Source organism: Bos indicus, chromosome 13, assembly GCF_029378745.1.
Source record: "Bos indicus isolate NIAB-ARS_2022 breed Sahiwal x Tharparkar chromosome 13, NIAB-ARS_B.indTharparkar_mat_pri_1.0, whole genome shotgun sequence".
In the NCBI taxonomy this organism is placed as follows: Eukaryota; Metazoa; Chordata; class Mammalia; order Artiodactyla; family Bovidae; genus Bos; species Bos indicus.
Window position 1 is genome coordinate 73,264,994 of NC_091772.1, and position 286,573 is coordinate 73,551,566.

The window sequence follows — 286,573 nt, forward strand, 5'->3', positions numbered from 1 at the left end:
CAAAGGCTGTATTTCATGTCATATGGAGTCACTGAAGTCTGTTCTTCAGCTCATGTTCAACTAGTACCCTGACAGAGATCTCTTTGAACATCAGGAACTAAACATAAAACAAACACAACAAAACACACCTCTCAGTCTTTGCAGCTGGGCTCTGCACCGTGGCACCCCGACTCTCAGCCAGGGTGTCTGCAACTCTGCCTTAGACCATACACCCCGCTTGCACTGAGCCATCTTTAAGTTGCCTTTTTTTTTCTTGATTCAGCATTCACTTGGTTGCTGTAAGCCCTGATGGTTTTCCAGAATTCTTACAAAGTTGTTTCTGACAGTTTCTGCTTGTTTTTTCAATGTTTCTATGGAGGAGCTTGGAGTGTCTTGTCTTAGCAGCCGTTGGGCTGCTAATAACAGAAATATTAATACTATAAATTGAGTGGCTTATAGACAACAGAAATGTACTCCTCACAGTTCTGGAGGCTAGAAGGCCAAGACCAGGGTGCCAGCATAATCAGGTTCTGGTGAAAGTCCTCTTCCAGGTTGCAGACTAGTTATTACTTCCTGATGTATTCTCTCATGGCAGAGAGCAGAAAGAGAAAGCAAGCTTTCTTGTGACTCCAAAGGGCACTAATCCCACTGATGAGGGCTCCACCCTCATGATCACATCTACTCCTAATTTCCTCCCAATGGCCCCACCTCCTAAGACCATCACATATTGGGGGAGGGAAGGTTTCAACAAGCGAACTGGGAAAAGACACAAACATTTAGTCCATAACACTTGCCGATATTTTGTTTCCCAAAGGCTTCCCTGGTGATTCTAATGTATGGCCAAGGTTGATGTCCACTTATCTGGATGCAAAACCTTGGCATCACTGCTTTCAACAAGCTCCTTAGGTGATTTTGATGTAGCTATTCTAAGCTTTGGGATCCCTCAGATTAACCCTGGCACCAAGTTCAGGAAGTCTACTTTCTCTCATCTTCCTCACGTTTTCCTGGGAGCCACACTGGATGAAGAGATCAATCTTTGTGGGCGTGGCTCTCCATCCACGGACTACGGCGCGCGCTGCCAGGGAGACACCTAGTGGTGAGTTACAGCACTGGATGGCGGGGGTAAGGAGACAACTGACTTCTTTCTCCCCTTTATTTCACAGAAGACCCTGAACCGAAATAAAGAAAGGAGCCCAGGATGCGCCAGATCCCTGTCTGCGCACTCTGACAGCAGAGTTGAAGTTCTTCAGCAACAGATCTCTGTCGGGATTCAGCATATGGGTCACCTGAACCTGAGCTAGCATCCTCGGAAGTCACTAAGATTTCCAGTAGCATAAGTTACAAGTTTTCAGGTAAATGCAGCTGAGAGGATGAAGTTTTCTCAGTTCAGCTGAACTACAGGGTTTACTCCCTCACAGACATGAGGTTCTTGAAGAGTAAATAGTTCCAGGACGACCAAGAGATTTCTTCCTCTCTCATCAGGAGTGACCATGGACAAGGCTTTGATTCATCCAAGTCTCAGTTTCCTTAGCTGTATGGTGAAAATAATTAACTTGCCTCAATTCTTATTATTGATATGGAAGATAAACAGAATGTATTGTTTATTAAAATAATAAAAATTAATAATAATAAATGTGTGGTTAGATGCCATTTTTGTTTAAAACTATGTATATATTTTTATATGCCAAAGAATGCTCAAACTACCGCACAATTGCACTCATCTCACACGCTAGTAAAGTAATGCTCAAAATTCTCCAAGCCAGGCTTCAGAAATATATGAACCGTGAACTTTCTGATGTTCAAGCTGGTTTTAGAAAAGGCAGAGGAACCAGAGATCAAATTGCCAACATCCGCTGGATCATGGAAAAAGCAAGAGAGTTCCAGAAAAGCATCTATTTCTGCTTTATTGACTATGCCAAAGCCTTTGACTGTGTGGATCACAAGAAACTGTGGAAAATTCTGAAAGAGATGGGAATACCAGACCACCTGATCTGCCTCTTGAGAAATCTGTATGCAGGTCAGAAAGCAACAGTTAGAACTGGACATGGAACAACAGACTGGTTCCAAATAGGAAAAGGAGTTCATCAAGGCTGTATATTGTCACCCTGTTTATTTAACTTATATGCAGAGTACATCATGAGAAACGCTGGACTGGAAGAAACACAAGCTGGAATCAAGATTGCTGGGAGAAATACCAATAACCTCAGATATGCAGATGACACCACCCTCATGGCAGAAAATGAAGAGAAACTAAAAAGCCTCTTGATGAAAGTGAAAGTGGAGAGTGAAAAAGTTGGCTTAAAGCTCAACATTCAGAAAACGAAGATCACGGCATCCGGTCCCATCACTTCATGGCAAATAGATGGGGAAACAGTGCAAACAGTATCAGACTTTATTTTGGGGGGCTCCAAAATCACTGCAGATGGTGAATGCAGCCATGAAATTAAAAGACGCTTACTCCTTGGAAGGAAAGTTATGACCAACCTAGATAGCATATTCAAAAGCAGAGACATTACTTTGCCAACAAAGGTCCGTCTAGTCAAGGCTATGGTTTTTCCTGTGGTCATGTATGGATGTGAGAGTTGGACTGTGAAGAAAGCTGAGCACTGAAGAATTGATGCTTTTGAACTGTGGTGTTGGAGAAGACTCTTGAGAGTCCCTTGGACTGCAAGGAGATCCAACCAGTCCATTCTGAAGGAGATCAGCCCTGGGATTTCTTTGGAAGGAATGATGCTAAAGCTGAAACTCCAGTACTTTGGCCACCTCATGTGAAGAGCTGACTCATTGGACAAGACTCTGATGCTGGGAGGGGTTGGGGGCAAGAGGAGAAGGGGACAACAGAGGATGAGATGGCTGGATGGCATCACTGACTCAATGGACCTGAGTCTGGGTGAACTCCAGGAGTTGGTGATGGACAGGCAGGCCTGGCGTGCTGCGATTCATGGGGTTGCAAAGAGTTGGACACGACTGAATGACTGATCTGATCTGATCTGATCTATCTTTATAAGACTTTCTAGCTGGTGCAGTAGTAAGAATCCACCTGCCAAAGCAGGAGACACACGAAATGGGAATTTGATCCCTGGGTCAGGAAGATCCCATGGAATAGGAAATGACAACCCACTCCAGTATTCTTGCCTGGGAAATCTCACGGACAGAGGAGACTGGTGGGCTACAGTCCATGGAGACATGACTGAGCATGCACTTATGCACACATATATCTTTATGCCTGTATTTATCTTTATGTAAGCTTGTGTGGGTGTGTGTGTGTATTCTCGTATATATGCACCCAGTGCTGTCTAGAACAATGTTCACCAAAAAGAGAGTGAGGTTGGAGGTGATTTTTGCTGTCTCCTCTCCTCTTCTCTAATTTGCCTATGTTGTGCATGTACTATTTATATAAAAGAAAACTAAAATTTGGGTCTTGAGGGCTGATTAAGCACATCTACTCATCTTTTCTCCCTCCAAACACCTGATTGAAATGACAAAGTGAGCATTTCCAAGTACTACTACTACTACTAATAACACCCACTCTTAGAGTGATGAGGATTCAAATCTGGCACATAGTACTTTATGGCTATTACCTCCATTCCCTGTCCACTTATAGCTCTAAAGAGAACACAAATACAGGGACTCTTAACCCCTCTTGTGCCATAGATCCCTTTGAAGTCTGAAGAAGCCCCTGGACCTCTTCTCAACACATTATTTTTTTAATTTTAATATTTATTTATTTGGCTGCTCCAGGTCTTAGTTGTAGCATGTAGGATATAGTTCCCTGACCAGGGATCGAACTAGACCCCCTTGCACTGGAAGCATGGAGTATTAGCCACTGAACCACCAGCAAAGTTCCCTCGATATAATATTTTTAAATGAATAAACTTCCATACATAAGATTACAGAGGAAATCTTTTATTTTGAAATACAGTTATCAAAATATTTTAAAAACAAATCTGTCATATAGTAACATATGTGCTTCTGTATTAGAAGATTTAGCCATGTGTCTAATAACTAAGATAATTGCAAAGTCGTGATGAGCAGAAATAATATTTTGAGGTACCTTCAGCAAGACCATTGTGATAGGAAAATATCCACTTTCCACTGAGGATGAAGTCACAGGAACTGTTAATATTACTCTGGTTTGTTGCTTATGTTCGTAAATGGAGGAAATGCTGAGTTTCAATTAAACTTAGTGAAAATAAAGACCATTTTTCTCACCCAACTTCATGGGCCTCCATCTTTCATAAATTATATTCTCCCTCAGGTCTTTGCTTAAGTCTGAATGTTTGATCTCTTTCACATTTGCATCTTTTCTTAAATGTGTGATGAGCTTTGGCTGTCTGCTCACATAGGACAGGACCTAGGCTGTATTGATTGGACACTGGATGCAGGTGAAGAGGTCTAATTATTAACCATGAGCTTTGATGTGACTGTCCTTTAGGAGGGCTTCTTTGATAGCTCAGTTGGTAAAGAATCCGCCTAAAATGCAGGAGACTCCAGTTCGATTCCTGGGTCGGGAAGATCTGCTGGAGAAGGGATAGGCTACCCTCTCCAGTATTATTGGGCTTCCCTTGTGGCTCAGGTAGTAAAGAATTTGCCTTTAATGTGGGAGGCCTGGGTTTGATCCCTGGGTTGGGAAGATCCCTTGGAAAAGGAAAGACTACCCATTCCTTAGGAAGCGTCTAATGTCCCATTATGTCTCTTTAGAGTTTTCCTCCTGATTTGATCAAATTCTCCAGAGAAGACTCTTACATCTTCTCTTTAGGAGAGTATTATCCTCCGAGTCCTTGGGTTTCCCTGGTGGCTCAGACGGTAAAGACTCTGCCCGCAATGCAGGAGACCTGGGTTTGATCCCTGGGTTGGGAAGATCCCCTGGAGGAGTGAATGGCAACCCACTCCAGTATTCTTGTCTGGAGAATCCCTGTGGACAGAGGACCTTGGTGGGCTACAGTCCGTGGGGTTGCAAAGAGTCAGACACAACTGAGCGACTAAGCTCATATCCTCCGTGTCAGTAAGCTGGAACCTGCACTGGGAAAGAAGCTGGAGGGAAGAAGGTTGGGCAGAACATCTTAGTCTTTCATATGTAAGCTTTCACTTCATCTCCCTGCTTTCAGGATGCCACCCCATCAACCACTGCACATGGTGTTTCCAATTCAGACCCCCTTCTGCTGCCCTCTACAGCTACACTATCCAACACAGAAGCCTCTGGTCTCCCACAACTATTTAAATTTGAATTGATGGGCTTTCCAGGTGGTGCTAGTGGTAAAAAAAACCTGCCTGCCAATGCAGGAGATGTAAGAAACACAGGTTCCATCCCTGGGTCAGGAAGATCCCCTGAAGAAGGAAATGGCAACCCACTCCAGTACTCTTGCCTGGAGAATCCCATGGACAGAGGAGCCTGGCAGACTATGCTCCATAGGACTGCAAAGAGTTGGACACGACTGAAGCAACTTAGTACTAGCACAAAATAAAATGAACTTTCAATTCCTTAATCACAATACTCACATTTCAAACACTCAGTAGCCACATGGAACTAGTGGCTGGTAACTGTATTAGACAGCACATGACATTTCTTGTCACTGCAGAAAGTTCTGTGGAATATAGCTACTGTAGAGCAAGGCTTAGGAAATCTTTTCTGTAAAGGGCCAGATAGTAAGTATTTTTGGCTTTGCACACCACGTGGTCACCTTTGCAAATACTCAACTATGTCAATGTAGCACAAGAGCAGCCATTAACAATACATGGAACATGCATTGGAACACACGGCTAAGTTGCAACAAAACTTTATTTTGGAACACTAAAATCCAAATTTCCTAACATTTTCATGTGTCATAAAATATTAATCTGCTTTTGATTTTTTTCCCCAACCATTTGAGACTATAAAACTAGTCTTCAATTACAAGCTGTACGTAGACAGGAAGCAGGCTAGATTTGGTCTGTGACCATAGCTTGCTGCCCTCTGTCTTAGGACATTGTAATTTTTTTAATTTTAATTAATTTTTATTGAAGTATAGTTGATTTACAATGTTGTGTCATTTTCTGCTGTACAGCATAGTGAATCAGTTATACACATACATATATGTACTCTTTTTCAGAGTCTATTCCCATGTAGGTCATTAAAGTATTGAGTAGGGTGCCCTGTGCTAGACAGTAAGTTCTTACTAGTTATCTGTTTTATATATAGCTGTGTGTATATGTCAGTCCCAGTCTCCCAATGTATCCATCCTCCCTTTCCAGGGCATTGTAAATTTTTTTTTTTTTTTTTTTTGATCCCTGTACTGCTATTTTGGTAGTTTCAGAGAGGAAGCAGAGGCTACGGTGTACGGTCTTTTTTTTTTTTTTTATCTAGAAGCCTTTCTATCTGCTCTGGGCCTGCCTTCTCTGTATAGCCTAGGAGCTGTGAACATAGAGTCCTATCTCTCTTACTGGCTGTTCTCCGCCTTGGATCCAGCACGATGCTTGACATGTAACAGGCTCTTAGTCAATAGAGCTGAGGGGCAGAATGCTTACCAAGCCATCTTCTTTCCTTTATTTTAGATAATTTTGCTTTTCACTTAAATCCATCTTCAAGAAAGACTGTACTGGTCAGACTGATGAGAAGTTTGCAGTCTGTTTAACAATTCTATTTCTTGTTATCGGTGAATACATTGACATTTCGATTTTCCACATCTGTCTCCTGAGCTTAGTAAATGTAATTCCCCCTCTGAGAGAAGACATCAGCTCCTAAGCCTGTGTAGAAGCAAATGAATCTTGGTTACCATAGTGTAAGTCTCAACTGGATCTGATAAGAAGACTTGTAAAGAGAGGGGAAGTAATCTGACGAACACAAGTACTTGGAGATTTTAAATGCTGGGCTGAAATTGCTTTCCTAGCAAGATAAGGGAGAGAGGGTTATAGAATGTTAACATTGCCATGACTGTCAGAAGACAATGAGCCAAGGGCATTGTTAGAAACCAGTTGGATGGGAGGCAACAACCACAGGTTAGATGAAAACCACACACTCACCAAACTTCTACAAGAGAACAGGAGAAAACCTTGAGTATGATAATAATTTTTTAGATATAACACCAAAGGCATGATCCATAAAAGAAAAAAGTTTGATAAACCGGACTTCATTAAAATTAAATTCTTCTACCCTGCCAAAGACAATGTGAGGATAATGAGAAGCTACAGACTGGGAGAAGATATTTGCAGATGACACATCTGATAAAGGACTTACCTGAAATACACAAAAACTCTTTAAAACCCCCAAAATAAGAAAACTACCTGATTAAAAATTGAGTCAAAGATCTAAACAGACACCTTACCAAAGAAGACAAATAGATGGCAAGCAAGCATAAGAAAATATGTTCCACATTACATGTCATCAGGGAAAAGCAAATTAAAACTATACACCAACAAATTAAAAAAAAGAAAACTATACACCCATTTGGAGAAGGCAATGGCACCCCACTCCAGTACTCTTGCCTGGAAAATCCCATGGATGGAGGAGCCTGGTAGGCTGCAGTCCATGGGGGTCGCTAAGAGTCGGACACGACTGAGTGACTTCACTTTCACTTTTCACTTTCATGCATTGGAAAAGGAAATGGCAACCCACTCCAATGTTCTTGCCTGGAGAATCCCAGGGACGGGGGAGCCTGGTGGGCTGCCGTCTATGGGGTTGCACAGAGTTGGACACAACTGAAGCGACTTAGCAGCAGCAGCAGCAGCAGCAGCAGCAGCATACACGCATTAGAGTGGCCAAACTCCAGAACATGAACCACACCCAGTGCTAGTGAGGATGTGAAGCAAGAGGAATTCTTGTTCATTGTCAACAGAAAATGCTGCTTTCCTACTCTGTGGCCTTTCATCTCCCAGTCTGCCCACACCAGATCCAAGGACTACAGTTTTTCTGGTTCACTGATTATATGATCTCTTTTTATTTTATTTTATTTTATTTTTTTAAGAAGGGCCGAGGGCCCTTTGAGCTAGCGAAGCGAAGGAAGGGCGCATAAACAGCGGGTTAAAGTGCTCCAATGACCTCTTTTTAATGACGTAAGTTCACCACTTGTGCAAGTGATTTAAGGTACAATGAACCACAGATTTTTTTTTTCTAATTTTATTTTATTTTTAAACTTTACATAATTGTATTAGTTTTGCCAAATATCAAAATGAATCCGCCACAGGTATACATGTGTTCCCCATCCCGAACCCTCCTCCCTCCTCCCTCCCCATACCATCCCTCTGGGCCGTCCCAGTGCACCAGCCCCAAGCATCCCGCATTGTGCATCGAACCTGGACTGGCAACTCGTTTCCTACATGATATTTTACATGTTTCATTGCCATTCTCCCAAATCTTCCCACCCTCTCCCTCTCCCACAGAGTCCATAAGACTGTTCTATACATCAGTGTCTCTTTTGCTGTCTCGTACACCGGGTTATTGTTACCATCTTTCTAAATTCCATATATATGCGTTAGTATACTGTATTTATGTTTTTCCTTCTGGCTTACTTCACTCTGTATAATAGGCTCCAGTTTCATCCACCTCATTAGAACTGATTCAAATGTATTCTGTTTAATGGCTGAGTAATACTCCATTGTGTATATGTACCACAGCTTTCTTATCCATTCATCTGCTGATGGACATCTAGGTTGCTTCCATGTCTTGGCTATTATAAACAGTGCTGCGATGAACATTGGGGTACACGTGTCTCTTTCCCTTCTGGTTTCCTCAGTGTGTATGCCCAGCAGTGGGGTTGCTGGATCATAAGGCAGTTCTATTTCCAGTTTTTTAAGGAATCTCCACACTGTTCTCCATAGTGGCTGTACTAGTTTGCATTCCCATCAACAGTGTAAGAGGGTTCCCTTTTCTCCACACCCTCTCCAGCATTTATTATTTGTAGACTTTTGGATCGCAGCCATTCTGACTGGTGTGAAATGGTACCTCATAGTGGTTTTGATTTGCATTTCTCTGATAATGAGTGATGTTGAGCATCTTTTCATGTGTTTGTTAGCCATCTGTATGTCTTCTTTGGAGAAATGTCTATTTAGTTCTTTGGCCCATTTTTTGATTGGGTCGTTTATTTTTCTGGAGTTGAGCTGTAGGAGTTGCTTGTATATTTTTGAGATTAGTTGTTTGTCGTGAACCACAGATTTTTAAAAATATTTATTTATTTGGCTGTACTGGGTCTTTTTTGCATCTTGCGGGATCTTTAATCTTTGTTGCAGGATGCAAGATCTTAAGTTGTGGCATCTAGCTCCCCAACCAGGAAATGAATCTCAGTCCCCTGCATTGGGAGCATGGAGTCTTAGCCACTGGACCGCCAGGGAAGTCCCTAGACTCTCAGATTTAACAAACATGTCCTAAGCACTATCATTAGCCGTATTCTTCTAGTTATATTTTTACTCCCAATTTACAGCTGAGGAACCTAAATCTTCAAGAGGATATATGATTTGTTGTTTGATTCCACTTAAGTTTCAAAAAGCAACGGGAACTCATTGACAGAGTTAGAACAGGAGAATGGGTGATCTTTGCGTAGAAGGGGTGGGTAGTGATTGGGGGTAGCACAAGAGGACTTTCTGGTAATAATCAATATCTTGACTTGAGTATCCTCATCTGAGTGTGTTCACTTTGTGATAATTCATCTATTTGTACACTATGATTCATAGGTTTTTCTGTTATACTGATATAAATACTGCCAAAATTTCTTAAATGTACATTATTGCTAAATGTAAACTTTAATAGATGGCTGAAATTTAAAGTTGAAGAAAGTTCCTCCAACATAGAACAAAGAAATAGAGATGGAAAAGACCAAGAGAGAGAACATGAGAAAAAGGTTAAAAGATTTTGGCAGATGCAATACATTTTAAAGATTCTCAGTTTCCCCTGGATTTTAAAAATATTCATTTATGAAGGGAAAATACTCAGCCCAGTATCAGATTTCCCACCAGAATTCAAAAGCCAGAGGCCAATACCCCAGTACGTTGAAAGTGCTGAAGAGATTTCTATTCCCAGGCAAACATAACCAAGTGTGAGGGCAAATAAAGACATTTTCACACGTGCCAGGATAGAAATAGCTTATGTTTATTGTAATCTATGGAGAAGGCAATGGCAACCCACTCCAGTACTCTTGCCTGGAAAATCCCATGGATGGAGGAGCCTGGTAGGCTGCAGTCCATGGGGGTTGCTAAGAGTCGGACACGACTGAGTGACTTCACTTTCACTTTTCACTTTCCTGCATTGGAGAAGGAAATGGCAACCCACTCCAGTGTTCTTGCCTGGAGAATCCCAGGGACGGGGGAGCCTGGTGGGCTGCCGTCTATGGGGTCGCACAGAGTTGGACACGACTGAAGCGACTTACCAGCAGCAGCAGCAGCAGCATTGTAATCTATTCATTTTAAAGTATGGACATTAACCAACAAAGTCTTGGTTGTAGTTGCAGGACAGAATATTAACTGGGTTAGTCAGAAGATGTTTGGTTATGCTGCAATAAAAAATAACCCCCAAATTCTCAAAGCCTTAGAATAACAAGACTTAGGTCTCCCTCATATTACATGTCGACTGAATATTGCAGGGGTGGGGGGTTGCTCTGCTCTCCTGGGGCCCAGGCTGACAGAGATTCTTCTATATGGAATGTTGCCAGGAGCGGCAGCAGGTGGGAGTGTATATGTGTCTGGCTGGTGAAGAGGAACTCGTGTGCCAAGTAGCTTTAGTCGTGTCCAACTCTTTGCAACCCTATGGACTGTAGCCCGCCAGGCTCCTCTGTCCATGGGATTCTCCAGGCAAGAAAAGTGGGTTGCCATGCCCTCCTCCAGGGGATCTTGCTGACCCAGGGGTGGAACTCCCATCTCTTATGTCTCTGGCATTGGCAGGCAGGTTCTTTACCACTAGCACCACCCAGCTCTGGAGATAGAGTGAATTCACCCTTCCTCCACACTTTTGTACTAATCAGGCTCTCAATGGATTAGAGGATGCCCACCCACACAGTGGACAACCATTTTTACTGTCTATTGCTTCAGATGTTAATTTCTTCCAGAGACACCTTACAGACACAGCCAGAAATCATGTTTTGCCAGCTATCTGGGCATCCCTTAGCTTAGTCAAGTTGACACATAGAACAAATCATCAGCACTTCCCTGGCAGTCCAGTGGTTAAGACTCCGTGCTTCCAAGGCAGGGGATGTGGGTTCAATTCCTGGTCAGGGAACTAAGATCCTATATGTTGCACTAAGAAAAAAAAAAACAAATCATCGAAATCAACTTCATTTCATTTCAAACAGCATAGCCTTTGAGATCAGATGCATAAGCTTCATCACACTGGGTAAGTTGTCATTATTAAGCTTCCCTGGACTTCAGCTTCCTTTTCTGTAATATGGGAGGAAACTTGTACGGGCTTATACAAGCTCATGTATGGTGAGAGTTTGGCACAGCTCCTGGCACATATTGGGCTTCCTTGATAGCTCAGCTTGTAAAGAATCCACCTGCAATGCAGGAGACCCCAGTTCGATTTCTGGGTTGGGAAGATCTGCTGGAGAAGAGATAGGCTACCCTCTCCAGTATTCTTGGGCTTTCCTTGTGGCTCAGCTGGTAAAGAATCCACCTGTAGTGCGGGAGAGTTGGGTTTGATCCCTGGGTTGGGAAGATCCCCTGGAAAAAGGAAAGGTGACCCACTCCAGTATTCTCGCCTAGAGAATTCTATGGACTGTAAAGTCCATAGGGTCGCAAAGAGTCAGACATGACTGAGCAACTCTCACTTTCTTTCACTTTCTGGCATGTATCATGTGCTGGCTAAATGGACTTTTCGCACCATCACTGACATCAGGTCCATGCCGGCTCTGTGTGCAAGAGATTTGGGCCCTGAGTCATGATGGAGCATGTTCAAGGAGACCATCTAACATACACGCTATACTCCAGTTGGGTATGTGTGGCCTGGTCTTATTGGAGGAGTCAGGCCATGTGACCAGTATGAGAACAGGCTTGGAACCTCCCTGTGGGCCACCCCTGTGGACTCAAAATCAAAACTGCATTTGGGGACTCCTCTGGTGGTCCATGGGGTCGCAAAGTGTCGGACACGACCCGAGCAACTGAACTGAACCGAACTGGTGGCCTGGTGGTTAAGAATCCACCTGCCAGTGCAGGGGATCGATCCCTGGCCCAGGAAGATTCCACATGCCTTGGGGCAACGAAACCCATGTGCCACAGTTACTGAAGCCCTTACGCCCTGGAGTCCATGCTCTGAAACAAGCAAAGCCACTGCTATGAGAAGCCCCCAGACTGCAAGGAGAGAGTAGTCCGCGCTTGCTGCAACTAGAGAAAGACCACGTGCAGCAACAAAGACCCAGCACAGCCATAAATAAATAAGTCAATTAAAAAAAACCGCATTTGGCTCTGGACATAAGAGGAAAGAGAGCCATTTGGGAGGAATTGAAACATTTCCTCCTGTGCAAATTTTGTTTCTTTTATGCTGGCAAGTCCAAGGTGTTCTGACAAAGGTCAAAAGTATTTATTTTCTTGGGTACTCCAGGGGTGAAAGTGAAATACACAGGAGATGTATATCTATGGCTGATTCATGTTGAGGTTTGACAGAAAACAACAAAATTCTGTAAAGCAATTATCCTTCAATTAAAAAATAAATTAATTAAAAAAAAGAAATACACATGAGGGTGAGCCCGAGAGCAGTTGGGTGTAGGGAGGAGAGAGAGGAGTTTTGCCAAGTTTGAGAGCTGAAAAGGACTGCTAATTATCACAGGAAATGGTTGCATGGCAGGGAATAGAAACAACCTCTGGTTTTCTATCAAAAAGAGCAGAATTACAATGTGGGAAAATTAAGAAATGGTTGAATATACACGTGATGTGGTCAAGGCCACCCTCCATAGGGTCCTGCCCATCTCTCCAGGCTCATCTCCCCTTGCTCCCCACCCGCATCTGAACTTGAGCTGCTCATCTACTAGATTCCTAAGCACGGCACTTCCCTGGACTGTTATCTCTGCCTAGACTGCTCCACCCCAGTTCTTGGCCTGCTGAGTTCTCCTCTAGAACACAGATTGTGTGCCATCTCCTCCTCAAAGACCAGCCTCTTCCCCGCCCCGGCTTCTCCTCTCTGCCCCCATGACATCATGTCTTTCCATCTTTCCAGTTATCAACCTGTGTCAAAACTGCCCAAATGCCCCGCCCATCTGTCTCTCTCATTGGGCCGATGATCACACACATGGACCCTCAGGTTCAGACAGAATCTCGCTTTATTTGGCCTCCACCATTTGGGCCTGCCTAGCATTTAAAAATTTCTTTGCACTCATTGCCAAAAATGAAATATCGAGAGATTTCACATAAAAATCCAGATTTCTGCTTCTCTTGACAATTTGGAAATCCAGCAACATGGGTGAACTTCTTCACCCTGTGACAAGGGTCCCTTCTGGATAGAACATGGTTTCTCCATTTCTCCACAGTCCCCACCGAGCCCTATTGTTTCAGCCCTGAAGCCTCATATCAGAACCATTTGTCATAAATCTTACAATATTGGTTTTTATCTTTTTTAAACAGTGGATTAAAGAAGAAAGTAAAATATTTCTTTTACCCATGTTGCTTCTTCACATCTGGCCCACTTCCCTCATTTACATGACCGGACTAGACCCTGTGGGTGCCTGGGCTCACCAGTTTTGCACAAATCAAACAAATTGTGGTGGGAGTTAGGTGGGATGATTGCCAAAGGGAGATCAAGGGGAAAGATGCTGGGCAGGCAAAAAGAAGAGCTATCTATTCAACCCCTGCTTTTAAAGAGGAAGAAACTGAGGCAGAGAGAGGTTAAGCAATTTGCTTTGAATTACACAGCTAGCAGATGGAGGAGCTGGAATTTGAATCCTATCTGACATTAAAGTCTCAGCTTTTGTCATTGCTTTTCCCATGTGGCTTGCAATAGTTTTCTTCATTTTGTTTTGTTTTTTAATCCACTTTCCTAATCAAATACTCTCTATAAAATTTTTTAAATATATAAAATTACAAGGAAGAATATAAAATCCCTTAAATTCTCATCATGGTGTATGGCTACTGTTAATATTTTAGTGGGTATCTTTCCTGCATGTCTTTACACTCATGAGCAACAGATGTAACCTTTTATAGGAATTGAAACAAATAATAAATATTCCTTATTTTTTCAAAGACAAAAATTGCACTGAATCTTTAGAATCATTTGGAAGGAACTGACCTCTTGGCAATATTGAGTCTTCTGACCCATGAACAAGTAATACCTGTTTATTTAGAACTTTCATTTCTCCTGGTGATGTTTTAAGCTTTTCAATGTACAGGTCTTGCACATATTTCTTTAGACTTACTCCTAGCTATCTGGGTTTTGTGATACCAAATAAATGGTATATTTTTTCTTTTTTAATGTTATTAAACAAACTTTTATATTTCATTTTTGTGATAAATAAAAATACAACTGACTTTGTATATGGTGATGTTGCTAAATTTACTTTTAATTCTATTAGCCTATTGGTAGATTTGGGATTTTTCCTTATATGTAACCATGTTTGTAACTCTCTTCCTTTCATATCTTTAATTTTTCCACTGGCTAGGATCTCAAATACAATGATAAATAGAAATGGACATACTAGGAATTTGTTTCTTTTTTTATCTCAGTGGAAATGCTCTCAATATCTTCCCATTAAATATGCCATGTGATCTTTGTAGAAAATCTTTATCACACTAAGGGAGTTCTCTTCTACTGCTAATTTCTGAAGGTCTTTTTTTTTTTTATCATAAACTTGTATTCTATATTATCGAATGCTTTCTTTGCATCTACTGAGATGGTTGGGCTTCCCTCGTAGCTCAGTTGGTAAAAGAATCTGCCTGCGATGCAGGAGACTTGGGTTTGATCCCTGGGTCAGGAAGATCCCCTGGAGAAGGAAATGGCTACCCACTCCACTATTCTTGCCTGGGGAATCCCATGGACAGAGGAGCCTGGCAGGGTACAGTTCGTGGGGTTGGCAAGAGTTGGATGCAACTTAGCAACTAAACCACCACCACCGCTGCTGAGGTGGTTGTATGACATTTCTCCTTATTCTATTAAAGTGGTAAATTATATGAGTTCATTTTCTAATGTCTGTTTTCTTTTTAATATTTATTTTTATTTATTTTACTTTTTTGGCTGCCCCGGATCTTACTTGCAGCACTCAGGACCTTTTGGTAGCAGCATGAGGGATCTAGTTCTCTGACCAGGGATCAAACCTGGGCCCCTTGCACTGGGAGTTTGGAGTCTTGGCCACTGGACCACCAAGGAAGTCCCTCATTTTCTGATGTTAAATCAACTTTATATTCCAAGAATAAAGTCATATTGGTTGTTACACAAAATAACAATTTTTTCAATCATGAAAGTGAAAGTGAAGTTGCTCAGTCATGTCTGACTCTTTGTGACCCCATGGACTGTAGCCTACCAGGCTCCTCCGTCCATGGAATCTTCCAGGCAGGAGTACTGGAGTGGGTGGCATTTCCTTCTCCAGGGGATCTTCCCGACCCAGGGATCGAACCCTGGTCTCCCACATTGCAGGCAGACGCTTTACAATCATGAACATCCTTTTTAATGTGATTTTTTTTTCTCACTTACTCCTTTCATCCTCTTTTCCTATCCTGCATTAATCTGTCTAACTTAGTCCACACCTTCGGGCTCAAGACAAGCCATGTTAATAGTTGATGTGCACATTTATAGACTTTTCTCCAAGTCAGTACAATCTCTTTCTCTCTCTCTCACACACACACACCCCCCTACCTATATAGAGGAGTTCTGTTCCTCTGTTCTTAACTCTCGCAATTTTCATTTTAAGGGACAATGAAACACTAATGGTGGCATTTGGGGCCCAGAGCCTGGTTGATGAGAGAGGGATTTCATCTGTGGAAGACGCCCTTCTTGGCACCCCTAAACTGCACTGCTGGGGTGGTCTTCCAGTGAGTTCATTCCCCCACAGCTCTGGAGTGGGTGAGAAAAGGCTGAGGGGGGACCCTCTCTCCCACCAGGACCTCAGCTGGCCTGGTCTCCTGGCTTCCATGGATGCTCACTGATCCCCAGCACAGCTGAAGGAACTGCTGCAAAGTTGCTTCTCCCAGGAGCTCCTACATTCAGGCCTGCTGACTCCTCTTCCCCGCAAGCCTTCAGCATTTTCTTCACAGATTTTTTTTTCTCTGACTGGGCCATCTTAACCAGCCCAAGAACCATGTGCTGTGCCCTTGGGAAGGACAGCAGAGGTCTCTGGGGAGCCACCTTAGCTGCCCCTGCAGAGGAGTCATCTTCCCGCCTCAGTTTCACTCAAAACAAGCTTCTTGGGCTTTAGTGCTTTACTGAAAGCAGCCTCCTTCAAGAACACGAGTTGGCAGCAAGTCAGGACCAGAACAAAATCATGGCTAAAACTTGTCTTTTTTATCTGTAAAAGTCCAGCTTGCCAGCAGGGTCTTGGAATTTTATTTATTTTCTTAAAAAAATTATTTATGTATTTATTTATGGCTGCGCTGGGTCTTAGTAGTCATGCACAGACTTCTCTCTAGCTGTGGCATGCAGATTCCAGGGAGCAAACCCATGTCCCCTGCATTGCAAAGTGGATTCTTAACCACTGGACCACCAGGGAAGTCCCTCTTTTGTTTCATTTCTTAATCAAATGCTTAAGAAGGGATGCTTTAGAAGGGATTTAAGTCTGCTCTTTGGCTGGAGTAAGGACTCAGTAAGCATCCGTTGAGAAAGAGATGAAAGAATGATGAAATAGTTAGCCCTTGAGAAATGGTTGATGACAGAGAATCAAACGAGATAATCCCAATGAAACTGATGTCAATCTGTGAGTAGTGAGAATTGTAACTGAGCTGGACAGGACTGCAGCCTTACCCACTGGCGTCATCTGCTGGAAAGAACTGAGCACAACAGACCCATTTCTGCCTTGGTGAAGTATGAGGACACTGGCTTTTGGAAGTCCCGGCAAAGATCTGAGTAAAAACGGAATACATTTCAGCACAATCTAACATGTGCCAGGTACCATGTGATTTACATGTATTATTTCTCTTCATCCTCACCGTAACTATAACAGGCATACAGCTATTATTATTTCACCTTCAGAGATTAAAAACTTGAGGCTAAGGTGGTTGTATTGTGTCTAAGGCCACATAGCTTGTGAATATTTGGGATAAAACTCAGAACCCAGTTCCATCTGACTTTCGAGCCTGTTGTGGGTTAGAGTCCCCAGAGGCCTCAGCTGATACAAAGGGGTAAGTATGGAGGCAGGATGGCATGGAGGCTTGCCTTTGGGACTCTTCATCCAGTCATTGGACATATAGAACTTGGACTAGGTAGCTTTCTTCAGCCAAGGGCAAATCCTCATGAAGGATTCAACTGAGAGCTGTCAGCAGCCTATGCTTCCAGCAGCTGGGGGAATATAAGTGTCTCAGTCCTGGAGTGAGGGCTCTGGGCAGCGTGTCACTGTATCCACTACAGAACCCACATATGCGTTCCATCTGCACTGCTGTTCCAAGAGGGGGAATGACTGGTAGGTAACCAATGTCAATCTCATGGGGAGGGGGAGGGGGGATTTAAAGAATGAAAATGGTTATGCTTGTCATCCACTCAGTGAACCTGTGACCCAGGCTTTGTCAATTGTAATAACTGATGTATTTTGACCAATTCATACAGAAATAATACATATATTATTTTACAGGTTTCATGCCATTAACAATGATGACTATTCCCAAGTGCTGACTAATTTCATCATTCATGTTACGTAATGTTCAACTAACTGGGCAAGCGGTTGGTGATGGATTCCTTGACCTCTTCAAATAAGCAATGGAAGAATCGAGGGCCACAACTTGACTAATGCATTTGAGTGATTTATTTAAAAATCAATTTTCTGGCAAATTTGAATTGTTTAAAAACATTTCACTCCCTCTCCCACACCACTTCCAGAGGAAGAGCAAAATTTTGATGTTGGGGATGTTGCCCTGGATCATGTTCCTGTATGCTTTCCACTTGCTCGCTGACCTTAGGCTTCGCTGCATGACTTGTTTTTCCCAATGGGATATTAGCAGTTATTGACTCAAGCAGAGGCTTAAAGTGTGCTTGCAGGGTTGGCCTTGCCCTCTATGCTTCTGCCATGCCAGAGAGTGCCTGCCTACTGGATCAGCCAGAGTGCAGCAGCATACATGAAAGTAAATCACTGTTGTTTTATATCACTGAGTTTTAAAGTGGCTTGGTAGGCAGTCCTGGCTAACTGATACACATTTACAAAGTCATGCAGGATAACAATATATCAATAATATTTTGACTGTGCATGATTTTTCTTTAAGAATTTTGACTGTGTATGATTTTTCTTTAAGAACTGTCTTTAGGGACTTCCCTGATGGTCCAATGGCTAAGATTCCACTCGCCCAGTGCAGGGGGCCTGGGTTTGGTCCCAGTCAGAGAACTAGATTCCATGTGTCACAACTCAAGCCCCGCATGCCACAACGAAGACCTGGTGCAGACAAATGAATAAATAATATTTTAAAAAGAAAGAAAAGAAAAGAGAACTGTCTTTAGAACTTAGCCTCCATATAGGATGTGACTCCTGTGCTAAAAACACAGAAAAAAATGGGCTGGGCATTATTCTGAGCATTTGAGGAAGAGAACACTAAATGTTCCCTAATAAACATCTCTACCTTTATTTCTTCCTCAAAGAAATGAGAAACTCTAGGGTCTCCAAACTATCAGGAAACAGGGGTTATAGTATCTGTGCAGTCCCCAAAAGGGTAACACTCGTATCTATTAAAATTTAGCCATAAGAATACTGAACAAGGAAGAGTGTCCCCAAGGAAGGAGCCAGGGGTTATGGAGGTCAGAGGACAGGTACACTCCTAGAAAGCAGGACCCACTCACCTTCCAAGAAGGATGTCTGTCCAATTCCTGGGCTTTTAAAAATAGTATTTACAGGTCATCTTCCTTGTGCCTAGGCACACAGTCTCCCAAATAAATGTTAATCTTCTCAACTTTCCTTATAGCTAAATATGGCCATGTAACTGAGTCCTGCCCAATAAGATATAAACCAGATAATCACATAGCAGATTCTAGAACCTTTAAGAGGCAGTGTGGTTGTACCCAATACCTCCACCTTTTCCCTCTGGCCTCTTCTGTTTTCCTTCTGGTTTGGATGTAGATGCAATAGCAGGAGTTGAAACAGACATTTTGTACCCATGAGGTGATCTTGGTCCAAATGAACAATTAATGTGAAATGAAGCAACAAGACTAACGTAGCCCAAGTCCCAGAAGACTTGGTGGTACAAAGCACCAAATCAACCCCATTGTTTCTACAAACAGTAACAACGAGGTCTCTTTGCTCCTAATTAAATGTAAACACTGTGAATTGTCAATAGTTGGATGCTGTATCATATGAGTCTGCAATCTTTTTGGCATCAGGGAAGATAATTTTTCCACAAGCTGTTGGGCGGGGGGGCCGGAGAGGAGGCGGCGGCGGTGGTGGTTTCAAGACAATTCAAACACATTACACTTATTGTGCACTTTATCTCTATTATTATTACATTAGCTCTACCTCAGATCATCAAGCGTTAGATCCTGGAGGTTGGCGACCCTTGCTGTAGCAGTTAGGCTTAGATTATTTAAACCTAGCTTATCTGGGTCTCTGTGTTATAAACAGAAGTCCTCACTAACAATTCTTGTTCAGTTGCTAAGTTGTGTCTGACTCTTTGCAACCCCATAGACTGCAACACACGAATAGTGTCCTTCACTGTCTTCTGGAGTTTGCTCAAATTCATGTCTGTTGAGTCAGTGATGCCATCCAACCATCTCATCCTCTGTTTCTCCATTCTTCTCCTGCCCTCAATCTTTAAAGCATCAGGGTCTTTTCCAATGAGTTGGCTCTTCACATCAGGTGGGCAAAGTATTGGAACTTCAGCTTCAGCATCAGTCCTTCCAATGAATATTCTGGGTCGATTTCCTTTTGGATTGACTGGTTTAATCTCCTTGCAGTCCAGGGACTCTCAAGAGTCTTCTCCAGTACCACATTTTGAACCGCAAGTTCAAAATGCACTTTTAAGTACTTTATTTTTTCTTATAATATTGGCAAGCAATTAGGTCATTTCTTGTTCCATGGATAAGAGAATGGATGAGTATCTTCTATTTGCTCCTTTAGATTGGCTTTCTATCCTTTCTACCTCTTCTATGGTCCAGAAGGCAGGTCAGGATGGGCTAGATAAACAGACTCCCTGGCTGTCTGTTATCTGGTTGAGGTCAATCCCATAGGGGACCAGAGGGAAAAGCGGGATTTGAGACGTTTGCTCCCTTTTCTCCTTCCCTGTGGGGCCATATGGGTCTGGTTTCACCCTTCCCTTTCCGCATGACTGCTCAGTGCTCTCTCCTTGTTCCTTCAGGTCTAGCCTCACCGTTATCAGTCCTGGGATACTATACTGTTCTTTGTAAGTAGTCTTTGTGTCAAAGTCTTTGAAATTCTCCTGATGAGTGTGCCATCCTAGGATACAGAGAGAGAATTGGCAGTTCCTTTGGAACTACTTGTGAGCTATTCACGAACAATTCCACTTCTCTGTACCCACCCCAGAGAAACTTGCCCATGTGTACAAGGGGCAAGTTTGAAGATATTTACAACACTTTGTTTGCAGTAATAACACATTAGAAACAACTTAAATGTCTTCAAATAAGGGAATAGCTAAACAATACTGCATCCCTATTATGGCACGTTAATACAACTGTTCAAAACAATTCCAAGGACAGAGAAGCCTGGTGTGCTGCAGTCCATGGGGCCGCAAAGAGTCGGACACGACTGAGCACCCATGCAGCAATAAAGAAAAAGTAAGCTTAGAAAATAAATGAAAAGGAAATGGATGTGCTATCCTGGTGACCCAATGGCTGACACTCTGTGCTTGCAACGCAGGGGGACCAGGTTTGATCCCTGGTCAGGGAACTAGATTCTACATGCTGCAACTAAGACATAGTGCAGCCAAGTAAATAAATATATATACATAGATATAGTTTAAGGTGAGAGACGGGTCTATTTTTATAACACGGAAAGACTTCTAAGACATTTTTGCATGAAAAAAGTAAAGTTAAATATTGTAATAAATTGTATTAAAATGACACCTGGACATTCCCTGGCAATCCAGTGGACAGGTCTATGAGCTTTCACTGCCAAGGAAATAAGATCTTGCAAGCTGTGGCCAAAAAAATTTTTTTAATAAAAATAGTTCAGTTCAGTTCAGTCACTCAGTCGTGTCTGACTCTTTGCGACCCCATGAATTGCAGCACGCCAGGCCTCCCTGTCCATCACCAACTCCCAGAGTTCACCCAGACTCACGTCCATCGAGTCGGTGATGCCATCCAGCCATCTCATCCTCTGTCGTCCCCTTCTCCTCCTAACCCCCAATCCCTCCCAGCATCAGAGTCTTTTCCAGTGAGTCAACTCTTCACACGAGGTGGCCAAAGTACTGGAGTTTCAGCTTTAGCATCATTCCTTCCAAAGAACACCCAGGACTGATCTCTGATGCCTATTTCTATAGTTTTATGTACGCTACAAAACTGCAGAAAAAATTTTACTGCCCTTCTCTATGGAAGATTATACATTCCTACTGAAGTCGACTTGGCTATATAATTTGCTTTGACCAAGGAAATGTGGGTGAAAATGACACGTGCCTTTCAAGCAGACGTTCCTCACTGTTTCTTTTCCCTCTGCTTTGAGACTACCATAACCTTCTTGCTTTCTCAATCTGTGTCCAGAGATATAGTTGAAGCCAACACATGACAAACATGTAAGGATCAAGAAATAGACCTTTGTTGTGGTAAGGCACTGAGATTTTGAGGATGTTTCTTATGGCAGCAAAACCTCACCTCCCTTGACAAATGCATGCTGCTATATAACTGATACTTGGTTACTTTCTGGGGCTTCCCTAGTGGGTCAGCCCATAAAGAATCTGCCTGCAATGCAGGAGAGGTAGGTTCAGTCCTTGGCTTGGGAAGACCCTCTGGAGAAGGAAGTGGCTACCCACTTGAGTATTCTTACTAGAGAATTCCATGGACAGAGGAGCCTGGTGGGCTACAGTCCATGGGGACGCAAAGAGTCAGACACAATTGAGCGATGAACACTTTGACTTTTCACTACTTCCTGGGGAAGAGAAATGGCATTGGGGGTGGGGATCACAGGAGACTTTAGGTTTTATCTTTAATATTTTAGCTTTCTTACAGTGAAAATATATTCATGCATAACCAGGTAATAAAAATACATGAGTTAAAATGAATACAGCAGGTGTTTGCTTACTTAAAATTAAACGCTACAAAATATCATTCTTAAAATACATAGACAAACACCCAAGAAATTAATGGTTCTTTTTGCTCAGCTGGCACTCTGAAGAAAGAGAATGGAGGCGGATAGTTCCATGAACTTTCCAAGGTTAGAGCAAGTACTGGAGTGCAATGATGCCTCACCACTTCCTCAGCAGGCACAAATTTGCAAAAGCTAGACACAAAATGAAATAAAATAAAAATACAGATTCATATTTGTTTCCATAATGATGCCTACCTTTCCAGTGACTTCATTTACTGGAATGAAGTAAATGAAGACCCAAAGTGATTATGTGACCAAAATTCAATTCAGTGAGTTTGGAGAACTCTGGTCTCCTTGACACAGCCTACTCTGGTCTGGCAAAGTTAGTGAAAGCTATCAGAGCTGTTTCTGATTACACCTTACAACTCTCTGAGTCAGGAGTTCAGCTTCTGTTCCATTAAAACAAAAGCCCAAAACTGGTTGGATGGACATCAAAGTCCTCATGCGAGTTGACATGTCAAAGACTACCCCACAATTTCAACTTCTTATTCAAGCCAAATAAAAACCCTCTTGTCTTTAAACTTTACTTTTGAACCAAATGTCAGTAATCAGACTCCCTGATCCAGTACCCAGTTCCCAGCCTCCTGGGGTCAGGAAGTTGCAATGGCAACAGCAGGAGTAGCAAAGGTAACCTCTCAGTCACAGTTATGGAGACTCTGAAACAAAAATCTCCCTGACTTCATCAACCTCACCCTATATTAAATTCCTTTCTGCTTAAAATACCTAGAGTGGTTTCTGTGGAGAAGGCAATGGCACCCCACTCCAGTACTCTTGCCTGGAAAATCCCATGGACGGAGGAGCCTGGTGGGCTGCAGTCCATGGGGTCGAGAAGAGTCGGACACGACTGAGTGACTTAGCAGCAGCAGAGCCACGGCCTCAGGTGCAGGAAGGACTTTTGAGCAGGCCCTTCTCAACCCCCGAGCCCCCACCACTAGCCACCTGGGGGCCGGCTTCCTCCTGCTCTAGGTCTTCGCCCCTCAGATACTGTTGACTCTTAATTCCAGGAGAAAAAAAAAATCCTGGGAAAAAAAATATATATACCTAGAGTGGTTTCTGATCCTGTGTCTTGCACAGAGCTCTGACTAAATACAGGTTGGAAGATACTATTCAGAAAAGCAGACCCAAACACAAAAAGGTAAAAAAATAAAATAAGAGAGGGAGAAAAAAAAAGGCAGTAAAATTAGGGACTTCCCTGGTGGTCCAGTGGCTAAGACTCTTTGCGCCCAATTCAGGGAGCCTGGGTTCAATCCCTGGTCAGGGAACTAGATCCCACATGCCACAGGTAAGATTTCACACGTTACAACTATGACCTGGCACAACCAAATAGATCAATAAAAACAAATATAAAAAAGTAAAATTAAAAAATCATTCCAGGACCGCAGATGCCAAATAATTGGAATGACGATGTAGAAAATATGGAGATGAATTGAAGGAAATCTTTGAAGAAATAATTTGCAAAAATACTTCAGAGCTGAAAGAAATGAGTTTTCAGATTGGAAGAGATCATTGAGGAACAATTAGACTTTACATGCCTCCTGATTTGATGAAATAAAAAATATACAGTCTCACCTATAAAACACTCTTGCCAAACTTACATCTAATCAAGCCACTAGATCTCAATATCTGTTTACAGGACATTCAAGGGATAGTGTCACATTTTTAAAACATTGCAAAGATTCAATCAGCCAAATTCAGACTGTTAGAAACTCTACAAGAGAATTTACCTAGTTTCTTCATCAAATCAATTGCATTTTTAAAAAGGAGGACTAGGAGTAACAGTTACAGATTAAAAGAGGCTTAAGAGATTTAGCAGCTAAATTCTTTGTGTAGACCTTGTTTGGATCCTGATCTAAATAAACCTGTGTGAAAAGTAATTCTTAAGACAATTAGGGAAAATTGGACCTGGACTCTCTTATAAGATAGTAAGGAGTTATTGTTAATTTCCTTCAGTGTGATCATGAATTATGGTTATGTAAGTTCTTACAGTTAGAGCTACTTTCTAAGATATTTACAAAAGCAATGATATAAAGTGATATGTCTGGGATTTGCTGTAAGATAGTGCTGCCAAAAACTGTGAGGGATAGTGGAATAGTAAAATAAAGCTGAGTTATGAGTTCATAGAGCTTACTGTACTATTTACTGTTGTATTTGTTTGAAAATTATCATAATAAACAGTGAAAGAAAGAGAAACAAAGACAGAAGAAGAAAGAAAAAGAAGGGAAGAGTCAGGAAGGGAGGGATGGAGGTAAGGAGGAAAAACGGAAGAAAGGATGGAAGGAAACCTACTGGGTGACTAAAGGGTATTAACTACAAAATTTCAGAGTAGTTAGGAACAAAAAGAAACTTTGGGGGAGACAAACCAGGATCTTACATCACACATATATGTTAAGAATGGATGAAATTAAAAGCAAACAAACAAAATAAAAACAAACTTGCTAATACCCAACGCTGGCATGAATATGGGTCATCACAGACTCTCTTTCATTGATGGTGGAAACGCAAAATGTTACAGCCACTTTGGAAGGCAGTTTGGCAATTTCTTCGTAGCCAAACAATCTTAACACATGATCTAGGATTCATGCCCCCAAGTGTTTATCCAAACAAGTTGAAACCTCATGTCCACCCAAAACCTGCACATGGTTGTGTAGCAGCTTTACTCATAATAGTCAAAAGCTGAATCAAGATGTCTCTTGAAAGGTGTATCATTTTTATAGGGCTACTGCAGCCAAGTACCACAAACCAAGGGCTTAACCAACCAAATTTATTCTCTCACAGTTCTGGAGGTGAGAAGCCCAAAACCAAGGTGTCAGCAGGGCCAAGTTCACTCTGGGACTCCAGGTGGAATCCTTTCCTGCCTCTTTCTAGCTTTTGGTGGTAGCTCTGAATCTTTAGCATGCCTTGCTTTGTAACTGTATCATTCCAATCCCTCACTCTGTCATCAAAAGGGATTACCCTCCCTCCTCCCCCACCACGTGTGTCTATTTGACCTTTTCCCTTTTTAAAACACATTAATCAATTAATTTGGCTGTACCAGGTCTTAGTTGCAGCATACAGGATCTTCGTTGTGGTATGTCAGATCTAGTTCCCAGACGAGAATTGAACCTGGGCCTCCTGCATTGGGAACAAGGAGTCTTAGTCACTGGACCCCCAGGGAAGTCCCTTCTTGCTCTTTTTATAAGGACATCAATTATACTGGATTAGGGCCCACTCTAATGATCTCATCATAACTTGATGACATCTGCAAAGGCTTTTTATATTTTTCCAAATAAGTTTACGTTCACAGGTAACAGAGATTAGGACTTCAGCATTATCTTTTTGGAGAACTTGAGTCAATCCATTATGACAGGTGAATGGACAAACTGGGCTACATTCATACAACAAAATATTATTCAGTCATAATAAACAAGCTATCAAGCCATAAAAAGACATAGAGGAATCTTTAAATCATAGTGCTTCATGAAAGAATCCAGTTAGTGAAGGCTACACACTGTTTGATTCTAACTGTATGACATCTGGAAACCGCAAAACTAAAAAGAGAAGCGCTGCCAAGAGTTGAGGTGAGGGGAGAAGGTGAGAGCTGAATAGGTGAAGAATAGGCCATTCTAAAAACAATATATTGAAACAACAGTGAAACTGTCCTGTATATGGTAATGGTAGATACCTGACATTATCCATTGGTCAAAATCTTTAGAACTGTACAGTAGAAGGAATGAATTCTAATCCAAACTATGGACTTTAGCTTAAAATGTATCAGTATTTGCTCATCAGTTGTAACTAGTGTACCACAGTGATGCAGGATGTTAATAACAGGAGAAACTGTGATCGGGAGATATTGGATATATGGGAACTCTCTGTACTATCTAGTTTATTGACTGTGTGGATCACAATAAACTGTGGAAAATTCTGAAAGAGATGGGAATACCAGACCACCTGATCTGCCTCTTGAGAAATCTGTATGCAAGTCAGGAAGCAACAGTTAGAACTGGACATGGAACAACAGACTGGTTCCAAATAGGAAAAGGAGTACGTCAAGGCTGTATATTGTCACCCTGCTTATTTAACTTATATGCAGAGTACATCATGAGAAACGCTGGACTGGAAGAAACACAAGCTGGAATCAAGATTGCCAGGAGAAATATCAATCACCTCAGATATGCAGATGACACCACCCTTATGGCAGAAAGTGAAGAGGAACTCAAAAGCCTCTTGATGAAAGTGAAAGTGGAGAGTGAAAAAGTTGGCTTAAAGCTCAACATTCAGAAAACGAAGATCATGGCATCCGGTCCCATCACTTCATGGCAAATAGATGGGGAAACAGTGGAAACAGTGTCAGACTTTATTTTTCTGGGCTCCAAAATCACTGCAGATGGTGACTGCAGCCATGAAATTAAAAGACGCTTACTCCTTGGAAGGAAAGTTATGACCAACCTAGATAGCATATTCAAAAGCAGAGACATTACTTTGCCAACAAAGGTCCATCTAGTCAAGGCTATGGTTTTCCAGCGGTTGTGTATGGACGTGAGAGCTGGACTGTGAAGAAGGCTGAGCGCAGAAGAATTGATGCTTTTGAACTGTGGTGTTGGAGAAGACTCTTGAGAGTCCCTTGGACTGCAAGGAGATCCAACCAGTCCATTCTAAAGGACATCAGCCCTGGGATTTCTTTGGAGGGAATGATGCTGAAGCTGAAACTCCAGTACTTTGGTCACCTCATGTGAAGAGCTGACTCATTGGACAAGACTCTGATGCTGGGAGGGATTGGGGGCAGGAGGAGAAGGGGACGACAGAGGATGAGATGGCTGGATGGCATCACTGACTCGATGGACGTGAGTTTGAGTGAACTCCGGGAGTCGGTGATGGACAGGGAGGCCTGGCGTGCTGCGATTCAGGGGGTCGCAAAGAGTCGGACACAACTGAGCGACTGAACTGAACTGAAACCTAAAACCATTCTAAAAAAATAAAGCCTATTAATTTTTAAAAATTCATTATGAAATTTAGGGCTCCAGTATCACCTTTTTGAGAAATTCTTTCCTGCTCTCTCACCATTCTCTCAAGATGGGTTAGGTGCCCTTCCCTTAGGCTCCCATAATGCCCTGGGCATATACACTTCCATGGCTGCATCTGCCACATTGTATTTTAATATATCCTTGCTTCTTTGTTAGTTAATAGCTGTGGTTTGCTGACCCCTGGCTGAGAATGTAGAGGTAATGAAAGTAATCCTGCAGCCCGTTAGTAGGCACCTAGGAATGCCTGGCAAAGGGCACTTCTATTCCCTCAAAGCACTGATGATGTCTTTTGTGGTGTAATTAACATGAGCCCTCCAACCCTCTAGGGTATTTACTGGATGGGGACCTAAAGTTATATCACAAGAAGGTTTATTTCAATCTGAGCAGTCTCTGGACTACAGATCTTTGGTTTGCCAAAGATGGGTTCCCATGGAGAAGTTTTTGCACTTGGGAAAATTTTCCAGGGTTCAATCCTGTGGTTTTGATGTCCAGTCCATACTGTGTATATTACACAACACTTTCAATCTTAAAACATCTATTTCTGCTTTATTGACTATGCCAAAGCCTTTGACTGTGTGGATCACAAGAAACTGTGGAAAATTCTGAAAGAGATGGGAATACCAGACCACTTGACCTGCCTCTTGAGAAATCTGTATGCAGGTCAGGAAGCAACAGTTAGAACTGGACATGGAACAACAGACTGGTTCCAAATAGGAAAAGGAGTTCGTCAAGGCTGTATATTGTCACCCTGCTTATTTAACTTATATGCAGAGTACATCATGAGAAACGCTGGACTGGAAGAAACACAAGCTGGAATCAAGATTGCCGGGAGAAATATCAATCACCTCAGATATGCACCCTTATGGCAGAAAGTGAAGAGGAACTCAAAAGCCTCTTGATGAAGGTGAAAGTCGAGAGTGAAAAAGTTGGCTTAAAGCTCAACATTCAGAAAACGAAGATCATGGCATCCCGTCTCATCACTTCATGGGAAATAGATGGGGAAACAGTGCAAACAGTGTCAGACTTTATTTTTCTGGGCTCCAAAATGACTGCAGATGGTGACTGCAGCCATGAAATTAAAAGACGCGTACTCCTTGGAAGGAAAGTTATGACCAACCTAGATAGTATATTGAAAAGCAGAGACATTACTTTGCCAACAAAGGTCCATCTAGTCAAGGCTATGGTTTTTCCTGTGGTCATGTGAGTTGGACTGTGAAGAAGGCTGAGCACCGAAGAATTGATGCTTTTGAACTGTGGTGTTGGAGAAGACTCTTGAGAGTCCCTTGGACTGCAAGGAAATCCAACCAGTCCATTCTAAAGGAGATCAGCCCTGGGATTTCTTTGGAAGGAATGATGGTAAAGCTGAAACTCCAGTACTTTGGCCACCTCATGTGAAGAGTTGACTCATTGGAAAAGACTCTGATGCTGGGAGGGATTAGGGGCAAGAGGAAAAGGGGACGCCAGAGGATGAGATGGCTGGATGGCATCACTGACTCGATGGACGTGAGTCTGAGTGAACTCTGGGAGTTGGTGATGGACAGGGAGGCCTGGCGTGCTGCGATTCATGGGGTTGCAAAGAATCGGACACGACTGAGCGGCTGATCTGATCTGATCTGATCTGATAGTAAGGAGGTGCTGGCACAGATGCCTGTAGGACAGACACTGTAAATGTTGAAGGCAGTCTCAGGTCAGGTGGGTACCTTGGCACTTTGGCAAGTCCATGCCTGATCTAAACCAAGGACAATTATTCCTTGGTTTCAGCCAATTGTTGCCACACAGAAATGTGGACACAGGGTTTCCAGACAAAGGCAGAGATGCAGATTTTCCCTCACACAGATATCTCTCAATCTTTAAAAAATGTTGGCAACTAACACCAATGGTTTAGAAAGACTGAAGCTAGCACATTGAGAGGATAAGGATCTGGGGATTTGGGATGGGGAAGAGACAGTAAGGAGAAGCTGAAAGATGAGGGCAGCTTCTGGAGAACCTCGACTGTCACATGCAAGGAGCTTATCGATTGTCTTCAAGGTCTGAGTGATCACCGAACACATTAAGAAAGAAGAGAAACCAATTGGAACGGGGTTTTTCAACAATCACTTTGGCAGTTGATGGGAGCAGGTCTGAGGGAAGGATGATGCATTAGAAGTTGATCATAACCTAAGTAAAGGTAAAGGAGAAATGACAAGGACTATTTACTTTGTTCTGTCTCCTACCAGCCTGTAAACTCCAAGACAGCAGGGCCCCTTCTGCCTTGTTCTTGCTTTGTTTCCAACATCAAACACAAAGCCTGCTTAATAAGTATTTGCTGAAAGAATGCATGACGGGGGAGTGGGGTGGGGGGAGTAGAGGTGAAGCATTTTGATGAACTGCCTTGGGAAGAGCTTAATGTTGATAAAGGGTGAGAGCAGTCATGGGGAGTAGGGGGCAGAGAAGGCCTGGCTCCTTTCGTTAAACTTCCTTTAAGGTCTTGAGTAGAAGGTATTCGGGAATCCCTGATAGCTCAGTTGGTAAAGAATCTGCCTGCAATACAGGAGGCCCTGGTTCAATTACTGGAGAAGGGAAAGGCTACCCACTCCAGTATTCTGGCCTGGAGAATTCCATGGGCTGTATAGCCTATGGGGTCGCAAAGAGTCGGACACCACTGAGCGACCATGGGCAGTCTGATTCCCGGTTTCCTCAGTCCACAAAATGACGCACCTTGAAGGACTGAAGGGAGGACTAAAGCAAAACTCTATGGATGAGCAATTGCAGTCCTTCCTTAAATCTAGTATTTCCAGAGCACGCAGCAATAGGGGGCTGACTTGCACCTCCGACCCCGTGACGACTCCTTTTGGGGAGGGGTGGGAACCAACGACCTCGGGCACTGGGCCTGGCCCCGGCGAGCTCCAAGCCTAAGCCTCAGGCCCGCCCAGCCCCAAGCCTCGCCCCTTCCCCCCAGTTTCCACACAGCCCCTTTCTAGAGCCCTCTCAGCCCCGCCTGCACTCCGCCCACCTCCTTCTTCCGCTCCCCGCCCCCATATCCGTCCCCCCCACGCCCGCCTCCTCTGCGCTCCAGGGTCAGACCCCCGCCCCTCCCCGGCCGCGGCACCCCTGCCCTCCGCTCTCCTCCCTCCTCCTTCGGGCGGCGCCCCTCTCGGGCGGCCGCGGCGACCCCGTGCCCCGCTCGCCCAATGAAGAGGCGGCGCAGGGGCGGGGCTCGAGCCGGAGCGGAAGTGGTGACCGGAGCGGAAGTGGAGCCGCCGCAGCCGCCGATTCCGGAGCCGGGGTAGCTGCCGCCGCCGCCGCCGCCTCTGCAGCCGCCGCCGTCGCCGGAGGAGTGGGATTGGGGAGGAAGCGGTCACTGCGCCCGGAGCTCCCCTCGCAAGGTTCTCTGCCCCCTGCAGTCCTCCCACGGTGAGTGCGGCGCGGGGTCCGCCCGAGGCCCCCAGGGGCCCGAGCCCACAGCTCCCCCATCACTGGCAGCGGTGGCGGCGGCGAGGGCGACCTCCCGGGTGGGCTCCGGGGGCGGCGGCGCGCGGCCTTCTCGGCCTCGCGAGGCCGCCCGCAGCGCGGGCTCGGCCTCACCGCGGCCCCTCCCTGTTTCCGGGGCCGGGCCCGTCGTTCTGGGAGAGGCCCGGGCCGCCCTCGCCGCCCGCGGCCCTGCCCGGCGGGCGGGGTGCGGCTCCCCATACCAGGCGGGAAGGGACGAGGAGCCGTGGACTCCCGACTCTTCCTCACGACCCATCTTCGATCCCCGCGCGACCTCTCCCTGCACCTTGAGCGGCCAGATCCTACCCTTTCAGCTCGGTCACCCTCGTTTCTCGCTTTCCGGTTTTCAAAAATGAAAATGTAACCAAATGCAGGCGAGCTCTCAGGCCCAATTCCTCTGTTCGTTACCCGCCCGGGATCGGTAACAGGTTTAACCTTGGGAGAGAGCAAAGGGAAAACCCCCCTCCCACTTTGCAGTAAAGCCATTTCATCATCGTTCGCTGGTTTGGGAGCCGAGATTCCCTAGGAGGCACAGGATTGAGATTTGTATCAAGAAAATGCATTTGTTGGAACTGGTTACTGAGTCAGGCCGGATCCCAGGAAAAAAATAAAATAATGTCTGAGGCTCAGAATCGGAATATTTTCCCAACGGCATTTACCGTCATTTAATGCCAGAGTCATTGTGTCCTCGCCCCAAATTCCCCATACTGTGTTAACACGGCTTTAGGGCTGAAATTTGCCTGGTGGTCTCCCTGGTGGTGGCGAAGGGGTGGGAGTGATTAAGACCCTTTTCTGCACAAAATGAGTGCATCTTTGTCTATTGCAAATGGAGAACTCTGTGTGTAATGGGGTTTTCAAAGGTGGCAGTATTGGTAAGACAGTTTGCCAATCTTTCTGTGAAAATTTTTGTCTCTTGTCCTTGCCATCACTGCTTTTCCCTTTAGTAAGGCTAGATCGCATCAGGTTCTGATTTTACTTGCCCTGTGTGGGAGACAGGATTTGGCAAGATGCTATTATGAACATAGAACATCAGGCGGCCACAGGAGCCAAAACAGAAAGATGAAGCACTTGAAAGAATATGAAAAATTGTCTGCATTTCTCACTCTATCTCAATTGTTCATATGAAACCACACACAGACACAGCTCACAGAACTAGACACATGGGTACTCTGCTTTTTGCTTTTTCGTGTTAGAAATTTATGTATTAATATGTATTCTTGATTCTTGGTCATTTCCTTCTTGACTGTTTCCAGGGCACTCCATTTCTTATTTAGGAATGTGTCAGTTGCCTGAGCCCTCATTTTTTTAGGATCTATGTCCTTAGCACACATGGTGAGCATGAAACCTGTCATTTGCTGGACCCAAGTTAGAATTTTACAGGTGATCTTCATGGTGGAAGGCTAATCCAGTAGCAACTGCTGAACTATTTCCCTATTACCTCCTTTCAGTGAGATAAGAAACCCTTCACCTGTCTTACAGATGAAATCCTTCAGAGAAAGGAGATGATTTGGCCTAGACCACACACCTGGTTTCCAAGTTGAATATCCTTATTCATCAGTAGCAAATATTTATGGCCTGTCGGTCCCAGGAGTATGGCTCCTACCCTATAATCTTCTGTACATTTCCCATCAGGCAGTGCTTGTGTTAGGTTGGAGCCATTTTAGAATCAGAACTCTATAGATCGGGGAGGCAGCCTCCAGAGAGCCAGGCTGAGCACATTCCCATAATGCTAGTTCTTGAGGCAAAGTCTCCAGAGATTTGGGCCACTGCAAAAAGTGTGTTTTACCTATTTGGCTGGGGGTGTGGAAGCAGAAAGAGCACTGGACTCAGAGTCAGATAAATTCGATTCCACCCTTCCTTGCAGCATTTTCTAGTTGTGTGATCTTCAGTGTTCTGCTTAATCTCTGCTTCCTGGTTTCTCCATCTCCAGGCTTGTCAAGAGACCTTTTTACAAACTGTAAACTGTTATATATAAGCTTTTGTGTTTTAATCACAGAGTTCACTGTTAAGGCTTTTCCCCCCTTGGTTGCATTCTGATGAGACCCAATGCTACTTTGTATACATGTTGCTTTCCAAAAAAAAAAAAATTGGTAAGGTATTATGGAACTGGATTTGTGGAGCATCTTTAGTCTTTCTGAGTCAATTTTCTCATTGGTCAGTGCAAATGGTAATAGTCTTTGATGTATTATTGTGACCAACTCAGTAATTAAAATAAGGGTGTGAAATATACCTGATGTTTAATAAATGTTATTTGACTATATTCGTGAGTATACATATATATAGATAAGACACATGCATATGTGCTATAGCGCATAGGCACATAGAGTCCATCCAATGTTTACTCATCAACTGATGAGGCAGTATCAAGCTGTAGTAATAATAATAGCTGTTATTTATATGTGCCAAGCTTTGTTCTGAGCACTCTACACATATTAACTAAGTCTTCATAACAATCTATGACAAGTAAGTACTGCTAGCCCCATTTTAGTTGAGGAAACTGAGGCACAGAGAAGTTAAATAATTTTCCTGGAGGCACACACACTCAGCACTGGGTAAGTGCCAGAGCCAGGAATCAAACCCAGACAGTCGGACTCTAATGATAGATTTTCATGTGAACACCATGTAGTAGTTCATTTTTCTTTACATGTATCTTATTCAAGTAAGTGTGTTTGGACAAGAATTTTAGCTACTTTTGGAAATATAGTTTATTGTAGGGGGGAGAGGGGGAGTATATTTATTGTGGAATGCAGGAAAGATACTGCTGGTGTGCTTTAGGAAGGAAGCTTCTGAAAAATCCAGTTTTTCTAGTATTTGCTTCATACTAGGGGAAAAATTTATCAATCGTTTTATGGCACACTGATTTATCCAATCCTAGGTGGTTCTAATAGAATTTGGTCAGGACCAAATATCTATTAATATATATCCATAAGTAGAGAAAGAATTCTAAATTAGAACATCGTTTTGTGCTGCCTGCTCCTTCAGTGGCATCAAACTAAGACGTTTTCCTTTAAATGAGGGTACCTTAGAGAATGAACTAAAATTTACTTGTAAAGGGAATTTAAGTTCCTAGGTTCCTGTGTTTTTCTAGGGAGAGGTGACAGTTCTCACTAGCTAGGAGGCAAGAAATTGGTTGTATAATAGCAAGTTTTAAGTTTTAGAACCATCTTGGTCTCCCCACGAATAGAATCTAGTCTTCTGTCTGTGTCATGATGGACAGACTGACAGAGCTAGATTCCGAGGGAATTTTCTAAAGAGTCTACTTAGGGGGGACAAATGGACAAAAGCACTTTTGTTTTGTCACGTGTATGTTAAAGTCAACCATTCTTCTGCTTCCTCTGCTAAAAGGTATTCTAACATAAGCATAATTATGTGTTGCTGTTACATCGAGATGAATTGATTGATGGCCTCAAGATGAAGGCATTTCTAGCAGACTGTGGGTTAGTAAGGTGACTTTTTTTATAATCTGGCCAGCCCTCTGTTATGTAAGTTTTTTCCTGTACTGGTTAGTTTATTTTATTGTTTTCCCTGAGAGACCTAACAATAAAAGTTATTTCTGAATGGCCTTGACCTGGGCAGAGATTGGAGGAGACAATAAAGTTGAAGTGAGTCCTTGCCATTTGTTAGTTTGCCCACAAACCTCACCTTAAAGCCTGATGAGCTTTTGGCATATGCTGTTTGAACTGCTAGTTTGATTTTGATTTTTAAAGCTACATGAATTAAGGCCAGTTCTCAAACCTCACTGCTAACTTTGTGTGATTCGTTGAAAAAGTGTTCTTTCTCTCTTTTTCCTTCAGTAATCATTCAGAATCATAATTGATCTTTAGGAGATGGTGCTACACAGAGGAAGGAGCATGTGCCAAGTACACCTGTGGGACCCTGGACAGGTTACTGGGACGGTGACGCCTACCCCTTAGGATACTTAAGATGAAAGGGGTGATACAACCCCCTGTTTTGCACATTGAGGCAGACCGTAGACGAGGGATATTTTGTTATTATTTACTAATCAGCTGCTGTGGCTTTTTGTATAGCTAATCATTTGGACTTCTGAAGAGAGGAGTCAAAGGGCTTTTGGAACTCAGTTTGAACCTATAAATAGAACAAGGGGTACCTGAGAAATGATTGGTCAGAAAGTGTACTGTGGTCTCCAGGTTGGAGCTGAGATGGCTCTTTTCAGAGAGCACTCTTAAGACAGCATATAAATGTACTCTGTGTTTTATAGGCCATATGTGGTCTGCTCACCTCTCTCCACATGGGAAATAGCAGCCTTGTTCACTTCTTTGAAAAACTGCATCAGTTGGTCAGATGGTTTCACATGCATCGTGCCAGGCATCATGCCACGTGTTGGGCGCCAAGATGGAAGTCTGGATTCCCATCTTACACTCACGGTCCAGTGTGGGAGCCAACAAAGACATTCTCTAGATTCTGATAAATGCGATCTTAGAAGTAGGCATGGGTAAGTTAACATGTACCTTCCTCTTAAAAGTCTTGAAGAAAGCCATATGGATTGAAAAGAAATGAGGTGTGGAAGTAAGTGTCCCTTCACTGGCTGACCATTTATTGACTTCTGTGTGGAATATACTGTTGCTGCCACTTTAGTGCTTACGGAGACTCTGCTAAACGTTTTGCATCGTGAACTAATTTACCCCTTACAAGAACCCTCTAAGGTAGATTTGCTTATTTTATGCATGAGAAAACAGACTTCACAGAGGTCAGGTAGCCTATGGAGTTGGAACTAGTAAATTGGACTGTGTTGTTCTATTGTGTTGGTGGACCCAGAGCTTTTGAACCCTATTCACATGGTTGACCAGTTGGTTATCTTTCTGAATCAGAATTAGCACATTAAAAAAATTTTATTTTATCTTATTGATCACTTCAAGCCAAGAGATCAGTTTATTGTCCTGTCTGCTATTGATTCACATTGTATGACCTTGGTATAACACCTTGATTGTTTTAAGTTTGATTCTGGCTAATTGGACATAATTAGCAGTGATATTCAACAACTGATATGAAAGAACAAATTTTGAAATAAAAGTGATATTTCTCTCCACAATTCAGTGTTGGCTGGATATCAGAGCTATTGCCTTTGTATTTTAGACATGCTGTGTTTAATTTTCTAACAAAGAGCCTGTAAGCGTGTGAATGGAATTAAATTTGTTACAGGACTCAGAATTTTGTGTGTAGAATGGCACACAGACCTGTTTTTAGAGTGGGTGTTTTTCAGTGAGTAGTTAAAATTCTTTAAGAGCCAGGAGTACTTCATTTTTTTCTGGGTAACACCCACCAAACACCTGGGCCCACTGGCGCTCTCAGTCCCTCCCACAGGCGCCTGGCATCTGTTTCTCCTTCAGCAGAGTGACTCCAGAACTGTGACTTTGACTTGATGGTGCTGTGGATGCTGTGTCTGGGATGGTACATCAGTGAATGCTATTCAGAATTCACTGTCAGTTCCTTACCCCATGGAACCTTCTAGCATAGATTTTTAGGGTGCTCCTGTCAGCTTCCTCTCCAAATTTCTTCTGTTGTTCATTTGCTAAGTCGGGTCCAACTCTTCATGACCGCATGGACTGCAGCACACACTCAGATTCGTGTCCTTTGGGTCAGTGATCTGGGATCTCCAGATTCTACTTTTTCTCATTTCCTCTCTGCTTTGGCCTGTGATTTCTTTTGCATCTAGAAACAAATGCATTTTATTCGTACATCTGTATTTCTTGTCTCTGCCTAGAACCCCCCTTTTCTCTCAGAACCCCTCCAACCCATAAAACCAGGAAGGACCCAGCCTCTTTAAAACTAAACTTCCTCCCTTTCTACCTGGTTGCTTCCTCAAGGAGATGCTTGTGTGCTCCCTTCTCATGTTCTACCCTGGGAGCTTCAGCTCTGAGGAGAGGACCATACTATACTGAACTCCAAAAAAGAGTTCTTGGAAATACTAGTAGTTCTTTCTTTTATTTGCAGTTATTGCAACACATACTAAATTATGTACATTATGTTTTTGTGAAGTAACTTCAGAATAAGAGTATAGGCCTATTTATGAGCCTTCACTTTGGCCAGCACTGTCTAGGCATTTTTATGTACGTAATCTTTTTTGATAGCTTTTAATGTTTCCTTTTAACATGTGAGGAAACTGAGATTCGGAGACATTAATTTTAAAATCACCTGATTTCTCTTTAGAAGCCCAGATGTGTTGTGTGTAGGGCTTTCCTAGAAATAGATCCCATTCACATGGGTTTCATGCTGGAACTTCGGTAATCCTGTGAAGTGAAAGTCGTTCAGTCACGTCCTACTCTCCAGGCCAGAATACTGGAGTGGATAGCCTTTCTCTTCTCCAGGGGATCTTTCCAACCCACGGATCGAACCCAGGTCTCCCACATTGCAGGTGGATTCTTTACCAGCTGAGCCATCAGGGAAGCCCTCGGTAAGCCTGACACCTGATAATGGAATCCTCATTTTAAATTTCTAGCAAATTGCTAAACTCAAAACCTCAGAATTTTAGAATTGGGCATTTTCTTTTCCTTGAAAACAAAACATAGCTGAAAGCTAATACTTCTAAAACCCACATTCCATAAGGTCCTTTGCAGTTTTTTTTTTTTTTTTTTTAATATTAGCAATGAATAGTCATTTTTATTTTTTTTCCTTTCTTATTCTTGGATGTCTCCTTCTGGCCACTGGAAAATGACTTCTCAGGATTCTGACCCAGGCTTTGTAAAAATAAAAAGGTCCCTTAGGCAAAGAATCCAGATAGAAGGGCTAGGTTGATTCATTTATACTTTTGTTTCAGCATTTACTGTCTATTTAGGTTTTCATTAGGGAAATCCTGTTGTTTCATGGGCACCTTTAGAATTATTCTTCATAATATTCTTTAGGGGACATTTTACAAAATGGAAGACTGTTGTAAACTCACCCCCCCCCCCCCATTATACCTCTTTAACAAATCTATGACATGAAATCCCTTCTTTTGATGGCCATGCGATCTTGCACCAACTGTGTCTTTTTAGCCATTCCCCTGTTGGCTACTTAAGACAGTTTCCCCTTCTTCACTAAGCAGTTGCTGGTTTAATCAGCCAGTGCTCCCCAGTCCTCTAAAGTGCAGCCTGCAGTGGCTGAGAAGAGATGGGGAAACCTATGCTTGAGACCTCTGCTCTGACATGTGTCAGCGGCTTCCTCTATCCACTCTGGTGTCTTGACTCTGCTTTAGTGCCAGGCAGGCCTGATGAGGAGACTGTGGTCTTTTAAGGCTTTTTAGGAGCAAATAAAGGCTCTCTTGCTAGTGTTTTCCTTGATGGGTCCTTGATTCAAAAGTCTCACCAGGGGAATGGTAGGTCCTGATATATAAACCATGACTACTGGCACCTGGGATTCCCTGGTGGCTCAGATGGTAAAGCATCTGCTTGCAATGCGGGAGACCCGGGTTTGATCCTTGGGTCGCGAAGATCCTCTGGAGAAAGAAATGGCAACCCACTCCAGTACTCCTGCCTGGAAAATTCCATGGATGGAGGAGCCTGGTGGGCTACAGTCCACGGGGTCGCAAAGAGTCAGACAGGACTGAGCAACTTCACTTCACTTTTGCTGGCACCTCCTAAGGAAATTAGAAACTAATGAATGAGAGTGTTACAGTTAACGAATGTGTCCCATTTTTCAGGACATTGAAGGGTGGAGTCTTATCTAGGAATGTGAACATTTTAACATACTCTTCCTGTACAAGATTAATCTAGACTTGTTTTTCCTTCTCATGGGTCCTTTATTTTTCTTTTTTTAATTCCAGGCTCACATTTGTGGGCCAACAGCGATGTATCGATACTATTAGAGGAATCACACTACTTCCAATTTGTTTTGCCCTGTGTACTTTTTTAAAAAAGATTTCCACATTTATTTAATTCCTCGTCTGTCTTTTTCACGGGCATAGCTATTCCGCACTGAGGAAGCTGCTGTTAGGGCAACAGTTCAGAAATTGGAAGACTGAGTTTGACTGAGCTGACAAGGCCGTGTACGTTTCATTGAAAGATGGGCATGAGAAGGGACAGAAATGATATGGACCTAACAGAAGCAGAAGATATTAAGGAGAGGTGGCAAGAATACACAGAAGAACTGTACAAAAAGATCTTAATGACCAAGATAACCACGATGGTGTGATCACTCACCTAGAGTCAGACATCCTGGAATGCAAAGTCAAATGCGCCTTAGGAAGCATCACCACGGACAAAGTTAGTGGAGGTGATGGAATTCTAGTTGAGCTGTTTCAAATCCTAAAAAATAATGCTGTGAAAAGTGCTGCACTCAATATGCCATCAAATTTGGAAAACTCAGCAGTGGTCACAGGACTGGAAAAGGTCAGTTTTCATTCCAGTCCCAAAGAAAGGCAATGCTAAAGAATGTTCAAGCTACCACACAGTTGCACTCACCTCACACGCCAGCAGAGTTTTGCTCAAATTTCTCCAAGCCAGGCTTCAACAGTACATGAACTGAGAACGTCCAGATATTCACGCTGGATTTAGAAAAGGCAGGGGAACCAGAGATCAAATTGCTGACATCCATTGGATCATAGAAAAAACAAGAGAGTTCCAGAAAAACATCTACTTCTGTTTTATTGACTATGCCAAAGCCTTTGACTGTGTGGATCATAGCAAACTGTAAAATTCTTCAAGAAATGGGAATACTAGACCACCTGACCTGTGTCCTGAGAAATCTGCATGCCGGTCAAGAAGCAACAGTTAGAACTGGACATGGGTCAATGGACTGGTTCCAAGTTGAGAAAGGAGTCCATCCAGGCTATATATTGTCACCCTGCTTATTTAACTTATTTGCAGAGTATATCATGTGAAATGCTGGGCTGGATGAAACACAAGCTGGAATCAAGATTGCTGGGAGAAATATCAGTAACCTCAGATATGTGGATGACACCACCCTTAAGGCAGAAAGCGAAGAGAAACTGAAGAGTCTCTTGATGAAAGTGAGAAAGGAGAGTGAAAAAGCTGGCTTAAAACTAAAATTCTAAGACCATGGCATCCAGTCCCATCACTTCATGGCAAATAGATGGGGAAACAATGGAAACAGTGTCAGACTTTATTGTTGGGGGCTCCAAAATCACTGCAGATGGTGACTGCAGCCGTGAAGTTAAAAGATGCTTGCTCCTTGGAAGAAAAGCCATGACCAACTTAGGTAGCATATTAAAAAGCAGACACATTACTTTGCCGACAAAGGTCCATCTAGGCAAAGTTATGTTTTTTCCAGTAGTCATGTATGGATGTGAGAATTGGACCATAAAGAAAGCTGAGCACTGAAGAATTGATGCTTTTGAACTTTGGTGTTGGAGAAGATTCTTGAGAGTCCCTTGGACGGCAAGGAGATCAAACCTAGTCGATCCTAAAGGAAATCAGTCCTGAATATTCATTGGAAAGACTAATGCTGAAGCTCCGGTAGTTTGGCCGCCTGATGTGAAGAACAAACTTACTGGAAAAGACGCTGATGCTGGGAAAGATTGAAGGCAGGAGAAGGGAATGACAGAGAAGGAAATGGTTGGATGGCATCACCGATTCGATGGACATGAGTTTGAGCAAGCTCCAGGAGTTGGTGATGGACAGGGAAGCCTGGCGTGCTGCAGTCCATGGGGTCTCAGAGTCAAACACAACCGAGAGACTGAACTGAACTGACAAGGCTGTGTGGCAGCCCCTGTTCTCACACAGGACTCTCTTCACACCACATACAAGTAGCCTCCCAGTAATGACTTGCTGAAAAAATTCACTGATACTTGAGTATTAGTTTTGTACTTGGCAGAGTTTTAGGCATTAGATGAGAAAGAAATGTGAAGCTTTCCTTCGGAAGACATACATGCGACACACTGTACATGGTCCACCACTCATCACCTGGACCGTAGAACATGTAGAATGGAGGCCAGAGGAGCGTGGACTATGTAAGAGGCTACGGTGTATTTGAATTCATAGTCCGGGTAGATCAGTGGGGACTAGGGTAGTCAGGGAAGGCTTTGTAGCCCTACATGGATGGATAGAGTTTGCCTCGGCAGGAAGTAATTTCAGACATGTTTAAGCCTGACATTTAAGGGTATTTGGTGATGTCCAGCCTTCGAGAAAGGTACATGTTGGAGAACAGTGGATGAAAAACAGGTACAGAGGATCCAAGTTATGAAAGACTTTGCAAGCCAGGTAGGAATTTCAGCTGGATGGAGTAGCCAGAAGAGAGTCATCAGAAGTTCTTGAGATGTCGTTCAGAGTTCTTAAGAGTCAGGGCATGACTGAGGGGGATTTTGGAGTCAGAAGCACATGGAGTGAGGTATGGATGTAATAGGGATCTAATGTGCTTGGGAAGAATAGGTGCTTTGAAGTACTTGAGAAGAGACAGAACTCTACCAGATTTGCCATTTTAGGATCTGTTCATTCATTCAGTGAAGATTTGTTCACGATGATTCTCTGCAAGGTGCTGCGGGGGATGTGCCCTAAAGGGGTTTGTAGTGTGGGAGGGGACTTAAGGGATGTAGACAAATAATTTTAGTACCGAAAAAACGTGATAAGACATTAAAGAGAAGTATGGATGAAACGCTTTGTGAGACTGTTTTCAGCTTAGAGCAGTCTGTCCAATAGACATAGAATGTGAGTCCCATGTAGCTTAAAATTATCTGGTAGCTACCTGTAAAATGTGAGGGGGGGGAGATGAAATTAACTTCAGTAATTAAAAAAAATTAACTCCATATATTCAAAACAGTACAATTTTAACATGTGGCCTGGGCAGTCTTATTAGACAGCTTAGGTTAAGCAGCTTAAGAAAGGTTTCATGGAGGCGGTGTCATTTGAGCCATGCTCAGATGAATTTTAAATGCAGAATAAATGGGAAAGGCTATTCCAGGTAGAGGGAGTGCTGGATGAGTGAAGACCAAAAAGCATGTGGAAGAAAACCATTTTGACAGAAGCACCTACTGTGTAGAAGGCCTATTTGGGCAAAAGTCTAGGAAGATAGCTGGGAAAGCCTACAAGGACTGCTTGGGAGGCAGTCTGACTTGACTGGCAGTAGTTGGGAACTTTAAAGAATTTTGAGCAGAGTGACTTGATCAGAGCTTTAAAATGGATCTGATAGCACATATGAAGGGGGTTAAAGAAAATGGAAGACTGAAGGCAGTGGGACTAGGGAGAGACGATGGATATAGGAGGTTTATTGGGATGCACAAATAGGAGCAGTTTCATTTCTCCCTTGTCTGCTGCCTTCCTCCAAACTGCTGGGTGTTGTGTAACCCATTTCCTGTTGAAATTGGTCTAGCTGCTTCACAATCCTTGTTATATAAGCACAAGTTATGTAAGCAGTAGGCATCAGACATTTAGCTATGGATTTTGTTTGTTGTAAGTTGGGGGTGGGGGTTGTAGGTAAGAAATTTTTAAATAGATGGGTACATTTTTTAAGGCATGCATTCAATTTTACCATATCATAATGGTTCTCTATCTCTAAGAGCTCTTGCAGGGATCCCAAAGAAGCCTGAAATAGTCGACTCCAAACCAGAAAGGCCACGTTTTATTTTGAGAAATAGGACGTGTACATTTGGGAGGTCTCAGGGAGTAGTCAGGATTCTTTGGAGAGGTATGGTTGAACTTTTAATGTTTGGGAAGAAAAGAAGTGGGGGGTGAGGGGACCTTAATTGAGGAGCCTAGTAGGCTGAAGAGTTTCACAGTATCCTTTAGCAGTGCTAATTGTATTTTTCTATTACTCTTTTGTAATAACTCCATGGGATGGCTTCACTTTGAATTGGCCTTGGCCAGGACTGTTATTAATTGGAATTGTTCCTGGGTAGAGTTGCACAGGTGCTGTTTATATACTAAGTAACTTCTAACTGAATTAGTCTACAGACTGGAAAATTTCTAAGAAGTTTATTAAAAGTTGGCTTCCCTTTGCCTCTTACCTTTAGGGAACATCAAGTAGGGTTGTCTAATGGTGAAGATAGTATCCTGGTCAGAAAGATATCATAATCAAGAAAGCTATATGGAGAAAGTATGTAATTTTAAGAGGATGACTAGTGTACCTGTGATGCATGTGTATCAGAGTAGACTAAGTTGTGTTGCCGTAACAAACAGCCCCAGTGTCTAAATGGCCTCAGCCAACAAAGGTTTATTTCCTTTTCGCCCTGCGTGTCCACTGCGGGCCTGCAGGAGTCTCTGCACTACTCAGTCACTCGGGGACTCAGGCTGTAGAAACTGCTGTTTTGTGACAGCACCATCTAGGTGACGTGGCTGCTGTAAGAGAAGAGAGCCTCGCGGGGCTTTTTGCAGTTTCAGCACCTGGAAGTAGCATCATTTATCCTTATTGAACAGAATGAACCATATGACCCCTCCTAAGTGCAGAGGGGTTGCTGGGAGATGTAGGTGAGCAGATGGATTATTATCTCTGCTGTAGGTTCATTCTAGTGATGTGGGTGAAGATGTCAGACAGGTCAAGGTGAGACTTGCCTTAGAGTGTAAGATTCGAGTCAGCAAGCCTTACATAGGACACAACTCTTAATATGATTTCGATAAAAAGAGGTGGGAAGAAAACTCACAATTCTGAACTGGAGCACCAACTCTTTCTAAATTGTCTAGATTTAGGGTGTATCTTAAATTTTTCCTTCATTTAATAAGACATTTTCATGTGGTAGAATCTTGCCTGTAGAATTTTTCTCTTGAAAATACAGAAATGGCTGTGAAGGCAAAACCAGAGTCTTGTGATGTGATGGATAAAGTAATGAGAGCATTTGTTTAAAAAATACTGGTATTCCCACTACTGTTATAAAATACTATAAGTAGTATTTTATTTTTTTTCCACCTCAAGATATTAGTGTATTTTAACTCTGTGGCATAGGTGAATACAATTGAAATTTAAACCAGCAGTACATAAAACTATCTCTTATTGGTTAATAAATATTGTTTTTAGCTACATGTTATCCAAAAATTATTGCATTATATTAATGGTGGCTATTTTTGCCTTGTTTTTTTTGTGTGTTTTTTTTGGCCTTGCCTTGAGGCTTGCGGGATCTTAGTTCCCCAAGCAGGGATCAAATCCACGCCCTTGGCAGTGAGAGAGCAGAGTCCTAACCACTGGGCCCCCAGGGAATTCCCGTAATGGTGATAAGTATAGTTGGGAATTGACTGAGGTGAGGTGAATCATTTTAAGAAGTATTCACTGGTTGCTGTATAGAGGGTTTGAGAAAATGAAAAGCTGAAATCACCAAGATTTTTGTCTGTTTCAGGAAAAGTTTTAAACAAACTCAATTACGGTTCACAGCTCGTTGCTGCGCGTCTTGGTGAATACACCCAGGTCTCTCACAGTCTATATGGTGTACAGAGTCAGTGCCTGGTATTTGTATATAATGCTTTTGACCAGGGGTCCCTGACCTCCAGGCTGTGGACTGGGACCTCCTGTCAGATCAGCAGTGGCGTCAGGTTAGAAATAGAGTGCACGATAACCGTAATGTGCTTGAATCATCTTGAAACCATCCCAGCCCCACCCCCAGTTGGTGGAAAAATTGTCTTCCACGAAATCAGTTCCCGGTGCCAGAAAGGTTGGGGACCGCTGCCCTGGGCGTTCCACGGTGCCTTCACACAGGTGAGGCCACTTGCGCCTCACAGCGGCCCCCAGAGAGTTGGCAGTGTTCTTCCTCTCCAGTTAGCAAACGGAAGTTCTCAGAAGCTGAGTGATTTGACCAAGGTTGTGTTTCTTGTAAGTAGCTGAGCTGGTGCAAGGTTGAGCCAAATCTGCTCTCGTGGACAGTGTGTCCTTGGACCAAAGTTAGCACTTGGCAGAAGATGGGCTAAAAATGGCTGGTATGTTTAAGGTACCTACCACTTGATGGGCACTGCCAAATATAACAGTCAGAGTCCTATCTTTTGCTTTAAGGTTGATGAAACAATCATCACATTGTGTTTTTCCCTGTAGTATGGGGAAAAACAGATTTGGTGAAAACCAGATATTCCAGATATTTCTTGAAAGAAGAAAAGGCTGTATGTTTAACATAAGCTTCTAAAGAATTGAGCCATCTCTGGCATTGAGGAGGCAGATTAGGAAAGTGGAGGAAAACAGGTCAAGAGATAGATGTGCGTTTGAGTTCTGGCTCTCTGCTCTCTCCTGGCTGTGCTGCCCTGGACACAGCAGTTGGCGCCTCTGAACCTATACTTCTTCACCTCGTGGAGGGGGAAGGGAGTATTGGAAACAGATCTCCCTGTATGTAGGACTGCTGCGAAGGTTAAATGGCTAAAAAGTAAAAACACCTTTTTAGCAAAGTTCCCGGAGAAGGCAATGGCACCCCACTCCAGTACTCTTGCCTGGAAAATCCCATGGACGGAGGAGCCTGGTAGGCTGCAGTCCATGGGGTCGCTAAGAGTCGGACACGACTGAGCAACTTCACTTTCACTTTTCACTTACATGCATTGGAGAAGGAAATGGCAACCCACTCCAGTGTTCTTGCCTGGAGAATCCCATGGACGGGGAAGCCTGGTGGGCTGCCGTCTATGGTGTCACACAGAGACACGACTGACGTGACTTAGCAGCAGCAGCAGCAAAGTTCCTAACCCGGTGGGTGCTCCTGCTCAGTATTACTGGAGACATTTGGAAATAGACATTTCCCATTTAGCTGTGTTTCCTCCCAGATGGGTTGGAAGGAGATTGGCACATATGCGCCTCCTGGGCCTTGAAGCCTGATGTTCACTTTCTCTCTCCCTCTCGTTTTAGGGAATGACCATGGATAAAAGTGAGCTGGTACAGAAAGCCAAGCTCGCCGAGCAGGCCGAGCGCTATGATGACATGGCTGCGGCCATGAAGGCGGTCACAGAGCAGGGGCACGAGCTCTCCAACGAGGAGAGAAACCTGCTGTCCGTCGCCTACAAGAATGTGGTCGGCGCCCGCCGTTCGTCCTGGCGTGTCATCTCCAGCATCGAACAGAAAACTGAGAGGAACGAGAAGAAGCAGCAGATGGGCAAAGAGTACCGCGAGAAGATCGAGGCCGAGCTGCAGGACATCTGCAATGACGTGCTGGTAAGAGGCCAGTGTTCCTATTCTAAAGAACACCTCCTAATAGTATTCATTTCATGAACAAATGCCAGCTCTCAAATAGCTTTTGAGAGAAAGGTGTCTGAATATACTGGGAAGCTGCAAACCATTTGCAACTAAGTTTTAAGCACACGATGTGATTTTTTTTTTTTCCCCTCAGCTCCTAACCTGATCAGAGGTTGCTTGTCACTTGTGGGATATTTTCCTCTCTCTTCCAAAGAACTCTGGAAAACGGGAACGTTTGCTTAACATCCCTCCATCTTTTCTTTAGAAATTGAGGGCAGAGAGGCTGTTCTCTGTGTTAGTCTGACGGCGGTGTCCTCTCCAGGAGGGGAGAGGGGAGCCAAAAGCTGACCTCTCTCTCAGCTGCTCCCTGGTCCCTGCACAATGGTAGTTTTGTACGTTAGCCCTGTCCATCAGTTTGGGCCTTCCTTCCAAAGGCAAATCACAAGTGGTGTGGGGATTTTCCCTTGCCGTGATTCGTATGAACCTGAGTTGGACCACGGATTCCTCGCTGCTTTCCCTCGAGCCATCAACTGGGGGTGGGTGGGAGGGCCTCATACCGTAGAGCAGATCATGATCATGCTGTCTTTCCCTCACGTCCTGAGCCCACTGGGAACTTTCTTTTTCTTCCAGGTGAAATCAGGTAAAAATGAGTGGTGAGGGCTGCTTTGAAGGGAAAAGGGATTCACACTTGTGGATCTACCTGCTCCCCTGCTGGCTGCCTTTCTGAGTTACTGCCCTTGACACCTTTCTTTTGAAAACTAGTACAGAGCTTGTTAGCCATCAGGCAGGACTCTTCATGCGTAATCCATAAGGAGTCGCACCCTATTTGTCTGCACAGATTATTAAAACGACTACCCCCCACCCCCCGCATCCTCTCACTTTGATTGATTCGGTCCCCCTTACTGCTAAGCTTTTGCATCAAGCTGCTGTTTAATTTTTTTTTTGTTAGACTCGTGGTGTAAGAGTGGCTAAATTTGTTGCCTGTTGGTCATTTGGGGGTTTGTTAATGGTGCGCTAATTCCCGAATGTTAGGTACATCTGATACTCAGATGAAGTATGGCATGCACTCCCAAGGCAAGAAAGTTCCCTAATTCCTGAACGGTAGACCAGCTTTTACGAGCATCTGAAAGAATGTGAAGAAAAGCATGGTACTTACTGCCTCTTAACCAGTTTTTCAGGATGCCACATTCTAAAACAACTCTTCGAAAATATTGCTCTGTATACGAAGCGTGGACTCCTTCACAACTGCTTTTGTTGTAAGCATAAATGTTTAAAGGAATTTATTATTAATAATAGTCTTAGCTACTTTTGGAGTGCTTACTAGTGCCAGGCGGCGTCTTAAGCACTCTGTGAACATTGGCTCATTTATCCTCGTAACCGCACTAGGAGATGGCTGTTGGGCTTCCCCTTGTGTAGCTGAGGAGACAGGATCAGGGCAGTCAGGTCCTTTGTCCAGGGTCATACAGATGGTGAGCAGCAGAGGAGGGATTTTTACCCGGGTCTGAGCGATTCTAACGTTAGTTCTTGGAATTTCTCCCTACTATCACCCTTTTTCTTCTGAAGTGGAAAGATTTTTTTTTCTTTAATTACAGAATTAATACGATTTTTTTTTAAAGCACAAGGCAGAAGAGTATAAATAAGAAAATTTAAAAATCACTTCTAAAATACTATTACCTAGAGAACCATTGTTAACATCTTGATAAATATCCTTCTAGATTTTTCCCTTAGGTATTTATATGCATGTGCATATATCTTTTAATATTAAAATAGGATTCACTTGGTGTTTATTATCCGTTTTTGTTTTTCCCCACTCAGACTTCTTTTGGAGAGCCTTTCCACATAATCAGTGTGGTTCTGCATCATCATTTTTAAAGCCTGTGTAGCATGCCATTGTATGGCTGTACTTTAACCCTTTACTGGACCGTCAAAGTGGATTTTAACGGATACTGGCATCTGTTATGACCTGGGCTAAAAACTATTTAAAAACTTTGGATGAAAATCATGTATTTTGCAATTACCACCCCCCCAATTATTTAGAAGTGGTAGTATCTCAAATCTCAAACATAGTTTTAACATCTTGTAAGTAATATTTCCCGATTCTTAACAGAATGTGGGTCATTTTTTAGGAGCTGTTGGATAAATACCTTATTCCCAATGCTACACAACCAGAAAGTAAGGTGTTCTACTTGAAAATGAAAGGCGATTATTTTAGATATCTTTCTGAGGTGGCTTCTGGAGACAATAAACAAAGTAAGTAACTTTTTTTTCTTTTCTTTCTGTCTTCTCTTTTTTTTTGAGGAATTTGACCAGTAGCAGAGACCGTCTTCATAATAATTTTGAGTTTTGCTTGGTCTGTAGTCAGAGTTAAAGACCACAGCGTTGTGCTGACCAGTGACAGACAGGGTCCTGTGTGCTGTGTGTGTGCTCAGCTGCTCTGTCATGTCTGACTCTTTGTGACGCTGTGGACTGTAGCCCGCCAGGCTCCTCTGTCCATGGGATTTTTCAGGCAAGAATACTGGAGTGGGTTGCCATTTCCTCCTCCAGGGGATCTTCCTGACCCAGGGATCGAACCTGGGTCTCTTGTGTCTCCTGCATTAATTAGCAGGGAGGTTCTTACTACTAGTGGGAAGTGTAGTTCTTTACTACACCTGGGAAGCTCCTGAACAGGGTCATGGGGTTGACAGATACATCTAAGGGACAAGTATGGGGGTATTGAAAGTCTGGTGCAGTAGTGCACTGAAAAAGATCTTTATTTTAAGGATTGTTTGGTAGCTGTCTTAGATGTGAAACTTTAAAATGTTTGATAGAGTAAAACTGCCATGGTGAAGAGAGATGCATTTCTTTTGTCATATACATGTGTTAGTGTAATGGTGGTTGTGGCTCTGCTTTATTAAGTGCCTCCTATGTGTGTCATTTATTTCTTACACAACTCTAGGAGTGTAGGTAGGAGTCTTCTGTCCTTTTTTTCTGTTAAGGACACCAGGACTCACAGAGGTTTTCATTCAGTCCAAACCACACAATTAAGAGTTGGGAATTCATTCCAGTTTTGCGTCTTGACTCTGAAGTCCACAATCTTTCCATTAGAGCACATTGCTTTCCATGTTCCATGTTGTTCAGGGTTATTCCTGTATTTCCTAACTGCTTTTGTAGACTTTGTCATCATTGTCTTTGTTTTCCCTCAAAGCATTTCATACAGTACTCAGATTAGAGTACATGTTTAACAGATGATTATTAATCGGATGGATAGTAGAGACATTTGATAGCACATTTGCTCCAGCCGAGTTTGGCAAAATAATTTGGTAGTGGATCCAGCGTACAATGCAACCTTACGTAAGACCCACCCTTTCATGTTTTTTCTTTCTTATAGCCACTGTGTCGAACTCCCAGCAGGCTTACCAAGAAGCATTTGAAATTAGTAAGAAAGAAATGCAGCCTACACACCCCATTCGACTGGGGCTGGCACTTAATTTCTCCGTCTTTTATTATGAGATTCTAAACTCTCCTGAAAAGGCTTGCAGCCTGGCAAAAACGGTGAGAAAGACCTTCTGGGGTTTCTGATAGTAAAAATGCTCATGTCTAGAACCTTGTTTTAAAATTACCCAAATGTAACTCATTGTTTTGGACTTATTTGTGAAGATTTTTCTGGGGGTAGGAGAAACCCATCTGTATTGACTCCATGTTTTATGGAGTCAGTACAGATCTGTTACTTCTTGACGACTTCTCAGTGCCTATGCTGATTGGCGTTTGAGTTCAGTTTCTCTTTTGGGGTGAGGTTGTAGACAGTCCAGGGAGGAGGCAGCTTGTTGCTCTCATCACGCTCTGGGCTGTAGACCTCGGCTCCTCAGTGTCGTCTTTTTACTGAGGCTGGAGGTTATGGCAGGAGGTGTAGAGAAGGAAGTCAGATCTTGTTTCTTTGTGTCCTGAATTACGTCTTGTCTTCTTTGGGTAGAAAACTGCCTTTTCTACGTGTTTTTGTCATCTTTGAATATGCACAGTCCTTGAACATTTTTTTAATTGGTAAAAACTGTGTGAAACGAATGCCCAGAGTTCCATCACTTAATTGAAGTTCGGATTTAGTGATGTGAACTTCTAGTCTCCATTTATCTCCTGTATCTAAACCTTTTGTTTTTCTGCTTAATGAAAAAGGGGGAGGGATTACTAGAAATGTCTTTGGTAATTCAAATATCATGTGAATTCCTTTAGGATGAGTAATACTTGTTGACTTGATAGGTAGAGTAAAGTTCTTAGCTAGGAATTTTTGTCATGGTTGGTTGATGCTTTAGAAGCCAGTATCACATGTTTACTGACAGGACTAGCAAGCAAGGTAACAATAACCTAGGTTCCCCAAGAATACTGTACAGGAAGAAAAATGGTAGCAGGAAGAAAACGGGGCTAAACTAGTTCAAGGAACCTGTGACATCTTAGCTAAAGGCTCTTTGTTTCAGGCGTTTGATGAGGCGATTGCTGAATTGGACACACTGAATGAAGAGTCTTACAAAGACAGCACCCTGATTATGCAGCTGCTTAGGGACAATCTCACTGTAAGTACTGCCCATTCCGTGACTGCTTCCAGTGGGTGGGGCTTATGGCTTGTTCCTGTTCCTCTGCCTCCTAGCCTGAGACTCGGGACAGGATTTGTGCCCTGTACGTGTAATTAATTTTTTTAATTGATTATAAGCACCTGCTGAAATTTTGACCTTTGCCATCACTGTCTGCAGTCATATGAGAAGAATTATAAGCAGTTGAGATGAGGTGATACAGAGTGGGCCACCTCCCCGCGGAAAGTTCTAAGAGCCCTACTTTGTTTATAGCTCTGTTTTTCTCTTGCAGCTGTGGACGTCGGAAAACCAGGGAGACGAAGGAGATGCTGGGGAGGGAGAGAACTAATGTCTACCGTGCTTTGTGATCTCTTGAGTGGCACTCTGTACCCTCCACATATATCCCTTTGTGCGATAAAAAAAAAAGAAACGTACGTCGACTTTCAATTTTTCACAGCCTCAGCCTAGCAAAAATGGTCCATGGGATGAACAGCTGGTATTTGTATCTAAAATTCAGATTGGTCACATAAATGCCACGGCATTCTGAAGTTTTGATCTTGATTAACATTGACAGGATTACTGTGTGTTTCATTTAAAAAAAAAACAAACAAAAACTGAACACTGTGATTATGGAGTTTTGTAATTTAGCAGAACTCTTACTGGTAGGAAAAAAAAAAATAGACCTGAATTATGTGTAACTTTTTGGAAAGTTAAATTTGATTCAAAACAGTTGTCCCTGAAATACAGTTCCATTGTAAAGTTGTACAGAAAGTTATAGATTCTATTGTGACACTGGGACTTGGAGTGGGTCACCTCTCATTTGGCATTCGAGTTTCACAGTAATTTCTAGTGATTCTGCCCATTCTGATCAGGGCTTTTAGACACTTGGTATGTTGGGGCTTGTTGCCACTGAAAAGCTCGTGACCACAGACGGCCACAGTGTCTTCCTCCAAGGAAACTCGAAGCCAGAAAAGAACATTCTTGGTCGAGATAACTGGGTTATGACAGCATGCAAAGGTCCACTGCTCATAGACCACCTGTGACTCCAGCCCCTTCCCCTATAGCAGCATGTTTAGTGATTGGCAACTTGTGCTTAGGAAGTGGAATCTGTTTTCCCTTTAACCATGAGCTCAAGATGGAAAAAAAAAAAAAGCCGTGTATCTTATGAATGGCCTTATCTGTTTCCTGGGTACTACCTTTAAGAATAACGCTCTGCAGAGATTGTCTTTCACTTGAGGAGTAAGTACTCAGTGTTTGGGTTCTTCCTAGCTCGGGGCTTTAAAATTTTGAAATCTAAACATTCTTTCCCACAGTCCTTTTTGACTGTTGACTTTAGTCTTCTCTAAATTTCTGTCCTTCTGCTTCCTTACATTTTTTTCTTTGTGCATTCTCTCTCTCTATGCCTTTTGTTCATGGTTTAGTACTAGATGGGCAGGGACAGGGGGTCCACAAGGGGGTGAGGGATGTTGGCGAGCACTTTGGTGAGCCAGCGTTGCTTCAGCGAGTTGAAAAGAGCTTCCCACATTTCAGCTCTGTCTTCCTCCAGTTCTCAGCACGGTGGTTGCTCTTCAGTCACACCAAGATCTGACTCCAAAAAGTATTTTTAAATAGCCATGGTTTCTCTTTATATTGCAGCCAACCCTGATAATGCTTGTTAGCACCTGTCACCAGCTCTCCCAAGGGTACCCATCCCGTCAGGTTCACAGACAAATGTCAGGGAAGTTGCATGAACACTGCGATGGGAGAGTCAGGAATAGCCCGGCCTGCCAGTCTCAGTCTCCACCTTCCTCCCCGAACATTCCACGTAGCTGTAGTGTCCCATCTGTTTGTCCATCTGCTGAAATAAGAAATATTCATGCACTGATTTCAAAAAACCAAAAGGAAAAAAAGAAAAAAAAAAACCTCTCTCCTTTCTAGCTGAACAGAAACGTGCAGTTAATACTTGCCGCTTGGACATGCAGTAGTGAATGTGGAACGAGCCTGTCTGTATATCTGGTAGCTCTCTCGCTTTGTTTTTCCTCACCAGTATTCTGCCTCACGTTTGCTTCTGTGATGGTTATATTGCCTAGCAAGCACACCCGTGGTTGTGAAAATAGTATAGCAAAAAAGAAAAAACCCCGGTTATTGATGTACTAGATTTGTGTATGTCTTTTAAACAGTTCTAGTTTCCACCTTACACGGAATAATCAGGAAAAGTGTAAAAACTCAAAAGTGAAATAAAAAATTTTATCAGTTAGTTGGCTGATGCACTGTTATGTGGCGTCTCCTGTATCACCACCAGAACTAGCTAACTTCTGAGCACACTTATTTGGGGCTCTACTCTTCAAAAGGAGGCAGCAGCTTCATTTCATCCTTTCGAGCCAGACAGCCCAGTTGGTAAAGAGTGCCTGCAATGCTGGAGACCCCGGTTCAATTCCTGGGTCAGGAAGATCTGCCAGAGAAGAGAGAGGCTACCCACTCCAGTGTTCTTGGGGTTCCCTGGTGGCTCAGCTGGTAAAGAATCCACCTGCAATGCGGGAGACCTGGGTTCGATCCCTGGGTTGGGAAGATCCCCTGGAGAAGGGAAAGGCTACCCACTCCAGTATTGTGGCCTGGAGAATTCCACGGACTGTATAGTCCCTGGGGTTGCAAAGAGTTGGACACGAGTGAGCGACTCTCACTTTTCACTCTTTAAAAGGAGGCAGCAGCTTCATTTCATCCTTTCGAGCCAGAAGTGTTGGGAACAAATTGCCTTGAATGAACACAGAGCCTGTCCACCTTCCACAACAAACCATCAAGGTGTTAGATCCTCATCTGTGGCTTCAATGATTTGGTGATACGGATTATTACTTTGCATCCTACTCATACACCACCACCACTTACTTGTTTTAAAACCCTGAGATGTAACCAAACAAGATGGTAGCAGAAGTCCTAGTCACCTCCAAGTTTGTACAGGCTCTGTTATCTGCCCTAACATTATGTAAGATAGCCTGCAGCATTGAGTTTCCTCATGGGGTTTGCCCCAGTCTCAGAACATCCACATTGGGAATTCCTGGCAGTCCAATGGTTAGGACTGGGCGTTTTCACTCACTGCACCTAGGTTTGCTTCCTGATCAGGAAACTAACATCCTGCAAGCCACGGGCATGCAGCCAAAAAGATGAAAACATCCACATTCCCACAAGGATGGAGGAGGGGGTCAAGACAGGAAGATAATTTAAGCCCAAGTTAGAACTGGTTGATGCTTGGTAGTGTAGGTGGGGCAGCCAAGACTCACTCCTGCCCCTGGTTCTCAAGCTGTTTCACTTGTCACACCCAACCAAAGGTCAGTGGGAACCCACCTGTTTTACTGAAGCAGGCAACAGGAGAGGCTCAGGGGAAGTATCATTTCAAGGTAGGTTGGACCAATATTTTCAAAAAGGATTCCACACCACAGATGCAAACGAAGGCAGACAGAAGGGTCTTGGTGCTTAGTTTGGGACCACCACCATGACCTTGTTCTGTCAGGTCCTTACAGTTTCCACAGAGGCTGGACTTCGTGAACCTTCGGGGTGGAGCACAGGTGGGTTGGTTTCGCTGAGAGATGATCAGGGAATGTCCCACGAAAGGCTCTTGGCAGAACAACTCCGGTCAAGAAGGACCTTAAGAGTGTTCCGGAATTCTCACATGGAGCCTTCAGTCCCAAATCACCAAGCCGGGGTCGGGGGTGGGGGAGGGTTTCCCTGGCCGTCCAGTAGTTAAGAACCCCCTGTGCTCCAGTGCACCCGGCATGGGTTTGATACCTGGCCAGGGAACTAAGATCCCCATCCTGTGCCGTGGGGTGCGGGCGCAAAAGCAAATCACCAAGAGGGTTCCAGATGGCTGAGACTAAACCCAGGCTGTCTTGATGAGAGAAAGCCTGCTTTCAGGAGGATAGGTCCACATTTTGAAACGGCATCCTGCAGGGAATTCTCCCGTTTGTGTGTAAAACGCACAGAGCACGCGGTCGCCTTTCATCCTTGTGTAGAGGGAATCCTCTAAATTTCAGAGAGAGAGGAAACGGGTGAAGAAGGACAAAGACGTGATGGGGATCAAAACCCAGGTGTCTTGCCGTAGAGTGCCGCCCTCTCCGCGCCGCTGGCGCCGGCCCGGAGCCCTACCCGGGGCCAGGTGAGGGCTCTCCCCGCTTCCTGTCGCGGGGGCCGAGATGCCCGCCACCTGGGGCTTCTAGAAGGCTGAGGGGGGGAATCCCAGCTGCGGGGGCGGGACCCGAGCGCGCTGGCGATTGGCTCGGGACGGCGGGGGCGGTCAAGGCCGGGGGCGGACATGGGTGGGAAGAGCGCCGCCGCCCCGCGCGCCCCCGCTGCCGCGTCCCACCCGGGTGAGCACACGCGGGCGCCGAGCGCGGGGCCGCGCGCCCAACATGAACGCCAGCGGCCCGGGCTACCCGCTCGCCTCGCTCTACGTGGGCGATCTGCACCCGGACGTGACCGAGGCCATGCTCTACGAGAAGTTCTCGCCCGCTGGCCCCATCCTGTCCATCCGCGTGTGCCGCGACGTGGCCACGCGCCGCTCGTTGGGTTACGCCTACATCAACTTCCAGCAGCCCGCGGACGGTGAGCCCCCGAGGGAGAGGTGGAGCCGCGGGTGCGGGGGGTGGGGTGGTGGTGATGGACAGACAGACTGTATCCCAGCCACCAGCGCTCTTTCATCTCTGGCTACTCCCGCACCTTCCATTTTGCAGCCAGGAAAACTAAGATCCAGAGTTGCAGGAGAAGGGCCCTGAGATAGGAACTAGCAATTAGTGTGCCCGGAGATCAGCCCTGGGATTTCTTTGGAAGGAATGATGGTAAAGCTGAAACTCCAGTACTTTGGCCACCTCATGCGAAGAGTTGACTCACTGGAAAGGACTCTGATGCTGGGAGGGATTGGGGGCAGGAGGAGAGGGGGACGACAGAGGATGAGATGGCTGGATGGCATCAACTCGATGGACGTGAGTCTGGGTGAACTCCGGGAGTTGGTGATGGACAGGGAGGCCTGGCGTGCTGCGATTCATGGGGTCGCAAAGAGTGGGACACGACTGAGCAACTGAACTGAACTGACTGTTTCACTGGTGCTCCGTCTTCCGGAAGAGAGGTGATGCTGCTGAGTGAAAACAGCCAAGGGCTTTGGGGTCAGCCAGACCTGGGATTGGAAGGCCAGCAACGGTGCGATCTTGAGCAAATGAGTCATTCTGAGGTTCAGTTACCTGTCTGCAAAATGGGAGTGTCACCTGCCTTGTAGAGTGATTGGGAGAAAAGCAATGCACACCAGCCAGTGAGGAAGATGCCCCGGAAGGCACAGGTGATGGTGCGTGGGGCAGCTAGGAGTGCTCGGCCTCGGTCTGCGGCCTTTTCTGACAGCAGATCTCGAGGTCTGTCTGCATCAGGCACCTCCACTTTGGGGAACCCCAAAAAGCTGCCTCCCCTCTGGAGTCCACAGCCCATTTCTCAGAACTGATAGGATCGATCAGAGCTTGCCAGCTGGGTATGTCTTGACTTCTGTTCAGAGCCGAGAGGAGAAAAATTAAGAGCGCTGGGTTTTGTTGGAGCTCTGCCATGAGAGTGTGAGCTTGAGCAAGTCGTCACACTTGGCTCCTCTTTTTCTGTAAAATGGAACTAAGGCTTGTTCCCGAGGAGCATGGAGGGAATGGGGATTGTGTCTAGGAAGTAGTTCCAGTGTCATGTGGTACATTGTAAGCCCTCGGTAAGTGCAAATCTAAGAAAAATCCTGGTAACTATAGCATGTGTAAGGTAACTCTAGCAGGTGTGAGACTCTGGAGAAGTAACCAGAAGAGGCCTGTCCCAGCCAAGTCCACAAGGGGGCGCCTTTACTCTGAGGCTCCTGGGAGGCTGGGGAGGTTCCCGCCTCTGGGAGTTTGCTGGGGAGGTTTGGCTGGTTTCCCAGCAGGTGACTGAGTCGGATTCCAGGGAGATTTCCCCTCTGCTCTGCTTCACCCAGCCACTGCCTCTTGCTGTCTTCCGCCAAGTCCTGTACAACCTGATTTAATAGAATGGGAAATTGAGCTCCAGACAGGAGAAGGAGTTTACTCCTGGCTGTTTATGGCAGGACTAGATGGAAAACCCAGACTTCTCCAAACTTGTCCACTGAGTATTCCTCAGTTCCCCTCCATGCCTCTGAAACCTGAAGTGTCCCTGTAGCTGGGGACAACACGCCACCTGGCAGGACGATGGGCATATGCTGTTGTGCTTAGACATACTACTGTTTACCACATACCTATTTGAGCTAGGCACAAGGCGCTTTGCACAGGTTATTTAATTTTTAACACGAAAAAAAATGATTGATTTATTTATTTGGCTGCACCTGGTCTTTATTGCAACATGCGGGATCTCTTAGTTGCAGCATGCAAACTCTTAATTGCAGCATGTGGGATCTAGTTCCCTGACTAGGGGTGGAACTCGGGCCCCCTGCATTTGGGAACGTGGAGTCTTAGTCACTTGACCACCAGGGTAGTCCCACACCTTATTTAATTTTCAGTCTGTCTGACAAGCTGGAGGTGGGTGATATTCTCTCCCTTTGTTAGATGTAGAAAGTGTGTTAGTCAATCAGTTGTGTCCGATTCTTTATGACCCTGTGGGCTGTAGCCCACCGGGCTCTGTCCATGGAGTTCTCCAGGCAAGAATACTGGAGAGAGTTGCCATGCTCTTCTCCAGGGCATCTTTCCAACCCAGGGAATGAACCTGAGTCCCCTGTATTGCAGTGGATTCTTTACCCACTGAGCCACCAGGGAAGTCCTTGAGTAGTATAATCATCACCACTTCTTTCCAAGTGTAGAAATGGACTCAGAGATGTGATGTTCACTTTCCCGAAAGCCATCCTCTTTGGGATCAAATCTCAACTCTGCTGGCCAGCACCTCTGAGCTTCACTTTCCTCAAACTCCTGCCACCCTTGTCATAGGGACCCTTTTGATCATTTCCCCTTCTGAGCCTCAGTTTGTCTTTTTATAAAATGGGGGTAGAAACTCATGCTCATTTCACTATGATAAAAGAGTTGAAGGAGAGCCTACCTGGAAGCCACACACATGAATTCTATTTATTCTTCTTGAGCCTTCAAGCTCTTATCTCGAGTGAGACCCAGCCAGTGGCTCATTTATTGATCGGCTCAGCTCCCAATTAAGTTGTTGAGGGCTCAGGGAAAGAAAATGCCCTTAATTAGCTCCTTTCTCTCCTCCTGTCCAGCGGAGCGGGCACTGGACACCATGAACTTTGAGGTGATCAAAGGCCAGCCCATCCGCATCATGTGGTCCCAGCGAGACCCAGGACTTCGTAAGTCAGGTGTGGGCAACATCTTCATCAAGAACCTGGAGGACTCCATTGATAACAAGGCCTTGTACGACACCTTCTCCACCTTTGGGAACATCCTGTCTTGTAAGGTGGGTGTGCCTGTTGCAGCGGGGGGGCAGGTGGTTCTGGGTTAGACACCTGAATGATGGGAAAGGATTAGCAAGCAGCACCTCACTTTACACTTTACAAGGTCTTATCAGTAAAGTTCCAGGTTCAGCTAGCACCTGAATGATAGTCGTTCTCAGTTTTATCTTCACAGAACTATTTAGTGGTCACCTATGGATTGGCTAACTATTGCCGAATAACCACCTCAATATAGCAGGTGTCAATAGCAACCATTTATTTTGCTCATAATTCTGCCATTAGTGGTTTGGGCTGAGTTCAGCTGGGCAGTTCTTCTGCTCTTAGCTGGATCCTTTGTGTGCCCACTGAGAGCTGGATGGCTCTGCTTCTGGGAGTGAGTGGTTGTCAGTTGGACTGTCCTGGCTTTCCTTCCTGTGAGCTTTCATCCTCCAGCAGGCTCGCTCAGGCTGTTCTCATGGCAGTAGTAGGGTCTCAGCAGGTGGAGAGCGGAAGCTCGCCAGGCCTCTCGAGACCTAGACTTAGAACTAGCACTGTCATTTCATTGCGTTCTACTGGCCAAAGTAAGTCATGAGAACAACCCAAATTCAGAATGAGAGGGCAGGAGACATCACAGGACAGAACAGGTAGATGCAAGAAGGCCCTTAATCGGGGCCATGATGGCAGTGGACAGCATGTTAGTAGCATTTCTCTTATGATGGAATGGAAATTTCCTAAGAATAGGGATCTTGTTCACCACTGTCTCCCAGTCCCTAAATGGGATATGGAAACATAGTAGGTGCTCAATAAATATTTGTTGAACTAATGGCTGTATTATCATTTGGAAAGGAATGTGGGCATTTCTCTGACTTATAGTTGAGGGTCAAGGGGCCATACAGCTGGCTAGTCTGTCCTGACAGGCCTAACCCTGGGTGTTTTTGCCCTCTGATTTTATGAGGATGGTTGGTCAGTTACCTTGCAGCCTTTGGTATGTCCAGCCTTCTGGGGAGGTGGCCGGGGGAAGGGGGAGTGATGGCGCCCCTGTGTGTTAGAACTCTTCCTTGACTCCTACTGTGTGACAGGCACAGTCCTGAAGTTCTCAAGTGAGGACTTACCCTCTTTCTGTGAGTGAGGGGGTATTCTCGTGACTCAGAGGGGCACACAGACTGGAGGAGGTGCATTAGCTGCTAAAGGCGCTCCATGATGGAAAGAGCTGTTTCCTACCTCTGAGGATCAGTGGAAGGGGAAGTCGTAACTGTGTGCTAAGTTCCTACAATAAGAATAGCAGATTTTCCCAGTACTTTGCGTGTGCAGATCTTCTGCATATATGTCCTCATTGAATTTCCTACAGTGGCCTCTTAAGATGTAAATAGGAGGATCTCTGAGTTACCGTGGAGGGCAGAGAGGCTCAGAATTGGGATCACTTATTCCCAGTTATATGTTACGGGGGTGGGAAGTAAGTGGCTAAGCCAGGATCTGAAGCAGTGGGTTTGCCAGCTTAGTTGAAGCTAACTTAACAGGGATGAGTATGTCTGTCCTCATCATTGAGGGCTTGAGGCTCCCTTTGGGTCACTGAGGATTGGAACGAAAGCTCTGTGTGACTTGGGCAAGTCTTTGCAGGCCTAACGAAGCCCTGTTGGGGGCCTGGTTAGGTACAAAGCATTCAATGTGGTCCATTAGCCTGAGTGTTTGCCTTCATATTTTATGAGGATGGCTGGTCAGTTACCCTACCCAAGACCTTGGCATATCCAGGCTTCTGTGGAGATGGCGAGGGCAGGAGAGAGATTGGGAGTGATGGCACCCTCTGAGTTAGAACTCTGTCTTGCATGCTCTCAGCCTGTTGGGAGGAAATGGTGAGACTTTTAGCAACAGCAGGAAATTGAGCTCTGAGGGAGATGCATTGGGATCCAGGGAGACAAAGGCCCAGGAAGGACAGTGCCCTGAATGGCTGAGGAAAGGTTTGTGAGGCATGGTGGGACTCCCCTTGATCTGGAGCCAGGATCCCCAAGTGCAGACGTCAGCCAAGCCTACCAAGCAGAGAGGCAATGTAACATAGTTGGTTAGACCTTGGACTTTGGGACCAAGAGTCCTGGGTTCAGATCCTGCCTCTTCCACTTTCTGGCTGTATGGCCTTGGGCTGGTTGTTTAAGCTCTCCATACCTCAGTTTCCTCTAAAAGGGGACAATGACAAAATCTACCTCGTTAGGGTGGTGGTGAATGTATTGGTTGGCCAAAAGTTTCATTTGTGCATTTCCATAACATCTTACAGATCCCCTTGAATGAAATTTTTGGCCACCCAGTGTTAACTCAGGTAATTTTCACAACACAGGTAGCCCTTGAAAGAGTAGTGGACTTCCCATTAAGCATATGTCAAAGTGTTACTTGCTCTTTTGTGTCCAACTCTTTGCAACCCCATGGACTGTAGCCCACCAGGCTCCTCTTTCCATAGGATTTCCCAGGCAAGAATACTGGAGTGGGTTGCCATGCCCTCCTCCAGGAGATCTTCCCAACCCAGGGATTGAACTAGGCTCTTCTGCATTGCAGGCAGGCTCTTTACCGCTAAGCCAATGGGGAAGCCCATTAAGCATCTACAAGAATCAAATAATTATTTCTGCTGGCTGGCTGACCTTGGAGAAGTCATTTATTCCCATTTTCTCCAATCAGGCATTTGAGACTCAGAGGATAAGAATTGCCTGGGAGGGTTCTTATGACAAATATATCAGTATGGGATGCCCTTAGCAGGTGTTTGGCTCGGAGTGGGGCTCAGTCAGTGTGATTAAATATGAATGGCAGAGCTGGGCTTGAGTTGAACGTGGAGGGGCCCTACTTGGGGCTTGGAGGGGTGTGTGTTGGTTATGGATTTGGAAGCAGGACTTGTGCAGCGCCAATTGGAGAGCCTCAGTTGTCAGGTTGGTGTAGTTCTGTGGATTGTAGGAGCTGCTGGGGTTATTCCCAGAGAGACATGGTCACAGTTACATTTTAGAAAAAGTGTCACACAGGTCAGCCCAGAAAGAAACTGGGTTGGGAAACTGGGATGGTGGTCGAGGTAGAAAAGTGTCACTTTGCTGAGTGGGGGCAGTCCCCTCAGTGAGGGGAGCCAGGGACCCCATGACACAGTCACTAGGGGTCTTAGTGCAAATTCAGCCAGAGGAAGGGGGACTCTATGAACCCAAGATCTTTCCTGTTCTTGAGGTCTCTCCTAACTTGAGAGGGGAGCCTTACAGAATGGGAGTAGGATGTTTGTGGATCTTTTCAATATTTGAAACAAGTCTGCTGTTGAAATAACTAATTAGTAAATGTTTTTTGAAAATATTTATTTGGCTGCAATTTTTGTTGAAGCATATGAACTCTTAGTTGTGGCATATGGATAGGATCTAGTTCCTTGACCAGGGATCAAACCCAGGCCCCCTGCACTGGGAGCATAGAGTCTTAGCCACTGGACCACCAGGGAAGTCCCATTAATTGCTACAGTGTAAACAATGTGGAAAGAAAGAAAAAAGATTCTATCACTTTCAACTCTAGTTCCCCAAAATAGTAATTCTTAACAGTTTTGTGTGTCTGTTTAAAAATTTCTTTGCCAAGGTATGGAAGCAACCTAAGTGTCCATCAACAGATGAGTGGATAAAGATGATGTGGTTTATATATGCAATGGAATACTACTCAGCCATAAAAAAGAATGAAATTTTGCCACTTTGCAGGAATGTGGATAGATGTGGAAGGCATTATTCCAAGTGAAATAAGTCAGGAAAAAACAAATACTGTATGATATCATTTATATGTGGAATCTAAAAAATACAACAGATGAGTGAATATAATTAAAAAGAAGAAGCAGCCTCACAGATATAGAGAACAAACTAGTGCTTGCCAGTGGGGAGAGGAGGAGGGACAGAATAGAGGTGGGGGGGCGGTGGGAGGTACAAAGTGTTGGGTGTAGGCTTGCTCAGGGGTGTATTGTATAATACACAGAATATAACCAATATTTTGTAATCACTGTAAATGGAAAGTAACCTTTAAAAATTATATACAAATAAAAATATAGCCATCCCACACTTTCCCTCCTTTCTTTCCTTCCTTCTTTTATCTTTCCCCTCTCTGTCACTTTTCCATTCTTTCTCTCTCTCTTTGTCTCTCTCACTGTTCAAATGGTTTCCACTACATATGTATTTCTTGTGTTAGCAGAAACTTAAATGTTATAAAAAATGCCAAAAAAAAAATGTTCTCAAATGTGTAGATGCCCACTTGAATCCAAGTGGACTCAGTTTTTTCCCCGCAGGTAACAATATACCTTACAGGTAACTCTGCCAGCCATGAAATCTCTTCAACTATGCATACAGCAGACCAAGATGTGTTATTTACTTAACCAGTCTTCTCTCTTCTGTCTCTCTTTTTTTTTGGTCTGCCAATAAATAGTTTATTTAAAACAGATCAGCATTAATAAAATGTACAAATTAAATGTATAAATATTAGAAACAGTGTATCATCATTATTTTACTATATGCCAGTGACAGTGAAGTGAGGTGGTTCAAGTCTCAGTTTTGGTATTCACTAGCTGTACAACCTGGAGCAAGTTATGAAGCCTCTGTTTCATTTCATTTATCTGTAATAGGGGTTAATAACTTCTACCTCATAGTGTTATAACAGGGATGAAAGAAGTTAATTTCACACAAGCAGCATTTGGGACGCCAGTCTCCTCTTGATGGACACTTGGGTTGTTTCACGATGCAGCAAGGGAGGGCAAGTGACTTGAATCTAATCCTTTTATCCATCGCGTTAGGAAGATCATTGAAAGCTGGTCTGTGGTATAGACAAGACCTGTGTTCAATCTGAGGATTCTGTCCGTCTTTACTGTGTGATCTTAAGCAAACACATTGACCTCTCTGAGCTTTCATTTCCCATCTGTAAAATAGGGCTGTTGCGTGACATAGGGTTGTCTTGACAGGCAGGGAGCCAGCACTCAGATATTAGTCATTTATCACGATCGTCATTCTTTTCTACGGGAACCTCCTGCTGGACGCTCTGTGTCCTGTTTCCCTGTGGTGCAGGTGGTGTGTGATGAGCACGGCTCCCGCGGCTTTGGCTTTGTGCATTTTGAGACCCACGAGGCTGCGCAGAATGCCATCAGCACCATGAACGGAATGCTGCTGAATGACCGCAAAGTGTGAGTGAGGAGGTGGGGGGCGTGGGGTCAGGGCTAAAGGAGCAGAATCATGGTACCACCAGCCTGGGACCAGTCCTACTGCTGCCAGCTAACGGACACTGGACACGGAGCCGCTGTGGTCTTACTGGCAGTGGTACCTCACATGAGCTGCTCAATCTCCTGGGGACTCGCTTTCCTCAAGTAAAACATGGGGCTGCTGACATGTGTTGGACGGTGATTCTGAATAGTAAATGAGGAGATGCTTTGGAGATTCCAGCTAATGGCCAAGTCATCCATGGACTCAGTGATCTGTTTCTTTTTCCAGCCTTCTCAGTATGGCTGTGCACTTTATTAAACCTTCTGCATCCTGGGATTTGGAGACAGGAAGGAAGGTTGGCATACACTTAGCCTGCCACTTTCATATGTTTAAGTTTGGCGTCTTTCCCACTTTACAGATGGAAAATTGAGTCACAGGTGCTGGAAAGAATCTGCTCTGGTAATTCTCACTTAGTTCTGGTTTTTTTTTTTTGGCTGTGCCGAGTCTTAGTTGCAGCATATGGGATCTAGTTCCCTGACCAGGGATCAAACCCAGCCCCTTGCATTGGGAGTGTGGTGTCTTAGCCACTTGACCACAAGGGAATTCCGCCCTAATTCTGGTTCTGCTCATCAGATGCCCCAGCCCTAAGCCTGAGGCTGAGCAGTGGAGGAGACTTTGAGCTGGGAAATGCCCAGGGTCATTTTGTCCAGAGTTTCTCTCTCAGTAAACCTGAACTTGGGTGGGCTTTTCCTGAATCTCCAGAAGCGTGTTTCTATTTTTGGCAGGTTCAGTTTGCCTGTTTTCCTGTTACTCCGTTTCCTTCAATTTTTGTTGCCAGCTGTAACTATCTTGTGCTAAATATCTTATAGGTACCTCAAGTTTTTTTATCCTTTATTTGTTTTCCTTAATCTAGGATAGTTTCTTAGATTTTATGTTTATGTGGACTTGGAAATTACAATTTTTAAACTTCATATTACATTTAAATTATTTCAGGGCCCCCCACCCCCACTCTGCCACCTGCCCCAGCGACACTGGGATAAATTGCATCTGGTTCTCTCACAACCAGCGCACCCAATACATGTTAAATGAATAAGCAAATCCCTCTGATGTGAGTTTGATCCCCAGTTTATTGGAATGACCATTGAGGCTCAGAGAGGTTAGTAACTTGCCGGGGGTCACACAGCTTGGCAACTACCAAGTGAGGACTCAAGCCCTTTTCTGTGTGACTCCCAACTTTGTGCTCTTGTGTCTTGGGCACTCAGCTGCCTCATGTGCAATAGGATATCCAGTGCACTTGTCACAAGAGGAAAGTCATCTGAACCTTACTCTGGGACATAGAGTCTTGGCTGTTGGAGGTGGTTGGGTCTTGGAGTATTGTCCTGCCCAGTCCCCAGATGAGGAGTACAGAGGCCCTAAGGCCGGCGGCAATTTATTCAAGTGACCCAGGCCTGCTGGGCGGGCTGGAGCAGGAATGGGGGTGGTTGATGGCAGCCGTAGGCAGCTGCCTACCCTGTCGGTATGTCCACAGCTTCGTTGGCCACTTCAAGTCCCGACGGGAGCGGGAGGTGGAGCTGGGCGCTCGGGCCATGGAGTTCACCAACATCTACGTGAAGAACCTCCACGTGGACGTGGATGAGCAGCGCCTGCAGGACCTCTTCTCCCAGTTTGGTGGGCGAGTTTCCCAAGGGAGTTGAGGATCACTTCTACTCCCAGCTCAGGCTGTGGGGAGGGCCCCCTGGGGCTTCCAGAAGGCTTTGGGGGAGGGTGGGGGACATTTCGAGGCTTCCTTGACACCCCTTTGAGCCGAGTTGCCCTTCCCAGGGAAGATGCTGAGTGTCAAGGTGATGAGGGATGACAGTGGCCACTCCCGCGGCTTTGGCTTTGTCAACTTCGAGAAGCATGAGGAAGCCCAGAAGGTAGGAGCATCCCCATGGCCCTGTTTCATGGAGGAGGTGCGGAGCCAGGCCTGGGAACAAGGGAGATTAGGAGCAGAGGGCTCCAGCTGCCCATGGAGGAAAAAGTCCCTTCCCAGATTGGGTCCACAGGAGCCAGGGCCCTTCATGCCTGTGGTGAAGGCAGATAGCTTCTACCTCCTCTGGTTGCTTCCATACCCTGAGGTTAGCTGGCTTTTCACAGAATCTTACTACACGGGAGCTAGTAGGGGCCTTTGAGACAGCCATTGTTTTGGCCCTGCACATGGCATGTGGGATCTTAGTTCCCTGATCAGGGATCTAACCCTCACTCCCTGCAGTGGAAGCACTGAGTCTTAACCACTGGATCACCAGGGAAGTCCCAGCCATTACCCTCTTCTTGACTTGATGGTGGGATTGAGGCCAGGGAGGGGCAGTGCCATGTTATTCTTTGCTTCCAAGCCTTTGCAAAGTTTTCTCAAAACTTCCCCTCCCGTATTCTTTAGACCAGTGCTGTCCACTGGAAATATAACATGGGCCATGTGTGCAGTTCAAAACTGTCCAACAGCCACGCTAGCAAGGATAAAGACACTCCTGTAATTTTAATAATATATTTCGTTATTCAAATGATCACTTCAATGTGATATAACAGTGATACAATGGATTGTGATACAAAATTTGTATTGATAACACTGAAATTTTTACATTGCTTTTTTTGTACCAATTCTTTGAAATATGGTGCCTTTAGCACATGTCAGTTCAGATGCCATATTTCAAGTATTCAGGCGCTGCATGTGACAAGTGACTGCCATGTTGGACAGTATAACTGTAGATTATTGACAGGTCTCAGCTTATACTTTTCCCTCCTCAGGAAGCCACCTCTTCCTGTCCTCAATGCTTCTGATGAGGTGTCCCTCCTGTCTGTCTCCATCTTTAGCACAGATTCTCCTTCGATAGAACTGAGGGCAGGGACTGGGTCTTGTGTCACTGTTAAATCTCTAGTATCACTGGTAGGTAAATATATCCTGACCTAGGGAAAGGTTCAAGGTCACACAATGAGTAACAAAGGGTTAATGTCCTATTTTGCCTCCCACCATGAAGCTGGTTCCATGGCTGCTGCCTCATTAGCTCACTGGTCATGGAAGAGCTCAGCCTATGGTGGGATCCTGGGCCCATCTTGAGAGCAGCTGCTCCTCACTGAGCATGAACCACGGGCCAGGCACTGCCTGGTTTTTCATATGCTCTACTGTAATTATCAGGATCCAGTAAGTTGTAGCTAAGAAGACAGATCATTGGAGTTAGAACCAATTCTTTCTATGAAGTTTTGTCCTTAAGTAAAGGGCTCCTTTGAAAACTAAGTTTTTGTGTGCCCTTGAACAAGTCCCGTCCTTTATGTAGACTTTGATTGTCCCAACTATAAAATGATAGGTTGGAGTAGATGGATGAAGCTGGCAGGGGGAACAGTAGTCTCCAAGGTCTTAGGTAATGACCTGAGACTAATGTAGACAGTCAGTTCTTGGGGGCCCAGTGTTTTTACATATATTTACCTTCATCTGCATGTTTAGGTAGAGAAGCAAGTCATCATCATGTGAAAGTATTTACTAATGAACTGACCACTTAAAAATTCAGTTCCTTCCAAACATTTCTCCTCCCTAACACCAGTGTCTAATCCACATCTTTGAGTCAATACACATATGGGTCTGCCTTTTGCAGATTTTTGCAGATGAATTAATGCAGACTCAGTTCATTATGGGTTGCAGAAAGACATTGTACCTCTTACAGAAGGTGTAGGATTTCATGGAATCAAAACCACTGACAGTTTGGGATCTGGCAGGCTTAGGTCAGTTAACTGAAGAAAAATCAACAAGGGTTAAGAAGTCAATGCTTCTAATCTAAAGCCTTCATAGTTAGCAAAAAGGGTTCTCTTTGCTGTGAAACCCCAACATGAAGGCTGTGGATGATGGTATCACACCATTTTGAAAGAATGATGCTTGTTGCTTTGTTCAAGTGATCAGTGTGTAGTTATACTTGGAAGCTAAATATTGAGTATGGGAAACGTTGCAAATTAAAATTTCACCTTTCAAAGTAAAGCTCAAAGCAATTAAAAAAAAATATCTACAGTTTACTCTGAAATTTTGTCCCATGCTTTTTAAAAAAATGGATTCATTTTAAATGGCCTTGATCCTGCCTGGTACCAGTTACTCTCAGCTAACGAGGCTGGCCTGGCTTGCAGGTGGCGCCCCCTGGACCCAGGAGATGGGACTGGAGGCCAGGTTAAGGCCAAGGGCTCATGAGAGTGGTTACCAATGAGGTAACTGGCTGCCTCTTCTCTGCACAGGCTGTGGTGAACATGAACGGGAGGGAGGTAAGCGGGCGGCTGCTCTACGTGGGCCGGGCCCAGAAGCGGGTGGAGCGGCAGAATGAGCTGAAGCGCAGGTTCGAGCAGATGAAGCAGGACCGGCTGACCCGTTACCAGGTGAGGGTCAGGCTTCCTAGGGCAGCTGCTTCGATGTGACAGTGTGTGTGCCGCCCGGAATCTGGCTCCCACCCCCAGCAGTCCCACTTCCGGAAACTTGGCTTTGGGGATGGGGTGAGGGGGAAGGGGTTGCAGCTTCAAGGTGCTGGGCTGGCTGAGTGATGGGTGGGGTGCCGGGGCGCTGCCTGCTGGAACTGCAGGCTTGGTGGGTGGAGCCCTATAAGCCCCTCCTTCCATCCCAAGGCATTCTGGGACTTGGAGGGGAAGAGGCGTGTCTAGCAGGTATCCTTTTCCTTCTAGGGCGTGAACTTGTATGTGAAGAACCTGGATGACTCCATAGATGATGAGAAACTGAGGAAAGAGTTCTCTCCCTATGGAGTGATCACCAGTGCCAAGGTCAGGGCCCGGGGCTCCCACAGAGGATCCGTAGCCTTCCCTCCCATCTTCACTGGCCTTGAACACCCCACCCCCACCCTGCCTTGTGGCTTTCAGGGAGTTGGTGGTGCTATGCTGCTCCTGTTGGAGTGGGAACTGGGTCTGACCCCACTGAAGCTTGTTTATCTGCATCTTATCTGGACTGGAGGGGAAGAGGGTAGAAATATAGTCCCACTCACACAGCTGGACTTATTGGGGTTCACTGTAACCTAGGTTCATTCAACAAGCATTTATTGAGTGCCTACTGTATGCCAGATACCAGAAATTTATGCCTCGGAATTTCCATTGACTTCTGTTGTCTGGCCCTGGCCGGTGATATAACCTCTTTCTGGGCCTCAGTTTACCCATACGGAAAATGAAAGAGTTGGCCTACATCATTCTTTGCTCATTATTTATTGAGCACCTGCTGTGTGCTCAGCTCTCTTAGCATCAGAGATGTGATGTTGGCTCTGTGACCTTGAGCAGGTGTCTTTCTAGCCTCTTCTGTAAGATGAGGATGATGGGCTCCCTGGATGGTTCTGAACCCTGGCTTCTCATTAAAATCCCTTGGAGAACTCTAATGTAGACACCCAAGTTAGAGAACCTGAATGTAGATCTCTGGGCATCTTAATTTTAAAAGCTCCGCAGATTTTAAAAAATATTTATTTGGCTGTCTCAAATCTTAGTTGTGGCGTGTGGGTCTTTGTGGTGCACAGATTCTGTAGTTATGGCATGCAGGCTCAGTTGTGCAGTTGGCAGGCTTCGTTGCCCCAAGGAATGTAGAATCTTAGATCCCTGACCAAGAATCGAACCTGTGTCACTGGCATTGCAAGGTGGATTCTTAACCACTAGATCACCAGGGAAGTCCCTCCCCAGATTATTTTTAAAAAGAAAGACACAGTGATCATTCATTCCATACTTGAGCACCTGCTGTTTTGCCAGGCCCTGTGGGGAGCACACAGGAATAAGTCAGATGTAGTCCTTGCTCTTGAGTAGCTTATAGTCTTGTGGGGAAGTCAGATGCATCACTAACTCAAGTCAACTATACGGTGTGGTGGGGGTGAGGTCAGTATAGGAGTCAGAGTTGTGGTAGCTTAACAGAACAGGAAGGAGGACTTCCTGTAAGAAGTGGCAGTGGCAGCAGCATTTGCCTTGGCTGTGAAGAGGTAGGGAGCTGCAGGTGGGAATGAAGAACTTTCCAAACAGATCAGTGTGGGTGAGGGCCTTGGGACCTGCACACGTAGTGTGATAGTTGGGTTCTTAGGAAGTGGTCTAGAAGTTCTTTTGCCTGTTGAACCCTTTTTAAATGTTCTTCAGGGAACCTGGTATTTGGGGACAAGGTTCTAACAGTTTTTGAGTTAAGGACCTTTTCTCAAAAAAAAAAGTGATAGAAAGCTATGGGACATGTGAATTAAACACCAGTAACTCTGATTCAATTGAACAATTGGTAAGCTGATAAATTTGATTTGTATAAAGCTCTGGTCCCTCTTTCATGGCAAATGCATACTTTATATAGTATTGTGGTTGGAAGCTGGGATTTTAAAGTTAATCAGAACTAGGTCTAAATCCCAGTCCTAGCATTAACTAGTTATAGAGCCTGGAGGAAGCCATTTGGTTTACTTACTCATCTGTAAAATACGGGGGTCATACTACCTACTTTGAGAGGTGTCCTAAGAACTAAAAGGCCTGCAGGTGGAGCACCTGCCCTCCATAGGTAGTGAAATCATGACCTAATTGTTTACACATCTTTCATATAACTTCAGGAGGCTCACTGAACTCCTTGAGGAACTCTTGAATTGAAGGGAATTGTTAAAATCTGGGTTGCTTAGAGATGGGGCACACTGGGGTGATTATCTTGTTATAAAATGGGAATTTTATATAATCTTACATAGACTTATATAATTTATTTTCTATTTTATAAAATAGTGCTTGAAAATGAGATGATAGAGCTCTGCATAAGTATTCATCATATAATTTTCTCTCTTTTTAAAACTACCTAATAGGAGTTCTTATTAACTTGTTAAAACACTATTTTTGTGCCAAGAAAATTTGGCTGTCTGATAAAGCTTATGGACCCCTTCTGAAGATATTTTTAAATGCATGAAAGAAAATTCATAGGATTACAAAAAACAGCTGTATTGAAATATATTTGTTAAAATACTAAGGTGACAGCAGTAGGTACTTCTTTAGTAATGCCTCAAGCTATAAGATCTAAAAAAAACCAAATAAGATCTGGGGAAATTCCTTGGCTGTCCAGTGGTTAGGACTCTGCGCTGTCACTGCTGAGAGCCCAGGTTCAATCACTGGTCGGGGAGCCAAGATTCCCACAAGCCACGTGGCACGGCCAAAAGAAAAACAATTGTAAGACTTGTGAACTGGCAATGAGCCTAAAAGATCAAGGTCAGCAATAATTAATGTGATAGGAAAATATTCCTCTTGACGAAGTCTGCACAGCTAATGCTACTTTATTTTTTCTTTGCCTATATTCAGAATAGAAGGAAATGCTAATGTGAAAATACACCATTTTTTTCCCCATCGAAGTTCACAGACCCCTAGATTTCTATCCAGTGATCTTTCTGAGGGGATCTGTGAACGCTCAGGTCAAGGCCTTGTATGAATGGGTAGCAAAGTGCAGTTGAAAGTCACTGATGTTAGGGTGTGGGCTCTAATAGAGCAGATTTACAATGTTCTCAGCTCAGGTCCTCAAGGAGTCGGGCCAGTGTCTCAACCCTAAAAAAAAAAAAATCAGGAATCGTAAATGCAATATGGATTGAATCTTGGGAGAGAGAAATGTTAGAAAGGCCAGTGAAATCTGAATGAAATCTGTGGTTCAGGTAATAGCATTGTAGATAATAATTCATAGTATTGTCCCAATCAGTTGATATTGTAGTTTTGTCCCCATGTTTACATGGTACATTTGTCAAGCTAGGTGAAAGGTATGTATGTAAGTCTGTACTGTTTTTGCAGCTTTTCTATAAATCTGAAGTCCTTCCACAATAGAAAAGTTGTTTTTTTTTTTTAAATATCACCTTTATGACTGATATGAACCAGGTTGGAAAAGTGGCTTCTTTTTTCTTTTTAAATATGTATTTATTTGACTGCTCAAGGTCTTAGTTGTGGCATTCAGGATCTAGTTCCCTGACTAGGGATTGAACCTGGGCCCCTAGAATTGGGAGCACAGAGTCTTAGCCAGTGAACCAGCAGGGAAGTCCCAGAAAGGTTACTTTAATAGTTTGAAAAAAAAGACTAAGAACCTCTTCCTGAGATTTCCAAAGAACTTGGCTCATGCCTTGCCAAGGCAGTGGAGGTTTTCCAGCACTGTGCATTGGGTTTGAGTTGTGGCTAATGTGTGACCCGCTGGCTGGGTGACCGTGGACAAGTTATTCTTTTTTTTTTTCATAATAGGTTTTTGTTTCTATTGCAAAGAAAATCAACATGATAAAGCACCAAAAATACAATTCAAATTATTTTCGTGTTCAATACAAATCCCTTTAATGGAGTCTCTAGAAACTACAGCTCTTAAGAGCATCTTACTTTGTCCGTAATTCACAAATGAACTAAAGAACTATATGGGTAGTTTAATGAAACCCAGGGAGTAGTTGAAATACAGATTTTTCATCATAGTGACGCCCACCAAAAGGTTTAAGATAGTAGCCTTGCTGAGGAACCCTGCCCCTAAATTTTAACCTGTCCCAAACTATTGAACCACTTCATTATAGCCTTGCTGATGAAGGCAGAAATAGTAACAATTTAAAGCAGCTTTCCATCACTACTTAAGAAAATCTTTTTTAAAATATTTATTTATTTATTTGACTGTTTTGGGTCTTAGTTGCAGAGCGTGGGCTCTCTAGTTGTGGCTTCTGTGGTTGCAGCTCATGGGCTTAGTACCTCTGAGGCATGTGAGAATCTTAGTTCCCTGACCAGGGATTGAACCCACATCACCTGCATTGTGTGGTGGATTCTTTACCCACTGGACCACCAGGAAAGTCCCAGGAAAATCTTTAGGAGGAAAATTTAGAGGTCAAAATGAACTCTGAAATGCACCTATTCTCACTAACTCTGGGGAATGGTCTAGTAACTGAGGATCAGCCCCCAGGTAGCAGGTGAGCTGGTCTTGGACAAGTCATTCTGAGCCTCACTTCCATCACCTGTAAAGTGGGAGTGGCCATGCCTCCCCGCTCAGGTGGCTCTGCCTGTCAAATGAGAAGGCCTGTCAAGCATCTGGCATGCGGTGGGCCTCAGTAAATTTAAGGGTGAGAGGACCTCCATCAATTGCAACTTCTGGGTGCCCTCTGCACCAGGGCAGCCTCCTCCCCAGGGGAGGGAGGGGAGCTTGACCCCAGGATTCTTCCTTCTTCACCCCCAGCAGCCCTTGTCTTGTCTTGCTTTTAGGTGATGACAGAGGGTGGCCACAGCAAAGGGTTTGGCTTTGTGTGTTTTTCCTCTCCAGAAGAGGCGACCAAGGCCGTGACAGAGATGAACGGGCGCATCGTGGGCACCAAGCCACTGTACGTGGCGCTGGCCCAGCGCAAGGAAGAGCGGAAGGCCATCCTGACCAACCAGTACATGCAGCGCCTCTCCACCATGCGGGCCCTGGGTGGCCCCATCCTGGGCTCCTTCCAGCAGCCTGCCAGCTACTTCCTGCCCGCTGTGCCCCAGGTGACTGCCTGCCCACCCCCCTTCCGGGACGGCCAGGGAGAGCAGGCAGATCCCAGATTTGCAGGCAGAGAGGGATTCCCAGGGTGCTTCTGCTGGAAACTCACTCAGCAGGTGGCCGTGGTCACCCCATCTCTGAAAGGGGTAATAGTGTGTCCAACAGTGCTTCCTGATCTAGGAGAGATTTGTGAATATAGTGCAGAGAAAGACACTCTGTGGTCAAATACTGGGTTGGCCAAAAAGTTCATTAGGGTTTTTCCATGCTCTGTGATGGAAAAACCTGAACAAACTTTTTGGCCAACCCAATACATTGGGAAAAGATTGCATTAAGCCAGACAAGCCTAGATTTCTTTACCGTGTACCTTCTTCTACCCTACTATGCCAGCAGGCACCGTGACTTTCCCAAACTGGCAGGATTTACAGATTCTCCCAACTGAGGTGGTCATTTTTGAGGGCTGTCTGCTAACATCTCTCCTGATATCCTGAGGGGTCTTGTTTGGGGAAGGAGCTTGTGTAACCTGGAGGGGTGGGAAGATGTCTGTAGGAAGATGAATGGCTCAGAGAATGGGAACATTCCTTCCCCTTTGTGGTTACTTAAGCTGGCATGAGGGACAGTGGGATGTGTCACCATTTTATCCAGGTCACTGGGCTAGTACCACAGATCAGCAGAGCAAGGACTGAGCCTGAGATCTTGCCCTGAAGGGCTCAGGGCTAACGGACCTCCTGAGATGGGAAGCAGGAGCCTTCACCCCAACTTTCTGGGTATTTGCTGACCGGTCCCCTGAAAGGCAGACTGGCATTCCTGCAGTGGTGTCCTTGAGGGATGCAGTTGCTCACCTCTCCCCCTGCGCCCCCTGCTGCTGCCACCCCCCTTCACTCTAGGTCTTTCTCTCCTACACAGCCTCCAGCTCAGGCTCCCTACTATGGCTCTGGCCCACCCATCCAGCCTGCCCCCAGGTGGACGGCCCAGCCACCCAGACCGTCATGTGAGTGACCCAGCCCCTCCCCCTCGTGCCCCACCCCCGGGGGGGCAGCATGTGTTAAAGATGTGGACTTGGGGGTCAAGCCTGGCTCTGCTGCTTCCTAATCATTTGGGTGGGTGACGTCTCCCCTCTGAGCCTTGGTTTCCTCTTGTGAACATGAGCCTGAGTGAGATGAGTGTAAAACACCAAGGACAGGGCTGTGTGTGTGTAGAAGACACGCACACAGGAGCTGTTACCTTCAGTGAGCTCCAAAGGCTCTCTGGACTGGTGGTGGTGAAAGTTCCTGCAAAGCTGAGAAAACGAAACTCCACTGGCAGTACTGTTGAGGATGGTCCTTCTCTTCAGAGGGAAGTTCACCCTGACCTGAAGCTGACTTTGGGGGGCCAGGGTGTGTGGTCCTGATACCTATGCCTCTTGGGGTCCCGGGTAGACAGAAGTCGGGTTGGCTTTGTAATTGCAGATTTCCATCCCCCTCCCCTGGAGGTCTGGGTCTCCGGTGAATTCCCTCCCTCCTTTGTCTGCCATTCATGTTCACCTTGCCACCCGCTTCCTCACCTTGGAACTGTCAGGGTGCAGTGTGTCCCTCTGATTTTCCCCCTCCACTAAACTTTCTCCATGTTCCCCGTGCCACAAGCCGCTTACCCACCCGGGGCCTCGGTGGTCCGGCCAGCAGCCATGTCTCGGCGCCCCTTGACCCCCGTTGGAAGCTCCAGGCAGGTCTCCACCCACGTGCCACACCTGGTGCCCCACACCCAGCGAGTGGGTGAGTGTGGGCAGGGCCAAGAGGAACCGAATGGAGGGCAGGTGGGGGGGCAAGGGCTTGCTGCTGGGGTTGATGCTGGTGGGGAGTCAGAACCGGCCTCCACGGTGACCCTGCCGCTGGCCCCCTTGGAGGGCAGTGCTGGCACTGGAGACCTTGCACAGTAGTCAGTGGTAGTCAGCATGGGCTTCGGGGTCCTACAGACCTAGTTCTGGGGCTGACTCACTCTGATCTTGCCTGCTGCTGTACCTTGTATCCTCTTCCCTAAAATCCCGGTGAAAACAGTATGCCTGCTGTGTTATGTGAGTGAATGCAGTCATATCTGCAGGGGCTCAGCACCAGATCTGAATCTTAAGTACCTCAGCAGCTGTGAACAGGGGCATAGGTGCTGGCTATAAGGCCAGCATCTGTTCCTTCACCTGGCAGATGTTTGCACATCTGTGTGTTGACCCTTTACGCCGTTTAGGGAATTCAGTGTGAATGCTGGTTTTGAGCTGTTAGGCTTTTGAGTTGCTGTTGGGCCTTATCATCCCTACTTATTTCTTCCAGCCAACATTGGTACCCAGACCACAGGACCCAGTATGACGGGATGCTCTACCCCTAGCAGGCCTCTCCTGACACACACATACTCCACGCCAGCACACCGCACTGACAGGGTGAGGCTGGCCCAGCTGCCCTCTTAGTTTGGGCTCCAGGGGTGCCTGGCTCAGAACCTCCTCTAAGGTGTTGCTGGTCTCTGGGCCTTGGTTTTCTTTCTTTTCTTGGCTTGTAAAGTTTCATTTATTAATGTGTACCATCAGAAGAGATATTCCACCCTCCCCCCCCCCCCCCGCATCCCACCCTTACTAACAGAAAGGGAAAAAAGGCTAGGATCACATTTTTTTTGTTCATCACAAGCTGCTTTGCCTGGGTTATTACCAGAATTAACTTGGGTTTCCTTAGTATTTACGTGGTGAGCAGCGAGAATGTGATCAGTCTGCAGAACGGAACTGAAAACATCTTCTGTAATTAAAAGACTGTGTGTTTATCTCCCTGCCCCCTAAAAAAGTCTCCAAGTCAGCATTTTCATATCCTGTCTAGAATTTCTGTGTATATACTTCAAAGTATTTCCTGCAGAATGAACAAAAGTAGGCTTTAGAGAGCAAAACTATTTTAAAGTTACCAAGATGTGAAAAGTGAAAGTTGAGTCTGACTCTCTGCAGTGACATGGACTATATTCCCCAGGGTCCTCTGTCCATGGAATTCTCCAGGCAAGAATACTGGAGTGGGTTTCCCTTTTCTCCTGGGGATCTTCCTGACCCACAGATCAAACCCAGGTCTCCCACATTGCAGTCAGATTCTTTACCAGGGAAAGCCCACCAAGAATGGGTCAGAAATCATGCTGGGGACGAAGCCATAAAGCTACCTGATTAAAAAGTGCCTGTCTGGCACCAGTGGTCAGTAGTACGTAGCTTCACTTGGCCACATGCATTGGTTCCTGGCACCACAGAACACATCTGTATTAGAACGTCACTTTGTCTTCTAGTCCACCGTGCCCGCCCCCCGCCCCCGATTGTCTGTATCTTGCCCCCTGCTCCCCCTCCTCCAGAGACTTCCTTGGAGGCCTGTGCTCACCCGCTGGGGGTAGCTTTGCCCACCTGTGTGGTTAAGGGATGTGTCCTCGTGCCATGTGCAGGTCCAGGAGCCCGCTGTGCACGTCCCCGGACAGGAGCCCCTGACCGCGTCCATGCTGGCTGCAGCACCGCTGCACGAGCAGAAGCAGATGATCGGTGAGTGGCTGTTTCCCCTACCCTGGAGCAGGAGGGGGGTGCACCACCAGCTGACTCACCAGCTGGAGGTCAGATGTGGAGACCAGGTCCCCAGCCTCAAGCTGACCCACCTGCTGGGTGACCTTGTCCAAAGTGCCTTTACTTCCCAGGCTCCTGTTCATCTTCAAACACTGGTCAGACCAGGCAGTCCGAGATTTCTTCCAGCCTCGCTGTTCAGTGACTTTGACTCCGGCTGGGAGAAACCCCAGATGTGGGGAGATGGGTGAGGGGAGCTCGAGGGGGTAGGAGGAGGAGCAGGAGGGTAGGGTCTTGGGTTTCTGCCAGCAGATGCCTGTAGGGTGGGTGCTGTGGTTCCACACACCCCTCCTGTCGGGAAGAGGCTGTCACCACGTTTCATCAGTCACCCAGCGCCCACTGCTGGGAGGCAGGATATAAACATGCACTGGGGAAATACACGGTCCCCCACACCTGAACTCCTGCGCACGCATCTCCTTCCCGGTGTCTGGCAGGCCCTGCTGAAGGGTTAGGGTTAGGGTTAATTAAAAGAATGAATGAATGAACGAGCTCGCCATGGTCTCCAGGCTCTCTTCACCAAGACCTCCAGGCTCTTCTCTGAAGGCCCCCAATGCCGTCAGCCCATCGTTTACCCAGCTCACTGGGGCTTCTGTCACTTTCCTACCCACCCCTCAAAGAAAAACTGTAAATGGGCTTCATGGAGGGGGAAGGCTCTGTGGGCAGTGCCCTGGAGACTCCTTCACTCTCCTCGTGGGAGAAGCCCTCCCGCCCCCACTAATGGCACCTAGCGCCCTGTTCTGGCTACACCCTCCACGCATCGCCACCAGCACGAGGCCCCATCCCTGGAAGTGCCCGCTGGTGGAAGGTGAATTTATCTTGTGTGTTTGGCTCCACCATCCCTCCAAAAAATCAAGTTCCACATTATTGTATCCTGTCTAGAATTCCATGTGATCCTTCAAATGACTTCTTGCCCAATGAACAAGAGTAGTTTGGTTTTTTTCCCTGCCATACCATGAGGCATGTGAGATCTTAGTGCCCCGAGCAGGGATCAAACCCTGCCCCCTGCATTGGAAGCACAGAGTCTTAACCACTGGAGTGCAAGGGAAATCCAGCAAGAGTAGTCTTTAAACTGCAATCAAGGCTGTGCCAGATCACCTATGCAGTATAACGTATAATGTCAAATTTGATTCTTCAAACCAGCCTCCAAGGTGGGGCTTGCTGTGCTCACTTTACACTTGGGGAAGAGGCTCCTAAGAAGGTTCAGTGACACACCTGGAGGAAGCCGTCCTGGGGCGGAAACCTGAAATGCCTCTCTGTTCAGTTCCACGATATACACCGCCCCCCTCCCGCCCCCTGCCCCAGGGATGCCCGGCTTTCCACCAGGTCTGTGCCTAAGCCTCAGAGGCTGTTCTATACAGGTGAGCGTCTCTTCCCCCTTGTCTACAACGTCCACGCCCACTTGGCCGGCAAGATCACGGGCATGCTGCTGGAGATTGACAACTCGGAGCTGCTGCTCATGCTGGAGTCCCCAGAGTCCCTCAACGCCAAGGTGGGCTGGAGCCTGGGGGCAGTGGGGAGGCCTGAGGGTGGAGGAGGGTTACGGAGCCAGGCGTCTGCTGCTGGGACAGAGGAGGTGGGTTTTCTTGCTAATATCTGCTGGAGGTAGGGGTTGGGGAGAGCCTGGTAAAGGGCCTGCGGCTTCAGCCCCTCCCATTCTCTGCAGCTCCGTAGGCAGGACTGTGTAACAGGAAGCTGTGTTCTGACCCAGCCTAGGGGAAGGATTCCCCCGCTCTCTGGCTAGGGTAGAAGGTGGCCGTGGGGGGTTTCTGTCATGGGAGCTGGTGAGCAGTCAGATGGCAGCTCTGCAGCAATGCTGGGGAGGTGGGGGCTGGAGGCGGGGGAGGAGAGGCTGTCTCAGGACCCTGCTGGGGCTGCTGCACTAACCCCCACCCCCACCCCGCCATGTACCCTACAGGTAGAAGAGGCTCTGGCAGTGCTGCAGGCCCACCAGGCCACGGAGCACATGCAAGGAGTGAACCTGTGCTGAGACCAGGTGGGTGGGAGGGGGCGGGAGAAGGGTGAGCTGAGCCCAGAAGCTCTAAGGAACAGGGCAGGGACATGCAGACTCCCTGAGAACCCTGTGGTGTCACTGGCTTATCTCGGAGATAACCCGAGGAGGCGTTCAGGGGAAGTAGTGAGGATGAGAGGCGAGGAGGACAGACTGTGATGGGAACTGGTGTGGACTCTGGTGCCCAGTGGAGGGGTGGTTCTCTCACTGGCTGCCCACCGTGGGGCCCAGCTCAGAACAGGCTGGCCTTGTCCTGGGGCCCGCCTGGTGGTGCTTGGGCTAGTCTGCATCCTTACTTTAAGACTGCCGTGCTTGTTTTACAAACATCTTATCTTTTCATCCCCAGAAAATGGAATCCTCACTCCCTTGGCCGAGAAACAGTGTTTCCTGCTCTTGTCTCTAAGGCCCTGTGAGCCGCGACTTCCCAATTGGGGTGTATCTGTACTTGGGCTTTTTGTGGAGTGGAAGGCTGGTCACCCGGCCAACCTCTTGCCTGTTGCTTTATGTATTAAAAGTGCTGCAAACTTCACCTTGTCTCTCAGGAAGCCTTGTGTCAGGGAGGTGGGCAGGGCAGAGGGTAGCCTTGGTTGGTGGGGCTCTGGCTGTAGGGAACAGAAGCCTAGACGTGTGGTGATGTACACAGAGCGCCTGCCAACTGTGCACCTGACAGCAGAGGTGCCAGGGACTGAGCCGGGCCACCTGCCGACGGTGCTTCGGGGTGCTGACAGTTACCACAGGGCACTGGAGCGCCACACGTGGGACATGCCTGGGGGTTCTGGACGCCTGGCTTGAGCAGCCTGCAGGGCGGAACACTCTGGAAGCACCAGCTGCTTCTTTGCTCTGGGCTGGCTGGTTAAGGGGCTGCGTGGCAACTCTACTCCTGGAGAAAGGCCTCAGGGTGCCCTCCCAGGCTGTTGGTTGATGCTGCTGTAATGTTTATGCTCCAATGTTTTCATGAGGAAATCAAGATACTTGACTTCTATGAGGACCTCGAGAAGGGAAAGTCACTTGTGACCAGATGTTACCACCGAGCCTGCCTAAAATTAGGCGAAGAGTCAGGCCCGCTTAAGAGGCAGGGAGAAAAGGGGGGTGCAGCTTCCCGATTTGAAATGGTCCCTGGGCCAGGCCCACAGAGTTGCTGTGACTCAAATCCGCTTCAGCCTGGAAGTCTGGCTGCTCTGTCCTCGGAGAGGATGGAACCCTTTCCTAAGAGCTGAGTATTGCCCAGCACTGAGCATGATGGGGGAGCAGGCAATAGACTCTGTCTGCTCAGCTTTATGGAGTCAAAATGTCTCCATTAAGATGAAAATGATTTAACTGAAGACAGTAAGACAAGTCCAGGAACACGGGCTTTGTTCAGGCTGATCCTCAGGCGCTCCCAGCCTCACCCACACCACATTTTGTGAGGCTGAGAAGCACTGCTGGCCGATCCTCCCAGCCAAGGCCTTCACCAATGCCATTCGCCTGCCTGGGGGGGCTCTTCCCTCCCCTCTTCACCCACTGACCCTCCCCACCCCCATGTTAGAACTCAATTCAAACCTGACTTCCTCAGGGACCCCTTTTTTCCCACAGGGTCAAATCTCCCTAGTTGGAGGGGAAAATGTGACTGCTTGTTTGCAACACTAAAGCCGCTGTGGTTTCACTCACTGTGTGTCCGATGGGACTGGTCAGCTTTCTGAGCGCAGGGATCCTGTCATTCACTGCTGTTTCCCCAGTACTATGAGCAGGGCCTGGCCCATGCAGACACATCCCAGTAAATTTGATCAAAAAAAGGATGAATGCTCCATAACCAGTTTTTTATTATCGCAAAGTTCCAAAGTGATCCAAAGCTGAACCACAAAGTACAACATTCATGTAGATGATGTTAACGCAGCTTAAACTTGCAGTTCAACAAAAGTCAGTCTATTCAGTTCAAATTAACTTCAACGTATTACAAAGAACTAAGAAGCCTAGTGGGGCCACTGTGGGAGTCAAAAGGCAAGTCCCTGCCGGGAAGGGAAGGACACGGACTTCAAGGAGGTTTCTCCCCATCCCACCTTCAGGAGCAGCAGCCACACCTCTGGGCTCTTGAAAGAACTTAGGAATCTTTATGTGGGAGACAACAGCGCAGAGCCACAGACAAACGCTGGCCGAGGGAACAGGTTCTGCATTCTTGTCATGGGAGGCTCGGCCAAAAGGCACTGGGGCTCAGAACATGGAGTGCCGTGCCAAGGACAGGGAAGGGGTCGGCAGCCTTAGAGAACCAGCTCAGCTGGCTGCCATGGGTGTAGGCGGGCCAGGGTTTCCCAGTCCTCCTTCCTTTCCACGCCAGCCTGTGTCCCATGGGACTGGCAGCTTTTTAAGCACCCAGATGGATCAGGGTGACAGGACCTGGTGACTGGAAGGGCAGCAGTGGGTCTGGAGCATCTGGGCAGAGACCAGGCTGAGCATGCTGCTGACAAGCACCCGTTGCTGTGACCTGTTCGCTGTCCACAGCACAGGGGAGTGCAGAACAGGGGGAGACTTTGCCAACAAAACGTCTGCTTTCTGACTACACTGAGCTTAATGTGAACAGGCAGAGCCTCCTGAGGGGTGGGAGGCCATCACGTCTCTGGGGGAGAGGAGGGGGCTTCGGAGCCCACTCGGGCCCGCCAGATCCAGGAGCAGGCACAGAATAAGGTGCTCAGGCAGACAGGTGTCCTGCTGCCCTTCAGGGATTTTAGTTTAAGCTCCGGTTAACCTCCTGCCGCAACTTCTGCGCAGGGCCATTCCTAGGCTCTATCTGCAGGAGACTGTCGATGTCTGCAAAGCTGGATCTGAAGTCCTGATGAGAGAGAGGCTATGAGGACCTGTAGTCCTGAGAGGAGAGAGAGAGGCTGTGGGTACTGTAGTCCCAAGAGGAGAAAGAGGCTGTGGGGACCTGTAGTCCCAAGAGGACAGAGAGGCTGTGGGGACCTGCAGTCCTGAGAGAAGAAAGAGGCTGAGAAAGAGGCTGTGGGGACCTGCAGTCCTGAGAGGAGAAAGAGGCTGTGGGGACCTGCAGTCCCGAGAGGACAGAGAGGCTGTGGGGACCTGTAGTCCTGAGAGAAAAAAGAGGCTGTGGGGACCTGTAGTCCTGAGAGGAGAGGCTGTGGGGACCTGCAGTCCTGAGAGGAGAGAGAGGCTGTGGGGACCTGCAGTCCTGAGAGGAGAGAGGCTGTGGGGACCTGCAGTCCTGAGAGAGAGGGGCTGTGGGGACCTGCAGTCCTGAGAGGAGAGAGAGGCTGTGGGGACCTGCAGTCCTGAGAGAGGGGGGCTGTGGGGACCTGCAGTCCTGACAGGAGAGAGAGGCTGTGGGGACCTGCAGTCCTGAGAGAAGAAAGAGGCTGTGGGGACCTGTAGTCCTGAGAGGGGAGAGAGGCTGTGGGGACCTGCAGTCCTGAGAGGAGAAAGAGGCTGTGGGGACGTGTAGTCCTGAGAGGGGAGAGAGGCTGTGGGGACCTGTAGTCCCGAGAGAAGAAGAGGCTGTGGGGACCTGCAGTCCTGAGAGAGAAGACACTGGGGGGATGAAGCCTGGGCCCGGGAGACCAGGCGGGGTTGGGGACCACTGCCGAACTGGCTTTCTGCACCCCAGGCTGGAGGCCTGTCAGGAGCACCTGGGGCCCCTGGACAAGGAGGGACGTGGCAGGCCCCACCTCACCTGGACCATGCTCTGAAAGTGCCACCATGGGCACAACTGGTTGTGGCTCTTTGGTGCCTCTGGACAGGATCTCTTTACCTTGAGAGCCTTGTAGGCTTGAGCCCGGCGGTAGAACGCCTTCACGTTCTTTCCATCCAGCCTGAGGGCTTCTGTGCAGTCCTTTACCGCCTCCTGGAACTGCTTCAGCTCCAGATGGCAGAGTGCCCTGCAGGCAAAGACCGGGCTGTCAGCTGCTCCCTCGGGGCCACTAACTCTGAGGAATGCCCTAATACTTTGTGCTGGGTGCTTCACACTTTCCTCAGTTCTCACAGCCACCCAGCCCACTTCTACAGAGCAGAGCGGCTCAGAGGAGTGAAGCGACTCCCCAGGCTTCCTCCACTACTGATGCACCGACCCGGGACTTGATCCGGGTTTGAGCAACTTGTGATCTTGACAGTGTTCAGAGCTATCGTCCACCTCATGCTCCCACACTTAACTCTTTCAAGCAAGAAAAGGTTTCTGGAAACCTTCCCCTTGACAAAAAATTATCTACCTTAAGAAAAAAACACATAAATCAAAGTGTTAGTTGCTCAACCATGTCCGACTCTTTGCGACCCCAAGGACTATAACCTGCCAGGCTCCTCTGTCCATGGAATTTTCCAGCCAAGAACACTAGAGTGGGTTGCCATTCCCTTCTCTAGAGGATCTTCCCAACCCAAGGACTGAACCTGGATCTTCTGCATTGCAGGCACATTCTTTACCATCTGAGCCATCAGGAAAGCCACATAAATACTAGGCTCTAATTAATTATATGCACACTGACATGTTAGGGATGAAATGTAAAGATGGATCAACAGATGGCCATAGTGACCAACCAAACTGTTGTGACAGTTGTGTAACAGTGTTACGTAACACTGTTTTTAACTGAAGTTATAGTTGTTTCTATAACTTTATAAATTTAATTGGGAGTATATAGGTGTTTGATATCCAATTCTTCCAACTTATATTTTGCATCATTCTTACATTCTGCTTATTATCAGTGGGGGAGAAGTACATACTTGTGTGTATCTTTCTTATTCAATTTTAGTCCTCTTCCCCAGTGACTAAAAATGAAACAGACACTGTTTTCAGTGGCTATGGAATATTCACTTGTCTATATCCTAATTTATTAACTCCTTATCAGGAGACATATTTCACTATTCCCAGTTAATAATAAATGATGCTGCTATGAACATCCTTGTACATCAATCTTAGGAGGGACTGCTGACTGCTGCATCAAAAGGTACGTGCATTTGAAATTTTGACTATTACCAAAATGCTTCCCAAATAAAGCAACTAACCTTAGCAACACAGGTTTGAACTGTGCAGGTCTACTTATGTGCAGAATTTTTTTTCAGTAATACTGCGGAATTACATCATCGGCATTTGGTGGACTTTGTGAATGCGGCAGAACTCAGGTACGAGAGGCTGACTGTAAATTATATAGAGATTTTTTGACTGAGAGGAGGGTCAGTGCTCCTGACAGCTGACTTTTTCAAGGGCAACTGTACTTAAGAATAGTTACTAACAGAACCCATTTTCCTGCAACTGTACCAACCCTGGGGCTCAGCCTTTAAGTTTAGCCAATATGGAAGAAAACAGTGTCTGTTTTAATGTAGTTGCTTTAAATACAGTTAAGCTGAATACTTTTTACTTTTTATTTATTTTGGCTGTGCTGGCTCCCAGCTGTGGCACACAGAATCCAGTTCCCTAATTAGGAATTGAACCTAGGCGCCCTGCATTGGGAGCATGGAGTCCTACCCACTGGACCACCAGGAAGCCCCCAAACTGAGCATCTTTACAGAAGATTTTTTAATCTTATGAAATAAAACGTCTCCAACTTATTTAATGACTTCTGTGGGTCGCCCTCCACCACCACCCCGTATAATACCTTCCCCACTGCAAGATAATTAGCCCACATGTTGTTTTAGAACTTAATGGTTTTACTTCTTCCATTTGAAACTAATCCATTTAGATTTTATTTTAAAATAAGGAGTGACGATGGAGGTTCAAGTTTCTTTTTAATTCTTTCCAGCCAATCCAACACCATTTATTGGATAATTCCTCTTTTCCCCACAATTTATCATACACTAAATTCTCTTATGTTATTTTTTCCTCATGGAATTGTTACCATGGAATTATTACCATGGAATTACCATTATTCCTCATGGAATTATCATCATGGAAGAATGTAAAAAAAAATTCTAGTATTTTCATTCAGATTGCATGGAACTTATAAATTAACTTAGGAAAAGCTTCTCCTTGTATCAATTTTAAAGCAGACACAGGGATTTCCCGGGTGATCCAGTGGCTAGGATGCCACATTTCCAATGCAGGAGATCAGGGTTCGGTCCTTGATCAGGGAACTAGATCTCACATGCCCCAACTAGGACCTGGTGTAGCCAAATAAATAAAAAATAAAAACTAAATTAAGGCAGCACAAATTCTGTGGCATTCTTCCCACAGAAGAGGTCCTATGTTTCAACACCTTCTTCTTGAATTTAAGCAGGTTCTGTGACTGCTCTGACCAGTGGAGCAGAGGAAAGGACACAGTTTGAGTCCCACGACTAGGCCTCAGAGGTCTTGGAGCGCCTGCCTGCGCTCTGGGAACACTTGCTCTTGGAGCCTTTAGCTGCTCCTGTAAGAAGCCAACTACCCAGAGGTCACCATGCTGTGAGGAAGCTCAAGCTGGCACAAGTGAACAGACTGCCAGGAGGGGAGAAAAAAGGCTCCAGCTTGCTCTACCAGTCCCATTCCCAGCCATGTCAGTCATCCCAAGCCTGGTGCCAGATGTGTAGGAGAAACCTCTGTGCTGTGCTTAGTGTTCAGTCGTATCTGACTCTGCGACCCCATGGACTGTAGCTCACCAGTCTCCTCTGCCATGGGAATTCTCCAGGCTAGAATACTGGAATGGGTTGCCATGCCCTCTTCCAGGGGATCTTCTCAAGCCAGGGATGGAACCCACGTTTCCTGCATTGCAGGCAGATTCTTTACTGTCTGAGCCACCAGGGAAGCCCAGGAGAAGCCTTTAAACGACTCCAGTCCCAGCATCCTTCTCGTTGATCCTGAATGAGACCCTGAGTCGAAGAACTGCCTTTCCTGAACTCCTGGTTCACAAATCATGAGCAAAACAAAATGTCTGTTGTAGGCCACTAAGTTTTAGAACAGTAGGCCCTGATCTTAATTTGAACACACAAGAATTCTAAGGAAACTGACGTGTTCTCCCAATGGACTCTAGCAATTTAAAGAATAAGCCAAGTTTCTGGGAAGTAGAAGCAGCACAGTGTAAGCATCAGGTACTATTTGGTGAAGTTACATTCAGAAGTAACTGTTATAATGAATGTAACTGTTATAATGAAAATGATTCCATATGAATGCCAAAGATCACATTTAAGGTGTTAAAAATGCGTAACTTTGGCCTATAAAATAATCACCTGTGGCTTTTGGTAAACCGAATATTCTATATCCAGGGAGAAGGGTTTTCATTACAAAGTAGGAGTCTGAGAGACAAGACGAATGACTGAAAAGGAACCCAAACTTTCATCTTCAGCCCATTTTCTTAGGTAAAATGGGACCGTGACCTAACCTGAAGAATTGCTGTGAGTGAGACTCTTCTGGAGGTCCATTCAGGACCTGGCAAACCGTAGGTGCCAAGTACCTAATGGTGACACCCACTCAGATGTCAATGCACAGAGAGAACCGAAGGCTAAGTTGATGCACCATACAGATGCATATGCATGAAGGAGAGCATTAAAATGGCATCTGGAATGTGGTATATTCAACCACGTGGATAGAAAATTCAGTTTTGTAACAGGTTTCAGTCTTATAAATTAAAGTTATAAAATCAATGTAATTACAACCTAAAGCTCAATGGATTGAAATTTATCAGTGAGCCCAAGGCTGAGCTAGAAGATCAAAGCCGGCAAAATAGACAGCGATGCTCTGGTTACGAAGACTAATGAAGAGATCAGCCTACAAGGTATATTACAAAGCAATAGTAGTTAAACGGTGTGGCATGGACATATTTGCATGAAAACCAGTATTTAAACAAAACGTTGTCCTGAATGTGGTAAAAATCCAGGAAAATGGGTTAATGGAGATCTCTAGCAACATGAGGTAAGCAAGGACAGAGCCCACAGAAAGAGGAGTTAGAAGATGCTCCTGCACAAACATGGACAAATGGGCTGCAGTCCCTGATCCCGAGTGTGCCTGGTTGACTGAGGCACCCTCGGCTCCAATCAGCCAATAAAATCACAGGTCCAAAATGCCAAAATCCATGCTGTGAAACTAAAGGTTCCCTTTGTAGGTCATTTGGCAAAAAAAATGACCTTAACTGACATGAGGCTGCTTCATCTTTCTCGATACTATTCTGTGTGATCATGGAATTTCCACGTTTCACTGCAGAAATGCTAGTGATTAACCAGCAAACTGGCCAGACACTGCTGGAGTGTTAAGACAACTCATTATATGCACTATCATCCCTTTCTAAAGTCTGAAACACATTTTATCCCAAGAGTTCTGGATAAGGAGCAGTGAGCATATAGGAGATCCGAGATCTGTGAACTTAAAAGTAATGTGAGTATGTTGGCTGGGAAGGGAAAACAGACTCACAAGATTTATTAATGTTTTATAGGAAAGGTTTAGAGCAGATCTGGTCCTTTGCTGAATGTTTTAAGCCTCTTGACAGTAACACGAACATATCTCACTGGAGCCAGGTTCCAATTCTATCTCCACCATTTACTGGCTGGGTGAGCTGAGGCAAAGCCCTTCCATCTGAGCCTCAGTTTACCTGACATTAAGACAGGAATGAGCACCTACTACTAAAATCTTTGTGGGCTATTGCAGAGCAGGCACTCACACATGATGAAGGGATGCTGCAACCCTACATTGAGCAAGTCTATCTATGGGTGCCATTTTTCCAGCAGCATCTGCTCACTTTGTACCTGTTTCCCAGGCCCTCACTGCTGGCGGAAAGGATCACTGACCACTGGTGACAGCTCGGGACGAAGGCCTTTCTACAGCCCCACAAGTCTAACACCTCAGGCTCAACTAGACCCTCCCTCTTGCTCAGGTCAGGTAATTCCCTGGGTTCTACCCTGAGGCTCACAGACAGTCTGGCAGAATTTATAACCAGAGGGTCTTAGAGAAGCCATGGGCTGAGAGTCAGGGAAGGCACAGAGGCTTTGAGACTTGTGTTGGGCTCGTGTTTGCACAGCAAGCCCAGAGCTTTTACTTACATCCTTTGCTTACCTGGTGAGTGAAAATTCTGGAATGGGCTGAAATAAAGCCCTGGCTCCCTGTGGGAAACCCCAGTTTCTACCCATTTAACAGAGTGAATGCCACTGGCAATGCCCATCTCATGGTGACCAAAGGGAATGTGAACACACGTTCTGAGATGTAACACAGAGGCATACCTCATTTCACTGTGCTTCACAGATACTTTGAAGACACCAGAACTGAAGATTTGTGGCAACCCTACATTGAGCAAGTCTATCTATGGGTGCCATTTTTCCAGCAGCATTTGCTCACTTTGTACCTGTTTCACACTTTGGTCATTCTCACAATATTTCAAACTATTTCATTATTAGTATACTAGTCATAGTGATCTGTGATCAGTATTTTTGATGTTATGCCGATGACTGGTGGTTGGCAATTTGTAGCCGTTAAGTTTTTAAATTAAGGCATGTAGGTTGTTTTTTTAGACATGATGCTATTGTACATTTAACAGACTACAGTACAGTGTAAACACAACTTTTCTATGCACAGGGAAACCCCAAAATTTTGTGACTCCCTTTCTCCCGATAGTCACTTTACTGCGGTGGTCTGGAGCCGACCCTGAGACAGCTTTGAGGTCTGCCTATACTGACTAAATGCCAGGATGCAGAGCCCATCACAGTCCGAGAGAAGACTGCGGAAGAATGTCCGGTGTCCTGAAATCCCCCAGGCCAGCCGTGTGAAAGGTACCTGTTGCTGTATGTGGCGGATTCCAAGTTACTAAACCAGAGGCTCTCACTGTACTTCTCAATCGCTTGCTTATGGTTCCCCTTCTTTACAAGCTCATTGCCTTCCTCCTTCAGAGCTCTGGCTCTCTCCACATCCCCAGCAGAAGGCACTAGATACAAATTCAGAAGAGGAAAAAACCATGGAATGGGTGCCCAGCTCAGCCTGAGGAGCTCTCTTGGGCAGCGCCTCTTCTAAGCCGTCTACAGCGCTCTGTCCCCCGAGGTCTCCTGCACTGTGCAAAGCGCCCTTCCTGAGTCAGGAGTTCCCCTGAGCAATGGCTTCTGGGAAATACAGAGTTTTTCATTCAGAAGAGGTTGGGGGCTCCTGATGTAGATATACTTCCACACACACAATGATATATACGCAGTAGAAAGTAACGCAGGTTGTGGCCTCAGCACTGCCGCTCAGGAGCTGAAAGCCTGTGGGACCTAATGCTTCTGGACCTCAATTTGCTCACCGGCATGTGTGGGGCAATACCTACTCCACCCTGGGCTACTGTCAGGATGAAATGGGGAGAAAACAGGAGAAAGTCCAGAGCACCGTATAAACTTAAAGCAGGAGAGTAAGTGAGGAAGTATTTAAATAAACAAGCATCTGGTTAAACAAAAGAGAAGAGCGGTGCTCTTAGGCTTCCAGAAAAGGGCAGAGGAGCCCCTACTCCTCAGCTGTTCTGGTCTGAGTCTGGCGGTGTTCTCCCCAACCCACCACCTGAGCTCTGTCCCAGCCTCCAGGAGACATAAGGAGAACAAGGTGAGATCCAAATTGCTCCATGGAGCCCTGGGGCTTCACTTCACTGCATGGCCCTGATGAATTATTCCAGCCTCAGCTCCCGTGTCATCTACTTTGTCGATTTTAAAAAACTTTCTTCATAAAATACTGAATATTTACGACAAGGGTAAGGTTTTAGGAATAAAACTAATACTCTTGAACTGATCCCTCATCTTAAGAAACAGAACGTTTACTAAGACCTTTGAAGTCCTATGAGCCTCTCCCCGCCGGTCAATCCACCCCTGGAGGAAACCATTTTCCTCAATTCTGTGCCCCTGACCCTGCTCTTTTAAAAACTTTTAATTGGAGGATAATAGTTTTACAACGTTGTGTTGGTTTCTGCCATACGAGACCATGCCCCCCCTTTTTGGGTTACTTTAACTAGATATGATAGTATCTAGAAACTATTTACTATTTACTTTAAGAACTTCAAATAAAGGAATACATAATTCTATGTATTCTACTATGACCTGGTATTCTTTTTCCCCTCAAAATTACATTCCTGGGATTTTCACACCCATAGCTGCTTCACTCTTACTCTTACTGCTGCAATGCAACTGTTTCATCTGTTCCGTTCATAGGGACTTGGGTTATTTTGCTTTTTGGTCTTACCAACTTTTTGCTCTGAACACCTTGTACCCATCTCTTTGTGGGCACATGTACGAGGTTTTCTAGAAGCAGAGCCAGTGCGTTGCAGTGTGCACAGCATCACCGCCTCAGCTTCACCTTGACTTTGCAAGGCACCCTAGGCTGCACCATGAGATACCCCCACTACCTCATTCTCTAACTCCTTCCACTGTCTCAGCTGAAAACTCCCTTCCCTTCTCGCCTGAAGAACTTGGTTTTTAAGGTCCAGCTCAACCTGTCACCTCCATGAGACTTTCCCCAACTTCCCCCAGCACCCTGCCATCAGTTCCCAATTTGAATTCCTCAAACATTAGAGACTCTAAAGTACTCGTTCTCCTGTGTTTTAGGTGTCTCAGTCTCCCCTGGGCTGAGACTTTTCTGAGAGAGCCTCTCTAGGCCCCACATGGCTGTGACTTCAAAACAGCGAAATAAATAGGAGGTGCACTGAAGCCATCAAGTTCATTAGCGGCTCATGTTCTCATTCTAGGGAGTGAATGCTGCCCATGGCCAGACAGGTTTCCTGTTGGGAAGGGGAGAATCCCTGTCCTCCTGTATACCCAAGGCCAGGCTGCAGCCCTGCCCCCTGAGCCTCCCATCCTCAATACCGAGCCTGCTGGGCTGGGAGAACTCCCCTGGAGCCTTATAAGTTTCCTATCGCCCCTGCCCAGGGAAGGTCCTCTCTGTTCCATAAAGCTGAGGTCTCCTGTTTGGGGCCACCTGGCCTTGACCTCCCTTCCCTTGTTTATTCCCTTCCAGAGACTAGTAAGTGTGTGAATTCCACTGGCTACGGAGACGGAGCAGATGGATGTCAGGCTGAGCTTGTCACAAAATCTCAGGCCCTGGTCACAGGGACTAGTTAAGGGAATGGCCTGTGTTTATAGGCTAGATTATATTAAGAAAAGATGAGCCAGGGATTTTAGTGGAAGAAACCCTCTTTCTTAGGGAGCTCTCAGAAAAACAACTCTTTCTCTCCCTCTTGGTCATGAGGCACGGCATGCAGATGTGAGGCATAGAACTGCTATGGTTCTACTGCTACCGCTTCTGTACGACTCAGGAGGGAAGACTGCCTGAAGACAAAGCTGACACATCGTAGAGAAAAGAGTGGAGAGAAGGACAGAGAAATGGGAGTCTGATGCTGCAGTGAGCTGCTGGAGCAAGCCTTGCCTGAAGGCCCTTTTTGTTGTATGAGCCAATATGTTCTTTTTATTATTTTTACCACATGGAGTTTCTTGTTTCTGCAACCAAAAACATCCTAAATGATACATCTCAAATGCTGCCAAAGGAATGAGAAGGGAACAAACACGAGATAACTGGGTGCCAGGCTGGGAGTTCACTGTGCCTTACGTCACCTTAGCCTTACACCTGTGGGGTTGGCTTTCCCACTGCCCACTGCAGCGCTGAGGAGACCGTCCCTAAGGGGTTACGCTTCTTGTTTTTTCACTTTGTTTATAGGACTTTAAAAGTAACTCATCTTAAGCGAGGCCAGTTTTTATAGGATAACTCTAAAGAACGTGGCTCTGCGGAGACCGCGGCTCTCTCTGGGTGGGAAGTCACAGCTTACCTCTGCTCTTCGCGCTTGTGGTTCCTTTGGATTTGCTTTTAGATGGCTCTTTGTGGTTTTCCAAAGGCAGACACTCCCACCTCTTCTGAGATGAAACAGGCACCAAGGGGATAGAGGGCAGCTTCAGGCGCCACTCGGGCCCAAAGGAGTCCATGAGAGTTCTGGTCATTCTGGAAAGGCAGGCAGGATGACAGAAAGGTTTCCAGCTGGGTCAAGAAGGTATTCTTTCTCTCATAAGCCCAAAGGAGGTGTACAAGAGTCAGTTATCATCTTCCCCTTGTTTGAACCATCGCTTTGTACCCTTCTGACTCGCAGTAGGAAAGGAACAGGAGCCTGCTACCCATAAGGGTCTTTTCAGGTCAGCCACCATGACACTCCCTCCCTGCCTGGCCCTTGCTTGGTCACACTGTTAACTTCAAAGAGAGGGATCTGGTGCTTGTTAAGGTAATTCAATCTTACCCCCAAGGAACCACACATGTCCCCAAGAATGGACCCCATGTTTTCTTTTTTAAGAAATTATATTTACTTTTAATTGTTTGGATTGCTTTACAATATTGGTTTGATTTGTCATATATCAACATGAATTAGCCATAGGTATATGTAGGTCCCCTCCGTATTTACTTTTGTTTGGACTGCTTTACAATATATGGTTTGATTTGTCATATATCAACATGAATTAGCCATAGGTGTACGTAGGTCCCCTCCCTCTTGAACCTCCTTCCCACATTTTATGTTTTCTTAATCTATTTGAGCTTCCCTGGTGGCTCAGTGGTAAAGAATCTGCCTGCTAATGCAGGAGACCACAGGTTTGACCCCTGGGTCAGGAAGATCCCTTGGTGAAGGAAAACAGCAACGCACCCCAGTACCCTCACCTGGGAAATCCCATGGACAGAGGAGCCTGGCAGGCTACAGTCCACGGGGTTGCAAAAGAGTTGGACATGACTTAGTGACAAAACAACAACAACAACTTATCTATTTACAAGGCCATGCAAACACCTGACATCTGATTAATGCTCAGAGATTTTTAAATGCAAACCCTATGTCATTCTCAAACTGTAAAACCTTTCAGTGGTTCCCACTGCATTAGGCTGGCAAGGCCTGAGACCTGGTCCCCTCCCACCGCTCCGCGCTTACCATGTGCCACACTGCCTCTCTCGATCCTCATGTTCAAGTCTTTCCCCTCCCCACCCCACCCTGGGACAAACCCCACCACTCCCCACTCCCCTCTTCGAAACTCAGCGAACATGCTGGTTTTGTTAACTGATCTCTACTACTCAGCACAGCACCTGTCACCCAGCGGGACCCAGAGGTATGTACTGAGTGAGCAGATGAAGCCAACGGCAACTTCTGCTTCTACAACCACGTTCCTGTGTTACTACGACGAAGAGCTCACAGACTGCTATCACTACAAACTCATGGTCTCTGGCTCAGCCCCCAGAGCTGTTTTCCTGATCGGTCCAGCTACTTCAAACCTCTACCCTCTTCCATCCGATGCTCCTTAACCCTCCTCCCTTGGACTTCCTCACACCCTGAAACCAAACCTCCCTGCCTGGGCACACTTCCTACTTCTCTATTGCTACAGAAGAGGTGACAAGGCCAACCCCTCCCCCTGCATTGGGAATCCACTGCTCCCTGCCTCTCTCGGGCCACACTCGGCCAGCACCACCCTCTCCCACACCTATATCCTTTCCCTCTACCGACTCCAGCTGCCAGCATGGAGCTCCTTCTTCCTGAACAGCCCTCTGCCCCTTCACAGCCACATTCCTCTAATCCACTGCCACCTGCTTCTGACCCCAGTGGACTGACTCCATCAGAATCACCAGTGACTTCATTTTGAAACCCTCAGTGTACTTAGGCTGACTGCAACACCTGATACGAACGACGTCTTCATCCTTCTGCAAACACTCCTGCCTCCGTGACACTAAACGCTCTAAGTTTCCTCCCACCGCACTGGCTGCTGTTCCTCTCTGTGCCCCTCAAACATCGTGATTCCGCAAAGCTCCCTGGCTCCCCCCACTCGTGGCAGTACTCCATTTTTCTCCCAGAACTTCAAGCCACCTCTAGGCTGGTGACCTTCAAATCTCTATGTTCAACCATCCAGCCGGCCTCCTTGCATCTCTAATCTCCGGCCCCATGCTGCCACCTCAGCATGTCAACCACCTGGACACCTGTTCTTCCCTTCTCCCCACCCTCCAACCACCAAAACTTGTCAAAATACTGCCTAGATGTCCCCTGAATTGGTCCCTTTCCACCGTCTCTTTTGGATCACTGCCCACCCCCTTCCTATTTTCTTCTTCTTCATGGTCAACACAGCAGGCAGCCAGCCAGCTTTTCTCTCAAATCTGCTCAGGCTGCCCCCCGGCTGAAGACCCTTTCACAATGCCTCACTGTGTTCGGATGAAGTCCAAGCCCCTGGACACCAGGGTGTGTGTGACTGGGCCTCGTCACTCGTCCTGATTTGAGCACTTCGCCTGCTGCACCACGAGCGGCGGGCTTCTCACCACTCCTCTAACACCTCGACTCATTCACGGTGCACGTGCTGCCCAGGCCCCTTGCTGGCCCCTGGCCCAGACAGCTATACACTTCTGTCTCGGCTCACCTCCTCCAAAAAGCCCTCTCTGGACCCCCCACTGGCTGTCAGGTACGTCCCACCACAGCCCTCATCACACTGCCAAAATTTGCCTGTGACTGACTGCTGTTCTCCAGGAGACTGGGAGCTCTTCGAGGGCGGGCAGAGGTCTGTCTCCTCCTCAGCCTGGGCCTGAGTGCAAAGTCTGGCACAGAAGTGGCAAATTTTGTTGAATGATAGAGACTGAGACAAAGCACAGAGAAGATAAGTCAAGCCAGAAACGACATACTGAACAGATACCACGCAAAGAGGGGAAATGTGATCGGCTGCATGTGACTGATGAGATTAAGGACAACTGCTCAAGAGACCAGAAAGAATTTCACCTGAGGGGCCTTGTGAAGGGATCACAGTACAATACACTGAACCATAGCCACAAACCACAGCCCCTGGGGTCACAGCTGCTTGCACTGTCTTCCTTTCGCCACTCTAGAAAGCTCTCTGAAGCAAGTGGGGTCTGTATCTCTTTTTTAGCTCGGTATTTCCCACTGAATCTGGCTTAGACAGAGCTGAACTAAGTATTACTGGGTGAATACATTTGAGCATCTAGGCAAAAGAACAATAACAAAAAAACACAAAACCCCCCCCCACAAACTCAGTAATTCTGACTCCTTAAAAACCTGCTAAAACACGACAGCAGATCGTCCTTCCACACTTTCTGCACGTGCTCATTATAAGTTTCTGAGCCTAAACCACAGGGTTTGCCCCAGAGGATGCCCAAAGCAAAGGTTCCAAGCCCATTGGAGAGGACAGGACAGGACATTCCAGAGAGACGGCCTCAGTGACTCGGGCTCACCTGCTGCTGCCTTCCAAGGCTGACATCACGCTGTCATCAATCTGCAGCACGGTCACGTAGTCCACGTAGGCCAGAGGGTACTTCTCCAGGGCCTCATAGGCCGATGCTCGCCGCAGCAGGGGCTTCAGGCTGAAGGGAACCAGGGCCAGTGCTCTAGGACAGGAGGCAGGATGTCACTGGGCTGCTGAGTCCCCGGGGCTCCCTGCTCCCAACCTCCCACAGTTCCTTCCGGTCTGGGTCGTCAGTACATGGGAGGTCATTTCTGGCGACAGATGCTGTGAAGGCTGTCAAGTCTCAGAAGAGGGGCTTTTCAACTCAGACTGAAGTGGAGAAGGGAAGGAGGACGGAAAAACACTACTACCGGGAAATACGTGTGTGTGTGCATCGATTTTCATAGTTGCGATCCCTCTGAAATCAAGAATAAGTGCCTCATAGCTTTCATGCTTCTCTGTTTTCTACAGAGTGTGGCTGAGTGGGGATAACAAACAGGCTTTGGAGTCAGGTGGAGCAGTGTCTGAATTCCACCTCTGCCACTAACCACGAGACCCCAGGCACATCACTTGACCTCCACAATCCAGTGCCAGCCTGGGCAGGGTGGCAAACTTACCCCACAGAGCACTCACGAGCGCTCCACAAAGGAGAATAGCACAGGGCCTGGTACAAATCAACCGAGCAGAGGCTCCACGAGCACGCTCACCTCTCTCCTCTCCCACCCACCACCAGGGCCCGAAGCTAAGGCAATACCCCAGGATATCAGATTCCTGAGGACACATCAGATCCAAGTGCTACTTCAGTGATGACCATGAAGGCAATCTCAGACTGGCTTCAAGAAGCATGAAAAACGGTTTAACATGCCCTATACCTCAGTGATGGTTACCATTTTTTCCTTTCAAGGCTATCTATTAACCACCATCCCTCTTTCTTTCCCTCTCTCCTTCTCTCACCCACATCCATCCCAGAAAAAAAAAAAACCCTGAGCATGCCAGTCACTGGTCTGCAACTCTAGGTCATGCCCAGGTTCTACGTCTCACAAAGACTAAAGGCCTTCCTCTAACTGACCACCCTACTCCTTTCAGCAGCAGAGATGAGGCTCCAGGGACCCAAGTCAGAGGCCACAAGGACCAAGGAGAACTTCCTACTTTCAGTGACCAGCTGACCCTGAGTGACACTCCCTAATATGAGAGGTAACTGGTGGGGCCAGAGAAGCCCAGTCTCCTCTCCCGAGCCCCCAGCACCGCAGGGGCAGCCCTGCCCGCTCACGAAGTGCAGTCCTTGATGCAGTCGATGCAGTTCCCGTCCTTCAAGTGGCAGGCTGCTCGGTTGGAGTAGAGAACACTTTCTTTTTCTGGATCTGAAGAACCTGCCCCGGAGGAAGCAGAAAATGCACAATTAACAGGTTGGGAGATGGGTGCCTTGGGACATCGGGGGCGCATTCCACACCTTGAGCTCTCTGGGGTTTAGTAATGGGCAGCAGAGATGACTGTAACCCCATCGTGCATGTTGGTCTGATGGATTGGCAAGGGAGCAAGAACACCAAGCTTCCTGCTATCCACAGGGACCAAGCATCTGCTCATCTACTCAGTCATGCACTGAACTTGGTACCAGGCCAGAGATCAAAGTGAAGAGCTCAAAGAAATCCACAGTGTAACTACTTGGGGGTGTGTGTATGTGTTAATTTTATTACAAGAAGCATAAAAATCCAATAAAGAAAAAAAAGAAGACAAAAATCTGATAAATGCTATGATAAATGGACTGAACAAGTGTGGGGACACAAAAAACAGACTAATTCTACCTGGTCAAATCAGAGAGGACTTCGCCAAGGAAAAGACCTCTCAGTCTCGCAGGACTATGGAGAGCTTAATCAGGGGAAGAGCTCAAGCTATCCCGTGGGGAGGGGAATTATCATAGATGTTTCCTTAAAGACCATCTTTATCCTCAGCAATCTCAGAGGCTCAAGTCCTTTATTGTGGCCATGATGACTTTCATTTTCAAAAATAATTTTTCAACCACTAGCAGGGGTCATAATGAAAATAAAACATGGAAACTATCAAGTGTTGACCCAGTGATTCCATTCCCAGAACAGAAGCTCTCCTTTGAAAGTGGTAAAACATATAGACAACAGTATAATAGGTACTTGCTATCCATCACTAAACTCAGCATATATTTTATTAATATTTGCTTCCCACCTTTTTGGGGTCTTTTTGTTCATTTATTTTTGGCTGCATACCAACCCCAGATGAAACCTGTGCCCCCTGCAGTGAAAGCATGGACGCTTAACCACTGGACCACCAGGGAAGTCCTCTCACCTTTTTGGTTTCACTATGACTAAATAGCTCTACTCTCTCCCCTCTGCCCCATCCCCAGGTCCCCAAAAGTTGCCAGTCCTAAAGTGGGTATGTCACATTCTCACGTGTGTCCATCTTTATTATATAGGTATTCACAGGCAAGACACAATATCCTTTAAATAACTTTTCCCAAGTGGCGTCATACCGCTTCTCCTTCTGCAGCTTGCCTTCTTTGCTAATTATGTTACCACATTGATGCAAAACCTGCTTCATTCAATACCAAACATAATAAAATTATCTTGTCTTCCCTTTTGTTGCCGGACCCCAAGGGAGACAGCAAAGTATAGAGATAAGTAAAAGACATCCTGGCCCTCGAGGAGCAAGCTCAAGTATTCAAACCTTGCTACCCATCTCAAGTCATTGGAGCATGGTTGCTCAGAAAACAGCAGTGGTGTGGCAGAAATGACATCAGATCCCCAAATCCAGCCTGTGACCCTGCGCAAGTCATTCAATCCCCTCTGATCACATGTGCTTACCTATCAGATGAAGATGATATTTCACAGACTGGGTGGAAGGTTCACTGTGTTAGGTTGCTCCCTGCTCTCCTTTCAAGATCAGGGAAATTGATCAGAGAAATCAAGGAACTTGCCCATAAATTACCCAGAAAATTAGTAGCAGAATCAGAACCAAATTCTGGTCCCCTGCTAAACTGAGAAGACATATCAGTATGGCTCTTCTTCGGGCCTAGAATAAATCCCTACAAAAAAGCCAAGTTTTTCCAGGCAGCTGGGGTAGGATACAAAAAAAAAAAAAGCAACTTTAACAAGTTGAGATGAGGAGGTGGGCCTACAGAGAAAGGTTCTAGGAAAAAAAAAACATGGGGGGGGGGGGGAGGCAGCAAAAGAGTGGCTTGAAACTGCAAAAATTCAAACAAAATCGATTGGAATTAGCAAAGGATTTGGGAAGAAGTCCAGCAAAATGATTAAAAACTTGGACTTGGGAATTGGAGAAACCCCTGTTCAAATTCTGCCTCTGATTTCAGTGTGTCACCCCAGAAGAAGGGATTTAAGTCTTCTGGAACCCTCATCTATAAAGCATCTTACCCGTAAGTTAGTGGGAAGATATAAAAAAGGGAGAAAGCCTATCATGTCTAGCAAGTACTCAACAAATGCTAGCCAAGGAAATGAGAGAGAAGGAAAGCAATGGGAAAGAGGGACTACAGAAAAGGAATTCTACTGAGGCTCTGGGATAAGCCACTTCAGAGAGGCCTTGGGCAGAGGGCTTTGTTGGCTGAACTGAGCCAGAGGCCGGGAAGACTGGTAAAAACACGTTATTCCTCTGCTGAAAACTCTCCAGCAGCTTCCCATTAGGGAATAAACTCCAAACTCCTTCCCATGAACTACCGTGTAAAATGCCTGTCTTTGTAACTGATGAAGTCTTGGTACTCCCTCCATTGGCTCCCATATGCTCTGGGTCCTGACACCAGGGTACTGCTGTCTGGGGCCTTTGTTAATTATGGCCTTCTTCACCTGAGGTGCTCAGCACAAAATTTCATGCAGCTGGCTTCTTCTGACCATTCAGGTATCACCTCAAATGTCACTTCTTCAAAGAAGTTGTCCTTTACCTTCCATCTCTTCATAAAAGAACTCCCTAGTCAAATCTACCACACCACCACATTTGTCTTCTTCACAGCCCAGATCATTTCCCCATAGTTCTTGTTTAATATTCATTATCTTAACACATTATTGACTAGAGATGTACTAATATGTTTCTTGTTGAAAGTCCAAAGTGTTAGCTGCTCAGTTGTGTCCAACTCTTTGCGACCCATGGACTGTAGCCCACCAGGCTCTTCTGTCCATGGAATTATCCAGGCAAGAATACTGGAATGGGTTGCCATGTCCTATTCCAGGGGATCTTCTCTCAGGGATGGAACCTGGGTCTCCTGCATTGCAGGCAGATTCTTTACCATCTGAGCCACCAGGGAAGCCCATGTTTCTTGTTACACAAACATTACTGACCAAAAACATCAATATCACTTACAGAACAAAGGACTAGCCACAGGTGTTTCTGCAAAAATCCCCCAGTTAATGAATTAAGATCACATCTGGGGCCTCCGCATTAACAAGAAAAAAATGCCCCTTGACAGAAAGGACTTTCTACACTCATTACATACAGTTGCTTAACAATGTTAATTAAAGCGTGTACAGTTGAGGAAAATGAGAGTTGCCTCAGGGATCAGAATGAGGCTTGAATATTAGAATGGGGTCCAACAAGACAGTTAAAAAGCAGGCAATCTATCAGGGTGGTCACTATCAAAAGAAGAAAAAATAAAATGCGTTGGTAAGGATGCTGAGCAGTTGGAATTATTGTGCCCTGTGGGTGGGAATGTAAAATGGTACAGTTATTACGGAAAACAGTTTGGAGGCCCCCTCCTTTCCTGCAAATTAAAAATACAATTAGGATCTAATCCAGCAATCCCACTTCTGGGTATATATTCAAATGAAATTAAAGCAGGATCTTGGGAGATTCTTGCACATTCATGTTCATCATAGCCAAGAGGTGAAAACAATTCAAATGTCCATTAACGGATGAATGGATAAAGACAATATGGTGTATCTACACGATGGAATTATCAGGCAAACTTAAAAATGAACCAAAGCCTGTCACATGCTACAACGCAGTTTATAATGTCAAAGATATTATTCGGTCACAAAAGACAAAGATTGTATTATCCCATTCATTTTAAATACCTAAAGTAGTAAAAATCACTGACACAGAAAAAAAAAGGTGGCTACCACGGGCGGAGGGGGTAATCAGAGTTTAGTGGGTACGGCGTTTCCGTGCTGCAAGATGAGAAAGTTCCAGAGATCTGTTGCACGACAAAGTTACAAGAGATGAAGTTTGATGTCGTTTTTTACCACCATAAAAAGTGATAAAAGATCTATTAACATGAAAATGTGTCTCTGTTATGTCATTAAGTAAAAAAGGGCCAGTAATAAAGCCACGTTACAATAATAATAAAAGCGGAAAGAAAGGCCAAGGAACTTTCTCGTAGGATGCCCAAGGTGGGGGAGGGGGGAAGTAATGGGCAAGTGCTGGGGAGACCCGGTGGGCCGGTCAGCTGCGGGGTAAACGGAAGCCCCAGGCCGAGAGGGCCAGAGCAGGGTACGGGTAGCTGGGGTCGGGGGAAGCGAGAAGGGGAAGCAGGCCTGGCGGAGAAACGGGGGTGCGGGGGGCCGGGGTCGCACCTTGTTCCTGCAACATCCGCAGCGCGCGGCTGTAGAGTGTGGCGGCCTCGGCGAACTGGCCGTTGCGGAAGCTCTGGTTGCCGGTGGTGCGGAGCTCCTCCACTGATGCCGGGGGTATAGGGGCCATCCTGGGGCTGGACCGGTAAACTCGGGGCGGGGTGGGGGGCGCTACAGTTCGCGGCGCCAAGACCGGTGCAACGCCGCCCGGGCGGAAGGTGCGAGTAGCCGTGCCGGCCGGCTACCCCGGCGGGAAGTGGGCGTGGCGTGGCAAGGGCGGGGCCTGCGCGGACCGGAGGCGCCTAGTGCCCCGCCCTCCACGCACGCTCAGTTGGGTACCAGCGCGCAGGGAGTTTGCAGCAGCGCTGGGCATCTTGGCGTGGTATCGAGAACCCTGCAGGTGAAACTCTTAACAGGTCACTCACTGCTCGCCTAGGGTGTACATTCTACTGGGGCCTGACATTCAGTTACCTCATGTGCACATGAAGACGATAATTTCATTAATGTGATAGTGCTCTAAGGAAAACAGTAACGCCATAGAAGGTGACCACGTGGAGACTTTTTAAGTAAGAGGGATGGTAAGGCATCTCCCAGAGACTAGTAATTGAGCTGAGACCCGAGAATATAGTAGGGAATGCTGTTTCAGACGGAGGGTTAGCAAGTGCAGAGGCACCTGGGCTGGAAACTGGCACCTAGTTATCTATAGATACTGATTTTATAAATGAATGGACTGATAGGTTGATGTAAATCGCTGAGGGAAATGGGCTCGTCATCAGCCTCCTCTGACTTCACTCTATGTCCCACTTACTACTCCATTTTTTTTTTTTTTAAGTTGCTTGTTGCTACCTGTGCACATTATGCTGTTTCCCTTGCTTCCTAACCTTTGCTTATGCTCTCTTCTTCCTGGAATTCTTTTCCAAACACTATTTTTTCCTCTTGCCTAATTCTCACTGAGCCAAAAGTCAACTCAAACATCATCTCCTTTATAATCTCCCTCCTCTGCTCCTATTGCTCTCAGGTTTTATTCCTAATTTAGCTCTTATTCTGTGATTGTCGGTTGATGAAAATTCATCAATAGTCAATCTAATAAAGAAGTGGAAAATTTTACTTGAGCCAAGTTGGAGGATTGTAACCTGGGACCACCATCTCAGTTCTGAAAACTGTTCCAGACATTAGAAGTCAGGGCACAGTTATGTAAGTTTTTTGAGACAGAAGGCAACTATCATCGTGACCCCTTACAAGATCAAGAAGGAATGTTATCCTTTAAGAGAGTCTCTTGATGCTAGCAGAATGTTGCTCTTTATGGTTGAGCAGGTGTTTCTGCCAATGGGGAGGTTTGGTTGATGTGTAATGCAGATACATAATGCACAGTAGAGGGGACAGAGGAGGCCAAAGGGCAGAGAAAAACGTTTAGTTCAAGTTTTTCTTCTCCTGGGACCTCCTTGGTGGTCCAGTGGTTAAGACTCCGTGCTTCTAACGCAGAGGGCACGGGTTTGATTCCTGGTCCAGAAATTAAACTCCCACATGCTGTGTAGCACAGCAAAAAAAAAAGAAAAAAAACCACAATTCTTGTCTTGCCATAATATATGTATTTTATTTCACATCAGTTTACAGTGTTTCTTAGACTGTGAGGTCTTTAAAGGCAGTGAGCAGGTCTTATCTCTCCCCAGGCCCTGTAAGATCTGGCATGCAACATGCACTTATAAAGTTTCGTCAACAAAAACCTAGTCTCTGCTGTCAGGTATTTAGTTACACAATTGATGGTTAGGGACAGCAATTCCTACACAACCGAATCCGTGTGTACCTTTAGTTGCCCCTCTTTGTCTGAGGTTCTGCATCCTGGGATCTAAACAACCTCAAATTGTGTAACACTGTGCTGCTAAGTCACTTCAGTCGAGTTCGACTCTGTGCGACCCCATAGACGGCAGCCCACCAGGCTCCCCCGTCCCTGGGATTCTCCAGGCAAGAACACTGGAGTGAGTTGCCATTTCCTTCTCCAATGCATGAAAGTGAAACATGAAAGTGAAGTCGCTCAGTCGTGTCTGACTCTTAGCGACCCCATGGACTGCAGCCTACCAGGCTCCTCCGTCCATGGGATTTTCCAGGCAAGAGTACTGGAGTGCGCTGCCACTGCCTTCTCCGTAACACTGTAGCACACATTTGTTTTTAAAAATCCACATGGACCCATGCAGCTAAAACCCATGCTCTTTAAAGGGTCAACTATAATTATTTGTGTAAATTCATAACCCAACCAGACCTTAAACTTTCTGAGGGCTGGGTAGCCCTTTCATCTGAATCCCCTCAGTCCCGCATAAGCCCAATACAAAAGCAAAGAAAGAACACTTAGTGTGGCAGGGAAACCAGATCACTCATATACACACACACACACAAATGATAACTACTCAACAACCTCCATTTTTTACTTTCATAATTTTGCCTGAGATTCTCTGGGCCTAGAAAATGAATCAAGATTTCTCTACAGCAATCACAATAATCTCATTCTTTTACCAATGATTGGGCAAGGAGTGAGCATGTGACCCTGATCTAGCCAATGAGACAGAAGGATGTATGCTGGGTGCTTATGGGAAAGGTTTCCTTCCCAGGTAAGAGATACAGGACTTAAAATAGCCTTTTTTTTTTGCTGTTTTTCTGTTGGGTTAAGGATATGACACCTGGAGTTGTGGCAGCCATTTTGCATCTGAGTCAATAAGCACAAGGACGAAAAGCCAACATGCTGAATTGGGCCGGGGGGAATGATGAAATCGACCTTGTTGTGTCAATCAACCCTACAACCGACTCCTGGACTTCTTAGTAAAAAACAAGAAATGTGATATGGTTGGGCCACTCAAATGGCTGTTCTCTTGTTCTCTGTACATCCCCTGGCCAAACAGAGCCTGCTTCACCTAACACCCTACTTACATGACTGACCTTCCTATGTACCTGTCCCAAGCCCCAGCTAATGACAGCTTACCAAAGGGGTGGTGAGTGGCCAGCACCTTTGCTGGTTTCCTTGGTAACTAATGAGCCCACCTGAGATCAATTCCTCTGTAACTGATAATTCCCCGTTTCCCATTTGGGGAGCAAAGACTGCCACTGTGTCCTGGCTGCCATGCACTGCACATGGGGTTTTGTAGATGGCATACCAGAGGCTGCTTTGAGTAACTTTCTCTACAAGCAAACTGGGATTTTTCCATTTTCTTAATACTCATTGATGGTGGTAGCAACTGAGGATTTATGAATTTCCATACCTGTTTATGAGTTTCCATAGGAGTTGTGAGTGGAGCCGAAGCTTTGACTCTCATGCCCAAGGAGAGGGTCCAAGTGGCTGTCCAGTTTGGTAGTGCAGGCTCTGGAATTCTATCCTGGAAAAGGAAATGGCAACCCACTCCAGTATTCGTGCTTAGAAAATCCCATGGACAGAGGAGCGTGGTGGACTATCCATCTGGATTTAAATCCCCAAACCGATACTTTTAGCTATGTGAGCTCACCTCTCCGGCCTTATGAGCGTAATATTACCTGCCATAAAGTTTTAAAACTACTAAGTGAGTTAGTGGTAGTAGTAGTAATTTAGTCGCTAAGTTGTGTCCGACTCTTGTGACCCCATAGACAGTAGCCTGCCAGGCTCCTCTGTCCCTGGGATTCTCCAGGCAAGAATACTGGAGTGGGTTTCCATTTTCAGTTAGTAGTAGAGTATCGAGAACATGATAAGCAGTGGAAAATAATAGATAAGACTGGGATAGTTACAGCCTTGATATAAGGATTAAATAATATAAAATGGCAAGTACATGGTAAAAGCTTAATGTGTGCTAAATCGCTTCAGTCGTGTCCAGCTCTTTGTGACCCTATGGATTGTAGCTTGCCGGGCTCCCATGGTCATGGGATTCTCCAAGCAGGACTACTGGAGTGGGTTGCCATTCGCTCCTTCAGAGGATCTTCACCCCGAGATGTAACCCGAGTCTCTCATGTCTCCTGCACTGGCAGGCAGGGTTTTTTTTACCACTAGCGCCACCTGGGAAGCTCCAAGAGCTTAATAAATCTTGGCTATTTTTTTGTTCACAAGCTGACTCAAAGGTAAGGCTCTTACGAGGGTGGGGCAGTTTGCAGGCTGATGCTCCGTGACATCCAAGGAGACGTTATGCACGTTCCAGCGTCCACCTGGAACAAGAATTCAACCACCGAAGAACGGCAGAAAACCACAAATAGCTCCAGGGATACCGGCAGCAGCGCTTCCCACCAACAGTGTAAATTTGGCTGGTTAAGAATTGACAGTTTTTTATTAAGCCGGTTCTTCGCAGGACGTCTCAGTATCTGTGTCTGAGAAACGAGGTGGGCAGGGCCCGAGGCAGAGATGAGTTCTCGGGTCTCAGACCGAGTTTCTTGGGCGAAGTGTCGCAGAGAGACAAGGACACCAAAGCTCGAGACCTGACTAAAACTTCCTCCCGGGAGGAGCCTCCACGGTTCTGCTGTTCTAGGTCGGCGCCCCAGCGCACCACGTGACTGGTGTCAGCACCACGTGACCCGGGGCCAGCCCTCGCGGCCCCGCCCAGCTCCCGCGCAGCACGCGGCTTCCGGTAGGGGCGGAAAGCGGAAGTGTGGGACGGTCTGCTGGGCGGGATCGAGGAGGTCCCGGGGGAGGATGGAGCAGTGAACGGGTCTGGGCGGCTGCTGGCAGCGCCATGGAGACGGTGCAGCTTAGGAACCCGCCGCGCCGGTGAGGGGCCGCTGGCTAAGAAGAAGGGGATGGAGGGAGGGAAAGACGGGGACTGGCGGAGGGGAGACCCGGGCGTGCGAGCCCCCTTGGAGGGGACGGACCTGCGGGGCGAGGTGATCCGGCTGAAGGGGCACCTGCTGAATGGGGAACCTCTGGCCGGTGGGGGGTCCGGCCACGGGGGATAAACGTGGGGCTGGTTAGAGAGATCGCTTGCCGAGGCGAACATCCTGGCGGAAGGTGGGGGACAGGTGGGGAGGGCAGCTGCTGGGGGGCTGGAGACAAGTTAGGAGAGCACCTGCTGAGGGAGGGGACCGCTGGGTGAAGCCTGTCCTAGAAGGGACTCACTAAGTTAGGATGCTGAAGCCAGATGAGGACTTACGAGGGGGGTCTGGCTAAGGGGTGGGTCGGGAACTAGCAGAGAGGAGAGCTGCGCAGACTTTTCTAAGGGAGGGAGTCCCACCAGAGGTGCAGTGGGGAGGGTCTGTTGAGGGGAGAAGCTTTGCTGCCTGAGGCCGGAGGTGTGCCGTACAAGGTGGACGGTCTAGTAAGGGAGGCTTCGTGCAGGGCAGCGATTTAGATGTTTTTGGTAGTGTTCCCTCTCTAGATGATGGCATCTTTCCTTCCTGATATCCAGGATCTTCCTAATCTTCCTCACTCCCACACTGGGAGGTAGATAGAGAAATAAGAGACTGTTTTCAAGATGGGCAAATTGAGGCCCAGAAGAGTTGAGAGACAGTCGTGTGTGTTTCGTTTTTTTTTGCTCTAGGTCTGGCTCACTGGACTCAGCCAGACTGTGCCCTTTATTCAGGTCTCTATTGTTTTGTATCAGCTCCAAATCCTACTGCTCCCTGGAATTGTTTTAAGTCAAGTTCAGGGGGAGTGGTTGGTCCTAGATAGTCTGACCTCCTGAGTTGGTTGCAGTTGCATCAGTGATTTGCTCTGTGGCCCCCCGGGGGTTTTCAATCACACTGCCACATCTGGAAAAAAATGGAGAGTACAGCTTGAGGTGCCACGAAGTTTGCTTCAATTTCACAGAGCCCTCTGACTTCCTGTAGCAGAATGAGCTCTAAAGTAGGAAGTGTTCAGTGTGTGGGAGTGTGGGGCAATGGAGAGGTGAAGGAAAGGGTTTCACAGCTGGGCCTGTGCCCTTGGCTTTTTTTGAAATGCACAAACACTGCAGAAGGCAAATAGCTGGTTGGGATGGACTCATAAGTCACCCTACTGTAGTGCACCGAGTCTGAAATACAGTGACTATTGCATGCATCTAGCACTTACTGGGTGCCAGACGTTATTCTCGGGCTTCCCTGGTGGCTCAGAGGTTAAAGCGTCTGCCTCCAATGAGGTAGACCCGGGTTTGATCCCTGGGTCGGGAAGATCCCCTGGAGAAGGAAATGGTAACCCACTCCAGTATTCTTGCCTGGAGAATCCCATGGACGGAGAAGCCTGGTAGGCTACAGTCCACAGAGTCGCAAAGAGTCGGACACGACTGAGCGACTTCACCTTCACCTTCACCTTCAGATGTTACTCTCGGTGCTTTCCGTGTCTGTCATTGAACCATATGAATTTGCTGATATTTGACCATTTTTGATGTATAAAAATAGTAGTTTCATATGGTTCAGCTTAACTGTTGACTCGTTTGACCGTCACAACAATCTTATCACCTGTATCTCTGTTTTACAGGTGATGAAACTGAGGCCCAGAGAGGTTAGCGATTGGGCAGAAGTTGCACAGTTACTAAGTGACAGAGCTGGGATTTTAATCCAGGCAGTCTGGTCCAAAGTCTGTGCTCTCAGCTGTATCACTCTGATGCCTCTCTGGGAGTACCCTTGTTTCACAGGGCCTTGTGTATGTTAGCAGGTATTTGCTGTTGCACCATAGATCCAACTATAAATGGACACTGGTTATATTTCCTTCTGAAATACGTTCGTTCTTTCCTGGACGTGCTGGTTTAATTGAAGAGAGGATTAGGAATCGGAGTTTTGTTTCTGCTTTTACTTTATGCTGTACAGTCTTGGGCAAAAAAGTAAACCGTTTTGGTTTTTGACACTCACTCCTGTGCCTTTTGGATTTTAAAAATTTTATTAAATGTGCAAGAGAAAAGTGTTGCAGGGTTGAATTCTTTTTTAATATTTGAATTTATTTTAATTGGAGGATAATTACAATATTGTGATGGTTTCTGCCATACATCAGTATGAATTTGCCACAGGTGTACATGTGTCCCCTCCATCCTGAACCCTTCTCCCATGTCCCTCTCCACCCTGTCCCGCCCACGTTGTCACAGAGCACCAGCTTTGGGTGCCCTGCTTCGTCCGTTATCTGTTTTACATGTGGTAATGTATGTTTCGATGATGCTGTTCTCTGAAATCATCCCATCCTCTGCAGGGTTGAATCCTTGAATGACAGGTGCTTTCCTGCTCATCATAGCTAGTGAACTGCCTTTCGGCCAGTTAACTTTATTACCTGTGATATTAGTTTGTTAGGACTGCCATTGTTGATCTCACAGATGGCATGAGTTAACAGAAATTTATTTTCTCACAGTTCTGGAGGCTAGAAGTCTGAGGTCTAGGCATCAGCAGGGTTGTTTCTTTCAAGGCCTCGGTCCTTGGCTTGCAGATGGCTGCCCCCTTCCTGTGTCTTCACATGGCCCTCCCTCTATATCTATGTCCTCATCTCCTCTTACGAAGACACCAGTCATGTTGGATGAGGGCCCACCCATATGATGTCATTTTTACCTTAATTAGCTCTTTAAAGGCCCCATCTCTAAATACAGTCACAATCTGAGGTCTTGAGCGTTAAGACTTTAACATGAGTTTGAGGAGGTTGGGGTGGGCATGTATATTTTATTTTCATTGAAAAGCTCCATCCATTTATCTTACATATTTGTTGTAACCCATAACGAATTCTGCATGGAAAGAGTATAGGTATATATAAATAAAATGGACCTTACAAAAGTTACAAGATGGGAGAAAGAGGTTTGGGAGCTAGCCAGACCAGTGAGTAATGACTTCATGACACCCTTATTTGTGTTTGGAAAAGTACTGGTGTCTTTTCAGAGATTCAGATGGCATGTGTTCATAATAAGGGAAAGCAATCCCAAGGTAGGAAATGCTCTTTGTGTTCCTGAGTTTGATATTTGTGTGTGACTAAGAGAATGACGATGGTAAAGGGCCCACCAGGAGATGCGGGTTTGATCCCTGGGTCGGGAAGATCCCTTGGAGAAGGAAATGGCCACCCACTCCAGTATTCTTGCCTGGAGAATCCCAAGGACAGAGGAGCCTGGCAGGCTACAGTCCATGGGTCGCAAAAGAGTTGAACACGACTTAGCAACTAAACAACAACCAACAAGAAGAGAATAACGATGAAGTTGACGGTTTGCATAGGAGTTTTATGTTTTTTCACTTTCTGTTTAGTTTTTAGAAGTTTATGATTTTAAGAAGTGAGTTGCCATTAGATGCTAATAGTGTGGTGGAGTGTGTAGAGTGCGTTTCTGGGATTCTGACCATCCACGCAGCTGACTTAGGAGTGGAACATCCCCTGTTGTCTGGTCCTTGGAGGCTGTGTTGGCTAGGCCTGTTCAGTTATGGGCAAGCACTGAAACTACCGAGGACCTGGGGAAGTACAGTCGAAAGGGCTGAATCATCAGAGTTGGGCTGTTTGCTTAGAATGCTTCTTCCATGAAGACTCATGTAGAAAACATCATTGAGTCCCTTGTCAAAAGATTTTCCATAGAATTGTCATTTGTTGATAGCACAGTAATACTTTCTCGGGGCGAACTTCTTCTTAATTTTGAAACCTCATGAAGAGTGCCGAGAAAGGTTTATGATTCTCATCATTGCATTCATTAGTCCATTTAGCAAATGTTCTTATAGACCACCTCTAGGTTCAGGCACCAGAGATAAGATCCTTTAAGCCCAAGGCAAACAAAACCCCACCTAGATTGTTTTAAAGGAGCATCTGAACACTCGTATAAAGTTTGTCTGTTGAAGTATTATCAGAGGCCTGCAGCTGTCTCATGGCAGTGGCCATTTCCTTTGTTATGCCCTGGTCTCTAATAGTTGAAATAGTGAGTTTTGCTCTTTATAAACCACAAAGCCACCACTTCAAAGGAACATATCTGATCTTCCTTTACATAAGCTGTTTATAAAGCTTTATACTTGAGAAAAGAGGTATTGTCCATTGTTTATACAGTTATAAATCAATGCTTTACCCACTCCCGCCCCCCCACCCCCATTGTGAGATGGTCATTCTGATTTCTGGGTTCATAGAAATTTCACTTCTGACATTGAAGTTTCACTTCAACCCTTTTTGTTTTGAACCTGGGAGTTTTTGTGATGTCATTGGAATTTAATTTTTAGGACCTTTTGATTTTCAAAGGTCAGTGTGGTTGTTTCTTTGGTTAATTTTCAAGTCATGGCAATTATTGACCTAGAGCAGTTCTCCCTTTCTCTAGTCTGATATTTATGAAATCCTGTTAAGATTGTCTTCTTGAGATCAGCATTTACTGGAAGATAAACTTGATGCGTTCAGGTGGGTGGGGTTTTTTTTGGCTTCTCTTACGGTTTTGCCATTTTCTCCAGGAAGGTACACGTTTGTGTGCGCGTGTATTTTAGTTTATCTTTCCTCGTAAAAGCTGGTATTGTCCAGCTAGTTTAAACATTTTTCTTTACAAAGAAATTCCCAGTGGACTGCTTCCATATTTCACCGCTTCCTGAGCTCTCCTTTCTTTGTTGTCCTTTATAGTTTCAGGAAACCATGGTGTAGAACACACACATGCACGCACACAAGTGCTCCTTAGCAGACAGCTCGTCTAAGACTGTTCATAATTTTCACAGTTCTCAGTTAAAAAAACACCCTATGTTCAATTTATAACCTCATCTGTTGATCATGGTTTGTCATAGAAAAATCTGAATTATCTGGAAGTTGTGTGCAAAATCTTTGATTTTGGGGAATAGTCAGGTACACAGTCACCCCAGGAGAGTCTTGGTGAGACTATTTGAAACTTCCAGCTGTCTGGTTATTTTTTCACTTTTGATCACATCTAAGCATATACTCTCCACTTTCTGTTTCTGTGATACCTTACAGAATCCATGTATTTCAACAAAAATAAGTACCAAAGTCTTGCTAATGGAGAGCAAGATTCTTCTCCATCTTCGTTGACCTCCAGTCTAAGACCATGTTTCAGTTCATTACTAAGCTTGCATTAAGCATCTTTTCTGAACAGAGAGTTATGTCATCTTTGTTGATGGAATCTCAAGATTTAAACGGATTCTAGCTAATGCTTAGATCTACTCTGCTGCGTTTCAGCTATACAAGGACTAGTTTTCTGTCTAGATGCTCCAGTGATGGGAATCTAGGGACTCCTTAATTGCAGTCTAAACCATTTCAGAGCAGCTTTTAGTGTTAGAAAATTCTTATACCTGTGGAACTGAAGTCAGCCTCATGGTAGCTCTTAATCCTCCAGTACTGATTTTGCTCATGGAGGTGACCCGGGACACAAGTAACATTTCCACAGACCAGCCCTTCAGCTTCCCTTAAAGGCCTCTTAGCTTGCCTTTATTGGCATTTACCAGTGTAGGCTTTGCAGAGAAATTTCTCAGATGCTAATTGTAAAATAAATAATGTGTTTTGTGTTCTCTCAAGTTGCTGGTAAGTACAATGTATTTTATGCTTACATTTCTTCATTCACAGGCAGCTGAAAAAGTTGGATGAAGATAGTTTAACTAAACAACCGGAAGAAGTGTTTGATGTCTTAGAGAAACTTGGAGAAGGGTGAGTGCCCAGATGTAGGTGGACTAGTAGGTCTCAGTTTTTTTCCTGCCCCAACACCAGCAGGATGTGAACCTTTCTTATGCAATAATTTGTAAAGCTAAGGAAAAGAAAGGGAAATATTGCATATCAGCCTTGCTCTGGGTGGGGTGGGAGGTCAATTTACAGCTTGAAATGCTCTTTCTCTCATCCCCCAATCACTTCGATAGACAGAGTTAGTGATTCCTGGTCTTTTCAGTACCATGGATATCTGTTGTTTTCTCTCATACAATCTGTGATATGCATGATTATATCTATTTAACAGATAACACTAGTTTATACTTTGTTCAAGAAATTTTATTAATCAGACATACTTTAATTTTCTGTTCATAGCCTCTCAGAGATATTCAATAACTTGTTTCATTTTTTTTTTTTTAAAGGAATTCAGCATTTTAGTTAGTGCCACTTTGGGAAATACAGAAAATAAATCAAGGACTGTCACTACTTTTACAACTTCCTAAGAGATCTAGGATCCCAGGTCGGGAACTGGAGGACTTCTTGAAACACAGATTTGTGAATGAGTTTATAGAATACGAGTAGAATGATATTTCGTAATAGATAGTGACCGTCATTGGCTTTCATGATACAATAAAGGTTGTATCGTAATTTTTTATACTTTGGATATTTTTATATTTATTTCTTTTTCTGTAATGACCAAGACATTAAAATATTAGACACCCTTTCCTAAGTTTTCGTTGTTCATTTTTGAATAGGTAATCAAGTCACATGATTCAAGATTTGAAAGGCATAAAAAATGGCCTGAAAAAAATCTGCCTCTTATCTATCTCAGCCACCCAGAAGCAACCAGTATAGCAGTTTTTTATGTATTTCTCAGAGGTAGTTTATGCATAAGCCTGTAAATGTGTGGGTGTGTGTTTCTGTATTATGTAAAATCTCTTGGAAGTAATTCTGGTTCAAGAGAAGAGCTGAAATGTTAGTTTATGAAAATGTCTATTGTCTAATTAGTGTTTGTTCTTTACAATCAGCTTTTATATGTCATAAGTTTATTTTGGAGTCAGTGTTATTTATGCTTAATATAGATAACAAATGCTAAACCCAATCCTGGATTACATGGAATAGGATTTCATGGATTACCTCCTTGTGAAAAACATTAGTCATCATCTTTTTGTAAGTTGGAAAAATATTGTTTGGAATGAAGCAAGAAATCAAGCAGAGAAGGGAAGTAAAAGATGACAACAGCTGCGCTACTAAAAGACAAGTGCTCAATGAATCTGAACCTACAAGTTGACTTGGCATCCTTAAAGGTACGGGGAAAGAAAATCCAGTCCTGCTATGACTTTTGCCTGCCGTTTTCAACTCTAGCTTGATATCCTCGGTATTTTCCTCCATGTAGTGAGTCCAAGGCCCTTAATCTAACCATGCTCACAGGTTATACTTAAAATAAGATCAAGAGTGGTAGGCATAATTGACTAGGTGTGTAACTGACTTGTTTTATTTTTAATGAAAGTGTGTTACAGTAGTAAGAACATAGACTCTGCAGGTTGATGAACATCTTGAAGCTTCACAAGCCTCAGCTATGAAGTGAGGATATTACCATCTCCCTCATAGGATTATGTTGAGTATTACATGAGATAATCAGACTAAAGTACAGTACAGTGCTTGTCACCTAATAAGGGCGTGGTAAATGGCAACTATTACTTTATTTTTAAATATATCAATTGAAGCATTTTTCAGATCTTATCTTGCCCAATCAAAGTTAAATCTTAAGTCTTAAAGTGTATTTAGATGTTCTTGTGGCTCAGACGGTAAAGCGTCTGCCTACAATGCGGGAGACCCAGGTTCAATCCCTGGGTTAGGAGGATCCCTTGGAGAAGGAAATGGCAACCCACGTCAGTATTCTTGCCTGGAAAATCCCATGGACGGAGGAGCCTGGTAGGCTACAGTCAGTCCATGGGGTCGCAAAGAGCCGGACACGACTGAGCAAATTCACTTTCACTTATATGTCTTGAAGGGAGCTCTGTTTGGGTGGATTGGGTTTGAGGAATGTCAAAAGAAAACTACAGACAGAGAGTGATCAGAAATATAATGTAAGGAGAAACTAAGCTAATTATGATTATTTTAAATTACATTTTAGATCTGTGGATGTCTTCTTTAAGGACCTTGGAAATTTCCCTGTAAATCTATCACCAGAAAGAAAATAAAGAAAGCTTCAGATCTTCACATGTTATCATCATATTGTTTTAAATGTTACCACAAGTGCTTGGATTTCTGTCATCCTGACTGAATGAGCCTGAGCAAGCTTCATTTAATCAGCCGAATCCTGAAGGAAGACCTGAACTGCGCTTCCTTCCTGAACACAAAAGACCACGCCATGGTTCTGGAGACTGAATGCGTTGTGACCTCTCATGGACTTGGACCTAACGTAATGAGCTCTGGCTAAAGGATTCTATCGGATTCCCAAGACTGCCGCCATTCTGTATTTTGAGGAAATCGTGGATCTGTGGCAGAGCAGGGCCAAAGCTCCAAACCAGAATGGATGGACAGCCCTCAGAAAGTGTTTTGAATTAGAGCTTTCACCTTTCTTCCTTCTGTTGTATTTAAAGTTTTACCCATTGATTCATTTAAATTTTTAATCAGGGGAGAAGAGCAAAAACATTTTGTGCATAGTTTGGTAACTAGTGAGTGATATGGTTAAGACTGATACCTGGTTAATTTGGCCTCAGATAGTGTCTAATTTCTGTTTCTCTGCATTGACCCTTGCCTTGCAGAGCATGTGTGAAGCACCTCCTTTGTGGTATTACTTGTTTTGTTCTCTGCCAGTTAAAATGTAGTGTTTTTTTGTAGAGAGTCAGGTCTTGAACTTACCTTCAGCCAGGGGTTCTTGCTGAAGCCTTCTAAATTGTACTCTAAGTGCAGTCTGGAATTGTGAATCTTAATTGTTCATATGAGCTCTTGGAGTTTTCTTGGCTGTCAAGATAGCATAGTGAGGTGTGGAGGGTGTCTAGTCAAGATTTCTCAGTGCATGCAGGAACCTCTCCTTTCCATTTCAAATATATAAGAATAATGAATGAAAATTAGTTTTTTAAAATATAAGAATACATAGCCAGCTATAGACCAGGGATAGAAAAGATAGTTATCATAGTAATAGGAAAGTAAAGCATGCCATGTTGTTTTCGGGAGATTGGGCTTCCTGCAGGAAATTTTTGTATCAGTTGCCTGTGGCCTGGGGAAAAAGAGGGACTATTCTGACTATAGGAACTGGGCCTGGAGTGTATTCAGGTATGGTGTCTTGAGGGCTGAAAACCCTAAATCCTAATGCAAGACCTAGTTTAATCGATAACTGAGCTAAGGGAATCATGAAACCATCATGATGTCATGAAATGCTCAAGAACAGTGAACACTGTATAGAAAAGAATCATTCAAAGTAAAATGAAACCCATATGAGGAAATCCAGTGCCATTAAATAATCAACAGACGTAACAAGTAGGAAATTCCCACCCAAGGAAATAGAAATAATGGAGCAGTCTGGAATTTCATGTTTACAATTTTCAAAAAGATAAAAGGAGGGAATAAAATCCTTAAAAGACAAACACAAAATTATTAACATAAACAGCCCCATGAGAAAGAAACAGCTGAGGGGCCTGACAATGAAAACTACAACAATTGAAGTTCTAATGCCCAGTAAATTGCAAAAGCTGTCAACTGGACAAACTGAAAAGAGAATTTGGGAGTTGAAAGCTAGAAATGAGACTGATCACAAAATGCAAGACGGAAATGCAGTGTTGGAAACTAGGGAGACAGCATGGATTGACAAGGTCCACTCTAGGTCCAGTAGGAGCTCTAGAAGAAAGTTGGAAGAGACAGGAAATAAAGAGATAATACTAAGAAATTTCCAGACTTGAAGAAAGACATACGCCTGCAGACTGAAGAAGTTTATGAAGTGCCGAATAAATCGGCTTCTAGTTATAGTAAAATTACAGAATGTGAAGGATAAAGAGGCAGTCTTAAAATTACGGGAGAGATTGCCCATGATTACCCATGAAAAATGATAACCCGATGAGAATTGACTTCTCTACAACAATAGAAGCTGATAAACTACAGTACAAGTGCTGAGAGAAAGCTGTTGTCAAAGAAGAATTCTATATCCAGCAAAACTCATTCCAAAGTGAAGATGAAATAAAGAACTTTTTTACACATATGGGACCTAGGGCAGTGGTCCCCAGCAGTTTTGGCACCAGGGACCAGTTTCATATAGGACGGTTTTTCCAGGGACCGGGAATGAGGGGAATGGTTTTAGAATGATTCAAGCATATTGAATTTATTATTCACTTTACTTCTCATCTGTGGCAATCTCAGGCTATTCTGCCTTGACTTTAGGTAGGATTTGTGCTCCCGTGTGAATCTAATGCCACTGCTGATCTGACAGGAAGCAAAGCTCAGGTGGTCATGCACGCATTGGGGAGCGGCTGCAAATACAGATGGAGCTTCACTCACTCACTTGCCCTCCACCAGTCACCTCCTGCTGTGCAACCTGGTTCCTATCAGGGAGTTGGGGACCCCTGACCTAGGGTATCAAGAATAAATTTGGATGAAAGTTACAGACTACCCAACCAATAGTGGCTAACCAGTAAGGGCATTTAATAACTAGCAGAAAAATCTGGGGGTGAAAGATTCCAGAATGGCTAAGTGTTTGATAACAATTTAGCATTTGTGTAAGTCTCACAGTCTCAAGATGGCCACTTCAGAAGCAGGAAAGGAAGTGGCAGGAGAAAATGGGCCACCTTGTTTGCTTCTTTTTTTTTATCAGGGAAGAAGGTCTTTCCCAGGGACCCTTCTAAAGAATTCCTCTCAGATTTCACTGGTCTGTGTACTAGGTCTTAGACTTACTGCTAGTTCAGTCACTGGCAGAAAGGGATCAGAATTCTGGGACTGGCTTGGACCACCAGCCTTTATCTCCTGGGACCAAGCATTTGGTCACAAAGATTTGCTTACAAATCTTGGGGTTATCTTATCAAGGAAGATAAGGCAAGGCATGTTTCCCGTGGATCTTAGTTCCCTGACTAGGGATCGAACCTGCATCCCCTGCATGGGAAGACACAGTCATAACCACTGGCCCACCAAGGAAGTCCCCCTTTCTTTTTTTCATTATACTTTTGTGGTTATTCACAACTGGCTAAAACCCTCCTTTTTCTTGATTGGAGGGACCAGAGTAAGGTAGCAGTTTTGTTTTTTGGTAGCAGTTTCTTTTGTCTTGTGCATAAGATACATGATGGCAGCTTTTTCCAGTGGCCAAGGAAGAAGAGGCAGTGGTTGGATCTTCCACACATGGTCAGTGGTTGTCTTTCCCTTGCAAAAAATAAGTTTTAGGCAACATTTAAATATCATTATATTAGTTTTGCCAATGAAAAAGTCTGATGGAATGGAAATTTTTTATGTGCTTTGCATAGACATTAAAAAAAACTTTTGTGTGACTTTCACATTGAAACAATCCTTGAGTAGCATTTTGTTAGCTAGAGCACTCAGCTACTTTGATGTATTAGGTGCTGTTATTTTGATCTTTCTTTTCACCAAGGGAGTATGAAGAAACAGGTGTGTTTGGAAACTATGAAAGACAGTTTGCTCATTATTTCACTGACAGCCATCCAGGATTTAAGTGAAAATACAATCTATGTAAGATAATGATAATGATATCTCATTTAACCATTGCAATTCTCTTGTAATGTTGTTGTCATTTTACAGGTGAGAAAATTGAGGTACGAGGTTAATAATATGTCTGATATGTAGTACTGTAATAATGTGGATAAGTTGTGGTGGTAGGACTCCAGCCCTAGGTCTTTAGATTCTAAATGTCTTGCTCTTATAGCCCCCAAATTGAAAGGCTACCCAACCTTTTATTTATCTTGACAATAAACTCTTAAGGGCAGATGAAGTGAAAGATAAAAAGAGTTAAAGAGGAGTAAAAATTTCCCAATATTTTAAAGATTATTGCGAGTAAGAGGAGCAAGGACTAAAAGACCTTGTGATGCTAGAATGAGTGCAAGAAAAAGAAGACCCCTCCCATGGATTTTTGCCCCGATACGAATGTAGAGAGAATATAGGCTTTTTTTTTTTTTTTTTTTTTAAGAATATAGGCTTTGTGTTCTGACACTCCTGGATGCGTATCTTGGACTGACTGCTTATTTATCACTTAATGTAACCTTGGGCAAGTCGTGTAACTTCTCTGAACCTTTTCTCATTTGCCTGTAAAATAGAGATAATGACCCTTTCATGGCTTTTCTGTAAGGGTGAACCTCAGAGGATGCTGCTTCCAGCAGACAGCAGATGTGGTAGCTACTGTCCTTATGACTGTTATTTCATACTCATACATTCAGTAAACTTTAAATGGGAAGTTTATAAGATGGTAGTTCTCTTAAGGACAGTTTTCCCCCAAAGTATCAATACTTTAGCTATCTCAGTTTTGCAAGTGTAGCTAAGTACTTATGTCTTGGGCACCTGGGGATGTAAATTAGAATGGTGAGTTGTTTGTATTTAAGCACTTTTTAATCTCTTGGCTTGTTTTGACTTTGTAAGTATCCTTGTCGCCCCAATTACAGGTCCTATGGCAGCGTGTACAAAGCTATTCATAAAGAGACCGGTCAGATTGTTGCTATTAAGCAAGTTCCTGTGGAATCAGACCTGCAGGAGATAATCAAAGAAATCTCTATCATGCAGCAATGTGACAGGTAAAGGCTTATGGTGTTGCTATGAAGATAATAACAGTTTTGAATTTGCCGTAATTTAGAGTTTGACTCCTAGAATTGCATCGACTTAGATATTTTGCAAAAGGGAGAGTTTAGTGGACTTACTACACATTTCTTTTCAGAAAAAAAAATGGTGAAAAAGTTTGTGTGTTTCAGCAGCTAAACTTTCAGAGTTTCTATTTCTGCACTGTTTTGTTTTGTTTCAGTTTAGCCCGTTTCAAAACTAGGAAGAAGAGGCAAAAGGCAGAAGGTGGTGCTGGCTAGCCGTTGTTTTTTTTTTTTTTTTTTTGATAATGATCTCTCTTACTTCCTTCTGAGAAAACATTTCTACAGACAGCTCAGAAGAGATAGTTCAAATGCTTTTACTTCCAGAAACCTTAGGTCTTAGCAAAAGGTCCTATGAAAAGAGAACACTTGTTCATATATTACTGTTCTGTCCCTTCCTTCACAAGTTTAAGAAACTATTCCAGTTGAGAGTAGTTAAGTGTTTTAATTTTGAGGAACTAAGATTTGTCAAATGCTGCAAGCAGGAAGTCGGGCCAGCAGGCGACCGCAGAAATGCACGTGGTTTGCCCCGAATTTCCATGACAACATGGTGGGGTCACTTCAGGGGAGCAGGCTTCCTCAGTTCAGATTGAGAAACACAAACTGAGGGGCTGGGGTAGGTCCTGGGAGTTGAGAATGACAAAGTCTTGCAGCCCAAGCCTGTCTTCATCCTTCTGAAGCTCTTTGGGTCACCAGATCAACTCAGTCTCTCCTGTTGGTAAAGCTTAAGATAGATGGGGCTACCTGCTAGGCATTTTGCCCAGGAGCCCTTAAGTCTTGTAGACTTCTGAGTGCAATCACTTCTGTTCTCCCCACCTTTCTTTTTTTACTTTTCAGGAGTAAATTTGTTAAAGATTTTTTTATATAGGCTATGTTTTTGAAGTGTTAGTTGCTCGGTTGTGTCTGACTCTCTGCAACCCCGTGGACGGTAGCCTGCCAGGCTTCTCTGTCCAAGGAATTCTCCAGGCAAGATACTGGAGTGGGTTTTCATTTCCTTCTCCAGGGCATCTTCCTGATCCAGAAATCGAACCCAGGTCTCACGCAGTCCAGCCAGATTCTTTACCATCTCAGCCACCAGGGAAGCCCTAGACCATGTTTATAAAACCTTTATTGAATTTGTTACAATACTGCTTCTGTTTTATGTTTTGGTGCTTTGGCCATGAGACACGTTCCCCATGGATCTTAGTTCCCCAACTAGAGATCGAACCTGCATCCCCTGCTTTGGAAGAAACAGTCTTAACCACTGGACCACCAATAAAGTCCCCCCCTTTTTTTTTTTCATGATACTTTTGTGGTTACTCTCAACTGGCTAAAACCCTCCTTTTTCTTGTTTGGAAGGACCAGAGTAAGGTAGCAGTTTTTTTTTGTTTTGTTTTGTTTTCTTTTCTTTTTGGTAGCAGTTTCTTTTGTCTTGTGCGTAAGATATATGACGGCAGCTCTTTCCAGTGGGCAAGTTGGACTTTGCCACTTTTGATAGGCTGTGTAAGAGCTGTGTTTCAAACACAGTGTACGCATGTCTCTAAAGATGAGGGATTTCAAAGAGCCTACTCTGTGCTAAACATCATAAGGAATACAGAGAAATACAGGGCAGCACGCTTGTCCTCCTGGAGTTTGCAGACTGTAGTTGGACAGGCCAGGCTTATATAGTTGATGATGCATGATGGTATAGGATATATTCCAGCAGTGAATACCTGGCAGTAATTGCCTTATGGAGACAGTACTATAGAAATACTATAGAAATTCAGAGACGGCAGCACAGATGTGGTGATATGTATCTTAAGAGAGTTATTCATCCATTTCTTCATTAATATGCATTTTGCATGTGTGTGTGTGTTTTCCTGATATCCTGTCATTTTGGCATGTTTCCCAAGGATGAAGGGGCATTTGAAATTTTGAGAGTTAGATCAGCTGAGTTGGTTTTTGCCTCTTCCGTTACTACATTGTGCAATATTACTTAGCTCTGATAATGATCTAGCTAGGTAGAGCTGGTAGCTTCAGAAGACACATTCTTTTTTTTTTTTTAATTATTTCATTTTAAAGGGATTTTGACTTTTTCCTGAAATCTTTCTTCAAGATTCTATATTTCAGGTCTGATTCTGAATATTTTTCCCTTACAATAGATTGTAGTGTAGTTTTATTTTTCCTTATTACAAAGTATATGTGACTTCTTGGGAAAATGCAAATAAGAAAGGAAAACCACATTTTCCTTTGGAGAGATAATCATTGTTAAATACTCCTTGGCATACATGTCCTTCCGTATGTCTTTTTGGAGTTATACTGTGCTGTCTGTTATGTAACCTGCATTTTTTGTTTGTTTTTTGGTAAGCAGAATCTTCTCATCAAGTATTCTTCTATTACATTTTCCATGGACTTGTGGTTATTCCTTTATACGGATATATCATTATTTCTTAAATAAACTCCCTAATGTCAGACATTTGGATGGTATCTAAATTTTCAGTTTTTTAAGCAGTTCTGTGACCATGGTAACTCTTTCTTTTTGAAATCTGTGTGTCTTTTCTTAGGGTGAGGTGCAGACTTAGAAACGCTGGGTTAAGGAACCTACACAGTTTTTGCACCGCTGTTATTTACTGCCCTCCAGAAATCAATACTACTTTAATTTCTTACCAAGAGGGTGCCCGTTTGAACCTTAAACATAAATAACTGATCTTTGGAGCTGAGAAATGGATTTTCACGTATTTTACAGCATGAATTCATAGGGATGTTTGAAGGTTGTTCCACTGATTAGTATTGTCTCTCTCCCTAGCCCTCATGTAGTCAAATATTACGGCAGTTACTTTAAGAACACAGACTTGTGGATCGTGATGGAGTACTGTGGGGCTGGTTCTGTATCTGATATTATTCGATTACGAAATAAAACGGTAAGTTTACCTTCTGGAATCATGCAGCTGTGCTGGGTTCTCACACTGTCTTCTTTTCTTTGCCCTGTATTCATGCACACTCTCCTACTAATGTATCTAGACAGATGGCTGTTGCATCTCCCCCTTTCCATGGTTCTTTCCCCTCTCTGCTTTTTGATGTCTACTAAATGTGGCAGTTTCAATACCAACCAACCTAGTCCAGTGAAGTGGTTTACTTGTTTCTTACTGGGGGAAAAATGACTATCAAATCTTAGCTAGGTCATGAGTTCTTTTTTATTTTTTGGCTCTGCCAGCTTTTCTCTCGTTGCAGCAAGTGGGGGCTACTTTCTAGTTGCAGAGCACAAGCGTCTCATTGCGGTGGCTTTTCTTGTTGCGGAGCACGCGCTCTAAGGCGCGTGGGCTTTAGTAGTGTCGGCTCTCATGCTCCAGAGCACAGGCTCAGTAGTTGTGCTGCATGGACTTGGTTGCCCCATGGCATGTGGGATCTTCCTGGATCAGGGATTGATCCTGTGTCTCCTGCAATGGTGGGCAGATTCTCCACCACGGAGCCACCAGGAAAGCCCAGCAATGAGTTCTGAGTGTTTAAAGTTGGTTGGGTTTTCTCCTTCTACCCAGGTGTTCACAGGTTAACTTCCACTAAGTCCTCCTCATCAGATTCCTCTCTGTGAAAGATAGTGTGCTGTTACTGTGGTGGCTGGGAGAAAAGCTAGGAGTCATGGTTTCTAGTTGCAGTTCAGTTGCGTAAACTCTTTGTTTATTCATTTAGTAAGTATTTCTAGAACACTGATCTAGGCCTTTGGGATCCAGTAGTCAGTAGAACAATGTCCCTGCTCTTGTAGAAGTGCATTTTCTAGTTATTAAACCCCATGAATTCTTCCATGCCTTAATGTATCGTTTGATTTTTGTGACACTCTTGAAAAAAGATGATTTGCCTATTTTTCTAGATTGAGAAACTGAGATTCAGAGACATTACTAGATAACTTGCCTAAGTCATACTGAGGAAGTAGAGCCAAGGCTAAAGACTAGATCTTTCTAAACCCAAATCATGTATTTTTTGCACCACTGCCTATTCTCTTCTAATTATGAGTTGTTTGTCATGAGGGGTACTGATTCAAAGTCTGTTGATTGAGTTTGTTTAGAACTGGGCTGGGATCAGCACAGAGTCAGCATTGGACTGATCAGGTATTCTGTGTCAGTCTCCTGCATTTTTGCTTACATTTATTCATCATCGTTTAACAGATATTTTTTTCAGGACCTACTATGTGCCAGGAGGCTTTCTTGGTGCTGGAATTCAGTAGTAACCTAATCAAAGGCATTTTAAAATGGAGTTCACGTGTGTAATAGGGAAGACGTCACATGAATAGGTGTACAGATTATGTATAGTATGTGAGATGGTGATAGTGTTGCATTAAGCTATAAGCAGGATAAGGGGACGGAGAAGGCAATGGCACCCCACTCCAGTACTCTTGCCTGGAAAATCCCATGGACGGAGGAGCCTGATGGGCTGCAGTCCATGGAGTCGCTAAGAGTCGGACACAACTGAGCGACTTCACTTTCACTTTTCACTTTCATGCATTGGAGAAGGAAATGGCAACCCACTCCAGTGTTCTTGCCTGGAGAATCCCAGGGACGGGGGAGCCTGGTGGGCTGCCGTCTCTGGGGTCGCACAGAGTCAGACATGACTGAAGCGACTTAGCAGCACCAGCAGCAGGATAAGGGGATAGAGAATGATCTAGAAGTGGAGGGAGCTAGCAAAGGCCTCTCTGATTTCCTAATGAGGTGACATTTGAGCAGAGGCAATGACGTAAGGAACCATCTCATCCAGAAATCTGGTTGAAGGGCACTGCAGGCAAAGAGAACAGATAAAAGGGCCCAGAAGTGGGAGTGTGTTTAGAGTGTTTGAGGAACAGCAGGGAAGCCTATGTGGCTGAAACAGGATGAAGAGGTAGAAAGTGGTAGAAGATGAAGGTAGCTGGGAGCCAGATAGGGTGAGGCCTTAGTGAGGACTGGCTCTCATTCTGAGTGACTTAGGAAGCCATGGGGATTTTGAGCAGATATTGAACTGAATCTTAGTTGCAACATGTGGGATCTAGTTCCCTGACCAGGGATCGAACCCAGGCTCCCTGTGTTGGGAGAGCAGAGTCTTATGGACTGAAACACCAGGGAAGTCCCTGGCTTATATTTTAAAAGGTTAGTTATGGCTGCTGTGTGGACTATACATTCTATAAGGTTAAGGGCAGAAGCAGCGAGACCCATTAGGAGATTATTAGAATAATTCAGGCAAGGCATGATGGTGGTTTAAATCAGGGTGAACCCAGAGGATATAATTGCATATAGTTTGAAGATAGAGAAGAGTCAAGGATGACTTCAAGATTTTTGACCAGAGCAGCTAGAAGAATTAAATTGCCTTTTACTGAGAGAAGAACGTGTGAAGAATAGAGTAGGTGGGTGGTATGGAAAGGGGTAGGGTGGTGGTAAAAATAAAGAATTTGATTTTGACATGTTATGCTTATGATGCTTGTTAGGTATTCAGCTGGTGTGGGAAGATATATAAATCTGATTTTTGGGGAGAGATCTGGCCTGGAAATATAACTTTGGGAGTAGTCAGCATAGCAATGGTACTGCTGCTGCTGCTGCTGCTAAGTCGCTTCAGTCATGTCCAACTCTGTGTGACCCCATAGACGGCAGCCCACCAGGCTCCCCAGTCCCTGGGATTCTCGAAGCAAGAGCACTGGAGTAGGGTGCCCTTGTCTTCTCCGCAATGGTACTATAAGCTGTCAAATGCTATTTTACACCTTGAATAAGATCTTATTTATAGTCTAGAAGAGGAGTTTGAATCGAAATTTTTTCTCCTTTTTCAAATGTGCTGATGTAAACTAATAGAATTTTAATTTCTCATTTTTTCAGTTAACAGAAGATGAAATAGCTACAATATTACAGTCAACACTTAAGGGACTGGAATATCTTCATTTTATGAGAAAAATACACCGAGATATCAAAGCAGGAAATATTTTGCTCAATACAGAAGGTCATGCAAAACTTGCAGATTTTGGGGTAGCAGGTCAACTTACAGTAAGTGAACGTGTTACTTGTGTTGGTAACTTTCAGGTCTTTCTTGAGAACTGTTCTTTTTCATTATTTATTTAAAAGTGTAATATTTGATATAATTGTGTTTTAAAAAATTAAAGAATGTGCCAATAGGTTACAAATGAGCTGGTAGATTATTTTAGATCCTTTCCTGGGGCTCAGGTACCATAGTTTAACTCTGTTTAGCTTGAAAAAAAATAAAAGCTAAAGCAAGAAATGATAGAGTGGACGTTTAAATTCTTTTGGTCTACATCATCATATTTACAAAAGGAATAAAAATTAAATCTAATCAGCTTTCCTTGAATAAGACATAATGTCATCTCATTCAGCCTTTAGGTAGCAGTTGGCATCTGCTTTACTGAAAGCATGCTCCTCATTTGGTTCCAAAACACAGGCTCTTGATTTTCCTCCTACCTCAGTAGTGCATGGCAATGAAAAACACTATGCTTTCAAAACAGGATGTCTAAAATTATCTGATTTTGTAAAATACATGAGATGTGTGAAATATGTGTAGAAAACCGAGTTCTAGACAGATCTATACAAAAATTTGCAGCAATGTCATGTATCAGGTTTCTTGGGTAGTAGGAGCAGGAGGAGAAGGGGACGACAGAGGATGAGATGGCTGGATGGCATCACCGACTCGATGGACGTGAGTCTGGGTGAACTCTGGGAGTTGGTGATGGACAGGAAGGCCTGGTGTGCTGCGATTCATGGGGTTGCAAAGAGTCGGACACGACTGAGCGATTGAACTGAACTGAACTGAACTGGGTCGTAGAAAGCTATATGCATATATAGTTTTTTTAGAGCTGTATCGTGTGGATTTTTTATTTTTAAAAAATTTAAATGAAAAACAATTAAAAAATTGCTTTGATGTTATTTAAAAAAAAACCACCACCACCACCTCAGGAACTTACTCCATATTGTGATTTGTGGGCCCTTCAAAAGATTTTGTTGTTAACACATAAGTAAACAATACCAAACAGTATTACCTAAATTACAATCTTAATAAGGAAACCAAATTGAAAAGAAAAATTCTTTTGGTGCTGTGTAAAAGATATTATAAATTTAAAGTATCAGTTGTTTTTAGTAATTGATGGTTTTCACAGAAATAGAAAATAACAGTCTTGAATTCATATGGAACTAGAAAAGGCCCCATATATCCAAACCAGTCCCGAGAAAGAAGAACAAAGCTGGAGGCTTCGTACTTCTTGATTTCAAACTATGTTAAAAAGCTAAAGTGATCAACACAATATAGTATTGGCATAAAAATACACACATAGACCAGTGGACTGGAGTCAGGAACCCAGAAATACACCTGCGCTTATATAGGCAGTTAACATTTGACAAGGGAGCTAAGAGTGCGCGACGAGGAAAAGCTGGTCTCTAATCAATGTTCTTGGGAAAAGCTGGTACTCACATGCAGAAGAGTAAAACTACACCTGTTTCTTACACCACTCACAAAAATTAACTCAAAATGGATCAGAATAAATGTAAGGTCTCAAACCCAAAAACTCCTAGAAGAAAACATAGGGGGAAACCTCCTTGACCTTGGTCTTGGCAGTGATTTTTTGGATATGACACTAAACTCGCAAGCAATAAAAATAAGAATAAGCAGTGGAACTTCATTTAGATTTTGGTTGGGATTGAATTGAATTGTGTTGAGGTTGTGTTCAATCATAAATCAACTTGAAAAATACTCCCATCTTCATGATGTCATGTTTTAAAAGTCCTTTTCTGCTCCAACCTTATATAATTATTAATCTGTACTTTCCTTGAGTGCTTTTTGGATTTTGTTCTTTACGTTTAAAATTTTAACCTATTTTGCTGAAAGTATAAGTTAGGAATTCAAGTGTATAGTTTTACAAATGAATAGACAGATGCTCCTTTTCCAGCCCTTCTATTATTATTATTTTTACAATACTTGTGCATCTATCTTGGGATACTTATACGTAGGATACATTTCTAGAACTAGATTTCAGTCAAAGGATATGGACATTTAAAGTTAATAAATATTGCTGAATTGCCCACTAAAACATTGTACCAACTTGTGTTCCTTTATCATTGTATTTTGATACCTGATTTTTTTCTATGCTATTATCCATATGAGTTATTAGTAATCTTTTTAATTTTTGTCAATCTCATTTTGGTGTTTCATTAACTGGTTGACAGTTACTTTTGTGTTTTAATAATTGATTGAGAATCTTTTACGTTTCAATGTCATTTGAATTTGTTTTGTGACTTACTTACTTGATCGTGTTTAAGTATGGTTTGTATATGTATTTCAAGCCCATGACAATTACTATTGTTAGAAGGGACTCTTTCTCAACAGTTTGAATGATTAATGTTGATCTCTCTCCTTTCTGTTTCAGGATACCATGGCCAAGCGAAATACAGTGATAGGAACACCTTTTTGGATGGCTCCAGAAGTGATCCAGGAAATTGGGTACAACTGTGTAGCAGACATCTGGTCATTGGGAATAACAGCCATAGAAATGGCTGAAGGAAAGCCTCCATATGCTGATATCCATCCAATGAGGGTAAGGAAATGGACAGAAAACCAGTGGGATGGTCAGTTACTGGTGATAATGAGAAACTGAGTTAAATGGGTGTCTTGGTTAGGTACCAAACAGTAAATGAATTAATTGTAAATAATTGAGAAGTGTCAATCTAGACTTCAGATGATACACTTCCACTAGTTGTAATCACTAATTAAGTCAAATGTAATCCACCCCTGTTCATTCTAGAGGTTGTGTATTGATATCCCTCTGGCAGGACTTGATTGGTTTGACTTGTGCAGTGTATGTTTTTAGTAATTCAAGCACTCACATATTAAATTGTTTTACATTTATTTTTGAATTTTTGACCGTGTTCCACAGCATGTGGGATATTAGTTCCCTAACCAGGGATTGAACCCACACCCCCTGCACTGGAAGCACGGAGTCTAAATCACTGGACCACCAGGGAAGTCCCCAGGTGCTCACATTTTAACGTAACAACGTTAACTGGAGCTGTGAAGCAGTCCTCTCCTTTACACAGGGCGTGGGCTTTGCACTGCCCGCCACGGTTCCCTGTTCACCCGTACCAGTCATAATGTATTGCCGTGTTTTCTCTATTTCTTACACTAGCCTTAAGAGGAAAGCAGAGTATTCTTTTCGACTCATATCGCTAACACCCGGCCGGATTCATTTGTTGTCTTCTTCCTGCCTGGCCTGGGTAGGGATTTACATGTGTGATTTCTAGAGGCTCTGTGCTCCCTGACCTACATCCAGTTCTGGAATGTGAAGAGCCCACAGGTGTCTCCATTGACACTCCTTCAGTGTTTCTACATTAAGCGTTTTCCTGACTTTCCCCACCCCCAGAACACCTCAGCACAGCACTGTTACAAGACCTGGACCCCTGCCTTCCTCAGAGGCTCCAGAGTCTTTTCCATACCACCCAACTCAGCTCCTCCTCTTCTCTGATTAAGCAGTCCTTCTGTTAATAGACTTAACAGGTTTTTTTTTTTTTTTAAGTTATTCACATGCCCAAAGGTAAGCACCTCTCTTTTTGGGGGGGACAGAAATGGAGAAGGATGGGAAGATTTACTGGCTTTATTTTTAGATTCAAATAACATAATTTAGGCTGCTTATTGCAAAGAGTTTTATTTTTTTTAAATCTGTACCTTTTCTATTGGAAACTCAATAAATAATTTTACAAGCGTACCTTATGTTACTGCACTTTGCCTTATTGGATTTTTTCAAATTGAAGGTTTATGGCAAAACTGCATCAAGAAAGTCTGTCAGTGCTATTTTTCCAACAGCATTTGCTCACTTCATCTCTCTGTGTGACATTTTGGTAATTCTCACAATATTTTAGACCTCTTCATGATGGTGATCTGTGATCAATGATTTTTGATGTTACTATTGCAAAATAACTCCCTGAAGGCTCAGTTGAATGTTAGCATTTTTTAGCAATAAAGTAATTTTTAAAGGTATATACATTGTTTCTTTAGATATAATACTGGTGCATGCTTATAGACTACAGAATAGGGTAAGTCTAACTGTCATATGCACTGGGAAACCAAAACAATTCATGCGACTTGCTTTATTGTGATATTCACTTTACTGCAGCAGTCTGGAATGGAACTTGCAATATCTCCTGTAGGTTTCTTTTTTGAAATCGTAGAATTTCAATGTAATGTAGTGGGTCAGTTTTTAATTTTCAAGTATGTAGGTAGAGTTGGCGTGGCTTGGAGGGTGGTGAATCCTTTGTGATTTGGGGGGACTTCTGGGCTTATGACCTCCTCGCAGTTACCACTTGCGTCCAGTGGTGGGGGTAACTTTCAGGAAGGAGGGACATTTGACAGCTGAGGTCATGTTCAGGATATCGATGCTCTTAGAGCTCGCCTTTTCACTTTGAAAGGCAACATGGTCAGCAAAAAACAAACAAAGCTTGCTGGATATTGTTTCAGTTCAATTTGGTCACTTAATCCTGTCCGACTCTTTGCGACCCCGTGGGCTATAGCACACCAGCCTTCCCTGTCCTTCACCAGCTCCTGGAGCTTGCTCAAACTCATGTCCCATCGAGTCGGTGATGCCATCCAACCATCTCATCCTCTGTCGTCCCTTTCTCCTCCCACCTTCAATCTTTCCCAGCATCATGATCTTTTCTAGTGAGTCAAATTCTGCGCATCAGGTGGCCAAAGTGTTGGAGCTTCAGCTTCAGCATCAGTCCTTCCAGTGAATATTCAGGAGTGATTTCCTTTAGGATGGACTGTTTATTGTTTAGGGGACAAGAATACATATGCCAGAGGGGGAGGGAGAAGAGAAGCGGAGGGAGCAGGAGAGCTCTGTCAGATTCTCTAACTCAGCAGTTCCCAACGTTTTTGGCACCAGGGACCGGTTTCGTGGAAGGTAATTTTTCCACACTCTGGTTGGGGTGGGTGTGGGTTTCAGGATGATTCAAGCACGTTTCTTTTATTATATTGCCACTGTTCTGACAAGATGTGGAGCTCAGGTGGTAACGTGAATGATGGGGAGTAGCTATAAATTCAGATGAAGCCTCGTTCATCTGCCCGCTGCTCATCCTGCTGTGCAGCCTGGTTCTTGGGGACTTCTGCTCTAATGGTCATACTTCCTACTTTGAGATACTTAGATTTTCGTTGCAATTAGGATGGGCTTATAGAGGAGAAGAGGAAAATCATTTTATCAAACTTCGAAATTATGTCTAGTCATTTTTATTGGAGTATCACTTTTATTTTGCCAAATCATTTTTTTTTCTTTCCAACCAGGCCATCTTCATGATTCCTACCAACCCACCCCCCACATTCCGAAAGCCGGAACTGTGGTCAGATAGCTTCATGGATTTTGTGAAGCAGTGTCTTGTCAAGAGCCCCGAGCAGAGAGCCACAGCCACTCAACTCCTCCAGGTATGACTCACCCTGGGATGCTGCCTCTCTCTCTGTTTCATTCACAAGTTATCCATCCAAGATGCTGTTGACCCACCCACGTGGAGATGGTGAGGAGCTCTAAGATATTCCTTGCCTCCTGTGAGGTTTGAATGTAACTGCTTAGAAGAGACATAGAAAAGAATGTTAAATCGCTGAACAGGACAATCATGCAAGAAAATACAGGGCTGTATGGGATTAGAGAACAGGAATTGGCCTTTATTGAGCACCTGCTGTGTGCTAGATACTTTACATGTTGTGCCATTTAATCAGCACATACACCCTTTGAGAGAGGAGTGTTGTTTTACTTTTATAGATGAGAAAACAGATTTGGAGAGGTTAGCTCATTTAGAGCCACTTGGTTGGTAAACAGCAAAGCCAGGCTTAGGAGCTAAGTCTTTTTGATTCCAAAGCAGAAGAGCCATACCTACTTCTGGCAAAGAACTGGGATCAGTGGTAGGTCCACCATTTTCAACTGGTGATGCCAGGACTGCTTTCCTGGAGGAGGTAGCTTCTGACCTTGGGCCTTGAATAATGGGTGGAATTTGGCAGGCAGTGTGCTTAGTCGGCTCAGACAGTAAAGAATCTGCTTGCAGTACGGGAGACCTGGGTTTAATTCCTGGGTCGAGAAGATCCCCTGAAGAAGGGAATGGCAACCCACTCCATTATTCTTGCCTGGAAAATTCCGTGGACAGAGGAGCCTGGTGGGCTACAGTCCATGGGGTCGCGAGAAGTCAGACACAACTGAGCGACTAACACTTTCACACTTTCTTGCTTAATATTTAGGAGCTTGGATTCTGGAGCCTGATGCCCAGGTTTGAATCCTGGCTTCCTGTTCGCTAGCTCTGTGACCCTGGGCAAGTAACATAACCTCTCTGTTTAGTTTTCTTATCTATACAGTAGAGATCAAGTACCTGCCCCATAAGTTGGTTGTGAAGGTTAAGTGATACAATATGTGTGACTTTGAATAACATTTTCAAATATAAAAGATAATATATTATGAATTTGACATAAATCTATTGTTGAGCTAGGCCAGTGTTTTTCAGTCTATCAGATCCATTGCTGCCTTACCAATACAAATTTTTTAATACTTATTATCTTTTTGGAATGAACCTCATAGATACTAAAATCTACTTATGCCCGTAATTTAAAAAGAATCAGTATAATATCTGTGATATGATGGAGAAATATAAGGATAATTATTTATAATTAAGTAATATATGTGTCAATATAGAAATGCTCCAGCTTTTCAACTTAGAGATGTAATGAAGTAATCAGACACCTGTACCTAACATCATGAATGAGTTTAAATTTAAGAGCAGTAAGAAGAACAGAAACTGTTCCATTCAAGAAACACAGGAAAATGAGTGGGTGGATACTAACAGAAGTCTAATGTTAAGTAGTAACAGAGCAGACTGATTTGTATAAGAGGAGGGAAATGAACTTATGGACTTGCCCAGTGGAGAGAACAAGGAAATAGTTACTCTTGCAGATGAGCTGGGTCCTTTTTCTGAGTAGTGGCAAATTCTTTTCCTGCCTGGATGAGGTATTGATACAGTTTTATAGAAAAGATAACTCCCGTATTTCAATCCCACCACACATTAAGGCATCCTGTCCACTTCTAGAGTTCTTGCAAAGCCCTGGAGCCCATATCTTCTGATGGGTGGTGGGGAACAGAGAATGGATTACAGATAAACACGGGGGACAATATGAGAACAAGTCTGGAAAACAACAGCATCCCCCACCCTTCCAGAAAGGAATTTTCCTGTGTAACTTTCACAGCATAAATTTTTTTATTGTGGTACACAGGCAAACAACAAAATTGTAAGATGGTATTAATGTTAAAAACTTTAAGCCTAGGATGGATGATCAACAAGGTCCTGCTGTATAGCACAGGGAATATATTCAGTATTCTGTGATAACCATAATGGAAAAGAATATAAAAAAAGAATGTATGTGTATAACTTAGTCACTTTGCTGTACATCAGAGATTGGTGCAACATTGTAAATTAACTATATACTTCAGTAAAAAAAAATTTTTAATAAAGGACTTCCCTAGTGGTTCAGTGGTTAGGACTCTGCTCTTTCACTGCCAAGGGCCTGGGTTCAATCCCTGGTTGGGGAACTAAGATCCCACAAGCCATATGGTACAGAAAAAAAAAAAATCCCAAAAGTTTTAAGTCCTTTTTTTCTATTGAAGAAAGTCAGCAATATCCCTGTTTCAAGTGCCTTTTCCAGGTGCATAATACTCGGGCTTACATCTGGTACGTATTTGTGACCGGTTTTAGTATTTCTGCAGTAACTACCTTTTGGCACTAAAATCTTTTTGCATATGCGTGCAAGCTCAGTCATTCAGGTGTGTCCAACTCTTTACGCCCTCAAGGACTGTAGTCCGATAGGCTCCTCTGTCCATGGGATTTTCCAGGCAAGAAAACTGGAGTGAGATGCCATTTCCTCCTCCAAGGGATCTTCCCAACCCAGGGATTGAACCCAAGTCTCGTGAATTTTCTGCACTGGCAGGCGGATTCTTTACCACTGAGCCACTTGGGAAGCTGCCAAATCCTTTTTACCCAAATACATAGTTGGAAATGCTATAGGACATTGAATAGAAAGAATAAGCAGGATGAGTAACCTATTCAGTGATTTCTAAACAGTGTCTTTATCCCACTTATGCCCCTCTCTCCGAAATCACCTCCCAAAGTAACCAGACTATGCTTATCTGTTGAAGAAATGTGTCAGTGTCCATGTATCAAAGTGTGTCTGTATTCTGAGGCGTTCAGGAGGTATGAGGGATCTGTGCTGTTCGTTTTTGTACGGGACTCCTCTGCATTTTAATCGAGATTGCTTGTTTCCCTGCTCCCTATCCTTTGTCCCACGTAGCTTGTGTTCTCTAAACATCTTAGCCATAAGCTCCCTACACATTTACAGAGCTTCCTCTCGGGGGGCAATGCCAGCCTGTTGAGACTCTCTAGAGTTGCTAGAAATGGAGGAAACATTCCAGCCAAGCCAAAAACGCACGGGCAAAACTGAACGTACCTGCTCAGAGTTATAAAGCGAGTGTGAGTTCAGTTCAGTCGCTCAGTTGTGTCCAACTCTTTGCGACCACATGGACTGCAGCACGCCAGGCTTCCCTGTTCATCACCACTCCCGGAGCCTACTCAAACTCAGGTCCATCGAGTTGGTGATGCCATCCAACCATCTCATCCTCTGTTGTCCCCTTCTCCTCCCGCCTCCAGTCTTTCCCAGCATCAGGGTCTTTTCCAATACGTCAGTTCTTCGCATCAGGTGAGAGTGTGAGTTAGGGTTGGCTGTTGTCCAAAGCATAAAGAGAATGATCAGATGCACTGGTTGGTTCAGCAGAGACTATAGAGGGCCTCCTCTGTGCTGGCTGGTATTTTGGCACCAGTGCCGCATAAACCATCTTCAACTTTCTTGTTGAAGCACCCGTTTGTCAAGAGTGCCAAAGGAGTGTCCATACTGCGGGACTTGATTAATGAAGCCATGGACGTGAAGCTGAAACGCCAGGAGGCCCAGCAGCGGGAGGTGGACCAGGAGGAGGAAGAAAACTCTGTGAGTGCAGGCGTTGCGGTGGGCCTTGGGCATTAATGCTTGTCATTTTGTGATTGTCAGCCAGGTAAGACGAGTCAGAGTTGTGGCGTCCGCCTGGAGCTGGAAGGCTCCTTGCCCCACCGTGTCCTGTCGTGGACCAGGGCTTGCTGGATGGATGTTTGTTCTTCTCCCAGTGCTTCCTGAGACACTTCCACATTTTATTCTTTTGCCTCCAAATCTTTTCTTCAGTTTAACTTTTTATTCAGGAAAGAGAACATTCAGGTCTGAGACTGGGTTTTTCTGTGCTCTTTTGGGCATCTAGTATCCATACTAGCTATGTAGACTTTACACTGATAGACTCTCTCACAACCCTGAGATTCCAGAGGTGTGTACCTTAGCTCCTTAGAGCAGTGTTAAAAAATATGCAGGTTAGGTATGCGGCTCTTACATGGATAAATGTATGCTCTTCTTTGGTTGGCTAGGAGTGTTCTCATGGAGTATAGCTTTTAGAAATTGTGAATCAATATACTGTACGCCTGTAACATATATAATGGTGACTCAGTGGTAAAGAATCCACCTGCCAATGCAGAAGATGTGGGTTTGATCCCTTGGTCAAGAAGATCCTCTGGAGAAGGCAACTCACTCCAGTATTCTTGCCCAGGAAATCCCATGGACAGAGGAGCCTGGCGGGCTACAGTCCATGGGATTGCAAGAGTCAGACACAACTTAGCGACTAAACAACAACGACATATTTAATACTGTACACCAACTACACTTGAATTAAAAGAGTGTTCTAAGTTCTGTGAATAAGCCTCAAATCCAGAAATATTTGCAGCAGGATGAATATGAGTAATTCAGAAAACTCGATCATTTTAATCAAATTAGTCCTCATTTGAGATTTCCTCCTTTTCCAGGAGGAGGATGAGCTAGATTCTGGCACGATGGTCCGAGCAGCAGGGGATGAGATGGGCACTGTCCGAGTAGCCAGCAGCATGAGTGACGGGGCCAATACGATGATCGAGCACGATGACACGTTGCCGTCCCAGCTGGGCACCATGGTGATCAACACGGAGGACGAGGAAGAAGAAGGCACGATGAAAAGTAAGGCTCTGATTAAACAGACTGACTTCACAGGCAGACCTCGTGCATTCCAGAGAAAGCAGATTCTCTCGGTCCACATGGACTCAGTCTTGAGGCTCCACTCTGTGGCTGCAGTCTAAGGAGCGAGAGCGCTGGGGCCTCACTCCAACCCACTCCAGCAGCAGTGGAGGGTTCGAGGAGGGAGGAAGCTGGCTTCTGCAGTCAGAGGCAGGGAAACAGCAGCAGTGAGGATTGACTTTCGGACCCGAACAGCCATTCTCTTGTTGAATGTCATCATTTTTTTTTTTCTTCTTTTCCTTGATCTGCAGAGGCAAGCACATACATTGTTTTTTCTTTTTTCCTCCCTAAGTGATTGTTTATTTTATTTTTAATTTATAGTGTTCATTGTTGATTTCAGTGATTAAGTGACTGTCCATATGGCCCAAATCAATAGTTTCAGTGGTTCTGCTTCTGGTCCAGCACTTGGTATGGGCGGTCTTTGTCAATGCAGACCATCTAGCCGGCGTGTTGTGGTATTTCGTAGTGGTTTTAATTTACATTTCCCTGTTGACTAACGCTTTGGAGCATACTTTGGTGTAGTTCTTTGTCATGTATCTCTTCTTTTGCTTCTCCCCCTTCTCCTTTGTATTGTTGTTACACATTTTACTTCTAGAGTAGTGCGTACATCGTTTTGATGCGTAATTCAGAGTGTAGTGGAACTCTGAGCTGTTTACCATACGGATTATCTTCAGTCTGTTTTCATGATCTTTAGTCTGTGTGTCTAAATCGGGTTTCTGAATTCTCAGTCAGTATCTTAAGGATGGGAGTGTACAAATTGAAGAGTCCTCAGTCACTTCTGGTTTAAACACGCCTCTAATGCTGCTGGTCCTTTTTCTTCGGCCTGTGACTGAGGCCTTACACCTGTGCTCAGTTCTCATCGAAGGGGGCCATCCTCCCCTCTCCTTTGAGTTCTTTTCTTTTCCCCTGTCTCTCTGCATCACAGACCAGGTCACAGAGGACAGGAATTTGGGAGTACAAAGTGGTAATAATAATAACTGAGTTGAGTTCTAAACATACAGTGTAGCCTAAACTCTGTGTAGGTCTAAAGCATTAAATATCTATGGTCTTTTCATCATTGTTTGTTTTTTTTTTTTTTGTACCTCATCTTTTAAAACTTTTGAGTTTTAAACTTCTCAATCAGGGATTATTTGGCAAACTACGGTCCACAGGCCAAATCCGGCCTGCCACCTGGCTTCGGCAGTTAAGTTTTCTTGGAATACAACCATGTCCATCCCCTTGCTTATTATCCATGACCACTTCTGCACTATGGAGACAGAGCTGAGCAGTTGTGAATGAGACCAGGTGGCCCCCAAAGCCTGAAATGTTTGCTGTCTGGTCCTTTACAGACATAAAGAGTTTTCTGACCAGTGCTTTAGACCTGCTGCTTTGTGACTGATTGATTCATTCACTAAACTTCTCTTCAGTGCCTGCTACTGTATCCCAGGTACTTTGCGAGATGCTGAGGATACAGCAGAGAATGAAGAAACAGTCCGTGCCCTGAAAGAAGCTGTTGTCTAGTCTGGGAGACAGACCATTTAATTATACTTCAGCGTATAAAATGGGCTTTAAAGCAGAGGTAATCTGAGTGTGTTGGCGAAGCAGAGTGGAAGAATATTTAATTTAGGCTGGGGATTACTGACAGATTCCTGGAGGGAAAAGGCAGGGAGGTTGGCAGTGAGTAGGGTGGGTAGAAATATGCCAGCAGAGGAAGCCGGGTCCACAGAGTCCAAAAGGCAGTGAGTTCAGGGGAACCGCAGCTGGTTTATTGCAGCTGGAACAGACTCTTCCAGGGCTTTGGTTCTCAGGCAACCCCCTGGAATTTTCACCTTCCAGGTCTGTGTATTTATAATCAGCCCTTTGTTTCTGAAGGGAAAAGGTTTTCTTGTTTTCTTTTTTCTAGTCTGGGGCCCAGGCTCATCATCTGTGTTTGACTTTGGGTCAGAATTATACAGATGGTGAAAGAGTAGTCACACTGCCGATGGATGTGTAAATTGCTCTGACTTTTCTGGAATGTAGTGCATGTTAAGAGTTTAACAAGAGCAAACCTTTGACTCAGTAAATTCCATTTCTAGGAATTTGGCCCAAGAAAATAATTGAAGATCTAGGCAAATTAATATTCCAGCTTTATAAAAGTAAAAAGATAAATTAACATGTTAATATGTGCATTAAAAAAAAAAAGACTGGAAAAAAAATCAAAAGGCTAGAGAAAAATCAACCAAATATTAAAAGTAGGTAAAGGATTATAAATAGGTACTTTCAACTGTATTTATTTTCCAAGTTATTTTCTAGAGTTATTCTCAGAGGAAAAAAATACCACCAAAAATACTGCTGATATCATGGTATATCCTGTAAATTATTAATGGGACTTTGAATTCTTCATTGACTTAAGAATCTTTTTTTTTTTCCTTCTTAGTCCTTGGACTGTTGTTTATGGCCTTAAAAATGGATATTTACAAAGAGTTTATGGGCTTCCCTGGTGGGTCAGATAGTAAAGTGTCTGTCTGCAACGTGGAAGACCCGGGTTTGATCCCTAGGTCGGGAAGATACCCTGGAGAAGGAAATGGCAACCCACTCCAGTATCCTTGCCTGGAAAATTCTATGGACAGAGAAGCCTGGTAGGCTACAGTCCATGGGGTTGCAAAGAGTCGAACACGACTGAGCGACTTCACAAAGAGTTTATAAAAACATTTTCACTCCCTGCTAGTCTCAATTCTTACTACAAAAGTGTTCTTAGGGTATATTTCATCCCCTGGATGAAAGATTTGGTGTTCCGTAAATTGTCAAGTGAATGCTATGTACTAAATTTAGTTTTTCTTTTGCTCTTTTTAATAGCTAGCCTATGTAATTTGTTAGGTTTGTTTGTTTCGCAGTAATGAGCTGCTGACTCCTGTTTCTTTTCATTGACTAAGTGCTATATCGTCTCCTTGTTGTAAGGGCTTTAATTATGAAGATGATTATAATCCCTATGTAATATAACTTGGCTGACCCATTCATGTGTGTTGTGTGTGCATGTGTTATGCTTTTTTTAAATTTAAAGAATTCATTTTGTTCCAAATGTAATTGTCATATTTTAAGTGCTCATTACTTCAGTGGGTGTGTGTGTTCAGTTTCTGAACTTGGAGAGTGTTATCATGTCTAATGAGAAACATACATCTTTTATTATAGCCATGAGGGAAAAACCCACTTAAAAGCCTCAATAGTCACAGCTAAGTGACATTAAATAAACTTTGTTCACAATCTGTTTCAGGTTGTATAATTCAATTTTTGAGTCACAAGTTAGATTTGCCACTTATTTTGAGATCTTTACTCATTACTGTAGGAGTTGAAACTTTTCACTATGGAAAATTAAAATATTTTTAATTTTAATTTTGAGAACAATGTCACAACCTCTATGGACATATAGCCAGTTTCAAAAATAACTCACTGCCCATCATATTTCAGCCTTATTCCCCCCAAAATAGCAAACTGAATTAATTTAAAGCAAATCTCAGACATTCGACTGCTTCTTCAGAATTGATTTTTAAACACTTAAAGGAGATCAACCAAGCCTGACTCAGATACTGTCTGTGTTATGTTGGACAATTCTTTCTCCTTGTATGGGCCTCAGTGCCCCTATTCAATAAAAGCAGAGTTATCAATCGTATTTTTTCCCTTGTCCCTGATAGTTCTACTTGTCCACATGTTTATAAAAATTATAGAACTCATGACTAATACAGAACTGAAGTTTCTGCAAGTTTAAATTTTGTGATAATAAATAGACTTTCACTTACTACCTTAGAAAAGGTTTGATATTTCAATTGCCTCTATTCTCATTAACTGTATTAAAAATTATTTATGTTAGCAGTATTCTAACAGTATCAGTGCCTTCTCACAAAAGAAATTGGTTCACTCCTAAGTCCTCTCATTGCAGCAGATAACTCCTGTTCTTGACCACATGCCTGTATAGTTCCTATATGATAATAATTTGCCTAGATATTCTACTTTCTGATTATTTTCTGCTGAAAAAGCATATACATTTTCCATGTTGTTTGCATAGTCCTTTTTATATTTATCACACTTAACTGTTTTTTTGTCGTTTCCCCATTGCTGGGCATTTTGGCTGTGTCTATTTTTCACTATTATAAATAACTCTACAGGGAACAAACGTCCTACATATAAATTTTGCCTTCCTTTTAATGTTTCCTAGGAAAAATTTCAGAGAAGGCAATGGCACCCCACTCCAGCACTCTTGCCTGGAAAATCCCATGGACGGAGGAGCCTCGTAGGCTGCAGTCCATGGGGTCGCTGAGAGTCAGACATGACTGAGCGACTTCACTTTCACTTTTCACTTTCATGCATTGGAGAAGGAAATGGCAACCCACTCCAGTGTTCTTGCCTGGAGAATCCCAGGGACCTGGGAGCCTGGTGGGCTGCCGTCTCTGGGGTCGCACAGAGTTGGACACGACTGAAGCGACTTAGCAGCAGCAGGAAAAATTTCCTAGGAACAATTTTTGTTTGAATAATTATTTAAACGACATAATTGCACGTTTGCCATATTGTCCTCCAGAGGCTTGTACCAGTATACATTCCACAAGGATTGATAGCAGTTATCAGTATCCTTTGTTTCTTCCCTGGACAGCCAGCTATTTCCCTTTTATAGTTTCCATCTTTTAAATCTCTGTGTGCCACTTTCTGAGTATTTTCCCTGGATTTATCTTCTAATTCTAAAATTCTTTTTTGAGTCATGTCTAATCAACTGTCTGACCCAGACACCGTGGTTTTTTCAGTAGCTAATATTTGCTTATAGTCATATGACTAGTAAACACTGGAGTTGGAAATTGAAAGAACTCCCAAGTCTATGGGACTTCCCTGTAGCTCAGATGGCAAAGAATCTGCCTGCAATGCAGGGGACACAGGTTCAATCCCTGGGTCAGGAAGATCCTCTGGATAAGAGAATGGCAACCCACTCCAATATTCTTGCCTGGAGAATCCCATGGACAGAGGAGCCTGGCGGGCTACAGTCCATGGGGTCGCAAAGAGTTGGGCACGACTGAGCGACTAAAACTATAAAGGTTCTTAATCTTAGTCCGAAAGTCTATGCTGTTTTCATTCTGCTGAACTTTGGTTTGTTTTGGAATCCTTGTGTTAATGTGTATTGTGTATGTGTGTGCATGCACATAAACACACACTCAGTTGTGTCCTACTCTTGGTGACCCCCTCTACTGTAGCCCGCCAGGTTCCTCTGTCCATGGAGTTTTCCAGGTAAGAATACTGGAGTGGTTTGCCATTTCCTCCTCCAGAGAATCTTCCCCACCCAGGGATCAAACCCGAGGCTCCTGCCATGTCTCCTGAATCGCAGGCAGTTTCTTTACCCTGAGCCACCAGGGAAACCATAATGTGCATTAGATCCATAATATAAACCTATCAAAATTCATGTTAAGACTGGTGTTGGCTTCTGAGGAAATTCCAGAGAGACCTTTTTTTTTTTTTTAAAGAAACAGTTCTTTTATATGTATATTAATTGTACCCAAGAGGATAGACGTTGTAACTGGTAATGATAATCATTAATGACTAGGCACTTAATATCTGCCAGGTGTGGTGCTTAATCCTTTGTAAGCATCTCATATATTTTAATCATTGCAGTCATGCTGTGTGGTTTTTCATAGCCACCTCCACCCCTTTCAGAGCAGCAGAAACTGAATTGCAAAGCGATTAAGTAACTTGCTCGTGATTACATAGTGAGCAACAGAAGAGCCAAGACCTGAGGCCAGATGTCTGATTTCCAGGCTCGTGCTCTTAACCATTGTGTGACCCTGCCCCTCAGCAGAGCCCTTCATTAAGTTGTGGAGGGACAGGACCAGGGCGCCTGATGGGAGGTCTCAGCTTGCCATGATCCACACTGGTAGCTTGAGTAACTCACCTCTGTACGAGTTTCCCCAGGATTTCCAGAGGCAGAGAGCACAAGGTTTTCTAAGGGGACCCGCCTCTGATGATTCTGTTAACATCTGAGGGCTTATGTCTTGGTTGTGTGGGGTGCGATATGATTGCTTTATGAGAGACCCCAAGAACAACCTTTCACAACCACAAAGGTAAATCATGGCCCACACTACTTTGAAAACCCCTGTCTGGATAAAATACCAGTTTGGGGATTTGGGTAGGCTTCTTCTGTGTGTCTGTGTCAGTGGGGTCTTTTTTTTTTTTTTTTTGCGTAACGACTGGAGAAGAACTTCGGCCCCCATGATTTGAAGTTCACATTCCTGAGATGACTTGAGAGGATCCTCATACTTTCTCTGCACCAGTAGAGGGAGCTCTGTCATAGGTTATGAGTTTAAATGGTATTCTCACTTGTGTCCACAAATCCCTTTTCTATGGAAGGCTTCATTCTAGATCAAGACTGTGATTTATTTATTTTAACATCTATTTTAAGTAACTACAGCAACACTAGGGCAATGTCTTTATTTTACTTAGGTAGGCGTTTGAATACCTCATACTTGGCAAAGTTCAAGTAAGAGGAAAGTCGGTCAGAACATCTCAAAATAGTTTAAACTTTTCCTCTCTCTTCCCAGATTTCTTGGTAGACCTTAGCCAGAACTGAGGTGTTCTTTCTGCAGCATGGTACCATGCATATAGTTTTGAGACTATCATCTGCCAAAGTGACCCTAACAAAGTAACTGAATATATATATATATTTTTAAAAAACTTAAAATTCTTCTGCAGAAACTGACTTGGGAGAAGTTATTTCATGTATCATAATAAACATTAACACTGACAGTTTATAGCTTTTCTTGTGTAGCCACTTTATTTTCCTCTAATTTATTTCTGTATTGACTTCACAAGTCTAATACTTTCTTTGACAGTAGATGTTGTCCTTTTTTTTTCCTTTCTTTTTTCGTTACTGGTTTACAGTGGTTCTTTGTGTGTTGGATACTAATTTTTCATCAGTTATATGCATTGTAAATATTTTTTCCCAGCTAGTGACTTGTGCTTTTAATTTTTCAGGCTATTTTCTTAGAAAGCAACTTCTGTTTTCATGAAGTCACATTTGTCAGAATTTTCTTCTACCATACATTTTTTTGTGCCTTCTTTAAGAAATTCTTAATAATATATTTTAAAAAAATTTAATTTTATTTGGCATATAGTTGATTTACAATGTTGTGTTCGTTTCAGGTGTATGGCAAAGCGATTCAGTTATATATACATCCATTCTTTTCCAGATTCTTTTCCTGTAGGTTACTACAGAATATTGAGTAAGGTTCCCTGTGCTGTATATAGTAGGTCCTTGTTGATTATCTATTTTATATGTAGTAGTGTGTATATGTTAATCCCAGACTCCTAATTTATCACTCCTCCTACTCTTGGTAATCAAGATGTTTACGAGGCGATGCATGGTGATCATTTCATAATGTATGCAGATGTCAAATCATTGTGTAATACATCTGAAACTAAAATAATGTCATGTGCCAACAATATTTTAACTAAAAGAAATTCTTTTCTACTCAAATGTCTTAAAAACTGTCTCCTACTTTTTTTTTTTTTCCCTAAAGGTTATAAAGTTTTACTGTCCACATTTAGGACTTTAATATATCAAATGTTTTAAAAAATTTGCAATATGAGCTATGGTCATCTAATTTTATTTCTTCCATGTGAAAGATTTGCATTTCCCTCCATTCAGATCTTTGGTCCTGTTATCTTCTCTTTCTTGCCTATCTATGAAAAATAAATTCTCCTTCTCCTACTTGTTTTTCTTTTCAATTACAGGTTACTCTTGAAATTTATATTATTCTTCCATGCAAATTTTAGTATTAGTCTGTGGAATTTTGTACAATACCTCTGGGATTTTGACTGAATTGCATTGAATACACAGATTAATTAGGCAGAATGGCTATCTTTATGATGTTAATTCTTCCTGTTCATGAACATAGTTTATCTTCTCATCTGTTTGGCTTATATCTTCTATTCTTAGATAACTTTATAATTATATCCATAAAGATATTTTAGATCTTTTTGTTAAATTAATTTTTGTAGATTACTTTATTCGTTCTAATAGGTTTTTTTTTTTTTAATGAAGACAATCTAATTGTCTGTGAATTGCATTCTTAGTTTTTCCTTTTGATCTTTATACTTAATATAATTTTCCGTCTTAGTAAGACCTCTAAAAATAGAGGTGGTAGTGGGCATTCTTGTCTGATTCCTTATCTTAAAGAAATTTCTTCTAATTATATCCACTAAGTCATTATAGTGGATCTGGTATATTATCAAGTTAAAGAAGATTTTGTCTATTTCTAGTTTAAGAGATTTCTTTTTTAATCAAAATTGGTAATAAATTTTATTGTTATTCAGTTTTCTTACTTACTAATGTATTCAGCTAACATAATTTTTTCTCGAAGTTCAGTTTTCTCTGCATCCCACAGGTTTCATATGTGGGAAGTTGTAAATATTTTTTCCCAGTTTGTGGTGCTTTGTGCTTATTACATATTTCTTTTTTTAACTCTTGAATTATTCAGAAATGCTTTTTAAAAACCAAATTCTATGAATTTTTTAAACTACTTATTTTTAATTTTCAGTTTCAGAGAATTATGGCTAATGAACACATTTGACCCAATATGTCAGTAATTTTTGTTAAATGTTGTTTGCGTGCCTTAGAAAGAATGTGTGTTTTCAGATTGCTTGTAGGAATCTATATGTATCTGGCGGATTTAGCTTGTTAATTGTCTTCAAATATAACTATTCACAACTAATTCTTGATATTTGATCTTTTGGTTTCTGAGGGAGATATGTTAAAATTGTTACTCTGTGGTTGTGATTTGTCTATTTTTGTTAATTTTGAGATTTTTATTTTTGGGGAGAGGTCTTTTGTATTTTGAGGTTGCATTGTCCGATGCATATAGATTTAGAATTGCTAACTCTTCCTGGGAATTGTTCCTTTTATATTTGACTTTCATAACTTCCCTGAGATACACGTTTATCAGTTATGAACTTCCTGCCATACATAATGAGCAAGTTCAAGTTAAAAGTTCAGCGTCTTGTCTAAAGTCACCCTAGATTGCAAGCCTTTGGCTTCTCTCTTCATTGCTTCTGTGATTTAGGCCATATTGTTAAAAATTGTGAAAAGCCTGCCTTTCTTACTGTTTGATACCTAATTCTAGGATCTTCAAACCTAAGACTTTTGTTATGTTGGTGTTTTGGGTTATCAACACTCACAACTGTGATAAGATTTTATAGCTAGTTAGCTAGGTTGATTGAAGGATGGTAACACAAATGTAGTAAGATGTTAACATTTGAGGAGTCTGAGTGAAGATTATCTGGATAGTCTTTGTAACCTTGAAGGTTTTGTACATCTGGTACATCAGCATAAAACATTACATGATTATTAACTCATGATTTTCAGTTTTTAGAAATAAATCTCAGGAGGCTTAATTTGAGATATAAGTTTGAAAGTGCTTCACTTAAGAGTTTCCTAATAAAATAATATCTAGAGGTTGTTGGTTTCTACTGATTCAGGTATTACATCTGTCTTTAATATTGATAGAAATATGTGTTTCAGAAAAGCAAGCATATCCCACAGGTTTATAAAAATGTTAATTAAAAAAAATTAGCAGTCCTCTTATTGAAAAAAATTACAGTGTCCATTTTTTAAATTGAGGTATGGGTGTTTTACAGTGTCACGTTAGTTTCAAGTATACAGTAGAGCAAAGTGATTCAGTTATATTAATTATTAATATATGTCATTCAAAGTAATATATTGGACACTGAAGATCTTTAGTAGTACTATGAAGATAATGAAGTTTTGTTATATGTGAGGTTTTTTTTGATGTGTCTTAATATGCAGGAAAACGGCTTCACCATTTCATCCTCAAGCAAGCATCTTTTCTTAAAGGAAGAGAATTCTTCTGTTTTACTTCATCATTATCAAATAGGATATTATAATTAGGAGCTCAAATGAGAATTCTACTTCTATACAAGAAGTAGAGAAAGAATCCAAGCTTTTAAAACATTAAAAGTATTTTGTCACATAAACTGTGTTATTATACTTTAATAATACTTTAAAGTATCTTTGAAAATAACAAAAATTTTTTATTTCAGAGGCAGAGATACCAAAAAAATCTTGGAGCAACTTGAGCCTGATTGGCATAAATTTGTAGTTTAGCAGTTAATGCTTTTGTCCCAGATGAGGAAATGACAGGCAAAAGGATGACCCTTTAAAATATGTACATCATGTGCTAAAGATTTGACACGCAGTGGTTCTCCCTTCCAAGACTCATTGGCTATGATAAATGGTTTTCTTGTCCTCACTGCATTCCCAAGAGATACATGGTGGCCGGTTCCTCTCCTTATCTCCGGGCTGATTAGGCCACTGATTAGGCAGAACTTGGACCACTGAATTAAAAGATTATTTCCACTGACGCAAGCCTTTTAAACTAGAGTCAGTGAACTAAAGGGAGGGACTGGATGATTTCTATTTGAAACTTAAATTTCTAATTGCATTCTAATCTCTTGTTGTTATTGTTCAATCTCTAAGTTGTGTCCGACTCTTTGAGACCCCATGAACTGCAGCACACCAGGCTTCCCTGTCCATTACCATCTCCTGGAGTTTGTTCAAACTCATGTCCATCGAGTCAGTGATGCCATCGAACCATCTCATCCTCTGTCGCTCCCTTCTCCTCCTGCCCTCAGTCTTTCCCAGCATCAGGGTCTTTTCCAGTGAGTCAGCTCTTCTCATCAGGTGGCCAAAGTATTGGTGCTTCAGCTTCAGCATCAGTCCATCTAATGAACATTCAGGGTTGATTTCTTTTAGGATTGATTGGTTTGATCTCTTTGCTGTCCAAGGGACTCTCAAGAGTCTTCTCTTGCACCACAGTTCGAAAGCATAAATTCTTCAGCGCTCAGCCTTCTTTATGGTCCAACTCTCACATCTGTACATGGAAAAACCATAATTTTGATTTTAAGGACATTTGTTGGGAAAGTGGTATCTCTGCTTTTTAATATGCTGTCGAGGTTTGACATAACTTTTCTTCTAAGGAACAAGCATCTTTTAATTTCATGGCTGCAGTCACCATCTGCAGTGATTTTGGACCACAAGAAAATAAAGTCAGCCACTGTTTCCACTTTTTCCCCATCTATTTGCCATGAGGATGCCATGATCTTAGTTTTTTGAATGTTGAGTTTTAAGCCAGATTTTTCACTCTCCTGTTTCACCCTTATTAAGAGGCTCTTTAATCTCTTTGAAAAAGAATTTTATTTTTTAAAGATATTTTTGCTATGGGTCATTTTTAAAGTTTTTATTGAATTTGTTACACTATTGCTTCTGTTTTACATTATGGTTTTTTGTTTGTGAGGCATGTGGGACCTTACTAAACTCCCTGACCAGGAATTGAACCCATAGGCCCTGCATTGGAAGGCAAAATCTTAACCATTGGACCACCAGGAAGTCCCGAAATGGAATTCTAAAGCATCATGGCATTATTAACTTAGAGCAGCTCAGAACTGTTTTGGGTAAACTGTTGTGATAGTATTATGTGATAAAAACTTAATGTATTCATAGTTTCCCAGAAAGTCCTAGGTCTCATGAAGGCACCTATTGTTGTGAGTTTCCTCATGTTAAAACCAAAGTCAGTATCTTGTTGAAATGATTTTATTTCAACACCGTCCGTCAGATGCTAATTTCAGAGCTACATAAGATGGAATTCTTGACTCACAGCCTGTTTTCTTTCCACCTGCAGTTTTTTTGAAGAGGATGTTATAACATTGCCTCCCTTGTGTGTTCTCTATCTCATTCTCTCTGACTTAGATTTTACTATTTGCAAGGATGGTAAATAGGACATAAAGTACTACAGAATTTGCTTTAAAGCTTCTTTACTACAGTGACCTTACTGTCTGATTTCGGATCCCTTCAGATTGTTTAAAACTATCATCAGAGAATATTTGTATTCTCAAAAATACAGTCCATATATCTTTGTCATGCACAGCATCATATGAGAACTTTATCAAGCTTTGGCAAGTTACTTTTTGGAGCCTCAGTTTCCTAGTCCGAAAAAGTGAAGCATAAAAGTTCTATTTTGTCAGACTGAGATGGTAAGAAATACATATTTAAAATGCTTACCCTAGAAAAGCTTAAAAAGAGTAAGTATTATAGTATTTGATAGTGTATGACAGTGGGTTGTTTTTTTTTTTTTAGTGTATCATGGTGGTTTTTTTGGTTGGACCTTGAAAAACTCCTTCAACCAGAGCTACTTTTCTGCATTGTAATTCCTTTTCTCTTGCTAGTCATGTTTTTTTTCGTTTTTACTCTTGGTATTAATGGTATTTTATAAGCGCCACTTCTATGGCACTGGCTTGAAGCTGATTGATCTAAAGGAAGGTCAGTTTTCAATTTCAGTAATGTTTTTAAAATGTGAAGGGGGGAGGGAAAGAGAGATTAGTTCTAATTCCTTGGCAACAAGGTAACAGATGTTTTGAGAATCTGTTAAGTAGTACCTCAAAATATAAGACTGTAGATTTTAGGGGCTAGATTTTGGATCCTTGTGAGCCTTCCTTTTTGAAGTTTCAAAAGGTTATCTTAATACTGTGGGATTTATTACCCACTTGATTTTTTTTCCATCCCTGAAGGATAATCTCTGGCATTCACTGAGCATTTATCAGAAGCTCCCTCTAGGGTGGGATTCACAACAGAAGAGCAGAAATCTTGGTCTTTAGACTATTCTCACAAATAATTTTTGCACAAGTAATTCAAGGTCATCCTGCCAGAGCGGAGACTAAATCCTAATTGTTTGTGCAGTTTTTCTAATTATGTCCAGATGTCGGGCTCACTTTTATCTTTGGAAACCTTCTTGATTCTTGTGGGATGAGCCAAAAAGCACAGACACGTGGTGCCTGAAAATGCGTTCAAACCCCTCATGCCAGACCACATATTAAGATATGAAAGTACTGGATCTCAGTGTGACGTGGCTGAAGGGCTCAAGGCCTATATTTTGGGGAAGATAAGGTGCTGCTCCAGTAGAGTTAAGTTGGTAAAAAGAGAGCCAAGAATAGCCATGGGGGGAATAATCTGTTTTCCAAAAGAGGGTAGTCGTAATGAAGATCAAAGGGAAAAGTCCAGAAGATATACTTTGGCTCTTATGTCTAAGAGGCCAGTAAATCAGTTTTGATCAGTTAGGGGAATATATTTTCCTGGTGCTCTAAGCTTTCCGACCTGCTTACCCTTGTTGGGCAAGAAGACTGAGATACATTATGATCAAATTAAATGGGTCCCAAAGAAAAAAGTAGATGATTCTCTTAAGTGTTTATGTTCTAAAAAATATCAACTTGGAACCAGTATTTGTTAAAAAGAAATATTTAATCCCGACCAAATAATACTTATTAGGTATTCACTATGTGCCCTTACTGTGTAGTGTACAAAAAACCAAATGAGACATTTGCTGCCAACCAGGAATTTGTAGGTTGAAAGGGGATGATGACATTTGTCATTATCATTATCTAACATGTATAGAGTGCCTATTATTCTTACCATTCTTTCTAATTCCTTATATATCTGGAGCTTTACCCTAGGTGCTTCTCATAGTGGTATTTATGTTGACATCACTTTGTTAAGGAGGACCTTCACAGAGGCAAGTAGTAATGTTAAGCCAAATACTGGATAAGTGATTCAGGGAAGTGTTAAAAGAATTTGTGAGAACTTAGATATACAGAGAGATGGGAGGATGATATTCCATGCAGGTGCAGACTCAGAAAGGAGAGGTATGTTATATATTAAACATTCAGTTTAGCTGAAGTGGGTGGGTGTTGCCCAGATATTGGAGGACCTTGAATGCCAGAGTAAGAAGTTTGAACTTGATCTTGTTGGTAATAGGGTAGTACAAAGACATTTTGATCAGAAAAGTGAAATAGCAAAAGGTTTTTTTAAAAGCAGATTCAGTTGGATGATATGGAGTTTGAAAAGACTAGGAACAATGAGACCAATTACGAAATTGTTGCAATAACCACCGGATCATTCTCATCTATGACCCTTTTGTATCTTTTTGGGTATGCCAACTCTATTGCTCTAGTCAGTAACACCTTGAAATCTGGATTTAGATCTCTTTGAATAGATATATGGTAGCATACTAGACGGAGAAGGCAATGGCATCCCACTCCAGTACTCTTGCCTGGACAACTCCATGGACGGAGGAGCCTCGTAGGCTGCAGTCCATGGGGTCGCTGAGAGTCAGACATGACTGAGCGACTTCACTTTCACTTTTCACTTTCATGCATTGGAGAAGGAAATGGCAACCCACTCCAGTGTTCTTGCCTGGAGAATCCCAGGGACAGGGGAGTCTGGTGGGCTGCCGTCTCTGGGGTCGCACAGAGTTGGACACAACTGACTCGACTTAGCAGCAGCAGCAGCAGCATACTAGACTTAAAGAACCAGAGCATCACTGCCCAGAAGTCAGTTCACATAGAGGCAATTACCAAAACTGGTTCCTAGAAGAGTTACTTGGGTTGGACTCCAGGGAACCTTGTAACATCATTCTGGGAATTCTTAGTGGTTTCAAAGAACATTCAAAGGAATATTTATGGCCACGTACAGAAACTTGGATAATAACTTGTGCCATTAGATGGGTTAATACATGTAAAGCACTTAGGTGCCCCAGTCTTGAAACCAAAAACCACACACATAATGAAAGTTAGATTAAAAAACAAAACAGTAACCCTGTGATAAGGTATATTATTCCATGCTAGAAGGAAACGTTTGAGAGATTACTTGAGTTGTTTTGTTGTAAATATTCATGCATGAAACAGAGAAGAAAATGTAGACTTTTTCCAGTTCTGTAGTTTAAACCAGGTAGAAAAGAGTGACTATAGAAATGAAGGAAAAGGTAGATTGACCGTCGTAGTTTACTTAGTGACAGTCTTAAAAATGAACATTTTAAATGGAAGGGCATGAAGTTTAATGTCTAATAGATGGTCATTCCAAAGGAAAAGAAGGGCCTCCGTCTTTGGTCAAGCTTCTTCCCAGTTATGACTGCCTTGGCATTGTGTTATAGTTCATATAAATCCAGAAATATAAGTAGATAGAGAAAAGGGGTCCTTGTGTTCTTTTAATTGAGTTATTGATATATAATTCACTCATTTAAAGTATACGGTTCAGTGAACTGTACACTTTGAGTCTAACTTTTTATGGACTCACCATGGTCTAATTTTTTAAATTTATTATTTTTTAATTGAGATATAATTCACATATAAAATTCACCATTTTAAGGTTACAGTTCTGTGGTTTCTAAGAATGTTTTAGCCGGGTTGTGCAGTTATAACCACTGTTGAATTTCATATATTTTTGTTATCCCCCAAACCAATATCCTGTTAGCAGTCACTTCTTGTTACCCTTTTCCCCCATCCCAAGGCACCCATTGATCTGCTTTCTGTCTCTTAAGGATATGCCTATTCTGAAAATGTTATATAAATGTAATCATGCAAAATGCAGCTTTTGTATCTGGCTTCTTTCACTTATCAGGGTTCGTCAATGTTATAGGATATATCAGTAGTTCATTCCTTTTCATAGCTGAATAATATTCCATTTGTATGGATATACCTGATTTGGTTCAAAATCTAATTTTTGAACATTTTAATCACCCTCTAAAGAAACTCTGTATCCAAAATACTCACTGCCCCAATAACCCTAGGCAACCGCTAATCTACTTTTGGTCTCTACAAATTTGCTTATTCTGAACATTTCATATAAATAGAATCATAGAATGTGGTTTTTGTGACTGGCTCCTTTCATTCAGCATCCTGTTTTCAGGGTTCCTCTGTGTTGTACCATATGTCTGTATGTATTTTTTGTCTCCAAATAATACTCTCCTATATCTATATATAGACATCACTTTTTATTATTTCCTTCATCAGCTGATGATTTTTGGATTGTTGTGTCCTTCTGCTTTTACATAGCATTTTTCAAAGAAAACTAAATATAAGATACAGTTGCTTATGAATTTGCCCTTTTGTGGACTTTGACAGATTGTCCATTTAGCTTACCAGGTGCTGCTTACAAAGAGAAACAGGCCAGTCATAATGTAGGAATTCAGGCTTTCTTTGCATCAGATGAAAATCAGAGCAAGACATGGCTGTTTTCCAGGTTTGACTTTTCTGTTGAGTCCATTCTCCCAGTGGCTTCAGGTTTCTGGTATTATCATTCAGTGGAACGTCTTCATTTCCTGGGATACACCTGAGAAAAATACCACAGCTCACGTTGAAACACAAAGGCCACCGGCTGGCAGAAGCCCTGGGGACAGCATCGTCTTTAATCAGTGGGGAGCAGTTCTCTGACACCTTTCAATGTCGTCAGGCTGTTGTCCAGCGTGCCTGATGGTCTCACTCAGGAGTGCTGAAAGAAGAGTCCAGAGATAAGGTTACTGGGAAAATTCCATTCTCCCAGTCTTTCTACACTCAGTCTAATGACAGTTCGGATATGTCAAGAATTTTCATTTTGATTTTAGAGCATTTTGCAATATGAGAGGCAGCCTTGAAGCCTGATGATCAGGGTTCAGATCCTGTCCTTGTATAACCTTAGGCAAATTTCTCATCTAGAAAGTGGAAATGATAGTGGTGGTGGTGGTGGTTTAGTTGCTAAGTTGTGTCCGACTCTTCTGACCCCATGGACTGTAGCCCGCTAGGCTCTTCTGTCCATGGGATTTCCCAGGCACGAATACTGGAGTGGGTTGCCAGTTCCTTCTCCAGGGGACCTTTCCGACCTGGGTTCTCAAAAGATGGGAGGACAAAGGGAAACGATACATCGTGTGGCACTTAGTAGGTGCCAACAAGGGCACCTTCCCTCCTACTTTATTTACATGGTGTTCCTGAAGCTTGGATGGCAGCATCCTGTGGAAGCATCAAGCCAAGGGCCTGAAACTTAGAAAGCATTCGGTCAATGTTAGTTGCATTTGAACCTGAGTTCCCGAAGTCTAATTCCTCTTGTAGGTATAGTTCAGTGTGTGGGGGATGTGATGGAAAGAGATGGAGACAGGTCTCAGATACTGAATCAGTCAGTTTTTGCTGTGTGACAAACCACCTCAAAAACTTAGTGATCAGCTGGGGCTGACTTCTGAAGGCTTCATCTAAGACCATGTTGTCGGGGCTTCTCTCTGCTTCCAAAGTTTTAAATACATCGCATTTACACATGTTTTCTTCTAGTACTTATGCTGCTACTGCTGCTGCTAAGTCGCTTCAGTCATGTCCGACTCTGTGCGACCCCATGGACTGCAGCCCACCAGGCTTCTCCATCCATGGGATTCTCCAGGCAAGAACACTGGAGTGGGTTGCCATTTCCTTCTCCAATGCATGAAAGTGAAAAGTGAAAGTGAAGTCGCTCAGTCGTGTCTGACTCTTAGCAACCCCATGGACTGCAGCCCACCAGGCTCCTCTGTCCATGGGATTTTCCAGGCAAGAGTACTGGAGTGGGGTGCCATTGCCTTCTCCGACCTAGTACTTGTGGTTTCCATTTTTATAATTAGAGCTCTTTTTCATTTGGAGTTTTCCTGGTTGAAGATAGGAGGTGTGGTTACAATATAGTCTTTCCCCAAACAGCTGTCCAGTTGTTTGAAAGACATTTAGGCTTTCTGCCTTGTTCTGGTTATTCTATTCTCTTCAGCTGGTCTGAACCAGTGTTGTTGTTGTTGTTGGGTTTTTTTGGTTGTTTGTTTTTTGCTGCACTGTGTGACCTACAGAATCTTAGTTCCCCTGACCAGAGAAGAAACCCGTGCCCCCTGCATTAGAAGCACTGAGTCTTAACCACTGGACCACGAAGGGAGTTCCAGGGTATTTTGTGTAAAAGCACACTGTGTACTGCCTGTGTCAGCCGCCTGTAGCACTGTCAGAGTTGCTTGGTTCAAGGAGGCCCTCTCAACACCCATTTTTATTTGTAGGATTATGGGTAGACTTGCTACAGAGTTGTCTCTGAGCCAAACTTCTCCTCTGATGATCTCCATAGGAAGGGACTGATCAAAAGGACTTTATGTCCTAACTTGTTGGAAAATCCAAAACACCCCCATTTTTACAAGTTTTATTTTGTTTCAGTTCCTTCAGAACTATATTATGAATTAATATCTTAAATTTAACTTTAAAAGTGTATAAAAAATTAACTTAAAAAGTAAGTGTAAAAAGCACTTCACATCATGCCTAGAACAGACAAAACAAAACAGACATTGAACACAGTTGTTGACTGGTCCCAGCAAAAATCGTGTTTAATCCCTAATAAACGAGGGGGCAACAGTGAAGTAAGCTACTGGCAGCATCTAGAAGTGGGCAAATCTGGGATTGACCGCTGTTGAACTTGGCAGTGGTGATGGTAAGTAAGACAAACATCTGAGAGGCAGTCAGGATGCTGGCTTGAAACTGGGACTGAGCGTATGTCGGGAAATAAGACTGCAGGGAACAAGGGTGCTTGGAGAGAAACACGTGCTGTTCTTTATGTTCTGGCCCTACCTGTTCACTTCTTACAGCTCTGAACCTTCTAGTCTTTTTTCCTGGTTACTGGGGGAAAAGGCAGTATAAATCCACATGCAAAGTACTGGAAAAAAAAAAAAAAAGCTTCTATACTTCCCAGTATTAGGTTGCTGTGAAATAAGTACCTTCAGCTAACTAGGTTTTTCAGTTATTCCGGGTAAAGTTGCTCTTTCTGCAATTGTTACTAGTTCTAGTGAGCAACTGCTGTATTCTGCTCTCATATGGTAACTGCTGTTACATAACCACTGATTCTGCTCTGTAGCCGCCCTGCTGTGGGACTGCTAACCTAAGTTCTTCGACCAGTCTTCCCCGACCACCTGTCTTATAAGATCTTGCTATCTCCTGGGCATGTGTAACTCTTACAGTCAACTCTATTTAATATCCTATACGATCTTCTTTACAGAGTGATGTAAGTCAGAAAAAGAAAAACAAATATCATATATTAACACATGTATGTGGAATCTAGAAAAACAGTACTGAGGAACCTGTCTGCAGCACAGGGATAGAGATGCAGATGTAGATAACGGATTTGTGGACACAGGGAGGGGAGGAGAAGGTGGGACCAATTGCGAGAGTAGCACTGAAACATCTACACCCCCATATGTGAAACAGAGAGCTAGCGGGGAGCTGCTGCATAGCACAGGGAGCTCAACCCGGTGCTCTGTGACGACCTCGAGGAGTGGGCTGGGGTGGGGGGTGGAAGGGAGGGATATATGTACAGTTATGTCTGATTCACTGTTACATGGCAGAAACCAACACAGCATTGTAAAGCAGTTATCCTCCAATTAAAAATAAACTTAAAAAAAACTTTGAATCAAGGAAAAAATATTTTAAAGAATTCAGTAAAATCACCTATAATCCTGCTATCAGAGATAAATCCTATTAACATTTTAGTCATATTTTTTTCTAAACATTTTTTCTCCTATGTATATAATTTTACCGAGTTGAGATTATACTATGTATATAATATTGTATCTTTATTTTTCCTCCTTAACTTTATCATAAGCCATTTGTAAACAGTGTTTTAAAAGTTATATATTTCGTGGAGCGGATTGTGACATACTTGGATTTTCTTTTTCAGACCTGTTTTTCTCATTTGTCAAATTAGATCGTGAGTTTGCCAAGGGAAATCAATCAGTCTGGGGTGTCATCCCCTGTCCTGACTCTAATGTCTGTGGAGCATATTATATATGTAGATGATTAATAAATACTTTGGCTTGTGCATCTCTTTTCAGTCTAAATGTTATAGAAGAAACTCTTTGCTATCAGGGATCCGAAAACTATGACTTGCAGCTGACTCAGGTTCTTTGCATCACCAAGTCTTTCCATTTAGAAAAAGCGACCCAGAGGGGGCCGTGAATCCTCTGAAATCCTATGGAACGTATTATGAATGAGAATTTTTTGGGTGCATTTTCCTATACTTTTCACTAGAACATTAAAGGATTATTTAACAAAAAGCAACTGATTCCATAACAGTAGCCCACCTGGAGACAGATCCATTTACTAAACTTGTCTGAAATCTGAGATAGTATATTTGTCTTGGTTTTCAGGAAGGGACGAGACCATGCAGCCTGCCAGACCATCGTTCCTTGAATATTTCGAACAAAAAGAAAAGGAAAATCAGATCAACAGCTTCGGCAAGAGTGTCCCTGGCCCATTGCAGAACTCCTCAGATTGGAAAGTTCCCCAGGATGGAGACTATGAATTCGTAAGTAGAGTTGGAAGCAGATGGTTATGTCTGCTGGGGAAAGCTGTTTGAAAGATCACACACCCACTTCTGTCGTTTCTCTCAAAGTGCAAAGTGCTTGAGCATTTTCTCGTGCAGCTCACACCTCCTGTAAATGCCCCTGGCAGCAGCTCCTGTCCCGAGGGGCTCCAGGGTCTTGAGACCACATTTTGACTGACATTTGAGCCGTTCCGAGGACCCTCAATTAGTGGCACCATTTTTTGTGACCATCCAAACAAAGCAGCTTTAATAATTATTTCCTCACTTGCCATTTTTCCTTTAGTTGAGTTTGAAATTGTTAACAGTAAAAGAAATATTCAGCCATCCGATGAAGATTCACTGTCTTTCATAGTCTATCTGGGCTTGTGATTTTATATTTAAGAAATAGACTAGAGGGAAATTAGTGCTGCTTAATTGTGTCTTTGTTGTTTGGTTAACCATTATCCTAATATTAGGCTCTCTGAGAGGATTATTCTGAATTTTGTCTGAGGATGAATATTAAATCATTCCAAAGTTTCCTATGAAAAACTGGGTGTGTTTTTCCTTTTTCTGCTGTGGAACATTCTCCCTCAACCACAGACACTTGTTAATGTCTGCAGAGATTTAGTGAGTAGAGTCAGTTAAAAAAAAAAGTGGAAAAAAATAAGCTAAAGGGTCTGCATTCCTTTTCTAGAATTTCCTCTTTAGGATTATTTAGTTTTTACATTTGTCAATTCTATCATCATTTTCTTGTTGTTTGTAAGAGCTTAGTTTGGGCATTCTGTTTGGGCTTGGGGAGACTTTCCAGTCCTGGCTTTCTCCTGCCTTACTAACTGGCCCAGAGGAAACGGTGTCATTCTTCCATAACATACTTTCTGCTTTTGTAGACTAGCAGGAAACAGGAGTGTCAGAGGTTATACAACTAAGGATAACAATCTTCTGAGGACCAGAATAACTCACCTGAAGTTACTTGACCTCTTATAATGTCCCTGAATCCATGTTAGGACCCAGGTTCCTTTGTTTTTTATCATCTGTTTGTTTATTTACTGATTTATTCATCATCTGCTATTATCATCTATTTTTTCATTCATTTATTTATTAGCTCTTTGGGTGCCAGTATATGCCTGACACTTTGCTAAGGGTGTAGGGGTGAACAGAACCATCAGAAACTCATTCCTCATGGAGGTTCATTTTAGAAGAAGAAAAATAAGAATGTAAAATAGTATGTCTGATAGTGATAAGTGTTGTAGAAGGTATGCAGCAGGAGAGAGATTGGTGGGGAAGGGAAGGGGAAAAGCAGGGGCAGGGGACTGTGTGTGAGTGTGTGTGAACATGTAGCAGTTTTAAATAACGAGTTGAGGAAGGTCTCATTGGTAAGAAGATAAGAGACTGAACTTTGTGACCATCCAAAGTGGCTGGAATAGCAAGTGTAAAGTCCCGAGGCAGCGATTTGCTTAGTGTGTTGGCAGAATAGTGAAGTGAATGGTAACGTCTGGAATGGCATCAAGGGGACATGCTGTAGCAGGAAATGAGATCAGGTATAATGAGTCAAATAACATAGGGCTTTTTGTGTAATAATAACTTCAGCTTTTACTCTGAGTAAAATGGAAAGCTACTGGCAAAATGTGACTTGATCCTACTTACGTTTTGAAAATATTATATTGGTTGCTATATTGATACACTATAGGAAAGCTAGATTTGGTGAACACAAGTGTACCTGTTAAACAAACAAAAGAGGTCTGTCTGCTGCCATTTCTCTCTTCTAGGTCTTTGGCATTCATGGTTTTCCACTGTGTCAGGATTCAGCTTCAGAATCCTTCTTAAGACAGTGTTCCAGGCTGCTGTCATTAATTAGAGTAGACCCATGAGTCTTGAATCATCAGGTTTGTGATTCCATCTTGCCTCTGTAGTTGTCTTGGACATCTTTGAAAGGACTGATTTTCTCAGTGAGTGAAACAATTTCCAGGTGCCAAATCACATCACCGTTTTGATGTGATGCTTGAGAATCCTCAGATCTGTAGTCCCCAGGTCTAGTTAGTGATCCTGAGATTCTGGTCAATTTAATCATTAATTTGGGATCAGCAGTTCCTGTGTTTGAAGAACTCATTTCTCTCTGCTATCATTTTCCCAAACTCAGATCACTGGCAGAGAATTTATTTGGACAGGCAAGCTACTTACGCACAGGGGCTTTAGTAGGTCTTTAGAGAAAGAGAGCTCTTCACTGCGGAAGCAGATAACCACTGGGGCGAGCGTGCCTATGAGCACAGTGACTAGATTAGAATGTTGCCCAGGGTGTATTCTTCCCAGCTGGTGCAGGAGGAAGGTTCTGAGACCTACCAGAAGTTATTACCTGGCATCATCCAGCTCACATACCTTTTTGTGTGCCCTATGCAGTGTTTAAACATTTTAAATTAGTTGCCTATGTTTGAAAATTGAGAGCTTCTACATAAAATGTTGGAACTCCAGCTTATTTTGAAAATTTGGAAGAGCTGACCATAAAAGACTTACATTAAAAAAAATTTTTTTTTTATTAATTTTTTGGTTGTGCTGGGACTTCCTTGCTGTGCAGGCTTTTCTCTAGTTGTGGCAAGCAGGGGCTACTCTCTAGCTGCGGTGCGCAGGCATTGCCGTGGCTTCTGTTGCCAAGCATGGGCTCTAGGGCTCCTGGACTTCAGTAGTTGAGGCTCCCAGGCTCTAGAGCACAGACTCAACAGTTGTGATGCACGGGCTTATTTGCTTTGAGGCTTGTGGGATCTTCCCAGATCAGGGATCGGACCTATGTCTCCTAAACTTGCAGGGGGACTCTTTACCACTGAGCTACCAGGAAAACCCCCAGACCTACATTTTTTAAAAAAGGGTTTTTTTGCATTTTTGGCTGCACTGAGTCTTTGTTGCTGCATGCAGGCTTTCTCTAGTTGTGGCTAGTGGGCTTCTCACTGTGGTGCAGTGCAGGAGACTCGGGTTCGATCCCTGGGTTGGAAAGATCCCTGGAGAAGGGAATGGCTCCCCACTTCAGTATTCTTGCCTGAAGAATTCCACGGACAGAGGAGCCTGGCGGGCTACGGTCCATGGGGTCACAGAGAGTCAGACACAACTGAGTGACTACCACTTTTTCTTCCATACATAAGCTACTACACCAAAACGTTCCAAAGATCAGATGAAAACTATTCTTAATGCCTCAGTACTCTTGCTGTATGGCCTGAATCCCAAATCAAGTACATAAAATAATAGTCTAAGTAATCAGGTACTTAAAATAATAGTCCTCTGTCCATGGAATTCTCCAGGCAAGAATACTGGCATGGGTTGCCATTCCCTTCTCCAGGGGATCTTCACAACCCAGGGATCAAACCCAGGTCTCTTGCATGAGGCAGATCCTTTACCATCTGAGCCACCAGGGAAGCCCAGTAGTTTAAAATAATGTTTCTCAAAGTGCAATTCCCAGACAAGCAGCATCAGCATCACCTGGAAACTTGTTGGAAATGCAGCTTCTCAGACCCCACCCCAGACACACTCAGAGGCTCTGGGGACAGCGCCCGTTAATCTGTGTTTTAACCTACCTTATGCATGATCCTAACCTGCTAAATTCATATAAATTTCTTCTTTCTTCCCTACCGAAAATCACTCAGTCATGTCCAACTCTTTGTGACCCCACGGACTATACAGTCCGTGGAATTCTCCAGGCCAGAATACTGGAGTGGGTAGCCTTTCCCTTCTCCAGGGGATCTTCCCAACCCAGGGATCGAACCCAGGTCTCGCTCATTGCAGGTGGATTCTTTACCAGCTGAGCCACAAGGGAAGCCCTTCTTTCCTACTAGGTGCTATAAAAATTCAGAAATCAGGATGAATCCATATTTTAACAACGTTGCATGATTTTTAAATTTCCTTTATACTCCCCTTTTGAGTCTCCTGTACTCTTACCGGAGGAACCAAAGCAGTACCTAAAATCAGAGAAATGTGTGTGTGAAAGTGACATCTGGCAGGGACTTCCCTAGTGGTCCACTGGCTAAGACTCTGTACTTGCAGTGCAGGAGGCCGGGTTCGATCCCTGGTCAGGGAACTATATCACATGTGCTGCAATGAAGAGTTCACATGTCGCAACTAAGACCCGGTGCAGCCAAATAAATAAATATTTTAGAAAAGGAAATATTAAATGATATCTGGCAAAGAAAGAGCCAATCCATTGAGTGAAGAAAGCGTTCTGAGTAACCTCACTAAGGTTAGAGAGAGGGGTATGTGTCAGACAAGCTGCCATGTTCCCCTTAATGGTCTTTCAGAGATTTTCTGATTTCCCAGCAGGCAGTATTTAGTTATAAAGAAGATATTCTCTTTCTTCCTGTGAAGGCAGTTGCTATTTTGAAATGAATTTTTTTTGCCCAGACATGGCAAATGGGAAGTAATTTAATCAGTCAAAAGTGGCAGAATTTGATACTGACAAAAAAACTTATTTTCATCTGCATTGAATTCTTGTTGCATTTTAAAAATTGAATTGACTTGTTTGCCATGCTGAAAAAGCAACAAAGATTTCCTTTAATTTTTGAGACATAATAGTGATTAAAGTATAAATAAAATGTACTTTTAAATGCAATATTCTCTAAAATTTATATTTTATAATCTATAAACACATGCATTTTTGGAAATGAATGTTGCTTTGATGAGAATTCAAACCCTTCCATTTGCCATCATAAAAGCCACAAAAAGCTGTCAACTTAAACCCGGTTTGGCTCATGGACCTTCCAAAAACACAGTGTAGTATTTTCATCTAAGGAGGCTCAGTACCAAGGGGGGTGAACAAGACAGGCCAGCCCTGGGCGCTCCTGGACTTGACTGTGGTGAGGGAAACAGACATCAAGTCAGATAATCTACCAGTTCAGATAGTAGTGGCTATTATTATTTTAAAGGAGCACAGTAAGACATAGTGTAAGAGAAGGCCTTGCAGAGGACGGAGCTGAGAAAGACACCTGTGTCTATATAGGAATTTTTGTGTGTAATAATAAAATGCAGAATAATGCAAACAGTGTGATATTATTTGCATAAATTTTTTGAAAACCACAAACGGTGCTACATATTTCTGTTATGCACACATGCAACTGTGTAGGTAAAAAAGGATATGAAACTACTTGGTGAGAGTCACTACATTTGAGGAGAAGAACGTCAGTTTTAACTGTTTCTACAGTGAGAATGTATTGCCATATTAACATATTACTTGCTTAAATTAAAAAAAATAGAGTGAGGTATGTCTTTTTAAAATTCTACTGAGGTCTTCCTGGTTTTAGTCTAAATGGAGTTATCTGGAGCTTCCGCAGACCTAGGATGAACCATGGTACTTTTCAATCTTAGTAACTTTGCAAAGATTGCTGATTATCAGCTCTTGGTATATAAGGTCTAAGAGTATGTTTCCTATTTATTCAAATAGTGTTTCCAGATTTCTTATGACTTACTCTTTTAAAAAAGAGTTGATAGTAACTGGACCCCACATACTCATTCAGTCTGTGTACACTGAGTCCTCTATATGTGAGTAGCCAAGACTGTAAGATCCTTGGTGGCTGGGAATTTTACTCATCTTCATATTCCTAACACCTAGCAATTGCCTAGCTTATAGTTAGTACGGACTTTTCAATTAACCTCAGAGATAGTCTCTGAATTAATTGATTCTTAACCCTTAAAAATTAATAACAGTAATAATTCTTTAATGCCATTAATTAATTGAATTAATTCAACAAATATAGTCATTACCCTGAGAAAGCACATAGTGTAGCATAAAAAGGTAATCAAATAATTTCAATATCTTGTGCTAATAATAGCTTACATTCCTTGAGAACTTACTGTGTGCCAGGCATGGGTCTAAGGTCCTTTATAAACATTAGCTCAGTTCTCATAACCATTCCAGGTGGTAGGCAATATTATTGCCATTTTATGGATGAGACACTGAGGCTTAAAGGGAGTAAGTCATTGATGAAAGTTGTACAGATTATAAGTGGCCGAGCAAGAATTCAGCTCCAGAGCCTATCCTCTTAACCTTGTTTTGGCCTCTCTCTAGGCTCTTCTGGTAAGTTCTGTTCATAGTTCAGTTCAGTTCAGTTGCTCAGTGTCCTACTCTGTGACCCCATGAACCGCAGCACATCAGGCCTCCCTGTCCATCACCAGTTCCTGGAGTTTATCCAAACTCCTGTCCATTGAGTCGGTGATGCCATCCAACCGTCTCATCCTCTGTTGTCCTCTTCTCCTCCTGTCTTCAATCTTTCCCAACATCAGGGTCTTTTCAAATGAGTCAGCTCTTTGCATCAGGTGGCCAAAATATTGGAGTTTCAACTTCAACATCAGTCCTTCCAATGAACACCCAGGACTGATTTCCTTTAGGATGGACTGGTTGGATCTCCTTGCAGTCCAAGGGACTCTGTTCATACAGTACTTGTAAAAAAAATGCTGTAGGAGCCCAGAAGAGGGAGCAAGAACCTCAGGAAAAAGAACCCAAGGACAGCATCAAGAAATCTCATTTGAAGTGTATTTTGAAAGATGAATAGGAATTCTGCAGCTGGAGGAGGGAGAGGGCCCTGCAGGCTGAGACACTTGGAGAGGGAGGGAAGTGTGTGTGTATGGAGGCAGAAGGGATGTGGAATGGACAGAAGTCAGAAGTCGTGGTGTTTGGAACGTGGGTGTGGGTGTGTGAGGAAGGGGGCAGGGGGGCAGTGGTGTGCCCTTCAGTAAATTAGTGCCCATTGTGCCCCCTTTTTGTTTTTCTGGAAATACTTAGCAGCCTGTTAGATTTTTCTCCTTGATGTATCAGAGAAATTAAAAATAGAATCCAGTGCAGCACAAAGAGCTAACAGCCCTCTGGCGTTGTCTGATAATGGGTCCAGCAGGATACAAAACCACCAGACTGCTAATTCAAAATTAATTTGATCAGCAGAACCTGAGCAAGATTGACTGGATTCTGTGCAGAGTTATAAACCATTTGGATGGCTTTCTGTGGTAGTGAAGGATACATTTTAGCCCTGACTTTTTTCCCTGGAGGGTGACAAAAACCTCTGATTTTATGAGACTATCTTAAGCGTTCTTTCCTGGATCAGGCCTTCAAAACAGATTGTTAAGTAGAGATTGCTTTGGGCTTTTACTAAGCTTTCCTGAACTGTCAGGACATAGTCAGTTACTCATTTTTTATTGGATGGCACTTTTTGCTTTTGGCTATACGCTTTAGAAATTAGACATTTGGTGAGTGGTGAGAATTATTGCTGTCTTATTTATAATTTAACTTCATGATTGATATGGTGGCAGAAATATTTCATTTAGTCATGTTTAAATTAATACTGCTAAGGATGCTTCTTAATGTTTTCTGGGAGCCCAAGTATCTACAACTTAAAACTTTATCTGCCATTTTATGGAAATAAAAGAAACACTCCTAAAACTTTCTATCTTTGGATTTATTGTCCATTTGTTTCAAGATGAGTTTTAAAAATGCATATCCTCAAATATTCCTGCCTGCATTGGTAAGACAGGCTCCAATGAAGCTCCTGTCACTCGGCTGTAACAACCATCACCTCACGGCTCTTCTTCTTTCCTCTAATCCTCCTCTTCTATTATTCATCACCCCTAGTGCATGGTTATTCTGAAGCAAATTCCAGGCATATTTCATTTTTAAATATTTCCATATGAATCTATAAAAGATCCCTTAAAGAAAACATAACCATAATACCATCATCACATGTTTAAAAATTAAGAACAATAATTCTTTAAAGCTATGAAATACCCTGCCGGTGTTCAGTTTTCCCCAGTCATCTCATGCTATTTTCTCATTTGCTGTCTGTTTTTAGATTGTTTTTTATTCTTTCACTTTATAATTACATAAACTAATTGGTTCCAAACTACAAAACAGAATTACTCAGATTTGGCTTCTGTCCCTATCCTCTCTACTTTATTTCCTCCTTTTTCAGTTGTTTCATTTCAGTTATACACACTCACACACACACACTCATTTCTCTCTCTCACACACACACACTCTCACACTCATCTCACACACACATACGTATACACACTCATCTCTCTCACTCACTCACACACACACCCTCATCTCTCAGCACTGGTGGGGGATTGGTCCCGAGCTGCTGATGGCAAAATCCGAGGGTGACGATGTCCTTTAGTCCACACTCTATATCTGTGAGTTCTGCATTCATGGATTCAGCCAACCATGGGTGATCCCCTGAGGGCCAACGGTATACAAATACATGGATATTTGTACTTCCATTCTTAGATGAGTAGATACACATTAAGATATCCCATTCTTGGTTAAGTAGATACACATAAGATATCCCATTCTTAGGTAAAGATACACACTGTTGTATCTTTCTGTTGTCACTAAACTCTATGTCCTAGGAATCACTCCACAGCAGTATATAGGGATAGTCCTGATTTCATTTTCCTGATGTTTTAGCATTATATCATGAAGAGGCACCATAGTTTACCCAGCTAGTCCTCTGGTGATAGACGTTTAGGTTGTTTGTAGTGGTTTTCAAGTTGATCGCTTTGTAAACCTGTTCATAAACAGAGATTGAAACTTTTTATAATTGCTACCTTTGTTTTTTAAGGTATTTAATAGCTGTAGCCTTTCAGTTTTGAGAAGCAAGTTACATACTTTAAATCTCTGTAACTTTTTTTTTTCTTTTTTGTAGTTATGTTGTCTTTTATTAACAATGAATAGATTGATTCGGCGATATCTCTCTGCCACAATCCGGGGCTGGTGATATAAACTAATGAAATTCTAATTTAGTCATAACACCTGTGTCACAGGAGCATGCGTAATCAGTGTCCCAGCAAACATTGTTCGATGCTCCAGAATGTTGCCAGGTTGGTATTAAGAACTGAAGGAATTCCTGGAGGTCTGGGATTCCCACTTGCTGTAATCAGAACCTGAAATTTCTTTAATTTGAATCTCATTACACCTGAAGCCAGATTTGGTCATTTACTTTAATGACCAACTTACTTTAATGTTGCTAAGTCTGAAGTCAGAGAAGAAAAACAACTATAAGTTTAGTATCATTTACTTGTCCTCAATCAGAAGCTTCCAGATACTTTAAAATGGGAATTAGTTATTAATCTAGAAAGTAGAGCTTTCCATTTTCAGTTGTGGTAAGTGTAATTTTTTTTTTCCTGCTGAATCCGTGGCCATGACATTGAGTTGTGGTCTTGTGTACCTAGACCTGTCTTTTTTCACGCTTCTTCCTTTGAGCTGTCAGATCCTCTCTTCAGTCTTTCTTCTCCACTTCCCCTCCCGTTTTTTTCTCACATGGACTCTCAGCAGGTCAGTAATCTATATTCCTGGGAGATGAAATGTTGAGAAAGACAGGGAACAGGTTTATGCCAATTTTCTCACCCCCATCCAAAGACACTCTGTTAGAATTCTGAAAGTAGTATTTGCTCTTGTAGCCTAGTGCCTTTGAAAGAAGGAAGACAGTGCAGGACTTTTCTCAGTTCCTGAGATGTAGTACTTAGATCATTTCCCTCCCCAGATGTGACCACATTTACTTAAAAATCCCGGTGCTTTTTCATCACTCAAGCGAAATACACCAGAATTGAGCATCTTGTCTTTGATGACATGTTCTTTCCAAGCACCAATAATTCTGAGTAGAAAGCGTGTCTTTTCCTGTCTTCATCTCACCATTGGAGTTCGATGCTAATGTTATTGACATTTTGAGCTGACAGTATAAGGAAGTATTGACAGCATTGAGAAGATGATTCAGTGAGGAGAAGGCTAATCAATGGTAATTTATTGTATTGTAAAGACACAACTCATTGTGTGTTATCGATTGCTCTCGACATCCAAGTTTTTGGACAGGAAAAGTGTTAGATTTCACATGCATTTAAATGTGAAATGGTGTCTGTTTCTAAGGAAATATATTATGCCTGTGGGTAGTAGGTGTTGATTTTGGTTGAGGTGGTTTGCGTGCCTGGGGTGTTTAGATCATACGGTCAGACCTTTAGGTTTCTAATCCTGACTTTACCATTTATTGAGGAATTTGGGGCTAGTTTCTTCTCTCTGTGCCTCAGTTTCCTCACTGTAAAACGGAGACAATACTGTTACCTATCGGATAACTTTCATGTGGAAGTGAGAATTAAGCATGGTAATGCTTATATAAAAGTGCCTTCAACACGATAGGCATTTCATAAATGTTAACTTCCTTCTCTTTCCTTCCTCTCTCCCCTCCTTTCTTGAAACATCATCCATGGAGTAAATTTCAATGACCTAAACACCTTTCCCCAGTGATTTATCATTGGCTTTCATTGTTAAGGAGAAGGAAATGGCAACCCACTCCAGTACTCTTGCCTAGAAAATCCCATGGACGGAGGAGCCTGGTGTCCATGGGGCCGCAAAGAGTCGGACACGACTGAGTGACTTTACTTTCACTTTCATTATTAAACCAGAGATACATTCCCAAAGAAAATTTGCTCCCAAAGAGACTGATTTAAAACTGGTCTAAAAGAAAGGAGTCAAAATTTTTACCAAAAGTGATTGCCCAAAGTGGTCATGAGTCACATTTTTAGAACATCCCAGTGCTTGCTGGCTTTCCCCTTCTTCTCTGTTCCATATGTTTTTTGCTTTGTACCCACCCCTTTAACCCCTTTGTACCCACCCCTGTTAACATTACTGATCTTTTTCAAATCTTGAAGCCCTCAGCTTCCACGGCAGTGCACACTTTCACCAGTAGATGTCACCGTCTCTCTGCTTGTGTGCACAGCTTCCTGGTGGAAGAATTTCCTTATGCTACAGAGAGGTTGCCAGCTGTGTCAAATTACTGATACTATTACTTCATCAGCCTGGAAGTTGGACATATGTGAAGTGAGTTTCCTTGAAAATAGGGGTGCCTTGTAGCTCTCCTAGACCAGGAGAATGAATAGCAAAGTATGTCAGAAGAGGGTTGAATGGCCCTGGCTTTAGCTGGGAGCTAGGATGGGTGACTTGTGTCTTTCAGGCTTGTGTTTCAGGTTTGCAGTCTGTAAAAATTAAGTGTAATTCCACCTGTCCTGCTTTTCCTTCAGGGTTAGAGGAAGGATCACATGACTGTCGGTTGGGGTTTTTTGAATCACGTTTATTTTTAGAACAGTGATCGAATTCTATTAGAGGATTGTGAGGTTGTTTATGTTTGCTTTTGGATCATTGTGTATTACTGTTAGTGTTTACTTTATTATTATTTTACTGTTTATCTTTGTTAAAAAAAACTAGGTCTTTGAATAAGAACAGATAATCTGGAGAGAAGGCCAAAGGGGCAGTTAAGTCCAGACTTCTGGAATGCATCTATTGCTCATGATGGTAATATTATCATCACTTTTGTTAATACAACATTTAATACAGTTAAACGTGCATTCATATTTTCCTCTTTAACTTGGCGATTCTTACAGGGTACCTCTGAGGGGGCAAGACGAGTTTTTTTTATCCCTTTTATAGTTTGAATGTCTGAAATCCAGATGCTAAAAGACAGCTTTCCTACTTAATGCCAAAATCAAGTCTCGAACCAAAACTCCCAGGTTGCTTCCTGCCTCTTTTTACTCTTGGGTATTTTCTTAGAGGAAAAACAAAACAAGCTAATTGTGAGCTCCAGTGACATGCATGCATGCATGCTCAGTCATGTCTGACTCTTTGTGACCCCATGGACTGTAACCCACCAGGCTCCTTTGTCCTTAGAATTTTCCAGGCAAGAATACTGGAGTGGGGTGCCATTTTCTCCACCAGGGGATCTTCCCAACCCCGGAACTGAACCTGAGTCTCCTGTGTTGGCAGGAGGCTTCTTTACCCAATGACATACTACGTACTTACTTAAGTTTACAAAGCAGGTGAAAGAATCCTCTTTCAAAATAGTACGTGATGGGGCTTCTAGTGACCAGGAAGAATGGTTTCAGATTTATCACATCTTACTGGGAATTTTATAATATTAGAAGAGTATTTATTATTGACTTGAATTTCTTTCATGCTTATTCAGAGTGCCTGCAGATTGACAAGCTTTGCATTTCCTTATTTACATAACTAATCCCCCTTGTCAGAACAGTGTGATAGTTACCTTCTCATGGTGTTCTTTATTATTTACTTTGTTAACCGTGAGTGTTAAAGTAATTGTGCTATTGTTCAGGAACTGGCATGCTGACTATAAAAAGACATTGTTATTGAGTTTTGACGAAATGTAACCTCTGTGAAAACAAAGGTATCAATTGTAGAGGCGTCTTAATGGCTACAGCAAACAGTTGATATGCCTTCTGGTGCCTTTCCGTCTCATTCAAGAACTTATTCCCAAATTTTTCCTCCCTCATAACCCTGTTATCTCTTCAGTGTTTGCTTTTCTGTAAATTTACTCTTCTGACCTTAGTGGTAGATGCTGAATATTTTTACTAACTTTTTATTAATTAAAAAAATTTTAATACAATTGTTAAAGGTTCCACTCCATTTACAGTTACTGGAAAATGTTGGCTGTATTCCCCAGGTTGTGTAATACCTCCTAGTAGCCTGTCTTAACACCCAACAGTTTGTGCCTCCCACTCCAGTAATCATACTGGCTGTTCATCATCCTGTCTTCTTTTCCCTCCCACCTTCTGTATTTCCTTTATTATGTAATTTTTGCGTTTTTCATAAGAACACTTGACAGAGGAACTTCCGTCGTGGCAGGTTTTCAGGGATACACGGTACAGGGTCGTTTGCCGTGGGCACCGTGGCGGCGTGGTAGTGGACCTATAAGGCATGCTCATCTTGCACACCTGAGCTTGGCGCCCTCGGGCTCATACCTCCCCGTCTCCCCGTTTGTCTCCTTTTCAGTTTCACTGTCAGGGACATGTGCTCTCTTCAAGTGTAGAATTTGAGAAGAACTGATAATAGCAGTTACTGGGTGTTTATCCCACGTCAGGTCCCTCAGGCGTCTTGGTCCATTTGCCTCTCACAGCATCTTGGCCCAGAAGATGCCAGCTCTTCCCCCTCACTGACAGAGAGGCCCAGACACTCTCACTCACGTGCTCCCACCTCCCTCTCCCCCTCCCGCCGCCTAGGGCCCCTGATTCATGGATGGTGACGTTCGGCTCTCAGTTTAGATTTTCTGATCTCAAGACCATTGCTTTTTTCAGAATAACACGCTTCTGTAGCAGGAAGCATCATACATGCGCCGGGGGTGAGTGTCATTGATTTGGGGGCTGAATTGTCTTTCTCGGTGGGGCCCAGCCCTTGGCAAAGCATCAGGGCGCACAGGTACTCAGAAAGCATCGTTTGATTACATTGTTGAGACCCTTTGTGCCTTCTGTGACAAATTTTCCAAGTCTTTCCGTATTTTCTTCCTGTCATATCCATTCGTCTGTGTGTAGAGGATCGTGTTAACTACCTTGTAAACTGGTGTGTGACATTTAAGTTGAGGTCCCCTTCTGTGGTCCATGTTAGTAGAAAGCATTGATTGGAACAGCGGTGTTGGGAAACCCCTCCCTCAGAGTTGGAGAGAGCATGTAGAGCATCTAGCAAAGTGCCTCACATTCCTGCTCTATTATTAATAATGTTGGTTCCTTTCAGAGTGAGAAGTTAGATGCGGTGAAAGAGAGCGGAGGGTTGGCAGCCAGACCTTGGCTGTGACAGTAACCAGCTTTGTGTCCTTCAGCAAGCCACCTAATTTTTCTGGGGCTCTTGTTTCTTCATCTGCTATGTAAAAGTGAGATGAAAAAGTCTTCAAGAGCCCTCAAATTCTCTCAGGCTTTGTTTGCTAATCTTTAAAACGGAGATAACGCATACCTGTCAAAGGGGTTATTTGAGCCAGAAAGAGACAGCCTGTGTAAGGCACATAAAAGATGCTCAGTATATGTCAGGCTTTTGTCCCTCCTGTCTTTTTACAATGCGGGGAGGTGCTCTGGACACCCGGGAGACCAACATGAAACCAGGAGGCAGGATAACATACTGACCGAAAGCCAGACACCCCTGGATTCAATCCTGGCTTCACTGTTGATGAGATCTGTAGCTCTGGGCAAGTCCCTTAACCTCGAATCACTAATCATATTTACCTCAGGGTTATTGGGAAGATTAAATTAGAAAAGGCTTTTAAACTGTTTAAAAAAGTGCTTCATACATAGTAGGCATTAGGTAAATTTTATATTGATTTGTAAGATGGTGGTGGGAGAGATGAACTATCAGAGGGAAAGAGTTAAAGACCACGATGAGGTGTGTTGCCCCAAACAAGAGAGGCAGGAGCCAAGCCCCAAACTCACCTCACAGCTCTGTCCAGGGCCTTGCTGCTGTAGTTTCTCCCTCCTAGTTAAATGGGGTTTGCCTTGAAGTATTTATTCAACATCTGTGTGAAAGTTGCTCGGTCGTGTCCAACTATTTGTGACCCCACAGACTGTCCATGGAATTCTCTAGGCCAGAATACTGGAGTGGGTAGCCTTTCCTTTCTCTAGGGGATCATCCCAACCCAGGGATCGAACCCAGGTCTCCCACATTGCAGGCAGATTCTTTACCAGCTGAGCCACAAGGGAAGCCCAAGAACACTGGAGTAGGTAGCCTATCCCTTCTCCAGGGGATCTTCCCGACCCAGGAATTGAACTGGGGTCTCCTGCATTGCAGGCGGATTCTTTACCAACTGAGCTATCAGGGAAGCCCCACTTAACACCTGAAATGAGCTTAATTCTGTTGAGACTTTGTTGTGCATGGGGTTTGAATATCAAACTTAACCAATTCCTACAGACCTTGTGTGTCTTCTCTGATGAGATCACTTCCTTTCTATGCCTCCCTGGAAGCTGTAGGACCTAGAAAGTTCTCACATTGCTGTTCTTTTTCAGGACAGTTTTAATCTGGATGGGTATGGTTGTTCATATAAAATAGCTCATGTGAATGTGTATGTGTGTGAGTGAGTGTGAGAAAGAATGAATGAGATAAAGAAACCCAGAGCCGTTTCTGGAATCTGTCACCTGCCAAGTGCCCCGGCCCCTGTAGCTGAGTTCAGATTGCACACATCAGAGCAGAAGGTGGGCAGCTGCTGGAGGAAGAGCAAACTCAGATCAATTTTACAGACCCACCCATCACTTCGCTTTGCTCTTTACTTAGCACAATCGTAGTAAAGACTATTCTAGGATTTTGTAGCCTTCAGGTTTCGATGTCCCTTTTTAAAAAGGAATATAGATTTTTATTTTGAGATAACTGTAGATTCACATACAGTTGCGTGGAATAATACAGAGAGATACTGTGTCCTCTATACCAGGACTCCCCAACCACTGAGATCTCATGTTTGATAATCTGAGGTGGGGTTGATATAATAAAAATAGAAATAAAGTGCACAATAAATGTAGTGTGCCTGAATCATCCCAAAACCATACCCCACCCGTCCTGGTCCATGAAAAACTTGTCTTCCACGAAATAAGTCCCTGCTGCCAAAAAGGCTGGGGACCACTGCTCTCTCTACCAGTTTCCCCAACGGTAACATCTTGAAAAATCATAGCACAGTTTCACAACGAGGATATCTAGATTCATCCATCCAGACGTGAGACGAGCATCCATTGGGGATGAAAGAACAGTTCCATCGCCACAAGAATCACTCCTGTTGGCTTTTAAAGGCACACCCTCCCCACACTGTTCCCTAATGTGCGACAGCCGCTCATCCCCATCTGATGTGCCTCTTTGGGAATTTAGCAGATCAAGGAAAGTTATGACCAACCTAGAGAGCACATTCAAAAGCAGAGACATTACTTTGCCAACAGAGGTCCGTCTAGTCAAGGCTATGGTTTTTCCAGTAGTCATGTATGGATGTGAGAGTTGGACTGTGAAGAAAGCTGAGCACCGAAGAATTGATGCTTTTGAACTGTGGTGTTGGAGAAGACTCTTGAGAGTCCCTTGGACTGCAAGGAGATCCAACCAGTCATTTCTAAAGGAGACCAGTCCTGGGTGTTCTTTGGAAGGAATGATGCTAAAGCTGAAACTCCAGTACTTTGGCCACCTCATGCGAAGAGTTGACTCATTGGAAAAGACTCTGATGCTGGGAGGGATTGGGGGCAGGAGGAGAAGGGGATGACAGAGGATGAGATGGCTGGATGGCATCACTGACTTGATGGACGTGAGTCTGAGTGAACTCCAGGAGTTGGTGATGGACAGGGAGGCCTGGCGTGCTGTGATTCATGGGGTCTCAAATAGTCGGACATGACTGAGCGACTGAACTGAACTGAAGGAAGTGGTATTTAAAATGCAGTAAAATCAAGGAATTGGCCGTCCTCTCCCAAGGGTTCTTACCCCAGATGGGGCAGGACCGAGCGGCAAGTTATTTTCTCTGGGAAGAATTGTTCCATTCCACATTCAGGTGGACATTTTCTACATCTGACATGCTGCCCAGACTGAAATGATAATCTACAACCATTCTGGGATGAGTTTAGTTAAACTGGTTCCTGGGATGAATTAAGATCTTGTGAGAAAAATACCGCACATCATGTCATATTATCCGTGGCAGCCCTTCCCCATGCCAGCTTGGTTAATGGGGACAACAGCTGCCCAGAAGTTTATTGCCTAAGGAACACGTAACAGTGGTGCTGTGAACTCAGCACTCTGTGTGAGAATTTTCAGAAATCGTGCCTAATTTCCTGGTATTTAATCAGTGTGTGCAGTTTTAGGGACACGTCCATAGAAGGTATGTGATTCAGAGGACTTCGCCTTTTTTTCATTTGCACGACCTCTCCTCCTGTTTCAGTTTTGTTCTTATGAAAAATGAAAATCCCACAAGAAAGCCTTATTCCCTGACTACTGGCCTTCCCCCTATCCCTGCCTTCCCCTCCCGCTGTCTTCCTTCTGTACCTGGGACTGTTCAACAAGGCGGAACTGACCATAGCCTCAAGGAGACTATGGTCAGTCTGCACTAGTCTAGTCAGACTAGACTAGTGTAGACTATGACCTTCAAGGTTTTATCAGCTTCTGGGAGCCAGTGATGTTGCATCAGTGAACTCTTTTGTAGCCTCTCCAGCGTGATGGGGTAGAGGAGCACCCCACATTCACAGTCAGGGCATCCTCCTGGGTGTGTCTCAGAGAGACCAGGCTGTCGCACGTGCCGTGGATCACATATCCAGCCCTGAGGGCCGTGGAGACTGGGGAAGGGAGAGCCAGTGTGGCCACGAACACACGATTTTACCATTTGGATTACTGAAAAGAGTCTGCACTCTCCAGTTCATCCCGGATCTTACCACTTCCTGCTTCCTTGTGTTAAAAATGGCCCATTGAGATAATTTTCCTTGGCTGTGCTGGCTTCTCAAAACAGCTGCGTTTGTGACCTCTGATTTAAGTAATCCCTAAATCATGGACCTCAAGGTAGCTTCCAGCTTTTTGAAATTAAGCATGCTTTACTGAACCTCTTTGCACGATATGTATGTCCTTAGAAGTAGTTCTTACAAGTAGAACACTTGAGCATCAAAGCTTATACATTTGAGATTGTGATACAGATGGGTACATTCCCCCATGGTTTTGGTGTCTGAATTGTCACTTTGTGTTATTTGTCAGTGGAGTTTGTATTTTCCTATTGATTCCAAAGAGTTCTTCATATATCAAGTGAGCTTATAAATTTTTAAATAAAGATATTTTCCTAATTTAAAAAATCTTTATGTAAGGTGTCTGTTCAGGTATTTTTAATTCTATGTATTTTCATTTAGCAGCTTTTCCTTTGTGGTTTCTGGAATTTAATGCCACGTTTGGAAGTTTTTCATATCCCAGCATTATAGAAGTATTAACCCTTACTTTGTTTTAGAATGTTTATGTTTTTCTTTTTCAATATTTATCTTGTCAGGATGTGTCTTGGTATGAAGACTAAGGTTGCAATCCAGTTTCATATTTTTCTAAACAGCTAGCCAATTTCCCTAACAACCAATATTTTAATTATACATGGTGAATTTGGAATTAGCAAATCTCAATGGTGTCTCATAGCTATTAAAGTGGCTTCGTTTTTACAGATAGCAAGTTTCCACTTCAGACTTTGAGTTTAAATATTTTTCTGCTTTTAAAGCCTCTAGAAAGGAGCTGTGAACAGAACACCATATTGGTTTTGGCATTAACTTTAATGCATCTCAAAGAGGCTGATTCTACAGAATTTGATCCAAAGCACTTCTATGTCTTGATGCCTTTTTTGCCAAGCAAAATTGATTATTCCTGACCAAAAGGCCTTCAGTGCTGGACTGAAAAAAGAGTCGGGATCCTCTTAGGCTGGTTGCAGGTTATATAATTTGGCATCAAGTACAATGCTTTTTTCTTTTTCTCCTAAGTTTCTTTCTATTCTCTAGTCTTTAAGAGTCAGTGCTCCTTGTTGCTGAGTACTTCGTATTTGGAGGGCAAATTCAGGTCCTCTTTGTCCAAACCTTAGTAATTATAACTTAAGTGTGCTAAGACGCTTCAGTCGTGTCCAACTCTTTGCAACCCCACAGACTGTAGCCTTCCAGGCTTCTCTGTCCATGAGATTCTCCAGGTAAGAATACTGGAGTGGGTTGCCATGCCCTCCTCCAGAGGATCTTCCTGACCCAGGGTTTGAACCCACATCTCTTACGTCTCCTGCATTGGCAGGTGGGTTCTCTACCACTATCAGTTCAGTCTCTCAGTGAACTCTTGGCAGCCTCATGGACTGCAGCACGACAGGCCTCCCTGTTCATCACCAACTCCCGGAGCTTGCTCAATCTCATGTCCATCAAGTCGGTGATGCCATCCAACCATCTCATCCTCTGTCGTCCCCTTCTTCTCCTTCCTGCCTTCAGTCTTTCCCAGCATCAGGACCTTTTCCAATGAGTCAGTTCTTTGCATCAGGGGCCAAAGTGTTGGAGCTTCAGCTTCAACAGCAGTCCTTCCAATGAATATTCAGGACTGATTTCCTTTAGGATGGACTGGTTGGATCTCCCTGTGGTGCAAGGGGCTCTCAGGAGTCTTCTCCAATACCACAGTTGAGAAGCATCAATTTTTTGGTGCTCGGCTTTCTTTCTAGTCCAACTCTGACATCCATACATGACTACTGGAAAAACCATAGCTTTGACTAGACGGAACTTTGTCAGCCAAGTAATGTCTCTGCTTTTTAATATGCTATCTACGTTTGTCATAGCCTTTCTTCCAAGGAGCAAGCATCTTTTAATTTCATGGCCACAGTCACCATCTGCAGTGATTTTGGAGCCCAAGAAAATAAAATCTGTCACTGTTTCCATTGTTTCCCCATCTATTTGCCACGAGGTGATGGGACTGGATGCCATGATCTTAGTTTTCTGAATGTTGAGTTTTAAGCCAGCTTTTTCACTCTCCTCTTTCACTTTCATCAAGAGGCTCTTCATATCCTCTTCTCTTTCTGCCATAAGGGTGGTGTCATCTGCATATCTGAGGTTATTGATATTTCTCCCGGCAATCTTGATTCCAGCTTGTGCTTCTTCCAGCCCAGCGTTTCTCATGATGTACTCTGCATATAAGTTAAATAAGCAGGGTGACAATATACAGCCTTGACGTACTCCTTTTCCTATTTGGAACCAGTCGTAGTTCCATGTCCAATTCTAACTGTTGCTTCTTGACCTGCATACAGATTTCTCAGGAGGCAGATAAGGTGGTCTGGTATTCCCATCCCTTGAAGAATTTTCCAGTTTGTTGTGATCCACACAGTCACAACACTAGCGCCAACTAGCCAGTCTCTACCACTAGCACCGACTTAAAATGCTTTTATTTGCTTATTCATTTATTAGTTTGATGACTAGCTACCTGAGGTCTTTCTTTTGACAGTGATTCCCAGCTTTCTCTTGTAGAATTCAGCTGTGGGTTGAACTTGTTGTGCTGGTATATTTGCACCTACAGTGATGATTCATTCTTTCACATCGGTTCTCTTTAAAACTTTAATTAGAAAGTGCTTTTAGTTGTTCCAATGTGAAAACTCAAACCCAAGTATCTTAGCATCTGGGCAGATTCCTCTCTTGTAGTCATTCTCCTCCATTATGATAGTGTCAAGAAGATTTTTATCATCGATGCTTGTTTCTAGGTCCAGCTTGCAGGCAGAAGGGCAGATTCTGCTGTTGTGTTTGAGAGGTAGTTTAAGTCTTTGGTTAAAACCACCAGCCATGCCGTACAGCTTCATGTCCTGTCTTATCCATCTGTTATGCCACCTGGCTAACCTTCAGTTTCCTTATCAGATATGGATAGAAGTTACACTCATGTCATAGGGTTGTTGTAAAAGCAAATGTGCTAATGCATGTGAAGCCCTAAGGACAGTTGCCTGGCCTGTACTAAGCCCTTAATAAATGCTGTTTCTTGTCCTCTTTTTTAGTGCTGGTTTGCTCTTCTGGATGTTGCTGTGCTGTTTTCTTGCCTTTAAGATGTAAAAAGAATACATGCCCATTGTATAATGTTTGGAAGTTGAAAAGCTTAGAGAAGAAAATTTCTTCCACGGTTCCACCACTCCCAACAATAATCCCAGTTCACATTTTAATGTATTCGTTTCTGATTTCTTTTACTTACATATTGTACACAGCTGAAATCATTTTGTGTATATAGTATGGCATCTTGATTTTTTTTCCACTTAACATGTCAGACATTTTTTCATATTATTAGAAACATCTATAAAATTATCATTCTGATGATTATATAATAGTTCATCACATCTTGTGATTTATTTATTTTTTAAAATATTTATTTAGTTATTTGGCTGTGCTGGGTCTTAGTTGTAGCACCTGGGATCATCGATCTACGTTACAGAATGTGAGAACTCAGTTACAGCATGTGAGGTCTAGTTCCCTGACCAGGATTTGAACCCAGGCCCCCTGCATTGGGAGCATGGAGTCTTAGCCACTGAACGCCAGGGAATTTCCCCACATGCTATTTTGATTAACTTCCCCATTCTCCTTTCATTTGATGTTCAGTATTGGGAGCTTTTTTGGTTGAAGTTAGGTTGCTTTGAGGAGCTTCCCAGGTGGCACTAGAGATAAAGAACCCAACTGCCAGTGCAGGAGACATAAGAGACCCAGGTTCAGTCCCTGGGTCGGGAAGGTTCCCTGAAGAAGGGAATGGCTACCCACCCCAGTATTCCTCCTGGAGAACCCCATGCCTCATGGACAGAGGAGCCTGGCGGGGTACAGTCCATGAGGTCACACAGAGACAAGACTGAAGCAACTTCGCACGCACACAGGTTGCTTTGAGATCATTCGAACTTATTAAGCCAGGCTTTGTCTCTTGTCAGTGAGAGGTTTGGGAATGGAGGCTTCCTGTTTGCTTTTGTTGGTGGTGTTTTGTCTGGGGAGTGTGTGAATGAATTTTAAACCTCAGATGTACTCTCTCTCTAGCACCATCTCTTGCCACCATCTCTCTGTCCTGGACTAACTCCCATGCTTGTGTGCTTGTTAACCTTCCTTTGATGACCTTCTTTTCATAATCCTGTGCTGAAAGAAAGGTGAATGGAGACCGTGATTAGTACTCTGGCCTCCTACCCTGCAGTGCCTCGTGAGTGCGCAGAGCCAGCCAGGATAAACACCAGTTGCACGTTAATGGTCTTTACTGGGGTAACCACGCCGAGCAGCTCCTGGTGAGAAGACTGTCCTAAATTGTTCCTGACAAGGTATACTATTTTTGTTTCAGATTTCTTATTTTTCCTGTAAAGCTGGGCTTAAAGTATGTTAAGGCTGAATTCATTTGTACGCGGGAATATAATGAGATCTTGTACTTTTTACTGTCAGAAAACCAGCCAAGAACAGCAGTCGGAAAAAGAAATATGTATCCAAAATTGCCCGGGCAACCTGCTGTTTAGATATGCTTTGAGAAACCACATGGCAGATGAATGTCGTCTTTGTCTTGAGTCACAGCGGCCTTGTTCTGCTGGGGAATCGTGCAGCTGAGGGAAGCTTGGTTTTTAACTTGGTTATTGACATGGCTCCAAGAGCAAGGCTTCAGCGCTGTGGCTTGTGACCCCAGAGGGCTGCTTAGAATGCTCTCAGCCTGGGGTGGGGGGATGGAGGGTGGTGGGATGAACTGGGAGATTGGGGTTGACATATATACACTACTATGTATAAAGTAGATAACTGGTGAGAACCTACTGTGTAGCACAGGGAATTCCGTGCTCTGTGATGACCTAAATGGGAAGGAAATGCAAAAAAGAGGAGAGATATATATATGACACAAGAGATGCAGGTTCAATCCCTGGGTTGGGAAGAGCCCCTGGAGTAGATGACAGCCCACTCCAGTATTCTTGCCTGGAAAATCCCACGGACAGAGGAACCTGGTGGGCTATCCATGGGGTCGCACAGAGTCGGACATGACTGACTGAGTGGCTGTACACACGTGTGTGTGTGTGTGTGTGTGTGTGTGTGTGTGTAGCTGATTCGCTTTGCTGTATAGAAGAAACTAACACAACCTTCTAAAGCAACTATACTCCAATTTAAGGGGGAAAAAAGAATGGTATCAACCTGTGTGAGCTTAACACTGCGTCTCATTGCCTTTGGTTCTGAGATGGCCTGAGCCCTGTCTGCTTGGCACTTCTTTCTTTTAAGTTCAGTCTTCATGGCCAGTTATTCTCAGCTATTACAACATAGGATGGTTTTTTTTTTTTTATCTCAGCCACATGGTGAGCCAAAGAGCAGAGTCCAGACCATGGGTTCCATGAATTTGGGTAGTGGCAGTGAGAACAGGAGTAAGAAATAATTTAGATATAGATGGCTTAGAACAGAAGAGCAGAAACAGATCCTAAGACCCGTGAACAGTGTATTGACAACGTCAGGCTCTAGGAAGGGCTGTCTTGAGGTCATGTCGACTGGGCTTCACTGACTGTGCAGGCAACAAATGGCCTATGTCTTGAATTCCTAGAAGCCGTGTCTCCCTCCATAAGCTCTTCTGGCCCCGTGTCGGCCAGCAGAGTGCTGGGCTTTCAGAATGGAAAGGGACCTTAAAGGGTGTGTGTTCCAGTCCTACTGTGTCTCTAACAGGAGACATCATCTGGCATTTTCTTGCCTGCTTTTTAAAGAAAAAATTTTTTTTCTCTATTCTGTGGGTTGTCTTTTCCTTGATTTTTTAACTTTTATTTATTTGGCTGTGCTGGGTCTTAGTTGCCGCATGTGGGAACTGGTTCTCTGACCAGTGATTGAACCCATGCCCCCTGCATTGGGAGCATGGAGTCTTAACCGCTGGACCACCAGGGAAGTCCCTTCTTGACCACCTCTGATCATTTCTGAGAAGAGAGGATTCCATAGTGGGGAAATATACATACTGTTGCTTTAAAAGGTCTGCCTGAAGATACTGTGTTTTTTTATTTCAGCCAAAATTTGTCCTCAGGTGACTTCTACCCACGTGTTTATTTTGGTTATTCCTCACAAAACCTTTCCAAGAGGTTAGTTGGGATTATCTGGATTTTCCATTTTACGGATGGAGAAAGCCAGTCAGTCTGGGTCTCTGTTCCCTGCTGACTGTAACCTCAGACAAAATATGTCATTCTGCATGCCTCAGATTATCTATACAATCGGGTGAACAGCCACAGCTATAAGACTTAGTGACAATCAAATGAGATAATACACAAAAAGTGCTTGATACAGTGACCAGCTAAGAATAATGTTTTAAAAATACTGGCTTATATAATTGTAATTATTACTATAATCATTATATACCAGTTTCCTTATATCCTACCCTCTCACCAAGGCAACCGGGGCGGGTGGGGTGGTGGGGGCTTCGGTTTATCCTTCCATTCTATTGTCCTTTGTATTTTCTTGATTTACCAGAAACTGCACTGTTAGTATTATAAGAAGATAGGATCAGTTTTATTAATATAACAATGATTCTGGCCCCTGGAGATTTCCCTTCTTCCATAGGAGGAATCTGCCTTGTTGGGAGAACTGGAATTCAGTTCATCCTGTATCCTTGCAGTCCAAATTTCTTAGTCCATAGTCTTTTTGGTTTGATTCCAGGTAAATCTATGGTACTTTTTTTTCCCCACCTGTAAATCTTGGTTTCGTATAACTTTTAAAATTTTTTGACATAAAGGTTTAGATTTAAAAATTTATAGAATCCGTAGTCCAGCTTGCTTTTCATTCCCAGTAGTTTTGTTTCCTCTTTTTTCTTGATTAAACTTGTCAGCAGTTTTCTGTGTTTTTTTTTTTTTTCTTTTAGTCATTTGGAAGAATCAGCTTTTGGTTTGGGAGATCCTTGTCATCGAGCTTTAGCTTTTGAATTCATAATTTTATATTACCTGAATCTACTTTCTATGTTTTTTTCCTGGGCTTTTTATTCTCTAACTGGATAATTAAATGTAATAATTTTAAATCATCTCTGTAATCTATCTATGTAAGGTATAAAATTCCCTTTAAGTATTATATGAACTACCTTCCACAGTTGTTTTTTTTTTTTAATTAAAAAAAATTTTTTTTTTTTGGCCACTCTGTGTAGCATGTGAGATCTTAGTTCCCCAACCAGCGATTGAACCCATGCTCTCTGCATTGGAAATGCAGAGTCTTAACCACTGGACTGCCAAGGAAGTCCCCCACAATTCTTTATATGTATTTAGTTTTTTTGCTTTATAAGATCAGGTTTATGGAGGCTGTACCATAAAACTGGCTTATTAGTGTGCAGTTTGCAGAATTGTGACAGCTGCATACAGTGGTGTAAACACAGCCATAATCAGGACATAGAACACTTCCATCGCCTCCAAGAGTTTGCCTCATGCCCTGTCTTTTGTCCTGATAGTTTTATCTTTTCTATGATGCTATCTGGATGGAGTCACTCAGTGCATAGTCTGTGTTGGGTTCTTTGGCTGAGCATTCCTTTTTGCGATTCATCCATGTGGTTGTACGTACCTGGAGTCACTCCTTTGGGCCACTGAGTAGCTTTCAGTTGTCTGGCTAAACCACAGATTATTTTTCTGTTCACCATTAGTACAGTTTTCAGTGGGAGCAAGTGAGAGTATTTTAGTTCCACATTTGGGCTGTAAATAAACACATTAGGCTCTTCTGGATTTGAAATTGTCTGGGCATTTTTCACATGGAAATTTTTCTTTGGGGTTTGGCATTGTGGACATTTTTCCGTTTGTGGGCAGGCACGTGCTCATGTTGTCGTCAGTGGCGCCCTCCCGGTAGTAGCCTGGGTCCCGTCAAGAGACAAGAGCCACATAGTAGGTTTAACAGGGGAGGTTTAATACCAGGAGTGACTCATCTAAAAACAGTACAAATGAACTTATCTACAAAACAGAAATAGACTTACAGATGTAGAAAACACACTTATGGTTACCAGGGGACCGAGAGGGGAGAGGTAAGTTGGGAGACTGGGATTGACACATAGACACTACTGTGTATAAAATAGATAACTAGTAAGGACCTACTGTACAGCACAGGGAACTCGACTCAATACGCTGTAACGACCTATGTGGGAAAAGAATCTAAAAGAGAGTGGCTGTATATATATGTGTGTGTGTGTGTACATATATACGTATATATGTATAACTGATTCACTTTGCCATACACCTGAAACTAACACAGCACTGTATTAATAAATCAACTATACTCCAATAAAAATTAAGAAAAAATACAAAGAGTTACTACCTATGATAAGTGAGGAACTGCAAGGTGTGAGAAAACTCGCTATGGTTCACTAGGGCTGAGGGAGTGTCGTCAAGGAAGGACAAACTACCAGGGGTTCAGACCTCAGTAGAGAAGGCAGGGTTCGGCCCGTGGCATAGCAGAGGAGTTTGCTGGTTTAGCTAGACCCAAGCTGGCGCACGAGCTCTGGGGAAACCGTAGATGGCCCTCCGGAGTGCAGGCAAGGAGCAAGCAAGCGGCAGCCAGTGCCGTGGATGTGCACTCCAGGTCTGGGTACCAGTGGGACCACAAGACCTTCAGAGCCAGTGGAGGTGCTGGTATCCACGTTGACAAGACTGCCAAAAGATGATGGCCACGCTGAGGATGCAAGGTAACACAGGAACCAGGTCCTGGGCTGTCAGTGGGCCACACTCCACTAACTGACCTCCTGTCCACACGGCTGCCCCAGTGCTCGGCATTCAGGGGAGCCACCTCCTGCTTGCACTGTCCCTCCAGACTCTTCTGAGAAAGCTTAACATCACACATGCTTGCAAGGAGAAGCGCTTTAAGAGCGTTTGTTTATGGCAGAGAAGGCTGCTTTCAGAGCTGAGAGGCAGTAAATTGGTAACTGATGCACTCTCCTTGTTCTTTTTCAAAGAAATACTATCAAGTCAAAAGCAGTACTAACCATGTACTTGTGCTATTAACAGTCAGATATTTCACCAGGGGAAAAAAGTTTAAGAAAATGAGGACGTACAAAGACTCCGTTATAGACACGTATCAACATCATCTGAATCATGAAATAGACGTTCCCGTGCCAATTTAGCATATATTATATAGTGAGTGAAAGTCGCTCAGTTGTGTCTGACTCTTTGCGACCCCATGGACTATAGAGTCCATGGAATTCTCCAGGCCAGAATACTGGAGTGGGTAGCCTTTCCCGTCTCCGGGGATCTTCCCAACCCAGGGATCGTACCCAGGTCTCCTGCATTGCAGACAGTTTCTTTACCAGCTGAGCCACAAGGGAAGCATATTAACGTGTACATCATGGTATTAGCATCATTCTCCCCGCTCCCTGTCATTAATGATTCCAAATTTTATGCCAGATCCCAGGTTGGAGATAGTTTCTTTCTTTATGCTGCTTGCTCATTATAGAAAATATTTAGGACACAAATTTTAAAGAACAGTTTTACACCAGAGGAGTTAAGTGGTTTTTAACTCGGAGCTTGGATGAGCTTACTGCTAAGAATATGGTGATCACTATTTCTGAACCAAAAAACTAGGACACATGGTCTTTACAAAGAGTGCTTTCTGGTTTCTGAATTTATACACATTTGAAAAGTATGGCTGTGGCATGAATTAAATCACATTTGAGTATCCATAACGATTAAACGTTGGCAGAAAAGAATAAAGGACTGTCTCAAAGCATCTAGGACACATACATATTAATACTTTTATTTTTCTGATTTAAGTTTTCTAAAAAAAGATGACTTTGAAAAAAAAAGTCTTAAATCAGAAAAAGAAAAGAAAATGGTAAAAATCCCTGTTTAGCAGTTTTGTGGTTTGGCAGAATAAAAAAGTATTTTACACACACACAGACAGACACATCCCTATCTATCTAGACCTAATTTTTTTCTTTTTGACAAGAATTTTGCAAGGAATTTAGGTCCTAAAACTTGATGGCCATTGCAGAAAGATGCTGACATGCCTTGCAGATAGAACTTAACTGCTTTAGTTGCAGAGTCCTTTTATTAAAGGATATTGAGAGAGTGTTTCCTTGTGGGTGGGCTTCCCTGGTGGCTCAGATGGTAAAGCATCTGCCTGCAATGTGGGAGACCCGGGTTTGATCCCTGGGTCTGGAAGATCCCCTAGAGAAGGAAATGGCAACCTACTCCAGTGCTCTTGCCTGGAAAATTCCATGGACGGAGGACCCTGGCAGGCTACAGTCCATGGGGTTGCAAACAGTCAGACATGACTGAGTGACTTCACTTTCTTTCTTTCCTTGTGGGTATTTGGGTTATAAATCTCTGATCCTCCATTATAGGGGAGCACCCAGCAGTAAGGCTCATGGAGGTTTCCAGAAATTGAGTGCTGTTCACTTACAAGTTTTCCCACTTTGAGAAAGCCCACGCTGAAAAAACTCAGGCCTGCAAAGTAGCTTACTTAGAGAGCTTTTACTTTCCTTCTTTACCAGTTTTCTGTAAACATTGTTATTGTAGTGTATTTAGATTGGGTCTTATTTATCTCTGAAGATACCTTTGGAGACTACCTTTATGGAATAAAGTGAGATTTATTTATATTTCAGTCTTCAGAGTTTGCTTTAGGATTCTTTGAGCTTCTTTTATTTGGCAAGATAAGAGAGAAAAAGAGCCTGGACTTTTTGTTACCTTGGAAATTTCCAGCCCCAAAAAGTGTCCAAAAGCACAACCGATAGGGACTTGTGTGTGACTGGCTGCTCCCTCCCTGAATTATTCAGCTGCATTAAAACAGCAGCTACTTGGTGCAGTTGCTGCTTTCGGTTTTCGTATCCTCTGAAAGATTAATATCCTCACAAGAATGATGATACTGTTGATGTCTCCCTTTAGTGCTTTCAAATGTCAGGGGTGTCGTATTCAGCTCTGCTCCTATACTCTTCCTCCTTTAGGCATCGACAATTATTTTATAACGTTTCATTATTCTAGAAGGCTATGTGTTTGCTAACTTCCTGAAAGTTTTCCTTTTGTAGTTTGGCTTCCTTCAGTGTGCAACCTATAAGTCAATTTAGAGCCACTCTTTTTTAAAATGTATTTATTTTAACTGGAGGATGATTACTGTACAATATTGTAATGGTTTCTGCCATGCATGAGTATGAATTGGCCACGGGTGTACATGTGTCCCCTCTATCCTGTGACCCCCTCCCACCTCCCTCCCCACCCTATCCCACCAGGTTGTCACAGAGCATCTGCTTTGGGTGCCCTACATCATGCATCAAACTCGCATTGGTTATCTCTTTTACATATGGTAATGTATATGTCTCAATATACTCTGAAAGTAGAATTTTTCTTAAAAGAGCAGTCATTAGCAGTCAAGACCAGCGTGGATTTTTCTGTCCATTTTCTCTTGTAACTTTACTGCAATCATGAGAGTGGATGAGCTGTTCGTTTTGATTTCGGCCTGCATTGATCAGTCTGGAGTAAGTGACATAACCTTATTTAACACTCTTACATTATACTCAAACTTATTTATTGATTCCACATTTGCAAAGCTTCTGAAAAGCCTAGTGTCTTACTAGTAATTGCTGGAACCCAGTAAAAAGTCAGTATCATTTTCATGAAAAAGCTTCAAGATTGAAGGATCTGTTTCTTTATTAAATATTCATTGAGAACTCTCTCATGCTGTCCTGACTCTCTGAAAATAGATGTAGTTCCCACTTTTAAACAGCTCCCACTTTAGTAAAAGAAAAAGGGAATTGGAGAGAGACACGAGTGGGGAGGTTGAGCTGGGCTGCAAGGTTGAATGGGCATTCCCTAAACCGAAGACAGAATTCTGTTCTGCAGAAGCCTGGAGGCATGAAAAACCATGGTACCCAAAGGAATTTTCAGTAGCTATTAGTGATACTGGTACAGGAACTTACACATCCCTTCATTTACTCAACCTAATTTTATTAGCTCCCTGTACCTCAGGTGTGATAGTGACTTGAAATAAGATTTGCATTTCATTTTTTAAAGTTCTACAATTCAGTTAGTGCCCCTTCTGTGCACAGTAAATGTATAAGAAGACAAAGTCTTTCTCTCAGAGACATGGACCACAGGGATTCTTCCTTCTCTTAACTGGTGTACATGTTGTCTTGATACAGAGTTGGCTTGGCTTTGCCCTCAGACAAGCAAGGGTTTGTGTCCTAACCTGATCACTTACATTTATTGGTTCTGGGGTCAGGGGAGAAATTCCTGTATCCTCCTCAGTCTCAGTTTCCACCTCTGTAAAATGGATACTTATTCCGTGGACTCGTCTGAGGCTCCCATGAGGTGATGCATGTAAAGGGCTGAGCACATAGCACTCAGTTCAGAGCAGCTCTCATTAGCAGTCATTGGGCACTTGCTCGGTAATGCCTCATGTTGTCGCTTGGTTCTGTGACTTATCTACCTTGTTTATTGCTGCTGCTTGTGTGAGGGGACCCTGCCATATACTTTTTGTCCTGTATACACCCTTCCTTGGTCATATCCCTCTATCACCTGCATTCCTGCCCAGTCCAAGCCAAGCACAAGTGTCTGACACAGAGCTGGTACTCACTGCACCTTTATAAAGTTATAATGTTGAGTATTAGCAATGCAGTGCATCTTGAGATCCATTATTCTTTTATATTTGGGGTATGAAATTTCTTTTTGGGTTTTTGCTGTGAAAAGCCCCATTTATAAAGTCTGGGGAAAATCTGGGTTTGGTCAAAACCTGACTACCTTTGGCCAACAGCTGTTACAAAACTCACAGAACCAAACCAAAACAACAAGAAAAAGCAGGTGCACTGTGATTTTCAGAGTAAGCTGTGAAAGTTCATGCCAGAACAGAGTTGGAATAAATTCTAAGCACGTGAAAGTACTACTTCAAAATTCCATTTTGTCATGGAAGTTTAAGGAAGACTTTGAGTAAATCACAAATAACTGAGAGAATGCAAGTACTGTCTACTACAGTAAAACCCCCTTATTTAAAGAAACATTGTCTTTTTATTTTGTTATTGTTTAGTCTCTAAGTCATATCCAACTCTTTGTGACCCAGTGGACTGTAGCCCGCCAGACTTCTCGGTCTATGGAATTCTCCAGGCAAGAATACTGGAGTGGGTTGCCAGTTCCTTCTCCAGGGCCTGATCCAGGGATCAAGCCTGGATCTCCTGTATTGCAGGCAGATTCTGTACCGCTGAGCCACCTGGAAAGCCCACTTTTTATTTATACCATTTGTCAAATTAATCCTTCATTTGCACACACACAATTCATACAGAGCCCTCTCTGAGTGGGAGGCTCTTTGGATGCGATCTGCAGGTTATCTGAGGCCAATCTTCTGACCCCTGTCGAAGCTCTTGTCATTTTATCACCATCCTTGCGTGGAGCCAGATTTCCTTGTTTCACCCAGGCTCAAAGTCTGCATTTCATTCCAGTCGTCCTAGTAAATATTTTATACACATGCAGTCATGTCTTTGGTTAGAATTCTGGTATTGATTCGAAGTCATCATAAACTCAGAATGGGATTGCAGAAATAATTTACTGTTAACAGTTCTGCCACTTCTCTTCCTTATTGGAGAGGCATGAGGAAGACTTTATAAGGTGGAAGCATGATTTGGCATGACAGTAATTTGAATCAGAGGCAGTCACTTAAAATTCTCACAAGGCTTATTTAAGGAGCAAGATCTTTTGAAATTGAATGGCCCAGTGCTTGCTTAATCCATACAAGCTGTCATTTACTTGTCAGCATCCTTGCTCTTCTGCATCACTATCATCTCACTCACCTGCTGAGAGGTGACTGCATCATCCAAGGATCTTATCTTACTAAAGTGCCCAGTCCCCAGTCTTGAATCCATCCCTAGATGGAGACAAGGTCACATCAAGAAAGGCTGCCTATCTTTGGTGGATCTAAATCAGTGTCTTCGATGCCTTTTGCCTGATGTTTATATGTTTTCTCTGTTGCACTTTGGCTAACCGTCTAGGGGAGGGTGTTAAAGATATGGACTAGGGACTTCCCTTGCAGTCCAGTGGCTGAGACTCCGCACTCCCATTGTAGGAGGCCTGGGTTCCATCCCCAGTCAGAGAACTAGATCCCACATGCCGCAATGATCGAAGACCCACGTTTCACAAATAAGACCCAGCACAATCCAATAAATAAATAAATTTTGGAGTGGCATCCTGATAGCTTCCTCCAACTGTTAAGCTCTGTCAAGCTTCCTTGTCATCTTGCAAATTCCAAAGGTGTGTTCTTTCATGGTTGCAGTAAAACATCATCTGTGCCAGGACTTCAGCCTGACTTACCTGTCCTGAAAGGATGATGTGCTTGAGTTTCCTTTTTAGGGAAGTATTGTGACACCATTCTCGTGATAGATTTCTAAGGTAAGAGTTTCTAGTAGCCACAGAGGAGGACTTAGAAATAGGTTTAAACCCTGTACCTTGGGTTGCGTGTTCACTATAGGCCTCATTGCAAAGGCAGGAAGAAACTCTGCCGTACATGCCGGTATGTTTAGTTTAGCCTGACTCTGCTGATGCCAATGACTCTGCTCATTGTCATTGTTAATCTCTGTGACTTGGCGCGTGTGATGAAACACCAGCCGGTTCTTCTCGGCTGTTCTTGAGGCCACTTGTGCAACTGACGTTGACACACTGTTGTTCAGAATCTCAGAGTTGCTAAGGCCTTTTGAGAAGAAGTCACTTGCTGTCAGCCTCATGGATCCGTCCTGGTGCCGGGAAGCTGAGGACGTGGCTGCCCTCTGGCCCCGAAGAAACAGGCCAGGTCCATCTGATTGGGCTTCCCAGGTGGTGCTAGTGGTAAAGAGCCTGTTTGCCAATGCCGGAGACGTAAGAGACTCGGATTCCATCCCTGGGTCAGGAAGATCCCCTGGAGGAGGGCATGGCAACCCACTCCAGTGTTCTTGCCTGGAGAATCCCTTGGACAGAGGAGCCTAGTGGGCTGCAGTCCATTAGGATCACAAAGAGTCGAACAGGACTGAAGCGACTTCGCACGCACGCACGCATGCACCGAGTTCACTGCAGATGCGTCTGTGAGTGGAGTGTGTGTCCTGTACCCCACTGAGCTCACCAAGCTCAGTTCTTACAACAGCAGCCACTATTTCTTTTACTAACCTATTTGGTCCATTTTAAAAAAAAAAGGATTTAAGGTGGCAGCTCCCACTTGCCCTCTTTCTTTCCGTGTGCACCAGACACTATGTTCTGTACTTGACAGGCCCTCTAAGCCTCACAGCTGCCCTTGGGGAGATCCTGTTGTCCTCCTTTGAAAAAGCAGACAGGTGAGGCACGTAGCAGACTTGTCCAGGGCCGTCCAGCTCACAAGGGCACAGCTCCCGTGGGACCAGGGCCACCTGCCTCAAAGCCCCTGCTCTCCCCCTAAACCTACCCACTCCTCCAGCAGCCTTTCTGGATGAGATGGTCAGAGAAGGCTTGCTCGAGTTCTCTGAGGAGTTCACCCCTGAGCTTAAAGGAGTTCACCCCTTATCCTTCCTTAAAGGATAAGGAAGAACTGGGGACAAGCTATCCAGGCAGAAGGATCGTTAGCTGCATAGCCTTTGAGGCCAGACAAGTATATCTGACAATGTGAAATAAAGCTTAGCTAGAGGGTCCTGAGCAGCAGCAGGTAAGGAAGTTGGAGGGGACGACAGGCCAGAGGTGTAGGGCCATTGTAGACCCTGGTGAAATTGTTGGATTTTTTTCCTAAGTGCAGTAGGCAACATAAGGGCAGCTCATTTCTGTATTTTTAATTGTTTGCGGCTAGGAGATGCTGGTGGCCTGAATTGAAGTGTTGAAGGCAGAGATGAAAAAAATGGTTGGCTTTGACTCGTACGAGTATTTCAGAGATCAAAGGACTGGGTGTGCAGACAGGTGGTGACAGAAAGGGGAGAATCGGGGATGATTTTGAGCATCTGGGAGGATGGGCACCATTCCTGAGACGGGGAAGACTGGGGAGGAAGGAGAAGAGGTTCGGAGATGAGGGAAGGGTGGGTCTCAAGACTTTTGGTCTGGATGTGTTGAGGGGCTGAGATAGCTGGCAGGATCTGATTGGGGTGTGTGAGTCGAGTTCAGAGAATTCTGATCTAAAGGTAGAATTGTGGAGGGCGCAGGGTAGAGAGGAGATGCTAAATGGTGACCCTCCCTTTGGCTAGTGAAAACCCCGCAAGCTGCCTGTGTGGTCAGTGTGAGCATTTACTCTCTCAGGATGCTGGCTGCCACAGAACTTTTACTGCAGGAAATCCATTTGAAATTTATTTATGCCACCAAGGACCACGATGCTGAAATGCTATACTCGGAGCCATAAAGCCATTCTCTTGAGCTCATTTTCAGAAAAATCTGTATCTGGATGGTGTGACTGGCTGACTGTGTTCTAATAGGTCAGGTGTAACTTTAAGCTCCAAGGGCCTTAGAGCAATCTGAAGGTGGCTGAGATAAAGTCAGGGTGTTTCTTATTGCCCAAAGATTAGAATCAAGGGCAAAAGATCCCCAAAGACATTGGAAACCTAGAAGAAGCCTCGACCAGAGACACCCATCAATGACTCTGTGAGAATTTCACTGGCAGGAAAACAAGAAGGAAGATGTAGGATCGGGCTTATCCCACTTGAGGGCTTATTAGAAACACTTGAAGAGCATCTTTAGCGTCTGAAGCCCTGCCCCTCCCTTCCCAGGGAGCCTGATGAAGTAGCTCTGACTGGGGATGCAGGAGTCTGTATTTTCAACAAGTGATTCTGATGCAGGTGACCCATGGGTTGTACTTTGAGAAACACTGAATTTCAAAAGACCTTTAAGATCATCTAGGCAGCCCTTTCTTACAAGTGGGGAAACTGAGGCCTAGAGGGAGGAGGGACGGCCTAAAGTGGCAGGACAAGCTGGCGAGCCAGTGCAGTTCCATCACTTTCTTTTTTTCTTTTCATTTCTTTTTAAAAGAATACTTGCTTGTTTTTATTTATTTATTTGGCTGCTCTGGGTCTTAGTTACCATATGAGAAATCTTCAGTCTTCGTTTCAGCCTGTGGGATCTAGTTCCCTGACCAGGGGTCGAATCCGGGCCTCCTGTGTTGGGAGCTCAGTCTTAGCCCCTGGGCCACCAGGGAAGTCCTGCCACTGAGTTTTTATCCGAATGGATGGACCAGAAGTAAGCCTCCCACCCCAATTCCCAACTCCCCTTTCTTCACTGTATGTTTTTCTTTTCTTTCTTGTATTACCTTCTAATCTGAGTCATTTACTAGTTTACTGTGTTACTTGGCGTATGTCTGTCTCACTTCACTAAAATGTATGCTTCACAAGGGCAACGATTTGGGGAGTTTTTGTTTTTCTTTTCACTGAAGTATCCTCTGTGCCTTGGACAGTGCCTAGCCCATAGTAGGTATTCAGTGAATGTTTGATAAATGAATGGATGAAAACTATTTTGTTAAACTATAAAGACTTGTTTTAACAGGCATTGTGGGAAAGTCCCACCCCTTAGGCACTGTTAACTCAAAATAGAGTAATATAGTTTGATTTTCACTCGTTTGACTCTGGTTTGAGTCAGAGATTCTAGGAACAGCTTGTTGATAGGAGATTTGTTGTTTAGTTACCAAGTCGTGATGGGAGGTTAGAGACTTTCTAATAATATTGTTAATAATAATGATAATATTAACAGCAACAACGATCACAGTTATTAATAACATTGATAGCTACCATTTGTGAGTGCTAACTATCCACCAGATACATGCGACGATGCAGTCCTGCACTCTGGCGCCACACCTGTTATGAACTCATCTAATTCTCACTTCAGCCCAAGGGTGGAGGAACTGGTATTGTCTGTTTTCCAGAGGAGAAAAGTGAGGCTCAAAGAGGTCAAGTTATTTGTACAAGGCGACACAGCCAGTGCAGTTAGGATCTGTCCTGAGCTATTAACAATATCCAGTTTTAGGTTTGAGGTGTTCTCTCTTTGGAGAAGGGCTCCAAAAAAAAGCTAAAGACTAGGCAAGCATCGCTTTCTGGGGTGTCCCTGGGCCAAGAATACCAACCTCCGAGATGGTATAAAGCCACACAGGCTGGAAGCAAGATGGAGTTTTTCAGCTCGACTTTCCAGCATTCCCCCACCCTCTCGAGTCTTTCCATTCTCATCTCACAAAGAACCTTTCGTCTTGAACTATGAGGCTTTTCTCACGTCTCAGACCACCTCCCTGAAACGGGCCAAGGGACATTCCTGTGGTGACTGGTCATTAAGCCATTTCTGCCGAGCCCACTGGAGCGCTTCCCACTCCACCCTCTAAAGGGAGAGGGGACAGAAAGAGGTTCCTTCACCCACCTTTCAACCCCCCTCCGCTGCTGAGGCCTCAGGAAGGGGCCGGGGCAGCCGATGAGTCTATAAATCTCCTGTGACGCTTGAGTGAACCTTTTGAGTTCCTGAAACACGGCGCCTGTCAACCGGCCGTGAGCTCAGAATTTCCCACCACCTGCTGTGGAGAATGTTGGCACTCATTCCCACCCCTGCACGCCTGGCCTGGCCTCGCTCGGATGCAGGGAACACTCCACACAGACGGCCATGGCCACGAGGGCACGTGCCCAGCAGCTGCAGACACAGGTGGGAGATGGTGCCCCCTGCCGCCCGGCCGTGGCCAAGAGCGTGTGTTGTCACACACACTGCCATCTTGAAGCACACAGGGCTCCGTGCGCTGTGCCAGCAACCCAGCAACCCCGGTCTCATTTAATTCTTACAGTAAACATGGTGCGGCCCTGTGGTCCCACTTCCATAGGTGAGGAAGCCCCAGAGAGCCTGGTCACTGGCCGCAGTCCCGCAGCATCTGCACAAGGCAGAACCGTGTTTCCGACACAGGTTGAGTGGGTTCTCAAGCCCGTGCTCTGCAAATCTGCCTTCTTCCAGTGCTGGTTAAGAGTAGGGACTCTGGGTTTGAATCTTGACTCTGCCACTTCTTTTCTTTTTTTCCAAAGATTTTTTTTGATGTGGAACATTTTTTTTTTAAGCCTTTATTGAGGTCGTTATAATATTGCTTCCATTTTTATGTTTTGGTTTTTTAGTTGAGAAACATGTGGGATTCTAGCTCCCCCAACCAGGGATCGAACCCACACCCTACTACCTTGGAAGGCAAAGTCCCAACCCCTGGACGACCAGGAAAGCCCCTTGACTTTGCCACTTCTTGCCCACGAGACATCGGGCAGGTCATCAAGCCACCCTCTTCCTTGGCTTGTTCATCTGTAATGATGGGATAGTAATACACTGAAATCACAGACTTCTCATGAGGATTGAATTAATGGATGTATAATATTAATATACATCAAGCACTCAGTGTCTGGTGCGTGGAGAACACTGGGGAAACGTTCGCCATTGTTATTAATGTAGATATTAGGTCCTCTTTCTTTTTTCTCTCTGCCTGATGGAAACTTCATCTTAGAAGTTTCAGGGCTTCTCCAACTATCCCCCATCCCCCACCCACACTCAGGGTTTGTGTCTGTATGCCTGAGACACTTAAGTAGATGATCCCTATAAAGTACTTACTAGAGTGGTGCCCCCAGTAAACGCCAGCAATGACCAGTGTGCCATTGCCAAGACAGTGTGTGGAGGCGGGACGGTGGGGAGAGCAGCTGTCCTCCTGGTGTAGCGTCCAGGAGACATGGCCACCGTGCACACACCCATCTTATGGGTAGGATGAGAGGAGGGAGCCATTCTGCTAATTATATATATACCAAGTTACTGTTGTATTAGTGCCCTAACCAGGAATCCAGTGTAATTAACTTACAAGAGAGGGGAGGTGAAAGTCTTACTCATTAGGTTCCTGGTCAAGGAACAGTAAATCAAAGAGATTAGCACTTAGAACCCTTTCCTGGGGGGCTTTCCCTGGTGTTCCAGTGTTCAAAGCCAAGGGTGCTGGTAAGTCCCTGGTCAGGGAACTAAGATTCCACAAGCCAAGTGTTGTGCCCCCCCCCCCCCCCCAAAAAAAGAAGACCTCTTCCTAGGATAGGTTGTCTCCAGAAGCCACTGACCTGGGCCTTGTTGTGACTGCTGTCTGCCTCTCTCATAGCTGAAGAGTTGGACGGTGGAAGACCTTCAGAAGAGGCTCCTGGCCCTGGACCCCATGATGGAGCAGGAGATTGAGGAGATCCGGCAGAAGTACCAGTCGAAGCGGCAGCCCATCCTGGACGCCATTGAGGCCAAGAAGCGGCGGCAGCAGAACTTCTGAGGGCAGCCTGGCCCCAGGCCGCCAGTGAACTCTGGCTCACTTGCCCCTCCAGCTCGCCTCCCTCCTTTCTCCAGAGCCCCCTCTGTGAACTCAGGAACCAAGAAAGTGCGCCACTGGCCAGGGCTGCGGAGCCAGTCGGCACGCTGCCCCGCTGTGTGTATTTGAAGTTGGACAGGTATATATATATCATTTCCCAGGACTCATGTGGGCGCTTTGAACCTCAGACTTTCCCACCCCAGAACCAGAGACTCCTCGTCGAGTGAGAGCTGGGAAAGTGTCACGTGGTCTCTTTGTTTTTCTTCTCCCAGTAGCTTTCAGTGGTTCTTTCTGGAAGACTTTTTTAAAAAAAATATATAAATATGCACATATATATATAAATTATAACTAGATTCCCCACGTGGTGTGGTGGCATCTCTGTACAGGTACAGTTTTAAAACAGTTGCCTCTTTTCTGTAAGATAACGGTACTGTGGAACACGAGGGAGGAGGACACCAGGAGGCTGCGGGGGCCCTCCAGCCCCTGGAGCCGGCCTCACCCTCCGGCTGGGCTGTGCTGAACAGATGAGGTCGGGGTCAGCTCCTTCGCCATGCTTTCAGCCTTACGCAGGCCACCCCTGGCTTCCAGAGCTGTTAGTGATGTCCTGGGAAAGACAATTTGCATTGCCTTTCAGAGTCTCAGGAGAAGCCTGGCGCCCTCCTTGCGAGCTTGGCCTTTGCAGTTTCAACACCCTTCATCCACCTCCACTCTCCCAACTGCCTAGAGTCACAGCACAGACACTGCCCAGTGCCTTAAGAGGAGACGTGATCAAGCGAGGGCACAGGCCTACCCGGAACTCCCAGCAAAGTGGGGCTGCATTCAGTCCACAAAAGGGGAAAAGGCTTTCCAAGTTCTCGTCATTCACGTGAAGAGGACACCCGTGGCATTTTGCTCCATGTTCCTTGCAGACAGGGGTAGGGGGCGTTGCTTTTGTGACCCACATTCAAATATGTGACTGTTTTCTTTTCTCATTTTACTGCTTGGGGTCTGGAAAGGGTAAATGAATATCAGACTAAGATTTGTCCTCCAGGAGACTCAACCCAGATGTGTAGGATGCCAAAACTGGAAGGGACCATATAGATATCACCTGGCCTGATGGCGGCCCAGAGCAGGGAAGTGACATGGCCCAAATCACGAAGCAAATGAAAGGAAGCGCTGGGACTGGATGGTGGGGCCCCTCACTCCTGCTTCACTGGGCTAAGCAGCCCCTTCTCTGAAGGAAGACGCTCGTGTCCGTTTTGGTGAAGTTCCAAGGAACCCTGCTCATGGGAACTTGCCTGGCTTTGTCTCTTCAGTAGGCGACTGGCTGTGAAGAGATTCCCACGGGGAGCCAAGGTCATTCTGTTGCAGCCATCCCACAAGCTCTCCTGCATCTGCCGGATAGCACATGAGCATCACACAGGTAGACGCAGAGCCGAAAGCAGGCCAGAGGGTTTTGCAACAGACAGCGCTGAGCCATCGCTCTGCAGCTTTGGCTCTAGGCCACGTGTCACTTAGTCACGTGGCCGAGAGCAGACAGTTGCGAAAGGCGACTGCCTTTTTATTTTTTAGAACCTCTTCCCCTCAGATAGGGGAGCCGTGACTGGGTTGCACCTAAGGATACTGTAATTTGACTCCATAGTTGCTCTTGCTGCCCAAAGCTGGGAATCAGTGGAGAGCCAGGGATGTTCCTCTTCTGTGGCCAGATTCTGTTCTTTGCAATGACAGCAAGTTATTGAAAAGGCAAGAGGCCATTGCTGGTCTGCAGGGCTTGGCCAGTTATGCAGCTACTTGGCAGATACAGAGAACAGAGGACAATTTGAGGATCCTGCTATAATAATAAAGGGCAGCTAGCAATCATGACCACTTACTATATGCCAGGCACTGAGCTAGGTAGGTAGGCTCTTTATGTCAGCTCCAACCTCCCCAATAACTCTGTGAATTAAGTATTTTATCTCCATTTCATAGAGGATGAAGCAAGTTCAGAGAGAAAAAAAGTTCTTTCCATAGGTGGTACAGCTAGTAAGTGATAGAATCAGGATTCATAGCATCACCATGTAGGACCAGTATTTACAAGGAAGAGGAAAACCACAAGTCTTTTTAAAAATTTTATTTTATTCACATATAGTTGATTTACAGTGTTTTGTTAGTTCTGCTGTATAGTAAAGTGACTCAGTTATACATCCTTTTTCATACTCTTTCCCACTGTATTTTATTGCAGGATATTGAATATAGTTCCCTGTGCTATACAGTGAGACCTTGTTGTTTATCCAACAAGCCTTCTTAAAAAGGAAGTGACCACTTTTCTTGCACAGACTAAAAAACCCAGGCTGGCATTTTTAGGTTGGGAAACCACTGAATCGGTCAAGTCTGACAGTCAAGTGAGTTAAAAAACAAAGTATGGAGCATGAATTTCCCTATACCATCTGCTGTGCTAATTAACAGTCCTGCCTCAGTTTCCCTCTCTCCCTCCCTCCCTCTCTCTCTCTCTCTCTGTTTTTTAAAGGATTTTGCACTTGGCCAGACAGGAGAGGAATGCCCATTTTCTCCCTTCCTAAGCTAGATCCAAGTAAAAGAAGGTTCAGTTTTTCCCCGTAAATATTCTTGGGTGATGAGTCTTGATCTGAAGTTTATTTTGTTTCAGCTTGTGTGCATCCACCATGCTGGTCCAAAAAGTGCATTGCTCTCCAGTTGAGCTAGACGGAGCCCTTTGGCCAGAAGTCAGTGTATTTTGGATGAGATAGATTTTCTGACAAGGTGTGTTTGTTTTCTTATGCCAGAAGGCAGAGAAGTCAATCCTAGTCATTTTTCTCCTTGGATACTAAATTCACATAGGTCAGCTGGCTTCCTGTAGAGCCCTGAGCTTCATCATTTGTGACTCCAGCTTCCACGGGACTCTGAGCCTCTCACTTGTTCTCCCCTAATAAACAATGACCCAGACCTAACTGTGTCTTTTAAAAATCTCAGATCCTCCAGGAATATCTTTATTGCTTCCTCATCAGTAATTTTGCAGCAAATTTCTATTTTTGTTTTTCCTTGTCTGTTCTCCCAGCCACCAGTTGATAGACAGATGAACTGGTGGATAAATGTTTGGTGTGATGGATAGATAGATACAGACGACAGACAGAACCAGTACTCTGAAGCAACTTAAGAACTATGGCCTTGATTTCTTGAAGCTGTAGGTTCTGATCCAGGAAACATTTATTTAGCACCTGCTGCCAGAAATTTATTATACCATTTCAAACTCAATAGCACTTACTGGTATCAGGAATGAGAGAGGTGACACCAGTCTAGACCCTACAGATATTAAAAGGCTAATAACAATTTTATGAACAACTTAAATAGACAAATTCCTTGAAAGATACAAAGTACCAAATCTCACTCAAGGAGAAGGAGATAATCTGAACAGCCCAACATCTACTAAAACTTAATATCTCTGAGAGATACAGGTATCTTTGTCCTCATTTTACAGAAAAGGAAACCAAGGCTCCAAGAGGCAAAGTCTGTTGCTCAAGGTCAGGTAACTAGCATACAGCAGAGCCAGAGTTCATATCCAGGTCTTTTCTTCCAGTGCCCTTTCTAGCATACCATGTTGCCTCTAAAGACTGCAGCTCCTTTTTTTTACCTGAAAATTGTTCCTGCCCAGTGCACATCCTATCTGCCATCTTTCTTAAGCACTGTGTCTGTGTTTTCATCAGGATTATAGTCATTGTATTTGGAATTGATGTACTTTTTTGTGTTTGGGGTGGGGGGGCGGGGCGGGAAGAAAATCTCTTCCACCAGCTTGCACTCGGACCAACTTGGAAAAAAAAAAGCTTAAATGCTGTTGCAGACGTACAACTTAAAAATGTGAAGTTTGTAGCTTTAACTTTTTGTAACAAAAACTAATAACACTGGCTTAAGTGCTGACTTGAAATGCTATTTTATAAAGTTTGGATGTAAATAATCAATTGAGGTCAGCAGTTTGTATATGTATGAGACATAGCTTCCTCCATTGCCCTTTTTTTTTTTTTAATTGAGATGCTTCCTATGTGCTTTTATGTTAGAATTGTTCTCCCTCCTTCCTCCTTCCTCCACTTTGTCACCTTTGTTTTAAATAAACTGTCCTTTGGATCAGAGACTGTTCTCTTTTTAAAAACAACATCCTCCATCTATAACCTGGATGATGGTATTGTGAACCATTGACTCTGTGCTGTGTTTATTCCAGAATCCAAAGCCAGGGGAGAGGCAGGTGGCGTAGGGATTAAATTTTTGTTGGACACCTGCTACGTGCCAGGTACTGAGCTAATTGTCAGGGGTTTAAAGATGGAACCAGACACAGCTCTGGCAGGCCACTCAGGGAGTCAGTCCAGCCCACAAGCACACAACATTGAAAATATTATGGCAGAAGGAAGTACACAGCCTGTGGACACAGGAGGAAGGAGCAACAATCAGTTCTTCTGGGATGTCCAAGGAAACTTTTCTGGAGGAGGTAATAGCATCCTGAACTTACAAAATGAAAAAGAGGGGATTTCCTGGGTGATCCAGAGGTTAAGACTCCATGTTTCCACTGCAGGGGGCATGAGTTTGATTCCTAGTCGGGGAACTAAGATCCTACATGCCTCAGAGCAGCTAAGCAACTTCTCTGTTAGAAAAGCCTGTGCACCTCAACTAAGAGCCCACATGCTGCAACTCAGACTTGATGCAGCCAAAAAAAAAAAAACATTTAAAAAAAAGAAGATAAAGCAGAGTAATGAGGTTGAGAGCAGTGTGTGTGTGGCGGCGGGGGAAATACAGCTCCACACAGAGTGATCTATGCCTGCCCCGGAAAAGATGACTTTTGAAATGCATGACAAGAAGCCAGCCAGGTGGAAGGCATGGACGATACCCATTCCAAGCTGAAGGAACAACAAGAACTAAGGCCCTGAGGCAAGAACAAAAGCTTGACTTGCTAGAAGGACAGTCACTGTTCCTGGAACAGAGTGTTCGAAGGACAGAGTAGGTGGCAGTGAGGTCCGAGGGGTGAGACAAGGGCGTGCAGGGCCATGTGGTCTATGGGGTGGGGCTTGGGTGTTTATTCCTGATAAGACGAAGGCCGTCAGAGGGTCACCACCCAGCCCTGTGCATGTGTACGGGGTAGCTACTCTTTATCCCTCAGCATATGTCTCAGCCAGCATCCTGCTTTGATGAATGATGTAACCGAGGCCCCAGATTCGGCCACATTGCATCTGAACTCAAATTCGGGTTTCTTGAGCCCAGTTGGGGCCTCAAGTAGAAAGATGAGCCTGATTTGTGATCTGTGGACATGCAACTACTTCCTTTCCTAGCGCCCTCTGTGCAGAGTTGCTTTACTAAGGAGAACACGAGCTCTGAAGGGGATTGCTGAGCTCTCTTTCCTAAGTATATTTTGAGGGTTAATATGTTATAGTACCAGGCATTTTCCATGTATTATCTCACTTGAACTTGATATTAATACTCTGACTTGTAGGAGTTTATTAGATCAAGACAAGTGAAGAACAGGCTCAGAGAGGCAAAAAAAATCCAACTAAGACCACACAGTTCCTAGTAGAAGAGATTCAAGCCCAAGGCTCTCTGGCCTCAGAGCCCATATTCTTTCCTCTGAACCACATCACATGGTAATGCTCATAGTCTCCCATCACATATAAGTAATTTTCATACCTTCCCACCTGAGAACAAGCCAACATAGGAAAGCAGAACAGGGAGAGAGGAGCTGGTGACCTCAGTTGAACCTCTGGAACCCCTGTACTTAGGACACCTTGTTGGGTTTCTGTCACTCATAACTGAAAGAGCTTTACCAATCCGAGAAGGGAGGAAGAACTGGGCTTTGGCTACCAACCCAGTTGGAGGTTGACCCTGAGATGGGCTTCTTGGAGACAACAAGTCCCATCCAAGCTCACGCAACTGCTAAGTGGCAGGGCCAATATCTGAACCAGATCTGACTCCAAGAGCAAGCTGTGCCCAGTCCCTCCTCAATGCATGGATTTCCTGAAGGTTCTGAACCTACTCCTTTGGAACAAGAGCACCAGTCAACACCTGTCTTTGTCCTACTCCTCGTTTCTAGCAGTCATGATTCTGAAAGACACCGTCCCTTTCATCTCAAAGGCTACTGTCGTATGAGGTTAGCTTCTCAGCTTATTAAAACTTTCTGGAGAATTCTTTCTACACTCAGGCACAGGACTTGGTTGGCCTGAAATAAGAGGGCTGTTAGTCATCAAGGACCATCCCAGCCAGCACCTAAGCGCAGCATCCAGAATCCGGAGGAAAGAAGAAATTCATAACAGGACCCACATTTCAAAGTCACTTCCTTCAGCGATCCTGGGGAGTTAAGTTTGGCAGAGAAAGTGATGACTGGAGTGTGATGCCAGGTGAGAACACTACAGTATTAGGAAGCCCGCGTCTGAATCCCTGATTCACTGCTCTTTTTTATTCACTACCTTTTGACTATGACTAGTTTCCTGAATCTGCCCAATAATGATTACACTATTTTGTTACTGTTGCTGCTTTCCTGCAGGGTTATTGTGAGAAGTATATGAGATAAAGGATGTGAAATCACTTTAACTGTAGTGTGCCAGACACACGAAGGGTGGTTATTAGTAGTCAATAAGAAGTGAAGTGAAGTCGCTCAGTTGTGACCGACTCTGTGACCCCATCGACTGTAGCCTACCAGGCTCCTCTGTCCATGGGATTTTCCAGGCAAGAGTACTGGAATGGGTGGCCATTTCCTTCTCCAGGGGATCTTCTCGACCCAGGGATCGAACCAGGTCTCCTGCATTGTAGACAGACGCTTTACCGTCTGAGCCACCAGGGATGATCTTTACTCTTGAGAGCCTCAAAAAGTACCTTATGAGTCAACCAGCTTCCCTTCCACCTCCACTTTCCAGTATGGACACAGTGTGTGTGTGTGTGTATGTGTGTGTGTGTGTGTGTTAGTCACTCAGTCGTGTCCAACTCTTTACGACCCCATGGACTGTAGCCCAACAGGCTCTTCTGTCCATGAGATTCTCCAGGCAAGAATAATGGAGTGGGTAGCCATTTCTCTTCTCCAGTGGATCTTCCCAACTCAGGGATTGAACCTGGATCTGCTGCATTGCAGGCAGATTCTTTACCATCTGAGCCACCAGGAGAGCCCATGAACAACCTGCTTGGTCCTTATTTGAGCTAAAAAGCTCATCTCCACACAAACAAAGTCAAGTATGACTGTGGACCTCCCTGGGTCTTTGTTTTCTGATCTGTAATAAGAGATTAAGGATGCAGCCCTGACTTAAGCCACTGTGATAGTTACAGATCGTCACCCAACACCCAGGCTTGAGTTCTTTTATTGATATAATGAAGCATACACAACTAACCTGGAGGAAGGACCCTGGCATGAGTGGAATGTGAACATTTCTCTTGCAGAAAGACTTATGGCCATTTTCCAGGGTAACTGGGTGTGGAAGAAAGGGAAAGACCCAAATCTTTTAGGGAACTTTGGATGAAGACTTCGAGCTATTACCAATTTTGGGGGACCCAGAGGACCATTGTAGGTCTACCAATCATGTGAAAAACCATGTTTTGACCTGGGTCCCTGTCACTGGAGGTCTAGTGGAATCCCAAAGCTATCCTGTATCTTCAGTTTTGGAGTGATAGCTGGAAAAGATCCCTACATTGGCTCCCAGACCCGTGGAGGCCATTATAATACAAAAGGCCAATAGAATTCAATTAACGGTTTCAAAATAGAGAACTCAACAGAGATCCCACATCTTTAGGGAGGCTGAAAGATGAGAGCTTCTACCAAAACTCCTGCAGGGTGATGACTCCTATCAAAACACCATTAGGGGACTTCCCTGGTGGTCCAATGTTTAAGATTCCTTGCTCCCAATGCAGGGGGCCTGGGTTTGATCCTTGGTCAAAGAACTAGATCCTACATTCTGCAACTAAGACCCGGCATAGCCACATACAATTTTTAAAGGATAAGATAAGAAAATTAAATAGAATTTTAAAACAAACAACAAAACCATTATTTTCCCCTTTTTGGTGCAAAATTAGAAGAGTCTTAGAAAATGACATTAATCAAGTGGCAATTCCCATCTTAGCTTCTGTGTTAGAAACATGCCCCTAATTATAGTCCCTGGAGCTAATATACATCTAAGGGTTTCACTATTTGAAGAAAGAGAAACCACAGGAAGCACTTTGCTGGAAAGGATAACAGTTTTCCAACTCACAGGGACACCTTAATTCTCCAGCTCTGTAGCAGGAAGACTTTGATTCCCTGATCATCCTTGTTCCACACATCAAACGGATCCACTGCATTGACTAAGTCACATTAATAGTCAAATTAATATAATTTAATATATTAAATTAAATATAATTTAACTATATACAAGATGGTTTCCTCATGTTAGAAACATTTATAAAATTGTGTGAATTGGGAAGAAGCTGTGAGCCTATGATGTGGTGGGGAGCCAGGGGTTGGAATGTAATTACACCTGCAATTGTCGCCTATTAACACTCCTCCCCTTTATTTTGCTGACATCATGTGGATTTTCTTTGGGTAACTACCCTTCTTCCACCCCAAGTGATCTGTTGTAGCTGTTTATCCAGGTACCCTGCCCTCCATTCCCATCAAGGGAGAGGCATATGACTCAAGCTAAGCAAATCCACCTCTCTCCTGGGGTTGGGACTGTGAGGAGAAGGATACAGGGAAAGAAGGAGATTGGACATGGATCATTTGAATGGCAGTGTCCTCAGCAGAAGGTTCATGGGTCTTGCCACTGAGGTCCCTAGAGCTCCCCTCATTCCTATATTTCCTGAGGCCTGGCCAGCTTTTCCTTTGATTGGGTGAACTTCACCCTTTTTTAAAATTTTTATTTGATTTTGGCTGTGTGAGTCTTCATCAAGGTACACTGCTTCTTTCAGAGCAGTAAGAGTGCATGGGCTCAGTAATTGTGGCAAGAGGGCTTAGTCGCCCCGAAGTATGTGGGAATCTTAGTTCAACTAGGGATCAAACCTGCATCCCCTGCATTGAAAGGCAGATTCTTAACCCCTTGGCCACCACAGACGTCCACTATGAACTTGACCATTACCTTCCTGTTGTAGGCTGAATGGTAGTCCCAGAGATATGCTCACATCCTAATCTCTGGAACCTGAAAATGTTACCTCATTTGGACAAAGGGTCTTTTTCCAGATGTGATGAAGTTAATGATCTTGAGATGAGATTATCTTGGATTATCCTAGTGGGCCCTAAATGCCGTCACAAGTCTCCTTATGAGCAAGAGTTTTGGGGAGGTCTGACACATAGAGGAGAAGGCAGTGTGATGAAAGAGGCAGAAACTGGAGTGATGCAGCCACAAGCCAAGGGGTGCTGGCAGCCCCCACAAGCTATAAGAGGCCAGGAGAGAGGTTCACCCTCGAGCATCTGGAGGGAATATGACCCTGCTCATACCCTGATTCTGGATTTCTGGCTCCCAGAACTGTAAAAGAATAAATTTCTGTTGTTTCAAGTTTGTAGAAATTTGAAGCCACCAGAAACTAATACACCTTCCAATAGATTAAGTGTCATTTTAAGGAAGTCAGTTTCTCTTGCTTGCAAACAAAGAACTCTAATTGTAACTGTTGTTCATCATTTCAAATATTTACTCTAATGAATTACGCTTTTTGGCTAATAATCCGCTGGATTCTTGTTCCTATCACTTACATGCTAAGTCAATTCAGTCCTGACTGTTTGCAATCCTATGGACTGTGACCTGCCAGGCTCCTCTGTGCATGGGGATTCTCCAGGCAAGAATACTGGAGTGGGTTTCCATGCTCTTCTCTGGGGGATCTTCCCAACCCAGGGATTGAACCCACATCTCTTATGTCTCCTGCACTGGCAGGCAGGTTCTTTACCACTAGCACCACCATAGCTTATAATCTGTGCCTCATTGAAGACTAGAACCAGAGACTGCAGATTCTAGTCACTCCACACGTCACCCTCCATCCCCAGTCATCCAGAAAGCACATCAGGCAACCAGCTTCACACAGGCAGACACAGGTCCCTGGACCCAGACTCTTTATTTGCATCATGGTTTTCACTGATACACAGGAGTGGGAGTAATTTGTTGCTTTTCTGCCAGGACCACATGCAGCCTCATGATGGATGCAGGCCAGACGATGCTTCCCTGAGCTTTCCTCACACCCATTCTAGGGACTCAAGGCTGGAAGCTATCTGGCTCCTTGGTATGTCCAGCAAGACCGTAAGGGTGGCACATGCAGCCCTTCCAGTCTCTGTGCCCTGACCTGGGCAGAGCTGGGCTAGGAATTATGTGAGTGTGTAGGAGGGCTGGTGTGTGTGTGGTGAATTCATAGGCAGCCCATTGGCTTAGCTCCAGTCTCTGCTCCAATCTGGAGACTCAGAATCCATCCGCCTGTGGGGGCCACCTGTGTACTAGGCCCTGTGTGGGACCCAAGGCCTTCACACATGCTGTTCCCTCTGCTTGAAACACGCTTCCAGGTACCCGCATTGCCTGATTTGGTATTTATCCTTATGATGGGGTGACCACTTGCTTAAAAAAGTCTCCTCTGACCTTTTTGGTTAATGGTCCCTGCTCCCTTACAGGCCTACAGTTCCCTTTACTTCATAAAATGATTACATATTTATGTGATTATTGGATTAAAATCCACTTCCTCCACTAGTCTATAAGCTTCATGAGGGTTAGGATACATATTTTGCTCCCCATTGTATCTCTGGAACCTAGTAAGCAGTTAATATAATTCAAAAGCCAGTGGGTGATGTAGATCTGAGAAGTGATGGGGCTGATACAGTGGTGCCTGTGTGTATGAGGAGGTGCATGGGAAGCAGAACTGGAGAGCACGTGCCTGCCCCAATGATGTCTGAATTTAAAAATACACTAAAAATACTGTTCGGCCAAACGAAACACATCTGCAGGCCACATGTGTAGTCCCAGCTTATGCCCCTTCCAAAAGGTATTGGTTCAATGAGTGAGGAAAGAATCTATAAGGAAATCATTTTTAAATCCTTAAAAAGCAAGGAGGAGGGAGGCAGAACCTCCTTTTCGATCTCAATTTCGCCCTCTTTCTTGAGGACAAGGTCTCTCTCTATTTCTCTTTCTCCTCAGTGCCTGGCACCCAGTGGACTGTACAACTCAGTCAATCCATTCAACGTGGACAAAACACCTGCTCCAAACCAAGCTGGGTTCAATCAGACAGCGTCTTCCATCTTGGAGCTCAGTGTGGGGGAAAGAGCCGTCGTCCAGCCATGATGGTCCTGTGATGGCCCTCCTAGCCACGGTATGTGGAAAGGGCTGTGGGAACCCTTCCCTCCCAACTTTCTCAGCAAGTAGACAGAGAATTCAGCAGGTGAATATAAGAGATATGGCCCCAGAAAAGATGAGAGAGCTGGACCTGGCCAAAAGGGACAGGAGGCTCAAGCATTGCCTGGCTGGTGACCCAAGGTAGGGCTGGCGGTCTGTATCTCGGGAAGAAGGGAACTGTCAAGGTCAGTCTAGGGGGATCTGGGAAGAGGAGACAGATGTGCAGGCACAGCAGCTCCTTGCCATCAACACTTCAGAGCTGAGCTGGCTCTAAATAAATGACACCCCTGCTCCATTTGGCTTTCATCTCCCTCTGGGGCACAGACTGTGACCATCTGATAAATGGGCTGTGATGTGGAGATGGAGCAGCCCTAGCACAGCTGGATCTAGACTTCAGGCCTCAGGCCAGGGCCCCTTCAGATTTTCTGTATTTTAAGCCAGGGAGGAGTCCTGGGAGGAAGCCTCAGGACTATTGCTTAGCAAGTCTTACCCACCCACTGAGGAGGCAGCCTCCTAGTCCTTCCTCCCAGACCTAATTTTTGAGAGCTAACTCTTGTTGGAAGGTTCTGGAAAAGAACCACAGATGAGGTCCAGGGATTCTACATCTGAATCCCCTGTCTGGTCCTTTTCCTAGCTCTAACAGAAGTGTCTAACCCTATGAACCAACTCTGGGGGCCTATGAACCACATAAAACCACCTACAAACTTTGTGAGGGTAGAAGAAAGACCAGAGCAAGAAATATTGGCCTTGGCAGATCAACAAGCTGGGATTCCAAACTTGGCTCCACTACTTCTAGCCGTGTGATATTTAGGCAAGTCATTGTGCCTCTCTGAGCCTCAGTTTCCTCATCTGTGAAATGGGGATAATTCTCATCTGCTAAAATAGGGTCAATAGGACGTGGCTAACAGATAGGAAGTGCTCAAGAATTGTTAGCATCCTTTTGACTTTCCTCTTTGGCTCATGCCTGTACTGTGGGTGGCTTGCAGGTTTATTTATAAAGGTCTTTGGGTTGCTCCGCAGGCTCATAGAGCCTAGGATAACACTATGCCTCCCTGTGTCTTTGGAGGAAAGGACCCAGCCTCCAGGTGTCATTTCTGAGGCCAGCGTGAGTGATCCTGAGAGGTCATGCCACGAAGAAGAGGTTAAGCAGGGGAGGAATCTCTGCTCCGTTTCAGCTGACTGCAGGGGTGTGGGAAGGGGGTGCCTGGAGCCCTGGTTTAATAAACCTGAGAGTTTGGAGGCCCACTGGAGGCCTGGGCCTCTAGGTCTTCAGACCTGCCCTCCTGGGAGGTCTCGCGAGAGGTCTCTAGAGATGCCTCTGACACCCCATCGATGCTGCTCAGCAAGTCCTCAAACTCCCGGTGGTCGCTGTTGCGCACGGCGGCTTCCAGAGCCTTCTGGCGCCGGTAGAAGTGGGAGAATTTGTTGAAGATGATGGTGATGGGGAGCGCCACCACTAGGATGCCCCCCAGGATGCAGCCCGAGGCCGCCAGCTTGCCAGCCACCGTCACCGGCACCACATCTCCATAGCCCACGGTGGTCATGCTCACCGTGCCCCACCACCAGCAGGCCGGGATGGTGTCAAAGCCCACGTCCTCCTCCTTCTCAGCTGTGTAGGCCACGCCAGAGAACACGGATACCCCCACAGCCAGATACAACAGCAAGATGCCCACCTCACGGTAGCTGTGCTGGAAGAGAATACAGGAATCCAGGTGAGAGATGGCTTGGCTTACAGACCTTGTGTTGGGCAGGTGTGGAAACTGAGGCTCAGAGAGTCCTAGGGGCAGGTCTGAAGTCACCCAGCAAAGCAGAACTGATGCCAATACCGAGGGTTCCCTGCTGCACACTAATATCTTTCAACTATAATAGCCAGCAGATCACCCTGGGATTGAACACAGGCCTGATTTCTGTTGTCCAGTGAGTGCCAGCTAAGCCATGGCTATTTCTTCTAGTTCAGGGGCCACTGGTGACACCAGCCAGTTAGGGAAAGCTCGTAATTTTTCCTACTGTTGCAGAACCAAGAGAACCACAGTTTATATTCCACAATGCAAAGAGGTAGGCTCATGTCCTTTGGTCTATCCTATTTCTGATAAAGACAAAAATATTTTCTGCCACTCAAGGAAGCTGAGAGGATACATAGGTTCCCTGGACCACCTATTGAATGCACTTGCCTGTGGGTATGTGTATTTGTTCTGCCCCTGAGGCCAAGCCCTATGGCATGGATTCTCTAGGGCGACTGTGCCCCCACAGGACATGCAGCAATGTCTGGAGTCATTTTGGGGGCAGGTGTGCTACTGGCATCTAGGTAGAAGCATCTAGTACTGGCATCAGTGGTAGAGGCCAGGGATGCTGCTAAACACCCTACAATGCACAGGACAGCCCCACCAACAAGGAATTATCTGGCCCTAAATGTCCACAGTGCCAGGGCTGAGAACCCCTAGTCTGGAACTGCTGCTACTGCTGCTAAGTCGCTTCAGTCGTGTCTGACTCTGTGCGACCCCATAGATGGCAGTACACCAGGCTCCCCTGTCCCTGGGACTCTCCAGATAAGAACACTGGAGTGGGTTGCCATTTCCCTCTCCAATGCATGAAGGTGAAAAGTGAAAGTGAAGTCGCTCAGTCCTGTCCGACTCTGAGCGACCCCATGGACTGCAGCCTACCGGGCTCTTCCATCCATGGGATTTTTCAGGCAAGAGTACTGGAGTGGGGTGCCATCACCTTCTCCGGGCTTCCCAACTATAAGGTGGAGAGAAATCATGTCCAGTGCTGTGCTTAGTTGCTCAGATGTGTCTGACTCTAGCCCGCCAGGCTCCTCTGTCCATGGGGATTCTCTTGGCAAAAATACTGGAGTGGGTTGCCATGCCCTTCTCCAGGGGATCTTCCCAACCCAGGGATCAAACCCAGGTCTCCAGAATTGCAGGCAGATTCTTTGCCATCTGAGCCACCACAGAAGCCCGTAAGGTGGAGAGAAATCAGGTGGGGGGGACCAATTCAGTATTTCTGGGGTTATTGCTTAGTTGCCAAGTTGTGTCTGACTCTTTTGCAACCCTGTGGACTGTAGCCTGCCAGGCTCCTCTGTCCATGGAATTTCCCAGGCAAGAATACTCAAGTGGGTTGTCATTTCCTTCTTCAGGAGATCTTCCCAACCCAGGGATCAAACCCAAATCTCCTGCATTGGCAGGCAGATTCTTTATTGCTGAGCCATAACTCCAGGTCTGTGGCAGGGCCAGAGATTTTGCAAACTCCCTGGTAATAAGAAAGCAGCTGCTGGCCAGGGGCCTCATCAGGAGTCTTTCACCCGTGTCTTAGACTCTGCAGCTTTGGTCAATACTCTTCTCCTTCCTTGTAGAAAACATCAGCAGCATCAGGCCCTGGCTCCCTGCAGGGTGGAGGCAGGGTTCTGGGGCGCTCAAGAGATGCCGAGTTCAGGACGTCTGGCAAATGAATTCCCTCTACCTGCCTCAGAATTCTGCCCAGCTGCCCTGCTTGCTTTTAGCATCCTAGCTGCCCTTCCATAAAAGCATGCAAAAGGTTTTCCTAAGCTATGCGTGGAAGGGACCTTTTAGCACCTTTTAGGGATTCTTAACAGGGTTGCATGGACCTTCAGGAGAAAGAGCCGAGGTGCTAGAGTCAGGACCAGCTGGATTCCTCTCTGGGCTGTCCCACTTACTCCCTGAGGAACTTCTGACAAGTCCTGCCACCTCTTGGAGCCTCAGTTTCCACATCTTCGAAGTAGTCACAGAAATACCTGTCCTGTTTAAAACTCTCACAGGGTCCCCTATTCCTATGGGATAAAATCCAAAGTTATGGGCCAGGGACTTCCCAGGTGGTCCAGTGGCTTAGACTCCATGCTCCCAGTGCAGCGGGCCTGGGTTCAATCCCTGGTTAGAGAACTAGATCCCACACGGCCCAACTGAGAGTTCTGGTGTGCCACAACTAAGACCTGGCACAGCCAAATTAATTAAAATAAAATATTTTAAAAAAATGGAAGGCCCTTCAGTACCTGCTCCACTTACCTCTCCAACCTCCTCAGTGGGCATGTTCTTCCCTCCAGGTCCCCCTCCCAGCATCACCCTTATTCCCCTCCCCAAGCTGTTCACATTTCCTCCCTCCTCCAAACAGGTCAATTTCACCCCCTTGAGGGTAAGCTTGCCAGGGCAGCGATTCACCCCCAGCCCAGGGCCTGACACAGGGCGGCTGCTCAATAAGTTGCAACCAGGCTTTAAAAAGCCAACCCTCAGACCTCAACTTCTTCATCTACTGGAAGGGAATAAATAATATCACCTTCCTGAGGATAAAATCGAGAATGGATATGAAACTGGCACAGAGGCAGCATTCAGTTAAGTGTTAGCTCTGGACCCATTGCTAGACTTAGCCTAGGTAGGGTGACCTATGATACCCGTGTTCTCTGATACCGCCAGCACAAAGGCTCATCCGGAGATGCTAGCCAGCACCCTGCTTTGAGTATTTTTATGATGGTTGACTTGCAAAGAGTCGGACACGACTTAAGAGACTGGAAAACAACAACAATGATGTTTTAACAGATAGCTCCAAAGTAATTTCTGTCTTGTTTTTTTGTACGTTTTTGGTTTGGTTTGGTTAAGCTCTGCCTCGGTTTTCCCCTTCTCCCCTGGGAAATAGATACCAGAAAGACCTCCTGTTGAAATGCACACCTGGTATCCTGAGCCTGGACACTGCAGACCTGGAAGGGCCCCTGCTCACCCGCCCCGCGGTTACACCCACCTCCCCGAAACCCCCACCCCCTACCTTGAGCGTTGCGCCCAGCGAGCGCAGGCCGGTGGAGTGGCGCGCCAACTTGAGCACGCGGAAGATGCGCATGAGACGGAACACCTGCACCACCTTGCCCAGATCGCCCAGCTCCTCACCACCCGCTCCGCCCCGGTCTCGGAGCGCCACGCCAGCCAGCAGCGTGAGGTAAAAGGGCAGCACCGACACGATGTCGATGAGGTTGAGCGGGTGGCAGAAGAAGTTGCGCGTGCTGGGCGCTAGCAGCAGGCGCGACGACACCTCGAAGCTGAACCAGGCGATGCAGAAGTACTCGAGGCGCCGCAGCACCGGATCGTCTCGCACGCCCTCTGGGCTGCGGCCCGCGGCCACCGCTGCCACAGCGGCCGCCGCCTCGCGGGCCTGGTACTCGGGCAGGCTGTGGATGCACATGGCGGCGATGGAGGCGAGCACAACGCCGATGGAGACGCAGCTGAAGAGCTTGCTGGGCAGCGAGTAGCCCGGGTTCTCCATGGTGAGCCAGAGGCGGCGGCGAAGCCGACCGCAGCGTGCTGCCCCGTAGCGTGCCAGCTCGCGCTGCACGTCGGAGATCTCGTCGGGGCACGGGTCCACGCTGCTCGGCGTGTCGCTGTCCTCGTCCCAGGCTCGCGGCCGCGTCACCCGCCGCTCCAGGTAGCGCGCGCGGCAGCACGTGGCCAGCGCACTCTCGCCCAGGCCCCAGTAGTCGGCCTCCTGGCCGAAGGCGAAGACGCACAGCTCGTCGAGCACGTGCAGGTGGCCAGTGCGGTAGAAGTGCAGCAGGCCCAGGAAGAAGCCCGGGTGCCGATCGAAGTAGAACTCGCGCGCCGCCGCATCGTAGTCGTCGCACAGGCGCCGCGCCTGCTCCTCCGATGCTGCGGCCTGCAGGCGGCCCAGCCGCGTGCCTGGGAAGCGTGCCAGGGCGCGCGCGCTCAGCCGCCGCCGCACGCCACCCACGTTCACGCGCAGCGCCTCGTCGCTTCGCCTCCACGGGACCCTGGCGCTGGGCCCCGGGGACTCGCTCACCATGTCTGCGGCGCCCTGGCCTGTGGACAGAGAGGGTCACTCTGAAGGGGGCGTCCATGGACTTTCCTTCCCCAAAGTGAGGTCGCTCATTCATGTCTGACTCTTTGCGACCCTATGTACTGTAGCCCGCCAGGCTCCTCTATCCATGGGATTTTCCAGGCAAGGGTACTGGAGTGGGTTGCCATTTCCTTATCCAGGGGATCTTCCCGACCCAGGGATCGAACTCAGGTCTCCCGCATTGCAGGCAGACGCTTTACCATCTGAGCCATCTGGGAAGCCCTAATGCCTAGCCCTAGTGCCTAGACCCTTCCCCAAAGAACAGGTCTAAATTCCCTCCCTGCGCCATGTACCAGCCAAGCGTGTTGGAAGTTCCATGTGAAGCATCTGGTATGCCATAGGCGCACAGTGAGTGTCAAGCACTCTCTGGACTCAAGCGTCAGGCTTGGGTTTGAATCTCTCTCACTCCCCAACTGGGGGGGTTTTGGCCAAATCACCGAGTCCGCCTCCTTCATTTACATAAAGGAAAAGCTGAACTGTACCTTTGATGATGAGAACTATTGGGCAGGATGTCCTGGCACCTGGTGGCTGCCCATACAGTATGTCTCCTTGCCCAAACTTGGATTTTCACATACCAGAGGTTTCCTACGGGATCTTGGACAAGCCGGTACTTTGAACCTCAGTTTCCTCTTTTACACAGTGGGATAGTTAATGCTTACTATCTAGGGTTATTGGGAGAACCAGTTTAGACCAGAAGTTCTTAAGGTGCGTTCCCTGAACTAGCAGCATCACCATCACCTGGGGATTTGTCAAAGATGCAGCATATTCTTAGTCTGCTGGGGACTTGCTGAATCACAGACTCAGGGGAGGGGATTCAGCAGTGTGTGTTTCAACAAGTTTGGAGGGTGATTCTGATGCACGGTCAGAATTGTGAGTCATTGGCTTAGACTTTTTAAAACATCTGTAGAGTCTGTCAGAGGGCTTCCGTGGTGGCTCAGCAGTAAAGAATCCACCTGCTAATGCAGGAGACATGGGTTTGATTCCTGGGTCAGGAAGATGCCCTGGAGGAGGGCATGGCAACCCACTCCAGTATATTGCCTGGAAAATCCCATGGACAGGGGAGCCTGGCAGGCTATAGTCGATAGGGTTGCAAAGTGTCAGATACGACTTAGTGACTAAACAATACCATAAGAGTCAGTCAAACAGAATTTTGGCACTTTTGTGTGACCATAAACAAGTCATGTCACCTTTCAGAGCTGCTGTCAACCATCGCCAAGGGTGGTTAAAAATAGTAAATGACCTAATGTCTTTAGCAGGCCTGGCTCCAGAAGGAGTGTAGTAAGTCATTCACCTGTTTTACTGTCTCCCAGAATTAGGCAAACCTGGGCTTATCAGCCCCCAATGCAGCTGGAGCCTTGAAGAAGATGCTTTTCTCCAGATTTCTATTTCTGGCACGATGCACAATTCACAATGCAGACAATAGCCCCTGCTCCCGAAGGCTGGAGGATTAAGGTGGGTTATGGACACTCAGGAAATGTTAGATGCTTCCACTGCTCACTGTCTCCGAGCTCTGCTGGATTCAAGGGCTAGTGACTCACCTCCTGACCCTCAGTAATCTCATCTGGGCTGTGGGTTCAGTAATGCCTGCTTCTCAGGGTGGACCGGGGACTGAGTGTGTATCCAGCCGCTGGCCCAGTGCCTGACAGGAAGCACGCAGGGTACCTTTCACTCACTCTGAGCCTAGTGTTGAAGTAAGTGGGGATTTCATCCTTACCTCTGTCACTTGTGTGACCTCTGGCCAGTCTCCTCCAGCTCTGGGTTTTAGCTCCCTTATCTACAGAATGGAGATAATACATTCCGGTGAAGAGTTATTGTGAGTATGTGTGCAGAGGCCCCTGGAACACAATAGATGCTCAATAAATGTCAATTCATCGCACTTCCTTCATTAGACTTGGGTTCAAATTCTGCATCTGCCATTTACTAACTGTTGACCTTGAGCAGAATCATGCCCCTCTCTGAGCTTTGGTTTCCTCATCTGTAAACTGGGGGACATCCTACTTTTCATGAGAAGTTTTGAGGATTAAATGAGGCAAATTGTTTATGGGCAGCACCATTCCTGGCACATAATACATGCACAATGAATACACATGTGATGCAGCTCCTATGCCTCCACTGGACTTGGAGTCAAAATATGGGGTTTCTAATCCAGTTCCATCACGCATTAGGCACATGACTGTGGGCAAATCCTTTTCCATTTTTTCTAGAACTCACCTTCCTGCTCTATGAAACAGGATGAATAATTTAACAAACCTTCTCTGACAAGAATCTGAATATCAGTAAGAAAGATTAATGATTTGCTCAAAATCATCTGCTCAAAATTATTATCCAGCTAGCCCATGGCACAGTTGAGGCTGGAGACTAGGCTTTTTGATTCAAGACTCTCCATACATTAATTTTGAGCACCTACTATGTGCTGGTCACTTCTCTGGGCTCTAGATACTCTTGACTGAGTTTAATCCCTCCACCAACCCTGACTGGGAGGTTTTCGACTCTTGCTGTACAGATGAGCCGATGGGACAGCCCCAAAGCTCAGCCAGTCCCACGCTGCTCACTCCTTGAGGGGGTTCTCATAGTGGGGCCCTGGGCACTGGGAACCCCGGGGCAGCCTGGCTTCCTATTCTTGCAGCCCACGCCCCTTCCTTGTCGCTTCCCACACTCCAAGGGAGGTCCCTTACCTGTAGGGGCTCCTCCAGGGTGCCTGCTGGCTGTGTGGTTCCCGAAGGCGCAGAGGCTGGAGAGCCGCTATCTGGCCGGGATCTCTCTGCTCCACGGCCCCTCTGTGCCTCTGCAGCCTGCAGCCAGAGGCCCCGCTGCCGCCTCTGCCCAACCTTCCTCCGTCCCCGGTGGCTGAGGTCTATTGATCGCTGCCGCTGCCCGGGGAGGGAGCCCGGAAGCGGTGGTTTCTATTCCTGACTCGGTTGAGAGAAGAAGGGGGGTGTATGGAGACTGGGCCCCCACAGCATCCTCACCAAGTCAGGGGCTGGGGGATGAGGGGTAATTTCGTGGGGGGGGGGGGTCCCTGCAGAGAAGGACAACAGTAATAATAGCTTCCTTAGTTGAGTCCTTAATATGGGCCAGGGTCTGGGCTTCAGGTGAGTTATCTAAGTTCTTGCCGACAGGGTCTTCTGTTCCCTGTTTCACAAGTGTCACTTGCTCAGGGCACTTAGCTAGACCTTGTGGACCTGGGATTGGAACTCACATATTCCAATATTTCAGCAGGGACATCTTGAAACAGGAAAGCCTGAACAAATCATTTTGCCCCCGAAATTCAGTGTCCTTACCTGCCCACAGAATTCCTGATTCACAGTGGCAAGGGTAAGACAGAACCCTGCCAAAGAGCTTTGTCAAAGTGTGTGACCCACAAGCTTTTATTAAACAGCTACTGTGTGCCTGGTCAAGATTAGGACCTGGTTACAAGAAAGGATTCCTATTTTACAGATATTGTTACTAATAATGATGGTTTATTTATTGAGCACTTACCTTGGTTCCAATATTCTATAGACCTCATCTTTTAAACTGCACAATGTTTGTGGCATAGGCACCATTATTATTATTCCAATCTTGCAGATAAGAAATGTAAGGCTTTGAGAGGTGAGGTGACTTGCTCAAGGTCATATGGTCAGTCGACTTCTGAGTCTTCTAGGCCATCAGTGTCTGATAGATGTAATGTGAGCCACATATAGGCTTTAAATTTTTCTTAAGGCAACTTTTAAAAACAGTAAAAAGAAATGAGTAACATTAGTCTTACTACTATATTTTATTTAACCCCAATATTATTAATGTAATTTCAACATGGAATCAATAAAGAAAGTATGAATGAGGTATTTTACATTTTCACTTTTGTGCTGTCTTCAAAATCCAGGTATTACTTTGGGAGAGGTTGTTTGTTTTTAGTATTTATTTATTTGGCTGTACAACTGTGGAAAATTCTGAAAGAGATGGGAATACCAGACTACCTGATCTGCCTCTTGAGAAGTTTGTATGCAGGTCAGGAAGCAACAGTTAGAACTGGACATGGAACAACAAACTGGTCCCAAATAGGAAAAGGAGTATGTCAAGGCTGTATATTGTCACCCTGTTTATTTAACTTATATGCAGAGTACATCATGAGAAACGCTGGACTGGAAGAAACACAAGCTGGAATCAAGATTGCTGGGAGAAATATCAATAACCTCAGATATGCAGATGACACCAGCCTTATGGCAGAAAGTGAAGAGAAACTAAAAAGCCTCTTGATGAAAGTGAAAGTGGAGAGTGAAAAAGTTGGCTTAAAGCTCAACATTCAGAAAACGAAGATCATGGCATCCGGTCCCATCACTTCATGGGAAATAGATTGGGAAACAGTGGAAACAGTGTCAGACTTTATTTTTCTGGGCTCCAAAATCACTGCAGATGGTAACTTCAGCCATGAAATTAAAAGACACTTACTCCTTGGAAGGAAAGTTATGACCAACCTAGATAGCATATTCAAAAGCAGAGACATTACTTTGCCAACAAAGGTTCATCTAGTCAAGGCTATGGTTTTTCCAGTGGTCATGTATGGATGTGAGAGTTGGACTGTGAAGAAGGCTGAGCGCCGAAGAATTGATGCTTTTGAACTGTGGTGTTGGAGAAGACTCTTGAGAGTCCCTTGGACTGCAAGGAGATCCAACCAGTCCATTCTGAAGATCAGCCCTGGGATTTCTTTGGAAGGAACGATGCTGAAGCTGAAACTCCAGTACTTTGGCCACCTCATGTGAAGAGTTGACTCATTGGAAGACTCTGATGCTGGGAGGGATTGGGGGCAGGAGGAGAAGGGGACGACAGAGGATGTGATGGCTGGATGGCATCACCGACTCGATGGATGTGAGTCTGAGTGAACTCCAGGAGTTGGTGATGGACAGGGAGGCCTGGCGTGCTGAGATTCATGGGGTTGCAAAGAGTCGGACACGACTGAGCAACTGATCTGATCTGATCTGATCTGACCAGGTCTTAGCTGTGGCATGTGGAATCTTTACCATCTGAGCCACCAGGGATGCCCCACATGTGGGCTCTTTTACTTGCAACATGTGGGGTCTTTTTTTCTATTTTTTAGTTGCAGCATGCAAACACCAGGGCTTCCCTGGTGGCTCAGACAGTAAAGCGTCTGCCTGCAATGCAGGAGACCTAGATTCGATCCCTGGGTTGAGAAAATTCCCTGGAGAAGGAAATAGCAACCCCCTTCAGTACTTTTGCCTGGAAAATCCCAAGGACAGAGGGGCCTGGTAGGCTACAGTCCACGGGGTCGCAAAAAGTCGGACACAACTGACCAACTTCACTTCACTTCATGCAAACTCTTAGCTGTGGCATATGGGATCTAGTTCCCCAACCAGGGATTGAACCTGATCTCCCTAGAAATTGAAGAAATACGAAATTAATCACCTCATAGTTTCTGTGGATCAGAAATCTGGGCATGACACAGCTGGATTCTCTACCCAGGGTCTTACTAGGTTGAAGGTGTCAGCCAGGGTCATGGTTCTCATCTGGGGTTTGAGGTTCTCTTCTAGATCACAGAGTGTTGGCAGAATTCATTTCCCTCTTGTTGTAGGATGGACCTTTTCCTGCTTGCTGTCTGCTGGGGATCACTCTCAGGAATGTCCCTTGGGATGCTGTGTGTGTGTGTGTGTGTGTGTGTGTGTGTGTGTATGCACGCGTGTGCACACTAAGTTGCTTCAGTAGTGTCTGATTCTTTGCTACCCTATGGACTGTAGCCCACCAGGCTCCCCTCTCCATGGGATTCTCCAGGCAAGAATGTTGGAGTGGGTTGCCGTTTTCCTTCTCCAGCACATCTTCCCGACCCAGGGATTGAACCCTAATCTCTTACATCTCCTGCATTGGCAGGCGGGTTCTTTACCACTAGTGCCACTTGGGATGGCTGTCATTCCCTTGACACCCCCACTCATTAAGCTCTGACTATGGACCAGGCCCACAAGAACTGGAGGCCAGTGAGTTATTATCCAATGGTAGAGTCAGACCCACCCATAAATAATGACATCTCACCTGTTCAGACATTTCCCAAATGATCATAGGGTGTGTCTGGATGCAACATCGTACAACAGTGACTCTTGCATTGAGAAAGTTCTTTTTAATCCTTCTGATTACACCAGCAAGAATATCCCAGATTAGAGATCTGCGTCTTTAACGTCTCTTTAACCCTCGTTAATCTTCCTTTATCACAACAGAAACATAGAGCAGGCTTCATGCTCACAGTTCTGGCAGGTGGCAGTATCTAGCCAGAATCTAGTATTATTATTTCATATCATTTAATTAGACATGATTTACTTACATGGAACTTAATTGCTTTCATTGCATCTGCTTTTACACTTACATTCTGTTTGTGACAAGTGACCCTGCTTATCCCATTTAAAGTAGTGATATCCAGTTTTTCTTCTCAAGTAAATTTATTTTTACACAAAAGTGAGTCCCTTGGAAGAAAAACATTAGGTCAATAGGAGTACAGGCAATACACAAAATATTATGATGCTATTTTGCAGGTATGGCAAACACTGTGAACAGATTGATGTTTGGAAAATTCTTCTAGAACAGTGTTTATTAAAAGGTTGGAATTTCCACTGGCAGAGGGGCTTCTCTCTGGGTTGCTGTGTCCCAGACCCCACCCATCTTCATATCTTCCTGCAGAGAACCCCATCCCGAGGTTCAGAGTTATGGATCCTAAGCCAGAATTAGCCTGAGGAGAGAGAAGGAAAAGGTTAACCCCCTTTCCATAATAAAGCTCTGGGTTCTGGGCCCAATTCCCTCATCGAGGCCCCATCAGCCCAGCCACGAAGGCAGGATCCCCTGCCCTCCTTCACAAGGGCAAACTGAAGCTCCGAGTGTTTAGGGCTGTGGTCCAGGTGATAGGAGTTCAGCAAGAGAACAGGGACCCCCAGTTCCTCTGTCATCCTAGAGGACCCCTCCCACCCCATCCACTTTTCCAGTGCTGGCCACAGGAGGCCCAGGCTTCTGGGAAGGTTCCTGTTCAGCTGGTTGAACTCGAGGAATCTCTTAGGGCTGGGGCTCAGAGAGGGAAGGAGCTTGCCCGAGGCACACACAGCCCTACCTCAGACGGGGTTTCTGCAGTCCCGGCCGCAGGCACCCGGGCAGCACCGCTTGCGGCCCTGGCAGTCCGAGTCCTTGGAGCACAGGTGCTGCACGGGGCTAACGCAGCGCAGACGGTCCTCGGGGCATCTGCCCGTCTTAACTGCAACACGGGGACCGGGTGAGCCCTGCCTGTGCCCCGGCCCTGGGGTCTGGGGTCTGGCTGGCACTCAGCAAGGTGGAGAGGGACCCTTACCTGAAACCTTCCGGACACACTGGAGGAAGCACCCTTGGCGACAGCACTTCATCCCCGAGGGACACTGGCTGTCGTGCAGACACTGATCAGGCACGGAGAGGAGGCAGGGCCCGTCATCCGGTGGGCAGCCCCCAGACTTCTCTGTAAGAGAACTCCCCAAATTTTGCTACTGGAGGCAGTTCAGAATTCAGTATAAGCGCTGTCCTGGGGATCAGGCAATCTAAATTCTCCATTCCGTACTTCTTTGCCCATTGTTTGCAACTTTTTTTTTTTGGAATGGACTTGCTTTTTTTTTTTTATTTTTATTGACATCTAAAGTGAAATGTAACATTATGTTAGTTTCAGGTGTGCAATGTGATGATTTATTTTTGTATGTCCTGCAAAACGATCGCCACAGTGTCTCATTAACGTCGGTCACCATACATAGTTAAATTGTTTTTCTTGTGATAAGAATGTTTAAGATCAGTTCTTTTAGCTACATCCAAATGTGGATGGTAGCATTATTAACTGTAGTCGTCATGCTGTACACTGTATCTTCGTGACTTATTTTATATCCGGAAGTGTGTACGTTTTGACCCCTTCACCCATTTCACTCCCACCCCTACACCCTACCTTTGGCAACAACCACCAAGTGTTTTCTGTATCTATGAGCTTGGTTTTTTGTTTTTTAGATAATCCCATACGGTATTTATCTTTCTCTGATTTATTTCCCTTAGCATAATGGCCTCAAGGTCCATCCATGATGTTGTAAATGGCTGGCAAGGCTTTTGTTGTTGTTTTTTAGTTTGTTTGGTACTCCAAGCCTCAGTTTTCTGTCTGTGAAATGGGAAGCTAGACTCCATCCTCCCACGGTTGGTTTGAGACTCAGATGACATATAAGGCGGGGAAAAAAAAAAAACAACGAAGTTCATAATCTCCACCGGGGCAACTAGACCGCTCCTGGCCTGGCCCCAGCCCATGACTCTGGTTTCTTCGTCTACCCTGTCTCCACCTGGCGGCTCCTGATCAACTCCAAGCTGCTTCTCTTTGTAGGCCCTGTTTTTTGCCCCATGTATTACTCTCAAGTTTTCATCTGCCTTCCCTAACCTTCTCTCCAAATCCAGGCTCCCCACTCACAGACATATACACAGAGACACAGTCATATACACACACCGATGTGGTCAGAGTGTTACAGGCCCAGAAGGGATGGAAGTGGAGGCATCGCCTGGGTGGGGAGGCACCTGTCTGGCTATCTCTGCAGCCCCAGCCTCTCCCATCTGTTGACAGGTCAGACTCAGCCTTTTAAAGGAGGTGGAGGAGAAGAGAGGTAGGGTAGGTAGAGGTTCCTTCCGACAGATCCCCGATCCCAGAGTTGTACACAACTCCGGAGTCCCTTTCACAGATTGGGCTGGGAGACAGAGAAGCCTGGAGAAGGACACAAACAAGATGGGCAGGGGGCCAGTCCAGACCTCGTTTCCACAGAGGATGACAGAAAAGACCATCTCCCTGCCATGCAGACCCACAGGTCCAGACGCCCCCATGGAGACACCAAGGAGCAGGGACCGACCGTCCACTCCAACCCTCCCCAGAGGCACAGGAAGACACGTGTTCTCACACGGACACACATGCAGACTCAGACACACACGTGTGCAGTCGTCCCTAGGGATACATGGGCAGACGCAGATCACACTGACAAGCAGGCACAAAGCTACACGTTTAACTAGAGGTAGACGCATGCATGTGAACACAATCCTACACTCAGACGTGTAGACAGGCAAGCACCAGGAAACTGGCAAGAAAACATTTACAGCTGCACACGCAAACAGGCTGACAGGCATGAAGATGTACAGACAAGAGGCAAGCTGCTGAAAGTACTAAGAAGGGGGCACACGCGTGCACACACACACACACACACACACACACTTACACTTCATTGCCTACCTTCCCCCAAACCCTTATTCTCGCCTTAAAGGTAGAAACCACCTCTGTCCTTGGAGCGGAGGAACCTACCCATACTCACCTCCCTTCCTCCTGCCCAAGGCAGCAGGTAACTGGCTCCCCAAACCCAGGAGGGCCACCAGGAGGAGGAGGCTCTGGGCTCTCATGTTTCTGTTGCTGACACCTGATAAGGTAGAACCCAGAGGCCCCCAGATTAACACCTACTAACCTTGGGAGGCTAGAGCAACTGAGTTAAGGGAGGAAGGAGAGGGGATAAACAGAGTGGTATGTGTCTGTCTCATCCTGGCCCCACCCCCTGCCCAAGAGCCACCGTGCAAGGCTGCTTGTGTAAGAATTGACGATGGGTGAGGACTTGCCCTGCGTGTCAGGGGCTGGGATCCGGTCCTGCCTGTATCGCCTACTTGGGTTGTGATTTGGACAAGCCTTGTCCGTGTTTGGACTTCAGGTTTTCTCATTTGTATAAAGGGTGAGAGTTGTTGAGTCAGATGGTCCCTTCCTTAGGTCTCTAACATCTTGAAGCCCCAGCCGTGGCTTAGGTGGAGGATAGAAGTCAGCTTTGAATGTCCAGGAAGGGTTTGCAGAGCTCTGAGACCTGCGAAGGGAAGCATTCGAGTTAGGATCAGCGCTCTCTGCTGGAGACAGCTGGCCCAGGCTGCCCCAGTGAGTGGGGCCAGCCCTGGTCTCTCCTCTTGGGCTCTGATGGATGAGAGAGAGAGACCATCCTGCCTTTAGTAAGATCACCTTCAGTGGCATCTGGTAGAACTGCCCTCTGCTTGGAGCTGGCTGAGCTATCAGGGGTGGATGATGGAGCGAGGCTTTAGGTTTGGCTGTGGTGGCTGGTCACAGAGGTTGAAGGTGGCCTCTGGGACCCCTTCCCTGGCCCTAAGGGATCCTGAGCAAAAGGTCATCTCAGCCAAGCACCCCCGCCTAGATTTCACATCATCTGGCTCCTGTGTTTGGTGGAAGAGGGATAAGTGGAGCTCAGAGTCCTAAGGGGCCCCAAGCGGAAATGTACTGAACCTGAGTAACTCACCAGGACAGGAGGAGATCAAGGCCATCCTCCCCGCCCTCCCATTTGAAAGATGAGGGAACAGTCGGCTGTAGATGGGAGGGGGCTGGCTCAAAGACACAGTTAATTCTTAACTAGGCTGGGATGTCTTCTTCGTGAGAACATCGCTTCTCCATGATCCCCATCCTGTTCTCGGAAGCGAGGCGATACCTCCTCTGACCCTGAGAAAGGAAGAGAATGTTCCAGTCCAGGACAACCCTCACAATCAGGAAGTGCTCCTGGGGGTTTAACCTCATGCTATCTTCTAAGCTCTCAGGAAAAGAAGGGCCCTGTAGTTCATGATCTGATGTGACTTTGGAAATTCTGGCATCCCCTTGGCAGCTTTGTTTAGAAGGAAAATTTTATGAGGCTGATTTTTATTCCTAATTACAAACTACACAGACTACTTGGCTGTTGTTCACAAGAAAGTTCAATAAAAATCTAAATCCCAAACTGAAGCTCAGAGAAGGAGAGCTATTTTCCTGAGGTCACACAGCAAGTTCACGGCAAAGCTGAGACTGACTTCCAGGCCACTGTTCTTGAAGTCACTCAGAGTATCTCCTTCCAGGAACTTGAACTTCCTTGGCACCTCCTTGGAACAGGACTGTGAGACCAGTGCATGGACAGCAGAGCCGTGAGGTCACTGGGGTCTGTCTAGGAAAATCCCCCTTCCACTGTAGGTTCCTGCCACCCCTTAAGTCTTCCCTACCCCCAAATTATTATTGTCTAGAGAAACACTGGGCTGGATGAAGCACAAGCTGGAATCAAGATTGCCGGGAGAAATATCAATAACCTCAGATATGCAGATGACACCACCCTTATGGCAGAAAGCAAAGAAGAACTAAAGAGGCTCTTGAAAGTGAAAGAGGAGAGTGAAAAAGTTGGCTTAAAGCTCAACATTCAGAAAACGAAGATCATGGCATCCGGTCCCATCACTTCATGGCAAATAGATGGGGAAACAGTGGAAATAGTGGCAGACTTTATTTTTATGGGCTCCAAAATCACTGCAGATGGTGACTGCAGCCATGAAATTAAAAGACGCTTAGTCTTTGGAAGAAGTTATGACCAACTTAGATAGCATATTAAAAAGCAGAGACATTACTTTGTCAACAGAGGTCCATATAGTCAGGGCTATGGTTTTTCCAGTAGTCATGTATGGATGTGAGAGGTGGACTGTAAAGAAAGTTGAGCGCCAAAGAATTGATGCTTTTGAACTGTGATGTTGGAGAAGACTCTTGAGAGTCCCTTGGACTGCAAGGAGATCCAACCAGTCCATCCTAAAGGAGATGAGTCCTGAGTGTTCATTGGAAGGACTGCTGTTGAAGCTGAAACTCCAATACTTTGGCCACTTGATGCAAAGAACTGACTCATGTGAAAAGACCCTGATGCTGGAAAAGATTGAAGGCGGGAGGAGAAGGGGACAACAGAGGATGAGATGGTTGGATGGCTTCACTGACTCAATCGACATGAGTTTGGGTAAACTCCGGTAGTTGGTGATAGACAGGGAGGCCTGGCGTGCTGCAGTCCATGGGCTCGCAGAGTCGTACGTGACTGAGCGATCGAACTGAACTGAACTGAGAGGACACTGCTCATGCCACTAAATTATTCTAACATATCAGAGACTCAGCGTGTTTTGCCTTATCATTTATTTCTCAAAAGAGACCACAGGAAGGAGGTTACTATGCCAACCAGGCAGATGGAGTACCTGCCAGTGGAGCTGAATCTCAGACTCCAACAGGAGAGATGCTTAAAGAGCAGGGACCTCCCAGTAAACTGTTGCAGAACACGTTCTGATATTCCTGGGACATAATGTGGTGAAATGGCAGGGCTAGCAGAGCTGAGGGTTGCTGGTCTGGGTTGGAGCCTGCAGGGAAAGTGGGTGTGCCCAGTAGGGAGCTACCTGCAGGTGTGGGGGAAATGTGCAAGACCCAGTGTGGAGACTTCATTTTCCTCCACAGTCTGTACTGGCTGCTGGGCATTAGATAAAATAGCAACGACTTCCACATATAGCAATGACCACATATAGGAGAGGAACCTCGTCATCCCACCCTCCCAAGCTCTTGGTTGTGTCTCGAACCCTTGTAATTGTCCAAGCCACCTTCTTTGTTCTTCGTGGCTTGAGGCTGTGCCAAGACCCTCTCCAATGTGAGTATTTTCTTGCTTGCCCAATATGTAGCACTGGTTCAACTCATTACTGGATTTCCTTCAATGGCTTTGTGTTGTAGCTGTCAACTTTGTGTGACCAGGGCTGGAGGTGAGTTGAGGAGCCTCCTGTGTCTCAGTCATCGACCAGAACTTCCTGTTTTCAGTTCTTTTACATATACATCTGGGAGTGGAATTGCTGAGTCATCTGGTAATTCTATGCTGATCTTTCCGAGGAACTGTCAGGCTGTTTTCCACAGAGTTCACACCATTTTACCTTCTCCCCAGCAATGTACAAGGGTTCCAATTTCTTCACCTCCTGGTTGATGCTTGTCATTTTCCATTAATTTTTTTTTTCTTGTAGTCACACTATTGGGTATGAAGTGGTATCTTGTGATTTTGATTTGCATCTGCCTAATGACTAATAACTGGAGAAGGAAATGGCAACCCACTCCAGTATTCTTGCCTGGAAAATCCCATGGACGGAGGAGCCTGGCAGGCTACAGTCCGTGGAGTTGCAAAGAGTTGGATACGACTGAAGTGACTTAGCAGCAGCAATGACTAGTGATGTTGAGCATCTTTTCCTGGTGCTCACTGGCCACTTGTGTATCTTCAGAGAAATGTCTAAGTTCTTTGCCCATTTTTAAATTGGGTTGTTCATCTTTTTAATGTGGAGTTGTGAGATCTTTGTATAGTCTGGGTCATAGGCCCTTATCAGAGACCTGGTTTGTTTCTTCTTCTCAGCAGGATCTTCTCACTATCCTGCTAGGATCCTTTGATGCACAAGTTTTTAATTTTGTTGAACCTTATGTGTTTTAAATATCCTTTGACTTGAAGCTATTATATATAAAGCAGTCAGTGGACTTACTCTTTGAGCTACCTCTCTCCCTCATCCTCCTATCTGATGGAAATTTTGGTATTTGTACTTTATCACAATAGGTCACATTTACATACTATTTATTACTCCTTCATCAGACTTAATTCCACAATGAAAATGTTCAGTACTCAATGTTAATATGTTGCTAATTCCTGCAAATGTTTCTTGATTGAATAAATCTTGTCTCTTGGAAACTCCCCAGGAAAGTTATCAGAAACAATATTTCTTGAGTTCTTGCACATTTACAAATATATTTAGGTCAAGGACAAATAAGTTGTACAAAAATCCTCAGTGCATATTTTCTTCCATAGAGTATCTAAGTTTTGCTTCACTATTTTCTGGCATTGAGTATTGCTGTCTTACAACCTGATTTTTTAAGGTTTTGTTTCTTTTTTAGTTGGAAGAGGGGTGTTGGCCTCCTGAAGGCTTCTATTTTTATCTTGAAAGACCACAATATTTACTTGCATTCATCTTGTGTTTGCTATAACGTGAGCTTTTGATATGTAGACTCAAATCTTTTATTTCAGAAATATTTTCCTCAATTATTGTTTTAAATAATTCTTCTGTTTTGTTGACTTGGTTTTCTTCCTGGTAGGACTTGATTTTCATGTCTGATGGATCTTCATTGACTTTTTAATATTTAAAACTGTGTTTTTAAGCTACTTCTTTATTTTTATTTTATGTCATATGCTTTTCTTATGGTTCCTTTTTTCTTCCTTTACTTAGTCCTTATTTATGAAATATTTTTCTCCTTTTCTTCAATTTCTCTTCTCTCCATCAGATTCTATTGCACATCTTCCTGTTACCTTGCTGTCTCTTCTTTGAGTTTCTATATTTCTGTCTTATGATGGTTCCTCATATCTCTGGGCTTCTCTGGTGGCTCAGACAGTAAAGAATCTGCCTTTAGTGTGGGAGACCCTGGTTCAGTCCCTCGGTTGGGAAGATCCCCTGGAGAAGGGAACGGCTACCTACTTCAGTATTTTTGCCTGGAGAATTCCATGGACAGAGAAGCCTCAGTTCAGTTACAAATTCATGGGGTAGTGGAGTCGGACATGGCTGAGCGACTTTCACTTCTCCTCATACCTTTAATTTGCTTCACTAGTTTAAAAATCTATTTTAGATTATAATTTTTTCTCAGCTTTGTGGTGACACTTTACTGGGGATTTTAAAACTCCTCTTTCAAATGCTTTTAAGGTTTGCTTCTCATTTCTGTTTTTTTAAAAAGGAGTCTCTTTATACAGCTTATATGATTTCCAAATTTCTTTCTGATTTTAAATCAGAGTCAGGAACTATCTTTTGAAAGGAGTATCTTATTTGAGTGGGAAGGGTTGGAAGTAATAGGTTTCTTAATTTAGCTCAAGGGCTCCCTCCTCTGTTGCAGTTTTCCTAATACATAGGTGGACTTCTCTTAGGTACTTGTTGAAAGAGGGCTCCCACCATCAGCCCTGGCCACTATGAGATATTACTCCAGCATTGCTAGGTAACAACCGCTCTCATAAATACCCTGTATTCTTCTCTATTTATTTTATTCATATCTCCCAGCTCTTGTGTCCTGCCTTGCTTATTCTCAGACCCACTCACTTCAGCTCCCACTCAAGGTGGGCACTTTGCTTTCTGAGAGGTGAATATTTTCTAATCGGAAGTGTCAGTATGGGAGGGAGCTGGGGTATGGCAGGTACTGTGCAGAGTCTCTATCTACATGCATTTCAGCTGCTCCCAGACTGCCTTACTGCAGGGGTTGTAAATCAAATGCCTATCTTTCCCCAGACTCCTTCATATCCAGGATTTCACGGGTGATTTGGGTTCTTACAATGAGATGTGCTCATACAATAGCTGAAATTCTTTTTCTGCTTGAACTACCTAGGTGATTTCTTTTGACTGCCTCTGATTCATGCACTGTTTTACTTTTACATTATGACATATTTTATACATCCCTTTGTAACACTTATAATGATTATATGTGTATATAATCATTTCTTTAGATGCAACTCTCAATTACCCTATTTTCTCCACTCACGTGATTACTTGAATGCTTTATTCTAACCTGTAATGAATTTGGGTGGCTCAGTGGTGAAGAATCTGCCTGCCAATGCAGGAGATGTGAGTTTGATCCCTGGGTCAGGAAGATCCCCTGGAGAAGGAAATGGCAACCCTCCCCAGTATTCTTGCCTGAGAAATCCCATGGACAGAGGAGCCTGGGGGGCTACAGTCCATGAGGTTGCAAAAGAGTTGGACACAACTTAGCGACTAAACAACAACAAATTATGAATTTTGATTTTCTTTATTCAATATGTTCAGATCATAAGATTAGTGATTTTGCTGTGATGAAATAAAATTCTTATCAGGATAAGAAAAAATTGGACATAAAATTCTCTCTCTGCATCCATTTGGGCCTCTTCCCTTCCTCCCTAACGTGTAGTGTGCACTTGCATTACATATTAACCAAACTTCCTCGAAGATAGGAACATCTGCTTGACCATAAAGATAACATTTTCCCCTTTCTTCTGACATTAGCAATATAATTTCTTCAAAGGACAGTATTCTTTCCCAACTCTGCGGGAGATCATAGACTTCCCACCCTCTTTATATGGGCTTACCGGCACTATGGTCCTTGGTGAACTTTGTATAAAATATCAGTATGTCACTTTGATATGTGATCCTTTGTCTCAAAAATGTGTATGCCTGTGCCTTCAACTTGCACCTGGCGGAACAGTTTCTCAGAGCTTTCTGAGAGTCTCTCTTCCGGGTTATAATCCTAGTCTGGTTCAAATAAAATTCCCTTTCTTCTTAATTGTTAACTGAACTTTCATCAACCGTTGTAACAAGAAAAAAATTAGAAACTGATATGGATAAAGGCAGAGCTACCCTGCTTGTCCTCTTTCCCGTCCCATCATCATCATGTAACCAGTATTCATAGCAGTGGCTATTCCTTCAAACACTTTTCCTTTTTCACACATAAGTATTTTCATATACAGGAGTTCTATGTTCAACTGGAATATTATCAAAACCCGTATAGTGCTCTCCAACTTTTTTTTCTGTAGGTAAGATTGCATGGACATCACTGGAAGTCAGTAAACAGAGATCTAGTGATATTCATTTCTTGGTAATATATTTATAAATGTAACAGGATCCCATCAGACATGATGAGTTTTTTGGTAAAGCAACATTTATTTATTTTTCTTCTCCTTCCTTCTATCCTGCCTTCTTAACCTGTATCCTCCTTCAACCACTTCAGTTCAGTTCAGTTCAGTTGCTCAGTCGTATCCGACTCTTTGCGACCCCATGAATCCTAGAACGCCAGGCCTCCCTGTCCATCACCATCTCCCGGAGTTCACTCAAACTCATGTCCATCAAGTCGGTGATGCCATCAGCCATCTCATCCTCTGTCATCCCCTTTTCCTCCTGCCCCCAGTCCTTCCCAGCATCAGAGTCCTTTCCAGTGAGTCAACTCTTCACATGAGGTGGCCAAAGTACTGGAGTTTCAGCTTTAGCATCATTCCTTCCAAAGAACACCCAGGACTGATCTCCTTTAGAATGGGCTGGTTGGATCTTCAACCACTTAGGGAATGTATATTAATATTATGATGTGCAGCCTTCTTAATATGACAGTAGCGATATTTGTTTACTATAACCAAGTTAGAAACCTACTCTCAATATGCGCAAGTCATCTCTCTGGTGGCTCTATTTTTTTTCATTTGTGTATCTGTCTATGGTTGTTGTAATACCACTTTATCATAATTATTACAGCTTTAAAATAAAACTTGATATCACCTACATCAAGTCTTATTAAATTATTCTTCTTCAAGAGTATTTTGGCTATCTTGCCTTTTGCATTTTTTGTATGCATTTCAGAATTGCATTGCCAAGTTTCTCTTGGTTTACTTTTGCAAAAACTTTTCTGGGGGTTTGATTGCCTTGAGACTGAAAATCGATTTGAAGAGAATTGGCATGCTTATCATATTGAGTCTTCCAATCCATGAACATCATATACATTTGATTTAGGGGTATTAAAAAATGTCTGTCACTAAAGTTTTATAATTTTCTTTGTAGTGTTTCTGCACAAAACCTATTATGTGTATTTATAAGCTCTTCATGTTTTATATGATTATACAAATTATTGATAGCATATTAAAAAGCAGAGATATTACTTTGCCAACAAAGGTCTGTCTAGTCAAGGCTATGGTTTTTCCAGTGGTCATGTATGGATATGAGAGATGGACTGTGAAGAAAGCTGAGCACCAAAGAATTGGTGCTTTTGAACTGTGGTGTTGGAGAAGACTCTTGAGAGTCCCTTGGACTGCAAGGAGATCCAACCAGTCCATCCTAAAGGAGACCAGTCCTGGGTGTTCATTGGAAGGACTGATGCTGAGGCTGAAACTCCAATACTTTGGCCATCTCATGCGAAGAGTTGACTAACTGAAAAAGACCCTGATGCTGGGAGGCATTGGGGGCAGGAGGAGAAGGGGATGACAGAGGATGAGATGGCTGGATGGTATCACCTACTCAATGCACATGAGTTTAGGTGAACTCCAGGAGTTGGTGATGGACAGGGAGGCCTGGCATGCTGCAATTCATGGGGTTGCAAAGAGTCGGACACGACTGAGTGACTGAACTGAACTGAACTGAAAAATTATTGAAATTTCATTTGCTGATTTGTGTTGTTGATTTATGTAGTACCATTGAGTTTTGTATATTTCCTTTGTATGCATCTGTTGTGATAAATTCTTATTGATTCTAACAATTATCTGTAGATCTGTTTGAAATTTTATGAACATAGTTGATTTTTGTGTTCATGAATCTATGTTCTGTGAATAAGATTTACTTAAAATCTTCCTTTTTCATAGAATCCTTGTTGATAATTTTATTTGTAAACAGCTTTATTGACATATAATTGACATGAGTCCTTATTAAGCTCTGCTATCAAGATTATGTATACTTCATATGACATGCTGGGAATTGTTTCTTATTTTCTATTTATGTCATATTAGAATTATTTGTTCCTTGTTTGCCTTATAGAATATGCTTACGAAGAGGTCTGATCCTGGTGCTTTTTTTTGGTCAAATATTGTTGACCATTGTTTCCATCTTTGCAATGGTTTTCTACTTTTTCTTGGGTCAGTTACAGTTTAGAAAGTTACTTTTTCTATGATCCTTTTGTAGTATTTAGGACTTTTTTTGGTCACGTGAATTGAAAACATTAATGAAACAATTTCACCAATTTAAGGATATCATGAAGCAGAAATGCATAAGTCCAGAGCAGAAAGAATCGAACAACAGCAGGCATTATCTAGAGAAGAGGAGAAAAGAGTGCCACCCTGAGCTATTTTGAGCAGGTTTAAGAATGAGTTAAAATTTTTACTTACAAACCATATCACAGATAAAGACCTTTCTCTATAATATGTAAGGAGTGCTAGAAATTGACAAGAAAAAAGCTAAAGAATATATAGGAAAATGAGCAAAAGAAATAATGTTTTCAGATAAAGAAATATAAGTAATGTTTAAGATATGAAAAATGCTTGAAATAATTCATGATGGAGAAATGCTAAAGTCTCTCACTCTTTATATTGTTGCCCCATCTACTTGCCATGAAGTGATGGGACCGGATGCCATAATCTTAGTTTCTTGACTCTTGAGTTTTAAGCCAGCTTTTTCACTCTCCTCTTTCACTTTCATCAAGAGGCTCTTTAGTTCCTCTTTACTTTCTGCCATAAGGGAGGTGTCATCTACGTATGTGAGGTTGTTGATATTTCTCCTGGCAATCTTGATTCCAGCTTGTGCTTCATCCAGCCCAGCATTTCACATGATGTACTCTGCATATAAGTTAAATAATCAGGGTGACAATATACAGCCTTGAAGTACTCCTTTATTTTCTTGAGCTCTAAAATCACTTCAGATGGTGACTGCAGCCATGAAATTAAAAGACACTTGCTCCTGGGAAGAAAAGCTTTGACCAACCTAGACAGCATACTAAAAAGCAGAGACATTCCTTTGCTGACAAAAGTCTTTCTAGTCAAAGCTATGGTTTTTCCAGTAGTCATGTATGGATATGCGAGCTGGACTATAAAGAAAGCTGAGCCCTGAAGAACTGATGCTTTTGAACTGTGGTGCTGGAGAAGACTCTTGGAGAAGACTCCTTGGACTACAAGGAAATCAAACTAGTCAATCTGAAAGGAAATCAGTCCTGAATATTCATTGTAAAGATTGATGCTGAAGCTGAATCTCCAATACTTTGGCCACCTGATGCAAAGAACTGACTCATTGGAAAAGACCCTAATTCTGGGAAAGATTGAAGGCAGGAGGAGAAGGGGATAATGGAGGATGAGATGGTTGGATGGCATCACTGACTCAATGGACATGAGTTTGAGCAAGCTCCGGGAGTTGGTGAAGGACAGGGAAGCCTGGCATGCTGCAGGCCACGGGGTTGCCAAGAGTAGGACATGACTGAGTGACTGAACTAAACTGAACTGAGAAAGATGCTAACTAAAACCTTCAGCAGTGCATCACTTCTCACTCATCAGATTGGTAAAAATCGAAAAGATTTTGCTCATGTTTAATTTTACTAGCTATGCCAAATATATTTTCAAACAGGTTGCATGAATATACAGTCTTACTAGTAACGTGTGACAGTTTCTTCTCTCTACAAAACAATGAGGAAAAGGTAGACAACCCAGTGAGAAATGAGCCAGATGCTTGAGTTAACAGAAAAATAGAAAATCCAAGAAAGTGGTTACCTGTGTGGAAGATGGACAGGTAAGAAACTGGCGAGGAATAAATGTTGATACGGCATATATACTAGAAATACTCTCTTTTTGTTCTTGGTACGTGAGTGCAGGCTGCCATTTTAATGTTTTAATTCTTTAAGGAGTATCAGTTCTACACACGTTTTTGTTTGCATAATTTATTTTGTGAGGAGCTTTTTCTTTTTTTAAGTAGCCTGCCAACTCCAACATCTTGTATTTGTTATAGCTCCTTAATGTTTCAGCAGCACTGGTGGACACGATGAGGTCTGAGTCCCAAGAAACAAAGGATGGAGATTTAAACTGTTTGACTATAAAATACTTGGTTTGCTTTCTTCCCTGTCTCAAGGCTATGGTTTTTCCTGTGGTCATGTATGGATGTGGGGGTTGGACTGTGAAGAAGGCTGAGCACCAAAGAATTGATGCTTTTGACCTGTGTGTTGGAGAAGACTCTTGAGAGTCCCTTGGACTGCAAGGAGATCCAACCAGTCCATTCTGAAGGAGATCAGCCCTGGGATTTCTTTGGAACGAATGATGCTAAAGCTGAAACTCCAGTACTTTGGCCACCTCATGCGAAGAGTTGATTCATTGGAAAAGACCCTGATGCTGGGAGGGATCGGGGGCAGGAGGAGAAGGGGACGACAGAGGATGAGATGGCTGGATGGCATCACTGACTCGATGGACGTGAGTCTCAGTGAACTCCGGGAGTTGGTGATGGACAGGGAGGCCTGGCGTGCTGCGATTCATGGGGTCGCAAAGAGTCGGACACGATTGAGCGACTGATCTGATCTGATCTGTCTCACTCAGGATTCAACTGTTATTTCCACACTTCAGTTTCTCTCCCGGACAATACCTAATATCTGGGTATTCATTTTTTTTACTCTGAACTTGGACAACAGTGACAAATACCAACTCAGACTAGCTTAGGCAGTTTATTGGGTCATAACCGAACTATGGGAAAGGTGTGAGAAGAACTGCTCTCAAGATAAAGGGGAATGAAGGGCTGACTGGTCCCTTCTGAAGCCTCTCTTACCATCATTTCTCTGCTTTTCTAATTGAATTAGATTTATTTTTCTCAAAAAGTTCCCTTCTCCCAGACTGAAACCATAGCTTCAGAAGTTTCCAGGCTCATCTCTCCTACCTTTACCAAAAGGAGGGACTTCCCCTTAGTGTCCATTTAAATGAAGGATGTCAATAGACCACACACACACACACACACCCTGATCTGTGACTGGGTGTCAGGCTTTCATGATCAAAAATTCCCATTAGATTCCTAAGTTGATGGTACAAAGAACCAGGAGTTCTTCGGAAGAAAAAAGGGGCCTGTTCTAAAAAGGTGAAAGTCTTGTTGGATGTATGCACTGTAGATATCCACCTTATAGATGATTTCTACTTTCTTCCTTTTATTTTACAGGTGTTCCCTCTCTTCTTACTGAGATTTCAAGAGCATCACACCACTATGTGACTATGAAAACAGTACCCGGGCCCTACCACTGACTTGTTGAATGAATGTGGGTGATTCCTCTCTCTCCTTTGGGCTTCATAGTCTTTAAGTATAAAGAATTTGGTTATGATGGTGCCTACAGACCAGCCAGCCTTACTTCTTTGTGAGAATGTGAGATAACTCTTGCAGCTATTAGAAATGATGTAACAGCCGCCATTTCTCCCTGTGGATAATCCTTGGGGGAGGGCCCAAGGTCCTTCTCATGATAGAGGAGGATATTTCCTGGCAGAACTAAGAAAAAGTAAGTCTTATCCCTTTGATACCACAGACCCACCCTTGGCACCAGGCCAACCTGGAGCTGCATAAAACTAGGCTTAGCTTCAGCTCTCAGCTATATGCCTCCTGACAACATGAAGACTACAAGCTTCTTGGTCCAGGTGGTGCTCCTTCTCGTCCTTGGGACTCTGGTGGCACAGGCAGCTGTCGTAACAGGTGAGTGGATGAGTGGCCTGGGTGGGGCTGACTTGGGTTGAGGAGAAGATGTTGGGGGCAGCCTGGGTCTTGACAAGGGGTAACATGCAGAGCTGGGGCCCAATCTTCAGCCTGGACAGAAGGTTTTGAGTGTATCCAGAGAAGTAGGAAATTGTCCATTAGACTCCATGTGCATTCTGCCCCAGGACTGAGAAATCAGGGCTGTTTGTGGAAAGAGTGTTGTAACATGACCTTGGTCTCAGGCATTGATACTTGGACAGAACATGCAATGAATTGAGGATCCCCAGCAATCTGGGCCTGGAGTGTGGGGGTCTCTTCCCTGCCTGCCTGTCCCATCAAAGCACATCAGTCCTGTAAGAGGAGGTTAAGAACTAACAGGGCCTCAGAAATCATGGAATCTGAAGACCTCTGTTTTCCAAAGCAGTACACTGAGACCTAGAGCGAGGTGAGGAATTGTCAGGACAATCTCCAGAGCCAGGATGGAGCTCAGGTCTCCTGGCATGTATTTCAAGCTCCTTGTCCTTCCACGAAGTTTCCTCAAAGATGACAATGTGTCCTCATCTCCTGAAAGTCACTCCTCCCTGGCATATCCTCATGAGGGCCCCAGGACCCAGAATGGAGGGTGAGGGGAAGAAATGGACACCCAAAGGAAACCTGGTCCTATGGAGCTTTTCCCCAAAGCCCAGGGAACAGCCATCCGAGAGTTCAGGCCCTAGCTAGCCCTGGTGAGCCTTCTCTATCTCAGTGTCCCTCAGCTTAAGGGACACCGCAGTGAGCAGTGGCTGGACCTGGAGGAAAGACTAGATAGTTGAAGCAGACACATTGGTCTAAATGTGGGGATATTCCTTTCAACAGGTAGTCCGAAAGGTCAAGGAAATGTTGTATTCAACGGAAAGGGTCCAGTCAATGGTCAATCTCCTGACAAAGGACAAGATCCAGTGAAAGGTCAAGACCCAGTCAAAGGACAAGATGTAGTCGTAGCACAAGACCGAGCCGGACTTCCATTCAAGCGTGGCTTATGCCCCAGGGTTCGGATCCACTGCAACATGTGGAATCCCCCTAACCAGTGTTGGAGAGATGCTCACTGCCCAGGGGCCAAGAAGTGCTGTGAAGGCTTTTGTGGGAAGACCTGTATGAATCCCCGGTGAGGTGAGAAATGGGTGGAGGGAAAGGAGGCCCGTGAAGGGGCAGAGAGGCCGACTGGCGGAGGGCAATTCTAAGCTAGTGGGGAGAGGACACAGGAGGTGATGGAGAGACTGAGGGGTCTCAGGGGCTACAACTGGGGTCCTGAGAAGGATGGCATGTGGACGGGGTCCTGCCTCCCACGGCCTCTGAGTCTCTCACCTGCTGACTCACGTTTCCGATTCTCTTTTCTTCTACCAGAGTCTGTGCTTGTGCACCGTGAAGTCCCCAGGGATGCAGGCCCCGGTGCCTGTAGCACGACCCTCTCCCACACTGCCCCTTCTTCCTCTCATCCGGGAGGCCTAAGCTTGAGCATGGACTGCCTCCCTCATGGACTTTCCAATAAAAAACTGCTTTCAACTCCATTTGTTTCTGGTTCCTGTGACCTCTGGTCCCCTTAGAACTCCGGGGAGATGGGTGTGGGATTGGGACTTCCTGTCCCCCGTGGAGAGTGGAACAGGACCCATGGCAGATGTTCTTGGGGTGTGAAGGAGAGCAGGGGCAGGAACAAGAGGCCTATTCCTAGGGTTCACTGTAGAAATCCAAAAATCAACCCAAGAACCACAGCCTCCTTTCACCAGGAAATGGAAACCTAGACATTTGGCCTCTGGCCTCTGGCCTCAGATCAGGGAAATAAACCCCTAAACTTCCCACTGACCTCCACTTCTGAGCTGGCTATGTTCAACCCTGCCAGTGTGACCAACCAACCCTCCTGGCTAAACCTCTGACTCCGTCCTTCCCTTCCTCTAATGTTTCCCATGAATCTGTATCTTCCAAGAAGATAGAAAGACAGATGCCAGGAAATCCCTGCTCATGAAGCATTTCACCTGTTCATGCCTGAGGTGACCTCCAGTAACATGTAATTCCTTTGGGTGAAGCAATGTCCTCTCCCAGCTTTCTATTTCAAGATGTGAGTGAGGAGGCAAGACACATCTATCCTTCCGCGTCATTGCTGAATAAAGTTCTTTGGGGACATACAAGTTGGGGTAGAGTAGACTGGAGGAGTGAAGACAGCAGGAGGGTGTATGTTCAGTAACATTGGATGACCTCGTGGCTTTGCTGTTGGCTCAGCTGCCCCACTGCCCTTGTGCAATGGAGTTCTCCAGGAAGAAGTGGGTGGAGTTTTGGGATGCAATGGGCACCCCACTTGGAAGTCAGGAGACCTGAGTTCTAGCTCTAGGCTCCTCCCAACTTGTTAGATGACTGCAGATAAATCTCTTTCTCTCTCTGAGCCTCAGTTTTGTCTATTCAGTTTGAGGGGAGTTGGATGAAATTATTCTGGAAGTATAGTAATGAATGTCAGTTCAGCCCTGATATTCTGGTGCTGAAACATCTCTTCTTTGTGTGTGTATGTTGGGCTCTGCTAGAGGAGAGGGGGGGAGCAGAGGCTTTGTTGGGGGTGAGAGAACAAGGAGCCCAGTGTCCCTTAGACACCCGCCCAGGAGCCAGGGTTCCCCTCTGATTCTCCAGGGGATGGACTGGACCACGCATCTTGGAGCACAGACAAGAGCGGGGCCTAAACTTCTGGCCTGAAAAACCTCTAATACACCACTGGTGGTAAGAATGGTTTCTGTCTTAGAGTTTTGTCTCTTCCAGATCCTGCACTAAACATGTCATAAGTATTGTCTTATTTCTCATTAGAACTCCGTCAGATGGGTATATACACCTCTTTAATTTTGTTACAAGATTGAAACCATGGGACTTCCCTGACAATCCAATAGGTCAGACTCTGTGCTTCCAGTGCAGAGGGTGTGGCTTTGATCCTCGATCAGGGAACTGAGGTCCTGCAAGGCACACGGCACAGTAAAAAAACCAAAAAGATTGAAGTCATGAAAGCGTCATTAATCACCCAAAGACACAGAGCTAGTAAATGATGATAAGTCCTAGTTTTTCAAAATTTTTATTGAAGTATAACTGATTTACAATGTTGTGTTCATTTCTTTTGTACAGCAAAGAGATTCAGTTATCCCATATCCACACAGACTCTTTTTCACATGCTTTTCCATTACGATTTACCACAGGATACTGCATATAGTGCCCTGTGCTATACAGGAGGGCCTTGTTGTTTATTCATTCTATATATTATAGTTTGCACCTACTAATCCCAAACCCCAATCCTTCCCTCCCCACCGCCACCCCCTTGTAACCCTAAGTCTGTTCTCTATGTCTGTGAGTCTGTTCCTGTTTCACAGATAAGGTCATTTTTGTCACATTTTAGATTCCACCTATAAGTGATATCATACAGTATTTGTCTTTCTCTTTCTGACTCTCTTCATTGAGTATGATAATCTCCAGGTTCACCCATGTTGCTACAGATGGCATTATTTCATTCTTTTTTATGGCTGAATAGTACTCCATTGGGCGAGTTATGGTGGAAAGATCTGACAGAATGTGGTCCACTGGAGAAGGGAATGGCAAACCACTTCAGTATTCTTGCCTTGAGAAGCCCATGAACAGTATGAAAAGGCAAAATGATAGGGTACTGAAAGAGGAACTGCCCAGGTCAGTAGGTGCCCAATATGCTACTGGAGATCAGTGGAGAAATAACTCCAGAAAGAATGAAGGGATGGAGCCAAAGCAAAAACAATACCCAGCTGTGGCTGTGACTGCTGATAGAAGCAAGATCCGATGCTGTAAAGAGCAATATTGCATAGGAACCTGGAATATCAGGTCCATGAATCAAGGCAAATTGGAAGTGGTCGAACAAGAGATGGCAAGAGTGAATCTTGACATTCTAGGAATAAGCAAACTAAAATGGACTGGAGTGGGTGAATTTAACTCAGATGACCATTACATCTACTACTGCGGACAGGAATCCCTCAGAAGAAATGGAGTAGCCATCATGGTCAACAAAAGAGTCCGAAATGCAGTACTTGGATGCAATCTCAAAAACAACACAATGATCTCTGTTCATTTCCAAGGCAAACCATTCAATATCACAGTAATCCAAGTCTATGCCCCAACCAGTAATGCTGAAGAAGCTGAAGTTGAATGGTTCTATGAAGACCTACAAGACCTTTTAGAACTAACACCCAAAAAAGATGTCCTTTTCATTATAGGGGACTGGAATGCAAACGTAGGAAGTCAAGAAACAGCTGGAGTAACAGGCAAATTTGGCCTTGGAATACGGAATGAAGCAGGGCAAAGACTAATAGAGTTTTGCCAAGAAATTGCACTGGTCATAGCAAACACCCTCTTCCAACAACACAAGAGAAGACTCTACACATGGACATCACCAGATGGTCAACACCAAAATCAGATTGATTATATTCTTTGCAGCCAAAGATGGAGAAGCCCTGTACAGTCAACAAAAACAAGACCAGGAGCTGACTGTGGCTCAGATCATGAACTCCTTATTACCAAATTCAGACTTAAATTGAAGAAAGTAGGGAAAACCACTAGACCATTCAGGCATGACCTAAATCAAATCCCTTATAATTACACACTGGAAGTGAAAAATAGATTTAAGGGCCTACATCTGATAGAGTGCCTGATGAAGTATGGAATGAGGTTCGTGACATTGTACAGGAGATAAGGATCAAGACCATCCCCATGGAAAAGAAATGCAAAAAAGCAAAATGGCTGTCTGGGGAGGCCTTTCAAATAGCTGTGAAAAGAAGAGAAGTGAAAAGCAAAGGAGAAAAGGAAGGATATAAGCATCTGAATGCAGAGTTCCAAAGAATAGCAAGAAGAGATAAGAAAGCCTTCCTCAGCGATCAAGGCAAAGAAATAGAGGAAAACAACAGAATGGGAAAGACTAGAGATCTCTTCCAGAGAAGGCAATGGCACCCCACTCCAGTACTTTTGCCTGGAAAATCCCATGGACGGAGGATCCTGGTGGGCTGCAGTCCGTGGGGTCGTTAAGAGTCGGATACGACTGAGCAACTTCACTTTCACTTTTCACTTTCGTGCATTGGAGAAGGAAATGGCAACCTACTCCAGTGTTCTTGCCTGGAGAATCCCAGGGATGGGGAACCCTGGTGGGCTGCTGTCTATGGGGTTGCACAAAGTTGGACACGACTGAAGTGACTTAGTAGTAGTAGTAGTAGTAGTAGAGATCTCTTCAGGAAAATTAGAGATACCAAGGGAACATTTCATGCAAAAATGAGCTTGATAAAGGACAGAAATGGTAGTGACCTAACAGAAGCAGAAGATATTAAGAAGAGGTGGCAAGAATACACAGAGGAACTGTACAAAAAAGGTCTTCAGGACCCAGATAATCACAATGGTGTGATCACTCACCTAGAGCCAGACATCCTGGAATGTGAAGTCAAGTGGGCCTTAGAAAACATCACTATGAACAAAGCTAGTGGAGGTGATGGAATTCCAGTTGAGCTATTTCAAATCCTGAAAGATGATGCTGTCAAAGTGCTACACTCAATATGCCAGCAAATTTGGAAAACTCAGCAGTGGCCACAGGACTGGAAAAGGTCAGTTTTCATTCCAGTCCCAAAGAAAGGCAATGCCAAAGAATGCTCAAACTACCGCACAATTGCACTCATCTCAATGCTAGTAAAGTAATGCTCAAAATTCTCCAAGCCAGGCTTCAGCAATACGTGAACTGTGAACTTCCAGGAGTTCAAGTTGGTTTTAGAAAAGGCAGAGGAACCAGAGATCAAATTGCCAACACCCGCTGGATCATGGAAAAAGCAAAAGAGTTCTAGAAAAACATCTATTTCTGCTTTATTGACTATGCCAAAGCCTTTGACCATGTGGATCACAATAAATTGTGGAAAATTCTTCAAGAGATGGGAATACCAGACCACCTGACCTACCTCTTGAGAAATCTGTATGCAGGTCAGAAGCAACAGTTAGAACTGGACATGGAACAACAGACTGGTTCCAAATAGGAAAAGGAGTATGTCAAGGCTGTATATGCTCACCCTGCTTATATAACTTCTATGCAGAGTCCATCATGAGAAACACTGGGCTGAACGAAGCACAAGCAGGAATCAAGATTGCTGGGAGAAATATCAATAACCTCAGATATGCAGATGACACCACCCTTATGGCAGAAAGTGAAGAGGAACTAAAGAGCCCCTTGATGAAAGTGAAAGAGGAGAGTGAAAAAGTTGGCTTAAAACTCAACATTCAGAAAACGAAGATCATGGCATCCGGTCCCATTATGGCAAATAGATGGGGAAACAGTGGAAAGAGTGGCTGACTTCATTTTTTGGGGCTCCAAAATCACTGCAGATGTTGAGTGCAGCCATGAAATCAAAAGACGCTTACTCCTTGGAGGGAAAGTTATGACCAACCAAGAGAGGATATTAAAAAGCAGAGACATCACTTTGCCAACAAAGGTCCATCTAGTCAAAGCTAGTTTTCCAGTTGACATGTATGGATGTGAGAGTCGGACCGTAAAGAAAGCTGAGCACTGAAAAATTGATGCTTTTGAACTGTGATGTTGGAGAAGACTCTTGAGAGTCCCTTGGACTGCAAGGAGATCCAACCAGTCCATCCTAAAGGAAACCAGTCCTGAGTGTTCATCAGAAGGACTGATGTTGAAGCTGAAACTCCAATACTTTTGCCACCTGATACAAAGAACTGACTCATGTGAAAAGAGCCTGATGCTGAGAAAGATTGAGGACAGGAGGAGAAGGGGATGACAGAGGATGAGATGGTTGGATGGCATCACTGACTCAATCGACATGAGTTTGGGTAAACTCTGGGAGTTGGTGATGGACAGGGAAACCTGGCATGCTGCAGTCCATGGGATCGCAAAGAGTCGGACGTGACTGAGCAACTGAACTGAACTGAACTGAACTGTGAGGACACTGCTCATGCCACTAAATTATTCTAACATATCAGAGACTCAGGGTGTTTTGCCTTATCATTTATTTCTCAAAAGAGACCACAGGAAGGAGGTTACTATGCCAACCAGGCAGATGGAGTACCTGCCAGTGGAGCTGAATCTCCAGATTCCAACAGGAGAGATGCTTAAAGAGCAGGGACCTCCCAGTAAACTGTTGCAGAACACTTTCTGATATTCCTGGGACATAATGAGGTGAGATGGCAGGGCTAGCAGAGCTGAGGGTCGCTGGTCTGGGTTGGAGCCTGCAGGGAAAGTGGGTGTGCCCAGTAGGGAGCTACCTGCAGATGTGGGGAAAATGTGCAAGACCCAGTGTGGAGACTTCATTTTCCTCCACAGTCTGTACTGGCTGCTGGGCATTAGATAAAATAGCAACATCTTCCAGTTTTGACCACGTGACCACATATAGGAGAGGAACCTCATCGTCCCATCCTCCCAAGCTCTTGGTTGTGTCTCGAACCCTTCTAATTGTCCAAGCCACTTTCTTTGTTCTTCGTGGCTTGAGGGTGTGCCAAGACCCTCTCCAATGTGAGTATTTTCTTGCTTGCCCAATATGTAGCACTGGCTCAACTCATTACTGGATTTCTTTCAATGGCTTTGTGTTGTAGCTGTCAACTTTGTGTGACCAGGGGTGGAGGTGAGTTGAGAAGCCTCCTATGTCTCAGTCATGGACCAGAACTTCCTGTTTTCAGTTCTTTTACATATACATCTGGGAGTGGAATTGCTGAGTCATCTGGTAATTCTATGCTGACCTTTCGGAGGAACTGTCATGCCGGAGACCAGCCCCGGCTGATCCAGGGTATTCGAAGGGGAGACAGCGTCGGTGATTAATTTAAATATTCATCAAAGATATAAAGAGTAATAGAATGACGATAGCTCAGTAGGAAAATTCAGTGGAGAAAAGAGGCTGAGTAGCTTGGTTTACGCGGAAAATCAATATAACCTGTGACACCAGGTTAGCTGTGACCACGGAGGCTGCAGGCGCCCTCTCGAATAGCAGAAGGTGCCCCACCTTAGACACCTTCTCAAGTGGGTCTTAGAAGCCCAGGCAAATAAATGGTCGCAGAGGATATCCGCGCTCCAGATGGAAACTTCAGCTGGAATGTGAAAAGAAAGAATGACATGGGGAGACCAAGCTTTGGTGAGCAAGGCCCGTAGCTTTATTTTCAACCGGGGCTTTTATACCCTAAGTTACACATAGAGGATAATAGGGGATGTGAAATCGTGCAAAGTCAGCAGTCTTTGATCCTTATCAAAAACCAGGGTTTCTTTCCTGCAAATTTATCGTATACAAATTGTTTAGGTGATTGACATCATCTTCTGGCCAGAAGACCTATTAACATTTTATGACTCTTGACAAAGGTTTGTCAACCGTAAGACTTATTTTCTCTAAGAGTAATTATTTTAAGGTTTGGTGCCATCTTCCGAAGGTGTTAGTTTCATTCCTATAGGGCAGAGGTGCAGTGGGTTTACAACAAAGGAAAGAATTTATTACCTTAAGGGTCTAAAGTTGCTAACACCAAGGCCACTACTTATTTTTTCTACATACCAACTATATTAATTAATACACATTCAAGGATACAATACAGGGGATGTGGAAACTTGGCAGCAAGCATTGGCTCATCAATGAAATCTTTTACTAGTTTTATTCTGACAGTTTCTAACTCTCTGAGAGGCTCTAAGCTATTTGAATATCTTAAGCTTCCCGTGCCTCTCGAGGCTGAGAGACTGTAAACAATCATATGCATAGCTGTAGGAGTCCGGGTAAACTTGTCAGGCGAGTTAGAGAGCTATCTGAGGGGTTTAGATTTAAACACTCCTAATGCCCAGGAACTTATTAACTGGAGCTGTAAGTTAACTCTTTGTCAGAGAGAGCGAGATGGTGGTGGGGGACAGCCCCCAGTAAAGTCAGAGGTGAGAGCACAAAGCAATAAAGTAGGCAGACTCTGGCTTTTGGGGGTAGATGCTCGAGAATATCCAGGGGGACTCCTGAGGCTCGATCCTGCCTTTGCGTATGCCGAGCCTCCTTCCTCATGACCTTTGTCATGAGTGGAGTGCCTCTCGCCGGCTCCCGGCATAGTCAGGCTGTTTTCCACAGAGTTTGCACCATTTTACCTTCTCCCCAGCAATGTACAAGGGTTCCAATTTCTTCACCTCCTGGTCGATGCTTGTCATTTTCCATTATTTTTTTTTTTCTTATAGTCATACTATTGGGGATGAAGTGGTATCCTGTGATTTTGATTTGCATGTGCCTAATGACTAATGACTGGAGAAGGAAATGACAAACCACTCCAGTATTCTTGCCTGGAAAATTCCATGGACGGAGGAGCCTGGCAGGCTACAGTCCGTGGAGTTGCAAAGAGTCAGATACGACTGAAGTGACTTAGCAGCAGCAATGACTAGTGATGTTGAGCATCTTTTCCTGGTGCTCACTGGCCACTTGTGTATCTTCAGAGAAATGTCTAAGTTCTTTGCCCGTTTTTAAATTGGGTTGTTCATCTTTTTAATGTGGAGTTGTGAGAGATCTTTGTATAGTCTGGGTCATAGGCCCTTATCAGAGACCTGGTTTGTTTCTTCTTCTCAGCAGGATCTTCTCACTATCCTGCTAGGATCCTTTGATGCACAAGTTTTTAATTTTGTTGAAGCTTATGTGTTTTAAATATCCTTTGACTTGAAGCTATTATATATAAAGCAGTCAGTGGACTTACTCTTTGAGCTACCTCTCTCCCTCATCCTCCTATCTGACAGAAGTTTTGGTATTTGTACTTTATCACAATAGGTCACATTTACATACTATTTATTACTCCTTCATCAGACTTAATTCCACAATGAAAATGTTCAGTACTCAATTATAATCATGTTGCTAATTCCCACAAATGTTTCTTGATTGAATAAATCTTGTCTCTTGGAAACTCCCCAGGAAAGTTATCAGAAACAATATTTCGCAGGGAGGAGCTAAGATGGCGGAGGAGTAGGACGGGGAGAACACTTTCTCCCCCACAAATTCATCAAAAGAACATTTAAACGCCGAGTAAATTCCACAAAACAACTTCTGAATGCCGGCAGAGGACATCAGGCACCCAGAAAAGCAACCCAAGTCTTCGAAAAGAGAGAGAAGAAATAGAGCTCCACCCACCAGAACACCGACACAAGCTTCCCTAACCAAGAAACTTTGACAAGCCACCTGTACAAACCCACACAGAGAGAGGAAACGCCACAATAAAGAGAACTCCACAAACTGCCAGAATACAGAAAGGACACCCCAAACTCAGCAATTTAAACAAGATGAAGAGACAGAGGAATACCCAGCAGATAAAGGAACAGGATAAATGCCCACCAAACCAAACAAATGAGGAAGAGATAGGGAATCTACCTGATAAAGAATTCTGAATAATGATAGTGAAATTGATCCAAAATCTTGAAATCAAAATGGAATCACAGATAAATAGCCTGGAGACAAAGATTGAGAAGATGCAAGAAAGGTTTAACAAGGACCTAGAAGAAATAAAAGAGAGTCAATATATAATGAATAATGCAATAAATGAAATTAAAAACACTCTGGAAGCAACAAATAGTAGAATAACAGAGGCAGAAGATAGGATTAGTGAATTAGAAGATAGAATGGTAGAAATAAATGAATCAGAGAGGATAAAAGAAAAACGAATTAAAAGAAATGAGGACAATCTCAGAGACCTCCAGGACAATATTAAATGCTACAACATTCGAATCATAGGGGTCCCAGAAGAAGAAGACAAAAAGAAAGACCATGAGAAAATACTTGAAGAGATAATTGTTGAAAACTTCCCTAAAATGGGGAAGGAAATAATCACCCAAGTCCAAGAAACCCAGAGAGTCCCAAACAGGATAAATCCAAGGTGAAACACCCCAAGACACATATTAATCAAATTAACAAAGATCAAACACAAAGAACAAATATTAAAAGCAGCAAGGGAAAAACAACAAATAACACACAAGGGAATTCCCATAAGGATAACAGCTGATCTTTCAATAAAAATTCTTCAAGCCAGGAGGGAATGGCAAGACATACTTAAAGTGATGAAAGAAAATAACCTACAGCCCAGATTATTGTACCCAGCAAGGATCTCATTCAAAGATGAAGGAGAAATCAAAAGCTTTTCAGACAAGCAAAAGCTGAGAGAATTCAGCACCATCAAACCAGCTCTCCAACAAATACTACAGGATATTCTCTAGACAGGAAACACAAAAACGGTGTATAAAATTGAACCCAAAACAATAAAGTAAATGGCAACGGGATCATACTTATCAGTAATTACCTTAAACGTAAATGGGTTGAATGCCCCAACCAAAAGACAAAGACTGGCTGAATGGATACAAAAACAAGACCCCTACATATGTTGTCTACAAGAGACCCACCTCAAAACAGGGGACACATACAGACTGAAAGTGAAGGGCTGAAAAAACATTTTCCATGCAAATAGGGACCAAAAGAAAGCAGGAGTAGCAATACTTATATCAGATAAAATAGACTTTAAAACAAAGGCTGTGAAAAGAGACAAAGATGGTCACTACATAATGATCAAAGGATCAATCCAAGAAGAAGATATAACAATTATAAATATATATGCACCCAACACAAGAGCGCCGCAATATGTAAGACAAATGCTAACAAATATGAAAGGAGAAATTAACAATAACACAATAATAGTGGGAGACTTTAATACCCCACTCACACCTATGGATAGATCAACTAAACAGAAAATTAACAAGGAAACACAAACTTTAAATGATACAATAGACCAGTTAGACCTAATTGATATCTATAGGACATTTCATCCCAAAACAATGAATTTCACCTTTTCCTCAAGTGCACATGGAACCTTCTCCAGGATAGATCACATCCTAGGCCATAAATCTAGCCTTGGTAAATTCAAAAAAATAGAAATCATTCCAAGCATCTTTTCTGACCACAATGCAGTAAGATTAGATCTCAATTACAGGAGAAAAGCTATTAAAAATTCCAACATATGGAGGCTGAACAACACGCTGCTGAATAACCAACAAATCACATAAGAAATAAAAAAAGAAATCAAAATTTGCATAGAAACGAATGAAAATGAAAACACAACAACCCAAAACCTATGGGACACTTTAAAAGCAGTCCTAAGGGGAAAGTTCATAGCAATACAGGCATACCTCAAGAAACAAGAAAAAAGTCAAATAAATAACCTAACCCTACACCTAAAGCAACTAGAAAAGGAAGAAATGAAGAACCCCAGGGTTAGTAGAAGGAAAGAAATCTTAAAAATTAGGGCAGAAATAAATGCAAAAGAAACAAAAGAGACTATAGCAAAAATCAACAAAGCCATAAGCTGGTTCTTTGAAAGGATAAATAAAATCGACAAACCATTAGCCGGACTCATCAAGAAACAAAGGGAGAAAAATCAAATCAATAAAATTAGAAATGAAAATGGAGAGATCACAACAGACAACACAGAAATACAAAGGATCATAAGAGACTACTATCAACAATTATATGCCAATAAAATGGACAACGTGGAAGAAATGGACAAATTCTTAGAAAAGTACAACTTTCCAAAACTCGACCACGAAGAAATAGAAAATCTTAACAGACCCATCACAAGCACAGAAATTGAAACTGTAATCAAAAATCTTCCAGCAAACAAAAGCCCAGGTCCAGATGGCTTCACAGCTGAATTCTACCAAAAATTTAGAGAACAGCTAACACCTATCCTCCTCAAACTCTTCCAGAAAATTGCAGAGGAAGGTAAACTTCCAAATTCATTCTATGAGGCCACCATCACCCTAATACCAAAACCTGACAAAGATCCCACAAAAAAAGAAAACTACAGGCCAATATCACTGATGAACATAGATGCAAAAATCCTTAACAAAATTCTAGCAATCAGAATCCAACAACACATTAAAAAGATCATACACCATGACCAAGTGGGCTTTATCCCAGGGATGCAAGGATTCTTCAATATCCGCAAATCAATCAATGTAATACACCACATTAACAAATTAAAAAATAAAAACCATATGATTATTTCAATAGATGCAGAGAAAGCCTTTGACAAAATTCAACATCCATTTATGATAAGAACTATCCAGAAAGCAGGAATAGAAGGAATATACCTCAACATAATAAAAGCTATATATGACAAACCCACAGCAAACATTATCCTCAATGGTGAAAAATTGAAAGCATTTCCTCTAAAGTCAGGAACAAGACAAGGGTGCCCACTTTCACCATTACTATTCAACATAGTTTTGGAAGTTTTGGCCACAGCAATCAGAGCAGAAAAAGAAATAAAAGGAATCCAAATTGGAAAAGAAGAAGTAAAACTCTCACTATTTGCAGATGACATGATCCTCTACATAGAAAACCCTAAAGACTCCACCAGAAAATTACTAGAACTAATCAATGATTATAGTAAAGTTGCAGGATATAAAATCAACACACAGAAATCCCTTGCATTCCTATACACTAATAATGAGAAAACTGAAAGAGAAATTAAGGAAACAATTCCATTCACCATTGCAACGGAAAGAATAAAATACTTAGGAATATATCTACCTAAAGAAACTAAAGACCTATATATAGAAAACTATAAAACACTGGTGAAAGAAATCAAAGAGGACACTAATAGATGGAGAAATATACCATGTTCATGGATTGGAAGAATCAATATAGTGAAAATGAGTATACTACCCAAAGCAATTTATAGATTCAATGCAATCCCCATCAAGTTACCAACGGTATTCTTCACAGAGCTAGAACAAATAATTTCACAATTTGTATGGAAATACAAAAAACCTCGAATAGCCAAAGCTATCTTGAGAAAGAAGAAGGGAACTGGAGAAATCAACCTACCTGACTTCAGGCTCTATTACAAAGCCACAGTTATCAAGACAGTATGGTACTGGCACAAAGACAGAAATATTGATCAATGGAACAAAATAGAAAGCCCAGAGATAAATCCACGCACATATGGACACCTTATCTTTGACAAAGGAGGCAAGAATATACAATGGATTAAAGACAATCTCTTTAACAAGTGGTGCTGGGAAAACTGGTCAACCTCTTGTAAAAGAATGAAACTAGAATACTTTCTAACACCATACACAAAAATAAACTCAAAATGGATTAAAGATCTCAACGTAAGACCAGAAACTATAAAACTCCTAGAGGAGAACATAGGCAAAACACTCTCCGACATACATCACAGCAGGATCCTCTATGACCCACCTCCCAGAATATTGGAAATAAAAGCAAAAATAAACAAATGGGACCTAATTAAACTTAAAAGCTTCTGCACAACAAAGGAAACTATTAGCAAGGTGAAAAGGCAGCCTTCAGAATGGGAGAAAATAATAGCAAATGAAGCAACTGACAAAGAACTAATCTCAAAAATATACAAGCAACTCCTCCAGCTCAATTCCAGAAAAATAAATGACCCAATCAAAAAATGGGCCAAAGAACTAAATAGACATTTCTCCAAAGAAGACATACAGATGGCTAACAAACGCATAAAAAGGTGCTCAACATCACTCATTATCAGAGAAATGCAAATCAAAACCACTATGAGGTATCATTTCACGCCAGTCAGAATGGCTGCAATCCAAAAGTCTACAAGCCATAAATGCTGGAGAGGGTGTGGAGAAAAGGGAACCCTCTTACACTGTTGGTGGGAATGCAAACTAGTACAGCCACTATGGAGAACAGTGTGGAGATTCCTTAAAAAACTGGAAATAGAACTGCCTTATGATCCAGCAATCCCACTGCTGGGCATACACACTGAGGAAACCAGAAGGGAAAGAGACACGTGTACCCCAATGTTCATCGCAGCACTGTTTATAATAGCCAGGACATGGAAGCAACCTAGATGCCCACCAGCAGATGAATGGATAAGAAAGCTGTGGTACACATACACAATGGAGTATTACTCAGCCATTAAAAAGAATACATTTGAATCAGTTCTAATGAGGTGGATGAAACTGGAACCTATTATACAGAGTGAAGTAAGCCAGAAAGAAAAACACCAATACAGTATACTAACACATATATATGGAATTTAGAAAGATGGTAACAATAACCCTGTGTACGAGACAGCAAAAGAGACACTGATGTATAGATCAGTCTTATGGACTCTGTGGGAGAGGGAGAGGGTGGGGAGATTTGGGAGAATGGCATTGAAACATGTATAATATCATGTATGAAACAAGTCGCCAGTCCAGGTTCGATGCACGATACTGGATGCTTGGGGCTGGTGCACTGGGACGACACAGAGGGAGGGTATGGGGAGAGAGGAGGGAGGAGGGTTCAGGATGGGGAGCCCAGGTATACCTGTGGCGGATTCATTTCGATGTTTGGCAAAACTAATACAATATTGTAAAGTTTAAAAATAAAATAATAAATAAATAAATAAAGAACCTCAGTTCAGTTCAAAAAAAAAATGAAAAGAAACAATATTTCTTGAGTTCTTGCACATTTAGAAATATATTTAGGTCAAGGACAAATTAGTTGTACAAAAATCCTCAGTGCATATTTTCTTCCATAGAGTATCTAAGTTTTGCTTCACTATTTTCTGGCATTGAGTATTGCGATCTTACAACCTGATTTTTTAAGGTTTTGTTTCTTTTTTAGTTGGACGGGGGGTGTTGGCCTCCTGAAGACTTCTGTTTTTATCTTGAAAGACCACAATATTTACTTGCATTCATCTTGTGTTTACTATAATGTGAGCTTTTAATTGTAGACTCAAATCTTTTATTTCAGAAATATTTTCCTCAATTATTGTTTTAAATAATTCTTCTGTTTTGTTGACTTGGTTTTCTTCATGGTAGGACTTGATTTTTGTGTCTGGTGGATCTTCACTGACTTTTTAATATTTAAGACTCTGTTTTTAAGCTACTTCTTTTGTTGTTTTTATTTTTATGTCATATGCTTTTCTTATGGTTCCCTTTTTCTTCCTTACTTTACTTAGTCCTTATTTATGAAATATTTTTCTTCTTTTCTTCAATTTCTCTCTCTCCATCAGATTCTATTTCACATCTTCCTGTTACTTTGCTATCTCTTTTTGGGTTTCTATATTTCTGTCTTATGATGATTCCTCATACCTCTGGGCTTCCCTGGTGGCTCAGACAGTAAAGAATCTGCCTTTAGTGTGGGAGACCTGGGTTCATTCCCTCAGCTTGGAAGATCCCCTGGAGAAGGGAACGGCTACCTACTCCAGTATTTTTGCCTGGAGAATTCCATGGACAGAGAAGCCTCAGTTCAGTTACAAATCCATGGGGTAGCGGAGTTGGACATGGCTGAGCGACTTTCACTTCTCCTCATACCTTTAATTTGCTTCACTAGTTTTAAAAATCTATTTTGGATTATAATTTTTTTCTCAGCTTTGTGGTGACATTTTACTGGGGATTTTAAAACTCCTCTTTCAAATGCTTTTAAGGTTTGCTTCTCATTTCTGTTTTTTTAAAAAGGAGTCTCTTTATACAGCTTATATGATTTCCAAATTTCTTTCTGATTTTAAAATCAGAGTCATGGACTATCTTTTGAAAGGAGTATCTTATTTGAGTGGGAAGGGTTGGAAGTAATAGGTTTCTTAATTTAGCTCAAGGGCTCCCTCCTCTGTTGCAGTTTTCCTAATACATAGGTGGACTTCTCTTTCTTAGGTACTTGTTGAAAGAGGGCTCCCACCATCAGCCCTGGCCACTATGAGATATTACTCCAGCATTGCTAGGTAACAACCGCTCTCATAAATAACCTGTATTCTTCTCTATTTATTTTATTCATATCTCCCAGCACTTGTGTCCTGCCTTGCTTATTCTCAGACCCACTCACTTCAGCTCCCACTCTAGGTGGGCACTTTGCTTTCTGAGAGGTGAATATTTTCTAATTGGAAGTGTCAGTATGGGAGGGAGCTGGGGTATGGCAGGTACTGTGCAGAGTCTCCATCTACATGCATTTCAGCTGCTCCCAGACTGCCTTCCTGCAGGGGTTGTAAATCAAATGCCTATCTTTCCCCAGACTCCTTCATATCCAGGATTTCACGGGTGATTCGGGTTCTTACAATGAGATGTGCTCATACAATAGCTGAAATTCCTTTTCTGCTTGAACTACCTAGGTGTTTCTTTTGACTGCCTCTGATTCATGCACTGTTTTACTTTTACATTATGACATATTTTATACATCCCTTTGTAACACTTACAATGATTATATGTGTATATAATCATTTCTTTAGATGCAACTCTCAATTACCCTGTTTTCTCCACTCACGTGATTACTTGAGTGCTTTATTCTAACCTATAATGAATTTTGGTAGCTCAGTGGTAAAGAATCTGCCTGCCAATGCAGGAGATGTGAGTTTGATCACTGGGTCAGGAAGATCCCCTGGAGAAGGAAATGGCAACCCTCCCCAGTATTCTTACCTGAGAAATCCCATGGACAGAGGAGCCTGGGGGGCTACAGTCCATGAGGTTGCAAAAGAGTTGGACATGACTTAGCAACAAACAACAACAACAAATTACGAATTTTAATTTTCTTTATTTGATATGTTCGGATCATAAGAGTAGTGATTTTTGCTGTGATGAAATAAAATCCTTATTTCCAGGCAGGATAAGAAAAAATTAAACACAAAATTCTCTCTCTGCATCCATTTGGGCCTCTTCCCTTCCTCCCTAATGTGTAGTGTAAGCTTGCATTACATATTAAACAAACTTCCTCGAAGACAGGAGTGTCTGCTTGACCTTAAAAATAACATTTCCTCCTTTCTTCTGACAATAGCAATATAATTTCTTAAAAGGATAGCATTCTTCCCCAACTCTGTGGGGGATCACGAACTTCCTTCTCTCTTTATGCCTGCTTACTGGCACTATGGTCCTTGGTGAACTTTGTATAAAATATCACTATGTCATTTTGATGTGTGATCCTTTGTCTCAAAAACTTGTATGCCTGTGCCTTCAACTTGCACCTGGCGGAACAGTTTCTTAGAGCTTTCTGAGAGTCTCTCTTCTGGGTTATAATCCTCAGTCTGGTTCAGACTCTTTCTTCTTAATTGTTAATTGAACTTTCATCGACAGCTGTAACAAGAAAAAAATTAGAAACTGATATGGATAAAGGCAGAGCTACTCGTGCTTTTCCTCTTTTCCCTCCCATCATCATCATGTAACCAGTATTCACAGCAGTGGCTATTCCTTCAAACACTTTTCCTTTTTCACACACAAGTATTTTCATATACAGGAGTTCTATGTTCAACTGGAATATTATCAAAACCCGTATAGTACTCTCCAACTTTTTTTTCTGTTGGTAGGATTGCATGGACATCACTGGAAGTCAGTAAACAGAGATCTAGTGATATTCATTTCTTGGTAATATATTAATAAATGTAACAGGATCCCATCAGACATGATGAGTTTTTTGGTAAAGCAACATTTATTTATTTATTTTTCTTCTCCTTCCTTCTATCCTGCCTTCTTAACCTGTATCCTCCTTCAACCACTTCAGTTCAGTTCAGTTCAGTTGCTCAGTCGTATCCGACTCTTTGCGACCCCATGAATCCTAGCACGCCAGGCCTCCCTGTCCATCACCATCTCCCGGAGTTCACTCAAACTCATGTCCATCAAGTCGGTGATGCCATCAGCCATCTCATCCTCTGTCATCCCCTTTTCCTCCTGCCCCCAGTCCTTCCCAGCATCAGAGTCCTTTCCAGTGAGTCAACTCTTCACATGAGGTGGCCAAAGTACTGGAGTTTCAGCTTTAGCATCATTCCTTCCAAAGAACACCCAGGATTCATCTCCTTTAGAATGGGCTGGTTGGATCTTCAACCACTTAGGGAATGTATATTAATATTATGATGTGCAGCCTACTTAATATGACAGTAGTGATATTTGTTTACTATAACCAAGTTAGAAACATACTCTCATTATGCGCAAGTCATCTCTCTGGTGGCTCTATTTTTTTTCATTTGTGTATCTGTCTATGGTTGTTGTAATACCACTTTATCATAATTATTACAGCTTTAAAATAAAACTTGATATCTCTTATATCAAGTCTTATTAAATTATTCTTCTTCAAGAGTATTTTGGCTATCGTGCCTTTTGCATTTTTTGTATGCATTTCAGAATTGCATTGCTAAATTTCTCTTGGTTTACTTTTGCAAAAACTTTTCTGGGGGTTTGATTGCCTTGAGACTGAAAATCAATTTGAAGAGAATTGGCATGCTTATCATATTGAGTCTTCCAATCCATGAACATCATATACATTTGATTTAGGGGTATTAAAAAATGTCTGTCACTAAAGTTTTATAATTTTCTTTGTAGCGTTTCTGCACAAAACCTATTATGTGTATTTATAAGCTCTTCATGTTTTATATGATTATACAAATTATTGATAGCATATTAAAAAGCAGAGATATTACTTTGCCAACAAAGGTCTGTCTAGTCAAGGCTATGGTTTTTCCAGTGGTCATGTATGGATATGAGAGTTGGACTGTGAAGAAAGCTTTGGAGCACCAAAGAATTGGTGCTTTTGAACTGTGGTGTTGGAGAAGACTCTTGAGAGTCCCTTGGACTGCAAGGAGATCCAACCAGTCCATCCTAAAGGAGACCAGTCCTGGGTGTTCATTGGAAGGACTGATGCTGAGGCTGAAATTCCAATACTTTGGCCATCTCAGGCGAAGAGTTGACTCATTGGAAAAGACCCTGATGCTGGGAGGCATTGGGGGCAGGAGGAGAAGGGGATGACAGAGGATGAGATGGCTGGATGGCATCACCGACTCGATGCACATGAGTTTAGGTGAACTCCAGGAGTTGGTGATGCACAGGGAGGCCTGGTGTGCTGCGATTCATGGGGTTGCAAAGAGTTGGGCACGACTGAGTGACTGAACTGAACTGAACTAAAAAATTATTGAAATTTCATTTGCTGATTTGTGTTGTTGATTTATGTAGTACCATTGAGTTTTGTATATTTCCTTTGTATGCATCTGTTGTGATAAATTCTCATTGATTCTAACAATTATCTGTAGATCTGTTTGAAATTTTATGAACATAGTTGATTTTTGTGTTCATGAATCTATGTTCTATGAATAAGATTTACTTAAAATCTTCCTTTTTCATAGAATCCTTGTTGATAATTTTATTTGTAAACAGCTTTATTGACATATAATTGACATGAGTCCTTATTAAGCTCTGCTATCAAGATTATGTTTACTTCATATGACATGCTGGGAGTTGTTTATTTTCTGTTTATGTCATATTAGAGTTAGTTATTCCTTGTTTCTTATTTTCTAATTATGTCATATTAGAATTATTTGTTCCTTGTTTGCCTTATAGAATATGCTTACGAAGAGGTCTTATCATGGAGCTTTTCTTTGGTCAAATATTGTTGACCATTGTTTCCATCTTTGCAATGGTTTTCTACTTTTTCTTGTGTCAGTTACAGTTTAGAAAGTTACTTTTTCTATGATCCTTTTGTAGCATTTAGTTTTTTTTGTCACGTGAATTGAAAAAATTAATGAAACAATTTCACCAGTTTAAGGATATCATGAAGCAGAAATGCATAAGTCCAGAGCAGAAAGAATCGAACAACAGCAGGCATTATCTAGAGAACAGGAGAAAAGAGTGCCACCCTGAGCTATTTTGAGCAGGTTTAAGAATGAGTTAAAATTTTTACTTACAAACCATATCACAGATAAAGACCTTTCTCTATAATATGTAAGGAGTGCTAGAAATTGACAAGAAAAAAGCTAAAGAATATATAGGAAAATGAGCAAAAGAAATAATGTTTTCAGATAAAGAAATATAAGTAGCTTTTAAGATATGAAAAATGCTTGAAATAATTCATGATGGAGAAATGCTAAAGTCTCTCACTCTTTCCATTGTTTCCCCGTCTACTTGCCATGAAGTGATGGGACCGGATGCCATAATCTTAGTTTCTTGACTCTTGAGTTTTAAGCCAGCTTTTTCACTCTCCTCTTTCACTTTCATCAAGAGGCCCTTTAGTTCCTCTTTACTTTCTGCCATAAGGGAGGTGTCATCTACGTATGTGAGGTTGTTGATATTTCTCCTGGCAATCTTGATTCCAGCTTGTGCTTCATCCAGCCCAGCATTTCACATGATGTGCTCTGCATATAAGTTAAATAATCAGGGTGACAATATACAGCCTTGAAGTACTCCTTTATTTTCTTGAGCTCTAAAATCACTTCAGATGGTGACTGCAGCCATGAAATTAAAAGACACTTGCTCCTGGGAAGAAAAGCTATGACCAACCTAGACAGCATACTAAAAAGCAGAGACATTCCTTTGCTGACAAAAGTCTTTCTAGTCAAAGCTATGGTTTTTCCAGTAGTCATGTATGGATATGCGAGCTGGACTATAAAGAAAGCTGAGCCCTGAAGAATTGATGCTTTTGAACTGTGGTGCTGGAGAAGACTCTTGGAGAAGACTCCTTAGACTGCAAGGAGATCAAACTAGTCAATCTGAAAGGAAATCAGTCCTGAATATTCATTGTAAAGATTGATGCTGAAGCTGAATCTCCAATACTTTGGCCACCTGATGCAAAGAACTGACTCATTGGAAAAGACCCTAATTCTGGGAAAGAATGAAGACAGGAGGAGAAGGGGATAATGGAGGATGAGATGGTTGGATGGCATCACTGACTCAATGGACATGAGTTTGAGCAAGCTCCGGGAGTTGGTGAAGGACAGGGAAGCCTGGCATGCTGCAGGCCATGGGGTTGCCAAGAGTAGGACATGACTGAGTGACTGAACTAAACTGAACTGAGAAAGATGCTAACTAAAACCTTCAGCAGTGCATCACTTCTCACTCATCAGATTGGTAAAAATCGAAAAGATTTTGCTCATGTTTAATTTTACTAGCTATGCCAAATGTATTTTCAAACAGGTTGCATGAATATACAGTCTTACTAGTAACGTGTGACAGTTTCTTCTCTCTACAAAACAATGAGGAAAAGGTAGACAACCCAGTGAGAAATGAGCCAGATGCTTGAGTTAACAGAAAATTAGAAAATCCAAGAAAGTGGTTACCTGTGTGGAAGATGGACAGGTAAGAAACTGGCGAGGAATAAATGTTGATACGGCATATATACTAGAAATACTCTCTTTTTGTTCTTGGTACGTGAGTGCAGGCTGCCATTTTAATGTTTTAATTCTTTAAGGAGTATCAGTTCTACACACGTTTTTGTTTGCATAATTTATTTTGTGAGGAGCTTTTTCTTTTTTTAAGTAGCCTGCCAACTCCAACATCTTGTATTTGTTATAGCTCCTTAATGTTTCAGCAGCACTGGTGGGCACGATGAGGTCTGAGTCCCAAGAAACAAAGGATGGAGATTTAAACTGTTTGACTATAAAATACTTAGTTTGCTTTCCTCCCTGTCTCACTCAGAACTCAACTGTTTTTTGTTTTTTTGGTTTTTTTTTTTGACAAGATAAATGTTTATATTTTTCTCAGGCAGGTAAGTCCAGAAATCATTAGGTCCCCAAGATGCTTCTGTCCACTGTGTGGACTCTTAAGCTTATGGTTCAGAACTGTTGCCATAGCTCCTGCCATCACTACTATATTGTAGGCAGCAGGATGGAGAAAAGGCAGAAGAGTGTAGCTCCCTCATAAAAGACTTTTGGGACTTTCTCATTATATTTAATTGACCAGAACTTTGTTACATTGCTATACCTGTCTGCATAGGAACCTGGAGAGTATATCATTGTTTTCCCTCAGATACAGACTTCTCTGCAACTACATTCAGCCATTTCTCACATACCTGTCTCTCTCTGGGTCCACTTGTGTTGACTTTACCTCCAGGGGTATTCTTTTCCTTTGCTTTGTGTATCTTTTTTGTATAGTTTCCTTTATTGATACTTTTGGCTTGCTCATGCATTTAGGTTCCTTTCTTCTTCATGGTCATGAAGGTACTTAATACCTTTGTTTTCTGTGCTGTCTGAGCTTCACTTCCTACGGCTAACTGCTTTATTTTCCAAGTACTTTTCCACTCATATTTTGGAGAGTAACAATGATTGGTTTCGCTTAACCTAGCTTTTCCTGCTGGGCCCTAACATGGCTGTTGGCAAGGCTGAGGATGGACAGCCTGCTAATTTAATCAGCTGTGGTTATCTTGCTTATGGGCCTTGTTATCTGCAAGTGTGTGGAGGCAGAAGTGAAGTGAAGTGAAGTCGCTCAGTTGTGTCCGACTCTTTGCGACCCCATGGACTGCAGCCTACCAGGCTCCTCCCTCCATGGGATTCTCCAGGCAAGAGTACTGGAGTGGGTTGCCATTTCCTTCTCCAGAACTCAACTGTTATTTCCACACTTCAGTTTCTGTCCCTGACAATACCTAACTTCTGGGTATTCATTTTTTTTACTCTGAACTTGGACAATAATGACAAATACCTACTCAGACTAGCTCAGGCAGTTTATTGGGTCATAACCGAACTATGGGAAAGGTGTGGGAAGAACTGCTCTCAAGATAAAGGGGAATGAAGGGCTGACTGGTCCCGTCTGAAGCCTCTCTTACCATCATTTCTCTGCTTTTCTAATTGAATTAGATTTATTTTTCTCAAAAAAGTTCCCTTCTCCCAGACTGAAACCATAGCTTCAGAAGTTTTCAGGCTCATCTCTCCTACCTTTACCAGAAGGAGGGACTTCCCCTTAGTGTCCATTTAAATGAAGGATATCAATAGACCACACACACGCATACACACACACACACACACACACCCTGATCTGTGACTGGGTGTCAGGCTTTCATGATCAAAACTTCCCATTAGATTCCTAAGTTGATGGTGCAAAGAACCAGGAGTTCTTCGGAAGAAACAGGGGGGCTGTTCTAAAAAGGCAGAAGCCATGTTGGATGTATGCACTGTAGATATCCACCTTACAGATGATTTCTACTTTCTTCCTTTTATTTTACAGGTGTTCCCTCTCTTCTTACTGAGATTTCAAGAGCGTCACACCACTCCAGATGTCGAATGCCACCTTCCCTATTACTTTCTTGGTCCACTTCAGGGACTGCCTGTGAAATAGCAAAGTATAATGATTAGTCATTAAACGTTCAGGGCAAATTTGCCTTTGAGATGTTTTCTTGGGATCAGGGGGAGAATGAAAGAAAAGCCTAGTATGATGCTGGGAAGAATAAATTGTTAGGGTAGGTCTGGCTGGGGCTTGCAGGAGCCAGGGAGTAGCGGGGAAAACAGCTTGGCTATGAAAACAGTACACCGGCCCTACCACTGATTTGTTGAATGACTGTGGGTGATTCCTCTCTCTCCTTTGGCCTTCATACTCTTTTAAGTATAAAGAATTTGGTCATGATGGTGCCTACAGACCAGCCAGCCCTACTTCTTTGTGAGAATGTGAGATAGCTCTTGGTGCTATTAGAAATGATGTAACAATCACCATTTCTCCCTGTGGATAATCCCTGGGGGAGGGCCCAAGGTCCCTCTCAGGATAGGGGTGGATATTTCCTGGTAGAACTAAGAAAAAGTAAGTCTTATCCTTTGTGAAACCACAGACCCACCCTTGGAACCAGGCCAACCTGGAGCTGCATAAAACTAGGCTTAGCTTCAGCTCTCAGCTATATGCCTTCCTGACAACATGAAGACTACAAGCTTCTTGGTCCAGGTGGTGGTCCTTCTCGTCCTTGGGACTCTGGTGGCACAGGCAGCTGTCGTAACAGGTGAGTGGATGAGTGGCCTGGGTGGGGCTGGCTTGGGTTGAGGAGAAGATGTTGGGGGCAGCCTGGGTCTTGACAAGGGGCAGCATGCAGAGCTGGAGCCCACTCTTCCACCTGGACAGAAGGTTTTGAGTGTATCCAGAGAAGTAGGAAATTGTCCACTAGACTCCATGTGCATTCTGCCCCAAGACTGAGAAATCAGGGCTGTTTGTGGAAGGAGTGTTGTAACATGACCTTGGTCTCAAGCATGGATACTTGGACAGAACATGCAATGAAGTAAGGAGCACCAGGAATCTGGGCCCTGGGTGTGGGGGGGGGGGTCTCTTCCCTGCCTGCCTGTCCCAACAAAGCACATCACTCCTATAAGAGGAGGTTAAGAACTAACAGGGCCTCAGAAATCATGGAGTCTGAAGACCTCTGTTTTCCAAAGCAGGACACTGAGACCTAGAGCGAGGTGAGGAATTGTCAGGACAATCTCCAGAGCAGGATGGAGCTCAGGTCTCCTGGCATATGTCTCAAAGCTCCTTGTCCTTCCACCAAGTTTCCTCAAAAATGACAATGTATCCTCATCTCCTGAAAGTCACTCCTCCCTGGCATATCCTCATGAGGACCCCAAGTCCCAGAATGGAGGGTGAGGGGAAGAAATGGACACCCAAAGGAAACCTGGTCCTATGGAGCTTTTTCCCAAAGCCCAGAGAACAGCCATCCTAGAGTGCAGACCCCAGCTAGCCCTGGTGAGCCTTCTCTGTCTCAGTGTCCCTCAGCTTAAGGGACACCACAGTGAGCAGTGGCTGGACCTGGAGGAAAGACTAGATAGTTGAAGCAGACACATTGGTCTAAATGTGGGGATATTCCTTTCAACAGGTAGTCCAAAAGGTCAAGGAAATGTTGTATTCAACGGAAAGGGTCCAGTCAATGGTCAATCTGCTGACAAAGAACAAGATCCAGTGAAAGGTCAAGACCCAGTCAAAGGACAAGATGTAGTCGTAGCACAAGACCGAGCCAGACTTCCATTCAAGCGTGGATTCTGCCCCAGGGTTCGGATCCACTGCAACTTGTGGAATCCCCCTAACCAGTGTCTGAGCGATTTTCATTGCCCAGGGGCCAAGAAGTGCTGTAAAGGCTTTTGTGGGAAGACCTGTATGAATCCCTGGTGAGGTGAGAAATGGGTGGAGGGAAAGGAGGACCGTGAGGGCGCAGAGAGGCCGACTGGCGGAGGGCAATTCTAGGCTAGTGGGGAGAGGACACGGGAGGTGAAGGAGAGACTGAGGGGTCTCAGGGGCTACAACTGGGGTCCTGAGAAGGATGGCATGTGGACGTGGTCCTGCCTCCCACTGCCTCTGAGTCTCTCACCTGCTGACTCACGTTTCCGATTCTCTTTTCTTCTACCAGGTAGAGTCTGTGCTTGTGCACCTGTGAAGTCCCCAGCAATGCAGGCCCCGGTGCCTGTAGCACGACCCTCTCCCACACTGCCCCTTCTTCCTCTCATCTGGGAGGCCCAAGCTTGAGCATGGACTGCCTCCCTCATGGACTTTCCAATAAAAGACTGCTTTCAACTCCGTTTGTTTCTGGCTCCTGTGACCTCTGGGCCCCCGAGAGCTCTGGGGAGATGGGTGTGGGTTTGGGACTTCCTGTCTCCAGTGGAGAGTGGAGCAGGACCCATGGTAGATGTTCTTGGGGTGTGAAGGAGAGCAGGGGCAGGAACAAGAGGCCTATTCCTAGGTTTCCTTGAAGAAATCCAAAAATCAACCCAAGAACCGCAGCCTCCATTTCACCAGGAAATGGAAACCTAGACATTTGGCCTCTGGCCTCAGACCAGGGAAATAAACCCCCAACCCTTCCCACTGACCTCCACTTGTGACCTGGCTATGATCAACCCTGCCAGTGTGACCAACCAACCCTCCTGGCTAAACCTCTGACTCCCTCCTTCCCTTCCTCTAATGTTTCCCATGAATCTGTATCCTTCAAGAAGACAGAAAGACAGATGCTAGGAAATCCCTGTTCATGAAGCATTTCACCTGTTCATGCCTGAGGTGACCTCCAGTAACATGTAATTCCTTTGGGTGAAGCAATATCTTCTCCCAGCTTTCTATTTCAAATTGTGAGTGAGGAGGCAAGACACATCTATCCTTCTGTGTCATTGCTGAATAAAGTTCTCTGGGGACATACAAGTTAGGGTAGAGTAGACTGGAGGAGTGAAGACAGCAGGAGGGTGTATGTTGGGTAACGTTGGATGACCTTGTGGCTTTGCTGTTGGCTCAGCTGCCCCACTGCCTTTGTGCAATGGAGTTCTTCAGGAAGAAGTGGGAGGAGCCTGGGGGTGCAATGGGCACCCCACATGGGAGTCAGGAGATCTGAGTTCTAGGTCTAGGCTCCTCCCAACTTGCTAGATGACTGCAGATAAATCTCTTTCTCTCTCTGAGCCTCAGTTTTGACTATTCAGTTTGAGGGGAGTTGGGTGAAATTATTCTGGAAGTATAGTAATGAATGTCAGTTCAGCCCTGATATTCTGGTGTTGAAACATCTCTTCCTTGTGTATGTGTGTTGGACTCTGCTAGAGGGGAGGTGGGGGGCAGACGCTTTGTTGGGGGTGAGAGAACGGAGAGCCCAGTGTCCCTTAGACACCCACCCAGGAGCCAGGGTTCCCCTCTGATTCTCCAGGGGATGGACTGGACCACGCATCTTGGAGCACAGACAAGAGCAGTGCCTAAACTTCTGGCCTGAGAAACATATAATACACCGCTGGTGGTAAGAATGGTTTCTGTCTTAGTGTTTTGTCTCTTCCAGATCCTGCACTAAACATGTCATATTTTGTCTTGTCATAAAACATGTCTTGTCACTAAACATGTAATATTTTGTATTGTCTTATTTCTCATTAAAACTCCCTCAGATGGGTCATATACACCTCTTTAATTTTGTTAAAAGATTGAAACCATGGGACTTCCCTGACAATCCAATGAGTCAGACTCTGCGCTTCCAGTGCAGAGGGTGTGGCTTTGATCCTCGATCAGGGAACTGAGGTCCTGCAAGGCACACGGCACAGCCAAAAAAACCAAAAAGATTGAAGTCATGAAAGCGTCATTAATCACCCAAAGACACAGAGCTAGTAAATGATAAGTCCTAGTTTTTCAAAATTTTTATTAAAGTATAACTGATTTACAATGTTGTGTTCATATCTTTTGTACACCAAAGAGATTCAGTTATCCATATCCACACAGACTCTTTTTCATACGCTTTTCCATTATGATTTATCACAGGATACAGCATATAGTGCCCTGTGCTATACAGGAGGGCCTTGTTGTTTATTCATTCTATATATTATAGTTTGCACCTACTAATCCCAAATTCCCAATCCCTCCCTCCCCACCCCCACCCCCTTGTAACCCTAAGTCTGTTCTCTATGTCTGTGAGTCTATTTCTGTTTCACAGACAAGGTCATTTTGGTCATATTTTAGATTCCACCTATAAGTGACATCATACAGTATTTGTCTTTCTCTTTCTGACTCTCTTCTTTGAGTGTGATAATCTCTAGGTTCACCCATGTTGCTACAGATGGCATTATTTCATTCTTTTTTATGGCTGAATAGTACTCCACTGGGCGGGTTATGGTGGAAAGATCTGACAGAATGTGGTCCACTGGAGAAGGGAATGGCAAACCACTTCAGTATTCTTGCCTTGAGAACCCCATGAACAGTATGAAAAGGCAAAATGATAGGATACTGAAAGAGGAACTCCCCAAGTCAGTAGATGCCCAATATGCTACTGGAGATCAGTGGAGAAATAACTCCAGAAAGAATGAAGGGATGGAGCCAAAGCAAAAACAATACCCAGCTGTGGATGTGACTGGTGATAGAAGCAAGGTCCGATAAAGAGCAATATTGCATAGGAACCTGGAATGTCAGGTCCATGAATCAAGGCAAATTGGAAGTGGTCAACCAGGAGATGGCAAGAGTGAACGTCAACATTCTAGGAATCAGCGAACTCAAATGGACTGGAATGGGTGAATTTAACTCAGATGACCATTACATCTACTACTGCGTACAGGAATCCCTCAGAAGAAATGGAGTAGCCATCATGGTCTGCCCGGGTCCAGCCCCGGCTGATCCAGGGAGTTCGAAGTGGGGACGGCATTGGCGAGGATCAGGATACAATAGCTTCAATCAGATATTAATTAAAGATGTAAAGAGTAATAGAATGAGGATAGCTCAGTAGGAAAATTCAGTGGAGAAAAGAGGCTGAGTAGCTTGGTTTACGCGGGAGACCAATAAAACTTCAAGACAAGAAGCTGCACCACTTACGCAGGCCGCAGGCGTCCTTCCGTTCTCCCGAAGGAGAGGAGACACTGAGGCCTCCCTAGTCGGATCTTAGAAGCCCAGGCAAAATTAGTAAGCTTGGTGGGTTCTGTGCTCCAGATGGAGACTCAGCCAGAGTTTAAGAGAGAGAGCGACATGGGGAGACCAGTATTTCGAGAAACTGATCCCAATTCTTTATTTTCCATGGTCTACTTTTATACACTGAGATGTTATGCAAAAGTCATGCGGGGTCAGCAGTCCTGACTTTTATCAAAGTCAGGTGCTTCATACAAATGTATACAGAGGTCTTAGGGGTGTTACATCATCTTCTGGCCAGGGGGGCTGCTGACAATTTATGACCCTCTCCTTGTGACAGTGGTCAGTCAACCAGGACACTTATTTCTCCAGGGGTGATTATTCTTAAAACAGACGCCACCCAAATAAAGTTACATTCCTATAGGGTGAGGGTGTAGTGGGTTTTAATTAAGGAAAGAATTTACTTAGCCTAAGGTCTAAAGGTTAATACTTATTTCTTCTATATATTCATTAATGTGTGTAAGGGCAGGGGATGTGGAGACTTAGCAGTAAACATTGGCTCAACAAATGAAAAACCCTCCACCGATACAATTTCTAATCAGCCCACTATACTTATACTAATAATTTTCTAACTTTTCTAAGGAACCTGTTTTTAGACCGTTTAAAGCATCTTTTGCCTCTCACGGTTGGGAGGCTGTGAGCAATCACATGTGGCCGGACAAGCCTGTCAGGCAGGCTAGAGAACCTTCAGAGGAGTTTGTAGGTTAAAACAGGAGTCATGCCCAGGAGTTTTTATTAACTGGAGCTCTAAGTTAACTCCTTCTCCAAAAGAGGTGGTGGGGGACAGCCCCCCATAAGGTCAGAGGTGTAGGTGAGAGCACAAAGTAGTAAAGTAGGCAGGCTCTGGTTATGGGGGTAGATGCTCGAGGATTTCCAGGGGGACTCCTGAGGCTCAATCCCGCCTTTGCGTATGTTGAGCCTTCTTCCTCATGACCTTTGTCACAGGCAGAGTGCCTCACGCTGGCTCCCCGCATCTCCCCCTTTTTTATTTCTTAAAACAGCCAGATGCAGCTCAGTTGCGAGCTTCCAAATGCTCTGCCAAAGAATCCTGACAACACAAGGAAGAATGATTATGAGAAGTACGATTAGAGCACCAACAACAGCATAACTAGGGATATTACACAGAATATTTTTTCCAGAAATGAAGTTAGAGAAGGTGTGAAAAAAGTCATTAGCTGCTCCAGCAGCAGTAAAATCCAGTCGAGAGTGTTCCAAGGTCTGTATTTGATTATGAAGTTTCCCTAAGTCCAGGTCAATATCAGAACTATTCCAAACACCTGAGATATGATTTTTAATCTTTTCCCATTCATAATCTGTCTCGTTTACCTTCAAAGATGTCACGCATATCCACCTGTAATCAGCGTGGCATGTCAAAGCCATCTTCACCTTTAAAGCCTGTAACTCAGTCCCAATATGCATTATTGCCTCTTCTAAAGCGTCTACTCTCATCTCTAATTTCCTATCTCTAGTTTCCTGAGTTGCTAGAGTTAAAGAAACATTTTTAGACATGGTATCAACATATTGGGCAGTATGCGCTTGTTGAGTCAATGATATTGCTGCCGCAGTAACAGAACTAATTGCTGCTATTAAAGCTGATATTCCTAAAATAAGTAAGCCCACAAACCGTCGCGATCACATTAAATCCTGTAGTTGTTGTAACACGGAGAGACCATAATTGTCATACCAATGGGAGGTCACCGTCACGGGTATCATGAGATAGGGTGGGCGTCGCAACACCACAAAAGAGCAGACATTATATTGAGGGGTCAAACAGGATGAAACCATACATTGTTCACAAGTTACCACGTTAGGTCCACCTGAATAAGTCATGCGTACATTGAGTTTCTTGGAGTCATTAGTAAAAAGAAAAACATAAGGCGAGGGTAGACAAGCTAAAACAGAATAAGTAGAATTATTTTCTGGTTGGAGTTCGCGCTGCAGCAGCCCTGTCAGTCTCGCCGGGATCTCCATGTTTATCTTGCCTCCCCTGCCGGCGGGCGCCGCCCCTGCTCCCTCGATGAACCCGCCTCGGGCTCAGTGGCGGCCAAGCAAGCACAGACAGACGCTGGCGGGGCTACTGGCTGCGAGCGCTGTGCGCTGGGCTCCGGCAGCCAGGCTGGTCCTGCCTGCGGCTCCAGACGCGGGGCTGTTCCGTGCAGCGGCAGCGGCGGCAGGGGCAGAGGAGTGCCCCTCCTCCTTTGTGATCGAAGCAATGGGGGAACCGGATGTCTAGGGGACTGCAACATGGTGGATCAGCCTGTCCGGGATCTAAATTGGAGAATCTGCGTCCTGTGGAAAAATACAAGCATGTCCTCCACCGCTGGTTAACAAAGGGTTGGGACCTTTCCATTGTCTGGAGAGGAGGTCCTTCTATTTGACTAATGGCTTTGCATTCAATTGCTCCGGGCACCAATGGCGAAGCATTGCAGTAGTTCCAGCCGAATCGGCACTTAAAATATTTATTACAAAAAGAGCATGTTGCAAGATTTGACGGGGAGAGCTATACTTAAACTCCCCTTCTTTTAATTTTTGAATTTGAAGCTTTAATGTTTGATGTGCTCTTTCCACAATGGCTTGTCCCTGGGGATTATAAGGGATGCCTGTATTGTGTTTAATTTGAAACTGTAAACAAAATTCCTGAAAAGACTTAGAAGTATAAGCAGGGGCATTATCAGTTTTCAAAGCCTTTGGCAGACCTAGATATGAAAAACAAGTAAAGAGATGTTGTATAACATCTTTAACTACCTTTCCGGTACGAGCAGTTGCAATAATGACATGAGAAAAGGTATCTACAGTTACATGAACAAAGGAAAGTTTTCCAAATGAAGAGATATGAGTTACATCCATTTGCCAGAGTATGTTAGGTTTGAGACCACGAGGGTTAACTCCCATAGGTAGACTATTATAAACAGTGGGGCAGTGTAAGCAAGAGTGAACAATCTCCCTAGCAGTTTCTCTGGGAATTTGGAATTGATATCTTAAAGCAGTAGCATTTTGATGATGAAGTAAGTGAAAGGCTCTGGCTTCCTCAATCACCGTAGCCACTGTATTTCTGGTTAACAAGTCAGCCAAGTCATTAAAGGCATTTAAAGGGCCGGGCAGTCCGGAATGAGCCCGAATGTGTCCAATGAAAAATATTTTATTTCTTTTCCAAATTTGTTGCTGTAAATTACTTAACAAATGAAATATGGTAGTTTTATTTTCAGGCAAAACTGCAGTTTCAATGTGTGGAAACAACCTGACAATATACTGAGAATCAGAATAAAGGTTAAATTCTTCATCTGCAAACATAGCAAAAGCCCCTATGAGTCCGAAATGCAGTACTTGGATGCAATCTCAAAAACAACACAATGATCTCTGTTCATTTCCAAGGCAAACCATTCAATATCACAGTAGTCCAAGTCTATGCCCCAACCGGTAACCTGAACGCTGAAGAAGCTGAAGTTGAACGGTTCTATGAAGACCTATAAGACCTTTTAGAACTAACACCCAAAAAAGATGTCCTTTTCATTATAGGGGACTGGCATGCAAGAGTAGGAAGTCAAGAAACACCTGGAGTAACAGGCAAATTTGGCCTTGGAATATGGAATGAAGCAGGGCAAAGACTAATAGAGTTTTGCCAAGAAATTGCACTGGTCATAGCAAACACCCTCTTTCGACAACACAAGAGAAGACTCTACACATGGACATCACCAGATGGTCAACACCAAAATCAGATTGATTATATTCTTTGCTGCCAAAGATGGACAAGCTCTGTACAGTCAACAAAAACAAGACCAGGAGCTGACTGTGGCTCAGATCATGAACTCCTTATTACCAAATTCAGACTTACATTGAAGGAAGTAGGGAAAACCACTAACCATTCAGGTATGACCTAAATCAAATCCCTTATGATTATACAGTGGAAGTGAGAAATAGATTTAAGGGCCTACATCTGATAGAGTGCCTGATGAACTATGGAATGAGGTTCATGACATTGTACAGGAGACAGGAATCAAGACCATCCCCATGGAAAAGAAATGCAAAAAAGCAAAATGGCTGTCTGGGGAGCTATTTGAAAATAGCTGTGAAAAGAAGAGAAGTGAAAAGCAAAGGAGAAAAGGAAAGATATAAGCATCTGAATGCAAAGTTCCAAAGAATAGCAAGAAGAGATAAGAAAGCCTTCCTCAGCGATCAAGGCAAAGAAACAGAGGAAAACAACATAATGGGAAAGACTAGAGATCTCTTCAAGAAAATTAGAGATACCAAGGGAACATTTCATGCAAAGATGGGCTTGATAAAGGACAGGAATGGTATGGACCTAATAGAAGCAGAAGATATTAAGAAGAGGTGGCAAGAATACACAGAAGAACTGTACAAAAAAGATCTTCATGACCCAGATAATCACGATGGTGTGATCACTGACCTAGAGCCAGACATCCTGGAATGTGAAGTCAAGTGGGTCTTAGAAAGCATCACTATGAACAAAGCTAGTGGAGGTGATGGAATTCCAGTTGAGCTATTTCAAATCCTGAAAGATGATGCTGTGAAAGTACTGCACTCAATATGCCAGCAAATTTGGAAAACTCAGCAGTGGCCACAGGACTGGAAAAGGTCAGTTTTCATTCCAGTCCCAAAGAAAGGCAATGCCAAAGAATGCTCAAACTACCGCACAATTGCACTCATCTCACATGCTAGTAAAGTAATGCTCAAAATTCTCCAAGCCAGGCTTCAGCAGTACATGAACTGTGAACTTCCAGGAGTTCAAGCTGGTTTTAGAAAAGGCAGAGGAACCAGAGATCAAATTGCCAACATCCGCTGGATCATGGAAAAAGCAAGAGAGTTCCAGAAAAACATCTATTTCTGCTTTATTGACTATGCCAAAGCCTTTGACTCTGTGGATCACAATAAACTGTGGAAAATTCTTCAAGAGATGGGAATACCAGACCACCTGACCTGCCTCTTGAGAAATCTGTATGCAGGTCAGGAAGCAACAGTTAGAACTGGACATGGAACAACAGACTGGTTCCAAACAGGAAAAGAAGTACGTCAAGGCTGTATATGGTCTATGGTCACCCTGCTTATTTAACTTCTATGCAGAGTGCATCATGAGAAACGCTGGGCTGAACGAAGTACAAGCTGGAATCAAGATTGCCGGGAGATTATCAATAACCTCAGATATGCAGATGACACCACCCTTATGGCAGAAAGTGAACAAGAACTAAAGAGCCCCTTGATGAAAGTGAAAGAGGAGAGTGAAGAAGTTGGCTGAAAGCTCAACATTCAGAAAAAGAAGATCATGGCATCCGGTCCCATTATGGCAAATAGATGGGGAAACAGTGGAAAGAGTGGCTGACTTCATTTTTGGGGGCTCCAAGATCACTGCAGGTGGTGACTGCAGCCATGAAATTAAAGACGCTTACTCCTTGGAAGGAAAGTTATGACCAAACTAGAGAGCATATTAAAAAGCAGACATTACTTTCCAACAAAGGTCCATCTAGTCAAAGCTAGTTTTCCAGTGGTCATGCATGGATGTAAGAGTTGGACCGTAAAGAAAGCTGAGTGCTGAAGAATTGATACTTTTGAACTGTGGTGTTGGAGAAGACTCTTGAGAGTCCCTTGGACTGCAAGGAGATCCAACCGGTCCATCCTAAAGGAAATCAGTCCTGAGTGTTCATCGGAAGGACTGATGTTGAAGCTGAAACTCCAATACTTTTGCCACCTGATGCAAAGAACTGACTCATTTGAAAAGAGCCTGATGCTGGGAAAGAATGAGGACAGGAGGAGAAGGGGATGACAGAGGATGAGATGGTTGGATGGTATCACCGACTCAATCAACATGAGTTTGGGCAAAATCCGGGAGTTGGTGATAGACAGGGAGGCCTGGCATGCTGCAGTCCATGGGGTTGCAAAGAGTCGGACGTGACTGAGCAACTGAACTGAACTGAACTGAGAGGACACTGCTCATGCCACTAAATTATTCTAACATATCAGAGACTCAGGGTGTTTTGCCTTATCATTTATTTCTCAAAAGAGACCACAGGAAGGAGGTTACTATGTCATCCAGGCAGATGGAGTGCCTGCCAGTGGAGCTGAATCTCAGACTCCAACAGGAGAGATGCTTAAAGAGCAGGGACCTCCCAGTAAACTGTTGCAGAACACGTTCTGATATTCCTGGGACATAATGAGGTGAGATGGCAGGGCTAGCAGAGCTGAGGGTTGCTGGTCTGGGTTGGAGCCTGCAGGGAAAGTGGGTGTGCCCAGTAGGGAGCTACCTGCAGGTGTGGGGGAAATGTGCAAGACCCAGTGTGGAGACTTCATTTTCCTCCACAGTCTGTACTGGCTGCTGGGCATTAGATAAAATAGCAACGTCTTCCAGTTTTGACCACGTGACCACATATAGGAGAGGAACCTCGTCGTCCCACCCTCCCAAGCTCTTGGTTGTGTCTCGAACCCTTGTAATTGTCCAAGCCACCTTCTTTGTTCTTCGTGGCTTGAGGCTGTGCCAAGACCCTCTCCAATGTGAGTATTTTCTTGCTTGCCCAATACGTAGCACTGGCTCAACTCATTACTGGATTTTCTTCAATGGCTTTGTGTTGTAGCTGTCAACTTTGTGTGACCAGGGGTGGAGGTGAGTTGAGGAGCCTCCTGTGTCTCAGTCATGGACCAGAACTTCCTGTTTTCAGTTCTTTTACATATACATCTGGGAGTGGAATTGCTGAGTCATCTGGTAATTCTATGCTGACCTTTCGGAGGAACTGTCAGGCTGTTTTCCACAGAGTTCACACCATTTTACCTTCTCCCCAGCAATGTACAAGGGTTCCAATTTCTTCACCTCCTGGCCGATGCTTGTCATTTTCCATTAATTTTTTTTTCTTATAGTCACACTATTGGGCATGAAGTGGTATCTTGTGATTTTGATATGCATCTGCCTAATGACTAATGTCATTGGCAATGGCACCCCACTTGCCTGGAAAATCCCATGGATGGAGGAGCCTGGTGGGTTGCAGTCCATGGGGTGGCTGAGGGTCGGACACGACTGAGTGACTTCAGTTTCACTTTTCACTTTCATGCATTGGAGAAGGAAATGGCAACCCACTCCAGTGTTCTTGCCTGGAGAATCCCAGGGATGGGGGAGCCTGGTGGGCTGCCGTCTATGGGGTCGCACAGAGTCGGACACAACTGAAGTGACTTAGCAGCAATCACTAATGACTGGAGAAGGAAATGGCAACCCACTCCAGTATTCTTGCCTGGAAAATCCCATGGATGGAGGAGCCTGGCAGGCTACAGTCCGTGGAGTTGCAAAGAGTCGGACACGACTGAGCAACTTCACAATTCACAATGACTAATGACGGAGAAGGCAATAGCACCCCACTCCAGTACTCTTGCCTGGAAAATCCCATGGACCGAGGAGCCTGGAAGGCTGTAGTCCATGGGGTCGCTAAGAGTCGGATACGACTGAAGTGACTTAGCAGCAGCAATGACTAGTGATGTTGAGCATCTTTTCCTGGTGCTCACTGGCCACTTGTGTATCTTCAGAGAAATGTCTAAAATCTTTGACCATTTTTAAATTGGGCTGTTCATCTTTTTAATGTGGAGTTGTGAGAGATCTTTGTATAGTCTGGGTCATAGGCCCTTATCAGAGACCTGGTTTGTTTCTTCTTCTCAGCAGAATCTTCTCACTATCCTGCTAGGATCCTTTGATGCACAAGTTTTTAATTTTGTTGAACCTTATGTGTTTTAAATATCCTTTGACTTGAAGCTATTATATATAAAGCAGTCAGTGGACTTACTCTTTGAGCTACCTCTATCCCTCATCCTCCTATCTGATGGAAATTTTGGTATTTGTACTTTATCACAATAGGTCACATTTACATACTATTTATTACTCCTTCATCAGACTTAATTCCACAATAAAAATGTTCAGTACTCAATGTTAATATGTTGCTAATTCCCGCAAATGTTTTTTGATTGAATAAATCTTGTCTCTTGGAAACTCCCCAGGAAAGTTGTCAGAAACAATATTTCTTGAGTTCTTGCACATTTACAAATATATTTAGGTCAAGGACAAATTAGTTGTACAAAAATCCTCAGTGCATATTTTCTTCCATAGAGTATTTAAGTTTTGCTTCACTATTTTTGGCACTGAGTATTGCTATCTTACAACCTGGTTTTTTAAGGTTTTGTTTCTTTTTTAGTTGGAGGGGGAGTGTTGGCCTCCTGAAGGCTTTTATTTTTATCTTGAAAGACCACAGTATTTACTTGCATTCATCTTATGTTTACTATAATGTGAACTTTTGATATGTAGACTCAAATCTTTTATTTCAGAAATATTTTCCTCAATTATTGTTTTAAATAATTCTTCTGTTTTGTTGACTTGGTTTTCTTCCTGGTAGGACTTGATTTTCATGTCTGATGGATCTTCATTGACTTTTTAATATTTAAAACTGTGTTTTTAAGCTACTTCTTTATTTTTATTTTATGTCATATGCTTTTCTTATGGTTCCCTTTTTCTTCCTTACTTTACTTAGTCCTTATTTATGAAATATTTTTCTCCTTTTCTTCAATTTCTCTTCTCTCCATCAGATTCTATTTCATATCTTCCTGTTACCTTGCTATCTCTTCTTTGAGTTTCTATATTTCTGTTTTATGATAGTTCCTCATACTTTTGGGTTTCTCTGGTGGATCAGACAGTAAAGAATCTGCCTTTAGTGTGGAAAACCCTGGTTGAATCCCTCGGTTGGGAAGATTCCCTGGAGAAGGAAATAGCTACCTACTCCAGTATTTTTGCCTGGAGAATTCCATGGGCAGAGAAGCCTCAGTTCAGTTACAAATTCATGGGGTAGTGGAGTCGGACATGGCTGAGCGACTTTCACTTCTCCTCATACCTTTAATTTGCTTCACTAGTTTAAAAATCTATTTTAGATTATAATTTTTTCTCAGCTTTGTGGTGATATTTTACTGGGGATTTTAAAACTCCTCTTTCAAATGCTTTCAAGGTCTGCTTCTCATTTCTGTTTTTTTTTTTTTTTTTTTTTAAGGAATCTCTTTATACAGCTTATATGATTTCCAAATTTCTTTCTGATTTTAAAATCAGAGTTAGGGACTATCTTTTGAAAGGAGAATCTTATCTGAGTGGGGAGGGTTGGAAGTAATAGGTTTCTTAATTTAGCTCAAGGGCTCCCTCCTCCATTGCAGTTTTCCTAATACACAGGTGGACTTCTCTTTCTTAGGTACTAAAGAGGAGGGCTCCCACCATCAGCCTGGCCACTATATGATATTACTCCAGCACTGCAAGGTAATGACCGCTCTCATAAATACCCTGTATTCTTCTCGATTTATTTTATTCATATCTCCCAGCTCTTGTGTCCTGCCTTGCTTATTCTCAGACCCACTCACTTCAGCTCCCACTCAAGGTGGGCACTTTGCTTTCTGAGAGGTGAATATTTTCTAATTGGAAATGTAAGTATGGGAGGGAGTTGGGGTATGGCAAGTACTGTGCAGTGTCTCCATCTGCATGCATTTCAGCTGCTCCCAGACTGCCTTCCTACAGTGGTTATAAATCAAATACCTATCTTTCCCCAGACTCTTTCATATCCAGGATTTCACGGGTGATTCGGGTTCTTACAATGAGATGTGCTCATACAATAGCTGAAATTCTTTTTCTGCTTGAACTACCTAGATGTTTCTTTTGACTGCCTCTCATTCACACACTGTTTTACTTCTATATTATGACATATTTTAAACATCCCTTTGTAACACTTATAATGATTATATGTGTATATAATCATTTCTTTAGATGCAACTCTCAATTACCCTGTTTTCTCCACTCACGTGATTACTTGAGTGCTTTATTCTAACCTGTAATGAATTTGGGTGGCTCAGTGGTGAAGAATCTGCCTGCCAATGCAGGAGATGTGAGTTTGATCCCTAGGTCAGGAAGATCCCCTAGAGAAGGAAATGGCAACCCTCCCCAGTATTCTTGCCTGAGAAATCCCATGGACTGAGGAGCCTGGGGGGCTACAGTCCATGTGGTTGCAAAAGAGTTGGACACGACTTAGCAACTAACAACAAATTATGAATTTTAATTTTCTTTATTCGATGTGTTTGGATCATAAGAGTAGTGATTTTTGTTGTGATGAAATGAAATTCTTATTTCCAGGCAGGATAGGAAAAAATTAAACACAAAATTCTCTCTCTGCATCCATTTGGGCCTCTTCCCTCCCTCCCTAATGTGTAGTGTGCGCTTGCATTACATATTAAACAAACTTCCTCGAAGACAGGAGTGTCTGCTTGACCTTAAAGATAACATTTCTTCCTTTCTTCTGACATTAGCAATATAATTTCTTAAAAGGATAGCATTCTTCCCCCACTCTGTGGGGGATCACGGACTTCCTGCTCTCTTTATGCCTGCTTATCAGCACGATGCGTCCTTGGTAAACTTTGTATAAAATATCACTGTGTCATTTTGATGTGTGATCCTTTGTCTCAAAAACATGTATGCCTGTGCCTTCAACTTGCACCTGGCGGAGCAGTTTCTCAGAGCTTTCTGAGAGTCTCTCTTCCGGGTTATAACCCTCAGTCGGGTTCAAATAAAATTCCCTTTCTTCTTAATTGTTAACTGAACTTTCATCGACAGCTGTAACAAGAAAAAAATTAGAAACTGATATGGATAAAGGCAGAGCTACTCGTGCTTGTCCTCTTTCCCGTCCCAACATCATCATGTAACCAGTATTCACAGCAGTGGCTATTCCTTCAAACACTTTTCCTTTTTCACACACAAGTATTTTCATATACAGGAGTTCTATGTTCAACTGGAATATTATCAAAACCAATATAGTATTCTCCAACTTTTTTTTCTGTTGGTAAGATTGCATGGACATCACTGGAAGTCAGTAAACAGAGACCTAGAGATAATCATTTTTTGGTAATATATTTATAAATGTAACAGGATCCCATCAGACATGATGAGTTTTTTGGTAAAGCAATATTTATTTATTTATGTTTCTTCTCTTTCCTTCTATCCTGCCTTCTTAACATGTATCCTCCTTCAACCACTTCAGTCCAGTTCAGTTCAGTCACTCACTCATGTCCGACTCTCTGCAACCCCATGAATCGCAGCACGCCAGGCCTCCCTGTCCATCACCATCTCCCAGAGTTCACTCAAACTCATGTCCATCAAGTCGGTGATGCCATCCAGCCATCTCATCCTCTGTCATCCCCTTTTCCTCCTTCCCCCAGTCCCTCCCAGCATCAGAGTCTTTTCCAATGAGTCAACTCTTCGCATGAGGTGGCCAAAATACTGGAGTTTCAGCTTTAGCATCATTCTTTCCAAAGAACACCAGGACTGATCTCCTTTAGAATGGGCTGGTTGGATCTTCAACCACTTAGGGAATGTATATTAATATTATGATGTGCAGCCTTCTTAATATGACAGTAGCGATATTTGTTTACTATAACCAAGTTAGAAACATACTCTCATTATGTGCAAGTCATCTCTCTGGTGACTCTCTATTTTTTTTCATTTGCATATCTGTCTATGGTTGTTGTAATACTACTTTATCATAATTATTACAGCTTTAAAATAAAACTTGATATCGCCTACATCAAGTCTTATCAAATTATTCTTCTTCAAGAGTATTTTGGCTATCGTGCCTTTTGCATTTTTTGTATGCATTTCAGAATTGCATTGCCAAGTTTCTCTTGGTTTACTTTCGCAAAAACTTTTCTGGGGGTTTGATTGCATTGAGACTGAAAATCGATTTGAAGAGAATTGGTATAGTTATCATATTGAGTCTTCCAATCCATGAACATCATATACATTTCTGATTTGGGGGTATTAAAAAATGTCTGTCACTGAAGTTTTTATAATTTTCTTTGTAGCGTTTCTGCACAAAACCTATTATGTGTATTTATAAGCTCTTCATGTTTTATATGATTATACAAATTATTGATAGCATATTAAAAAGCAGAGATATTACTTTGCCAACAAAGGTCTGTCTAGTCAAGTCTATGGTTTTTCCAGTGGTCATGTATGGATGTGAGAGTTGGACTGTGAAGAAAGCTTTGGAGTGCGGAAGAATCGATGCTTTTGAACTGTGGTATTGGAGAAGACTCTTGAGAGTCCCTTAGACTCCAAGGAGATCCAACCAGTCCATTCTAAAGGAGACCAGTCCTGGGTGTCCATTGGAAGGACTGATGCTGAGGCTGAAACTCCAATACTTTGGCCACCTCATGTGAAGAGTTGACTCATTGGAAAAGACTCTGATGCTGGGAGGGATTGGGGGCAGGATGAAAAGGGGACGACAGAGGATGAGATGGCTGGATAGCATCACCGACTCGATGCACATGAGTTTGGGTGAACTCTGGGAGATGGTGATGGACAGGGAGACCTGGCGTGCTGCGATTCATGGGGTCGCAGAGTCGGACACGACCGAGCGATTGAACTGAACTGAACTGAAAAGTTATTGAACTTTCATTTGCTGATTTGTGTTGTTGATTTATGTAGTACCATTGAGTTTTGTATATTTCCTTTGTATGCATCTATTGTGATAAATTCTCATTGATTCTAACAATTATCTGTAGATCTGTTTGAAATTTTATGAACATAGTTGATTTTTGTGTTCATGAATCTATGTTCTGTGAATAAGATTTACTTAAAATCTTCCTTTTTCATAGAATCTTTGTTGATAATTTTATTTTTAAACAGCTTTATTGACATATAATTGACATGAGTCCTTATTAAGCTCTGCTATCAAGATTATGTTTACTTCATATGACATGCTGGGAGTTGTTTATTTTCTGTTTATGTCATATTAGAATTAGTTATTCCTTGTTTCTTATTTTCTAATTATGTCATATTAGAATTATTTGTTCCTTGTTTGCCTTATAGAATATGCTTACGAAGAGGTCTTATCATGGAGCTTTTCTTTGGTCAAATATTGTTGACCATTGTTTCCATCTTTGCAATGGTTTTCTACTTTTTCTTGGGTCAGTTACAGTTTAGAAAGTTACTTTTTCTATGATCCTTTTGTAGCATTTAGTTTTTTTTGTCACGTGAATTGAAAACATTAATGAAATAATTTCACCAGTTTAAGGATATCATGAAGCAGAAATGCATAAGTCCAGAGCAGAAAGAATCGAACAACAGCAGGCATTATCTAGAGAAGAGGAGAAAAGAGTGCCACCCTGAGCTATTTTGAGCAGGTCTAAGAATGAGTTAAAATTTTTACTTACAAACCATATCACAGATAAAGACCTTTCTCTATAATATGTAAGGAGTGCTAGAAATTGACAAGAAAAAAGCTAAAGAATATATAGGAAATGAGCAAAAGAAATAATGTTTTCAGGTAAAGAAATATAAGTAGCTTTTAAGATATGAAAAATGTTTGAAATAATTCATGATGGAGAAATGCTAAAGTCTCTCACTCTTTCCATTGTTTCCCCGTCTACTTGCCATGAAGTGATGGGACCGGATGCCATAATCTTAGTTTCTTGACTCTTGAATTTTAAGCCAGCTTTTTCACTCTCCTCTTTCACTTTCATCAAGAGGCTCTTTAGTTCCTCTTTACTTTCTGCCATAAGGGAGGTGTGATCTGCGTATGTGAGGTTGTTGATATTTCTCCTGGCAATCTTGATTCCAGCTTGTGCTTCATCCAGCCCAGCATTTCACATGATGTGCTCTGCATATAAGTTAAATAATCAGGGTGACAATATACGGCCTTGATGTACTCCTTTATTTTCTTGAGCTCTAAAATCACTTCAGATGGTGACTGCAGCCATGAAATTAAAAGACACTTGCTCCTGGGAAGAAAAGCTTTGACCAACCTAGACAGCATACTAAAAAGCAGAGACATTCCTTTGCTGACAAAAGTCTGTCTAGTCAAAGCTATGGTTTTTCCAGTAGTCATGTATGGATATGCGAGCTGGACTATAAAGAAAGCTGAGCCCTGAAGAATTGATGCTTTTGAACTGTGGTGCTGGAGAAGACTCTTGGAGAAGACTCCTTGGACTGCAAGGAGATCAAACTAGTCAATCCGAAAGGAAATCAGTCCTGAATATTCATTGTAAAGATTGATGCTGAAGCTGAATCTCCAATACTTTGGCTACCTGATGCAAAGAACTGACTCATTGGAAAAGACCCTAATTCTGGGAAGGATTGAAGGCAGGAGGAGAAGGGGATAATGGAGGATGAGATGGTTGGATGGCATCACTGACTCAATGGACATGAGTTTGAGCAAGCTCCGGGAGTTGGTGAAGGACAGGGAAGCCTGGCATGCTGCAGGCCATGGGGTTGCCAAGAGTAGGACATGACTGAGTGACTGAACTAAACTCAACTAAAACAGATGCTAACTAAAACCTTCAGCAGTGCATGACTTCTCACTCATCAGATTGGTAAAAATCCAAAAGATTTTGCTCATGTTTAATTTTACTAGCTATGCCAAATGTATTTTCAAACAGGTTGCATGAATATACAGTCTTACTAGTAACGTGTGACAGTTTCTTCTCTCTACAAACAATGAGGAAAATGTAGACAACCCAGCGAGAAATGAGCCAGATGCTTGAGTTAACAGAAAATTAGAAAATCCAAGAAAGTGGTTACCTGTGTGGAAGATGGACAGGCAAGAAACTGGCAAGGAATAAATGTTGATATGGCATATATACAAGAAATATTCTCTTTTTGTTCTTGGTACGTGAGTGCTGGCTGCCATTTTAATGTTTTAATTCTTTAAGGAGTATCAGTTCTACACACGTTTTTGTTTGCATAATTTATTTTGTGAGGAGCTTTTTCTTTTTTTAAGTAGCCTGCCAACTCCAACATCTTGTATTTGTTACAGCTCCTTAATGTTTCAGCAGCACTGGTGGACACGATGAGGTCTGAGTCCCAAGAAACAAAGGATGGAGATTTAAACTGTTTGACTATAAAATACTTAGTTTGCTTTCCTCCCTGTCTCAAGGCTATGGTTTTTCCTGTGGTCATGTATGGATGTGGGGGTTGGACTGTGAAGAAGGCTGAGCACCAAAGAATTGATGCTTTTGACCTGTGTGTTGGAGAAGACTCTTGAGAGTCCCTTGGACTGCAAGGAGATCCAACCAGTCCATTCTGAAGGAGATCAGCCCTGGGATTTCTTTGGAAGGAATGATACTAAAGCTGAAACTCCAGTATTTTGGCCACCTCATGCGAAGAGTTGATTCATTGGAAAAGACCCTAATGCTGGGAGGGATCGGGGGCAGGAGGAAAAGGGGACGACAGTGGATGAGATGGCTGGATGGCATCACTGACTCGATGGACGTGAGTCTGAGTGAACTCCGGGAGTTGGTGATGGACAGGGAGGCCTGGTGTGCTGCGATTCATGGGGTCGCAAAGAGTCGGACACGATTGAGCGACTGATCTGATCTGATCTGTCTCACTCAGGATTCAACTGTTATTTCCACACTTCAGTTTCTCTCCCGGACAATACCTAATATCTGGGTATTCATTTTTTTTACTCTGAACTTTGACAACAGTGACAAATACCAACTCAGACTAGCTTAGGCAGTTTATTGGGTCATAACCGAACTATGGGAAAGGTGTGGGAAGAACTGTTCTCAAGATAAAGGGGAATGAAGGGCTGACTGGTCCCTTCTGAAGCCTCTCTTACCATCATTTCTCTGCTTTTCTAATTGAATTAGATTTATTTTTCTCAAAAAAGTTCCCTTCTCCCAGACTGAAACCATAGCTTCAGAACTTTCCAGGCTCATCTCTCCTACCTTTACCAAAAGGAGGGACTTCCCCTTAGTGTCCATTTAAATGAAGGATATCAATAGACCACACGCACGCATACACACACACACACACACCCTGATCTGTGACTGGGTGTCAGGCTTCATGATCAAAACTTCCCATTAGATTCCTAAGTTGATGGTGCAAAGAACCAGGAGTTCTTCGGAAGAAACAGGGGCCTGTTCTAAAAAGGCAGAAGCCATGTTGGGTGTATGCACTGTAGATATCCACCTTACAGATGATTTCTACTTTCTTACTTTTATTTTACGGGTGTTTTCTCTCTTCTTACTGAGATTTCAAGAGCGTCACACCACTCCAGATATCGAATGCCACCTTCCCTGTTACTTTCTTGGTCCACTTCAGGGATTGCCTGTGAAATGGAAAAGTATAATGATTAGTCATTAAACGTTCAGGGCAAATTTGCCTTTGAGAGGTTTTCTTGGGATCAGGGGGAGAATGAAAGAAAAGCCTAGCATGATGCTGGGAAGAATAAATTGTTAGGGTAGGTCTGGCTGGGGCTTGCAGGAGCCAGGGATTAGCGGGGAAAACAGCTTGGCTATGAAAACAGTACACCGGCCCTACCACTGACTTGTTGAATGACTGTGGGTGATTCCTCTCTCTCCTTTGGGCTTCATACTCTTTAAGTATAAAGAATTTTGTCATGACGGTGCCTACAGACCAGCCAGCCTTACTCTTTTGTGAGAATATGAGATAGCTCTTGGGGCTATTAGAAATTATATAACAACTGCCCTTTCTCCCTGTGGATAATCCCTGGGGGAGGGCCCAAGGTCCCTCTCAGGATAGGGGTGGATATTTCCTGGTAGAACTAAGAAAAAGTAAGTCTTATCCTTTGTGAAACCACAGACCCACCCTTGGAACCAGGCCAACCTGGAGCTGCATAAAACTAGGCTTAGCTTCAGCTCTCAGCTATATGCCTTCCTGACAACATGAAGACTACAAGCTTCTTGGTCCAGGTGGTGGGCCTTCTTGTCCTTGGGACTCTGGTGGCACAGGCAGCTGTCGTAACAGGTGAGTGGATGAGTGGCCTGGGTGGGGCTGGCTTGGGTTGAGGAGAAGATGTTGGGGGCAGCCTGGGTCTTGACAAGGGGCAGCATGCAGAGCTGGAGCCCACTCTTCCGCCTGGACAGAAGGTTTTGAGTGTATCCAGAGAAGTAGGAAATTGCCCACTAGACTCCATGTGCATTCTGCCCCAAGACTGAGAAACCAGGGCTATTTGTGGAAGAAGTGTTGTAACATGACCTTGGTCTCAAGCATTGATACTTGGACAGAACATGCAATGAAGTAAGGAGCACCAGGAATCTGGGCCCTGGGTGTGGGGGGTCTCTTCCCTGCCTGCCTGTCCCATCAAAGCACATCAGTCCTGTAAGAGGAGGTTAAGAACTAACAGGGCCTCGAAATCATGGAGTCTGAAGACCTCTGTTTTCCAAAGCAGGACACTGAGACCTAGAGCGAGGTCAGAAATTGTCAGGACAATCTCCAGAGCCAGGATGGAGCTCAGGTCTCCTGGCATGTGTCTCAAAGCTCCTTGTCCTTCCACCAAGTTTCCTCAAAGATGACAATGTGTCCTCATCTCCTGAAAGTCACTCCTCCCTGGCATATCCTCATGAGGGCCCCAGGACCCAGAATGGAGGGTGAGGGGAAGAAATGGACACCCAAAGGAAACCTGGTCCTATGGAGCTTTTCCCCAAAGCCCAGGGAACAGCCATCCGAGAGTGCAGACCCCAGCTAGCCCTGGTGAGCCTTCTCTATCTCAGTGTCCCTCAGCTTAAGGGACACCGCAGTGAGCAGTGGCTGGACCTGGAGGAAAGACTAGATAGTTGAAGCAGACACATTGGTCTAAATGTGGGGATATTCCTTTCAACAGGTAGTCCGAAAGGTCAAGGAAATATTGTATTCAAAGGAAGGGGTCCAGTCAATGGTCAATCTCCTGACAAAGAACAAGATCCAGTGAAAGGTCAAGACCCAGTCAAAGGACAAGATGTAGTCGTAGCACAAGACCGAGCCAGACTTCCATTCAAGCTTGGCTCCTGCCCCAGGGTTCTGTTCAGGTGCTTAGTGATGAACCCCCGTAACCGGTGTCTGAGAGATGTTCAGTGCCCAGGGGCCAAGAAGTGCTGTGAAGGCTTTTGTGGGAAGACCTGTATGGATCCCGGTAAGGTGAGAAAAGGGTGGAGGAAAAGGAGGCCCGTGAAGGGGCAGAGAGGCCGACTGGCAGAGGGCGATCCTAGGCTAGTGGGGAGGGGACACGGGAGGTGATGGAGAGACTGATGGGTCTCAGGGGCTACAACTGGGGTCCTGAGAAGGATGGCATGTGGACGTGGTCCTGCCTCCCACTGCCTCTGAGTCTCTCACCTGCTGACTCATGTTTCCGATTCTCTTCCCTCTACCAGGTAGAGTCTGTGCTTGTGCACCTGTGAAGTCTCCAGGGATGCAGGCCCCGGTGCCTGTAGCACGACCCTCTCCCACATTGCCCCTTCTTCCTCTCATTCGGGAGGCCCAAGCTTGAGCATGGACTGCCTCCCTCATGGACTTTCCAATAAAAGACTGCTTTCAACTCCATTTGTTTCTGGCTCCTGTGACCTCTGGGCCCCCGAGAGCTCCGGGGAGATGGGTGTGGGTTTGGGACTTCCTGTCTCCAGTGGAGAGTGGAGCAGGACCCATGGCAGATGTTCTTGGGGTGTGAAGGAGAGCAGGGGCAGGAACAAGAGGCCTATTCCTAGGGTTCACTGTAGAAATCCAAAAATCAACCCAAGAACCGCAGCCTCCATTTCACCAGGAAATGGAAACCTAGACATTTGGCCTCTGGCCTCTGTCCTCAGATCAGGGAAATAAACCCCTAAACTTCCCACTGACCTCCACTTGTGACCTGGCTATGATCAACCCTGCCAGTGTGACCAACCAACCCTCCTGGCTAAACCTCTGACTCCCTCCTTCCCTTCCTCTAATGTTTCCCATGAATCTGTATCCTCCAAGAAGACAGAAAGACAGATGCCAGGAAATCCCTGCTCACGAAGCATTTCACCTGTTCATGCCTGAGGTGACCTCCAGTAACTTGTAATTCCTTTGGGTGAAGCAATGTCCTCTCCCAGCTTTCTATTTCAAGATGTGAGTGAGGAGGCAAGACACATATATTCTTCCGCGTCATTGCTGAATAAAGTTCTCTGGGGACATACAAGTTGGGGTAGAGTAGACTGGAGGAGTGAAGACAGCAGGAGGGTGTATGTTGGGTAACGTTGGATGACCTCATGGCTCTGCTGTTGGCTCAGCTGCCCCACTGCCCTTGTGCAATGGAGTTCTCCAGGAAGAAGTGGGAGGAGCCTTGGGGTGCAATGGGCACCCCACTTGGGAGTCAGGAGATCTGAGTTCTAGGTCTAGGTTCCTCCCAACTTGCTAGATGACTTTCTCTCTCTGAGCCTCAGTTTTGTCTATTCAGTTTGAGGGGAGTTGGATGAAATTATTCTGGAAGTATAGTAATGAATTTCAGTTCAGCCCTGATAATCTGGCGCTGAAATGTCTCTTCTTTGTGTATGTGTGTTGGACTCTGCTAGAGGGGAGGTGGGGAGCAGACGCTTTGTTGGGGGTGAGAGAACAGAGAGCCCAGTCTCCCTTAGACACCCCCCAGGAGCCAGGGTTCCCCTCTGATTCTCCAGGGGATGGACTGGACCACGCATCTTGGAGCACAGATAAGAGCGGTGCCTAAACTTCTGGCCTGAGAAACATATAATACACCACTGGTGGTAAGAATGGTTTCTGTCTTAGTGTTTTGTCTCTTTCAGATCCTTCACTAAACATGTCATAAGTATTGTCTTATTTCTCATTAAAAGTCCCTCAGATGGGTATATACACCTCTTTAATTTTGTTAAAAGATTGAAACCATGGGACTTCCCTGACAATCCAATGGGTCAGACTCTGCGCTTCCAGTGCAGAGGGTGTGGCTTTGATCCTCGATCAGGGAACTGAGGTCCTGCAAGGCACACGGCACAGTAAAAAAACCAAAAAGATTGAAGCCATGAAAGCATCATTAATCACCCAAAGACACAGAGCTAGTAAATGATGATAAGTCCTAGTTTTTCAAAATTTTTATTAAAGTATAACTGATTTACAATGTTGTGTTCATTTCTTTTGTGCAGCAAACAGATTCAGTTATCCATATCCACACAGACTCTTTTTCATATGCTTTTCCATTATGATTTATCACAGGATACTGCATATAGTGCCCTGTGCTATACAGGAGGGCCTTGTTGTTTATTCATTCTATATATTATAGTTTGCACCTACTAATCCCAAACCCCCAATCCTTCCCTCCCTGCCGCCACCCCCTTGTAAGCCTAAGTCTGTTCTCTATGTCTGTGAGTCTGTTTCTGTTTCACAGACAAGGTCATTTTTGTCATATTTTAGATTCCACCTATAAGTGACATCATACAGTATTTGTCTTTCTCTTTCGGACTCTCTTCACTAAGTATGATAATCTCTAGGTTCACCCATGTTGCTACAGATGGCATTATTTCATTCTTTTTTATGGCTGAATAGTACTCCACTGGGTGGGTTATGGTGGAAAGATCTGACAGAATGTGGTCCACTGGAGAAGGGAATGGCAAACCACTTCAGTATTCTTGCCTTGAGAACCCCATGAACAGTATGAAAAGGCAAAATGATAGGATACTGAAAGAGGAACTGCCCAGGTCAGTAGGTGCCCAATATGCTACTGGTGATCAGTGGAGAAATAACTCCAGAAAGAATGAAGGGATGGAGCCAAGGCAAAAACAATACCCAGCTGTGGCTGTAACTGGTGATAGAAGCAAGGTCTGATGTTGTAAAGAGCAATATTGCATAGGAACCTGGAATGTCAGGTCCATGAATCAAGACAAATTGGAAGTGGTCAAACAAGAGATGGCACGAGTGAATGTTGACATTCTAGGAATCAGTGAACTCAAATGGACTGGAATGGGTGAATTTAACTCAGATGACCATTATATCTACTACTGCGGGCAGGAAACCCTCAGAAGAAATGGAGTAGCCATCATGGTCAACAAAAGAGTCCAAAATGCAGTACTTGGATGCAATCTTAAAAACGACAGAATGATCTCTGTTCATTTCCAAGGCACACTATTCAATATTACAGTAATCCAAGTCTATGCACCAACCAGTAACGCTTAAGAAGCTGAAGTTGAACGGTTCTATGAAGACCTACAAGACCTTTTAGAACTAACACCCCAAAAAGATGTCCTTTTCATTATAGGGGACTGGAATGCAAAAGTAGGAAGTCAAGAAACACCTGGAGTAACAGGCAAATTTGGCCTTGGAATATGGAATGAAGCAGGGCAAAGACTAATAGAGTTTTGCCAAGAAAATGCACTGGTCATGGCAAACACCCTCTTTCAACAACACAAGAGAAGACTCTACACATGGACATCACCAGATGGTCAACACCAAAATCAGATTGATTATATTCTTTGCAGTGAAAGATGGAGAAGCTCTATATAGTCAACAAAATCAAGACCAGGAGCTGACTGTGGCTCAGATCATGAACTCTTTATTATCAAATTCAGACTTAAATTGAAGAAAGTAGGGAAAACCACTAAACCACTCAGATATGACCTAAATCAAATCCCTTATGATTATACAGTGGAAGTGAGAAATAGATTTAAGGGCCTACATCTGATAGATAGAGTGCCTGATGAAGTATGGAATGAGGTTCGTGACATTGTACAGGAGATAGGGATCAAGACCATCCCCATGGAAAAGAAATGCAAAAAAGCAAAACGGCTGTCTGGGGAGGCCTTACAAATAGCTGTGAAAAGAAGAGAAGCAAAAAGCAAAGGAGAAAAGGAAAGATATAAGCATCTGAATGCAGAGTTCCAAAGAAGAGCAAGAAGAGATAAGAAAGCCTTCCTCAGTGATCAATGCAAAGAAATAGAGGAAAACAACATAATGGGAAAGACTAGAGATCTCTTCAAGAAAATTAGAGATACCAAGGGAGCATTTCATGCAAAAATGGGCTTGATAAAGGACAGAAATGGTATGGACCTAACAGAAGCAGAAGATATTAAGAAGAGGTGGCAGGAATACACAGAAGAACTGTACAAAAAGATCTTCATGACCCAGATAATCACGATGGTGTGATCACTCATCTAGAGTCAGACATCCTGGAATGTGAAGTCAAATGGACCTTAGAAAGCATCACTACGAACAAAGCTAGTGGAGGTGATGGAATTCCAGTTGAGCTATTCCAAATCCTGAAAGATGATGCTGTGAAAGTGCTACACTCAATATGCCAGCAAATTTGGAAAACTCAGCAATGGCCACAGGACTGGAAAAGGTCATTTTTCCTTCTAATCCCAAAGAAAGGCAATGCCAAAGAATGCTCAAACTACCGCACAATTGCACTCATCTCACATGCTAGTAAAGTAATGCTCAAAATTCTCCAAGCCAGGCTTCAGCAATACGTGAACTGTGAACTTCCAGGAGTTCAAGCTGGTTTTAGAAAAGGCAGAGGAACCAGAGATCAAATTGCCAACATCTGCTGGATCATGGAAAAAGCAAGAGAGTTCCAGAAAAACATCTATTTCTGCTTTATTGACTATGCCAAAGCCTTTGATTGTGTGGATCACAATAAACTGTGGAAAATTCTTCAAGAGATGGGAATACCAGACCACCTGACCTGCCTCTTGAGAAATCTGTATGCAGGTCAGGAATCAACAGTTAGAAGTGGACATGGAACAACAGACTGGTTCCAAATAGGAAAAGGAGTATGTCGAGGCTGTATATACTCACCCTGCTTATTTAACTTCTATGCAGAGTCCATCATGAGAAACGCTGGGCTGAACGAAGCACAAGCTGGAATCAAGATTGCCGGGAGAAATATCAATAACCTCAGATATGCAGATGACACCACCCTTATGGCAGAAAGTGAACAAGAACTAAAGAGCCCCCTGATGAAAGTGAAAGAGGAGAGTGAAAAAGTTGGCTTAAAGCTCAACATTCAGAAAATGAAGATCATGGCATCTGGTCCCATCACTTCATGGCAAATAGATGGGGAAACAGTGGAAACAGTGGCTGACTTCATTTTGGGGGGCTCCAAAATCACTGCAGATGGTGACTACACCATGAAATTAAAAGACACTTAATCCTTGGAAGGAAAGTTATGACCAACCTAGAGAGCATATTCAAAAGCAGAGACATTACTTTGCCAACAAAGGTCCATCTAAGTCATGTATGGATGGGAGAGTCGGACCGTAAAGAAAGCTGAGTGCTAAAGAATTGATGCTTTGAACGATGATGTTGCAGAAGACTCTTGAGAGTCCCTTGGACTGCAAGGAGATTCAACCAGTCCATCCTAAAGGAAATTAGTCCTGATTGTTCATCGGAAGGACTGACGTTGAAGCTGAAACTCCAATACCTTGGCCACCTGATGCAAAGAACTAACTCATTTGAAAAGACCCTGATTCTGGGAAAGATTAAGGACAGGAGGAAAAGGGGATGACAGAGGATGAGATGGTTGGATGGCATCACCGACTCAATGGACATGAGTTTGGGTAAACTCTGGGAGTTGGTGATGGACAGGGAAACCTGGCATGCTGCAGTCCATGGGATCGCAAAGAGTCGGACGTGACTGAGCAACTGAACTGAACTGAACTGAGAGGACACTGCTCATGCCACTAAATTATTCTAACATATCAGAGACTCAGGGTGTTTTGCCTTATCATTTATTTCTCAAAAGAGACCACAGGAAGGAGGTTACTATGCCAACCAGGCAGATGGAGTGCCTGCCAGTGGAGCTGAATCTCAGACTCCAACAGGAGAGATGCTTAAAGAGCAGGGACCTCCCAGTAAACTGTTGCAGAACACTTTCTGATATTCCTGGGACATAATGAGGTAAGATGGCAGGGCTAGCAGAGCTGAGGGTCAGTGGTCTGGGTTGGAGCCTGCAGGGAAAGTGGGTGTGCCCAGTAGGGAGCTACCTGCAGGTGTGGGGGAAATGTGCAAGACCCAGTATGGAGACTTCATTTTCCTCCACAGTCTGTACTGGCTGCTGGGCATTAGATAAAATAGCAACGTCTTCCACATATAGCAATGACCACATATAGGAGAGGAACCTCGTCATCCCACCCTCCCAAGGTCTTGGTTGTGTCTCGAACCCTTCTAATTGTCCAAGCCACCTTCTTTGTTCTTCGTGGCTTGAGGGTGTGCCAAGACCCTCTCCAATGTGAGTATTTTCTTGCTTGCCCAATATGTAGCACTGGCTCAACTCATTACTGGATTTCCTTCAGTGGCTTTGTGTTGTAGCTGTCAACTTTGTGTGACCAGGGGTGGAGGTGAGTTGAGGAGCCTCCTGTGTCTCAGTCATGGACCAGAACTTCCTGTTTTCAGTTCTTTTACATATATATCTGGGAGTGGAATTGCTGAGTCATCTGGTAATTCTATGCTGACCTTTCGGAGGAACTGTCAGGCTGTTTTCCACAGAGTTCACATCATTTTACCTTCTCCCCAGCAATGTACAAGGGTTCCAATTTCTTCACCTCCTGGCCGATGCTTGTCATTTTCCATTAATTTTTTTTTCTTATAGTCACAGTATTGGGTATGAAGTGGTATCTTGTGATTTTGATTTGCATCTGTCTAATGACTAATGACTGGAGAAGGAAATGACAAACCACTCAAGTATTCTTACCTGGAAAATCCCATGGATGGAGGAGCCTGGCAGGCTACAGTCCGTGGAGTTGCAAAGAGTCGGACACGACTGAGCAACTTCACAATTCACAATGACTAATGACAGAGAAGGCAATAGCACCCCACTCCAGTACTCTTGCCTGGAAAATCCCATGGACCGAGGAGCCTGGAAGGCTGTAGTCCATGGGGTCGCTAAGAGTCGAGATACGACTGAAGTGACTTAGCAGCAGCAATGACTAGTGATGTTAAGCATCTTTTCCTGGTCCTCACTGGCCACTTGTGTATCTTCAGAGAAATGTCTAAGTTCTTTGACCATTTTTAAATTGGGCTATTCATCTTTTTAATGTGGAGTTGTGAGAGATCTTTGTATAGTCTGGGTCATAGGCCCTTATCAGAGACCTGCTTTGTTTCTTCTTCTCAGCAGGATCTTCTTACTATCCTGCTAGGATCCTTTGATGCACAAGTTTTTAATTTTGTTGAACCTTATGTGTTTTAAATATCCTTTGATTTGAAGCTATTATATATAAAGCAGTCAGTGGACTTACTCTTTGAGCTACCTCTCTCCCTCATCCTCCTATCTGACAGAAGTTTTGGTATTTGTACATTACCACAATAGGTCACATTTACATACTATTTATTACTCCTTCATCAGACTTAATTCCACAATGAAAATGTTCAGTACTCAATAATAATATCTTGTCTCTTGGAAACTCCCCAGGAAAGTTATCAGAAACAATATTTCTTGAGTTCTTGCACATTTACAAATATATTTAGGTCAAGGACAAATTAGTTGTACAAAAATCCTCAGTGCATATTTTCTTCCATAGAGTATCTAAGTTTTGCTTCACTATTTTCTGGCATTGAGTATTTCTATCTTACAACCTGGTTTTTTAAGATTTTGTTTCTTTTTTAGTTGGAGGGGGAGTGTTGGCCTCCTGAAGGCTTCTATTTTTATCTTGAAAGACCACAATATTTACTTGCATTCATCTTGTGTTTACTATAATGTGAGCTTTTAATTGTAGACCGAAATCTTTTATTTCAGAAATATTTTCCTCAATTATTGTTTTAAATAATTCTTCTGTTTTGTTGACTTGGTTTTCTTCCTGGTAGGACTTGATTTTTGTGTCTGGTGGATCTTCACTGACTTTTTAATATTTAAGACTGTGTTTTTAAGCTACTTCTTTTGTTATTTTTATTTTTATGTTATATGCTTTTTTAAATGTTTTCCTTTTTCTTCCTTATGTTAATTAATCCTTATTTATGAAATATTTTTCTTCTTGTCTTCAATTTCTCTTCTCTCCATCAGATGCTATTTCACATCTTCCTGTTACTTTGCTATCTCCTCTTTGGGTTTCTATATTTCTGTCTTATGATGGTTCCTCATACCTCTGGGCTTCCCTGGTGGCTCAGATGGTAAAGAATTTGCCTTTAGTGTGGGAGACCTGGGTTCATTCCCTCGGTTGGGAAGATCCCCTGGAGAAGGGAACAGCTACCTACTCCAGTAATTTTGCCTGGAGAATTCCACGGACAGAGAAGCCTGGTGGGCTACAGTCCATGAGGTAGCGGAGTCAGACACGGCTGAGCAACTTTCACTTCTCCTCATACCTTTATTTTGCTTCACTAGTTTAAAAATCTATTTTAGATTATAATTTTTCTCTCAGCTTTGTGGTGACATTTTACTGGGGATTTTAAAACTCCTCTTTCAAATGCTTTCAAGGTTTGCTTCTCATTTCTGTTTTTTTAAAAAGGAGTCTCTTTATACAGCTTATATGATTTCCAAATTTCTTTCTGATTTTAAAATAAGAGTCAGGGACTGTCTTTTGAAAGGAGTATCTTATTTGAGTGGGAAAGGTTGGAAGTAATAGGTTTCTTAATTTAGCTCAAGGGCTCCCTCCTCTGTTGCAGTTTTCCTAATACATAGGTGGACTTCTCTTTCTTAGGTACTTGTTGAAAGAGGAGGGCTCCCACCATCAGACCTGGCCACTATGTGATATTACTCCAGCATTGCAAGGTAATGACCGCTCTCATAAATACCCTGTATTCTTCTCTATTTATTTTATTCATATCTCCCAGCACTTGTGTCCTGCCTTGCTTATTCTCAGACCCACTCACTTCAGCTCCCACTCTAGGTGGGCACTTTGCTTTCTGAGAGGTGAATATTTTCTAATTGGAAGTGTAAGTATGGGAGGGAGTTGGGGTATGGCAGGTCCTGTGCAGAGTCTCCATCTACATGCATTTCAGCTGCTCCCAGACTGCCTTCTTGCAGGGGTTGTAAATCAAATGCCTATCTTTTCCCAGACTCTTTCATATCCAGGATTTCACGGGTGATTCGGGTTCTTACAATGAGATGTGCTCATACAATAGCTGAAATTCTTTTTCTGCTTGAACTACCTAGGTGATTTCTTTTGACTGCCTCTGATTCATGCACTGTTTTACTTTTATATTATGACATATTTTACACATCCCTTTGTAACACTTATAATGATTATATGTGTATATAATGATTTCTTTAGATGCAACTCTCAATTACCCTGTTTTCTCCACTTACGTGATTACTTGAGTGCTTTATTCTAACCTATAATGAATTTTGGTAGCTCAGTGGTAAAGAATCTGCCTGCCAATGCAGGAGATGTGAGTTTGATCCCTGGGTCAGGAAGATCCCCTGGAGAAGGAAATGGCAACCCTCCCCAGTATTCTTGCCTGAGAAATCCCATGGACAGAGGAGCCTGGGGGGGCTACAGTCCATGAGGTTGCAAAAGAGTTGGACACGACTTAGCAACTAAACAACAAATTATGAATTTTTATTTTCTTTATTCAATATGTTCAGGTCATAAGAGTAGTGATTTTGCTGTGATGAAATAAAATTCTTATTTCCAGGCAGGATAAGGAAAAATTAAACACAAAATTCTGTCTTGTATCCGTTTGGGCCTCTTCCCTCCCTCCCTAATGTGTAGTGTGCGCTTGCATTACATATTAACCTAACTTCCTCGAAGATAGGAGTGTCTGCTTGACCTTAAAAATAACATTTCCTCCTTTCCTCTGACATTAGCAATATAATTTCTTAAAGGGATAGCATTCTTCCCCCACTCTGTGGGGATCACGGACTTCCTGCTCTCTTTATGCCTGCTTACCAGCACGATACGTCCTTGGTGAACTTTGTATAAAATATCACTATGTCATTTTGATGTGTGATCCTTTGTCTCAAAAATGTGTATGCCTGTGCCTTCAACTTGCACCTGGTGGAACAGTTTCTCAGAGCTTTCTGAGAGTCTCTGTTCCGGGTTATAATCCTGTCGGGTTCAAATAAAATTCCCTTTCTTCTTAATTGTTAACTGAACTTTCATCGACAGCTATAACAAGAAAAAAATTAGAAACTGATATAGATAAAGGCAGAGCTACTCGTGCTTGTCCTCTTTCCCGTCCCATCATCATCATGTAACCAGTATTCACAGCAGTGGATTTTCCTTCAAACCCTGTTCCTTTTTCACACATAAGTATTTTTGTATACAGGAATGTTCAACTGAAATATTATCAAAACCCATATATTACTCTCCAACTTTTTTTTTCTGTTGGTAAGATTTCATGGACATCACTGGA

General features: G+C 43.9%; 9 protein-coding genes across 14 annotated transcripts in view; 6 read left to right on the forward strand and 3 right to left on the reverse strand.

Moving 5' to 3' along the window:
- Window positions 1-30,529: 30,529 nt before the first annotated feature.
- Window positions 30,530-52,558, forward strand: YWHAB (tyrosine 3-monooxygenase/tryptophan 5-monooxygenase activation protein beta). The gene is made up of 6 exons (XM_019972449.2): window positions 30,530-30,694; window positions 45,461-45,763; window positions 47,911-48,034; window positions 49,152-49,315; window positions 50,230-50,325; window positions 50,615-52,558. Exons 2-6 carry the CDS (start codon window positions 45,464-45,466, stop codon window positions 50,669-50,671), a joined length of 741 nt encoding a protein of 246 aa, XP_019828008.1. The 5' UTR covers window positions 30,530-30,694; window positions 45,461-45,463; the 3' UTR covers window positions 50,672-52,558.
- A 2,089-nt stretch (window positions 52,559-54,647) lies between these two features.
- Window positions 54,648-78,436, forward strand: PABPC1L (poly(A) binding protein cytoplasmic 1 like). 2 transcript variants are annotated; one of them, XM_070801739.1, is made up of 15 exons: window positions 54,649-54,894; window positions 57,518-57,711; window positions 62,725-62,840; window positions 64,385-64,524; window positions 64,678-64,772; window positions 67,105-67,242; window positions 67,543-67,638; window positions 72,049-72,315; window positions 73,214-73,298; window positions 73,930-74,058; window positions 74,605-74,711; window positions 75,731-75,824; window positions 77,258-77,388; window positions 77,815-77,892; window positions 78,254-78,436. In XM_070801739.1, exons 1-14 carry the CDS (start codon window positions 54,702-54,704, stop codon window positions 77,884-77,886), a joined length of 1,857 nt encoding a protein of 618 aa, XP_070657840.1. In that variant the 5' UTR covers window positions 54,649-54,701; the 3' UTR covers window positions 77,887-77,892; window positions 78,254-78,436. The 2 variants fall into 2 exon arrangements, 1 of the variants encoding a protein (XP_070657840.1); XR_011570235.1 differs by lacking the exons at window positions 73,930-74,058; window positions 74,605-74,711; window positions 75,731-75,824; ... (1 more) ...; window positions 77,815-77,892; window positions 78,254-78,436 and having other exon boundaries at window positions 54,648-54,894; window positions 72,107-72,315; window positions 73,214-73,914.
- Window positions 78,437-79,682: 1,246 nt separating this feature from the next.
- Window positions 79,683-99,760, reverse strand: TOMM34 (translocase of outer mitochondrial membrane 34). 2 transcript variants are annotated; one of them, XM_019972450.2, is made up of 7 exons: window positions 99,498-99,760; window positions 95,225-95,324; window positions 93,965-94,117; window positions 90,543-90,712; window positions 87,548-87,695; window positions 81,644-81,770; window positions 79,683-80,710 (listed from the first exon to the last, which is right to left on the reverse strand). In XM_019972450.2, exons 1-7 carry the CDS (start codon window positions 99,622-99,624, stop codon window positions 80,606-80,608), a joined length of 930 nt encoding a protein of 309 aa, XP_019828009.2. In that variant the 5' UTR covers window positions 99,625-99,760; the 3' UTR covers window positions 79,683-80,605. The 2 variants fall into 2 exon arrangements, with proteins under 2 accessions (XP_019828009.2, XP_019828010.2); XM_019972451.2 differs by having other exon boundaries at window positions 79,683-80,743.
- A 4,309-nt stretch (window positions 99,761-104,069) lies between these two features.
- Window positions 104,070-194,474, forward strand: STK4 (serine/threonine kinase 4). 2 transcript variants are annotated; one of them, XM_019972452.2, is made up of 11 exons: window positions 104,070-104,205; window positions 109,894-109,974; window positions 116,565-116,693; window positions 119,521-119,635; window positions 122,543-122,707; window positions 125,092-125,259; window positions 127,992-128,129; window positions 131,589-131,717; window positions 132,611-132,797; window positions 152,840-152,997; window positions 190,183-194,474. In XM_019972452.2, the coding sequence occupies exons 1-11, from the start codon at window positions 104,171-104,173 to the stop codon at window positions 190,339-190,341; spliced, it is 1,464 nt and encodes a 487-aa protein (XP_019828011.2). In that variant the 5' UTR covers window positions 104,070-104,170; the 3' UTR covers window positions 190,342-194,474. The 2 variants fall into 2 exon arrangements, with proteins under 2 accessions (XP_019828011.2, XP_070657841.1); XM_070801740.1 differs by lacking the exon at window positions 190,183-194,474 and adding an exon at window positions 174,643-174,850.
- A 5,955-nt stretch (window positions 194,475-200,429) lies between these two features.
- On the reverse strand, window positions 200,430-208,226 carry KCNS1 (potassium voltage-gated channel modifier subfamily S member 1). The gene is made up of 3 exons (XM_019972794.2): window positions 208,151-208,226; window positions 206,412-207,454; window positions 200,430-203,332 (listed from the first exon to the last, which is right to left on the reverse strand). Exons 1-3 carry the CDS (start codon window positions 208,224-208,226, stop codon window positions 202,862-202,864), a joined length of 1,590 nt encoding a protein of 529 aa, XP_019828353.1. The 3' UTR covers window positions 200,430-202,861.
- A 5,739-nt stretch (window positions 208,227-213,965) lies between these two features.
- Window positions 213,966-216,933, reverse strand: WFDC5 (WAP four-disulfide core domain 5). The gene is made up of 4 exons (XM_019972834.2): window positions 216,803-216,933; window positions 214,804-214,944; window positions 214,570-214,710; window positions 213,966-214,197 (listed from the first exon to the last, which is right to left on the reverse strand). The coding sequence occupies exons 1-3, from the start codon at window positions 216,885-216,887 to the stop codon at window positions 214,571-214,573; spliced, it is 366 nt and encodes a 121-aa protein (XP_019828393.2). The 5' UTR covers window positions 216,888-216,933; the 3' UTR covers window positions 213,966-214,197; window position 214,570.
- Window positions 216,934-229,315: 12,382 nt separating this feature from the next.
- Window positions 229,316-255,717, forward strand: LOC139186596 (elafin-like). Of its 2 annotated transcripts, none has more exons than XM_070801742.1 (3): window positions 229,316-229,481; window positions 230,337-230,630; window positions 255,551-255,717. In XM_070801742.1, exons 1-2 carry the CDS (start codon window positions 229,385-229,387, stop codon window positions 230,627-230,629), a joined length of 390 nt encoding a protein of 129 aa, XP_070657843.1. In that variant the 5' UTR covers window positions 229,316-229,384; the 3' UTR covers window position 230,630; window positions 255,551-255,717. The 2 variants fall into 2 exon arrangements, with proteins under 2 accessions (XP_070657843.1, XP_070657844.1); XM_070801743.1 differs by lacking the exons at window positions 229,316-229,481; window positions 230,337-230,630 and adding exons at window positions 253,997-254,161; window positions 255,023-255,316.
- A 19,441-nt stretch (window positions 255,718-275,158) lies between these two features.
- On the forward strand, window positions 275,159-276,868 carry LOC139186595 (elafin-like). The gene is made up of 3 exons (XM_070801741.1): window positions 275,159-275,317; window positions 276,174-276,466; window positions 276,700-276,868. The coding sequence occupies exons 1-3, from the start codon at window positions 275,236-275,238 to the stop codon at window positions 276,724-276,726; spliced, it is 402 nt and encodes a 133-aa protein (XP_070657842.1). The 5' UTR covers window positions 275,159-275,235; the 3' UTR covers window positions 276,727-276,868.
- A 7,648-nt stretch (window positions 276,869-284,516) lies between these two features.
- LOC109567476 (elafin) overlaps window positions 284,517-286,573 on the forward strand; it is a 7,744-nt gene continuing 5,687 nt past the window's right edge. The window contains exons 1-2 of one of the 2 annotated variants that reach the window (XM_070801745.1): window positions 284,517-284,535; window positions 284,917-284,987. The gene's annotated coding sequence lies outside the window, so the exon portion shown is untranslated. Of the gene's footprint in view, window positions 284,536-284,860; window positions 284,988-286,573 lie in introns of those variants that run through there. The other variant, XM_019972453.2, reaches the window with a different exon arrangement.

What these genes read in the sequence shown, in the direction of transcription:
- YWHAB (XM_019972449.2), top strand. Translation starts at nt 45,464, where the DNA reads ATGACCATGGATAAAAGTGAGCTGGTACAGAAAGCCAAGCTCGCCGAG. An exon ending in ACATCTGCAATGACGTGCTG is followed by an intron (nt 45,764 to 47,910) that starts GTAAGAGGCCAG and finishes GTCATTTTTTAG; the next exon opens with GAGCTGTTGGATAAATACCT. An exon ending in TGCTTAGGGACAATCTCACT is followed by an intron (nt 50,326 to 50,614) that starts GTAAGTACTGCC and finishes TTTCTCTTGCAG; the next exon opens with CTGTGGACGTCGGAAAACCA.
- PABPC1L (XM_070801739.1), top strand. Translation starts at nt 54,702, where the DNA reads ATGAACGCCAGCGGCCCGGGCTACCCGCTCGCCTCGCTCTACGTGGGC. An exon ending in CTTCCAGCAGCCCGCGGACG is followed by an intron (nt 54,895 to 57,517) that starts GTGAGCCCCCGA and finishes CCTCCTGTCCAG; the next exon opens with CGGAGCGGGCACTGGACACC. An exon ending in CTGCTGAATGACCGCAAAGT is followed by an intron (nt 62,841 to 64,384) that starts GTGAGTGAGGAG and finishes GTATGTCCACAG; the next exon opens with CTTCGTTGGCCACTTCAAGT.
- TOMM34 (XM_019972450.2), bottom strand. Translation starts at nt 99,624, where the DNA reads ATGGCCCCTATACCCCCGGCATCAGTGGAGGAGCTCCGCACCACCGGC. An exon ending in GCGGATGTTGCAGGAACAAG is followed by an intron (nt 95,325 to 99,497) that starts GTGCGACCCCGG and finishes CCTCCGGGGCAG; the next exon opens with GTTCTTCAGATCCAGAAAAA. An exon ending in GCCTTGGAAGGCAGCAGCAG is followed by an intron (nt 90,713 to 93,964) that starts GTGAGCCCGAGT and finishes CTGCCTTTCCAG; the next exon opens with AATGACCAGAACTCTCATGG.
- STK4 (XM_019972452.2), top strand. Translation starts at nt 104,171, where the DNA reads ATGGAGACGGTGCAGCTTAGGAACCCGCCGCGCCG. An exon ending in TTAGAGAAACTTGGAGAAGG is followed by an intron (nt 109,975 to 116,564) that starts GTGAGTGCCCAG and finishes CCCCAATTACAG; the next exon opens with GTCCTATGGCAGCGTGTACA. An exon ending in TTCGATTACGAAATAAAACG is followed by an intron (nt 119,636 to 122,542) that starts GTAAGTTTACCT and finishes TCATTTTTTCAG; the next exon opens with TTAACAGAAGATGAAATAGC.
- KCNS1 (XM_019972794.2), bottom strand. Translation starts at nt 208,226, where the DNA reads ATGGTGATGCTGCTAGTTCAGGGAACGCACCTTAAGAACTTCTGGTCT. An exon ending in TCTCCCAATAACCCTAGATA is followed by an intron (nt 207,455 to 208,150) that starts GTAAGCATTAAC and finishes CTCTGTCCACAG; the next exon opens with GCCAGGGCGCCGCAGACATG. An exon ending in CGCTGGGCGCAACGCTCAAG is followed by an intron (nt 203,333 to 206,411) that starts GTAGGGGGTGGG and finishes ATTCTCTTCCAG; the next exon opens with CACAGCTACCGTGAGGTGGG.
- WFDC5 (XM_019972834.2), bottom strand. Translation starts at nt 216,887, where the DNA reads ATGAGAGCCCAGAGCCTCCTCCTCCTGGTGGCCCTCCTGGGTTTGGGG. An exon ending in CTTGGGCAGGAGGAAGGGAG is followed by an intron (nt 214,945 to 216,802) that starts GTGAGTATGGGT and finishes GTTCTCTTACAG; the next exon opens with AGAAGTCTGGGGGCTGCCCA. An exon ending in GTGTGTCCGGAAGGTTTCAG is followed by an intron (nt 214,711 to 214,803) that starts GTAAGGGTCCCT and finishes CCCGTGTTGCAG; the next exon opens with TTAAGACGGGCAGATGCCCC.
- LOC139186596 (XM_070801742.1), top strand. Translation starts at nt 229,385, where the DNA reads ATGCCTCCTGACAACATGAAGACTACAAGCTTCTTGGTCCAGGTGGTG. An exon ending in ACAGGCAGCTGTCGTAACAG is followed by an intron (nt 229,482 to 230,336) that starts GTGAGTGGATGA and finishes TCCTTTCAACAG; the next exon opens with GTAGTCCGAAAGGTCAAGGA.
- LOC139186595 (XM_070801741.1), top strand. Translation starts at nt 275,236, where the DNA reads ATGAAGACTACAAGCTTCTTGGTCCAGGTGGTGGGCCTTCTTGTCCTT. An exon ending in ACAGGCAGCTGTCGTAACAG is followed by an intron (nt 275,318 to 276,173) that starts GTGAGTGGATGA and finishes TCCTTTCAACAG; the next exon opens with GTAGTCCGAAAGGTCAAGGA. An exon ending in CCTGTATGGATCCCGGTAAG is followed by an intron (nt 276,467 to 276,699) that starts GTGAGAAAAGGG and finishes TCCCTCTACCAG; the next exon opens with GTAGAGTCTGTGCTTGTGCA.